At 43.9% G+C, this 288,358-nt stretch overlaps 1 protein-coding gene and 1 pseudogene across 1 annotated transcript; one reads left to right on the forward strand and one right to left on the reverse strand.

Moving 5' to 3' along the window:
* The first annotated feature begins 23,145 nt into the window (after positions 1-23,145).
* On the forward strand, positions 23,146-238,461 carry LOC148508928 (NXPE family member 2-like). The gene is made up of 6 exons (XM_088443817.1): positions 23,146-23,207; positions 23,363-23,460; positions 48,074-48,759; positions 80,757-80,818; positions 187,915-188,133; positions 234,875-238,461. The coding sequence occupies exons 2-6, from the start codon at positions 23,368-23,370 to the stop codon at positions 235,411-235,413; spliced, it is 1,599 nt and encodes a 532-aa protein (XP_088299943.1). The 5' UTR covers positions 23,146-23,207; positions 23,363-23,367; the 3' UTR covers positions 235,414-238,461.
* On the reverse strand, positions 225,691-226,520 carry LOC148508929 (uncharacterized; annotated as a pseudogene).
* Positions 238,462-288,358: the final 49,897 nt, after the last annotated feature.

A 288,358-nucleotide genomic window follows, 5' to 3' on the forward strand; every position in this document is an offset into this window, starting at 1 on the left:
TTGACAGACAGCAGCATAGCACCCCTGCGCACCTACGCCGATGACAGGTGTAGCTAACATGCACACAAAAAAAATATTATTTTTTTTTGGGCACCAGCCCCTTGACAGACAACAGCACAGCATCCCTGCGCACCTACGCTGATGACAGGTGTGCCTAACACACACACAAAAAAATGGTTTATTTTTTTTTAATTTGAACACTGGGGGTGAACCCCTGAAAGAGACAGCAGCCCCTTGAAAGACAGCAGCACAGCACCCCTGCGCACCTACGCCGATGACAGGTGTGGCTAACACACATACACACACAAAAATTGTTTATTATTTTAGATTTCAACACTGGTTGTGAACCCCTGAAAGAGACAGCAGTCCCTTGATAGACAGCAGCACAGCACCCTTGTGCACCTTCGCCGATGACAGGTATGGCAAACACGCACACAAAAAAATGTTTATATTTTTTTTTATTTGAACACTGGGGGTGCACCCCTGAAAGAAACAGCAGCCCCTTGACAGACAGCAGCACAGCACCCTTGTGCACCTTTGCCAATGACAGGTGTGGCTATCACACACACACAAAAAAAATTGTTAATTTTTTTTGGCAGCACCTTGACAGACAGCAGCATAGCACCCCTGCACACCTACGCCAATGACAGGTGTGGCTAACACACACACACAAAATTGTTAATTCTTTTTGGCAGCAGCCCCTTGACAGACAGCAGCACAGCACCCCTGTGCACCTACGTCAATGACAGGTGTGGCTAACACACACACACACACACACACACACACACAAAAATTGTTTATTTTTTTAGATTTCAACACTGGTTGTGAACCCCTGAAAGAGACAGCAGTCCCTTGATAGACAGCAGCACAGCACCCTTGTGCACCTTCGCCGATGACAGGTATGGCAAACACGCACACAAAAAAATGTTTATATTTTTTTTTATTTGAACACTGGGGGTGAACCCCTGAAAGAAACAGCAGCCCCTTGACAGACAGCAGCACAGCACCCTTGTGCACCTTTGCCAATGACAGGTGTGGCTATCACACACACACATTTTTTTTGGCAGCACATTGACAGACAGCAGCATAGCACCCCTGCACACCTACGCTGATGGCAGGTGTGGCTAACATGCACACAAAAAAATAGTTGTTGTTTTTTTGGGCAGCAGCCCCTTGACAGACAACAGCACAGCACCCCGCACACCTACGTCGATGACAGGTGTGGCTGACACGCACACACAAATTTTTTTTAATTTTTTTTTATTTGGACACTGGGGTGAAGCCCCTTGACAGACAGCAGCACAGCACCCCTGCGCACCTACGCCAATGACAGGTGTGGCTAGCATGCACACAATTTTTTTTTTAATTGGTATACTGGGGGTGAGCCCCTGAAAGAGACAACAGTGCCTTGATAGACAGCAGCACAGCAGCCCTGCACACCTACGCTGATGACAGGTGTGGCTAACATGCACAAATATATATATATATATATATATATATATATGTTTAACACTGGGGTGAACCCCTGAAAGAGGCAGTAGCCCCTTAACAGACAGCAGCACAGCACCCCTGCACTGATGACAAGTGTGGCTAACACACACAATTTTTTTTTTCACACTGGGGGTGGGTGAAGAGCACCCCTGAAGAACACAGCACTACAGCCAGCCAGCCCCTATGTATAGGACAACAGCCAGCCAGCTCCTTTATAGACAACAGCCAGCCAGCCCTTATCGACAGGACAACAGCCAGCCCCTCTATAGACAACAGCCAGTCCTTATGGACAGGACAACAGCCATCCCCTATATGGACAAAAGTAGCCAGCCCTATGCACAGCGTCAGCATGCAACAGCACAGATCCCAGCTCCCTCCCTCTTCACTCTCCACAGCTGGAATGAAAAAATGGCGGTGATCATGTGACCTTTATAGAATCCATAACCCTTGAGAATCCGGCAGCGGGATGATAACGTTTTGCCTCGTTTTCAGATCCGAGTCAGGCAAGAAAACCCGAGCCGACTCAAATCTGCCTCGGATCTCCATAGTTCTCAGAGATCTGAACCCGCTCATCCATAGTTTAGTGCAATATACTTCACAATACTATTATCACAAACCAGGGCCATAGTGAGCTTTAATCTCACACTAGTGTGATGCCATGGGGCGGTTCTGCTGGGTTGGCCTGGGGCGTCCTGTGCCCTGTATTTGTTCCATAGGAGTGTTAGGGACCTGCCTGATAGAGGTCAGCTGGATGCGGTGGGCAGGCCTATAATTATGGCCATTATTATGCTAAGAACTTCTTGGATGAAATTTAGCAGTATTATTATTAGGTGCAGCATAGTTAGAGTGTGCACTTGCATCTGTCTCTTTTTCTGCTTGCAGCACTACAAGTCGATGATCAGCAGCAGCAGCAGCAGCCTCCCTGTTCCCACAACAGCCCAGCACACATCTGTGTGTGCTGGGCTGAATAGCGACACTGCTGATGGTAGGTAAGGGAGTGTGGAAGACCCACTCTCAGTGCCGCCATCAGGGAGGGACTGGAGTCCCAGGCCCGAACTCTTGGGGGGCCCACCGCCTGGCCGTTCCTGCCCACCTATCACCGCACAATAAAAGTGGCTGACAGTTACAGTCTCAGTCCAGGACCGCCCTCTTGCTCCACCTACCTATGCTGCAGCAGACGCTGTGGCCAGACACTCGGGGGACCTTCCTGCTCCTAGTAATACCCACCCACCTGCCACTATCCCCTTGAGAGATTGGGAGTGACAGGCTCCCATCCATAGGTCTCCCACTCCACCTCAGCTCCTACACAGCTTAGCCTGGGCGGAGCTTCTGCTCCAGATGCCTGCTCTGTCTGGGGCTGCCATCAGTGCATATTATAGCTCCTTTGCCGCAAATAGTGAGGTGCCAGTTTCCTAAACCCCAGCTGAACAGAGGCGGCGGAGATGCCAGGTAGTTTGTGGTGTCCAGGATTCTGCTGAAGCCCGTCTTGTATATTGTATTCCCCACGCTGCATATGTGACTCCGTGAGTAACTGGTGGAATGGAGTTAACCAGCTCGAGATGTGCTGTGCAGCAGGGCAGGCTGAACTAGAAAGTAGGCTAGTTACCAGATGCTGAGTACATCTTCAAGCTCTTTCTATATGCGATGCACCATTTGGAAGGGTGGTTTCACCTCAGACAGTTATTTATAGTCTATTTCATCAACACGTATTATACAGACTTTGGAATAGTTTGTAATATTGAAATATCCACTGTTAAGATTTATCACAATGCATTTATTTTGGTGGAGGCTGGACATTTTTTTTTTGTTTGTCATGTATACTGGTATTAGCTATTTTAGTTTAATTTTTAGGCCTCACTAGTATCTGTGCACTTTCCACCCTCCTCCCTGTGTTTATGTGTCACTCCCCCTTGATGTCGTCCCCCTCTATTTGTGTCCCCTTACCACTGCTATCAGTCTATCCCCTGTGCCCATCACTGCACATTTTCCCATTTGCTCTACATCTGTATCCGCTACCCATTTCTACCATCTTTATCCATTACTTCCTCCTCCTATCATCAGCTGATGTTGCTGGAGTACTGCATAGTCTATCGGGCATAAGCTCAGAAAAGTTACGCTTTCCGGAGCTTGATATGTATAGGCACATCGCAGTCCCATAGAATTATATGGGGCTTGCTGTGACGCGGACCTTTTTAATACATAAGGGGATTCATAATTTTTGCAGTAAACCTGCAAAAATGGCAGTTTTTGGAGGTTTGACACTTTGCTTTTGTGAATAAAGTATGGGGAAGGAAAAGGAGGGCGCTATAGTATGCACATGCTCTAAGCACCATGGCTCCACGATATGCCTCTGCCTACGCTGTATTGGCCTCAATTAAGGTTTTCTAGTGAGTCGGTGCGGTGTGTTGTCATGACGTCACGCCACTGACTGAGAGAAGAGCTGCGGCATGTGGTGTGAGGACTTGGGAGCCGGAGCAGACAGTCAGATAGAACAAAAGAAGGAGTGAGCTAACTAAAGTAAGTGTGTCTGATTATACTTGTATTAAATTTATTGCATCATGTCAGATGTTTAAAATATTTGCCTTTCATTAATGTATTAATAAGGTAGGGGGGGCCCGGGGGCCCTGCCTATTTTGTCAGTTCCAGGCCCCAAAATTTCTAATGGCAGCCCTGCCCACTCTGCCCCCTCTTGGTGCCCCTGTCACGGACTTGTTTGAAGTTCTCTACCACTCCCACTACAGAGACTAGTTTGAAAAATTGTAGCTATGACAGAACTCAGATATCGCAAATGCAACATTTTACTGGGAGTTTTAGTACTAACTTGTCTCTTTAGCAACTCAATTTATCACTGGATAGCTTTGCTTGATTACACCTGATTACACTTCACATGAGCTCATGATTAACTATGAACACTTCAGTAGACAGCTTGTCTAGATTGTGAACAGACCATCTCCTGTCTCCTTCACTAAACAGAAAGTGGGCATCAGCCCTATTGCAAACAGAATATAGTAAGATCTGTCTTTCTCACACTGAGTGCCTCATTCAGAGGCGGACGGAGGATGCAAGCGGTCGCTCAGAAACTGGGCGGCCGTTTGCATCCTGACCGCCTGCCTCTGTTTCGGTCGTTAGGCTGTGGGTTTACACCCACAGCTCTAACAACCGCTCTGGTGATGGTCGCGATGGTCAGAGACCATCGTGACCATCGGGGCTTACGACGAGACCCTAGGGTAGGGTCTCACTTGTCGTAAGCCCCGGAGAGCTTCTGGCTCTGTCAGAGCCGGAAGCTCTCCACTGACATCACTAGTGATGTCAGTGGGGCCTCCCCCAAACGGTAGGCGTTCCCATGGGGCTGCCACCCCCCCGGCCCGCCTTCCAAATGGGGCGAGCTGTCAACATCGACAGCTCGCCCCCTTTGGAAAGAGACCCGCTACGACCGGCGCTGTCGGCCCTAGTGGGTCTCACGCATGTGCACGAGGGAGCCGGCTCCCTCGTGCACATGCGCACTGGACAAACAACGAGGCGGCCGTGCGGTCGTAGACCGTACGGCCGCCTCTGAATGAAGGCCTGACTCCCCAGTCTGTCACTCTGATCATGTTGCTTGAGTTTCTGCATTGAGAATCTTCCATGCATGCACAGTGGAATCCATCGCCAAGTGAGTGACAGACTGCCAGCGTTTGGGGGTGTTAATGGGGAGTGGTCAGAAAAACACAGGCATGCCAGTCCGTTTAAACACCGATACATGGGCGTGCATAAATTAGCCACTACGATTGCATACACAGCTCTGTGTGTCAGAAAAGCACCAAAGGCTGTGACAGGTTAAGACCTGCCACAAGGGTAAGATGGTCGCCGATGTACTTCGATGTTACTGATGTTTACGTAGGTATGCGTAGTCCATAGTTGCCTACCTTTGCAGTCTCTTCCACGGGAGAAGCCCTGAGAGGAGAGGCAGGTGGGTGGTGACGGGGCAGGGCCTGACGATTTGTGTCATTAAGCCCCGTCCCCTCGTGGTAAAATGCCCGTGATTGGCTTAAATTTAAATAGGGGGCGGAGCCAACTGACGTGAATCCCGACATTAAGCCCCGTCCCCTGCACAGACACCCGCGATCGCCGAGGAAATTCTCCTAATTCTGCCCACTTCACCAGGAAGTGGGCAGAATGCGGGAGAAATGCCTACCCTTCTGTGGTGCAGGGAGTTACCCGAAAAGTCGGGAGCCTCCTGCGAAAACCGGGAGGGTAGGTATGTATGGCGTAGTCGCACGCAGGTGAGAAGGCAGCATTGGGCGTCTTTATGCTCAGTCGATCTTTGCTAACATTAGCATATTTTCGCAACTGCGTACAAATACGCAGTTGCGATTGCATTAACATCCATTTCTGAATCAGGCCCTGAATCTGCACTAGTCTCAGATTTTCTTACTCCCAGGAAGGTCTGACTTTCCACTAAAAGACAGCCTCTCTTATACCGTCTGTCTCTTCTTTTGGCTTCCTCTTCCAGTAAGTTCTCTTCTTCAGTCATCCTGCACGTGGAACTCCCAGGAGTCTGTCGGTCCCACTGTTGTCTGGCAGCGGCCATCTTTGTGAATCTCATACTGCAGGTAGCCATCTTGCATGTGTCCTTGCAACCTGTCAGGGGCTGCCTGTATGGGAGCAAAATGGCTACAAATGCAGTTTGACAGTCAGGTTGTTTTTACCTTTAAACTAGGGATGTGCGCCGGACCATTTTTGCTGGATTTGGATTTGGCTCTGAAAGCTTTTTGAAGCACAGCCACTTGTGAGTCTCTGGACACAGCACTTAATCAGCAGAGTATAGCGCAGCATCAGCGTGCAGTGTGCCCCCTATACCGCCACTTGTCCCACTCAGCAAGCCAGTGATCAGACCGCCCCCTATACAGCCACTTGTCCCTCTCAGCCAGCCCAGTAGCAGAGCAGTGCGCAGTCTGGAGCGTGCAGGAGAAATGGTGCCGAGTCGCAGGACTCGGTGCCTTATGTAGAGGCGAACACTCGCCTCTCGCGAGAGTTCGGCACTCTCGCCTCTTGCGAGAGTTTGGCACTCTCACAAGGATTCGAACGCCAGGACGCTAATGTTCGGCTCGCAGTGGGGATCCGAGTCGGCGGTATCCGAACCACTCATCTCTACTTTAAACTAGTTGCCACTTAAAATCTAGTGACTATCTCACTGGAATCAAACTGCTTTCTGCAAATTGTAGCATATTACATTTGGCCCTAAATGTCCAAAGATTTTATTACCTTATTTGTCTTTTAACTTGTTCAATAGCTTAACATAGCTTGAAAGTTAACTTTTTTTCTTGTATGCTTTACAAATTTTTGCTCATTCCTGTGATTCACTAAGAGGAAGAATAACTAATTCTAAAATGATGTTCATTTTGGAAACAAACAAGTTCAACATTAGTCTACACATCTAACAATGTAACCCCATTTACTGCTTTCTCTATCAATTGTATTAATATTACTAGAAACAAAGGCCCTCATTCAGAGCCACTCGCTATTTGCGGTCGTTCGTTCTAAAACAAGGGGTGGCTATTCAAATGAACCGTTCGCTGTTTGCGGTCTGTTCACGCCTCTAGGTCTGAACGAGCGAACAAAACTTGCGTTCGTTTTTTGGAAAAATACGCCCCCTGGCCGCTCGCATGCTACGTCATGTCCACTATTTATTAGATTAATCGAGTACATCGACCAGGGTATGAACTGCTCGCTATTCTTGTGGTTGGTTTTTGCTACCACAATTTTGCGAGCAGTTCTGGCTATAAAAGAACCCAGTGACGTGGGCAATGACGCTGCTGTTTTAAATATGCACACCCATAAAACGCCCGTTTTGACCTTTAAGCACGCCTGCGATCGGATCTCCACTCCCCGTTTTCAAGCACCTTCCCCTGTTACCACCCACATACGCCTCTTTCTGTCACTCAAATTATCAGGCATTCGCTATTTTGCGAGCACATGAATTTCGGCCGCACTGAGTGGTTCGCGCATGCGTATAACGATCCGTACGCATGCGCAGTTGGGCAAACATCGCTCGGAGCGAACGAGCAGCCACTTGCGTCCAGCTCTGAATCAGGGCCAAAGTCTACTTTTATCTACCTACACTTTTAGACTGTGCCTAATATTAGCAGTCCAGAGCCCTCTTAGCATTTATAGTATCCTATTTATGTTTGCTGGCTATTATACGCCATTTCCATCCCCACCCATACCCTCTTCCTTCTGGTGTGGTTTTTCTCACATTACCTTTTTGTGACTGATTGTACTATGCATTCCTTTTACAACAAACATTATTATTTTTTTCCTCTAAAACAATATACAGTGTACATAACAAAGTGGAATTTGCTCAAAACAATTTGGCAATATGGTAATAGAAATTCAGAGATATTCGTTGCATGCATTTGCAAATACATTGTAAGCATGATCGTTATTGTAAGTATGCTAACCCTATCCCTCTCCCTACCCTAACCCTCCCTCTTTGGTGCCTAACCCTAACCTCCCCCCTAGTGCCTGAACCTAACCTTACCCTCCCTGCACCCTAAACCTAACCCTTCCCCTTAGTGCGTAACCCTAACCCTCCCCCTAGTGCCTGACCCCTAAATCTAACCCTCCCCCCAACCCCGCTAATTACCTTCGGCATCCCGGCGGTTGGGATGCTGGCACCAGGATTATGACCGGCGTCGGTATTCCGGCGCTGGTAATTTAAGCGCCGGCATCCCAACTGCTAGGATGCAAAACGCATCCCTTGTAAGCCACCAAGCCAACTTCACTGCTTCTCTGATACTGGTGATTCCTACACTGCTTGATAACAGTACCCACTCTGGGACATGTAATTGTCTATTGTAAGGCCTCATGCACAGGCACATACAGAAATACACCCAAATTAAGAGCCAGTTTACCTGGGAGTCACCTCTGGGACCTCCAATTAGCATTATAGGAATCAGCAAGACCTCCAAATGCTGGTCCCATCTATGCCTCTTAAAACAGCAAACATAACAAAGTGTAAGCTGCTCAAATCAATTTGGCATGCCAGCGTACCTATAAGCCAGTTCGAAATTTTGAATTTTCAGAACCAACTAGTAATATTTTCAAAATCCCAATCATCCAGACAAGTGCTGGGTGCCCCATCAAATTTTCCTGCTCCAATCATAATTTAGGGCCGATGTGTGGGCTGCCCTAGAGCAGGGGTGGGGAACCTTTTTTCTGCTGAGAGCCATTTGATATACAGCCATGGCCAAAAGTTTTGAGAATCACACAAGTATTGGTTTTCACAAAGTTTGCTGCTTTGTTTTTAGACCTTTTTGTCAGATGTTACTATGGTATACTGAAGTAAAATTACAAGCATTTCATAAGTGTCAAAAGGCTTTTATTGACAATTACATTAAGTTTATGCAAATAGTAAATATTTCCAGTGCTGACCCTCCTTTTTGAAGACCTCTGCAATTCGCCCTGGCATGCTGTCAATCAACTTCTGGGCCACATACTGACTGATGGTCGCCCATCCTTGCCTAATCAATGCTTGGAGTTTGACAGATATTGTGGGTTTAGTGTCAGGGTTCAGCCTAGAATCGGCTATCTCTCATCTCTGTGCCGGCTTCCCCTGACTTTCTTGTGGTCAGACGTCCGGTGCAGGGAGGGGTGAGATGCTGAGTATTCTGCCTTAGGTGCTTTTGCGGACTTCTATGGTCGGCTGTGTGTTTTCGGGATTGTGGTTCCCATCATGGGCGCTGCCATGACAGTTTCTCTCATGTGACAGTCCTCCTAACCAATGGTACCATGATCTCAGTCATCTGATGCTGTGCTCCAATAATCTGCTACCCCTGGGTATAAATCCGCCCCCAGAACTTCAAGTAATTGCTGTTCAACTTCGTTATTCCAGTGCCTCTGATACCAGTGATGCTCTGTGCTATTTTCTTTAAAGAGTTGCTTCAGCCTGCTCTCAGTTCTCTAAAGTCTCCAGCATTAGCATCTTTGCTATTCTCAGTCTGAGAGTTAGTTCTCTCCTATTAACCATATTTTTCTATGTCTGTGTATCTTTGTATATGTGCTACTGAGGTGTCAGATTACCTGCTAGTACTAATTAGCTCCCAGCTGCCTCTTTTAGCATTCCCAGCCAGTCTACAGCTCTGTGTATATCTGCACCAGCATATGTAACAATTCCCAGTACACGTGCCTGTGTCCACTTAATCTGTGTCTCACTGTGCTAATCACTAGTTAGCTCACAGCTGGACCTCCCAGCACTCTCCCAGTATTTGCCTTTGTCCAGTGCCAGCATTTCTAGCTTTCCCAGTATATGCCTGTCTTTTCTCTGTCTTGTCTGTGCAATGTGCACCTGCATATGTAATTATTCCCAGTATATGCATGTGTCCAGTCTGCTCTGTGTTTGCCTGTGTAGCCAGCACAATCAGTACCAGCATTTCTAGCTTTCCCAGTATTAGCCTTTGTCCATGCTACTCTGTGTTTTTCTGCACTAATCAGCACCTAGATATTTAACTGTTTCCAGTCCATGCCTGTGTATTCTAGCATCCAGATTCTTCCCCTGTTTTCTAACATTCAGATCCATCTCCAGAGTTCATTCATTCCATTCACCACCAGTATTATAGCAGTAATTATAGTTTCCGGTCTTCTGCCATTCCCAGGTACCTGTCCAGAGGGCCGCAACCTGCTCACTTGGTGCAGCGAAAACCAAATCCCAATTGGAGGGGTCACTGGAGAAAACCACCAAGTGAGTTAAACTCCGTGCCTCTGAGCAGGTCTCGCCAAACCTGGGTTTGGCCGCAACTAGGAGACCTAGTCCAGTCACTCCCCTAGTCACCCGAAACCCCTGGCTCACCGTCCTCCACAGAGGAACACTTGCACCGGATCGTGACATTTAGTTTGTCCACCTGCCTCTTGAGGATTGAACACAAGTTCTCAATGGGATTAAGGTCTGGGGAGTTTCCTGGCCATGGACCCAAAGTTTTCGATGTTTTGTTCCCCGAGCTACTTATTGATCACTTTTGTCTTATGGCAAGGTGCTCCATCATGCTGGAAAAGGCATTGTTCGTCACCAAACTGTTCTTGGATGGTTGGGAGAAATTACTCTTGGAGGATGTTTTGGTACCATTCTTTATTCGTGGCTGTGTTCTTAGACAGAATTGTGAGTGAGCCCACTCCCTTGGCTGAGAAGCAACCCCACACATGAATGGTCTCAGGATGCTTCACTGTTGGCATGACACAGGACTGATGGTAGCACTCACCTTTCATTCTCCAGACAAGCATTTTTCCAGATGCCCCAAACAACCTGAAAGGGGATTCATCAGAGAAAATAACTTTACCCCAGTCCTCAGCAGTCCAATCCCTGTACATTTTGCAGAAGATCAGTCTGTCCCTGATGTTTTTCCTGGAGAGAAGTGGCTTCTTTGCTGCCCTTCTTGACACCAGGCCATCCTCCAAAATTCTTCATGTGTCATGCCAACAGTAAAGCATCCTGAGACCATTCATGTGTGGCATTGCTTCTCATCCAAGGGAGTGGGATCACTCACAATTTTGACTAAAAACACAGCCATGAATAAAGAATGGTACCAAAACATCCTCCAAGAGCAATTTCTTCCAACCATCCAAGAACAGTTTGGTGACAAAAAATGCCTTTTCCAGCATGATGGAGTACCTTGCCATAAGGCAAAAGTGATAACTAAGTGGCTCGGGGAGCAAAACATCGAAATTTTGAGTGGATGGCCAGGAAACTCCCCAGACCTTAATCCCATTGAGAACTTGTGGTCATTCCTTAAGAGGCGGGTGGACAAACAAAAACTCACAATATCTGACAAACTCCAAATATTGATTAGGCAAGAATGATTGACAGCATGCCAGGGCGAATTGCAGAGGTCTTGAAAAAGAAGGGTCAACACTGCAAATATTGACTCTTTGCATAAACTTAATGTTATTGTCAATAAAAGCCTTTTGACATTTATGAAATGCTTGTAATTTTACTTCAGTATACCATAGTAACATCTGACAAAAAGGTCTAAAAACACTGAAGCAGCAAACTTTGTGAAAACCTATACTTGTGTGATTCTCAAAACTTTTGGCCATGGCTGTATATAACATTATTTGTGGGCCTGGTGCAGGCTATGCCCACTCCGTGTGATGTCACATGGGGGCGGGGCCAGAATTGACAGTGATTACAGCAATGCCTGGAGTATCCTGAGGATGCTCCGGGAGCTGTAAGGGCAGCAGTGTGACCACCTGAAGTGTCATAAGGACGCTCCAGACAGCACTGCTGCATAGATTCTGGCTACAGGGTGCCATTCTAGGCACCCTGGTAGCCAGATGAGGCTAGCAGAAAAAAGCTCAGAGGGCCAGACCAAATGATTCCAGGGACCTTATACGGCCCCGGGCCTGAGGTTCCCCATCCCTGCCCTAGAGCCTGGGCGGATCAAGAGTGCTGGTATCATAATCCTTAATTACTGTAGTATTTACTAGAGTTGTGTGGTTCGGTTTTCCTGAAAAACAAACACACTTGAACTTAGGGCCTGATTCAACAGAGGACGCTAATGTGATCACAGCTGTGATTTCAAATGGAAAGCAGCTGCAAAGCTATGTTAATGCCTGCCACAGCACAGCCAGCATAAAGGTGCCCACTGCTGCCTTCTCATGTCTATCTAATGTCACACTCCTGCGTAAACATTGGTTCCATCGACTCACATTAAGCAGTCATGCAGCATGTACGGCAAGTCTGACCAGCCGCAAACACTGCTGCTCTCTTCGCATGTAGAGAGCACTCATGCTGCAAATACAATCATCATGGCTAATTAATGCACACCCACAGAATGGCGTTTAAATGGACAGACATGCCTGCATTATCTAAACACCCGTTTTGAATTGCAATATATCAGGTCCAAATTATATGATTTTAGCTTTTTAAATCAATTTTAAAGTAATCCAAAACCAAAACTGAATTCAAACCAAAACACTTGAGGGTAGTTTTGCCAAAACCATAACATTTGAGGATGGTTATTTCAAATCCAAAACAGGGTGACCCACACACATCTGTAGTATTTACCATCCAGAGGTACTAGGAGGGACCACTGCTACTCAGCATTGTGATGTTATTGCATCAGATATGCCTAATGTTTGTAGACACTCCCTAACTTGTATATGAAAGCCTGAATCTTCAGTGATGGTCCCTAGGACCATGGGGAATGCTGGGAAGTGGGTGTAGTCTTGTGTACAGTATGTCGATAGTTTGCAAATAACTGAATAAAGAAGCATAGCAATTGTAACCCATGCATCAGTGTCAGGGCTTGACAAAACCCGGGGGCCAGGTCACCATGGTGACCAGATTTGGCAGCAACCCCCGGGCGCTGTAGTGCAGACCGCGAGTGCAGTCCACACTACAGCGGTGGCTGTGTTTTTGTTATAGCAGCTGATGAGAGTCTGGCAGACTCTCATTGGCTGCTGCGTCGTTCACGGAGTGAGCCGGTTGGAGCTCAGTCATGAGCTCCACCTTCTGGCTCATCCCGCAGCAGGTTGGGAGAGATGTCATTACGTCTCTCACATAGTGCAGAGCGGCCAGGAGGAGCAGAGAGCAGCGGTCGTCGGAAGGAGCGGGGATCAGGTAAGTTGCATTTTTTTTTCAAGGGGTACTGCATAGGGGGGATGGCCGCTACTGTAGGGACACTGCATAGGTGGGTGTGGCCGCTACTGTAGGGACACTGCAAAGGTGGGGGGGCCGCTACTGTAGGGACACTACATATTGGAGGTGGCCGCTACTGGGGACACTATGGGGGGGTAACTACTGGGGTCACTGCATAGGGGGGACTACTACTGGGGGCAATGCATATGGGGGGGCACTGATTAAAGTGGCACTACATAAGGGAACCACTACTGGGGGCACTGCAGAGGGGGGATTACTACTGGGGGCACTGCAGAGGGGGGATTACTACTGGGGCATCCCATTAGTGGTGTGGCCATGGGGGTTGGTTGTCAGGGGCGTAGGTGCTCAGTAATGCTTCTTGGTGCAAAGGGGGAGTCTGGCTCCTACACTTTCATCCTGGCTCCTAAGTTTTAGAAAAATTTGTCAAGCCCTGATCAGTGTCCATATGAATGCATATACAAGCATGCAAACAAAACATGGTGTCAGAAGAAGTATAAATGGACTCTGCTAGTGCTTAGAGTGTGAGATGATCCTGCAAAAGTCTGCATAGCTGTGATACTCAGTGTGAGAAAACTATACCTTGTGCTCTTGTCACATCAAACTGTGAGTAGCAATGGATAAGCTGTCTCCTCCAACAGACATGCAAATGTCTGGTAACTTGTTTTTCACTTGTGATCAGAAGAATGGAGATGGATTTGATCAGTATGTTACAAAACTGTAATCACTCAGCAAAACCTTTGAGTTTGGTGATTTAAAGGATTCACTGATTAGAGATCGTATTGTATGTGGAATACCTGATAATGGACTCAGAGAGAGATTGCTGAGAGAGCAAGATTTAACACTAGATAAGGCAATGAATATGTGTAGATCTGCAGAAATTACAAAGTTTCAAGCTAAAACCCTACAAAAGGTAACTGATGATGCTGTACATGTTGTGAAGAAAACAGAGCCAAACAGAACACCATTCTCTAAAATGAAGCAGTATAAGTCACAGACTAACAGAGAAATGTGTAATAGATGTGGAAATAATCACAATCCAAAAATGTGCCCAGCTTATGGTAAAACCTGCATTAAATGTGGTAGAAGGAATCACTTTGCCAAATGCTGTAAAGCTAAAAGTGAATTAAACATAGTGCACACTGTTACACAAGCTGAGACTGAAGAGTTTTTTTGTGGATTCCATTGAACTTTGCAGTGGAATGGATTGTTCCTTTAACAGTGAACGAGATTGTTATTCCCTTTAAGCTTGATACAGGCACACAGGTTAAGCTAATATCTTTTCAAGACTATAAGACTTTTAGAGTAAAACCTAAAATTCATCCAGCCAATGTGAAAGTTGCAGGCTATACTGGTGAGAAAATTCCTGTAAAAGGTACATGACAAGTGACACTGAAATACAGAGGACAAAAGTTTAAAACCTCTATACTGATTGTGGATAGAGATGTGCAACAAATCTTAGGACTAAGTTCCTGTGAGAAACTTAACTTGATAAAGAATGTTTTTATGGTGACATCACAAGTAGAAGATAAGTGCAAATCAGTGTTTACAGAATACAGTGACTTATTTGAAGGCTTAGGTTGTCTGCCTCGTGAGCATAAGATAAATATAAACACGCAAGTTCCTCCAGTGATACAACCCCTGTAGAAAAGTGCCATTTGCACTGAGAGAAATACCACAAAAAGAGTTAAACTGCATGGAAGCTTTGGGTGTGATAGAAAAAGTTGATGAGCCTACTGAATGGGTGAGCTCCTTAGTAATTGTGGAAAATAAAAATGGACAACTCAGAATATGTCTAGCTCCAAGAGATTTAAACAAAGCTATTAAAAGAGAACATTTCAAACTACCAACCAGAGATTAAATCATGTCGCAATTTGTGGGAGCGAAATGGTTCAGTAAATTGGACGCATCTTCAGGATTCAGGCAAATGAAGCTAGATGAAACCAGCTCAAAGCTGTGTACATTTAATACACCAGAAGGTCGATACAGATTTCTTCGACTACCATATGGGATACGGTCCGCTCCAGAAGTATACCACAAAAGAATACACATGATTTTTGAACATATTCCAGGTGATGGAACTTACCAGAAAAGTGAATCTAAAGCTAAACAAGGACAAATGTGAATTTGTCGTGAAAACACTCGCCTTTATGGGTGACGTAGTCTCAGATCAAGGTGTGAAGCCCAAGGAAAATATCAGCCATAGTGAATATGGAACATCCTAACAACAAAGATGACATCAGAAGATTCCTAGGAATGATTACTTACTTAGGAAAATTTATTTCTCAACTTTCAGAACAATCAGCTCCTCTTAGATGGTTATTGGACAAATATAATGAGTGGATGTGGTCACATGCACAAGAGGAAAGTTGACAAAAACTTAAACAGACCATTACAGAGCAACCGGTACTAGGATTCTTTGATCCTGCAAAAAGAATAAGAATTTCAGCAGATGCTTCTCAGTTTGGCTTAGGATCTGTATTATTGCAAGAACATGAAGATACATGGCAACCTGTAATCTATGCATATAGAGCGTTGACAAGTGCTGAAACAAGGTATGCTCAGATAGAAAAAGAACTTCTAGCAATCACTTATGCATGTGAGAGATTTCATCAATTTGTGTATGGTCAAGTGTTTACAGTAGAAACTGACCACAAGCCATTGGTAGCTATCATGACTAAATCGTTGCATGACTGTCCCATGAGAATTCAGCGAATGCTTATAAGACTACGGAAATATGATGTACAATTGCTGTACTGTCCCGGTAAATACATGTACATTGCTGACACACTTTCTAATGCTGTGGAAAAAAGTGAGGGTTCCGGAAGTCTGATGGACAAAGAGATAGAAGCATATGTGGATTTGATTGTAGCTTCTCTCCCAGTGTCTCTTGCAAGACAAGAACAGATTAGAAAAGAAACAGAGACAGATGACACAATGAAAGTGGTAAAAGACTTCATTCTGAAAGGATGGCCAGCAGAAATAAAATGCTTGTCTGTTGTCAATTCATGATTATTGGATGTACCGCAGTGTCCTTACTGTTGTCAATGACATAATTTACAAAGGCAATAGGTTTGTCATACCTGCACGACTAAGAAAACTATGCTGTGCAAGATACATGAAGGCCACTTAGGAGAAGAAAAATGTAAGCAGAGGGCACATGAAGTGATGTATTGGCCAAGAATGAACCAAGACATAGCACAGACAACAGCTACATGTGAATTATGTCTTATGTATAGACCAAAGCAACAAGTCGAACCGCTAAGTCCTCATGCAGTGCGAGAGACCATACTAGAAGGTAAGCGCAGATTTGTTTGATTGTAATGGGAAGACGTACATTGTCGTGACTGATTATTATTGTAATTATCCTGAGGTGAGTAATACATCTACTAGTAAAGCTGTAGTCAATTGCATGAAGTCAATCTTTGCAAGGCATGGTGTTCCTATGGAGGTGTTCACTGACAATGGTCCCCAGTTTTCCAGTGCTGAATTTAAACAATTTGATGATGATTGGGAATTTGTCCATACTACGTCAAGTCCCCACTATCCACGGTCAAATGGATTGGTGGAAAGTTCAGTAAAAACTGTAAAGAGTCTCATGAAGAAAGCACAGGAAAGTAAAGAAGATTTCTGCAAAAGTCTCTTAATCTACCACAGTACACCTCTGCAGAATGGATTCTCTCCAGCACAAATGTTGATGAGAAGGAGAATTAGAGCAAATGTTCCAATACATGATGAACTGCTTAAAACACATAGGGCCTGATTCAGAGCCACTCGTAAGTGGCAGCTCGTTCGCTCCGAGCGATGTTTGCCCAACCGCGCATGCGTACGGATCGTTATACGCATGCGCGAACCAGTCAGTGCGGCCGAAATTCATGTGCTCGCAAAATAGCGAATGCCTGCTAATTTGAGTGACAGGATGAGGCCTATGTGGGTGGTAACAGGGGAAGGTGCTTGAAAACGGGGAGTGGAGATCCGATCGCAGGCGTGCTTAAAGGTCAAAACGGGCGTTTTATGGGTGTGCATATTTAAAACAGCAGCGTCATTGACCACGTCACTGGGTTATTTTATAGCCAGAACTGCTCGCAAAATTGTGGTAGCAAAAACCAACCACAAGAATAGCGAGCAGCTCATACCCTGTTCGATGTACTCGATTAATCTAATAAATAGCGGACATGACGTAGGATGCGAGCGGCCAGGGGGCGTAGTTTCCCAAAAAACGACCGCAAGTTTTGTTCGCTCGTTCAGACCTAGAGGCGTGAACAGACCGCAAACAGCGAACGGTTCATTTGAATAGCCACCCCTATTTTCTGGACGAGCGAGCGCAAATAGCGACCGGCTCTGAATCAGGCCCATAGTTCAACATTAAGGGGTCTATCCATTAGCAGATAAATTTGAACGATGAACGATTTATCGTTCAGTCATTCAATTTATCTGCTAATGGATAGGCTCTGAACGTTAAAAATGGGAACTCCCGCAGCCGACAAATTGGGTCTTTTGTCTCTCCAACATGTTGGTCAATTATCGTTTATCGCTGACAGATATTAGAAATATCTGTCGTGGTAAACAATGAACGACAAATGATTTTTTAATGAAAATGAATAGAAACATTAAAAAAAGCCACTCCCAGAATGATGTCTTGCAATATCGTTCATCGTTCGTTGTTTGCAAAAATCTGTCACAGAGGCCCAAGGAATTTTCAAAAGTTAAATCTTTTGTCTTTTGTCTTTCAGAAATATCTGCTAATGGATAGGCCCCTTTAGTCAGACTGAGTAAGGAACGACAACAGGTGAAACAAAAACTGTTCCATGATAGACGAGCAAAAAGCCTGTCTGATCTTAGGTCGGGTGACCAAGTCCGTTTCAGAGACTATGAGAAAGGCATTTGGATGCAGAAAGGTCCTGTGCAAGCACAAGTAGCACCAAGATCTTATACTATCCGCACAGAGCATGGAACAGAAGTAAGAAGAAATCGAGTGGATTTAAGATCTCAACCTAATCAACATGAAGACAACATGACTGAAGAATATCCTTCATCTGACATGTATGATAATCTGAATAACGGTGAACAAACCATGATTCAAGAAAGGTTAAACATGGTTGATGAAACACAGACTGTGTATGAAAGATCCAAAAGAGAAATTCGCAGACCTGAGAGACTTATTGATATATGTTAGATCATATTCTTTTTTTTTTAATATTTCTTTATTGAAACATAATAATTGTGTACAAAAATACAAATGTTACAAATATAAAAATAATGTTAATATAAACAATAACATATTTCTGGTATTTATACAGAAAAATCAACATCAAAAAACATATCCAATAATTAGTCAGTGGAGATCTGTACCAATATATTACCGCAATACCATCAATAAAACAATATAAATATATATATAAACAATACTATCAATATAAGCCCGGGTTCTTGACACTTTTTTTTCTCTCCCATAACTCTCAGCGAGGTAATTATATACCTTAAAGTAATATTGGGGGGTCGTTTGAACAAATTAGTTTTTCATACCAGAGTGTATTTCTAAAACACTTCTCTAATTGTTCTTTCAGTGGTTGGGATAATGTTTCGATGTAGCTTTCCCAAGTGGAGAAGAAAAGTTCAGTGAACCTTTCTTTCTGCAACGTGGCTTCCAACCACTCCATACGAAAAATATGGAAAAGTTTTCCTTGAAACATCGTTAGTGTGGGTGCTGTAGTTTGCAACCATACCCGTAATATACATTTCTTAGCTACCACTGAGATAATTATCAGTAGCTTTTTAACTCCTCTTGGTACTTTAGTTTCCTTAGGTGCAATGCCAAATATTGCCCATTCGGGTGTTAATGGAAGGCAATTCACCAAATATTTGTTTGCATAATTCCCCACCATAACCCAAAAGCCCCGAATGATTGGACAGTTCCATAAACAATGCATCAATTCTGCATCTTGAGTTCCGCAATGGAGACACTTGGAATTCTCTAACAGACCCATTACATGTCTACGATGAGGGGTAAGATAGGTTCTGTGTAATATATTCAGGAAGAGTTCTGTGTAAGAGGCTGCCTGCACTAGCTTGACTGATTGTTCAAATAAGCGTAATAGGTGCTCTATGGGTAAAGATGGAAAGTATTCTTTCCATTTTGACAAACCCGTGTGTTGGGTATTATAATCTAGAGAGTTATGTAGGAACGAGTAATGCCATGATATAGCTTTATTTTGAGGCTTTTCCATAGTGAGTAGATTATCTAAGTCACAGGTTCTCAAACTCGGACCTCTGGACCCCAAACAGTGCATGTTTTCCAGGTTTCCTCACAGATCACATGTGAGATATTAGCTCCACCTGTCGATCTTTTAAAATGTGTCAGTGAGTAATGAGTACACCTGTGCACCTGCTGGTTGACCTGCAAAACGTGAACTGTGTGGGGTCCTGAGGACCGAGTTTGAGAACCCCTGATCTAAGTAATTAATATAGTCATCCAGAGCTAATTTTTTAGAGAGTTGAGTTATATAGTGTTGTATTTGAAAGTATGATAGAGGTGATAAACTGACCATTGGATATTTATCTCTTATTTGTGTTAAAGTTAAAGGTTTTCTTGAAGTGCTATCCGTAAAATGTCGGATAGAAGTGATTCCACTTTTATGCCATAAGGTAAAGGGATGTCCAGCCTTACCATTTTGGAAATTTGGGTTCTTTAAAAATGGGAGGTGTAAAGAAAAAATTTGTATTTAATGCATGTTTGTGCCTTAAAATATGCCATAATTTTCCGGTAGTCATCAGAAGGGGATTAATCTGAATCGATTCCGGTATTTCCTCATCGTGTAGGTGTATAAAAGATATTATATTAATATTATCAAGGAAGGCTGTTTCTAATATCGTGTTGGCGTATTGATTTTTGTTGTGCATCCAATCCCTTATATACCGTAGATGTGCAGCATGGCTATACAAAGTAATGTTAGGCAAATTGATACCCCCATTTGATTTATGTTGCAGGAGTCGCACCATGCCAATTCTGGCCCGTCCCCCCTTCCATATAAAAGTTCTCATCAATTTTTCAATTTCTAATGTGTCCCTTTTGGTCAATAAGAAAGGAAGAGATTGGAGCGGGTAAAGGAGTCTTGGAAATAATATCATCTTTATTAAGTTGGCACGACCCAAGTAAGAGATCTTAAGATGTTTCCATCTCTCGATATCCCGTTTGATACTGAGTAAAATATGTTTCATATTGACTGCGTATAAATTTTGCAAATATTTAGGCAATTGAATCCCCAGGTAGGAAATGGACTTAGTCGTCAATTCAATTGGAGTTTCTCTAAACCAAAATGGTCTAGCACAATCTTTTTTAAGTAAAGTGCCTTTGATTTTTCTAAATTTACCTCGAAGCCGGATACTGATCCAATTTCTGATATTCGCCGTATTAATAACCTTAGTATTCTCCGGGGTTCAGAGATAAATAAAAGGACATCATCGGCAAATGCCAACATCTTAACTGATTCTGTGCCAATAGTGATTCCCTTGAATTGTGTCCAATCTTGTAGTATCCTTAACATAGGGTCTAGTGCCAAATTAAAAAGCATAGGGGAAAGTGGGCTGCCCTGTCTAGTGCCTCTGGTCATCATTATTCCTTCCCCTATAGTTCCGTTGATAAGTAAAGATGTTGTTGGTCGTGTGTAAAAAAAATGTAATGAGTGATTGGAATATCGGACCAAAGCCTCATCTGTCAAGAATCGCGTGGAGATAGGGCCATGAGACCATATCAAAAGCCCTGGTAGCATCCAAACTCAGGAGCATATATGAGGTTTCAGGTTGTAAGTTGGCTGCCATTACCGCTGCTATGGCAGTGCGTATACCTTTCACTGAATGTCTTCCTTTAGTAAAGCCTAATTGGTGTGGGGTGAGTAAAGCAGCAAAAAATGTTTGGAGACGGTCTGCCAATATTTTTGCTAATATTTTGAAATCAATGTTTAGTAGCGTAATTGGGTGGTATGAGGACACCAATGTCAGATCCTTATTGGGCTTTGGTATTAAAGAGGTGTAAGCTTGGTTAAAATTAGGATAGCAAGGGATATCATCTCTTATTTTTTTAAAAAGAGCACTTAATGTAGGGATCATTTCATGTTGTCAAATTTTGTACTTTTGTACTCTACTGAATATCCGTCAGGGCCTGGAGATTTGTTTAAGTGCATAGATGATATTGTAGTTGATATTTCAGTTTCGGTAATATCACTTTCTAATTTCTCGCGTTGTAATGGTGTAAGACAAGGTAGTGCCGCTTCGTCCAAAATTTTTGTCAGTAAAGCAGGGTCATGGGTGCGCACTGTATACAAATTTTGGAAATATTACTGAAATTTTTTGGTTATGTCTGTATGTTGAGGTGCCTCTAATAGCCATGATGTGATGACATTTTTTAAAACTTTTTCTCATGTTTGCCAGCCATGTGCCAGTCTTGTTACCCCACTTAAAATATTTCTGTTTTGTATGATCCATTTTTGTTTGTGCCTGTGCAAGCACAAAACTATCTAGAAGTTGTTTCGCCTCAAGATATGTTGATTGTGTTTCTGGTGTGGGTTGGGAAATATAATCTGTCAGTGTCGCGTTTAGGTTTCGTTGTAGTTCTACATATTGTATTTTGTTATCTTTGCTTCTTTTTGCTATATAAGATAGAATGTGTCCGCGCATTACTGCTTTGGACGTTTCCCAGAATAAGATTGGAGTATCCCAATGATCCAAATTATTATCCATAAAATCTGTCCAATTTGCCACCAGATATTTACGGAATGGTTCAGAGTTATATAAATACGATGGGAAGCGCCAGAGAAAGGGGTGGAAAGAATTTGATTTTGTAGCTAGAATTATTGATACTGGAGCGTGGTCAGATATTGCGATGTCCCCCATTGAGGTATTTATTATGTCTGAGAGGAGAGTTGTAGATATTAGAATGTAATCTATTCTGGAAAAGGACCCGTGAACTGCTGAATAGAAAGTGTATGATCTATCCGTACAATTATGTAGTCTCCAAATATCCGTTACAGAATGATCATTCATGAGTTGTGGAATATGTGTCCAGTGATTGGCTAAGGGGTTCACTGGAATTGATGATTTATCTATTTTTGGGTTAGCGACAGTGTTCAAGTCTTCTCCCATTATTAAATCAAAGTCGACTCTACTATGCAGGAGTTGTGTTATAGATTGGAAAAAGGCCTGTTGATCATTGTTAGGTGCATATATATTCAGCAAAGTATATTTGGTGTTAGAAATTTGAATATCCATCAATATATAATGACCCTCTGGATCTACAACAGAAGATAAAACAATATATGGCAGGTGTCTAGAAAATATGATTGCTACACCTCTGGTTTTTGTATGTTAGATGATATTCCTAACATATTACATTGTTGAATTGTTGCACTGAAGGATACAGGGCTTATCTTTAAAGAAAAGAGAATTTGATGCTATTGCATCAGATATGCCTAATGTTTGTAGACACTCCCTAACTTGTATGTGAAAGCCTGAATCTTCAGTGACGGTCCCTAGGACCATGGGGAATGCTGGGAAGTGGGTTTAGTCTTGTGTACAGTATGTCGATAGTTTGCAAATGGCTGAATAAAGAAGCATAGCAGTTGTAACCCATGCATCAGTGTCCATATGAATGCATATACAAGCACGCACACAAAACAAGCATTGGGCCAGTTTGTTCTATGTGTGGGAGCCTGATAATATTTCTTAGTAAATCTCCTCCTGCAAGCCTGTATTTACATTAAGGTGTGGTGGTTACTACTTCTCCATTGGGCAAAACTTAACTTTTAACAGTTATTGATGTCATCTGATTATAGGTTTAAAAAATGACGTTAATATCATAAACATGTTTATAACAAGTTTTACAGGAAGAATGACTATACACAATGCTTTCTGTCCCTTTGTTTTTCATAGAAATTCATCATATAAAACTGTTTATTGACTAGTTGCAATAGATTTGCATTGGTTTGTTTAAAACACTCCCTTTTTCCTACTCTTACTACTATAGATCAGCATAGTCATATACAGCCACGATTAGACTGGGTGCACACAGTAGACGATTGAAACAAGCAGTTTGGTGAGTTTGTCTCTAATGTGCTGTTCTGAAATGTTTCATATATGTTACAATTAATAATTGGCATTTATAGAGCAGAGTGTTTTTATAAGAATGCTGTCTTTATACAGTATAAACAACACTTATAAAAATCATATTTGTCCCTGTTTCTTCTGCAGGTAAAATGAAATTCCTGCTAACATATAAAAGTTATATGATCTTAGTAGCTGTGTTTTGTGTCCTCTTCAGCATCATTTACCATCAAAGCTTAAAAAAGGTAACATTATCACAAAATACTATATATATATAATGAAAGTAGAGTACATCCATGGAAAAAGTAGATGGATGATTTAATTAAATATTACTAATGCTGTAAACTATAATTTAATATATTGTAAGGGAGTGGAAACAGTTTTAGTTTTGTTGTGTTTTACAACTTCTGATTAGACAGCAATCTATATTTGTAGTACATTTATATTCAAGGGTCATTTTTCAAAGTTTTCAGGGAGGACACACAGTACAGTATTTCTACTGTATTTCTAGGAAGCATACTTTATATGAGAACAGCACATTTTTATGTGTTCTAAAACCAATGCAATGCAAACTTTTTTATATTTGCTAATAAGTCAAAAATTGCCCCTTCACCTCTTCACCCTCTAATTTGCATTATTAAAAGTGTTACTTTACATATTTATTTGAAAAGTTGTGACTAAAGGCGACTGGACTTTTGTGCAATATCTGAGTCAAACACACCCTTTGAGTCTATTTATTAAACCATTCTTAATTGCAGCACAAAATGCAACCATTATTTGTGTTATTAAAAATTTACTTATCTGCGCAATTTACCAATGTTTTCTCTGTGACAGAGAATAATACAGTACTTGTAACTGTGACAAAATATCTAGAAATTGTCACATGCATACAGTAGTTCCAGAAACTCTGCTTCAGCATAAAACATATACACTCTGCACATACCAAATACACCATTAATACTCTGTACTCTACATTACAAATAGTGAATGTTAGTTACATATATTATCACATAGCCTTTCATTATATTGATAAATATACAGAATATTTACAAATGTATAATTAAGTACATATTTATATAGATTTAAACTGTATATAAAATGTATCCAGGGAGCTACAGTGTCATAATATTCATCATTGGCTATAATCTATGATATATGGGGTGATTACAAAATAACAATGCTTTTCAAATTAATTGTGACCTTATTGATAATAACTAGAGATGAGCGGGTCCGGTTCTCAGAGAATTGGATCCGCCTAAACAGAGTGAATCCGAGCAGGATCTGAGTCAGGCTTGGGTTTTCCCGCCTGCCTCAGAATCCAAAACGAGGCAAAATGTCATCAAAACGTCAGATTCTCGCAGGTTTTGGACTGCAAATAAGTCGGCGACATTTGCTGCTGATTCTGCGTGCAGGAAGGGCGGGCTGTGTTTGCTGTCCAGGAGTATGCAGTCCATCCAGGGGTGTGCTGTCCATCCAGTACGCTGTGCTTTTCATCCAGGGTTGTGCTGTCCATCCAGGGGTGTGCTGTCACACAATACTATGGGTTGAATTCACCCTGTGTTCCTGTTAACTAATTATGCATTCTCACAAAATATAAATAAACACATCTTACTTTTCACAAAAACTAACTAAATTTCCTTGTTCCCACCTAAAACCAGTTATCTTTCCTAAAACATAATCTGATTTAGCATATAACTGTCTCTTTTCATAAACACCTCTCTAGAAAGTTTCACACTACACTACACTTTCCTGGTGTGAATTCAAAGAAAAGACTTGTTCAGTCAACACCAACACTCCACTGCCAGACTAGGACAATTACCATATCAATCACTAGGTAAGGATGTCTAAAGAGCGTATACAATCGGGAAACTGGCTGCCTTAATACCGACAGCCGGCTTCCCGACTGTCATCCCGGAGAGGGTGAAATGCCGGGCGTTTATATCTAGACACCTGTCATTTCCCTGATGCCAGGAGACAGGTGCCCGGCATCCCGATCGAAGGGATGCTGGACGCCGCGAGCGGACAGCCGCGGGGGGGGGGAGGGTTAGGTTTACGGCACCCGGGGGGGACTTTGGGTTAGGCACCCCCCGGGAGGGTTAGGGTTAGGCTAGGGGGAGGGAGGGTTAGGCACCACCAGGGGAGACTTAGGGTTAGGCACCCCCCCGGGGGACTTAGGTTTAGGCAGCGGGGAATGGGGGGTTAGGGTTAGTGTCACAAGCCATGGCAGCGGCTTGTTTCCCACCGGCTCGGGACCTACACTGACTCACAATATTCAGAATCCAGTTCCGTTAATTACCAAGCATCGGGGATGCTGCAGAGAGTGACTCATACTCCCATATGCTGCTGATTGGCTGCCCCTCCTATTTGTAGCTTCCAGATTCATTCCCCCTCGCCGTTTGTAGAGTTTTCTCCTACAGCTCGGTCTGGTTGTTCGAGCTATCCTCTGTGATTGTCTACACTTCAGCCGCTGCTTCTGTTTACCACTCTCCATCTCCCTCCACGCTGCCTTCCAAGCTTCAGCAGGTAGCTCAGTTATTCAGACTGTTGTTCCACTCTGCTCTGATTGCCGTTAGCTTGCTGTCTGTTTTCACCATCCACATGCTGTGCTCAGTGTATGCAGGCTCAAGCCTTTGGGTCCATGCTTCCTCTGTGTAATCAGCAGCTACAGCTTTCTAAGCCCTACTGTGTGTAATCAAACTGTACATTTACACCTGTACTATTTTCAGCCTGTTGTATCCTGCACTCCTGGCAGGCAACTCATCTAGCCAAGTTATCCTGCCCTCCTGGCAGGCAACTCATCTAGCCAAGTTATCCTTCCCTCCTGGCAGGCAACTCATCTAGCCAAGTTATCCTGCCCTCCTGGCAGGCAACTCATCTAACCAAGTTATCCTGCCCTCCTGGCAGGCAACTCATCTTGCCAATTTATCCTGCCTTCCTGGCATGTAACTCATCTAGCCCAGTTATCCTGCCCTCCTGGCAGGCAACTCATCTAGCCAAGTTATCCTGCCCTCCTGGCAGGCAACTCATCTAGCCAAGTTATCCTGCTCTCCTGGCAGGCAACTCATCTAGCCAAGTGATCCTGCCCTCCTGGCAGGCAACTCATCTAGCCAAGTGATCCTGCCCTCCTGGCAGGCAACTCATCAGCCAAGTGATCCTGCCCTCCTGGCAGGCAACTCATCTAACCAACTTATCCTGCCCTCCTGGCAGGCAACTCATCTTACCAATTTATCCTGCCCTCCTGGCAGGCAACTCATCTAGCCACGTTATCCTGCCCTCCTGGCAGGCTTCTCTACAAGCCAAGTTTTCCTGCCTTTTCTGGTGAGACACTTTTCCATTCTTTAAGACACTCTCATAACAGTTAGGCACTTAGAGGGGGGATTAGGGTTAGGCACTTGGGGGGGAGGTTAGGGTTAGGCACCCCTAAGGAGAGTTAGGGTTAGGGGGTTAGGTTAGTTTATACTTACCTTAGCGATGATCGGGATTTCCTGCGCTGTCTTGCTTCTGCTGCCGGGAACTCTGCTTTTGTCGGCCAGGCGCTGCCGGGAATTGAACTGGCGGTATTTCATACCGGTTCCCTAAGGAGCAGTTAGTCTCCAAATGTCATTGCCTTTTAAAATAAAATAACTTATACATTCCTCATAAGTGCATAGTCTGTACATTAAAACATGTCTCCCCAATTTCAAAACTGTGCACAGTGTTTAAATAGAACATAGTCAAATAAATTATTACCTATACTTGTAGAGTACATGTTTCCCTGCACCTACATTGTCCCTTTAAAGATTATGTTGTGGCATCAGGGTTAACCCCTTCAGTGCCATGGCAGCCATTTTATCCACATGTGGTCGGGTTCCGGCCACAACAACTAATCAGATTCTAGCTATTATCTTCTAGAAGGTGCTAGATCTGATTGGTTGCTATAGTCAACTGCTCCAATTTCATAAACCCATGACATAGTGAGTGCGGGACAAATAATAACCACCTTACTGCAGCACAGTGGAGAATACTTTCAGTTTTATGCAAGCAACTAAAATAATTTCAAATTATAACTAATGAATGAGTTCAGACACTGCCAGCCTTAATCAAAGCATACCATTAAATAAAATACTGTAAAATCAGCTAGAGAAGCTGAAGGAGGAGATGAAACAGATTGATTCTGCTAAATATGTTGGTAGATCAAATTCTTTATTCGGTTTGCCAGAACTCAATGTTTTGCAACATCTTGCAATTTGATACTACATTTTGGCTACAAGGCTTGATCCTAGGTTTAAGTCCTATGTAATGTTATCCTTTCCCAAATCACACAGAACTAAAATAATGTAAAGATTTCCTTACAAGCAAGTTGTCAGCTCAAGTGGTCATTGACACGATGATGGGCCTGATTCCAATCCGGATGCAAATGCCAATATTTTATCAGATTGAGTGATTGTTAGCCATTGCACATGAGTGTAAGCTGAACTGATTGATTGAATTGAACTTACGCTCATATAGAGGATTCACTCACAAAATAAGTGACAGGTAGTTAGCATTTGGGGGAGGCAATGGGGGGATTAGAAAAATGCAGGCATGTCAGTACCACTGTAAACACTGTTTTCTTGGCATTCATAAATTAGCCACAGCAATCTTGCTTGCAGCAGGAGATCCTTCTGTGTGTCTTGAGAGCCACTATGTCTGCAACATCTTAGAATTACTCAGAATGCTGATGGCTGCCTGATCTGCATTTAATGTTTCCAGTTTTGTGTATGGCTGGCAGATTTGAGATGTTTTCAGTGGGCATCTCTAAGCAATGGATGGCGGGTGAGTCATTAACAATTTCCGCAAATTGTAATCCATGAGAGATTACACTGCGATGGCATTTGCATCTAGATTAGAATCTGGCCCAATGTCTCCTGCTTTAGTTTCCCCTTCAAATACTGTTGCCAGGAAAAATACGGACCTTTTCCAAGGGACCCACTAGTGGTGATGTTGAGTCAACTCAATGCACCAGAATGCATTAGCATCTTGCACAGTCGCTTTGTATAATGGGAGGGAAAAATGGTAATTTGGAGCCCTTGTGCAAACTAGCTTTGCTTTACTTAAGAAAACAGTGTTTAGCATGGTATATTTACTAAAGTTAGAGTTCTTAGAAGTGAAGATGCTGCCCATAGCAACCAATCAGATTCTACTTAACATTTAACTAGCACCTTCTAGAAGATAATAGCTAGAATCTGATTGGTTGCTATAGGCAACATCTAAAAACATTTACTAAAGTAAATGTACCACCTTGTGAGTGATCAAAGTAGGAGGATACTTCCAAAAGTGAGGAAAAATTAACTACACATTCTCTATGAGGGAGACAAAAATGCCTGTAAAGTGCTTGGTTTGTAAAACTCTGCATGTCCTTTTTAATAAACAACATAAGGGTTGGTGGGAGGTCCCAAATTCAATTCCACTGTGCAGCACTTTTCATTATGGGCTTTGACAAAATTGTGTGTGTTTGACAGGCAGTGCATATTACTATACTTTACTAGGGCCTTCATGTTCTTTTTTTTTATCTTGCAAGCCATCCATCACCAGCTTCTCATCCAGACATAGAGGCTACATTTCCTGCAGCTTCTCCACAGATAGAGTAGTATCATCAAATCATATAGTTATTAATTTTCAAATTTGACTAGGCTGTTACTCTGTCTTGAATCTTTCATATTGTCACAAAGCCTGTGATTTGCTGTTTGGATTCAGTTTCCACTTTAAAAATCTCATTTAAATATCAAAAGGTTGTTTTGATAGTTTTTTTTCCCATGTCTTAGATTTATTTAGTACTGTAATCAATCAATCAATCAATGCTTTACCTGACTTCCACTAAGTACTCCATCTCCATTTACCTGTGATTGATTAAGATTAGGGGTGTGCACCGGCCACTTTTCGTGTTTTGTGTTTTGGTTTTGGATCTGGATCTTTCTTCGTGTTTTGGATCTGGATTGGTTTTGCCAAAACCACCCTTCCGTGTTTTGGGTTCTGGGTTTTGTGTTTTGGATCTGTATTTTTTTGAAAAAAAGCATAAAAACAGCTAAAATCACAGAATTTGTATGTTTTTCTGCTCCTATGCTATTATTAACCTCAATAACCTTAATTTCCACTCATTTCCAGTCTATTCTGAATACCTCACACCTCACAATAGTGTTTTTATGTCCAAAAGGTTGCACCGAGGTAGCTGGATGACTATGCTAAGCGACACGAGTGGGCGGCACAAACACGTGACCCATCTAGGCGTGAAATTGCAGTGGCAGACAGGATGGCATTGAAAAACTAGGCCCCAAACTGTACATAATGCAAAGAAAAAAAAGAGGTGCAAGATGGAATTGTCCTTGGTATATGTTGTATAAACAGGACATGCACACTTTAACAAACCAATCATTTCAGCGCCAGGGTCTGCCACACAACTGTGGCTGAAATGATTGGTTCGTTTGGGCCCCCACAAAACAAGCTGGCAATTAATCTGTCCCTGCACAAACTGGCTCTACGGAGGCAAGAAGTCGTCCTCATCCTCCTCATCCACAGATTCCTCACCCTCTTCAGTGTTATGTACATCCTCATCCTCACAGAGTATTAATTCGTCCCTGCTGGAACCACAGGTCCCTCTGTACGTTCTGGAGGCTGGTCTCCCTGGAAGAGTTGATCATTCATTTTATGAACATCATCTTCTCCACATTTTGTGGAAGCAACCTCCTACGCCTTTCGCTAACAAGGTTCCCGGCTGCACTAAACACTCTTTCGGAGTACACACTGGAGGGGGGGCAACTCAGGTAAAATAGAGCCAGTTTGTACAGGGACCTCCAAATTGCTTCTTTTTCCTGCCAGTACAGGTACGGACTGTCTGACATGCCTACTTGGATGCTGTCACCGATGTAATCCTTTAACAGACAGACGCACGCTTGTCGCTGCTGCTTTGAGGATTCAAGTGCGGCTACAGCCCACACAATTCACAAAGACAGAAAAAAAAAAAGAATATTTTTATTGTTTGTGGAGCACACTTTGAGGGTTACACCACCCTTTAACAGACAGACGCACGCTTGTCGCTGCTGCTTTAAGGATGCAGGTGCGGCTACAGCCCACACATTTCACAAAGACAGAAAAAAAAAGAATATTTTAATTGTTTGTGTAGCACACTTTGAGGGTGCCACCACCCTTTAACAGACAGACGCACGCTTGTCGCTGCTGCTTTAAGGATGCAGGTGCGGCTACAGCCCACACAATTCACAAAGACAGAAAAAAGAAGAATATTTTTATTGTTTGTGTAGCACACTTTGAGGGTGTCACCACCCTTTAACAGACAGACGCACGCTTGTCGCTGCTGCTTTGAGGATGCAAGTGCGGCTACATCGCACACAAGTCACAAACACATAAAAAAAATAGTTTTTTATTTTTTGGAGCACTTTGAGAGTTACACCACCCTTTAACAGACAGACGCACGCTTGTCGCTGCTGCTTTAAGGATGCAGGTGCGGCTACAGCCCACACATTTCACAAAGACCGAAAAAAAAGAACAATATTTTAATTGTTTGTGTAGAACACTTTGAGGGTGTCACCACCCTTTAACAGACAGACGCACGCTTGTCGCTGCTGCTTTAAGGATGCAGGTGCGGCTACAGCCCACACAATTCACATAGACAGATAAAAGAAGAAGAATATTTTTATTGTTTGTGTAGCACACTTTGAGGGTGTCACCACCCTTTAACAGACAGACGCACGCTTGTCGCTGCTGCTTTAAGGATGCAGGTGCGGCTACAGCCCACACATTTCACAAAGACCGAAAAAAAAGAACAATATTTTAATTGTTTGTGTAGCACACTTTGAGGGTGTCACCACCCTTTAACAGACAGACGCACGCTTGTCGCTGCTGCTTTAAGGATGCAGGTGCGGCTACAGCCCACACATTTCACAAAGACAGAAAAAAAAAGAACAATATTTTAATTGTTTGTGTAGCACACTTTGAGGGTGTCACCACCCTTTAACAGACAGACGCACGCTTGTTGCTGCTGCTTTGAGGATGCAGGTGGAATCTAGACGGGATTTGGAACCGAGGACACACTACCTCCATCAATTGTCTAAATCCCACTGCACTAATGTCGGATACCGGACGCACGTCTAACACCAACATAGCAGTCAAGGCCTCAGTTATACGTTTTGCTTCAGGATGACTGCTGTCGTACTTCATCCTCATCGCTAGGGACTGTTGGAGGGTCAATTGTTTAGTAAAAGTAGTGATGTTCCTACTTCCTCTCTGGGATGATGAACAACTCCCAGCAGCAGCAACAGCACTAGTAGGAAGTGGTTCTTGATCTTTCCCTATTTTATTTTTATCAGAGAAAGTTTGGTCCTCCATTTATGTTATATTGATATATATACGTGCGGATAAAGCGCACACAAACACAGAAAATATTTTTTTATTTTTGCTGGAGAGTAGTGCACTTTGTGGGTTACACCACCCTTTAAGAAATGAGCCAGCCGGCTCTTTACTTATGGGACACAGGCGCACGCTTGGCGCTGCTCCTTTGTTGATGCACGTGCAGCCACAGTGCACACAAGTCACAAACACAGAAAATATATATTTTTTTGGTTTGGAGTGTACTTTGGGGGTTACAGAACCCTTTAACGGTCAAGCCAGCCGGCCCTTTACTTATGACACAGGCGCACGCTTGGCACTACTTTGTTGATGCACGTGCGGCTACTGCGCACACAATTCACAAACACAGAAAATTATTATTTTTTTGGTTTGGACTGGAGTGTACTTTCGGGGGTTACAGCACCCTTTAACGGTCAAGCCAGCCGGCCCTTTACTTATGACACAGGCGCACACTTGGCACTACTTTGTTGATGCACGTGCGGCTACTGCGCACACAATTCACAAACACAGAAAATAATTTTTTTTCGGTTTGGACTGGAGTGTACTTTGGGGGTTACAGCACCCTTTAACGGTCAAACCAGCCGGCCCTTTACTTATGACACAGGCGCACGCTTGGCACTACTTTGTTGATGCACGTGCGGCTACTGCGCACACAATTCACAAACACAGAAAATAATTTTTTTTTTGGTTTGGACTGGAGTGTACTTTCGGGGGATACAGCACCCTTTAACGGTCAAGCCAGCCGGCCCTTTACTTATGACACAGGCGAACGCTTGACACTACTTTGTTGATGCACGTGCGGCTACTGCGCACACAATTCACAAACACAGAAAATAATTTTTTTTTGGTTTGGACTGGAGTGTACTTTCGGGGGTTACAGCACCCTTTAACGGTCAAGCCAGCCGGCCCTTTACTTATGACACAGGCGCACGCTTGGCACTACTTTGTTGATGCACATGCGGCTACTGCGCACACAATTCACAAACACAGAAAATAATTTTTTTTTAGGTTTGGACTGGAGTGTACTTTCGGGGGTTACAGCACCCTTAACGGTCAAGCCAGCCGGCCCTTTACTTATGACACAGGCGCACGCTTGGCACTACTTTGTTGATGCACGTGCGGCTACTGCGCACACAATTCACAAACACAGAAAATATATTATTTTTTTAGCACTTGGGGGGAGCACCCCTGATGGACAGAGCACCCCCTGGACAACACTACAGCACCCCTTTAGGACTGGGACACTGCACAGGACTTTGGAACTGACTGCACAACACAGTCCAGCCAGCCCCTATGGACTTTGAAGTAGTGGACACAGCCCCTATTAACAACAGCAGCACAGCACAACACAGCCAGCCCCTATGGACTTTGAAGTAGTGGACAACAGCAGCACTACACTACACTACACTACACAGCACTAACTCCCACCCTCCCTCTTCACTGTCCACAGCCGAGTGAGAAAATGGCGCCGACGCGGGTACCTTATATAGGATCCAAAACCCGCGAGACTCGGAAGGCGGGATGATGACGTTTTGCCTCGATGTCAGATCCGAGTCAGGCGGGAAAAGTCGAGCCTGACTCGGATCGGACTCGGATCGGGGGGGCTCGGGGGGGTTCGGATTTCAGAAATCCGAACCCGCTCACCCCTAATTAAGATGCCATACAGTCTGCCATTGCAGTGTCACTTTGTTTCATAGATGTTCTATATTCTTTTAAACTGCCTTGTATTTGTGCAGCTGTTCTGTTGCTTAGTTTAGCCAGCCAGCTCACTGCAACCTTTAGCCAATATTGGTGAAAACAATATTGTAAGCTGTGAGGTTGCCAAAATTGAGTGGAAATATATGTTGATGTTATCAATACTATAGGAACAAAAACAGGTCCAAATTTTGTTGATTTTAGCAGTTTTAATCAATTTTAAAGTTTGGCCAAAACCAAAACAAGTGAGTACAAGAATCTTTTTTGAGTACCAGCACCTTTTGCCTGAGTGCCAATACCTTTTTCCAATTAAATAAATAACACCATTTAAGTAATTACAAACTGATATATTCTATGAAAAACTATTTGGATAGTTAAAAATGTATATTCCCTGTCAGGGCTGCCATCAGAAATCGTGGTGCCCGGTACAAATGAAAAAAAAAAAACAGGGCCCCCCACCACCTTGGTACCTCACCCTAAAGGCTTGGTGGATGCAGTGGTGTGAGGTTGAGGTCTGGTACCTTGAGCAAGTGCATGCAATGAGTTCCCACTACAGTACTGATGTGCCCTACATGCCCCTCAGCATACCTGCCTGCATGATGTGTGTGTGAGTGGCTACACACACTACACATAACAAAAATAAACAGATTTAAAAAATGTAAGATATTTGCCTTTAAAGATTAAAAAGGAATAAAGGATTTTTTTTACGTGAGAAGCCTAATGATTTACAACACAAAACTGTGCTTACCGGCAGGGCTGGACCGAGCCAAATTTTTCAGGTAAGCGAATATTTTTTTGGGCGCCCCCAGTGGGACTGTTGTGCGCGCCGAAGGCCCGCAACTGAAAAAGATAAGGGGGGATGGTCGTTTGGAATAAAACGTACACGTACCAAAAGCATGGTCACATATGTAAATAAATATGCAACTACATATTTACACACAGGGGTGGGTTGGGGACTAAAAGTGGCCCTGGTAAAAGGTTTAAAAAAGTGGCCTCACATGGGCGTCACCAAACCAACTATAGGCGAAACCAACACCAAAGTAGGCGCGATTACTACATCACTAAACCGGGATTCATCCAAAAAAGCTGCTAAAAGCACGCTACTTCCAAGATAAATTTTTGAGAATGCCAATTCCTCTCAGAATGAATCAGGCTATTAAAAGATATGTACCAAAGGGCCTGCCATTTTACCAATTCCACAATGTGGTCGGAGCTGCCAGTCTGTCGATCAGAAATGCAGATTGGCGGTCATCGATTTTCACCGATCCAGTCTGGGAATCTGGGAAATTATTTTTGTTAAAAATCCCTGATTTTCTGATCCTGATCAAATTTTAGTCGGGAATGGTAAATATAACATATTGGTGTCTGGGGAAAGGGAAATTGCCCCTGTCCATCGTAGATGTATGGGGCCTTTATACCAGATATGAAATAAATGCATGCTACTATGAACTATTTGAAAAATCTTGACTAGGAAATCACTCACACCACTCTTGGTAAAGTCCTCTAGTTCTCCACAAATCAGAATAATTCCAGATTATAAACAGGCAAAAACAATTAATGTGATAATCAATGTGATAAGGAAAACAGCATTTCATTTTAGGAACAATGCACATGATCAGTGAGATTCTTGCTTGCATTTTACACACCTAAACATAGAACTAAAACAGCTGTCACTGGCCTTGTAATGTCCTGCCCTGCAACTGCCCCAGTTTTTAGATTGTAAACTCAGTTGGGTAGGGTCATGTTTTTGGGATGTAGTTATTAGATCGGCGGACTAAATGTCGCCTGTCTAAATCCTGACCGCTAAAGCCCGACACCGGATTTAAGATAGGCATTGACATTCCGATGCCTATCTTAATCCCAATGCTGGAATACAGACAAGACGCCGTCCCAAACGAGGTAAGTCTGGGGCATCTTAGCTATTAGCTGTGTGGAGGGGGGTTAGGTTTAGCCACCCCCGGGGGGACTTAGGGTTAGGCACAACCAAGGGAGGGTTAGAATCAGGGGAGGGAGAGGGGAGGGTTAGAATACTTACCAGCCCCAGACGGGATCTCCTCCTGACTGGCTTCTGCAGGCGGGATTTGAACTGGCGGCGATTTCAATCATATTACATGTTTTTTTCATCCTGTTTTATGTGATTAAATCTAATTTGTTTGCATCATAATCCCATTGTACAGCACTATGTAATATTTAAGCACTTTCTGTAGGTCATCACCCATTCTCATTTTATTACTGTGCCCCAGTATACGTAGCGCTATATACATTATTATAAAAATGCAAATAAAAGGTAATATAATGTTTCTTTTACATTTCATTTGCAAACCAACCAACCAAGTGCTGAGCTGAATGGGAAAATGTGGGAAGCCGGAGCAGTGATGATCACTGTTGAGCACATAAATGACAGGGGGGGGGGGGGTGAATAATGGGGTACAACTAAATTCCAGGGAGGTGATGAATGTAGAGGTGCACCTAAATGACAAAGATGAGGGTAAATAATAATGGGGTGCTCCTACATCTCAGTGGGGGAAGAATAATGGGGTGCACCTACATCACAGATGGGGCGTTGAAAAATGGGGTACACAAATTACAGGGGCGAGGGCAAATAACTTGGTGCACCAAAATCAGAGGGGGACAAATAATAGAGTATACATAAGTCATAGGGCGGAATTCAATTGTTTTCGCGGCCCGCATCTCCCGTCTAAAGTGACAGGAGATCGCGGGCCGCTATGCAATTGTTCAAGATTTTCGTGCTGATCGCGCCCATAGAGGTCAGGTTTAGCCGAGTAAAGCAGCTAAACCCGACCAAAGTGCTGGGCGCGATCGCGAAAAGTGATGTTTGGGCGCCCAAACATGTCACTTTTCGCACATTTCAGCTCTCATCCCCCAGGGGCTGCGAGCTGAAATGTAGCACTGGCAGCTCATCGTGCCCGACAGGAGCAAGAATTGAATAGCTCCGTCGGGCACGAAAGGGGCTGGATGGCATTGAATTCCGCCCACAGAGTTACACTGCTGAACTGGGTTATGTGGGCTCATGGGTGCTGTGGGTCCCCAGGACTGACTGGGAAGGAGGTCACTCTGGGGGAACACCCTCTACTGGAGGCACCTACATCCCCACTTACAGCAGGGGAAGCACGGACCTAACTCAGCCTCATAGCAGCACCAGCACCCACTGGACGTCTCACGGAGCTACACATTCTGTGGCCTCAATCTACCTGGCCGTCTCAGCTGCAAAGTTTCTTCCCATAATGCCCACCTCAGCTCTCGACCATCACCTTGTAAAAATCTCGCCACTGTTCCCAGGATTCTGTCCTCTTTCTTTTTGTCTGCCAGCAGCAGCACCTACGCCAGGTGGGTGAGGAATAAGCGCCAGCAGAGACTGCCGCGAGAGAGGACTGCAGTACCAGACTGACAGCCTCTTCTCGCGATATCAGTGACTCCTCTCCTCAGCGGGCCGCTCTGCCTGCTATGATAGGCAGCCGGCTGGCTCCCTCTCATACAAGAATGATCAGTCCAGCCATGGCCCGCCACCTAGCGCTTTGACTTGCTAGACAGCGCAGCTCGATGCGGTGCATACTTACCCTTAGGGTGCCCATTAGGGTCATTGAATAACTTGCTGTCCGTGACTGCCTTGGCGCCCTCCTCAGTCTGGCGCTCTACGCGACCGCGTACCCGGCGTATGGGTCGGGCCGGCCCTGCTTACCGGACATCTGTAGGTTCAGTTCAGTTGTCTGTGGTGTGGAACACAGCACAGACATGGCAAGGGGTAGAGGCATACATGGGGGGAGGCACATTTTGGTAAAAGGGGCAGAGGTGCAAATAGGGAGAGGCATACTTAGGTAAAGGACACAAAGACAGATAGGAAGGTAGCAGAGTCAAAAATGGGAAGCGGGCAGAGGCATATATATGGAGAGGGGTCAAAGGCTGAGGTATGGGGGAACAGGGGCACAAGAATGTTATGGTTATGCACCCCCCCAGGAGGGTTAGGTTTAGGCTGCAGCGTTGGGGGGGTTAGGTTTAGGCACTTACGGAGGGGGGAGGTTAGGGTTAGGCATCCCTAAGGGAGGGTTAGGGAGGGAAAGGGTTAGGTTAGTTATTATACTTATCTGTCAGGATCTTCACTGCTGCCAATCTTCCAGCATCATACCAATCCTGATTGTATAGAAGGGGGAGGGGCAGAGGCAGGATTCAGTCATAGTAAATGGGACAGTGGGACAGATAGATTGTATAGGAGGGGGGAGGGGAAGAGGCACCTCTGTGTGTGCACCACAGTTGCTCTCTCACATTTTTTTCCTCAGTGCTGTGCACACAGTATCTAGCCAATGAGAACAGCGAGGAGGAGAGCTGAGGGTGGAGTAACTAGTATGGAGGCACACTCGCAGAGGTGATACTTATTTGATGAGGTCCTAATAGGGGGAAATGTCTGTAAGAGGGGGCCCAGTGCTCCTAGCTTTATTATAAGCTGGTCATCCTGCAGCTGCTCCTGATTCACAGTATCAGAAGCAGGACATTGGTGCTGGGTAGGTATGTGCTGATCATGCAGCATGCTGGCCGGATACTTAATTAATGAATGACTCATCACACACAGCTCAGCTGTATCCTGTGTGTGATAACTCATTCATAGAACTCTCTCTGTATCTGGGTGATGAATCAGCATTTACTATGCCGGCAGCCTGGCCCCTCAGCTGTCTGGGCCCGGTACAGGAGTACTTACTGTTCCCCCCCTGATGGCAGCCCTGTTCCCTGTTTTAGCTCCTGGAATAGTCAGGTCAGAGAAATTTCCAAACATAATTTGTCCTAACTTCTAACCTGTAAGTGTTAATACTGTATGACTATATCCCACTGTTTTGAGTAGTGTGATATCTATAATGGGTGCATAGTGTGCAGGGCACACAGGCATGTCAGGCAAGGGAACCCACCATCCGCTGTAAGGTATCATCCTTTACTCAAAACTGTCCTTTATTCCCCACACTCAATACATTTCAAAATCCTTGTACATACATCAAAGAAATATTTCCAGAATACAGTTACACACAATCTCACACAAGAATATGCAAAATTGTATTCATGCCCTCATTATTTCTAGAGATGTGTCCCTACCCCTGTGTTTTGGTTTTGGATCTGTATCTCCTTGTGTTATGGATCTAGATTTGGTTTTGCCAAAATCGCCCCTTGCGTGTTTTGGTTTTGGATCTGCATTTTTTTTTTTTACAAATTGATAAAATCTGCTAAAATCATATAATTTTTTTTTTTTTTTGTTCCTACAGCATTATTAATCTCAATAACATTAATTTCCATTCGTTTCCAGTCAACCACCTTACAGCTTACAATATTGTTTTCATCCGGCTTAGGCCCAAAATTTCCACCAAGCTAGCTGACTGACTAAGCTAAGCGGCAGCAGTGGGTGGCAGCACAAACACGCGGCAGCTCAACTTCCAACATGGCACATCAGGAAACAAATGTTTTTATTCTTCAAGAGGCCTAAGGGAGTTGGAGTATGTATGTAGTTGAAGGCAGGGACAGGATGGGTTGATTGGTAGTAAATTTAATTGAATTCTTTGTTTCCAAAGTAAATTTATGAGGGAGGAGGGGAGGCATTTACAAAATATATTTTACTCATTCACATCAATCCTTGTCCAGAAGAATCCTTGAGTTCTATGCCTGCTGTAGCTGGGAGTGGATTTTCATCCCAGAAGGGGAACAGGAAGACTACTGATAGTGCTTTCAAACAACAATTGACTATTAAACAATCCTTTGCAAAGATTCCACTTCACTAGAAAAGCCTTTTCCAACCTGTAAAGGGACAATAAAAAAACTTAATTAGTGGCCTCCAAAAAGCCGTTGTACCCACTATTCACAGATATGTGGACAAGCTGAACAGAGCAAATGCAAGATTTAAGATTTTAGGTTTCTTGAGAATCCTTGAGCACTATGCCTGCTGCTGCTGGGAGAGGATTTTCTCCCCAGAAGGGATGAAGACGTTGTGTTTTTCTTCCCAACAAACACAGATCTGAAGAGATGCAAAGAGCTGTTGGTAAGCAAATTGTCAGCTCAAGTGGCACATGATGAAGCGGTTGCTTCTCCTTCAGTTTCTCCAGCAAGTGCATCTGCCGAGAAAAAAATAAACTTTCCCAAAAAAATCCACTGGTGTTGTAGATGACTCAACACAATCACGTTTTTTTGTCTTGTGCCCAAGCATGACAATGGGATTTTCCTTATCATGTGCACAAATTGTTTCATCCACTGGTGCCTAATTTACATAAACAACATCCTCATCATCAACATCCTCATTATCAATATCCTCATCAATACCTGCGCTACCACTTAGTGTCACAAGATTAATTATTTATGAATAAGAATAACACTGCGCTACCACTAAGTGTCACAAGATTAATTATTTATGAATAAGAATAACACACTGTGCTACCACTTACAGTGTCACTAGATTAATTATTTATGAATAAGAATAACACACTGTGCTATGACTTATAGTGTCATAATACGAAATACGTGGACGATAAACTGCGGACTGGATGGCAGTGTCACCAAACAATAACAGCTCAGCTAAGTTGCTAATGCACACACACACAAAACATATCTTTTTTTTTTTTGTGGATTAATATTGATATTATTAATTTAATTTCACTGTTATTTTTTTCACTGGGGAAGAGCACCCCTGATTGAGGCAGCAGCCCCTTGATGAACAACACAGACAGCACCCCTTTTTGATGGACAACAAAGCACCCCAGCTGAGCCGAATGCAGACAGACCACCTGCAGAGTCACAAATACATGGACGATAAACTGCGGCAGTGTCACCGTACAATAATAGCGCAGCTAAGTTGCTAACGCACACACACAAAATAAAACTTTTTTTTAAAACTGGGGAAGAGCACCCCTAATTGACAGTGCACCCCCCTGGACAACACAGCACCCCTTTATAGACTGCAGCCCTAGCCTGATGGACAAGGCAAAAACATAGCAGCAGCCACAGTTAATTGACAGGACAAGTGAAACAGCAGCTGCAGCACCCACTGAAGGAAGCCCCCCTTTATGTACTTCAGCCTAAACCCCTTTATGGACAACACACAGGGGCAGAACTATGGGAGACAATGTAGGCACCTGCCGCTGGGCTGCAGCTATCTATGAAGGGGCACCTTCTCCATTGTCCACAACATATTCACCCCACTTAGGGCTGTAACTATGTACCCGGCATGTACCATCACGGCCGCTCAATACATGGCACCCCTTCTATTTATAGCCTGTCTGCATGCAAATTGCTACATTACAGTGTCAGCGGCTGTGAGGGGAGGGTGGGGCAGACTAAATTATAACTTGCCTTCGGGCATCTGGGATGAATTTACGCCACTGACAACACAGCAGCAGCCTTCAGGCCATTTCCCCGACTGGACACACACACACTGAGTGACTGACTTTGTCTGCTAGCTTCTCTCTCTACAGTGAAATGCCACCGATCGCAGGGACCTTTAATCCAAAACCCATGAGAATCTGACAGCGGGATGATGACGTTTTGCCTCGTTTTGAGATCCAATTTGGAAGTTCGGGTGGGTCCGGTTCTCAGAGAACCAGATCCGCTCATCTATAATTATTTTCCACAATAGACTCCTTACAGGACTTCCCCATTTCAGACTTTAACCATTATTATCAAGTTTAATAGCAGTGATTACTGATTTCCTTTCAAATCATTCTTCTTTTGCTGCTCGGTTTTGTCAGACTGGCTGCCTGTATTTTACTAAATCCAATTCAAAACTACTACTAACAGAATATAGAAAATATGATGCACTTCACCAACCAATTACATCAATGCTGTTCTGCATGGCAGCTCCCATAGTAGGCTTTGCTACCTACTAATAACAAATAGAAAAATGAGGAGTGGAACACCATTATTAATAGTAAGTTACTCAGAGGAATAAAATAAAATATTTTTTATGTTGGTTTTATAGCAAATACAATTCAACAGTATTCACACAGTAATAATAATGTAGAATAGGACTGTATAAAAATTGTTCTCACAGATTTAAAACAAGGACATTTCCAAAGTATTTTCGGTGTTTTTTTTACTCCAAGCTGGATTAATAAACAGAGAGAGACATTGAGCCAAATGTAATTTTTTACTCACTCACATTTTTCGGGCTTTACTATAACTCGCAAAAAAAAATCTCGCATCTAGATGTTTTCCCATTCTCATGATAGAATTTGAGCAATGTAATAGAGTGCGAGTGCTCCACTTGCACATATTACTGCCTGAGAAATCGCAAAACAATAGACCAGCTTCAGAATAGCGAGTTTTTCCTGAACAGACCAAAGTAACACAGAAACATGCACATATCCATGAGATACATGCATGTTTCTCTGTGTACATATTCAAAATAACATTTAAAAAATAAAAAATGACATGCAGCCCCGCAAGCATAACCAGCCCCAGGCTCTGTGGAGTCTGTGCTGGTTTTTAAAATAAGGGACAAAATGCGTAGGGGTCCCCTGTAATTTATGTACCAGTACAGGGTTTTGCTGAGCAGGTTCTGGTTGTTAAAATACAGGAGACAAAATGAGTAGGTGACCTGTATTTTCGATAACTGGCACTGGACTCTTTCTAGCAGGGGAATAATGACAGCCAGGGAAACCCTTTCAGCGGGTTACCCGACCAATGCATTAAATCTAACCGCTAGTCAGCCCAGGCTGGGGATCCCTGGGGAGGTGGGGACCTCCCTATAAAGGGGTCCCCCTCTCAGGGCACTTCAGGTCTGGGCTGATAGCCCGAGGCTATCCCCGGCAACCCTGGCCGGTGGGTGCCGGGTTGATTATGTATAGTACAGTGAAATAAATTTAAGTAAAAATATTGTCTTTTGCAGTAGAACTACAGGTTCCAGAAAGCCTCCCCCTCATGCTGGTACTTGGTGAACCAAAATACCAGCATGTGGGGCATTATGGGCCCACTGGAATCTGTAATTCTACTGCAAAAGAAATAAAAAGCAATAAGACACACACACAGTGACAGTACAATTTTATTTAAACATACATGCACACTCACATACACACTCACACTCATTATCACACGTACTCACCTAGTATCCCTGTAGCCATTCGCATCCACTTGTCCATGTAGCATCCACGGATACCTGTTAAAAAAAACAATAAAAACAATACTCACCTCTTCCTATGTATAGTTCATGTCTTCTTCAGTCCATGTAGGCAGGGGCCTCTTAAGAGAGGAGGGGGCCCATGTGCATTCCCCGTGCTGTGCCCCCTCCTCTCTCCCTGGCGTGGCTGGCCGGTCACCACAGAGTCAGTAGACTCTGGGCACTAGAGTGTGCCCAGTCTACTGCGCATGCGCAGAATGCCGGAAAATTTACCGCTGCGGCCATTTTCCGGTGTTCTGTACTGTGCTGACACCCGACTTGGGACCACGGACAGGTGAGTTTTAGATAATATGGGTGCAGGGTGTGCAGTGCGGGGTCCCTCTGGATCTGGGGTCCCATGTGAACCGCACACGCTGCTCCCATTATATATATGCCCCAGCATGTAGGCCTCCAGGGGGTTAAAAAAAAAAAACGCCAAGTCCCGATCCAGTATGAACAGGAGGAAGGGAATGTTTACACATAGCCTTCCTCTGCACGAATGACCAGGACCCACGTGTGCCCTGTCATTCCTGGAGCCGCCAGCCAATCTGCAGGCAGATCCTATGGAGCATGGTGGTACTTGTGGCTTGCTGTGACCTGCAGTTCTACTTCATAAGACAATATTTTTTATTCAATTTATTACACTACACTATACATAATCAACCCAGCATCCACCGACCAAGGTTGCCGGGGATAGCGCCGGGTTATCAGCCCAGGCTTTGGGTGCCCTGGAGAGGAGGACCCCTTCATTGGGGGGGTCCCCACCTTCCCTGAAATCCCTGGCCTAGGCTGACTAGCAGTCACGGGTAATGCTTTGGCCAGGAGACCCAGTGAAAGGGTTTCCCTGGCTGTGTAATTATTCCCCCGCTAGAAAGATTCCAGTGCCAGTTATCGAAAATACAGGACACCTACTAATTTTGTCCCCTGTATTTTCACAACTAGGATCAGCTCTGCAAAGCCCTGTGCTGGTTAATTAAAATACAGGTGACCCCTATGCATTGTTTCCCCTGTATTTTAAGAACCAGGACAGGCTATAAAGAACCTGGGGCTTGCTATGTTTCTGGGAGAGGGAGAACGTAATTTTTTTTTTTTATGTTAATTTAACATTTTTTTTACACACTGAAGACTTCACGGATCTCACTGATCTGTGAAGGCTTCTGTATAACTCGCACCTTTTAATGCTAGTCGCATTAAAAAGTGTGAGCTTACATACTGTAGGAAATACTCACACACATTTGCATAGTGTAGTAGCCTTGAACTCAAAAGTTTGCAGGCTATTACATTTGCAAGTCCCGTTACCATCTCGCATCTTCAAAAAATGTGAGAAGGTGTGAGCTGGTTTTTGCCTGAACATTCGCATCTTATTACGTTTGGCCCCGTATCTTTTTCTGCTGTTTCACAATTAAATATCTCATAACTCACCCCTTCCACTCTGCACAAGAGCTTCCTTTTCCATTCACACTCATTATTTGCTCTCATTCCAATTTTTTTGTGCTGCACACACTCTGTGGAATATCCTCCCTTTTCTCTAGTCTGCAAATCCACTGTAATTTCCTGAAAACTCACCTCTTCAGACAAGCTTATCAAATTCCAGAACCACTCACTTAACCACCCTCCAACTACTCTACCTAATTACTTTCCCTCTAAACAGTTCAAACAAAATGTATGCATGTACTCAATAGAGAAACTGGACCAACCCGAATTTTGGGGATCCGGGGGGATCTGAGACACAGCTCGGATCTCCCTGCCTGCCCCTAATCAAGGCAAAACCTTGCGACCCCTTTGTCGGATCTCAAGGTTTTGCCTCAAGCAGCCATTTTACAAAGTTCCATTAAATTCAATGGGCTTAATGCTTATTGGCTGAGAGAGCCAATTCAATGAGAATTCAATGGGCACAGGAAGGTGGGAAGATGCCGCCTATGCCCCTTGCCTGACAGCACTGCTCCTCCCACTGCCGACACCCCATGCTACCAACACTGCTGGCACCCTGCATTGAGGACACCACCAGCACCCCTGCACTGCCGACACTGTCAGCACACATGCACTGAGGACATCGATGGCACCCCTGCTCTGCCAACACCTGCTGGCACCCTGCACTGAGGACACTGCAAGCACCCCTGCACTGCTGCCCTAGGTACCAAGGACACTGACAGCAACCCCACACTGCAGACACTCCCACACTGAGGACACCACCGACACCCCTGCACTGCCGACACTGTCAGCACACATGCACTGAGGACACCGCTGGCACCCCCACCATGCCGACACCACCGGCACCCTGCACTGAGGACACTGCCAGCAGCCCCGCACTCCCCACGTACACCACCGGCACCCTGCACTGAGGACACTGCCGGCACTCCCACACTGCCGGCACTCCCACACTGAGGACACCACCGGCATCCCGCACTCCCCACGTATTGAGGACACCATCAGCAACCCCACACTGTTGTGATACATGTGCACTGAGGACACGGCCGTCACCCAGTACTAAGAACACTGCCAGCCCCCCACACAGCTGCCCAACATATTGAGGACGCCGTCAGTAACCCCACACAGCTGACTCTACCGCCACTCTCACACAAAGGGCACCCCCGCACTGCCGACACTGGCAGCACCCCTGCGCTGAGGACACAGCTGGCACCCCTACTCTGCCGACACATTGCACTGAGGACACTGCCAACACCCCCACTCTGCCAACACCGTCACATTACCAACACCTCCGGCACCCCCGCATTGAAGACACCACTGGCCCTCTTGCATATAGGACACCGCCAGCAGCCCGCACTGTCGACACTGCTGTCACAGTAAGTGCACTATTGGTGTATCCAACCCACACTGCATAACACAGTGTATCCGACCCGCACTATATTCAACCCACGCTGTATCCAACCTGCACTTTATCAGACCCGCACTGTATCCGGGCCGACCTGCACTATAAACTGCACTGTATCTGACCCGCATTGTAAGCGACTCACACTGTATCCTGCACTGTATTCAAACCACACTGTATCCCACACTATATCAGACCCGCACTGTATCCTACCTGTACTGTAACCGACTCACACTGTATCCAACCCACACTGTATCCAAAACTATATCTGACCTGCACTGCATCCAACCCACTAAATATCCCGCACTGTAGCCGACCTGCACCGTATTCAACCCACACTGTATCCGACCTGCACCATAAACTGCACTGTATCCGACCCGCACTGTAACTGACTCACACTGTACCCTGCTCTGTATCCGACCAGCACTGTATTCAACCCACACTGTATCAGATCCGCACTGTATCCCACACTGTAACCGACCTGCCCTTTTTTTGACCCGCACTGTATCTGACCGGCACTGTACCCGACCCGCACTGTACCCTGCACTGTATACGGCCTGCACTATTTCTGACTCACAGGTACAGAGCACTTTTTTAATGGTTGGGGAGATTTTGGGGAACTGCTCAACCAAAAAGCTGATTGATCGGGGCTTTACATGGGCCAGTCATCGGTGGCCCAGCAACCCCAGGAGGAAAAAAAAAATGTGGGCACTGAGACTAGGCATGTGCACTTGTGTTAGGGGCATTTATGCCCGCTGTTGCTATGTAGACATGGTTTAGGGGTTTTTTTGTTTGCTACTTGTTTACTACTATGAATTGTTTTGAGCAAGGAAATTCCACTTACGATTTTTAGTAAATTTCTGTGTTGTATTGTTTTCCATTGAACGTACTGTACTTGTGAGTTGGTTTGGCCTATGTTGGTTAACAATTTTGTGTGAGGTGGTCGAAATTGACTGAGAACTAGTGGAAATTAATGTTATTGAGGATAATAATACGGTAGGAGCAAAAAAAAGAACCAATTGATGTGATTTTAGCAGTTTTTAATACATTTTTTTTTTTAAAAACAGATCCAAAACCAAAACATGCAAGGGTGTTTTGCCAAAACCAAATACAGGTCCAAAACACGAAGGAGATACAGGGGTCTATTTACTAAGAAGTGTTAGGAGACAGAGTGAAAAGTGATAAGGTGCCAGCCAATAAGCTCCCAACTGTCATTTTTGAAACACAGCCTGTGAGATGGCAGTTAGGAGCGGATTGTCTAGAACCTTATCACTTTCTTATCACTTTTCACTCTGTCTCCTAACACTGCTTAGTAAACAGACCCCATAGATCCAAAACCAAAACACGGGGGTCGGCGCACATCCCTAGTACTCAATCAACCCTCTGATTAAAGCTCCAAAACATTGCAGTATGGTTGGCTCATAAAGTCCATTAAGCACTTTCTATAAGTAGAACTTAATCTCATGTATAACACTTCTATTTCCCTATCTTATTTTATTGCTGTGGGCCCTATTTATCAATTTTTTTATATAAAAAATATTTGAAAAAGGTTTTTTTTTAACATCCTTTTCATATTTAATATCACATAATTGTATAAAAGTGCTTTTGGAGCAGTTTTTCGCAAAAAAATACTTAAAGCCCTTTAATTTGCATATTTTTAGTAAGCAGATCCCATTTCTTGTACTTGTAATGGGAAATGTGATTTAATTGCAATTTACCAAACTAAGGGCCTGATTCAGCATGGATTGAAATTGCAACCGCGTACGAAGCGATTGCACTACACAGACAGGAATCCATCGCACAGTGAGTGACAGGTCGTGAGCATTTCTGGGTGATGGCGGGGGAGTGGTTGCAGAAATGCGGGCGTGCCTGTCCATTTGAACGCCGTTGCATGGGTGTGCCTAAATTAACCACTGCGATTACTTACGCAGCTTGTGTACTCACTGCGTTAGACGAGACTTGCAATTTCTTCTGATCAGACCTACTGTAATTGTGCGTGACGGGGCAATGTGTTTTGATGTTACAGATGTATACGTAGGACTGCGAGGTATTACAGATATGAGAAAGCAGTAGTGGGCATCTCTATGCTGGCTGAGCGATGGCAGATTATTTTGGATCTGCAATCACAATTGTGATTCATGCTGAATCAGGAGATAAATAGTGAAATACCGGGGGGGGACCCTGTGATAATAACACCACCTGGAGATGGTGAATAGCATGCCCCCCCACCCCTTTTCCATACTGTAACTGAGCATTCCCTGCCAGGGAAAGCAGAGCCCCAGTGGCTGCATGTGATCTGCCTTAGCGTCTGATAGACTGCAGCGCTGATCGTAGTGTAAAAAAAATGTTAGATTTAAAAAAAAACCTGTCACTTACCTGTCCAGTGATTGGTGCTCTAGTGAAGTCCTCTGGGTCTCTAGTCAGCTGATCTCCGGGATCCTGCTCTGTCACCCTAGTCAGCTACTCTATTCTGTAATGTAAGAGCAGCTGACCAGGGTCCCAGGAGAATAGCTGATTGGAGTCCCAGAGGACCTCACCAGAGCAACGAATACTGGGCAGGTAAGTGTAAACCTGAACGGGGAGATGATCACGTAGGGGTGGCACGATCGCAGGGGAGGGTGAGAGCCGGCGGATTGTGATAAATGGGGCCCTGTGTCTCAATTGTAAAGTGCAACAGACTAAAATATCAGTATGCAAATATTTAATAATAAGTGTAGGCCATGAGCCTCTTAATATGTAATACTGCATTGCAGAGTAAGCTGTTTATATATAAATACAATGTAATAATAATTATTATTTTCCTTTTAATCCTTTAAAGAGTTTTACTAGAGAGAACAAAATACCAGTTTCCCATGGCTCCACTGAGAAAACTTCGGAAATGCAAGTGAGGATAAACGAAATATTCAATCACATAGATCAAAAGATGCCTAAAGTGACTTTTTCCCATCAGGACAACACAACAAGTGCTAAGAACAGCAAAGTCTTCCTTACAAATCCAACAAAGAGCTATTGTGTTGGTGATTTACTGACAGTACAGGTTGATGCCTACGATTATTTGGGAAAGAAGAAAACCTATGGAGGAGACTACTTAAGAGCAAGAATTTCTAACTCTGATATTGGAGCAGGAGCATCTGGCAGGATTGAAGACTGTAACAATGGGACATATTACATTCATTTTACTTTATTTTGGGAAGGTAAAGTTGTGGTGACAGTGTTTCTCATGCACCCAAGTGAAGCAGTTTCTGCTCTCTGGAAGTCAAGAAACAGCTGGTATGGCAATGTAGATTACTTAGGAAAATTTACAACTCAAGACAAACAAGTGGAGACCAAGTGTGGGTTTGACCTTAAGGAAAAAGAACTGTGTGAGTACAAAGACGAGAGAGATGAAGAATACTTTTATTGTGTCAAACCTAAGAATTTCAGTTGTGATTCATATACGGAATTTAAAAACTGGAAAACTCTTCGTACACAATTGTCCACTCTGGAAAACAGTCTTCTTGTCAGGTATGTCACAGTTCTATATTTTGTATATACAGTAATTCTATTTACAGTGTTTGAGATGAAAATTACATTCTTCAGATACTACTACTGTACATGCAAATTTCACCTGAATTACATAAACTATAAGAATACTTGTTTAGTATATCTAGCTCACAGCGCTGATTTAGTATGAGGTGAATTTAGCTACAGTACATGAATAAAAAATATGCATATTTGTTTGCATATTAAATAGAGATGTGCGCGAACCCCCGTGTTTTGGTTTTGGATCTAGATTCATCTTTATGTTTTGGTTTTGCAAAACCACCCTCGAGTGTTTTGGTTTTGGATTCGGATAAAAATCAATGAAAAATCGCTAAAAACAGCTAAAACGTCCAAATTCCAAACCCGAGTTCGGGACTCTGTTCAAACCTTGTCACAAAGTGGATCTGGTTCCCTAACAGTGGCGTATTACAGTCTCTGCAGCCCCCGTGGTGGCTTGGGGGCAGCCCCGAATGAGGGCGGCACCAGGATCAAAGAAGTAAGGGGAGAGCCACACTAACTTCTGTGCCTGCGCTGCCGCTGGAGCCACTGTCAGGAGATGCATGGGCACGTGGGAGCCGGTGAATCACCGTTGGTGATATAGGGCTGGGCAGCGGTTGCTCCTGGCTGTGTTTAGACCAGGGCCCCTTGCAGAGAGCCACCCTGCCAGCAACACATGCTGTGCTCCATTCACAGAGCTGCACAGAAAGATTTTCCCACCCACCTGCCCAGATCTATTCAGCAAGAGCCTGAAGTGAGGACCATGGACGGTCTGCAGGGACAGGCAGGCGGTGCTGCATTCAGTCATGGCTGATGGCTATTCATATTATACGGTAATACAATTTAAAAATCACCTCCTGGCTTCCCCTTAGGAAGGGAAGGAATAATAACAAAACCATGGTATAGTTTGATACAGTACTGTATGGATTATTTAGTGAAGTGAGAAACTATTGTGAAGAGAGAACCTTTTCCCTGGTTTTATAATCAATCCCTTCCTAATTAGGTGCCAGGTGACACTGTGATACTACAAATGTGTGTGTTAATGTGGGCAGTGTCAGACTGGGGCATGGAGGGCCCACAGGGGGAACGTACAATACGGGCCCACTAAGAGATGGTGACACAAAGCAGAAATGTGTGGCCAGCTGTTCAAGGTTGACAGTCACCAGGTTGGGCAGATGGAAAGAAAAATAATTGCCCTGGTCACCTCAAATAATTGATACTTGTTTGCTTCTGACACAGCACAAGGGGCATGGGTATCATTTTTTGAAGTGTGAGGCTGTTCTTTGAACCCTTTCCATCAACTTGAAATACATGGGCAATGCTGTGTTCACTAATGCTAGGTCCACATAGATTGTCTTTCACAAATAGTTGAAGTGGGACATACCTCCTAACTGTCCTTGCAGTGAGGACAAAGTCCTGACTTAGCAGGGCAATCCCCAAAAATAGGGACTGCCCAACCAGAATCAGGACAGTTAGCAGACTGTCTTGCTCTATCCTACCTGCTCCTGCAGATTTCAGTAACTATAGAAAAAACAAGAACTCAGCGCCTACACTCCAGTGAACTCAATAAAAAATATATAATATATAATGTGAAGATGTAAGCAGTAGATGAATACTTAACAATGAGATGTATATAAAATAAGCATATTCATTAGCCAATACTGGCACATAAAAACAATTATCTAGACAATGACAAAAAATACCATTCAAAAAAATGCAAACAATAAACAAATAATACAACATATATATATTATATACCAATTATTGGTATGACAGAACACTGTGCTCCTTATTGCAAATGATACAAAAAAATGTTTGTCATAAGCAGCCTTATGTTAAGCTTTGATACAAAGTGACTTCATGCTCCTATGAGCAAATGCTGCAGCAGATAGAATCTAGCTAAATAATCCTGAGAATCTTGATGATGAAAAAAGTATTGTAAACATCACACAATCGGTCCAAAATTATTCATATATGTTTTTTCAGCTTTTGGAAAAACAGTCTCTGTAAATTAAATCATAGTGAAAATGCCGGCTCCTATTAGTATATTCAGAAGCATGTGTTTTCGACTGTGCCTATTATCTCTTCCACCGCTAATCAAAAGCAGAAATAGTTTTCTTTGCAGTAATTACAGCCCCTCAAGGCAAAGTGGTGAGTGTATTGTAGGCAAATAATGATTAAATACAGGTCGTGCAGCTGGTCAAATGAAGTCTCCACCAGAAGCTCGGAAATAAGATCTTTGACCCGGAGGAACTGTGAGTACTCACGATATGTATAGAAAGTGGGGCCCCCTTTTCCTCGGTCTTCTGTATTCCAGAGTATTCTGTTTAGTGCCACACTAGACTTAGAAGCCGATCCGCACACCACAGTAATAACTTCTGTGTCACAGGCGCCCGTAGCATGAGCCTGGATGAAATGCCAGAGCGTGGATCTAGTCGGAGCACAGGCAATCACAGGAAGCAACAGTGTATCAGTGAATAATGAGTGTTGAGATGGTCTCGCCTAACGTGTTTCGTCACTTGGCATGTGACTTTATCAAAGGTAATAGGGAGATCTCCATGCTGCCTTTATATACCTGCTAACACAGGTGATTCTTCAGAAATCAATTAGTTACCAATCAGTGGATTATTTTGCGAATGATGGGTTAGAACTGCGTTCTGCTGTATGGGCAGATGGGATGTGAGTGTATCTGTTTCGGGGTGCTGCACCTTCCTGAAAACAGGAGTACCGGGTCCTGTGTAGCGATAGAATGGGGTAGAGAGTTCAGAGGGTGCGCTCGCCCTATGGGTGCGATGCTGAAGTGGTAGCTTATCGTGGTCTGTGTGTGTTCGATGTCGTGTGGGGAGTGATGGGGTGTGGGGAGGGTGTGGTAGCTTATCGTGGTCTGTGTGTGTTCTATATCGTGTGGGGAGTGATGGGGTGTGGGGAGGGAAGGGGGTTGGCTGGACTGGAGGTGTGGGATGAGGAAATGGAGACAGACAGAAATGGAGGCCAAATGATTTATTGGAAAAGTCACAGTGCAAATCCTGTTCGGTCCCAGGCACCCATGGGGGGTAAGCGATTCACTGGGTGTGTGTGGGTGGAGACTGGGGAGGTGGGTGGACCCTTTTAGGGGGCTCCTTTCCGTGCAGTTCAATAGACTGGCACGTTACCCCTGCCGGATCTTTGGTCAACAGTCTTAGGATGTCTCGGGGGGAGGGGGGGTGGTGGGTCGGCAGCAGGTGTGGCGGTTATGGATGTACACCCTGGCGGTGTCCCGCGCAGGGGTATGAGTCTCGGAGTCACTTACCTACCGGTAGGGTTTGGTGGTGTAGATAGCATGGGGTGCTGGTAGCTGGTGCTTGAGTTTCCTTTTTGCAGGTTCGGTGGTGCTTGGGATGACTGCTGTGGTGTCAGTGGTAGGAGGACTGGGTCTGTATGGGATGGCTGCTTGCTGGTGTACTGTGGGGCTTGGTGCACTGCGTTGCTGGCGTTTTGATGCTGCTGCCTGGTGGGTGCCTGTTGGTGTGGATCGCTGGGGATTGCTGCGGGGCGGTCAGCTGCGAGTGGAGCTGGTGTTGGTCGCTCTCAGGGGGCGGTAGGTGGTCGCCTGGGTTCGGCAGGTGGAGTAGTGGTCAGGAGGGCTGTGCAGAGCCTTGCTAGGTGTGGTGCCTAGCGCGGCCATGCAGGTGGTTGGTAAAGAGGGGGCTGGAAGCAGCAAAGCTCAACCAAATTCTCCGCGGGGATGAAGAGCTCTGGTATAGGCTTGCTGTGGGGTAAGGATGTAGGGGGTCTCTGACGTGTTTTGGAAGTGGCTCTGCCTTCTTCAAGAAGGTAAGAAGAAGGCAGAGCCCCTGCCGAAACGCGTCGGAGACCCCCTACATCCTTACACTACAGCAAGCCTATTCGGTTGAGCTTTACTGCTTCCAGCTCATACCCCTGCGCGGACGCCGCCAGGGTGTACATCCACAACCGTCACACCTGCTGCCGACTGACCACCCCCCCTCCCCCCGAGACATCCTAAGACTGTTGACCAAAGGTCCAGCAGGGGTAACGTGCCGGTCTATTGAACTGCACGGAAAGGAGCCCCCTAAAAGGGTCCACCCACCTCCCCAGTCTCCACCCACACACACCCCCCAGTGGATTATTTTGGTCTAGTCATTGTAACAACTTATATTAAACATGATACATTTACATCTCATTGTATTCAAAAGAAAAAAGTAAAAGAATGTACATAAAACCACATAATAAAAAATATCTATATATATATAAAAGAAAGCGGCCACATATATCTATATAACAGTATGGATAAATTAAAAGATATACCAGTAATAAATAGTATTAAGCATATCATAGATGTGTTACTACTGATATATAACTAATGTTGTAAATTAATCGCCCAGTCATATAACCCAGTAATCTCCCAGTCATATAACCTACAACATACTAAAAATAATTATATGAATATACAGCCACTTATTTAAATAATGATGATAAAAATATATATAAAAAAACAATCAAAAAACAATCAAATCATATTAATATCCACAATCAATATGGAAAAAAATATATGTAAATAAGAGAAAAAAAACAAAAACCGTATAAAAAGTAAATTAATGAAAATGAATATAAATAAATCCCAATAAAATATCAACTAACATCAATACAAATCCATAAAAAATATTTAATAATGATTCATGACCGATCAATAGAGTAGTGACATATTCGACCCAGTAAACTATTATAATACATCGCTCTCCTCATAGGGATCATAGGGACATTATATACATTTTTACAAAAATTTTTTTTTTTTTTAAACAAGATAATGAGTTGTAATTTATAAAATAGTGTCAAAATATATCTTAACCACTATATTTAATAGAGGTGATATTGTAGAGACTAATTCCTACAAATCCCAATAAGTATATATATATATCCAGTTGGTACAAATATGCATAATTTAAGACAATCACCCTTAAGATCTATGTGAGTCTCCAAATAAAAACATAATAACAATCAATATATATTAATAAGTAACAAATAGCAATATGTTATGTTGTACAAAGGCTTCAAAAGAAAACTCATTGTTAAGTTTCAACCTCAAATAGATATTACAAAATATATTAAAATGGACAATGCACAATAGATTATATAGTGATATAGGGAAGGAGTGGTATAGAAGGGGTGGCGGAAATATAGATCCCAAATCCCTCTGGACAGAGAGTCCCCGAAATCAAGTCCCACCCACCCCTAATGTACATCTGCCTAATCATCCAAAGAGCCATCTAACAAGTATCAATATGACTGGACAGTGCACTCATCAGTCTATTTCAATGTTTTCGTTAAACCCCTCAGGAGAAAGTGTATTCATTTTATGTATCCAATAGTTTTCTCTTAAACAGAGTTTGTGAAACCTATTGCCACCTCTTGCTGTTTGTGGAATGTGTTCAATTCCTGTAACATTAATGTCTTTAGGGTTGGAGTGATGTATATTCGTGAAGTGCCTCGGGACACTATGCATTATGCTGTTCTTCATAATGAGTCTCCTGTGCTCTAAAAATCGACACCTAAGTCGTCTAATAGTCCTACCAATATATTGGGTGCCACAAGTGCACTCCAGCATATATATAACATATGTTGTATTACAATTTATAAAACTCTTGATGGGAAACTTTTCATTAGAGTTTGTTGATACAATCTCACAGCATCTGTTTGTGATGTAATCACAAGTGATACAGGATGGGCGTCCACACTTGAAACAACCCTTAGGTTTATTACTCAACCAATTGCCCTTATTATTCGTCTTATTGGCGATTACTGGATCTTTTCTGAAAAAACTCGGTGCCAATAAATCCTTCAGATTATTAGCTTTTCTGAAGATGACCGACACATTTGCCGGAATATTCTCTTTAAATTTGTTATCTAAAAGTAGAATCTAATACTTCTTGGATATAATATTCCTAATTTTGTTTGAGCAATTGTTGTGCTTAGATATGAATTTAGGCTGAGCTAAAAATGGATTGGATGTCGATTTAGAGACTGACAGCTCTTTCCTGTCAAGTGATCTGGTTTTTTCAAGAGCTGTATTGAGAAGAGTATCAGGATAATCTCTTTCTCTAAAGGCTTCAAGAATATCCGCAGATTGACTCTCAAAAATGGCGTCACTTGTACAGTTGCGACGCATCCTCCTAAATTGTCCATAGGGGATGTTGTTAATCCAGGGCTTGTAGTGTAAACTATTAAAATGAAGAAAATTGCATGTGTCCACATCCTTTCTGTAAGTTTTGGTGTGAATATTATCATCCTCAATGTAAAGGGTGATATCGAGGAAGGAAATAGTTGAAGAGTGGTAAGTACTAGTGAATGTTATATTCAAATTGTTTAAATTAAGCTGGGATATAAATAGTGTGAGTGATTCTATGTCCCCATCCCAAATGAAAAGCAAATCATCTATATAATGACCGTATAGCATGAGACTCGAGCCGAGCCCCGCCCCCCACACATGCATCTCCCCAAAGACCCCCATGTAGAGGTTGGCGAAGCTCGGCGCGAATCTCGTGCCCTTCGCTGTCCCAAGTGTCTGTAAATAATAAACGTGATCAAATATAAAATAATTATGTGTGAGTAGAAAAGAAATTTAATCCAAAATAAAATTTCTTTGACTTTCTGTGACCTCCAAATCTCCCATCAGAATATCTTTGACAGCTTTAATGCCCAAATCATGAGGGATATTAGAATATAGGGCTTGTACGTCACAAGTCACAAATAGATAAGTATCTTTCCATTTTACATCTTTAATTAAGTGTAAAAAGTGATTAGTGTCTTTAATATGTGATCTTTGTGCAGTGGCATAAGGCTGAAGAAAAAAATCAATAAAATGTGAAAGGTTAGATATGAGGGACCCAATACCAGCTATAATGGGACGCCCAGGTGGTGTAACAAGTGTTTTGTGGATTTTAGGAAGGTGATAATAAGTGGGTATTATGGGATGATTCAATAACAAATAATTCCTTTCATCCCTCGATATCACACCTTCACCTAAAGCTTTATCAAGCAGGGTTACCAGGTCTTTTTGAAATGCATTTGTCAGATTTCAGTAACTGCTGCTTCTCTGCATCCTGGAATTTTGGGGATATGTTTTGAAAAAAAAGAAAGATGCAAAAAATATTGAAAGTCTTGCAGTGAATGAACCCTCTAGGCCTCCCTAACCCAAACCAGGACCAACCAACAGCACAGAGGCTGAATGAGAAGGAGACACTATTGGAGGCAGCAGGATTGGTGGAGTCATCAATTGGGTTATTAACATCACCTATGATGAGGGAGGGGAGGTTAGATAAGAGAAACTGGGAGAGCCAGGCAGAGATGTTAATGAGGAACTGTGAAATGAAACCAGGAGGACAATAGATGGTGGGCCTGAGTCACTACAGATTGCAATACTATGTACAGTATGCAGTCAGGATGCCGACGGTATAAATCCCGACCATCAGCATCCCGACTGTCTAATCCAGGTAAGGGTCTAATGACAGGCATCGAAATCCCAACACCTGTCATTTTACCTATGCCGGGAGCCCGGTGCCCGGCATCCCGATCGAAGGCAAGTTGGGCGCTGGGCAGCTGTGGGGGGGAGGGTTAGATTAGGGGCTTCCGGGGGGACTTAGAGTTAGGCAGCCCCCTGGGAGGGTTAGGCTAGGGGTAGGGTGTTAGGCACCCCCCGGGAGAGTTAGGTTTAGGCAGCGGGGAAGGGGGGGCCTTTAGAAGGGGGTTAGGGTTAGGCACTTGGGGGGGTGTTAAGGTTAGGCACTCCTAAGGGAGGGTTATGGGGGATTAAGTTAGTTTATACTTACCTATAGCGCAGTCGGGATCTTCACCTCTGCCGGGCTTTCGCTGTCGGGATTTGAACCACCGGCCATGGAGCCGGCGGTAAATGTGTATACACGCAGTTCAACTGCGATAGCAAGGCAATCCACTGCTATCACAATGCAAACTCAGCACTACATAAGGACACCCACTATACCATACACACATCTGTAATACTTCGCAGAATAGCGAAACCATCGGTACAATCGAGTACCATTGGACCCATACACACACTTGCACAAGCCCGGGCCTTAGTCAGGAATTGCTTACTTCACAGCACGCAATGAGGCCTCATGCTGCATATGGTATCACAGTGGATAATTTATGCACGCCCTTGCTAAGCCGCTGAAACGCACTGGCACTCCTGCGTTCGGCCGACCACCCACCATCACCACCCCCAAATGGTACTTCCTGTCAATCATTCTGCGATGGGTCTGCGTAACCTCTGCGATCACAGTCCTGTTTGCAATAGCTAGTTCACGCATGAGTAAGGGTGAGTTGTTGCAGACTAACTTAGCATTTCACAGGGCACATGAGAAGCCCCTGTAGTAGTGCCCATATAGTAATGCCCCTGTAGTAGTGCCCATATGCTAATGCCCCCATAGTAATACCCTTGTAGTAGTGCCCATATAGTAATGCCCCCATAGTAGTGCCCATATGGTAATATCCCCATAGTAATGCCCCTGTAGTAGTGCCCATTTGGTAATGTCCCCATAGTAATGCACCTGTAGAGCCCATATGGTAATGCCCCCATAGTAATGCCCCTGTAGTGCCCATATGGTAATGCCCCTCTGCAGTAGTGTCCATATGGTAATGCCCCCATTATATTAGCCCTATATTGCTGCTTAACCAAAAAAACTTACCTTAAACCCCGCTCCTGCATCCCCCGCCGTCCGGTCCACCCAGCTGCTCCTCGGAACTATGGGAGAGACGTCATGACGTCTCTCCCATAGTGCCCATGGGATGACTCGGAAGCTGGAGTTCAGGAGAAAACATGGAGCCCCCCCGGCGCTGGGCTGGAGGACACTGGCAGCGGGTGCAGCGGCGCAACCGGTGCACATGCAACTCTAGCCCCCCCCTACTTGCGGCCCTGGAGGGAGGAAAGAGGGAATGATGTGTCAGTCATGGTGTGGACAGAGGAGTGTGGCGATGGGAGCAATTGTGAAGCAAATGTGGTGTAGAGTAAACGGTCGCCAAACCCAGGCGACCACCTACCGCCCCCTGAGAGCGACCAACACCAGCTCCATTCGCAGCTGACCGCCCCGCAGCAATCCCCACCAACAGGCACCCACCAGGCAGCAGCAGCAAAATGCCAGCAATGCAGTGCACCAAGCCCCACAGTGCATCAGCAAGCAGCCATCCCATACAGACCCAGTCCTCCTACCGCTGACACCACAGCAGTCATCCCAAGCACCACCAAACCTGCAAAAAGGAAACTCAAGCACCAGCTACCAGCACCCCACTCTATCTACACCACCAAACCCTACCGGTAGGTAAGTGACTCCGAGACTCATACCCCTGCACGGCACGCCGCCACGGTGTACATCCACAACCGTCACACCTGCTGCCAACCCACCACCCCCCTCCCCCCGAGACATCCTAAGACTGTTGACCAAAGGTCCAGCAGGGGTAATGTGCCGATCTATTGAACTGCACGGAAAGGAGCCCCCTAAAAGGGTCCACCCACCTCCCCAGTCTCCACCCACACACACCCCCCAGTGGATTATTTTGGTCTAGTCATTGTAACAACTTAAATTAAACATGATACATTTACATCTCATTGTATTCAAAAGAAAAAAGGAAAAGAATGTACATAAAACCACATAATAAAAAATATCTATATATATATATAAAAGAAAGTGGCCACATATATCTATATAACAGTATGGATAAATTAAAAGATATACCAGTAATAAATAGTATTAAGCATATCATAGATGTGTTACTACTGATATATAACTAATGTTGTAAATTAATCGCCCAGTCATATAACCTACAACACACTAAAAATAATTATATGAATATACAGCCACTTATTTAAATAATGATGATAAAAATATATATAAAAAAACAATCAAATCATATTAATATCCACAATCAATATGGAAAAAAATATATGTAAATATATGATCATATTGATATTATAAAAATAATATTGTTATATATTATGAACATAAATTATTTTGAAGAGAAAAAAAACAAAAACCATATAAAAAATAAATTTATAAAAATGAATATAAATAAATCCCAATAAAATATCAACTAACATCAATACAAATCCATAAAAAATATTTAATAATGATTCATTACCGATCAATAGATTCGACCCAGTAAACTATTATAATACATCGCTCTCCTCATAGGGATCATAGGGACATTATATACATTTTTTTTTTTTTTTTAAACAAGATAATGAGTTGTATTTTATAAAATAGTATCAAAATATATCTTCACCACTATATTTAATAGAGGTGATATTGTAGCGACTAATTCCTACAAATCCCAATAAGTATATATATATCCAGTTGGTACACATATGCATAATTTAAGACAATCAACCTTAAGATCTATGTGAATCTCCAAATAAAAACATAATAACAATCAATATATATTAATAAGTAACAAATAGCAATATGTTATGTTGTACAAAGGCTTCAAAAGTAAACTCATTGTTAAGTTTCAACCTCAAATAGATATTACAAAATATATTAAAATGGACAATGCACAATAGATTATATAGTGATACAGGGAAGGCGTGGTATAGAAGGGGTGGCGGAAATATAGATCCCAAATTCCTCCGGACAGAGGGTCCCCAAAATCAAGTCCCACCCACCCCTAATGTACATCTGCCTAATCATCCAAAGAGCCATCTAACAAGTATCAATATGACTGGACAGTGCACTCATCAATCTATATCAATGTTTTCGTTAAACCCCTCAGGAGAAAGTGTATCCATTTTATGTATCCAATAGTTTTCTCTTAAACAGAGTTTGTGAAACCTATTGCCACCTCTTGCTGTTTGTGGAATGTGTTCAATTCCTGTAACTTTAATGTCTTTAGGGTTGGAGTGATGTATATTCGTGAAGTGCCTCGGGACACTATGCATTATGCTGTTCTTCATAATGAGTCTCCTGTGCTCTAAAAATCGACACCTAAGTTGTCTAATAGTCCTACCAATATATTGGGTGCCACAAGTGCACTCCAGCATATATATCATATATGTTGTATTACAATTTATAAAAGTCTTGATGGGAAACTTTTCATTAGAGTTTGTTGATACAATCTCACAGCATCTGTTTGTGATGTAATCACAAGTGATACAGGATGGGCGTCCACACTTGAAACAACCCTTAGGTTTATTACTCAACCAATTGCCCTTATTATTCGTCTTAATGGCGATTACTGGATCTTTTCTGAAAAAACTCGGTGCCAATAAATCCTTCAGATTATTAGCATTTCTGAAGATGACCGACGCATCTGCCGGAATATTCTCTTTAAGTTTGTTATCTAAAAGTAGAATCTAATACTTCTTGGATATAATATTCCTAATTTTGTTTGAGCAATTGTTGTGCTTAGATATGAATTTAGGCTGAGCTAAAAATGGATTGGATGTCGATTTAGAGACTGACAGCTCTTTCCTGTCAAGTGATCTGGTTTTTTCAAGAGCTGTATTGAGAAGAGTATCAGGATAATCTCTTTCTCTAAAGGCTTCAAGAATATCCGCAGATTGACTCTCAAAAATGGCGTCACTTGTACAGTTGCGACGCATCCTCCTAAATTGTCCATAGGGGATGTTGTTAATCCAGGGCTTGTAGTGTAAACTATTAAAATGAAGAAAATTGCATGTGTCCACATCCTTTCTGTAAGTTTTGGTGTGAATATTATCATCCTCAATGTAAAGGGTGATATCGAGGAAGGAAATAGTTGAAGAGTGGTAAGTACTAGTGAATGTTAAATTAAAATTGTTTAAATTAAGCTGGGATATAAATAGTGTGAGTGATTCTATGTCTCCATCCGAAATGAAAAACAAATCACAGTCCTGTTCGCAATAGCTAGTTCACACATGAGTAAGGGTGAGTTGTTGCAGACTAACTTGGCATTTCACAGGGCACATGAGAAGCGGAGGGAGATCTAAGGGGAGATATTTACAGGGATTGCAGGAGTACATGGGAATGGCGAGGGGAGCAGTAAAGTAGGAGGGAAGGAATGTGATGGGGCAAGAAATAGGTGGTAGGAGGGGGCAGGGCCGAAACTAGGATTTTTGTCACCTCGGGTAAGATAGTAATTTGTCGCCCCCGCTGGTAATGCCCCCTGCAGCAGTGCCCCTATTGTAATGCTCCCTTCAGCAGTGCACCTATATTAATGCCCCCTGAGGTAATGCCCCTGTAGTAGTGCCCATATAGTAATGCCCCTGTAGTAGTGCCCATATGGTAATGCCCCCATAGTAATACCCCTGTAGTAGTGCCCATATAGTAATGCCCCCATAGTAATGCCCCTGTAGTAGTGCCCATATGGTAATACCCCCATAGTAATGCCCCTGTAGTAGTGCCCATTTGGTAATGTCCCCATAGTAATGCACCAGTAGTGCCCATATGGTAATGCCCCCATAGTAATGCCCCTGTAGTGCCCATATGGTACTGCCCCCCTGCAGTAGTGCCCATATGGTAATGCCCCCATTATAATGCCCCTATATTGCTGCTTAACCAAAAAAAACTTACCTTAAACCCCGCTCCTGCATCCCCCGCTGTCCGGTCCGCCCAGCTGCTCCTTGGAACTATGGGAGAGACGTCATGACGTCTCTCCCATAGTGCCCATGGGATGAGCCAGAAGCTGGAGTTCAGGAAAAAACGTGGAGCCTCCCCTGCGGCGCCAGGCTGGAGGACACTAGCAGCGGGTGCAGCGGCGCACCCGGTGCACGTGCAACTCCAGCCCCCCTACTTGCGGCCCTGGAGGGAGGAAAGAGGGAATGATGTGTCAGTCATGGTGTGGACAGAGGAGTGTGGCGATGGGAGCAATTGTGAAGCAAATGTGGTGTAGAGTAAACATTTTTTTTTTACTATTAGCAATTTATGTAAACAATTTAAACCTGATTAAATACCCTTTTTTTTTAACAAATCTGCGTATTTATTAATGAGATTATACTGAGTCAAGTTTATATAGCCATTATTTACATAATTTGATCATTTAGAAAAATGCAATTTTGAGGACAAATTTTACTGTATTTTGATATTTCTTTCTATCTACAGTAACTCTCTCTCTCATCTATCTATCTATCTATCTATCTATCTATCTATCTATCTATCTATCTATCTACAGTAACTCTCTCATCTATCTATCTATCTATCTATCTACAGTAACTCTCTCTCATCTATCTATCTATCTATCTATCTATCTATCTATCTATCTATCTATCTATCTACAGTAACTCTCTCATCTATCTACATGTCTATCTATCTATCTATCTATTTGTCTGTCTGTCTGTCTATCTATCTATCTACAGTAACTCTCTCATCTATCTACATGTCTATCTATCTATCTATCTATCTATCTATCTATCTGTCTGTCTGTCTGTCTGTCTATCTATCTACAGTAACTCTCTCTCTCATCTATCTATCTATCTATCTATCTATCTATCTATCTATCTATCTATCTATCTATCTATCTATCTACAGTAACTCTCTCTCATCTATCTATCTATCTATCTATCTATCTATCTATCTATCTATCTATCTATATATCTATCTATCTGTCTGTCTATCTATCTACAGTAACTCTCTCTCTCATCTATCTACATGTCTATCTACATGTCTATCTATCTATCTATCTATCTATCTATCTATCTATCTATACTGCAAGTTTAGATATATAGTTAAGTAGCATTTATTTATTTTCTAAACTGCCCAAAACTTAACAGTCCTGTCGGAAGTAAGGCCAGAAGCAGGGGGTGCTGCTGCGCTGTCTTTAAAAGGAGGGTGTATGGGAAAACACTGGGGGAAGCATGGCTGCAAGTAGCTCAGGCTGTGTGCGATCCTGTTAGAATCACCGATCACAGTCTGATTCACTGTGGCTGGCTGGACGATCCTGTTAGGATCATCCTTCACTTTTCCAGGATGATTGACACTCTGTCTACTGAGCCTGGCAGCTGCTGGAAGACTATATTCCAGCAACTGCTAGTGGGCGTTTCTGATACGGCTGCATCAGATATGATTGTGTCAGAGAAAACCCAGCTTGGCATAGACGCAACTCATGCAACCATACTAAGTAAGTGGTTAAGAGGCAAGATGGAGGGAGAAGAGGACCGGAACTATGCACCAAGAGTCAGTGCTGTATAGTGTATAGGTAGGGCACTCCACACGCCTCCATCAACTCAAGATGGCCCCCCTGCTACATTTACATTTTATGTTACACAAAGCCTTTGCTCCCCTTGTGGTAAGCAGTGCGCCTTGGGCCTCACCGTCTCACAGTGTCACAGGCGAATCTATCATGGGTGCAGGGTGTGCAGCACACATGAGTCCAGGGTGGCCCCGGCGCCACACAGTCTGCATCCATGACAGACCACTGACAAGTATAGGGAGTCGATGCACTGCACAGGCAGGAAAATACTAAAGGTTATGGGAAGGGGCGCTGCGCACATGCCACCTCAGCTCTTAATATACCCCTGTCCTGTGTATTACTCATTAGATATGGGTAGATTGTTTGGCATGTATGTAAAAAAAAAAAAACAATTGTCACATGAGATGGGCCATTGACCTTAAGGCCTGTGCTCAAATGCCATTAGACTCTTCTTGCACAGCATTTCTGCTCCTGGCTACCGTGTCCTTTGAAGGGCACCGTCCTTTGATGGCTGGGTCTTCTCTGTGTGGTGCTGCTGTTAGTGCATCGGAGCTGGATTAAGGGTTTTAGGGGCCCCTATGGTCTAAAGCTAAGAGCATAGTCATAAATCATGAGAAAAAAATTGTGAGAGAGACAGTTACTAGTAGGTGGTAAATATTAGAGCCTTTCACACCAATTCCTTCACAAAAGTTAAAAAAAATTAACATGTGTTCAAATACAGTGTTCCTATGGGATCAATCCAATTCCACACGATATACTCGTGGGTGCGAGTCATCAGGACAATGGGCACATATGACAACAGCCCTAATTCGCATAAAAGTGCTTGCAGCACCATAGAGCTCCGAGCGTAATTATACAAATTTGGGCTCGGGAGATTGTGAAAGCAACATCTACTGTATGAACGCGGCAGTAAAGTGGGCGTGTACTGCTACATCTAAGAGGCTTGTCATAAAATTGAATTACATCCGAGTCCCAAAGCAGTTAGTAAGATCTACTTGTTGATGAAAACACACTGATACCTTTTCTTCTTATGCTCTATTATCTGGAAAGTATGTTGCACAGGAAAGTATAAACAAATTACATACAAGAGATACCCCCATTAGTAATAGTTCTCATTCCTAATTATAGTAGGGGGTGCTACCACAGGAGAAGAGAAAAGGAATCTGTATGTGGTGCACAGACATTAAAATATAACCTTTATTATATTGCATAAAATTGTTGAAATTATACAAAAGCAAAGCAAAGTATTAGGTTAAAAGTATAGAAAAAGATATGTGTATAGTATGAAAAGGTGATTAAAATAAAATAATGTATATACTCTTACATAGCCGAGTGTCTTTTGTAATATCTATCAATAAAGAGTTAAATCAATACCCTAATATTGATGTATGGTCTTGTTGTTATTAAGTTCTATATACTGTACTGGTGTAGTCATGCATGTGTTCAATTGTGCTACCCATGCAAAAAAAATAAAAAAAAATAAAAAATAAACAAAAAATAAATATATATATAAATATATATATATATATATATATATATATATATATATATATACATACAGTCAGGTCCGTAAATATTGGGACATTGACAGAACTTTCAGATTTTGGCCTCTATTCACCACCACAATGGTTTTGAAATGAAACAAACAAGATATGCTTTAACTGCAGACTTTCAGATTTAATTTGAGGGTAATTACATCCAAATCGGGTGAACGGTGTAGGAATTACAATGGTTTCAATATGTGCCTCCCACTTTTTAAGGGGCCAAAAGTAATGGGACTATCAACTCAAAAGCTATTTCATGGACAGGTGTGGGCTATTCCTTCGTTATTTCATTATCAATTAAGCAGGTAAAATGTCTGGAGTTGATTCTAGTTGTGACATTTGCATTTGGAATCAGTTGATGTCGACTCTCAATATGAGATCCAAAGAGCTGTCACTATCAGTGAAGCAAGCCATCATTAGGCTGAAAAATCAAAACAAACCCATCAGAGAGATAGCAAAAACATTAGGTGTGGCCAAATCAACTGTTTGGAACATTCTTAAAAAGAAAGAACGCACCGGAGAGCTCAGCAACACCAAAAGACCCGGAAGACCACGGAAAACACATGTGGTGGATGACAGAAGAATTATTTCCCTGGTGAAGAAAAACCCCTTCACAACAGTTGGCCAAATCAAGAACACTCTCCAGGAGGTAGATGTATATGTGTCAAAGTCAACAATCAAGAGAAGACTTCACAAGAGCGAATATAGAGGGTTCACCACAAGATGCAAACCATTGGTGAGCCACAAAAACAGGAAGACCAGATTAGAGTTTGCCAAACAAAATCTAAAAAAGCCATTACAATTCTGGAACAACATCCTATGGACATATGAGACAAAGATCAACTTGTACCAGAGTGATGAGAAGAGAAGAGTATGGAGAAGGAAAGGAACTGCTCATGATCCAAAACATACCCTCATCAGTGAAGCATGGTGGTGGTAGTGTCATGGCGTGGGCATGTATGGCTGCCAATGGAACTGGTTCCCTTTAATTTGTTGATGATGTGACTGCTGACAAAAGCAGCAGAATGAATTCTGAAGTGTTTCGGGCAATATTATATGCTCATATTCAGTCAAATGCTTCAGAACTCATTGGACGGCGCTTCACAGTGCAGATGGACAATGACCTGAAGCATACTGCAAAAGCAACCAAAGAGTTTTTTAAGGCTAAAAAGTGGAATGTTATGCAATGGCCAAGTCAATCCCTGACCTGAATCTGATTGAGCATGCATTTCACTTGATGAAGACAAAACTGAAGGGAAAATGCCCCAAGAACAAGCAGGAACTGAAGACATTTGCAGTAGAGGCCTGGCAGAGCATCACCAGGGATGAAACCCAGTGTCTGGTGATGTCTATGCGTTCCAGACTTCAGGCTGTAATTGCCTGCAAAGGATTTGTAACAAAGTATTAAAAAGTGAAAGTTAGATTTAGGATTGTTTAGTTTGTCCCATTACTTTTGGCCCTTTAAAAAGTGGGAGGCACATATAGAAACCGTTGTAATTCCTACACCGTTCACCTGATTTGGATGTAATTACCCTCAAATTAAATCTGAAAGTCTGCAGTTAAATCACATCTTGTTTGTTTCATTTCAAAGCCATTGTGGTGGTGAATAGAGGACAAAATATGAAAATTCTGTCAATGTCCCAATATTTATGGACCTGACTGTATATATATATATATATATATATATATATATGTATATATATCAGGATGACTCCAGCTAATTAGAAAGTGTTGTCCTTAGTCTGAGCAGCTGTATGTCTCTAATATATATCTGTTGTATTGAGACAGTTATTCACTGTCTATATTAGGTACAAATGTAGTTTAGTTGAAACAGATACAGTTGCTCTTGATGTAAAGGTGCCATTGTTGTATTCCCCACTACATGAAGATCCTGCAACTCCTTGCTCAATAGATTTTCAATAAGAGCATATCAGAAAATCTATACATATAATTATAATTGATATAAGATAGCAATTAGTGCTATAATATTGATGTACAGTATCAGACACTTAATGCATAAACTGCACAAGATTGTATATCATACGATCTCTTAAAATAAAATAATTCTTAATGCAATGATCTTCAGTGATGGTTTATCATGTATCAAATACACGAGATTGCAGTCCATATAATTACATGGGAATCCAATGTTGTCACACCAGTGTGTTCATTAACAAATAAACTGTGTGTGGAAGGTATTCACCATCATATAGTTATTATAGTGTAGAGATCATGTCTTCCATTTTATTCTGATAAATACGGAGAATGATTTACAATCTCCATAGTCTACAGCAGCAATGTATTCAATTTAATTCAGTGATTACACTATCACTGTTTCAGTATATTCCTAATATACATATAGCATATCCTTGTCTTCAATATCAAATAGACATTTATTGGATCACTTCTTATCACATGAAGCAATTCCGCTGCATATATACTATGTATCATGCCGCTATGATATTGTTTCACTGTGCCCTTATACTAAAATTTGCCGCAGAAAAATACACAAATCTCCCGTTATCAGTCACATCGGGTTATGTGTGCGGTGTTTAAGGGAAAAGCAGTGATGCTGTCTATGTTATGATTCCATGATAACATTGACCAGATTCATTACATTAAACCAGAAATGACAAGCACTCGGCTACTCGCGCCGACGTACATTTCGCATACACTGCTTTAACAGTTTATTTGTTAATGAACACACTGGTGTGACAACATTGGATTCCCATGTAATTATATGGACTGCAATCTCGTGTATTAGATACGTGATATACCATCACTGAAGATCATTGCATTAAGAAATATTATATTTTAAGAGATTGTATGATATACAATCTTGTGTAATGTATGCATTAAGTGTCTGATACATCAAGATTATAGCACTAATTGCTATCTTATATCAGTTATAATTATATGTATAGATTTTCTGATACGCTCCTATTAAAAATCTATTGAGCAAGGAGTTGCAGGATCTTCATGTAGTGGGGAATACGACAGTGGCAATTTTATATCAAAAGCAACTGTATCTGTTACAACTAAACTATATTTGTATCTAATATAAGCTGGCCATACTCCTGCACGATTTCAGGCCGATTGCCTGATTTTCGATGAGTCATAAGATGGATCTTGTGAAAATCGTGTATTATTTTAGTAAGATAGAATCTGATGCGCGCTCCCGCAGCTCCTATAATCGGATCTTATGATCAGATGTGCAGCCCATATGTTCCATAGTATCGAGTGCAGATCGTGCCGTTAATTTTTGTTCATGCGATCCTTCGTGCAGAAATTCAAGTCACACCTACACGACCAGCATAAGATCCGATTCATCATATGATTTCCCTATGATTCCCCGGCCGTCGTGACCACACGAATTTGTGTTTTTTTACACACGATTTTCATTAGATCAGTCGTACAAACACGCATCACTATACGACGGATCGTGTAAATGGTTGATTGTATGCCTCACCAAAAACATGCGTTCATGCGATAGATTGGTCCCAAATTTAAAAAGAGGGCTGGGCTTCACTGGGGGTATAAAAAAAAGCCTGCCTCTTCAGCTCTGTGCACTCCTGTTTGCTCTGTGATGAGTGAGGCTTGGTTTTTACTCTGCTGAACGCTCCACATTGCTAGTTACTGTGCATTGCCTTGTATTGCCTGGCTTTACAAAGTGCTTCTTGCTCTATTTACTGTGGTCGGTCTGTTTTCTGCTTTTTTGTGATGATGGATCCCTGCCATTATAAAGCACTGTTGTTCTATGCTATGGTCAAGCTGAGTGAGGAGAGGAAGAGGGCCCAGTGTAGGAGGAAGATGAGGTCCTGCTGGACCAAGGATTGGCTGCTGGAGAGGGAGAGTCAATCCTATATGCCCATGCTGATGTAGATGAGGGGGAACAATCCAGATGACTATTGCAACTTCCTGCAGGTGGATGACACCACCTTTCAGGAATTGCTGTGTCTGGTGACCCCCTATATCCAGAAGCAGGATACCAAATTTTGGATGCCAATCACGGCCGAGGAGAGGCTTGTGGCTATGCTGAGGTACCTGGCTATGGGACGCTCCTTTGAGGACCTAAAGTCTGGGACCCGCATCTCGGCTCAAGCTTTCGGACGCATTATTCCGGAGACGTGCATGGTTATCGTGAAGGTGCTGCAGTTCCATTATTGTAAGGTAAGATAACACACACACCACACTTTATTTATTGTCAAACCAGAAAAATGTTTTATTATAAGTTTCTCTAGTTTGCTAGTTATGTGAAACACTAGATTAAAAAGTAATACTTATGTGAACAGAAATTATTATGTGAAAATTAGATATATTTAGATGTAAAGATGGCTAACATGTTAAAAGTATCACCAAGTTACCAAATCCCTGTTAAGTATGGTGTGGAATGAGCTTTGGTGTTTGCGTCCCAGATTTCAGGGGTGCAAACACATGCTGAAAGTGCAAAATCAGTGGGCCCGGCCCCATTGACATGTACTTCCAGCATGTGTTCCTAGCTGCCTGAGAGTCTGAAACACAAACACCATGCTGCATTCAGCAACATACTTACCAGGGAGTAATACCAACAAAATGTGTAAAATTATTTGGGAAACACATAACAATTAAGAGAAATCATCACCATCCTCATTTACTTCACATAATACTGTGAAAAAATTGGGTGGTGAGGATGTAGAAGTTGTTTGGTAGGACATGGTGGATAGAGTTATATTTTCGTAGGAGGAAGTGTCTGGGGGAGCACCATGGTAGGTGGAGGTGGGTGGGGGAAGAGGTTGGTAGGGGAGGTGGGGGGCCCAGTTGTTTGGAAAGAGTAGGTGGTTGAGGGAGTCTGATGGTAGGTGGAGGTGGGTGGGGGAAGAGGTTGGTAGGAGGTGGTGGGTGGGGATGAGGTTGATAGGAGTAGGTGGGTGGGGGCTGAGTTTGGAAGGTGGAGGTGGGTGGGGTATCAGGAGGGTAGTGTGGGTAGTTTGAAGTTGAAGGATGGTATGTTTGGGATGAATAGTAGGTGTGTGTTGCCTTGTTGAGTGTAGGTGAGGTTGGAACTACTGGCGGGATAATAATGGTAGTGTCCAATGTCAGTAGACATAGCTTTAAATATTATTTCAGACGTCAGTATTTCAAATTGTATTCTGTGGTCCTGGACCATTCCTCGCACCACTGCACTGACATAGGCCGCAAAATTGTCATATTCATCTGGTGGTTTCAATAAGGCCTCTCTGGCCTGGCTAAGTAGTGGGTCTTCAGTTTCTTTATTTTTGTTTTTCCTCCTTTGCTTTTTACCACTGTGTAGGTCCGGGTTGCTGGGGATATCTGAAGTCTGTATATAGAGAACATTTGTTAAAATCTAATTTTTACATTAAGTTTTCTTTTTTTTCACAGTTCCCTACAAGCACGGAAGAGTGGATAGCCATTGGGGATGAGTTTGAGAGCCGTTGGCAGTTCCCAAACTGTGGAGGAGTTATCAACGGCAAGCATATTAGGATTATCCCACCTGCCAACTCTGGGTCCTACTACTATAACTATAAGGGGTACTTCAGTGTTGTTCTGATGGCTGTGATTAACGCAAACTACGAGTTCCTGTTTGTAGATGTGGGGAAGAACGGCCGTTCTTCCGACGGTGGCTCCTTTCAGAAGACGGCATTCTACGAGAGGCTCACCACTAACACCCTTCATTTGCCGTCCAGAGAGTCAACGAAACATGGGCTGAATTTTGTTTTCGTGGCTGATGAGGCTTTTGCCCTTCATGAAAATGTCATAAAGCCATTTCCTCAGAGGGCCTTGACTCATGAGAAGTGGGTGTTCATTTACGGCCTATCTTGTGCAAGGCATATTGTGGAGAACGCCTTTGGGATCTTGACCAACCGATTCCAGATTTTGCATACCCCAATAAATGTAAAGGTCGAGAAGATTGACTGGGTGGTCACGGCTTGCTGTATCCTGCACAACTTCCTGCACAAGAAATCCACCCAGCAAAGGTTATTGGAAACACCTGCAATTGAAGACCCCGAATATCCGGAAGAGGTTGCGCCACCTGTGATTAGGGCCCCCGGGACTTCTCTGGCTAAAAAGGTCAGAGAGGAATATATGGCCTGTTTTAATGGGGATGGTGCAGTGCCTTGGCAAGAGAATATGATCTGAAAAATTTTGAACTTAACGTTGATGTCATGAAATCCTCTTCCAGCAGGCTGCACTCCTCTGACTCAGCCATCACCTGTACTGAAGATCTCAGGGGATCCTGCTGCACTAGGAACATCATCATGTCATAATACCAAAGTTTGGGTTTATATATGCTGTCAGCCCTGGCTCCAGACCATTTTGAATCCTCCACCTTCTTATGCTGTTTGACGAAGGTTGCCCGCAGATTCTTTATCTTATTGCGCACCCACACTAGGGCTTTGCATCTTCGTGATATGGCATACTATACTCTAACAACTCATTTAAGGCGTGGTCATGCTTTTGTCTGTTGCTGTACATTTGAACTTGGTACACCAAAGACAGTCATGGTGCCTGCATAGCTCGATAAATCCAGTTATGAATTCTGGTTCCCAATCCAGAGACATTCCTATGTGGAAACAGAACGTAAGCTCTCATGAGCAGGGACCTCTTCCCTCATGTGCTTCTCTTTACATTTTCTTCTACTCCTTACTCCCCATAAGGGCACCTAACACGTGCCTGCCAACTCCCTGCTGCTTATTGTGAGTGTTTAATCACTATTGCAGCAATGTATATAAATCGTGTCCTTGTCCTGCACTGTAATGTACTGTAAGTTACTTGTTCACTTATTAGTTCTATGTACTATGTAAGGCGCTGTGGAACACTTGTGGTGCCCTATAAATAAAAGATAATAATAATAATAATAAGGTAAAGCCATTCGGGCTGAATGAGATAAATAATATGGGCTGTTTTTTGTAATATCCATGTATACAATAGGCTTGCTTTATCCATAATTACTTTGTTCCACTGACACTTAGGGGTATATTTACTAAAGTGAGAGTTTTTAGAAGTGAGTTTTAAAAGTGACGTTGCCCATAGCAACCAATCAGATTCTAGCTATTATCTTTTAGTAGGTGCTAGTTAAATTTTAAGTAGAATCTGATTGGTTGCTATGGGCAACATCACTTTTAAAACTCACTTCTAAAACTCTCACTTTAGTAAATTTACCCCTTAGTAGCAAATGTGGATAATAACAGACTTATTATTGTTCTAGCACATATTAACCCAGAATGTTTATGATTGAAGTAACAGATTCATTCTGGGAATGATAACATCATCTTTAAATTGTGACATTTTGGCATTGTGTTAACTAATTATATATATGTGATATTTTGTACTTCCGCCATTATGAAGGTGTGTTAGTCAGATGCACCTTTGGTCCATTGTTGGTAATATTGCTTTATGCATTAGTTTCTCAAGTCAGAAAACGGAGCAACATGCCCCCATGTCCAGGAAGGCAGGCCGTCCCCACCCCTTCCCGCAAACTCCTCCGTCTGTCAATCAGACAGAGGCATACGGGCCTGCATGCCATATCGCAGGACCCTTTTTGCAAATGCCCAAACAATGGGAATCTGCCATCAGCAGCGCATTAGTGTTCACTGCTGAATCAGGCCCCTCTCTGGTAAAGTGCAGGACAAAAAGGATTGGTTAAGCAACTACGTAATTTACCTTATTACTGGGACCTGGCTACACAAACCCAAAAACAAGCAACCATCAAAAAAAAAACAAGCGACTTGGAAAAAAAAACAAGCCCAATTCCGCTTGTTATAAGTGGACTTGGCAACTATGGTGAGTAACACTTATGCTCCGTACACACATAGAGATCAGCCAGCAATGCGATATCGCTGGCTGATCACTCTGCACTGTGGGCCTGATTCAGACCCGTTCACTAGATGCGATCGCTCGCATCCAGGGTATGCAAATTTTCAAAGTGACATAATGCTCGTTAAGGCATAAGCACACCCACTTTAGCTGTGTGAGCGATCGCTCTGTGTATGCAGACACCCATTAGCGTATGTAGAGATGCCCACTAGCGCACGTCATCTCCAGGAAGTGTATTGATACATCGAACACCATCGGAAGCTAACGCAGCCCTTGTGGTTACCCTGCCGCGAGGACTTCAGTGTAAAAAACAGGCATGTGACGTGTACTATGACGCTGCCTGTTAATTATGCACACCTTAAAAACAGCGTTGAAACACCCTGGCATGCCTGCGTTCACACCTTCACACCCCCGTTATAACCCCCGTGCCCACCGCTCCAGGGGTGCGGGGAAGAGCCCCGGGCTTCAGACCAAGCCTGTGGGTTGGTCACCCACAGCTTAGTGAGCGGCCAGGAGGCCGCCTCTCAAAAAATAAATGCCACCCTGATTCAGAGCGAGCACTCTGAAAGAGTGTCTGGCTCTGAATCAGGCCCAGAGCCCACTACTAATTTCTAAAATCAGGAAATCACTATAGTGTCTAAGTCTGGGACAGCGCTGACTGCGCCAACATTGGCGCAAGTGAGTTGTGCGTACATGTCAAATATTTTTATAAAAAAGTATAGGACACTTAATGTAATGATTTAAAACTTTATTAGATATTCTTCTACAGCTCTGATTCCATGGGGAAAACACTGTACTGTAGTGTACCGAATCACAGCTTCTTTCAGTTAATCATTGGGCAGTGATACAGAAAATGCATTGGAAATCTGACGCATGCACCGTGTAATTTAGGAAAAGTGACACCTGGTGGACAAGAAGTTGTATTACACTTTATTACTTTACTTTATCCAGTGCTATGCTACCAGAATGTTACGAAACATTCTGAGTGGTGCGACTCAAGGCGTAGTGTGTGGCACGAGATGCATGGCATGCTACATGGCGTATGGAGCTACAAACTAGAAGTACACATCTGTAGTTTGTGTTCCCTCATCCACACCAATCTGTCTTTCCCTATCCGCGCCACCCTGTCTTCCTGCATCAGTGCCATTCTGATTCCTTCCATGTGCACCACTGCCTAGCCAAGCCGCTCTGTCTTCCTCTCATTTGTGCTACTTTCTTCCTCCATCTGCACCACTCCCCAACCATGCCACCTCTCCCCCCCACCTGCACCACACTGTCTTCCCTCCATCTGTACCAATTTGTCTTCCCCAATCCCTACTGTTATGTGTTCTCCCATTGTGCAAGTCTGTATTCCATCATCTGCACCAATCTGTCTTTACCCATCTGCGCTGCTCTGTCTTCCCACATACATGCCACTTCGTACCTCCCATCCACTTTGCTTTGTCCCCCCAATTTGTGCCACTCTGTCTCCCCCCATCTGCACCACTGTTTTCCACCCATCTGCATCACTTTGGCTCCCCCCCATCTGTGCTCCTTAATCTCCCCCCTCTCCTCTCCTCTTTCTGTCTCCCATCTCCCCCATCCACATCACTCTGTCTCTTCCCTCATCCACCCCACTCTTATGACATCTGCGCAGCTCTATCTTCTGCTCAGACCTCAGTTACATAGACATGATCGGAATTTCATTGCTTTTTTAAGTTTGAGTGACAAAAATTCAGTTGTTTTTGTAAATTTCAGATCATGTCTAAGCAGTGGCATCACAAGGGGGGTGCGGGCCACACCTGGGTGTCACCGCTGAGGGGGTGACACCATGGTGCAGACTCCTCCTGTAGTATTAAGTGCTACACTTGGCTCCTGACACTGTGATGTAGCCGGCACTGTATAGTACACAGGACAGTGCAGTCTGCACCTCCTGCATACCAAACCGTAACCCCCCCTCCAGCAAAAAGCACAGGACAACAGAGTTTGGGCAGCAAGGCCATGCCCCTTCCCATGAGGTCACACCCCCTGCCTGAGAGGTCACGCCCCCTTTTCGGCAGCATTCAGCACAAGCGCGTGTACAGCGTCCCTCTCCGCACCAGGTGACAATGCGGGGAGGGATGCCACTGTGTTTAAGAAGCCTTAATGGGACATTTGAAACCATAAGATTTTTTGTCTATGGAATTTCATTGCTTTTTTATAATTTATTAACCATCAGGGAAGGGAGTAGCAAACTGGGCCACCTGCAGGTGAGAAGAACAACAAAATGGTACACTAGCACTGGTGGTGGAGGAGACAGCACATAGGAGTTTTGGCGGTGCAGAGGGAAAGGCGGCTGTGGGGGCAGGCTGCAGGCATGCAAGCAGTGCACAAAGAAAGCAGTGGGGGACAGAGGGGCTCACTGGCACTGATGGTCCCAGCCATGAACTGCTTCTTAAGGCCCCTACACATTGAATGATGTGCTCATGATGTGATATTGTGAACGATTTCACTTGAATTCTCCCCAGCACTCCAGGACACAATATGGTGCTTAAACAGTACATTTTGACATAAGAACTATTGTGCAAGATATAAAGATAGCTGCCTGCATACACAGATCAGTGAGATCCATGATGCAGGCATCTGTGTAAAAAATGTATTCAGAGATGCATGCAAGGATCAGTGCGATCCGTGCGGCATGCATCTGAGGAAAAAAAATCAATAAGACACAGATGCATGGACGGATCAGTGAAATCCGTCCATGCATCCGTGTTAAAAAAATTAAAACAAGTTACATTTTTTTTCAAAAATGATGTGTCCCACTGCCGAACTCTGCAGAATGGCTGGCAGAGATCCAGGTCTGCCACCATGCCTGCTACTTCTGCCTGGGCACACCGCCATGCCCACTACCTCCACCGGGTCCAGCCGCTACCATGCTCGCTACCTCTGCTGGGTCCTTGCTGCCACTAATGCACACTACCTCCACCGGGTCCTTGCCACCGCTAATGCACGCTACGTCTGCCGTGTCCCGCAGCCGCCATGCCCGCTACCTCTGCCGGGTCCCAGCCGCTGCTAATGCCACCCATGTTAGTGCACCCAGGTGAAGTCACTGTACACCACCTGCAGGAGGCGGCACCTACTGAGTGTCATGCTTGGCGCTGGGGGAGTGGAAACTCTGGGTCCGGGTTGCGGGAGGAAACGAAGGCGAGGGGCCTGGATATATGTTCTCCTCATCCACAGCTCTCGAGTGTTGACGAGACCTGGGCAATGGTGCGAAGTCTAACCCACAGGATGGTGTTCGCCAGTGACCCCTCCAATCGGGATTTGGGCTTAGCTGCACCCTGTGAGCAGGTCGCGGTCCTTTGACCAGGTACCCGAGCTCAGTGGGAATTGGAGACACAAATAACCGTGGCCCTAATGAGAGATGCCTAAGGTTTAAGGCACTGTGGAGTGATCCACAAACAACGTAAAGAAGTCTGGCAATACTGTAGCACAAAGTTCACTAGTGACACGTTTAACACACAGGCAGATATGGTAATTCACTGTTGTATGAAGTTCACTAGAGGCTCGTTAGCACACAGGCAGCTGGTAATTAACTGTTGCACCTGGTTCACTAGAGACTTGTTTAGCACACAGGCAGATGGTAATACACTGTTGCATGAAGTTCACTAGAGACACGTTTAGCACACAGGCAGATGGTAATTCACTGTTGCACAAGGTTCACCAGTGACACGTTTTAGCACACAGGCAGATGGTAATTCACTGTTGCACAAGGTTCACTAGAGACACGTTTAGCACACAGGCAGATGGTAATACACTGTTGCAAGAAGTTCACTAGAGACACGTTTAGCACACAGGCAGATGGTAACTCACTGTTGCACAGGGATCACAGTAATGTCTTGGCACACAGGCAGAGATGGAACACACTGTAGAGGAAATAGAACGCCAGGAACCTGGACCGGAACTCCACTAGGGACTAGGAGACAACCGTTGTTCAGGCAGTTTGCAGAAAGGTGGAAGCAGGCTATATACCCCACAGAACCCTTTGATAGGTGCACAGCGATCAGTTGATGCTCACCTATCCCAGGCCGGAAGTACAGTCACATGGGCCGACTGACATGGCGGCGCCCATGCCGGGAACCCCGAGTCCAGACACTGGACCACCCGCAGTCCCCTACGCACGGGGAGAATGCTCAGCGTCCTCTCAGCCGCCGCGCCAGCTGCCCGACCGCCCGGGAGATCAAAGGAAGCCGGCGAGGAGGTAAGGCTGCACTGATCCCCGGCAGAGCCCTGACACTGAGCATGCACAGCAAGTTGACATTTCCTATGTAAAGTGTATAATGGGGCATTTGTGGGCTAATAGTTTAAAAACTGTAACGTTCTCAAGTACCTGAACTCCAAAAGGCCCTACACTGGAACAAGAGCTACCTAACAGAACTAACCCAAAGTCCTAATTTGTCCTCTACCCTGAGTTATGCTTTCCCTAAAATTCCCATAGACTAAAGCAGAAAAGTAGCAGTTTTGACCAAACAGGAAGTGGAAGAAAAAACTGACAGTATAAAGTTTACATTGTTCCCAATTACTCATTTTTTTTGTCCTGAAATTTGGCATGCAGCACCGAGCGACAGTTCTACCTGTCCATGGCAAATTTCTAATAGCTTTTGAAATGTAACCCCTCAAACATCATTACCCCACCTCAGGAATTCCCTATGAGAGAATTCTGTTTATTCCAGTGGTTCCCAAACTTTTTTGAATCACGGCGCCCTAGAGTATCAGCATTGTTTTCACGACACCCCTAAGCCAAAAGTTTGTTATTGATAAATTCAGAAAAAATGTAGTAAAGTGAAGTAAATTGTGCTTACCTGTCATCCCTAGGGTCAGTTATGTGGTGGTGGACAGGTTTGTGCTTCTGTTTGTCCACATATTTACATTACATTGACCATATATAATTTGATTTGTGCTGGGCTACTAACCTGAGGCACCCCTGCAAGTGTCCCCAGGGTGCCATGGTGCACAGATTGGGAATCACTGGTTTATTCAATTCAGCCTTAATATAAGGGCAAAAGATTATAAGTATTGTGATGTGATTGTCTGACCTTTAAAGGATTAAACCAGCAATTATGCCTTATATTAAAGGAGGACATTATTGCTGAAGTTTTCGCAAGCCACTCAAGTAGATGTGATATTATTACCACCAATGTTAGGGAATTATTTTATTAATTTAGCACTATGAACAACAAGCAACAAGGAGCATTTATACGTAGGTTATTAAATATATTGAATATACATATTTCATATAATTTTGCTCCGATTCAGCATGGTACATTACTTTCATAATACTGGGAAATTGAAATGGCGGACCCTGATTTTTTATACTCTATTTGTTCACATTTTTCTATCTTTATACACTAATCTATATGTATGTTTATCAATTCAATAAATTAATATTTTACTTCAATTTTTCACTGTACCATTCCTAGTGAATGGAATTTTTAGTATAATAACTAATAAAAGTCAAGTTTTAATGTATTGATTTTGTGCATGTGCGCCCATCTCTAACAACCACTAGCCTGTTTTTACTGAATCCCAAATTGCAAGGTTCACACTGGATGGGATGAACTCAGGATGTCATCAGCTCATTCAAGCCCATAAGGGATATTATAATGTGATATTTCCTTTATATACTGTATAATACGACAAATATACTAAGGGCTGGGTACCAAATAATGCTATATTTATAGCCTGTAGTATGTCTTTCCAACAATCTCCTAGTATCCCTTTTTAGCACTTCACAGAAATGTATATGATGAGTGCGCACGAGCTTCAAAGCAAATACAAATTATCCCCCATTGGATACAATAACATAGGGAGACAACTTAGGAAACATACAAAATAGAAATAAGAAAAAAGGTGTGCTTATCTTTTAGAGTGGTAACCCAATCCTCTTAGGTATAAATGTTCACAACTAGAGAGCCTGGGTCAACTGGCCTCAATGCGTTTTGTCCTATAGGGACTTCCTTAGGAGTCTAGTACATGTATATGTAGGTGTGTGTATATATATATATATATATATATATACACACATATATATATATATATATATATATATATATATATAGCCACTGGCTTGGTACTCTTCCTCCAGAAGGAGTGTAACCTGGGTGCCCCCCGCAAATGGGATAAACAGCAGACAAATGGCGGCGTCACTCACAAGAAACAGTTACAAAAACCGGATCATCAGACCTCTAATAGTTTACTTCAAAGTTTCAGTCCTTTTCGGACCTTCATCAGGAATAATAAAAATACATAAAATGCGCTTACCTAAATACATACAGAACACCACGATTGCTCCCCCCGCAGTCCTCCGTAGACTGAGTCTGACGTCATCACTGAGCACCGCACAGCAAGCGCGACGTCCGGCAACAGACTCACCATGGCAACACTGCAAACAAAAAATCAGTGTAAAGCCTACAGCAATACATACAAAAACAAAGTGAAACAAACTAAAAGCTGGATAATGAACCTAATAATATACAGGTCTAAAGAATCAAGAAAAAAGTAATTAAGTAGAAAGTAATAAGGTAACTGATATGCAAACATAGACAAGACTAATTAAAGCATGTGAGGGATAGAGTTTCATTCAGCACATGCAGCTGTACCATGTTTAAATGGAAAATCCAACAGGCTTCAGACTGTAATAATAGAATAAACCTGTCCCCACCTCTCTTGTTATCAGGGATGTGGTCAATCATTTTATAGCGCAGTGTAGACAGATTATGCCTACATTCCGTAAAATTAATATTGATAGTAGATCTCCCAAAGGTAATTCCACAGTGGTGAAACCTAGGTGATCAGAGGGAAGCCGTGTTACTGCGCCAGGAGGAATATTCACACTGCTGGGTGACTCACAGTTTGATTGCCACTGGGGCGGAGCTTAACGCACACTGACTGTGAGTACTGTGGATAGCTAGGACTTCAGACTGTCCTTTATTCATTATCTATATCTATACATACACTCCTAACTTTGGAATCAATCATTGGAGTATTGTGGAGAATTGGGAATACTAACATTTGGCTGGGAGTGCTCTAAAAGCTCTAAACTCTGCTACATTTGTTGCTACCTACCAGCGATACAAAATTACCATTAAGGACTGTTGCACACTAGTATTGCTTCACATTGCTACACATTAAAAGACTGTTGGATAGCTATATCCCATTTATAGTGGTTGATTCCACTATGAAAGATGCCTGCAACAAGTTAACATATATATGTTGATTTTTATTAAAAGTATGTGTTTTTTATATACTGCAATTATATTGATGCATTTATAACCCCACTCCCGAGAGTTTTATAATTGTTGCTTGTTTATTATTTGCAATATTTTTTATCTAAATAAATATTAATGTACTACTCCCTGCTGTGAATGATAAGTGCAACCTACTATTTTTGTTTCTTCTACTTTGTTGATAGAGGTGGCAAACTTTGGAAAGCGCTCACCTTGCCCACTCACCCACGCAAGCCAACCATAGCAGCTGTTACACCTATTGTGTATGTCATGTCTAGTGCGCATCTTTACACCGTGTACAATACAATGTCAAAAGAGGTTTATAGTCTAATGAAGCTGGGTGTCATAACATGGAGATGAAGGGATTAGGAAAGTGTGGAGCAATGCATAAAGTTGAGCAGAGTACTTAAATGATCTCTCTTTATGAAACACTGCCTGTGCATCTTTAAGCCAGGCGTCTTTACACCATGTAGGGACAGTATACAGTACGGATGGCCCGTAATGAATATCATATCTATAGTGGTTAAGTCTTGACACAAAGTGATAATTTCAAGCACCTGGAGGAATGACTGTTTACACTACCTGAACGTGATTGGCCAGCCTCTCACTAATCACTGTCCACTGCTACAGTATTGAATTCAGTACATTAGTTTTCATCCGTGTACTGCATGGCGTGTAGTCTATCGTGGCATATAGTACACAACGCCATAATGCGTATTGACATGCCGTGGCAGGGAGGCCAGAATGCCGCACTATGAGCAAAGACACATCTGTACATACTGTAGATAAGAAGAGTGAGAACAAGTAAGAGAGAAAAAGAGAATTCGATTTTTCTTTCAATGTAATGTGGTTTTGAATACATTTATGGCAGCTACAAGTTTCAAGTTCTATGTTTGCTTTTCTTTCACCAAATACTTCTTGTTTTCAATATAAATAACTACCAAAATAGATAAACGTATCCCTATTTAATCACTTTTGCAGGGGTCTATACTGTACATACTCTGGACGCAAGCCAAGTGGGTGGAGGAGTGGTTGAGATCTACACTTTGTGTTTTGTTCACATGTATACAAAAACATTTATATAAACATGTTTATAAACATTTATTTACATGTATACAAAAACATGTATGTAAACATTTGTGTCCAAATTATTTTTAGCATGATTTATTGCTAAGTTAAAGTTAATTCTAGATTGTTCATTACTTTTAAGGTCAAATGTCAGACTGGAGATTCCAAACAACTTTGAGGAACTCAAAGTATTTCACTGTAACAGTAAGTATATTATTTTTTATCTTGAGTCAATTAAATATATTTAAATCTAAATTTTTATCCTTGCATCAAAATAGTTTTATTTAATATCTGCTGTCTTCCTGCACTAAGCATAAATACTTTACAGATATCTTTAGATTTATTTCATTATGAATTTGATTGGTAATTTGCATCATTATATGTTATATTATGAACTACACGGTCATCAAGGTCATGAAACCAAAGTGGAAAAAGACCATTTCTATGTGTGTTTTGTGAAAGACAAATCTGTTTTGTACATAAAAACGGTGGAGATATCTTCTTTTTTACATGACTAATTGAGTATTACTGTACCTAACGTAATTGACAAGAAGGGCAAAACTCTTTTAGGAAATCAAGCAGGAAATTTGTTCTGTTTACTTTTAAAATGTAATGGAGAAAGATGTTGTCTTAAGGTGGCGCACGATAAATTACATCTTCACTTTAATCAATTCATATAAAATGTCTAAATTTGGATAAAAACCAGCACAATATAAAGCAAACATACAGTATATACACAAGATTTGTGATAAAATATGAATAAAGAAAAGACAAGTACATTTAAACAAGAATGTGTCACACTGTGTCTTTAATTTCAATATCAGAACTAAATTGTTCATAAATTGTGTGTATATTAATCATGAGGATGCTCCCAAACAAGTGCTAATAGCTGGTCAGAAAATATTATATATATTGGTCCTACATAAACCTGCATATCGCTGTAGTGCCATTTTTATAAGTTGTCACTGTATAAAGAGATGTCAATTTATATAGTACAACTGGGAGTTATATACCAACAATCGCAAGGTATTATCCATGGCAATGTTCAGAGTGACTATATGAAGGTAATGAGGTGAACCGCACTCATCCAAAATGTGGTGATTGGGTGAATGGGGTATTTGTTGGGGAGGGGGATATGTAGGGGCGGATGGAGGGAGAGGGTAGGACATGATGTGGATGGGGACGGAGAGTGAAAGATGTGTGTTTGTGTATGTGAAGGTGGGGGGTGGTGGAAAAAGGAGTGCTGCACCGTCTACAGGAGTTCCTGGTCCTGTTTGGAAATGGAATATGGGGATCAGCTGCGTTCTTTCTGTGGGTGTAGGGCAAGGTGTTGTGATTCATATATTAAACCGTGTTATGTTGAATAAAAGACAGACAACAAAATGGGGGCCAAACCATCTATTGAGTAGACACAATGCTGCTCCGGTGTGGTCCAGGGAGGAGGGGATGGGGGCTCAGTGTAAAGTGGAGGGGGTGTATTGGAGGGGGGTATATGTGACTAGCTCAGTGTGGAAGGGTGTGTAGACCCTTTCAGGGGGCTCCTTTCCGTGCAGTTCTTGACCAGCACGTCTTCCCTGCTGGACCTTTGGTTGACAGTGTTGTGAGCAGTGTGGATATGTATGGTGCCAGTAAAGTCGGTTAAAAGTTCTAGTGTTTGGCAGCATCTCGCACATTGGTGTAGCAAAGTTCTTACATAGGGGTAGGTGCTTGTGAGGTATACTAATGCGGCCGAAGTGTCTCTAAATTAGGTAATTCTTTCCTCCTCCTGGTATGGAATGCTGGTTCTGTAGCAGGAACTCTGGTGGTGCAGTATGCATCTCGGTGGGGGGTGGGCCTCCCCGATGCATTGGTGAACCCCACAAGCCCAAGGGGTTCTATGAGCAACCGTCTGATGGTGTCAACAATTTGGTAAGGTGGAAGCATCCACCCACCTAGGCCCAGATGAGGGTGCCATTAGCTGATGGCGCTGTCAGCTGGCCTGAGGCGGTGGGTGCCCTTCCTCTATGTGAGTGCCTGTGCTCTCCATCTATGCTGAGTACAGTGATGCTTGTGGCTGGATGCAGTAAACAGGGGTGTGCTCGATCCGGTCTAGGACAGGCTGTCGATCGCTAAAGGTGCTCGCAGCTGCCTGGACCAGTGTGTGCCCTGTGTTGCAATATTCGATGCCTGCGGTGTTGATGTGGCAGGAGCTGCAGGTTGGGTGACTATGCATGAGCAGTGGTGTCCGCTGGTTAGGGGGTCATTATGTGGACATGCCCAAGGTTGAAGGAAGGGATGGGGCCTGCAGTGGTGCGGTCCCAGATGCGTTTTGGCTTGTGAGCCTTCTTCCACTAAGCGCTCAGCCCTAATTTGTGGTGTATGTTAATAATGGTGTGTAAGGAGGAACAGACTAAATGGCTGGTATAAACCAACAAATGTATTCTGTGTTACAGATTACATGCAGATGGTTGTTGGGGCACTCTTAAGAAAATATATAATTAAAATGTAACTTTTATTTATTATAATAAAATATATGGTACCAAGATCCCCCAAGAAGAAATAAATTAATCAAAAATAAGTGGATCTAATTGAAGTATAAGATCCTAAGGTAATCCTCTGGCGAAATATTTATCATCATCCCTTAGGGTAGGCAAATATTAGTCAAGTAGGATAAAGATGTTACACCATAAAGTGGGTGAAACAAATAGAAATATGATTTGTGGTGCTCTGACAATCGTCACTGGGGTCCTATGTGTTCCTCTTTCACCTACGGCACCTGGTATTCCCTGGGGGTCCCCCCTCCAAGTACTAACCAGGCCTATCACCATTTAGCTTCCAAGATCAGACGAGATTGGGCATTTTAGTGATGTATGGCTGTAGTGTCTGGGGTCCTATGTGTTCCTCTTTCACCTACGGCACCTGGTATTCCCTGCCCAATCTCGTCTGATCTTGGAAGCTAAATGGTGATAGGCCTGGTTAGTACTTGGAGGGGGGACCCCCAGGGAATACCAGGTGCCGTAGGTGAAAGAGGAACACATAGGACCCCAGTGACGATTGTCAGAGCACCACAAATCATATTTCTATTTGTTTCACCCACTTTATGGTGTAACATCTTTATCCTACTTGACTAATATTTGCCTACCCTAAGGGATGATGATAAATATTTCGCCAGAGGATTACCTTAGGATCTTATACTTCAATTAGATCCACTTATTTTTGATTAATTTATTTCTTCTTGGGGGATCTTGGTACCATATATTTTATTATAATAAATAAAAGTTACATTTTAATTATATATTTTCTTAAGAGTGCCCCAACAACTAGCCCTACTCTCTTCTCTATGTGTATATACTGTCTTCTTTGGGCTATGGGAGCACCACCAACGAATTTTGAATGACACTATTGGAGTAATGATTACCTATGGTTGGTTCTTATTTATATCATTGAATTGAAAAAAACAAAGCTCTGTGCAGAATCTTTTCTTGTCCTTTGTATACATGCAGATGGTGTAAGCAGTTAACCCTATCAGTATGGAAATATAGGCTGGTGCAAATTATACAGTGTGCTAAAACAATCAAAAATAGAAATGCTGAATCAGTGGGGTGTGGCTTGACAGCCAAAGATGGTGGATGTGTGATCCCTGAGCTTCGTTCCCAGTCGGCTAATATCTGCACCTATCCTTTCTATCTTCTCCACCTCTTTGGCAATGCTTACCAGCTCTGGCATAAGGCTAATGTTTACTCCCTGCTGAGCCACTCATATTGGCTCCGAATTTGTTTTTTTCCTCGGGAGTGAACCCCCTTCTCTCTGCCACGCTGTGACTCTGATGGTGCCGGAGGCCACCTGTGACCTGCGTCCACTGCTGGCATACCTGCCATGGTTGGATTCCCTCTTCGTGGCCTACTGCTGTTCCTGCCAGCAACCCTGTGAGTGTGACTGCATCCAGATCGGCTGCTGCTGGAGTTCCGTGTCTCCTAAGTGTTTATCCGCTCACTGCTTTCCCCACTGCCTGCGGCTGCTCCACTCATGGCATGGAAATTCCGGACAGTCCTCCTTTCATTGCAACAGCAGCTCTATGCCTGGTGCTGCACAGATGGATGTCCCTCACAGACCAGTGTCTGGTTCCTAGTGCTGCTGTTCACCTCTCACCTCCATGCTGCAGCTATTCCACAACCACCATGGTCCTCAGGCTTTGCAGTGACTTCACTCTCCTAGAACTGCGGTAAGGATGCTTGCCTCTTGAGTTACCTGGGTGAGTCACTGCTTACTACTATTCTCAACTATTCCTGCTGGGGTTTACACTGTTAAATAAGAGCCACTCATTCTGGCTCCCCACTTATTTAACACTGCCTGCTCATCTCTGGCTCTCTACATTTAGGACACTGCTGAATACTAGGCGGACACGATTATGGTCCATGAGCAGGACCCCCCACAGAATTCTCACCCCCACAATTTCCATTATTGCTTGTGGGGGAAAAAAATGTATCTGGCCACTGTCTTTCTTTTTTTCAATTAACTTACCTTTAATCCCCTATTAATTCGTAAGCTGCAACCCTGCCTTCATCAAAGTGGCACTCAATTAGAGATGGCTAGTTAGTGTCTCAACACACTGACTCGAATCATTCCGATGTTAGAATGATTCGAGTCACTCAGTGTTTGGTGTGTTGAGACACTCACCTCCCTAGCCTCTCTGTCAGTGGGAGCTAGAGTGAGTGGCAGCTCCGCCCCCTACACTGCTGATCTGACCTGATTATACTTCTCCACTGAGTCATATCAGCAATGTAGGGGGCGGAGCTGTCAGCGACTCACTGTCAGTCACGCAGCTACTGCCAGAGCTCGGGGCAGTGCACTGACTCAGGAGAGTCAGTGCAGAAGCTTGAGCTGGGCTGCGCGGGACGGAGCTGTCAGTGACTCACTGAGTTGCGCTGCTTCTGCCAGGGCTCGGAGGAGTGCACTGATTCAGGAGAGTCAGTGCAAAACCTTGAGCTGTAGTGCTGGGCTGCGAGGGGTGGAGCTGTCAGCGACTCACTCAGAGTCGCTGGCACCTCTGCTTCCTACAGCTCTAAAGAGCCGTGTCCTGAGACATTGTTTCGAGACACTTCACTGAGTTGAGCTATGTGGCTCAACTCAGTGCAGTGAATCGTTCTGCCCATCCCTACACTCAATATCTTCCTTATCCGTCACTTTACATAGGTGCTATTGCTGCCACCTGCTGGGTATATAGTGAATTTCGCTCCTGGACTTTTTTATATGTTTTACTTCATCCACACTAACCTGCCTGTGTAATGTGAGAAGCTTACCGGTACCCCGGAACCTGGTGGCCTCCCCCATCCCCTCAAAACAAACACACCAAACAACAACAGCTAAAACCACTCATCCAGTTAATTACATGGAATAGGGAACACGCAACAAATAAGAGCGCAAGAGCTCAAGACATGTTGAAGCCTCGAGTATAGTTTTTACAGGATTGCTCCTCTTCCCTCTGACCTAAACTATGTCTCAGAAAAATAAAAAATCGTCTCAGGCCCCATCGGCCAATTTCTTTGGCTCTAAAAGTAAACCTACTCCACTATCATCGGATCAACTCAACGCCTCTAGTTCGCAATCATCAATGTTGAAATTGAACCTCAAATACAGGCAGTTATGACGTATCTTCTGGAAGGCATCCAAGCCACTTTTGGCCAGAAACTTGCCAAAGATGTCAATGACTTTAAGTCGGAACTATCCTCCCTTGGCAGTAGAACAGATGGAATCAAAGACAGATGATCTCTGTCATTCCGAGGCAACCCTTGATAAGGAACTCTAACGTTTAAATGCCAAAGTAGAATCTCTCAAGGAAAAACGGGACACTGAGAACCACTCCCGTCATAACAATCTACGAATTCGCAATGTGTTAGAATCCGTCTCTGCCTCAGACCTGCAATCTTTCTACGGTGACCTCTTTCATCATATTCTTCCTGAACTCTCAGCAGTGGACTATCTGATGGAAAGAGCCCTTCGGGCCCTCCGGGCTAGACCATCCTCTGCCCAATCTCCCCATAATATAATTGTCCGACTGCACTATTACCGTACCAAGGAACAGCTACTTCAGGCTACTAGAGACACCTCCATGATCACCTATCTCCAACCCATAACTCGATTTCTGCAACAACACAATATCGGATATTGTTGGATCTTCCCCTTCCAGCTCCAGGTTTCCTATAAAATCTCTTGAGCAAGGCCAGGATCTCCTTGCAAAATTAGATATACTGCCTGAGTCATCGCTCCCACAACCCATGTCACCCAAACCTCAGGGTTCTACAGTTACCCAACATCATAACCATATTGCTGCTCCTCTGTGGGTCTGGTGCTCCCACTCCTCTTGGCTTTACAGCTCCCTGATTGCTACTACCTGGGCCTTTCCCTTGGATGATGCTCCCTGTACTTATTGTTTGGTATCTCACAAGTTATGTCTTTCACTTTTTTGAACCCCCTAGGGGTTCCTATGTTTAATGGTTTTTGTCCATATGGGCTTTCCCCTCTTTTTCCCTTTTCTTTTGTGGCTATTCTCTCTCTCTCTCTCCCCCCTTCTTCTCTCTACTATGTGTTTGGTAGAACAATTTTTTTCTTATTTTTTCAGCTGTCTCACCATCCTTTCTTTAGAAGCAGATATACCCTTGGTACCATGGTCCTGAAGCTCCTATCTATCAATGTTAATGTCCTTAATTCGCCATGTAAATGTACTGCAGTCCTGGGAGCCTGTATAAGGGAAAAAGCAGATATCATGTTTCTCCAGAAAACTCATCTTACAGGTACTCACACTCAATTGCAGGGAAAGCAGTTCTCTCAGACCTTCTTTGCCTCAGCTGATTGTAAGAAACATGGTGTTGCAATATTAATTCACAACAAAACATAACTCCACTGCTGACTGGCTGACTCAGATTGAATTTGTCTGGGGCCAACTAAATACTCTGCTTTCCCGGAAAGCGGCTACTACTCTGCAGAAACTTCAACAGCATTTTTGCGATAAAGCCGATTCTGTGTTGGCTTGAAAGCTGAGATGGAAATGAACCCTTCACCTGATTGATACAATCCAATCAAAACATACTAAATCTGTCACTTATGACCCTGTTGAAATTGTTCACGAATTTAGGGAATTCTACACTTCCTTGTATAATCTCCTAGCCCCTTTTCTTTGTGACTCCCTTCAGTTTGGTGACTTGGAGACGTACAGTATTTAGATGGTACTCCTCTCCCAAAACTTACTACGGCCCAACTTTCCTCACTAAATGCTGATATTATATAGGTCGAAATCCGAGCAGCTGTCAAATCTATTAAAGGTTCTTATGACCCTGGCCATGACGGCTTTTCGGCATAATACTGCAAAAAATTTGCGAAGACCTTCATTCCTTACTTAACAGACCTCTTTAATAAAATTCTGGATGGGGCATCCTTTAACTCTGCCACGACACAAGCAAATATTACTGTGATTCCAAAAAATGGGAAAGACCATTCGCTTTGCTCTAGTTACAGGCCAATTTCCCTACTCAACGTAGACTTAAAATTATATTCTAAAATTCTGGCCACTAGATTAAAACCTCTTTTACCATTATTGATCCTGACCAGGTTGGATTTATTCCGCGGCTACAGGCCCCCGATAACACCAGTAGGACTATCAACCTGATACACTCCATCCATGATGGCAGAATTCCCTATCTAATTATGTCACTAAATGCTGAAAAGGCATTTGACCGAATTTCCTGGCTATTCATGTATGGGGTGCTTGGGTCGATGGGCTTCTCTGGCATATTCCTCTGGGGTGTTTCAGCTCTGTACCATTCCCCCTCTGCCACCATTTCTGCTAAGGGTCTGACCTCGGCCCCTTTCAGCATCTCTAATGGTACTTATGAGGGATGCCCTCTCTCACAGCTTACTTCCGCCCTCATTATAGAACCTATGGCTGCTAAAATTCTGGCTAATTCAGAGATATATGGAGTTTGTGTCGGGTCCACAGAGCATAAATTGGCTTTATATGCGGATTACTTATTATTGTCCATCACAAATCTGTTTACCTCATTCCCACCCACCCTGAGTGAACTTGAATTATATGGACAGTTCTCTGGATACAAAATTAACCTTGATAAGACAGAAGTCCTTGACTTTTATATTTCACAAGTTGACAAAGCCCTCCTGGAATGTCTTTTTCCATTCAATTGGCGTCTCCAGAAGATTAAATATCTGGGTGAATTCATAACCAGGCATTACCACCAGCTCTTTCAGGATAACTGCCCGTGTGTAATCTCCCAAATTAAGTCAGGCCTTGCTTCGTGGTCCCACCTTTATATATAATTAATAGGCTGAATTAATGCTGCTAAAATGAACATTCTGCCCAGACTCCTTTACCTCTTTCAAACCCTTCCTATCCATTTACCCCCTATGTATTTAAATGTCTTCAATTCCACACCTCACAATTTATTTGGGCAAGTAAGTGACCATGAGAGTGCCTCTGCATTCTCCAAAGACCCACCCAGGGGGGTGGTCTGGGTATCCCTAATTTTAAGTATTATTACCTCTCTGTGCAGCTTGCTCAATGTATCCTATAGAATAGCTCAGGTTTCATCTCGAGGCAGTGGCTCTGGGGCTGCTTTCTCCTTCTTCCCTCCTCTGGATCCCTCCTCTGGGATGTAGTTAATTTGCCGGCCGGCGGAATTCCTATATCAGAATCTCTGGCCCGGGGCTAAAGATAGGCATCGAAATTCCAATGCTTGTCTTTAGCCCGATGACCAAATATCGGCAGCCGGCATCCCAAACGAAGGTAAGCGGGTCAGGTTAGGTGATACCCATGGGGGGAGGGTTAGTTTAAGGGGACACAGGGGAAGATTAGGGTTAGCCAGCCCCCCGGGGAAGGTTAGGGTCAGGCTATGGGGAGGGGGGTTAGGGTTAGGCACCCCTGGGGGGAGGTTAGGGTTAGGCACCTCCTCGGGTGGGTTAGGTTTAGGGTGTGGAATGGTGGGTTAGGCACCCCTGGGGGGAGGTTAGGGTTAGGCACCACTAAGGGAGGGTTAGGGGGTGAGAGGGGTAGGATTAGGCTACTTACTGCCCCTGTCAGCATCTTCATGCTTTGAGATTCAGCCGCCAGGATTTCATACCCATTCCATTTATATAATTTGAAATTACTTTATTTAGAGTACTTTTTGTTTGTTTGGTAAATTTTTGAAACATTGGCATATTGTTAAATTTGACCCCGTGATAGAGGAAGTTTGCCAGGATTTTCCCTTAATTGCATATAAGTGGAGCCATAATCTTAAAGTTATGGTGGCATTCTCAGATGTGAGTCTGGCGGTGATGAACAGTAATTGGTTGTCCTTGCAGAATCTTATAATAATAGAGCGCTTGTGGATGTCTGTAACAAATAAATGAAAAAATAAGTGAGGCGCAATACCTGTGAAATAAAAAAACTTAGTTTGCAAAAGATGTTTATACAGTTTGAGTCTCCCATATCTTGGGAGTGGAACCCAAATCTAAACATAGAATGCATTATGTTTTATATACACCTTATACACACAGCCTGCAGGTACAATGTTTTCAATCATTTTGTGGCTCAAACAAAGTTTGTGTACATACATGAAATTAAGTTATCTTTCCTATACACATTTTACACACAGCCTCAAGGGAATTTTATACAATATTTTTAATAATTTTGTTTATAAAACAAAGCTTGTGTACATTGGCCCTGATTCAGAGCCGGACGCAATTAGCGCTCGCTCGTCCAGAAAATAGGAGTGGCTATTCAAATGAACCGTTCGCTCTTTGCGGTCTTGTTCACGCCTCTAGGTCTGAACGAGCGAACAAAACTTGCAGTCGTTTTTTGGGAAACTACGCCCCCTGGCTGCTCGCATCCTACGTCATGTCCGCTATTTATTAGATTAATCGAGTACATCGACCAGGGTATGAGCTGCTCGCTATTTTTGTGGTTGGTTTTTGCTACCACTATTTCGCGAGCAGTTCTGGCTATAAAATAACTCAGTGACGTGGTCAATGACGCTGCTGTTTTAATTATGCACACCCATAAAACGCCCGTTTTGACCTTTACGCACGCCTGCGATCGGATCTCCACTCCCCGTTTTCAAGCACCTTCCCCTGTTACCACTCACATACGCCTCTTTCTGTCAGTCAAATTATCAGGCATTCGCTATTTTGCGAGCACATGAATTTCGACCGCACTGACTGGTTCGCGCATGCGTATAACGATCCGTACGCATGTGCAGTTGGGCAAACATCGCTCGGAGCGAACGAGCGGCCGCTTACGAGCGGCTCTGAATCAGGCCCATTGAACCATCAAAAAGCAAAAGTTTCACTATCTCAGTCATGCTAAAACAATTCCGTATTTCGGAATATTTGGATATGGGAGACTCAACCTGTATAGCTACTTTTGCCGATGTGGACAGTCCGTACATAAGTACAAATAGGGTACAATCTTGCCAACTATGAGTCCGCTCTAGGATGACAGCATTTAATACTATCTGGCTATCCCTATCGCTGCCTACCTGGTCGCAATGGTCTTGACCATCGCGACCATCATTTTGGCCGCTCGCTATTGTGGTAACCTTGACTTTACGTGGTAAGTAAAGAGTTTACCGTGTGTGTTGTGGTTCAATCTTCACTCGACTTACGGAGAGGTGAGAGGAATGGAAGCACATGAAGGGGTGACGAGGCAGCTTGTGGTTTTTATTTTGTGAACACAGGTTTATTAGAGAGTCGGCAGGGCACTTGCATAAATAACACACCTCACTCAATGAGGCAGCCTTTGTATTGCATCAGTGGGAAAAAACATCAATAATGAGATTACACATAAAAACAATGGCATTTGCACGGCACCATACGGATTGGTGTAATAATACTTCGGCAGTATGACCATACAATGTAAGGCAACTTTTACGTTACTATTCACAGTTGAATTCAGTATTGAGCATACATTCTTATCTCAAACGGTTGCACACTACAAGAAAACAATTCAGCAATGATGTCAGTACTAAACTAACAGTTTCAATGTCCAGATGACCTTAAACACAAAACACTGTATTCCTACCCGTCTTCGCTGCTGCAGCTAGTGGAGCTCTTATAGATCAGTTTAAGTTGACCATGGTACTAGTCCCACTTAGTGTAGCATTTGTTAGTATTAAATCTGGGAGGGAAGAATCGCCAATGTGTGTATGGAAGTCCTGTACACAGTACAGCAATTCAGTCACTGAATGTTAATTCCACTTTTCTCTCTATAAGCACATTAAATTCTCAGGCAATCAGGTTATTCAATATTCCTAAACAACTGTTACTGTAAAGTGTCCCGCAGTTCTATCCCAGGTTGAAGGGCTATATTATCTCCTTTCAGTAGTGTATTCCAGCTTTCAAGTATCAAAGAATCACTGTGCTGTGAAATAGGACAGTCTTGGTGTGATCCGGAAAACATGCAGGGTAAATATTGGTGAGCTTGGTCAGTGAAGCAGATAACTCCTATATACTGAAAGTGAAAGTAACACTGAGGTTCTGCTATTTGCAACAAGGTATGAGAAAGTCCAGTACTACTGAGTGTCTGTGCAGCTCTGCCTGTGGTGCAATCAATCTTCCACTCACCACTCCTGTAGCTACCTCTGGTGCAAGGCTATGTAACTTTTCCACTGCTGGAGCTGTATGTCTATACTGCAGTTAATCGGTGGCCATCTTGTGGTTGGCAGCATGGCAACTCAAAGCAATTGTTGCTGTTGGCCTGCGGCCATCTTGTGGTTGGCAGAAAAAGTTATAAATAACAATAGGACAGCGACTTCTCTTATAAGTAGTATAACTGAAATGAGGGTGCTTTGAAGTTACCCTATGATGGCTGCTGCTGTGGTATGGGGCAGGGGGGATGATTACCCTGTACTGCGTGTTGCCACTGTGGCTGTGTACCTCCACGAGCGGCTCTTGCTGCTGTGCTGGACGCCTTAATGGTGTGCTGCTCTTCGTTGCTGTGGCTCACCTGACCCGGTCTATCTTCCGCGGGTCCCCGGCGTCCACGCTCCCGGCTCGGCTGCTCCACACTCCACTAGAGCTTTGCAGCTTGGCGGTCTCTGCCCGCTGTCCTCGTGCTGCACGCCACACTTCTCCTCCGCTCCTGGCATGCCCTCTATATTTCACCCTCTTCTTCGCGGGCACCTGACCACACCCCCCGCTTGAGAGACAGGACAGGCTCATCCAATCAGCACCAGCTGTCCCCTTGCTTCACACGTGCTGGGGAGACATGTATTAACTCCTTCCTTGCCCAAAGTGGTATTAACCCCTCGCAGTACTAGGGGTGTCCGTTTCATGGGTGTCACTTCCCTCCATACTGAAATGATGCGTGTCCTCACGCTTGGTCCAATAATAAAGGGAAACAGAACAAAGGATAATTCCCAAATAACAGAGTATTGGCATCTGTAAGTCACAAATCCTGGGCATCAATGAACATAGGATGAATAGATCATGATCCTGACTACGCCTAACCATTAACTATCACACTAGCACAAATGTACACATAAATACAACATATCAATGTCAAACAGATTAGTGCAATCAGGAAAACAGTACTAAAGGTGCCTCTACCGACATCTCTATTGTCTGTAACGCGTGGGCAGTATTCCTTGGGTGCTCCTGGTCGAGCATCTCACTTCACCAATTTCAGGGACGTCTGCAATGACTTCCTCAACCACAGGCGATTGCCTCATTTCTGGGGTCGGGGAACCGGCCACGACAGGCCAATACATACTCAGGACAAGACTCAATGGGTCATTTAGCATCGACAACTGATCTCGGGCTGGGTGTGATGGTGGAGAATCAGGTAGTAATTCTGGAGCTCTGTGAGGGTTAGGGCACAATTTGAGTTGATCCCGATGTACAACTTTCAGTTGACCACCTTCTACCTTATCAATCTGGTACACGGCTATTTCAGCGTTGGGAATGCCGGTAACTACATATGGATCAGGCTCCCATTGCGAATCCAATTTGCTGTGCCGCCGATTATTTCGCCTTAGCACGACATCTCCTACGGTCTGGCATGTGCGGTCGCATCGTATCGATCCTTTTGTCGATCACGGATAGCATCCATACGTTGGTCCACAAGAGCTTGAGCAGTCTGTAATCTACGCTGGTGTTCTACGACCCAATCCCCTTGGAAGCAAGAATCTGTGGCATCATCTGAAGCCAGGCCTAAGTGAACGTCAGCGGGTAGTTTCCCAGATCGTCCAAAAAGCAGATAATATGGCGTGTATCCTGTGGAGCTGTGCACAGTGTTGTTGTAGACAAAGATCAGTTCTGCTAGCAGAGTGGGCCACTCACGTCTTTGTGGAAGGGGTACAGCTCGGAGTAAATTTATCACAGTTTGGTTCATCCTTTCGCAGGCCCCGTTGCCCTGAGGATGGTATGCTGTAGTGCGTAATTTCACACACCCGTACAACTGGCATAGTTCTTGGAAGAGTAGGGCTTCAAACGCAGGCCCCTGATCCATCAGAATACTAGCAGGGTACCCGTAGGGCCGTACAAATGCTCGCCAGATGATTTCTGCTGTCGTCTTTGCCGTGAGATCCCGAACTGGCAGTACAACGGCAAACTTGGTGTAATGGTCAATTATGGTTACAGCATATTGATATCCATTGCTACTTGGTTCTAGCTTCACATGGTCAATAGTTACGAGTTCTAGTGGTTGTCGGGTAACAATGGGGTGCAGCGGTGCTTTCTCTTCTGATGGAGCCGGTCTACGTGCTGTGCATATGTCGCAAGATTTGCACCAGTCTTCCACATCCTGACGCATATTCCCCCAGTAAAATCTTCGACGTAGGGTCGTCTCGGTCTTTTGACAGCCGAAATGGCCAGAGTGATCATGATAGGCCCGTAGGATAAGATCGATTTTTGCAGGGGGCACCACCAACTGCTCAATCAACAGATGTGTCTTTGGATCTGTGCTCTGTCGTAGCAATAGGCCTCTTCGCAACATCAAACGGTCCTTTTGCCGCCACAATTGGATTAGGTCCGGGGTTGCAGCTTGTCTCTGAATTCGGGTCAACCCCTGACGAGAGGCCAGCAACTGTTTCACCCTTTTTAAGGTTGGGCTTGCGTCCTGCCAGACAGTCCAATCTCCTTCCATCTCCACGCCCTGAACTTCCTGCACTCTCGCAGGGATGGGAACCATAGCATACTGTTCCAGTGCTCTTCTTTTCAAACTGAAGTTGGGAGTTTCAATCTGCTCCCACCTGTCTATTCCTTCCAATTCACTTTCGCCCGTCTGTAGCCGGGAGAGTGCATCGGCATTCGCGTTACTTCGCCCACTTCTGTGTACTACTTTGAACTGGTAGTTGGCCAGTCTGGAGGACCACCTTTGTTCCAAAGCTCCTAGAGGGGTGGTGGCTTGATGAGCCAGTGGGTTACAGTCCGTATAAGCTACAAACGGTGTTGCCGCTAGTCTCTGAATTTTTCTGTCACTGCCCACACCAAGGCAAGAAACTCGAGTTTGTAGGCGCTGTAATTGGCGTTGTTCCATTCGGTGGGACGTAGACTGCGACTAGCGTAAGCGATCACACGCTCTTGATTTTCCTGAACTTGGGCAAGTACAGCTCCCAACCCTTGCTTGCTGGCATCCGTGTACAGCCAGAACGGGTGGTTGTAATCTGGGTAGGCCAGCACAGGGGCCTCTGTCAAGACTTTCTTCAGCAGGTCGAAGGCTGTCTGTCGTTCAGTCGTCCACTCTATGGGAATTCATTTGTTATACTTATCCTTAGGGATCCCTCGTAGAATTTCTAATAGAGGGGCGGCGACTTTGGCAAAGTTCTTCACAAACCTTCGATAATATCCTACAAATCCAAGGAACCGTCGGACATCTTTGACTGTCAGCGGGATGGGCCATTCCAATACCGCTTTCACCTTTCCGGGGTCCGGGGTCACACCCTCAGGGCTTACAATGTGACCTAAGTACTGAACTCGGGGCTTGAGCAGGTGGCACTTGGATGGCTTCAGCTTCAGACCGAATCTAGTCAGCTGTTGGAAAACCTCCCGTAAGTGTTGCAGATGGTCAGAGTAGGTTTTTGAAAAGATGATAATGTCATCCAAATATAGGAGAACCACATCGAAATTCCTATGGCCTAGACAATGCTCCATCACGCGTTGGAAGGTGGCGGGAGCATGGCATAAGCCAAATGGCATACGGTTGAATTCATAGAGCCCCATTGGTGTGACGAAGGCAGTCTTCTCCTTGTCCTCTTCCTTCATCTGAACCTGCCAGTAGCTGCTGGTCAAATCTAGGGTTGAGAAATATTTGGCAGATTTAAGCGCCGTCAGAGACTCCTCAATTCGGGGTAGAGGATAGGCATCCTTATGTGTGATAGCATTCAGCTTCCTGTAGTCTACACAGAATCTTAGCTGGCCATCCTTTTTGCGAACTAACACCAATGGGGCTGCCCATGGGCTGTGACTCTCTCTGATGATGCCATTGCTCTTCATGTCCTCCAACAGTTGCCGTACGGGCTGATATAGCGCTGGTGCCAATGGGCGATGCCGCTCCTTTATCAGTGGGGCATCCCCTGTCAGGATACGATGGTGTATCTCCTTCACGATACCCAGATCTGTAGGGCTATGGCTGAAAGTCTCAGCATTATTCTTCACAGCCTGGAGGATTCCGGCCTTATGGTCTCTCGGTGTACTGCCATCCCCTACCTGAATCTCAGCCCACCATTCATCTTCCTGCTCGTCAGCTGTACTACTCTCCGTGGTTACTTGACACTGATTAGCTTGTAAGGATGGATATACGACATCTTGAAATGAGGTCCACAATAATCGGGCCAGTGGCTAGCGTCGATACAACTTGATTGCGTAATTATGGGGATTTAAGATCCGCACTGGGACTCGTCCGTTCTTCACAGTGACTAGGGTACTGGCTACTACCGCCTCCTGGCGAGCGGACGTTAAACAGGGTTCAATTAAGGCCTCATAGCTTCTGCCAGCTGGTCCGCATCGTGCCTTGCCCCAGGCCTTGCCCCAGAGGATGGTCTCTGAATTGGGTTGCAATTTGATGGGCGTACTATCCATTAGTCTAACCTTTCCAATCTCTCCCTCATTATGGGCGAACCTCTGGTGACCTTGAAGCACCCTGATAGTCTTCTGTATGATTCTTCGCTCCCCGGTGACCAACTGAGACAATTCACTCCTTAGTGTGGCCAATAGCTCCTCCGGACATTGCTGTAAGACGTTCATTCCTAGAATCACCGGTGCTACTTTAGCTTCACTGCTCTCAGTGATCAGACATCCCTGTAGTGGAAGGAGGGTTTCTCTGATCTGCATATTAGCCACCCAGTACCCCACGCAGGAGATCCCCAGTCCGTTACTAGCAATTAGTTGCAGCCATGAGGGAGGTGGCATCAGCAACTGTCCCTCCTTCCAATAGCGTTGAAAAGCAGGTAGCTGTATGGTGGTGATTTGGGATCCTGTGTCTAACATGGCCAAAACTTCCACGCCATTTATGACAATTGGGATTGTCGGACACGTCCCGACATACCGGGGCCACCACTCTTCAGGATTCGGGTCTACTCTTCCTGTTCTCCCCGAGGCTTGACCCCCACCCTCGGGGTGTTGCAGTTTAATGTCTCCTCTTGCCTGCAGTGTCTCTCCACATGACCTGCCTTCTGGCACCGCCTGCAGATGGGACGGCCTTGAGCATCAAACCGATCTGTTGATCTTCTCCCTTGTCCCCGGGGTGGTTCCCACCAGTCCTCAGCCCTTTGTCTTCTCGGCCGCCACCGCGGCTCTTCATAATCCGCCGGTTGGGATTGAGCTAGGCTATGCACCTCCCTACGTATCTCTGCCATTCCCAATGTCATTTCTTCCATCTGTTTCCTCAACAGTTGTATTGGGTCAGGGGATGGCAGCTGCAGCCCATGGGAGGCGGGGTTGGTTTCTTTGGGTGCCTGACATGCATTCCGTAAGCCAGCTTCTGCCGAGTAGGACTGACTTGGTAATTCTGGGAATTCCGTATTATGCTCTTCGACCGTGCCCAACATTTTGATAGCCGCTTCTTTAAAGTCTAAGAAAGTATGCGTCGGAAGTTGTAGACGCAGTTGAACTCGTGTTCCTTCTCTGTTAGCTCCCTCTATCAATTGGGTGACCAAGGTCTCATCCGGGTTCCTGACTTCATCCTGATCGACAGCCTGGATTGCCCTCAAGGCCTCCTGCAGGGTGAGGGCGTAGTCACGCAGACTCTCCCCAGGTTTTTGTTTACATGCATATAACCTCATTTTCAAGGTGGATAAGGTACGGGCATCAAAAGTGGTCGCTAGTCGTTTAAGGACTTGTTCTACGTTCTGTTTTTCTCTGGCGGGCCAGGACGTCACTTCCCTGAGTGCCGAATGCTTCAATTGCCCAATGAGTATCTCGACCTGCTGCTGATCACTTAGCGGGTACAAACGTAACATAGAGGTCATCTTCCTTTTAAACTCGGTGAGAGTGCTTCCTTCTGTGCCATGGTCCTCACCAGAATACGTGGGGAGCCACGGGGCTCCAAAGTAATAGGGGAGCGTGATAGGATTGATCTGTGCCACAGGTGGGTTGATCGGTGCTCCTGCGCCAGCAGGCGGTACTGCCTGGGTTGGTGGATCGGTCGACATGGCTCTTCTATACTTCCAACCTTCTCACTTTGGACTCCATTAATCCTGTTCGTGACGCCAGTTGTGGTAACCTTGACTTTACGTGGTAAGTAAAGAGTTTACCGTGTGTGTTGTGGTTCAATCTTCACTCGACTTACGGAGAGGTGAGAGTAATGGAAGCACATGAAGGGGTGACGAGGCAGCTTGTGGTTTTTATTTTGTGAACACAGGTTTATTAGAGAGTCGGCAGGGCACTTGCATAAATAACACACCTCACTCAATGAGGCAGCCTTTGTATTGCATCAGTGGGAAAAAACATCAATAATGAGATTACACATAAAAACAATGGCATTTGCACGGCACCATACGGATTGGTGTAATAATACTTCGGCAGTATGACCATACAATGTAAGGCAACTTTTACGTTACTATTCACAGTTGAATTCAGTATTGAGCATACATTCTTATCTCAAACGGTTGCACACTACAAGAAAACAATTCAGCAATGATGTCAGTACTAAACTAACAGTTTCAATGTCCAGATGACCTTAAACACAAAACACTGTATTCCTACCCGTCTTCGCTGCTGCAGCTAGTGGAGCTCTTATAGATCAGTTTAAGTTGACCATGGTACTAGTCCCACTTAGTGTAGCATTTGTTAGTATTAAATCTGGGAGGGAAGAATCGCCAATGTGTGTATGGAAGTCCTGTACACAGTACAGCAATTCAGTCACTGAATGTTAATTCCACTTTTCTCTCTATAAGCACATTAAATTCTCAGGCAATCAGGTTATTCAATATTCCTAAACAACTGTTACTGTAAAGTGTCCCGCAGCTCTATCCCAGGTTGAAGGGCTATATTATCTCCTTTCAGTAGTGTATTCCAGCTTTCAAGTATCAAAGAATCACTGTGCTGTGAAATAGGACAGTCTTGGTGTGATCCGGAAAACATGCAGGGTAAATATTGGTGAGCTTGGTCAGTGAAGCAGATAACTCCTATATACTGAAAGTGAAAGTAACACTGAGGTTCTGCTATTTGCAACAAGGTATGAGAAAGTCCAGTACCACTGAGTGTCAGTGCAGCTCTGCCTGTGGTGCAATCAATCTTCCACTCACCACTCCTGTAGCTACCTCTGGTGCAAGGCTATGTAACTTTTCCACTGCTGGAGCTGTATGTCTATACTGCAGTTAATCGGTGGCCATCTTGTGGTTGGCAGCATGGCAACTCAAAGCAATTGTTGCTGTTGGCCTGCGGCCATCTTGTGGTTGGCAGAAAAAGTTATAAATCACAATTGGACAGCGACTTCTCTAAGTAGTATAACTGAAATGAGGGTGCTTTGAAGTTACCTTATGATGGCTGCTGCTGTGGTATGGGGCAGGGGGGATGATTACCCTGTACTGCGTGTTGCCACTGTGGCTGTGTACCTCCACGAGCGGCTCTTGCTGCTGCGCTGGACGCCTTAATGGTGTGCTGCTCTTCGTTGCTGTGGCTCACCTGACCCGGTCTATCTTCCGCGGGTCCCCGGCGTCCACGCTCCCGGCTCGGCTGCTCCACACTCCACTAGAGCTTTGCAGCTTGGCGGTCTCTGCCCGCTGTCCTCGTGCTGCACGCCACACTTCTCCTCAGCTCCTGGCACGCCCTCTATATTTCACCCTCTTCTTCGCGGGCACCTGACCACACCCCCCGCTTGAGAGACAGGACAGGCTCATCCAATCAGCACCAGCTGTCCCCTTGCTTCACACGTGCTGGGGAGACATGTATTAACTCCTTCCTTGCCCAAAGTGATATTAACCCCTCACAGTCCTAGGGGTGTCCGTTTCATGGGTGTCACACTATAGCTGTGGGTGGTCACCCACAGATATGCGTGCGGCCAGGAGGCCGCTCCAAATAGTAGGAGGGACGGCCCTGATTCAGAGTGAGCGCTCTGTCAGAGCGTCCAGCTCTGAATCAGGGCCTCAGTTCCAAGTGTACAGTGTCTTTGCTACAAATGCGTTTCAGGCTGTTTGCCCTTTGTCAAGGATAGCTTGTGTGGTCCGGGGTCTACTTTATATTGGGAATGTTGTGTTAATGAGAGGGCACCTGTCAGATGTTAATCTGACGTACACACATCAGGGGCCAAATGTAATAGGGTCCAAGTTTTTTGTGCAAGGATAACTTGCACATTCTCGTACATTTAGAATGTGCGACTTTGTCCCGCAACTCGCAAATGTAACAGGGTGTGACTTTTAGGGTCCCATTATGACTCTCATACAAGTTCATGTGAATTAAACCTGCATGAAAACTTGCACCTTGTAATGTAACTCATTACAAGGTGCGAGTTACACAGAGGCATGCACAGATCAGTGAGAGCCATGCATACTTCTGTGTTAAAAATACTATTAAAAGTGTAAAGTAAAATAAAAATTTTGGTTTCTTTTCTCACCTAAATGCACAACCAGCACCGAGCTTTTCTGAGCCGGTTCTGGTTGTGAAAATATGAGGGAAAAAGGCATAGGGTTTCCCTGTATTTTCCATCAACCAGCACCAGGCTCAGTGAGTGCTTATTAAAGTTCATACTATCATGGTGTCTGTGTGTCTTATGGCTTTTGGATTATTTATTTTACAGGAGGACTACAAGTAACAGTAGGCCCTTAATGCCTGGTACTTGTGGTTCTACAGGTACCAGCAAGCAGGGCAGCCTTGTAGTCAAACTATTTATCAAACCAGGCTATCAGCCTGGGTCTGGGGTACCCTGGATAGGGGAACCCTTTTATTTGGGGGGTCCATACCTCCCCAGGGATCCCCAGTCTAGAGTCCCATGGCTGCTGCATTACACCCCCACTAGAAAGAGTCCGGTGCAGGTTGTGGATAATACGGGGGACCCCTACTCATTTTGTCCCCAAACAGGACTGGCTCACTGAGCCTGGTGCTGTTTGATGAAAATACGGGGGAACCAGGTCTGGCTCAATAAAGCCTGCTGCTGATTGTGCTTTTAGGGGGGACCCCACATCATTCTTTTTAATTTTACACTTTTAATACTTTTTTTAACACAGAAGCATGCACAGAGCTTACTGATCTGTGCATGTTTCTGTTTAACTTGCACCTGCTCAGGCTATACTTGATAACCTTTCTAGCCTGAAGCAGGTCAATTATTTTGTGAGTTTGAGGTCAGTAATAGTGTGTAAGTTAAAAACTTGCAATCTATTACAGGACAGCGGTTAGCATACTATATGGTGCCTTGCTGACTGAAAGTATAAAATAAAAAAGCAAAAATACTTTTGATAAGTATATTCGCCTGTTTATGCTGTTACTATGGAAACAACTTGATGCTGCTATTTTATACTTATTCTCTCTATTTTCAAAATAATTGAAGGTTCACAGAGGCCTGTCAATCAGGCCTCTGCCTGATTGATAGGCAGAGGTATTTGAGGGGTGGTGCGGGGCAGGGTCTGCCGGCGTTCCCAGAAATGGGACGCGACCTTCCTGTTTTCCGAGAGTGGCAAGGCCAGGACTGCGTCTTTCCTAGCCTTGCAAGCCGGCCAGCCTGAGCAAGCTGAGGCTTAAACTAAGAAGAAAAGAAAGCTCTTTTTCTGGGGCACTCTTACAGATAAATAATCAATTAAAACGTAACTTATATTGGACTTACATAACAAACCAACAAAAAACAAATAGAAAATCTGAGAGAAGTATCATTCTAAAGTGGTCAAATATGTCAGAAAAATTGTATCTACAGCCATGGTCAAAAGTTTTGCGAATGACACAAGTATTGGTTTGCTCAAAGTCTGCTGCTTCAGTTTATATGATGGTAATTTGCATATACTCCAGAATGGCATGAATAGTGATCAGATGAATTGCAAGGTCTCTCTTTGCCGTGACAATGAACGTAATCCCAGAAACAACATTTCCACTGCATTTCAGCCCTGTCACAAAAGGACCAGCTGACATCATGTCAGTGATTCTTTCGTTAACACAGGCGAGAGTGTTGACGAGGACACGGCTGGAGTTCACTCTGTCAAGCTGGTTGAGTTAGAATAACAGACTGGAATCTTTAAAAGGAGGGTGGAGTTTGAAATCATTGTTCTTCCTCTGTTAACTATGGTTACCTGCAAGGAACAAAGAGGGCTTTGCAGGCAAGGATATTGCTGCTAGTAAGATTGAACCTAAAGCAACCATTTATCGGATCATCAAGAACTTCAAGGAGAGAGGTTCAATAGTTGTGAAGAAGGCTTCAGGGTGCCCAAGAATGTTCAGCAAGCACCAGGACCATCTCCTAAAGGTGATTCAGCTGCGGGATCAGAGCACCACCAGTGCAGAGCTTGCTCAGTAATGGCAGCAGGCAGGTGTAAGTGCATCTTCACGCACAGTGAGGCAAAGACTTTTGGATGATGGCCTGATGTCAAGAAGGGCAGCAAAGAAGCCACTTCTCTCCAGGAAAAAAAACAGGGACAGACTGATATTCTACGATGGCCTGATGTCAAGTAGGGCAGCAAAGAAGCCACTTCTCTCAGGAAAAAAAAACAGGGACAGACTGATATTCTGCATAAGGTACAAGGATTGACTGCTCAGAACTGGGGTAAAGTTACTTTCTCTGATGAATCCCCTTTCATATTGTTTGGGGCATCTGGAAAAATGCTTGTCTGGGGAAGGAAAGGTGAGCGCTACCATTAGTCCTGTGTCATGCCAACAGTAAAGCATCCTGAGACCATTCATGTGTGGGGTTGCTTCTCAGCCAAGGGAGTGGGCTCACTCACAATTCTGTCTAAGAACACAGCCAAGAATAAAGAATGGTACCAAAACATCCTCCAAGAGCAACTTCTCCCAACCATCCAAGAACAGTTTGGTGATGAACAATGCCTTTTCCAGCATGATGGAGCACCTTGCCATAAGGCAAAAGTGAAAACTAAGTAGCTTGGGGAACTAAACATCAAAATTTTGTGTCCATGGCCAGGATACTCCCCAGACCTTAATCCCATTGAGAACTTGTGGTCAATCCTCAAGAGGCAGGTGGACAAACAAGGTTCACAATACTTATATGATATTACAGAAGGTGTGCGAGTGTGCAGAATGGGTCCTGCGTAATCACACTCAGCCCCTTCTGTGCCTCTGCCTGATTGGCAGGCAGAGGCATTTAAGGGGTAGTGCGGGGGCAGGGTCGGCTGCCATTCCAGGAAATGGGGGAGTGGCAAGGCCAGGGACTGCATCTTTCCTGACCTCACAAGCCGGCCAGCCTGAGTAAGCTGAGGCTTATTCAGCTGGCCAGTGGCCTGGCTCTGTCCACCATTGCTACCATCTACCACCGAAGGTCTCGGCGGTGATCCCAGCCTGCGACCTAGTGCTGGGATCACAAATGCAGCAAGGGGTGTCATACACCTCCTGCTGCAATTGCATATTTACAATGACGAAATTACAAAGCTGCCTATGTGCAGCTTTGCAATTTTGTTCCAACTTGAATCAGCCCCTAAGCACTTTATTGAAACATTTAGTAATTGCAGTCTTTGTTTATGGATTGCGCCTACAAGACTGCTGCTGCAATAAGGTACTTTTTTTCTCACAAAAAAATGTTCTATGTACACTAAATTTATGCTTATCTGTGGAGCTACTGTAGGCAGTGGTGATGCTTATGATATTTTTCATTATTCTGAGCTTGGAGTTTGTAATATTTGCCGCTGTTGGTTATATGCATGCATTTTTTTTTAAGTCATTCACTATCTTTTTATGCATTTTTGGTGTTCAGTAAAACTTCCAGTCTGATTGCTAAGTGAGCAATGCTGTTATTACATTGGATATAAAATGCTGCTAAGAATTATTAGATTTCGTCCTCTATAACAAGAACCTGGGGTATTATTTTATTTGGCCGCATTTAGTGCTATTATTCTTTCTATATATCATTTTGACTGGTTGATTATAAATTTACCGGTATACATCTACCATTATGATGACTCAAGTCAGTATGGACAATGAAGATGGCGATGGCCCTATACAGTGGCAGAACTCCCGGAGACAATGGAATCATGATGACATTACTTACTATGGTCGGTCTCATCCGAGTCACTTAGGGGTCTATTTACTATGCAGTGTTAAAGTGGGTACACACAAAAAAACAAACAAAAATGGCAGCTGCTCAATCAATCTAGCAGCACTAATCAGGTGCATGAAAGGGAGAGGTCATACTAAGTAGAAAAAGGAGGGGGATTTAACCCCCTATTGTAGAGATATTGGTTGCATGCATTTGCAAATACATGGGATGCTGCTAGGCCTCGTCACGGCTTCTCTGTCACTAGCAGTCCCTAGCACTAAGGGGTTCACGTCCGGGGCGCAGTGCACCCTGAAAAAACGTCCAGCCCAGGACCCCCCCAGGGCATCACACAAAAATTGGAAAAAGGGTGATAGTGCAGTGTAAAGTATAGATGTGTAAGACTAATTAATAAGTGTTTGAAAAAAGTGGTTAAAATATATGTGAAATATTACATGAAAAAAATATACAAACATAACAAGTGATGTGAAAACCAACTATGTGTATTAAGTGGTGATGCCATGAGGGGGCCCAGCCAGACCAGCCCCGGGGGCCCTACGCCCAAACGCTCACCCCAAATGTAAAATGTACCAATTATAAGGCCTCATGATAAAGGCACATATAAATGTTGTCAAATGTAAGGCCTCCTGATAAAGGCACATACATAAATGCATCCACATTGAGAGCCAGCTTACCTGGGAGTCACCCCTGGCAACTCCAACTAGCACTACTAGAACCAGCATGCCCTATTAATGTAAGGCACACTTTTTTCAAACACTCATTAATTAGTCTTACACATCTATACTTCACACTGCACTATCACCCTTTTTCCAATTTTCGTGTGATGCCCTGCGGGGATCCTTGTTTGTTGACTGTTTTTATGTTTGTTTTTCTATGATACACAAATTTGAAATATATTTTGGCTTCAAATAACATCTTGTCTTGTCCTGTAATTGGCGGGCGGGACCAATAACCATCACATGGTTTGTGGGTTATTATCAGAATAGGACAGCAGAGTGCACACCATCAGACATCAACCCATATTTACTTTTGTTTATATCAGTGAGTTAAAATAAGCATATCGCACTCACAAATAGGTGTAGCGCCGATCTCCACTTTCATTAAATACGGTTGAACTTTGGGTAGGTGCCCCAATTGAGATCAGCTGCTAGCACCGTATCACATATAGGCACCAACAGTAGTGTAGCGCAGGTCTCCCAACCATCCCTACAAAACTGGAGGGGTCCTGGGCTGGATGTTTTTTCAGGGTGCACAGCGCCCCGGATGCGAACCCCTTAGTGTTAGGGACTGCTAGTGAGTCAGTCTGCTGACCGCTCGTACACAACTGCCAATGGACAGATATGTCTGCAGTATTTGATTAGAGAAACACTGTCTCTTCCAGCAATTTAAGCAGCACAGCTCGGGGTGTGTGTAAAGAGTTTCAAGTTGGGGAAGCCGGCGGACACAATGCCGACCGCCGGCTTCCCGACTGCTAAATACGGGCAAGGGATAAATGACAGGTGTCGAAATCTCAGCGCCTGTCATTTTACCTATGCCGGGAGACTGTCAGCCGGCATCCCGATCAAAGGGATGCCGGGCGCGGACAGCCTCGGGGGGGACTTAGGTTTAGGCGGCAGGGAAGGGGGGGGTTAGGTTTAGGCACTTAGAGGGGGGATTAGGGTTAGGCACTTGGGGGGGAGGTTAGGGTTAGGCACCCCTAAGGGAGGGTTAGGGGGTAGAATAGGTTAGTTTATACTTACCTTCCGATGTTCAGGATTTCCACCTGTGTTGGGCCGCCACTGCCGGGATTTAAACCGCTGACCGAATCCCCAAGTTGAACAGAACTCTCAATAATACCTATCCAGTGGATGGTATATCTGCAATAATATTAATCCTTTAAATACTGGGCTAAATGAGACAATAAGCTACACTGCCTTTTTATGATCTGCATTACATGCAGACTGTTTTCTACATTAGAACAAATAGTATGTTTGATATTAGTAATACCAAGTATTTACAGCTATTTAAAACCTAATAGTACACATATATTGTTCACATTATGTAGTATTGTAGATATGACCCTTATGCTTAAAATTATCGGCAGTGGTGTCCCTCCCCGCCAGGGGCGGATTGGGAAATTAAAGTGGCCCTGGAAAAAAATCTGAGAGTGGCCTCATTCAAATTTGGCACCCCAAAAAAATCATGTTGTGCTAGCAAACAGCCAACTTGACAGCCATACAATATAGAGAGTAGCTTTGTGTCTGCCATACAGCACAAACAGCATCCCAGCCAAGGGCGGAGTTATAGTAGGTGCAGAGAGTGTGGCTGCTACAGGCACCCTCTCCCTGCACTGAGTAAAATGCAATCTCCTGAGCCCCAGCTTTTCTATTCTTATCAGAGTGCTGCTGAAGGGTATCTGGGCCCAGAGATGATCGAAGTTATAGCCATCACTAGCTGCTGCCTGCATGCACTGTGATGTCACAATGCAGGTTACAGCCTTATATAAAGGATGCCCATTTAGTGGCAGCCATTTTGTGGTGACACTTTGTTCTACATTGATACTCTGAGAAATTGCTTTTTTATGTAGGCAACTTTGGATAACGACTACTGATATGAACATTGGATTATATCTCCCAATAAGGTCCTGAACAGCAACATTTTTAGAAAAAGAATCTGAATAACATCTTAAAGTAAGGACTTTATAATAAATTTTGTCCTGTCACCCTTACCCCTCCCTCCATTTTAGCTGTGGTTTTTAATTTAGAAACAATGGATAAAGCAAATGATTTATCTGATATGACACTGCATGACTTAAGATGGATACAGGATTCAACTCCAGGCCAGACTGTTAACACAATCCTACTTGAGACCTGGATGCAGATTCAACATCCAGTATATGCCTACACACCTGTCCAATTTTGCAGCAAATCTCAGACAGTAGGTACAGAGAATGGGGCTGCTATGGGGCCCAGGCGGTCTTTGAGCAAAGCACCTACGGCCACTGGCCCAGTCGTCTCTGCCTCCATCTCTCTTCATTAACTGATTTAGTAGTGAATCATAGCCTTCTTATATACCATGTTGTTTCAGAAACAGTTAGGATTAGGGAGACTATATATATATATATATATATATATATATATATATTTATTACTATTATTATCCTTTATTTATATGGCGCCACAAGTGTTCCGCAGCACCTTACATAGTACATAGAACTAATAGGTGAACAGGAAACAAATAACTTACAGTACATTACAGTGCAGGACAAGGACACGATTTATATACATTGCTGCATTAGCGATTAAAGAACTCACAATAAGCAGCCGGGAGTTGGCAGTCACGTGTTAGATGCCCTTATGGGGAGTAAAGAGTAGAAGAATATGTAAAGAGAAGCATATGAGGTTGTCCCTGCTCGTGAGAGCTTACATTCTAAAGGGGAGGGGCAGACAGACAAGCGTGACACAGAAGGGGAAGATAGGGAGTAAAGAGCATGAGGTGAGTTAGGATGAGTGCTGAAAGGCCTTGATGAAGTAGTGGGTCTTGAGAGCCTATTTGAAGATTTGTAGAGAGGTGGAGAGTCTGATGGGGAGAGGAAGAGCCTTCCAAAGGTAGGGAGCAGCACGGGCAAAATTTTGGATGCGGGAGTGGGAGGAAGTAATCAGTTGGCAAGAGAGGCAGCATGCATTTGTTGAGCGAAGTGGACGGGCGGGAGTGTGAAGGGAGAGAAGGTCAGAAATGTATGCGGGAGAGGATTTGGTGAGGGCTTTGTAGGCGAGTGTAAGAACCTTGAATTGGCATATGAAGGGGAAGGGGAGCCAGTGTAGGGTTTGTAGGAGAGGGGAAGCAGATGTAGAACGTCTGGAGAGGAAGATGAGCCGAGCAGCAGCATTGAAAACTGATTGTAGTGGAGAGAGGTGAGAGACTGGAAGGTCAGCTAGGAGAAGGTTACAGTAGTCCAATCTGGAGATGACCAGTGAGTGGATGAGGGTTGTAGTGGCATCCTGGGTGAGGAAAGGTCTAATCCTGGTGATATTGTTTAGGTGGAAATGGCAGGACTGTGAGAGGTGCTGAATGTGTGGTTTAAAGGAGAGGGAGGAGTCTAGGATAACTCCCAAGACAGAGTACTTTGGGGGCAGCAGAGAGACAGTTGGAGATATGGGTGAGGAGCGAGGGGGAGAGCTCAGGGGTGGAAAGGTAAATTTGAGTGTCATCAGCATAGAGATGATATTGGAGGTCAAAGGAGTTAATGAGTTCACCTAAAGAAGACGTATATAGGAAGAAAAGGAGAGGTCCAAGAACAGAACCTTGGGGAACTCCTACTGTTAGTGGAAGTGGGGGGGAGGAAGAGTCATGAGAGGACACAGAGAAGGAACAATTAGAGAGGTAGGAGGAAAGCCAGGAGAGGGCAGTGCCATGTAAACCGAGAGAGTAAAGGATTTGCAGGAGGAGAGGGTGGTTTACAGTGTCAAATGCAGCAGAGAGGTCAAGGAAAATGAGCAGACAGTAGTGGCCCTTGGATTTGGCAGCAAGGAGATCGTTGCTGACTTTCGTGAGGGCAGTTTCAGTGGAGTGGAGAGAACGAAAGCCAGATTGAAATGAGTCAAGGAGGGAGTGGGAGGAAAGAAAGGTGGTAAGGCGGTTGTAGACAATACGCTCAAGGAGTTTGGAAGCAAAAGGGAGAAGAGAGATGGGTCGACAGTTGGAAAGTATGTTAGGATCAAGGGTAGATTTTTTAAGAATGGGGGAGACAAGGGCATATTTGAATGCAGAAGGGACAGTGCCAGATGATAGGGAGAGATTAAGGAGGTGAGCCAGATGGGAACAGGCAGAAGGAGACAGGTAGGAGAGGAGACAGGAAGGGATAGGATCAAGAGAGGAGGTGGAAGGAGGGGAGGACTGAATGAGGGCCATGACTTCCTCTCCAGAAGCAGGGGAGAAGGATGTCAGAGTTGGTGAGACAGAAGGGGAGGGGTGGTCAGGGCAAGGAGGGGGAGGAGTGCTGAGGGTCTGATGGGATATGATGTCCTCACGTATGGAGTCAATTTTAGATGTAAAGTAGGTGGCAAAGTCAAGGGCAGAGAGCAAGGAGGGGAAGGGCAGAGGAGGGAGTATAAATATATATATATATTTTTTTTCTGTTTATAATGCTTACTATATTCTAATTACAATTTATTTAATTCTGCATATCAGCTAAGTAGGTAGATGTGCCAAGCTAGTTTGTTGCGCCATACACTATGTAGCGTGCCACGCTAGGTGCACCACACACCACGCCATGCGTCACGACCACACAGAAAGTTTCGTAGCGTAGCGCTGGAAAAAAGTCATAACGTGTAATACAACTTTTTGTCCACCAGGTGTCACTTTTCCTAAACTACACAGCGCATGCGTCTGATTTCCAATGCATGTTCTGTATCACCACCCAATGATTGGCTGACAGAAGCGGTGATTCGGTACACTATACAGCAGTACAGTGTTTTCCACATGGAATCAGGAATGTATAATAAAGCTATAGAATAATATCTAATAAAGTTTGAAATCATTAAGCTCGGTATTACACACTAACTGTGCGGTTGAAATTGCACACTTGCGCCAATGTAAGTACTGTCGGCACTGTCCCAGACTTAGACATTGTAGTGATTTCATTAGTTTAGGAACTACTGTAGTAATGGGATGAGGCGTGTGGCCTAGGGGGCTAATGCCTAGTCTCTCTGCTTCTCCCATCTTCTTGTCCCGTGGGTTCGAGACCTTGAAAATATAGTTTTTTTTTTTTTAAATCTTCACTTATTCAGTATTCAATACATTATCCACAACTTCTCACCACCTGGCATTTCTATGCTACTTTATGCCACTGTGTGCTCAAGAAATGGGTGTATGGCACTCCAATACAGTACCCACGTACTGTAGCACAAAGCTAGTCGCACTACAGTATGGCGTTTTGAATCTATTTCTACAGCGCATGCCCAGTGGGTCGGGTGTCAAACACAGCGAAAGTGGGATGTCAGTATTACAGTACATACTGAATGTGCATTTAAAGTGCAAAATTGCATCAATGTTGGCGCTGTCCCAGACTTGGACACTATAGTGATTTCTCATGACCAGTAACTGGTAGTGGGCTCTGTTTGAGAGAGAGGTCTCTGCATTACAAACTGACTGTGCATTTAAAGTGCAAACATGCATCAATGTCTGCACGGTTGGCACTGTGGTGGCTGTCAGCCAGCTCCGAGGGGTTACAAATTGGATCTCTGGTGCATGCCCAGTGGAGGGGTTGCAACGGGATTTCTGGCGCATTCCCAGTGGAGCCAAGCCATACAGTACATCATGTAGTGCTACAGTATGCCATGGCGTATGGAAGATCACAGCACTGCGCATGCCCAGTGGGTCGGGAGTCAAACGCAGTGAAAGTGGGATGTCTGTATTACAGTACATACTTTAGAGTGCAAACTTGCATCAATGTCGGCGCTGTCCCAGACTTGGACACTATAGTGATTTCTCATGACCAGTAACTGGTAGTGGGCTCTTTTTGAGAGAGAGAGGTCTCTGCATTAGAAACTGACTGTGCATTTAAAGTGCAAACTTGCGTCAATGTCTTCACGGTTGGCACTTTGTAGGTGAGAGAGAGAGAGAGAGAGAGAAAAAAAGGAGATAGAGAGATAAAAGACAATGTAAACTACTGTACTTACATGGTCTAGCAAGGTCACTGGGCCCGGCTGGGGAGGGCTGAGGCCCTTCAATGTCTTGTACTGTGGAAAAAATAAAAAACATGTCATTTTGACTCAAAACAATGTGGAAAAATGTCAATAAATTCAGCCAGACAGTACTATTACTACAGTATTATTACACTTTACTGACAGTTTACACTTTACTGAGGGTTAACAATATCCCCAGATTGGGCTGCATGTACAGCCCACTGGGGATATAGTTGATGCCTCGGGGGAGCACACACACACATCCTTGGTGATTTACTGCATACACACTAGAAGACAATATGAACAATATATTCATTGAACCATATCGTTATCGTTCATGCAAATCGTCTGGTGCATAAGCCCCTTAAGACAGGTCACCAAAACATACAGTACTTGAAAATTAAAAAAGACACAAGGACAGAAAGAGGGTAGTTTCTGCTTTAGTGGCCATTGTTGAGGAACAGGAGGAAGACAAACCTTTAACTGATGAGAATAATCAGGCGAACATTATTAAGATTAACACCAAGTTAAAAATGTACTTTCCTGTAGTTGTTGATTGGCATAATATTTTATCCATAAAGCAAAAAGATAATGAAAATGCTTTAGAATGTTTCCATAGAGCTTTGTTGGAAATGGCCAAGTACTGTACACTACTGTATCTGACATAAAAGACAATGTGAATCACAGGGAAGTGGCTGTTTCAGTTCTTATGGATGACCTTAAGGAGAATTTGAAAACAAGAGTTCAGACCTCTATTCCAAATTGGAGAGGGATTATGGTAGATACCCTTAGGGAATCAGCTATTGACTATGATAAAATTCTAACCAAGAGAAAGGAAATGCAAAGTGAGAAATTAATGACTGTGAGTACACAGGCCATATAGGAACAGCATCCACAGCAGCAAATGTACAGTGGACGGTATGGTAAGGAAAGATAGCCACAGTCAGGTACAGTACAGTAAGTGTTAGACATGTGGCCAACAGGAACAGGGTAAATTGACCTAGAAGGCATCAAGGATTAGAAAGAGGCCCACCACATGGGAATTATTCAGAGAATACCCAAATACATAATGCTACAGTACATACTGTACCTATAAAGATAAATGTTACTAAGACAATGATGTTTGAAGTTTTAAGTGTACAGAAACAAATTGAAATACAAGATTTTTATTCCCAGCAAGAAAAGGACAATTAAGAGAACAATGTTGCGTATTGTAAGGGGTGTTACGCTATTTATTTCTTTGTGCAAATAAATGCATTGGAATTTTGAAGTCCAAGTGAGCTGAGCAGACTTCACAATTATTTATTTTTAATACTGTGACATAAAGAATTAGTGTGTAAGGAGAAATGGTTGGAGATGCGACATACAGTAGAAGACAATGTACTGTAGTGTACACTACTGTACTTACACAGCCTGGCAAGGTCACTGGGCCCGGGCTGGGAGAGCTGATGCCCTTAAAAAAAAACATATCATTTTGCCTTGTAAACAATTGGACTACTTTATACTGTACCAAAAATCCTACTGTATGACAAGTCTCAATACAGTATACTGTAGTACAAAAACTACTGTAGTCTGTGAAGCTGGCATTGGGACCAACATGGTACAGTATGGTAAAAAAATATACAGTAGAGTATATACAGTACTACATAACTACAGAAGGTACTGTACTGTATGATCAAGTGGTGTCATCTCACAGCCTGTGAGATGACAGTTGGGAGCTGATTGGCTGGCACCTTATCACTTTTCACTCTGTCTCCTAACACTGCTTAGTAAATAGACCCCTGAATCTGTCTGTGACATAATAATTTCAGACTTAAAGGGGGCAGGGCCAGCACAGATAAACAGTGTATAGTTCGACATAGATTTGGTCGACAGGCATTAGGTCAACCAGGAAAAATGGTTGACTGTGACTCCTGATCACACACAGTATTTGCCAACATGGCAATAGACAATAATGGTGAAATGTTGCCAAAATATTTTTGATGACCAAATATAGTATGGTGGATTAACTTGCCTATTGTTACTGTAGGTTTACTATACAAACAAGCCATGCTGACCAATACCAATAGTGTGTCACCCTTTAGTCCATGTAGATTTAATGACCCTGTCATTCATATCCCTGCCAGTCATGTGAGTGTGTGGTAACAACTGTCAGTCATCGTCAGATATATATCCAACACCCTACAGTGCAGTGTACTGTATGTCACAGTAGTGCATTGTATTTGTTATTGTACTGTATACTGTAATTCATGTAATTGTACAGCAATACTGTACTTACTGCATCGGAGGTGCCTCTTGATGCGCCGGAGCCTAGGCACATCCCTGTGCAAAAGGTCAGACCATCGCCTTTGGAGTGACCTGATGGTCCAGCGGCGCCCATATTTTCTGATTATGGCCCTGCTCGCTCTCCGATAAGCAAGCTCTTTCTCTTGGTTGGTGGAGAATGGTTGGTCTCTCCACTTGACCAAGAGAAAGAGCTCGCCTTGAGAAAACCTCCTCGCACGTACAGTACGATGCACAACGCTCATTCATTACACACAGGTGCGTCACTCATTATGGCAGGCATCTGTGGTGTAGTGGTTAGAACGCAAAGCAGTGTGGGCATCCCGGGATCGAAGCCTGGAAGGCTACAATTTGTCATTTTTTTATAATTTTTATTATTGTTTAAATCTTCACAAGATTACACAGAAATCACTTGGTGGTGTATGAATTCTGTTATTTAAACAAACAAATACAGGTATCGACGCACACACAGCATTGAATAAATATAGAGCAACTGAAGTTCAATATTATTAAGTAAGTTTACTCCAGTAGAGTAGACTCTCCTCAGCATCCCACCACCTGCCATTTCTACTGTATGCTATTCTATGCCACCCAGCTGTATTTTACATGAAACCACAATGCACTAGACATTGTATTGTTTGTAATGTACAAAATGCAGCTATGTACAGGTAAGGGCAGACCTTGAGCTGACTGCTTACAGTAAATGGATTAACAGAGCAGCCTTTATTATGGTAATGAGATGCTCTTGCTTGCTTTGGGGGAAGGGACCTCATGCACTGTGACTCCCAACCCACTGGGCATGCACATTACTACTGTATGAGCCTCCTTACACCACAGCTACGGAGCTGCTCCACTGGGACAGCACTGATGTTGACGCAAGTTTGCGCTTTGAATGCACAGTCAGATTGTAATGTAGAGACCTCTCTCTCAAACAGAGTCCACTACCAGTTACTGGTCAGGAGAAATCATTATAGTGTCCAAGTCTGGGACAGCACCAACATTGATGCAATTTTGTGCCTTAAACGCACAGTTTGTAATACAGAGACCTCTCTCTCAAAAAGAGCCCACTCATTACCAGTTTCTGAAGTCATGAAATCATTAGTGTCCAAGTCTGGGACAGCGCAGAGAGTGGCGCAAGAGTGCAAATTGAACCACACAGTCAGTTTTTAATATACAGTACAGACACATTCATAGTGGCACACTAGTTGTCCTAGCAGATTGTCACTATTCGTAGCCTTTTCAGGACACAAGGGCAGATCTGACTGCTTACAGCAAATGGCTAACAGAGCGTCCTTTATTATGGTAATGAAAGTCTCTTGTTTGCTTTGGGGGAAGGGAATCTGATGCACTGTGTGTGACTCCCAAACCACTGGGCATGCGCCAGAAATCCCATTGCAACCCTTCCACTGGGCATGTGCCAGAGATCCAATTTGTTACCCCTCAGAGCTGGCTGACAGCCACCACAGCGCCAACCGTGAAGACATTGACCCAAGTTTGCACTTTAAAATTCACAGTCAGTTTGTAATGCAGAGACCTCTCTCTCAAAAAGAGCTCACTACCAGTTACTGGTCAGGAGAAATCACTATAGTGTCCAAGGCTGGGACAGTGCCGACATTGATGCAATTTTGTGCTCTAAAGTATGTACTGTAATACAGACATCCCACTTTCGCTGCATTTGACTCACCACCCACTGAGCATGCGCAGTGTTGTTATCTTCCACACGCCATGGCATACTGTAGCGCTACATGGCATACTGTATGGCATGGCTCCACTGGGCATGGGCCAGAAATCCCATTGCAACCCCTCTACTGGGCATGTGCCAGAGATCCGACTTGTTACCCCTCGGAGCTGGCTGACAGCCACAACAGTGCCAACCATGCAGACATTGGTGCAAGTTTGTGCTTTAAATGCACAGTCAGTTTGTAATGTAGAGACCTCTCTCTCAAACAGAGATGTAATTTTGCACTTTAAACACACAGTCAGTATGTTCTGTAATACAGACATCCCAAGTTTGCACTGTAAATGCACAATCAGTTTGTAATTTAGAGACCCCACTTTTAAACAGCCTAATACAGTACTAATTTCTAAAGTCATGAAATCACTATACAGTAGTCTGGGATACAGTGTGTGACTCCCGACACACTGGGCATGCGCAGCAGAAATAGACTCGAAATGCCATACTGTAGCACGACTAGCTTGGTGCTGTTCATGGGTACTGTATTGGAGCACCATACACTCCTTTCTTGAGCACACAGTGCCATAAAGTAGCATAGAAATGCCAGAATTTGTGGATAATGTATTGAATAATGAATTAGTGAAGATTTTTAAAAAATATTTATATATATCTATTTTCAAGGTCTCGAACCCATGGGACAAGAAGATGGTAGAAGCAATGAGGCTAGGCATAGCCCCCTAGCCCACATGCCTCAACCCTATACTACATTATTTCCTAAAGTCATGGAATCACTACAATGTCTAAGTCTGGGACAGTGCCAACAGTACTGTACTTACAGTACATTACCGCAAGTGTGCAACTTCAACCGCACAGTCAATACAGTATGTACAATAATACAGACAACTGGGCATGTGCAGTGCTATGAGATGCAATATGCCATGGCATACTGTAGCGCTACATGGCATACTGTATGGCTTGGCTCCACTGGGCATGCGCCAGAAATCCCATTGCAACCTCTCTCCACTGGGCATGTGCCAGAGATCCCATTGGTAACCCCTCGGAGCTGGCTGACCGCCACCACAGTGCCAACCGTGCAGACATTGACACAAGTTTGTGCTTAAAACGCACAGTCAGTTTGTAATGCAGAGTCCTCTCTCTCAAACAAAGATGCATATTTGTGCTTTAAATGCACAGTCAGTTTGTTCTGTAATACAGACATCCCAAGTTTGCACTTTAAATGGAGAATCAGTTTGTAATATAGAGACCCCACTTTTAAACAGTCTAATACAGTACTAATTTCTAAAGTCATGAAATCACTATACAGTAGTCTGGGATACAGTGTGTGACTCCCAACACACTAGGCTTGCGCAGTAGAAATAAACTCAAAATGCCATACTGTAGCGCAACTAGCTTTGTGCTGTTCGTGGGTACTGTATTGGAGCACCATGCACCCCTTTCTTTAGCACACAGTGGCATAAAGTAGCATAGAAATGACTGAATTTGTGGGTAATGTATTGAATAATGAATTAGTGAAGATTTGAAAAAAATATTTATATATATCTATTTTCTAGGTCTCGAACCCATGGGATAAGAATACGGTAGAAGCAGTGAGGCTAGGCATTAGCCCCCTAGCCCACATGCCTCATCCCTATACTATAATATTTCCTAAAGTCATGGAATCACTACAATGTCTAAGTCGGGGACAGTGCAGACAGTATGGACAGTACGGCATGTGCTAGAGATCCCATTGTAACCCCTTGGAGCTGACAGCCACCACACCGCAGATGCAAGATTGCACTTTTTAAATGCACAATCAGTTTGTAATGCCTTACTTTTAAACAGTCCACTACTACAATAGTTTCACTATAGTGTCCAGAGCCGACAGTGCCAAAAGAAATTATTCTTTTGCAGGGCTCAAACCCGGGACAATCATTATTGCAAAGCGATCACCTAACCACTAGCCCACAATCAAGCTACAGTATTTGAAGAACCGCACATACTGTAGCGGGCTCATCCTTGGGCACTCCACTCACCCACTGCTGTTTTTAATTAAAAAAAAATTTGTCTTCCTTTCCAGATATTATACAGTACTAGAACATACTGTATATACACAGTACCCCACCATTAGAGAATAATTCACCCCATCTCATTGAAAGCTGTGCATGCATCTCATAAATCTACAGTATCAGTTATACCATGATAACAACTCGGGCAACTACACTACTATACAGTTATTTACAATATGTGTACTGATTTGTGTCCCGTTCTAAGAGCTTATTACTGTATGTACTGTATGTGATATTAAAAATATTGGTTGTGCGAACATGCAAATACTGTACAGTGCGTGAATGTGATATCCATCCTATTTAACATTATGGTATTCAGTACAAATTACAACAGTGGAGCACTCGCCACCCAGCGGTTAAGCGCTGTATTACATGCCGTAGCGTATTCTTTGTTGAAGAATACCACGGTACGCCACAAGTCCAGCGATCATATAACGTTCCATGGTGCAACACAGAGCCCTGAATGGAGTGGCATGAACAACAAACTAGTTTGGCACATCTCAATCACCACCACCAATCACTACAAAGAACATCTCAATCACCACCACCAGCTTGGTTACCCCCATATAGTACATAGATCATTCCAGGGACTGGCACACATTAAATTGAGCATCGTAGTGACAATACAGCACAAACAGCTACCACCATACAGCAAAGGCTATATCCCATCATCACCATACAGCATCCCAGTGACTGCCATAATGTACATACAGTACTTCATTGAATGTCATACAGTACATTGAGCATCAAGGTGATGCCATACAGTACATAATAATGTACATAGCAGCTCAGACTTGTAGCTTGATCACTTCTGGTTGACAAACTCATGAAACAACACTCTGGCCATAGCCCATGTCCAACAGACTGTGTGGAGACCAGCATGGGAGATCACAATACCTGAGTGACCCTTGTTGCCCAAGTACTGTTGCATATTGAACAAAACAAATTTAATACATCTACCAGTGAAGTCTACAACCAATCCACCCTGCTGTTTAGGTGTGCATAGTTATTCTAGTCTACAACAGTATTTTAAGTAATTGTTTCCTATAGTTTAGTAAAATTAGCCAGTATTTTGGTTTAATTATTTATTATATAGAGATGTTTTCTCATAACCTGCCACTAGTTAAAGTTAGTATTCTGCAGACTAGAGTACGAGAATGCCAAATTATGTATCCCTGAGTTGGTTTAATCACAATTGTATTTTGATTGCTGGCAATCTCAATAATGTGTGTTTCTGTTATATTGATAACTTCATATGATGCTTCATATGTGTTTGAACAATTATGTAATATTTCCCTCACCACATTTATGGGAAATGTTGAGGAGGGGAGGTGTTGTTGGCTGGGTCCCACTCTCTGTTAATCCCCAGAAGTGAATCCTCAAGCTCATTGGTCAGGACTTTTCCAGCTGTTGGACTTGGGGCATTTGTTCTCCTGTCAGCAGGGTCAGATTAGCAATGGAGCTAAATCCTCGACATAAAAATAGGCCCATCAACATGGCAGCATGACAGTGATCAGCTGCATCAAATAGTCAGCTATAAATCTTAACTATTAAAATGGTATTTTTTTCACAAAATTCTGTAACTTTTCTCTTGTTATGTATTTAGGGAGACAGTAGGGCCAAGAGTGTAGGGGGTGGCCACACCCACACAGCACTGGCCACACCCACAGAGCACTGGCCGATACCCACAGCACTGGTCACACCCACACAGCACTGGTCACAAATTCTCCCCTTCTCAATATAAGCCATTGTACATTTACAGCCCCAGGCCCATGTAGCCCTTAATGCACCCCTGCCTGTCAGCCATGGTTAGGAGAAGCAAGGCTGCTTATTCTTCAAAGGGGCAGGACAAGTGGTGGAATTTAAGCTGGGGGCAGAGACATTTGCACAGTACACAGTAAGTGCAGACTGTGTTGCAGTATGTAGCCTATTTGAATGACTGCACATAGGGAAGTTACACCACTGGGCAATGTCAAAATATTATTTACAGTATATACAAAATAAAAACACAAAACAGGACACTGGGAGTCATCCACCCTTGCCCTCAGCAGTGAATGTACAGAGGCCTAACCCTAGTATAGTTACCCCCTCAGCAGTGAGTATTCAGGGGGCTGGCCCCAGTGTAGTTACCTCCTCAGCATTGAGTGCTCATGGCTGCGCTCAGTATAGGTGTCCCCTTAACAGTGAGTGCCCAGAGTGCTAACCGCAGTGTAGGTACCCTCTCAGCAATTAGTCCAGTGTGTTGGGCCCAGTGTAGGTACACCTTCAGCAGTAAGTGGCCAAGGGGCTGGACCCAGTGTAGGTACCACCTTTAGCAGTGAGTACCCATGGGGCTGTCCCCAGCTACACTAACGACAAGTCACAACTTGTTCACATTTGCAGACACTAAATGAGTTGGATAACCAGGAGTAGAGGGCTTCCAGCTCCAGAGCCTAAAAGGTTGACCAGTTTCTGTAAGGGTAGAGAAGGGAACATATATACCACCAGCCTACACCCTACCATACGTCCAGTCTGCCTGTCCATATACCCTGGCGTTCTTCCAGGGGCCTGTAATACAATGCAATGAAAGATGCTGCAGCCCTCACAGACAACCAGGTGGGTAAACTCCCAGCAGTGCCCCAGACAGCAGCTCCCCAAGAGCATGCACACTCCAGAATTCATCCAGCAGCAGGCATTGCTTGGTGTCCATTGCTGGCTAACTCTTACCCGGTGATGAAAGAGAAGATGATCTCCCGGGGTCTGCAGACAGGGGAGCGGAAGTGATGGGTGACCTCTGCCACAGTGACCGGGAGGGGCAATAGCCACCAATACCAGCATCCACAGAATAGATCGACAGGCAGTCAGTGTATATGTGTGACCCCGGCTTTGAGACACTGCCTGTGCTGCTCACTTCACATCCCTAATTTTCAGCACCTGACGCCAATAGTGGGTAACCAAGGGAGGGTGAGTAGTGGATCAGGAAGGGGTGGACTGATCTGCAAAGCACAGCCATATGTGGATGGACCAGGGGAGGGGTCAGCCACCATGAACAAATCATGTCAGTTTCAGCCATTAATATGCCAGGGCCAACTCTCACTGGGTAAGTTGGGTCACATATTTTAAAAAAAACATCAGAAAAATAAATTGTTTACGGTGGCCCAAAAACTGTCCGGCCCACCAGGAAAACTCTCTGTGAGGTCTATGGCCAATCCGCCCCTGCTTCCCGCGGTGTCACCTGGTGCAGGGAGGAATGCTGTGCTCATGGTGTAACCACGATTCTGTGGAATCCAAACCACTCCGAACAGGGGGATCCGAGTCCCATCCGAGCCAAGGCACGGGTGTTTCCACCGACTCGAATCCCCGCTGTGAGCCAAACATCAGCATCCTGGCGTTGGATCTCATGAGAGTGCCGAACTCTCTCGAGAGACGAGAGTTCGCCTCTACATGAGGCGCTGAGTCCCAAGACAAGTCACCATTTTTCCTGAATGCTCCGCGCTGCTCTGCAACTGGGCTCATTTGCTGTGTGGCTGTACGAGGGACACACTGCATGCTGATGCTGCACTATACTCTGCTAAATAGGGTGCTGTGTCAAGAGACTCACAGGTGGCTGCCCTGTCAAAAGTGACTATGTGGGGGCACACTGACTGCAAGTGACTGTGTGTAAAAAAAAAAAGTAAAAAAATAGAAAACTTATTTTTTGGTGCTGTACCCCACTGAGTAAGTGTGTATACAAGCACCATGACTCCATGGGCCTTAGTCCTCTGTGTATAAAATACAAGCAAAGTGACTTTGTGGGCCTTAGCCCTCTGTGCATAAAATACAAGCACAGTGACTCCGTGGGCCTTAGCCATCTTTGTATAAAGTACAAGCACCATGACTTTGTGGGCCTTAGCCCTCTGTGCATAAAATACAAGCACAGTGAATCCGTGGGCCTTAGCCATCTGTGTATAAAGTACAAGCACCGTGACTTTGTGGGCCTTAGCCCTCTGTGTATAAAATACAAGCACTGTGACTTTCTGGGCCTTAGGCCTCTGTGTATATAATACAAGCACCCTGACTTTGTGGGCCATAGCCCTCTGTATACAAACACCATAACTCCATGGGCCCTAGCCCTCTGTGTACAAAATACAAGTACCATGACTTTGTGAGCCTTAGCCCTCTGTGCATAAACTACAAGCACTATGACTTTGTGGGCCTTAGCCCTCTGTGCATAAAATGCAAGCACCGTGACTTTGTGGGCCTTAGCCCTCTGTGTATAAAATACAAACACAGTGACTCCGTGGGCCTTAGCCTTCTGTGTATAAAAAATACAAGTACCGTGACTCCATGGGCCTTAGCCCTCTGTGTATAAAATACAAACACCGTGACTTTGTGGGCCTTAGCCCTCTGTGTATAAAATACAAGCACTGTGACTTTCTGGGCCTTAGGCCTCTGTGTATATAATACAAGCACCCTGACTTTGTGGGCCATAGCCCTCTGTATACAAGCACCATAACTCCATGGGCCCTAGCCCTCTGTTTACAAAATACAAGCACCATGACTTTGTGAGCCTTAGCCCTCTGTGCATAAAATACAAGCACTGTGACTTTGTGGGCCTTAGCCCTCTGTGCATAAAATGCAAGCACCGTGACTTTGTGGGCCTTAGCCCTCTGTGTATACAAGAACCGTGACTTTGTGGGCCTTAGCCCTCTGTGTATAAAATACAAACACCGTGACTCCGTGGGCCTTAGCCCTCTGTGTATAAAAAATACAAGTACCGTGACTCCATGGGCCTTAGCCCTCTGTGTATAAAATACAAACACCGTTACTTTGTGGGCCTTAGCCCTCTGTGTACAGATATGCCCAGCTAGTTTGCTGCTCATAGCGCGCCACTCAGGCTTCATGTGTCACGCCATGAAACGTTACGTGATGGCTGTACTGTGGCGTACCATGGTATTCTTCAATGAAAGATAAGCCATGGCATGTAATACACTGCTTAACCTCTAGGTGGCGAGTGCTCCACTAATAAAATTTGTACTGCGGTGGGATGTTGAGAGAAATGCTTTCAGTTCAGTATAGTTCTTTAAAATAACTGAACTTTAGTTGTTCTGTCATTATGTAATGCTTAGTGTGCGTCTTCTGGTCAATGTTAGCTACTGTACGGCTGCTTTATTGGGACTCGGTACAGTAATATGCATCTACTGTAGGGTCACTTTTGGGGACAGGTACTTTGCAGCACAGTAATAGAGATGTGTCCACATATATCTATCCTCCATGTGCTACAAGTTGCTCCACACATAGCACAGGAGTGCTGTGTGACTCTGTAGCGCCGAGCATCTTTTATGCATCTTTTTTACCCTAAAATGCATCTTATTAGCACAGGCAGCTTCTGCTGATTAAAATAATATGCAGCATGCCTATGTCTGTGAGCCAGGATGGGTGTATCTGCAAGCAAATCACTACGTTAAAGTGTTATAGTCGCTATTAGTGTAATGCAACGTTTCGCGTGCAGATACACCCAAACTGGCTCACAGAATATAGGCATGCTGCGTATCATTTTAATCAGCAGAAGCTGCTTGTGCTACCAATTTTATTTGCTGTATGATTCAGATGCATTTGAAGGTAAAAAGTTGCATAAAAGACGCTCGCGCTGCCTAGTCAGGCCACAATAGAATTCACAGGAGTGCTGTGTGACTCGGTAACTCTGAGCATCTTTTTTGTGTCTTTTATGCAACTATGTACCCTAAAATGCATCTTATTAGCACAAGAAGCTTCTGATGATTAAAATTATATGCAGCATGCCTATGTTCTGTGAGCCAATATGGGTGTATCTGCAAGCAAATCACTACGTTAAAGTGTTATAGACGCTATTAGTGTAATGTAATGTTTCCCGTGCAGATACACCCGAACTGGCTTACAGAATATAGGCATGCTGCATATCATTTTAATCAGCAGAAGCTGGTTGTGCTACCAATATGATTCGCTGTATGATTCAGATGCATCTGAAGGTAAAAAGTTGCATAAAAGATGCTCGACCTACTGACCTACTGTGCATGCCTGTGACCCCTGTCTGAGCCCATAAGACAAATATATATATTTATAATTTTTTTTTAACAGTAGAGGACTCACACACATACTGTTATTATTTAATAATTTATTACACATTCTGCTACAGCCCTGATTCCATGACCAAAATGCTTTGCTATAGTGTACCCAATCACAGCTTCTGTCAGTCAATCATTGGGCGGTGATACAGAAACTGCATTGGAACATTGACGCATTTGCTGTGTAGTTTAGGACAAGTGACACCTGGTGGACAAAAAGTTGTATTACACGATATGACTTTTCTCCAGTTCTACATTATGTTCCGTTAAGAAACATTCTGTGTGGCGCGACTCAAGGCTTCTGTTTGGATCGAGATGCATGGTGCGCTACAAGGCTGTATGGAGCAACAAACTAGCTGGGCACACCTGTATAAAATACTTTGTGGGCCTTAGCCCTCTGTGTATACAAGCACTGTGACTTTGTGGGCCTCAACCACCTGTGCATAAAATACAAGCACCGTGACTGTGGGCCTTAGCCCTCTGTGTATAAAATACAAGCACCGGAACTTTGTGGGCCTTAGCCCTCTGTGTATAAAAAATACTAGCACCGTGACTTTGTGGGCCTTAGCCCTCTGTGTATAAAATACAAGCAGCATGACTTTTTCAGTCTTAGCACTCTGTATAACAAATACAAGCACCGTGACTCTGTGGCCCTTAGCCCTTTGTGTATAAAATACAAGCACCGTGACTTTGTGGGCCGTAGCCCTCTGTGTATAAAAAATACAAGCGCCGTGACTTTGTGGGCCTTAGCCCTCTGTGTATACAAGCACCGTGACTGTGGGCCAAAGCTCTCTGTGTATAAAATACAGTACAAGCACTGTGACTCTGTGGGCCTTAGCCCCTTTGTGTATAAACTTTACAAGCACCGTGACTCCATGGGTCTTAGCCCTCTGTGTATAAAATACAAGAACCATGACTTTGTGGGCCTTAGCCCCTGTGAATACAAGCACCGTGACTTTGTGGGCCTTAGCCCTCTGTGTATAAAATATACAAGCACCGTGACTCCATGGGTCTTAGCCCACTGTGTACAAAATACAAACACTGTGACTTTGTGGGCCTTAGCCCTCTGTGTATACAAGCACCATGACTTTGTGGGCCTTAGCCCTCTGTGTATAAAAAATACAAGCACCGTGACTTTGTGGGCCTTAGCCCTCTGTGTATAAAATACAAGCACCATGACTTTTTGGGTATTAGCCCTCTGTATAAAAAAATACAAGCACTGTGACTCTGTGGCCCTTAGCCCTCTGTGTATAAAATACAAGCACCGTGACTTTGTGGGCCTTAGCCCTCTGTGTATAAAAAATACTAGCACTGTGACTCTGTGGGCCTTAGCCCTCTGTGAATAAAATACAAGCACCATGACTTTGTGGGTCTTAGCCCTCTGTGTATAAAATACAAGCACCATGACTCTGTGGGCCTTAGCCCTCAATGTATGCAAGCACCGTGACTTTGTGGGCCTTAGCCCTCTGTGTATAAAAAATACAAGCACTGTGACTCTGTGGGACTTAGCCCTTTCTGTATAAAATACAAGCACCATAACTTTGTGGGCCTTAGCCCTCTGTTTATAAAAAACACAAGCACGTGACTCCTTGGGCCTTAGCCCTCTGTGTATAAAATACAAGCACTGTGACTTTGTGGGCCTTAGCCCTCTATGTATAAAATACAAGCACCGTGACTCTGTGGGCCTTAGCGCTATGTGTATAAAATATAAGCACCATAACTTTGTGGGCCTTAGCCCTCTGTGTGTATAAAAAACACAAGCATGTGACTCTGTGGGCCTTAGTCCTCTGTGTATAAAATACAAGCACCGTGACTTTGTGGGCCTTAGCCCTCTGTGTATATAAGCACTGTGACTTTGTGGGCCTTAGTCCTATGTGTATAAAAAATACAAGCATCGTGACTCCATGGGCCTTAGCCCTCTGTGTATAAAATACAAGCATCGTGACTCCATGGGCCTTAAGCCTCTGTGTACAAGCACTGTGACTTCTTGGGCATAAGCTAAGCCCACTGTGTATAAAAGCACAGTGACTAATTGGGTAGTAGCCCTCTGTGTGGTTTCATCAATATGGATCGTGACAACCAACCGAGTGTAGAGCAGAAGCAGCAAGACAGCTACTGGAACCAGTCATGATGATGATCCTAGTCATTCACTATCATCTAAAGCTGATGCTCAAGGGCATAGAGTCTTAAAAAAATTAGGGTATCTGAATTAAAAAAATCGAGATTTCACATGGGTAAACACACCACATGCAATGGCAAGGAAAGGCTCAGGCCTTGGCCTTTATTTCTTAGTGGTGGTTCTGCACCTGTCAGTGAAGCATCTTCTGCCTCTCATGATTACAATGAAAGAGCTTTTAGAAGAAGTGTAAAAAAATGGAAAGCCACTAAGGCAGTAGATTAAACTGAGCGTTCACAAACACAAATGTCAGAAATCCCTGAGGAGAGTCTAAGTGTGTCCATGAGTGCTATGTGTGAGCCTGACCTTTCACAGGAGCCGCCTACCACAGTTTCTGCCTTCTATGTATTTGTGGGGATGAGCAGCATAAGTATTGCTGATGACATAGAAATTGAGGGTGCCAATGTCTAATTGCAAGAGGATGAGGGGGATATTTCTGTAGCTGACACTGGCACTAATGAGGATACTGAGGATGAGGATGTTCTTTGTGTAAGTCAGACATCGGTGGAAGCAGCTCTTGGCCATGATAAGAACAAGGCTGTTGTCATGCATGGGCATACGACCAACAAATTCACCTCTTATGTCTGGAGTTATTTCTTACCCAAATCCTGACATTTGTCAAGCCATTTGTAGCTGTTGTGGAACCACAGTAAGTAGAGGTAGGGACGTAAAGCACCTAGGAAGCTCCACGCTATTACGTCATCTGCAGCGAGCTCATGACAAGTATTTTATAGCATCAGAAACTGGTGCTAAAATAATAACAACAAGCAGTCCAGCATCAGCTAGCTCCCTTCTCTTTACTAGATCCATGCATCTGCAATCTCCTCCGCCGACACCCTCATCCACAATCTCCTCAGTAATGATCAGAGGTAGTCCAGCATCCAATTTGCTAGGTGACTCATCCCCTTTCCAGGACTTCTCACAAGAATCCATGAGCACTAGGCCAGCTGCTGCTGCTGGGGGTGGATCTTCATCCCAGAAGTGGACCAAAAAGACTACTAGTAGTAGTTTAACAAAAAAACAATTGACTGTTAAAGAATCTCTTGGAAGGGGAAGAAAGTATGACAGCTCTCACCCAGTCGCACAGCAGATCACTGATGCCATGACAGCTATGCTGGTATTAGATTTGCGTCCAATATCCGCAATTAATGCAGTGGATTTTACAAAGTTAATTGAGGTCCTGTGTCCCCGGTACCAAATTCTATATCGGTTTCATCTTACCTGAAAAGCCATTCCTCGGCTGTACCAGGACGTTAAAATGAACCTAATTATTGCCCTACAAAATGCCATTGTAACAACTGTCCACTTAACCACAGATATGTGGACAAGCGGTAGTGGGCAAACTAAAGATTACATGACTGTGACAGCCCACTGGGTGGGTGAATTTTAACACATCCCCTGTTTTGCCCACACAATCAACTTAGTGGTGCAGAGTTTTTTAAAAGATGACAGGGGTGTGCAGGATATGCTGTCTGTGGGCCAAAAAATTTTGGGACATTTTCAGCATTCAGCAACAGCATTCAGGAGTTTGCAGCACCTGCAAGAACAGTTTAATTTGCACCTGCCATCAACTGAAGCAAGAGGTGGTAACAAGGTGGAACTTCACCTTTTATTTGCCTCAGCAGATGGCTGAACAGCAAAAAGCAAACCATAGCTATACGTCAAGCCATGACATTGGGAGAGGAGGGGGAATGTACCTTAGCCCAGCACAGTGGTGAGTACTTTCTGTCTTGCACAAGGTGCTCAAACCATTTGAAGTAGCCACATGTGAAGTGAGTGCTGACACTGCTGGCTTGAGTCAGGTGATTCCCCCGATTAGGCTTTTGGAAAATCAGATGGAGAAATTGAAGGAGGAGATAAAACAAAGCGAATCTGCAAAGTATGCTGGACTTGTAGATCAAGTCCTTTATTCGCTTTGCAAGGATCGGTGGCCATGATCTTGAAATCTGATCACTACAGTTTAGCAACCGTGCTTGATCAATCAGTTGTCTTATTAATCGGTCTACGCCTGTACCATGTCCCTATTTGCATATAATGATATTGCCTCATGTTGAGATATTCTATCCATGCCGTCGCTGGAAGCGATTAGAGACGTATATTATATTGTTGTCCTAATATAATATCTTTGAGATGTGATTGTATTGAGGTCTTAAAAAAGGTCCAGATGTGTACCGAAACGTCGACCATGATCATATTCCTCTGATGATGCCTTGTGATAAATAAAGTTTGAGATGTTATAATAACGGCGAGTGCATCCTCCCTTCCAGGAAATCTACTTCTATATTTTGGGACCTTGGTGTCCTTGGAAGCACCCCGAGGTTGTTGTTTTATGATTGAGAGTGCAGGACTATTTGTGATATATATGTATAGATGTGTGTGCGTTATGTGCGTCAGTGTATGTGTATTGTGGATTCACATTTGCGCGCATTCCATTGCACCAACGCAAAGTAGCATCCTAGTAACATGTCATCCGACAATAGATGACTATATCGTCAGATAATAATTGTACAGCGATCATATCCAATTATTTGACTTTGACAATCCACCCTTTGATAGCAAACATAAACTATCACATTCTATTCTTAACCTTTTTAGTCATGCATAATAAATTATCTAATGTTCTATATGGTATGACACAATTTGGTAATTGAACTGTCGATAGTGCGCCTCAGGAAAGGGTAAAACAACCCTTATACGCACTCAACGGATCTATAGGGGACCATTGGTAGGATGTGGGACCTCATTGAACCTATAAAGGAAGTTTGGGGTGGAATTGAGACTACATTATCTATGATGTTTAATGGAACATTTACAATATATTTTATTATACATGACCAAGTCTATTCACATGTTATTAACTGATGGTACATTCAATTTCAGGATTGTAATGCAGTTCTTTATCAACCTTAGTACCTATACCACCACCACTCACCACCATTAGGATTTCATTTTCACGGTTTACCTTGGTGGTACATTTTCCACACTTTAACACAGTAGGAACACATCTGACACATAAACCAATTACCAAAATGACAACAAGTATAAGAATAAGGAGCTTACTTACACTAGGGGGTAAATTTACTAAAGTGAGAGTTTTTAGAAGATAGTTCTAAAGTGATGTTGCCCATAGCAACCAATCAGATTCTAGCTATTATCTTCTAGAAGGTGCTAGTTAAATGTTAAGTAGATCTGATTGGTTGCTATGGGCAACATCACTTTTAAAACTATTTTCTAAAAACTCTCACTTTAGTAAATTTACCCCTAGCAATCATTTCCTGGGCCCACTGCCCTAGACCGGAGAACCATTTTATAGGGTTTAACAATGAGAACCATTTCTCTACCTTTACCTCAGTCTCATACAAGGAAGTATTATGGTCCTTCCGAAATTCCCATTTCAGTTGTAGGATTTCATCCATTTTCTGCTCAATCACCTCCTTTGGATCATCTGTACTGTTGGTGATGTATGTGCAACACTTTACTCCATACTGAGTTTCTACGGTTACACAGTACCCACCCGTTACAGCCTTGACATAATTCAAAACCATCCTGTGTTGCACAAGTTATTTCTTGTAGGCTTGCAATTCCTTTCCAGTAAACCTGAAGGTGTCATTATACATTTCAGTGATATTATCAATCAGATTTGCCAACGCTTGGATGTACCTATAATTTATAACTCCTCTGGACGTATGGGTGATATCTAAGGCAATGATGAATTGAATCCCAGTGGATTCCTGTATCAAACTTGAGGCTAAGGGGTCTCTCAGGTCTATGAGGTGCCTTTTAAAAAAGTGTTCATACTTAGTATGGGTATAAGTAGGGGTAGAGTTGTGGTGAATATCTATCATTTTATCATGTGTAAGGGTCATGATTTCCGGTAGTACCCCTCCAAGATAGCATAAACCTTCAGAGTTCGGAGAGAGCCACTTGTACGCTTTCCTTCCAAATATGAAATACACATTCTCGGTACTTCTGCTAACTGTAATGGGTATGGCACTAATCCCGAATTACTCTGTCCTTGAGGTACCTGTGAGCACACCCAACATTCTGTTTGGTTTAGAACCTTACCCACTAAGGAATGGTAATCCTCTAAAGGATGCTCGCCCAAATACAGATTACTCTTGGACTAGCATCGTTGGATGCATTTCTCATCAACTAGGAATCCACAGTACTCACAAATACAATATTTCTCAGACAATAGCCCCTCACACTGTTTCCGAGTTCCATGACTAACAGATCTCTTAACAATCCCTGAACTGAGTTTGACCATAGGTTGCCCTGATCGTTCTATTGCTCTCTCATCTGACTCCACTCTATCGACATCACTATCTGCCTCCCTCTCCGTCATCTGTCCTCCATCACAGAAATAGGAAATCCTGAAACAAATAAGAATGAGAAGAACCCTGGAACAAGAAAAAGAAACAGATCGCCACACCATTGCTGGAATTGTAATCTGTACACGTCTCTGGCTCAGTTGTTTTCACTACAGTCTTTAGTTCTCCCGGAACAGGCTTGCAATTGACAGGTCCACGCTGTCTGTCTCGACTTCACCTTGTACCTCCTTCAGGTGGTTGACCTTTCTGCAGTGAGTGGAATGGACCCAGGTATCTCTTTCTGCTACCTTCAAAGATGTGGTACTTGACATCAACACCTGGTAAGGACCTTCCCACCGGTCTGTCAAATAACTTATCAGGTAACAACATTTTCAGTTTCTGTTGCTGTTGTTTCAGCTGTCTACTCATTTTTATAAGATATTGCACAGTAACCTCATTATTACTCTTCAAATCATCCTACGGACTTATAATCAAATGAGGTTTCCTTCCAAACAGTATCTCAAAGGGGGACAGATTAAGAGGAGGTGTGGGAGTGGTTCTGATGCTATGGAGGATGAGTGGTAAGGTTTCTGGCCATCCTAATCCAGTTTCAGCCATGATCTTACTCAGTTTATTCTTAATAGTACCAATCACTCTCTCCACCTTCGCACTGGCTTGCGTTCGGTAGGGGGTGTGAAGTCTACTATTGATTCCCATAAGCTTACACATGTTCTGGGAAACATCACCAGTGAAATGAGTACCCCTATCACTTTCTATGATTCTAGGGATACCGTATCTGCATACAAACTCCTGAACAATCTTCTTAGCAGTAAAAACAGTATTAGTGGCAGATGGATATGCCTCTACCCAATTAGAAAATACATCAGTACAAACTAATACATACTTGAGATTCCTGCAAGGTGGTAATTGAATTAAGTAAATTTGTATTACCTGAAAAGGACCATCTGTCGGAGGTATATGGGATGGCTTGGTTGGTATTGTATTCCCGACATTTTTCCTCAAACAAGTCAGACAGGACATTGCTTTCTTTCCAGCTTGAGAAGAAAAGCCTGGTGCACACCAATATGCTCTGACCAACTTGCACATACCTTCTTTTCCCAGGTGAATCCGACCATGCGCTGCCTCAGCCAAGCTTGGGTAGTATGCCCTGGTACCAACAGGCCTACCTTGTCCATCTCTCCATAGTCCTGAGGACTCCTGACCACATCCCTTTGATCTCCAGACCGCCTTTTCCTGTAGGGAACACAAATCTTGCATTTCAGTTTCTGTGTGTCTATTGTCTGGAAGACCATTACTTTGTTAGTTGGTATATTTATGTCACAAACGTGGAATTTAGGAGCTGTGTTCCTGGACTGGGCCTTGGATCTGTATTAGTTGGCGCAGACGCTCGCTGGAGGAGGCTTGGCTTAATGAAGTTTCTCCGCATGAGAGGGTGCAGCGAACTGACAGGAGTTTGAGGAATGCGGCAGTAACGAGATAGCTAGGAAGCTACGTGGAGCGGCTGGATATCCTAGGGTAGACGCTGGTAGCTGAGTGGCTACGTGGAGCGGCTGGATAGCCGTGGGTAGACGTTGGTAGCTGAGTGGCTACGTAGAGCGGCTGGATAGCCGTGGGTAGATGTTGGTAGCTGAGTGGCTACGTGGAGCGGCTGGATAGCCGTGGGTAGATGTTGGTAGCTGAGTGGCTACGTGGAGCGGCTGGTTAGCCGTGGGTAGACGTTGGTAGCTGAGTGGCTACGTGGAGCGGCTGGATAGCCGTGGGTAGACATTGGTAGCTGAGTGGCTACGTGGAGCGGCTGGATAGCCGTGGGTAGACGTTGGTAGCTGAGTGGCTACGTGGAGTGGCTGGATAGCCGTGGGTAGACGTTGGTAGCTGAGTGGCTACGTGGAGCGGCTGGAGCGCAGTGGGAAGGCTACTTAGCTAAACTAAGAAACTAGTTGCACTGGCAACTTGTGTGAGCATTGGGGATCCTTTTATAGTGGACACTGGGAGCTGACAGGCTGAGAGAGAGGAGAAGGCTCCTCATTGGTGGTAGTGGGGTCACATGGGCAATCCAAGATGGCCGCGCCCATGGACCGGAGGACAGCGCTTCCCGGAGGTAGTCAGCGGGGACCAGCAATGAGCAGGAGCTGGCGTGGGAGCAGCACAGCAGCGGGACCCTCCAGAGGACAACAGCGGAGACTGCCTTGGGAGAAGAGGAAGGAGCGTACAGCGCGGGAGCCGGAAGACAGCGCGGGTCAGAGCCCGCACAGGTAAGCGACGGGGTCTGATTCTGGGGTCTCCAGGCCGGCGTGTGACAATTTATGTGTAACCCTGCTGCCCATTTGGCAGCTTCATCTGCTCTGTTATTGCCAATCGACATCGGGTTTTCTTCGCATGTGTGGGCTTTGCATTTGATGACAGCTACTGCCTTTGGTAACTGAATTGCTGTCAGAAGTCCTTTTATGTGTTGTGAATGTGCTACTGGTGTGCCTGCTGCTGTCATAAAGTTCCTAAGACATCAAAGAGTCCCAATATCATGTACTACCCCGAAGGCATACCTACAATCAGTGTATATGTTAACTGATTTACCTTCTGCCAACTCACACGCTCTCCTTAATGCCACCAGTTCAGCCACCTGGGCTAAGTGAGGTGGACCAAGTGGTTCAGCTTCTACAACATCCTCGTAATTTACAACAGCATAGCCTGTGCATAATTCTCCTGTGTCTGTCTGTCAACTCCCATCCATGTAAAACATCAAATCTACATCTTCTAATGGTGTGTCACGTATGTCTGGTTTTGCAGTAAAGGTCTGATTCAAATATTCCATACAATCATGTGTGTCGGTAAACCTGCAAAACTCACCTTCAACCAGAAACTCACCTTCCTCCACCCTTTGTGCATCTCGAGGCACATATGGTAAGTACATTGCTGGATTTAATGTATTGAACCATTTAATAGTAATATTTGCAGGTGCCATCAGAGCTAGTTCCCATTTCGTGAACCTTGCTGAAGATACATGTCTGGTTTGGGCAGAATTCAACAAAGCAGATACTGCATGCGGTGTATAGACAGTTGTCATGCCATGCTTAGCAATACATCACCTGATTCTAAGCATCACACCGGTGTTATCTATATAACCCCATTATGTTACTGTTCTTGAATAACCATGAACCACAATTTATTTAATAATAGAGCCTGCTGTTCAGTGTGACTTCAGTCCTGTAAAATTACTCTTTTTGGAAAGAAAACCATTACATATCTTGTGGAAACATTAAAAAAAAAATTAACACATGCAAGTTTTTGTCAGTAGTACTGGGTGGAATTCATTGCTGGATTGCTTTTCTATTGAGATATCACCTTATACCCAAGTTAACATTCTATCCATTGTAACCTAGAATCCTTATTTTGGTGAATACTTGATCACAGTGAACCTTTTTGTAAACAACAAATGGATCTATTGTCTAAACTTCTAAGTAGATCAAAGAATAACCTGTTCTTATTAACATATCCTAATCTCAATATTTACTGTCAATAAGGACACAGAAGAAGAGAGAGAGAAAAAGCACTGTCTCTTTGTTGGCACACAAATAAAGAAATAACTTAACATATATCTTTTATTATAAATATTTAAAATTCACTTTGCCTCACTAGTGAAATATTCCATACATAATAAAACATGAAACACACATATAAATATATATTACTCTAATTATTTATTATTGATACCAATCAATTAAATAATTTATAGTATGTTTGTCTTTGTGTCCTTATTCTGTTGTGTTTAATAAAACATTCAATATTATTAATTGGGTTGTGGTGACTTCCTTATTGATAATGCACTCCCAGATGAGTTGTGTTCATTGCAAACCTATGACTGTAGATAGATGGTAATTTCATGTATTGGTAAAGGCAAATGTGTTCCAATATAATAATACATACAACTTGACAATCTCATACTACCATCAGGTTGCCTTGATAAAAAATAATGAAATGTACGTCGGCGTTAGCGGCCATTGCCGCGTGTTATGTCCATGTTGTGACAAGGAATAATAGGAAATTGTCTTTCTGTTTTGCACTCTAAAATTATTGTAATAAGATATTGGCAAAATCTATATGAGTGGAATTAATGACATGGGGTAATATAATTCCCCTCAACTAAATACAGTGTGTATGATCATGCTAATATAAGCAATGCCAATTAGTATCTCATGCAGGGAAAATCTTAGAACCCTATAGGGGGAGCTATAATTGTATTGACTTAATATAATTTTTGTATTCCTACAGAGGGTACTGTAATGAATAAATGATACAAGACGTTAGCGGCCATTGCCCCGTGTTATGTCCATGTTGTGACAAAGATTAATAGGCAAATCGTCTTCCTGTTTTACACTCAAAAACTAGTATAATAAGATATTGGCATAATCTATATGAGTGGAGATAATGACATGGGGCAATATAATTCCCCTTAACTAAATACAGTGTGTATGATCATGCTAATATAAGCAATACCAATTAGTATCTCATGCAGGGACAATTTTAAAACCCTATAGGGGGAGCTATAATATTTGTATTGACTCAATATAATTTTTGTATTCCTACAGAGGGCGCTGTAATGAATAAATGATACAAGCGCATGGCAATGCTGATATAAGCAATTGTGCAGCCTTAATTTAATACTGTGTACATGATAATGCTAATATAAACAATTAATGTGTAATATATAGAATCTACCCAGTTTTAATATAATACCTATCTGTATTCCATATATGATTGGCAAGAATCTTACAGCCCTAGAGGGGGAGCTATAACACTTGTATAGATTCAGATGCTACTTTTTGTGCTTCTATAGAGGGCGTTGTAATGAACTAACTCACATGTGTAGGGTAATGCTAATATAAACAATTGTGCATTACGCACTATACAAACACCTCTATATTTGACTATGTCACTGGTGAATTTTACAATTATAATAGTGGTTAATTTCCATTAAACCAATATTATAATCTAATTATATACCCCTATAAGGGGTGCTGTAACAATAAATCTGGATAATAATTATCAGTCTATGTAACTATATGATTGATTATATTTCAGTCTAACAGGAGGCGCTACATCTTATAATGGGATATAGATGCATGTTCCCATGTAGTGTATTACCATTATTGAGGATGTATTTTGCCCTACAGAGGGCGCTGTGATTATTATATTGAAAATAGTCACCAGTTTTTTACAGTCTCAACTATAAATCCTATGTAACTGATGGTAGTAAGAGATTGGCAAGTTGTATAAATTGTATGTATTATTAGATTGGAACACATTTGCCTTTACCAATACATGAAATTACCATCTATCTACAGTCATAGGTTTGCAATGAACACAACTCATCTGGGAGTGCATTATCAATAAGGAAGTCACCACAACCCAATTAATAATATTGAATGTTTTATTAAACACAACAGAATAAGGACACAAAGACAAACATACTATAAATTATTTAATTGATTGGTATCAATAATAAATAATTAGAGTAATATATATTTATATGTGTGTTTCATGTTTTATTATGTATGGAATATTTCACTAGTGAGGCAAAGTTAATTTTAAATATTTATAATAAAAGTTATATTTTAATTTATTTCTTTATTTATGCACCAACAAAGAGACAGTGCTTTTTTTCTCTCTCTTCTTCTGTGTACCATTTATTACTGTCTATGGCAGCACCCCCATGGGATGATTATACATTAGTGAGTTATCAACAATTTGGGGCCACTATACTTATTATTATTGTCAAATTAAACCTTGTGCAGAGGTGCTTCCCTAGTTCTCCATCCCCAATTTGTCTGTAAATAAGGACACCTGATCTTCCCATAATGCACAATGACGGAAGCTGCATACACTTTAATACATACATAGTGGTGTGTTCATCGTCTTCTACAAAAAAAACCAAAAACATTTTTCTTAAACAGGGTATAAGTTACTTGTTACAATTTTTTATTTTTATTTTTGGTATCAGCTGTACTTCCACCTGCATATGGCGGCGAAGGTGCGCATGCGCTCTCTTCTTTATGCGCGGTAATGCTACCTTCCAGCGTGGGTACACTACCTGGCAGCGTGCTGCTTTGCCGCATGAGTACGCTGTTTGGCAGCTTGCTACTTTGCCATGTGTGTACACTATTTAGCGGCGTGAACACGCTACTTTGCAGTATGCGCACGCTGCCAAGCAGTGTGAGTATGCTGCTTTGCAGCGTGCATACACCACCTTGCCACGTGTTCCCCTCATGCTGCCATAACTTTAAACAATCATTATACTTTACTCTTTTCTTCAAAGATTTGACTAAACATATGTTGTCTATAATATTACTTCGTACCTCCGAATCGAAACTGCCAACTTTGGGAAAGGGTTTCATACATCCTTTGGTCATCTTGACCCATATGTCACAGTACGCTGTAGCATATGCACCATACTTCATTCATTATATACCTTGCCGAACCAGTCGGCCCATCCATAAGCAGCACCTCATCGACCATCCCTAGCGACTGCTTAGCACCCATCTGGGACAAAGCTTTCGCTACTTTCACTAGAGATTTCGACCGGTGGACGAATTAAACAAGATGCATCCACTCACTTCCACCTGCTGTGCACAGCCGACCGCTAAGTATTTTTTTGTTAGGGTACACAACGAGGAAACAGAAAATAGCCTATGCAATTATTCTGCTTTCTGGACAAATTGACCAAGCTTTGTCTGACCGCTTCCTACTTTGAGTTACTCTCCACTGGTAGCATTTAAGTATTCCACTTACCCTTGCCAGTGATTTCCTCCACCACAACCAATTCACAATCATGGTTCACACAACCATGCGTTCCGTTTACACCACCATGAGGTCCGATCGCATTGTCCAGAGACACTAACTTATCAATGGACTTTGCAATTACAATTGGAAGTCGACAGAGAAACAACCTCCAGTTTCTCGTCCAGTTATACCTGCTATGTATACTGCTATGGCTGTCCTACCCGCCTCTTGCACACCTTGCCGGTCCTGTCTATTTTCAACAGTTTAAAAAGCAAAAACCTTCTCTCTGCTTTTCTTTTTCCTTTTCACATCACAAGCACATGTTCACACTCATATACCTTTGTTTTCTGGCCAGAAAAATGCTTTCCCCTGTGACAATACCTATTCAGAGGTTTTAACAAGCGATTCAAGACTATCCCAATGATTGCTTAAACATGTGGCAGTACTACAGGGAAGACGCATACACTATTTGCACATCGCCTATTGCAGCACAAAAGTGGCAATAAAAGAAACTGATTTTTCTCTCTTGTCCCTGGATTCTAATCAGCGCTCCTTAGATCACACAAAAACGGATATTCGGTTTCACAACATAAAGTGATACACAGGCTTTAAACAGATTGCGTTCTTACCCGTGTATGACGCGTCCACCCTTTGTTGAGAAATCTAAATCCGTATGCTTTACGTAATTTCCGGTAGCGTGATATCAGTCGCGATCCCTCAATCTATTGATTCCTATAAGTCGCTATTTAGCGCTGCAAGTCGCTTAAGACAGAATTGCTTTCCAGTCCAATTGTGTGGTTCCAAAGCACAAATAGTTATTTATGTAAAAGGGATAACACAATGTAAGATTTAACAATTAGAGTAAAAAGCAATGAAAATAGTACAGTCCGATACATATGTGTGCACACTGGTCCCAGTATACAGTCATCAATCTAGAAGTCTGCAGTCGCAAGAAGATGTGTGTACACTGAGGTCAGGACACAGCCTATATACCTTACAGGTTTCAGAGTTAACAAAGGGACAAATTGACAGGTTCTCATTGGTTCTTGCTTCTGGTCAATCTGGTCATTGGTCAGTTCAAACGGTGTCATCAGGGGTATGGCTCATTCTTCCAATAGTCACATTGTGTAGCTTCCCACCGAAGAACTGGTTAATACTGGCTACAACACTGCATACAAGTTCTAACATTCTATTCAATAACTCCCTATCATCCATAACTAGCGGACGCATGGTGCGACTTATTTGCCGATAGAAACGGATGTCTGCAAATAAACAGGGATTTAGTATGATACCAAACATGACATGTCTACTGTATTCTGAACCTTATATCTCTTTTAAGCACATCTCACATCATAATTATTAGATAACAATACCTTTAATAACTCTGGTTATTAACTATAATGTGTGGGAACCATTTTATATGTATGCGTTTGCATATGTGCGTCTGTGTATTGAAATAGCAAATATGTGTCTGTATGTGAATACGCATATGAGCGTCTATGTGTACGTATGTGTATATATATAGATATGTGTGTACGTTATGTGCGTCAGTGTATGTGTATTGTGGATTCACATTTGTGCGCATTGCATTGCACCGACGCAAAGTAGCATCCTAGTAACACGTCATCTAACCATAGATGACTATATCATCAGATAATAATTGTACAGCGATCATATCCAATTATTTGACTTTGACACATTAAATCCAAAACATGCAAGATTCATTTTTGGATCAGAGTTCTGTATTTGGTAAGAATACCCAAATTAGGACCATAGGCATGCTCAGAAGACAGTTTGGCACTTCTCCCTCCATCCTCCATCCCACCGGGACATAAACTGCTCACCTGAGTGGCCAGCTGAGAAGTGTATGTCCCAGAAGGAGGGCAGAATGGGGTTGTCCTGGGCATCCTGGGTCACCCAGAGAAGGAGGGAGCGACAAAGTGACGCCCCCTGTGCTGGTGTCTGCACATGCCTATGATCAGAACTCAGTTCTACTTGGAACCCCAAAGTGATCCCAAAGAGGAACTCTGGACCTGGCCGGGTATTCAAATGCTGCTATTGCACTGTCTGGTGGAAGGACGCCCTCTATGCCTTAGAGAGCGATGGCAGAGCGAACACACACCAGTATAAAGACACCCACCTTCCTCTCTTAGCACACGTCATCTCCAGGAAGTGTGTGATTAATTGGGAACATCAAGACCCATCGGAGCTGCATGCAGCGCTTGAGGTAGACCCTACCCCACCGCAAGCACTGAGATCAGTGCTGTCTAAAAAGTGACGTGTATACTGACGCTTCTTCACTAATTATGCACACCCATAAAATGCTGTTCAGATGCCCAGACACACCTGCATTTGCACATCCACTCTCCCTTTCACAAGCACCTTCCCCTGTTACCACCCACAAATGGCACTTTCTGTCACTGAAATTAGCATCCAGTCTGTGTATTATGGGCGTGATTCAGACCCGCTCGCAAGCGCATAGCGCTCGCAAGCAGGTCAATGGCCGGGCAGTGCGAAAGTGCGAGCCCCGGAGTGAGTGAGAAATTCACTCGCTTCGGGACTCGCCACAAACAGGGCGGCTGTCAATGTTGATCAACAGCTCGCCCCATTTTGTAGGCGGGTCGGGGGGGGTGGCTTGCCAAACGGAGGCATTCCTGAAGGAATGCCTGCCGTTTGAGGGAGGCCCTACTGACATCACGAGTCATGTCAGTAGTGAGCTTCCGACTCTATTAGAGCCGGAAGCTCACTGGGGCTTGCGGCAGACGAGACCCTACCACAAGGGTCTCATCGAAAGCCCGATGGTCGCGATGATCGGGACCATCGCAACCATCACCTGGCTGCTCGCTAAAGCTGTGGGTGGTCACCCACAGCTTAGCGAGTGGCCAGAAGGCCGGTCAAAAAAAAAACGCCCTGCAGACCTGCAAGCTGCCTCCAGCAGCGAGCGGGTCTGAATCAGGCCCAATGAGCGCACAATTCCCGAGCGCAGTGAGTGACTCGCCCATGCGCTTATTGACCCATGCGCATACATGCGATTATCGGACATAGCGTGCATTCGCAGTTTAGTGTCCGGGTCTGAATCAGTTCTTCTGTTCAAATCAGAACTTTAAAGTTCAGGAGAGCTCGGTTTTCATTTAAACCAAACTGCTTATCTCTAATAGTGTGTGTACCCAGCTTCAGACTCACAACCTCTGATGAAACTTCTAATGTAACAGTAGAGAAATGCATAATGATCCAAGATTTCTCACAACTTGTGTTATCTTGATTAGTATTGCCAAATTGCTTGGTTACAACTAAACATTTTCCTCTGACTGGAACAGATCTTTATGAAGTAAAGTGCTGTGGATTTCTGGTTCGGTATGGGGTTGAAGTATCAAGCAGTGAAAAGAGTGGAGTAGTTGCCCCTAGCTATCAATCAGTGTCACGCTTCATCCCTTAAGAAACACTTTCTTACTTCTCTGGTGTCTGTCCAGGCTAGTGCTGAGGTCCGCTCATGCTGTGCATCATTACCAGATAGCACAGAGGTCCGCTCATGCTGCACATCGCTCCCGGCTGTTGCTGAGGTCTGTCTGTGCTGCTCCTGCCTCGTTCGCACAGTGGGCTCAATTCAGACCCAGTCGCGAGATGCGTAGGCTTGCACCCATCATATGCAAATCCAACACACACCCAGCAAGGCAGGCGAACGCACCAAGGCATAAGCATGCGTGCCCACTATGTCTTGGCATGCGATTGCTTTGAGTATGTAGACGCCCACCAGCCTGTCGTAAGATGCCCACTTGTGCATGTTATCTCCAGGAAGTGTATGCAACCATCAGTACATCGGGTACCATCAGAAGCGAACACAGTGCTTGAGGTTGACTATACCCTGCCGCAAGCACTGCAATCACTTGAGTGTAAAAATCAGCCAAGTGACATGCACAATGACGCTGCCTCTTAATTATGCACACCTCAGAAATGGCATTGAGATGCTCAGGCATACCTGTATTCCCATCTCCACTCCCCCGTTATTAATGGCCAGCCCCTGTCATCACCCACAAATGGCTTCTCCTGTCACTCACTCTGCTGGGCTGTGTATGTACAATGAGCTATCACTTCCCGATCTCTCACACTGGATCGTGCACTGTGATGTGTACTTATGCGCAGAATGCGTAAATCGGCCAACTACGAGCGAAACCATCCTAGCGAGCGGGTTTGAATCAGGCCCAGTGTCCTGTCACTGAGCATGGAGATGGTTCTCTGCAGCCCCTTGCTCACATCGTGTCTTCCCAGCATGATGGCACACAAGAGTTCCCTCCTAAACCACAGTATGGGCGCAGCCATGTTGGACTGTCACCTGACTCTCTTCCTCCACTCAGAGCACTGCTCCCAGACCAGCTGATCACCGCATCCAATCCCTGGGATCCTCCCCTATAAATTCCTTTTCCTTACTGGTCTCTTTTGCCAGTACGTCATTTCTGCTGAAGTTACAGCTCTGTGCTGAACTCCCAGGTACTCTGTATCTGAACAGATCCAGTCCAAGTGATTCCATTTCCAAGTCTGGTTACAAGTCTCCATTCCATCTAACACTCCAGTCTGGTTACAAGTCTCCCTTCCATTTAACACTCCAGTCTGGTTACAAGTCTCCCTTCCATTTAACACTCCAGTCTGCTTTTACCACAGATACTTGTTTCTACCTGCCTTCATCGGCCCTAGCCGATATCTCCAAACATTATACCCATACGATATCGCCTAACATTGGTCCCATCCAATATCTCCTAACATCGGTCTCAAACTGATTAAGTTTCTCAATTCATCAAAATCGATCTCGAACCGATAAAGTTCTTAAATTCATCAATATCGGTCTCAAACCGATCCAGCTCTCATTCCAGCATCATCGGTCCTAATCCAATTCTGCCCATCTCTTCAGTATCATATATACAGTTCCCATTCCAACTTGCTGTTCAATAAAGACATTTAATTTACTGTCCTCGCCTTTGGGCCCATCATCCTCTACAGTTCACATCACACATGAAGAAGTCCTGACTCAAGCCACCTAGTTTCATCCACGCCTCCCAAGCCTCCTCTTCAGTCTTCCATGCCTGTTCCGACCAAATTCAAAGCTCAGGCGTAACAATCAGCTTCTACCTATCATTTTATAGAATAAAAGCTGAATGGTTGCTAGGGGCAACTTTTTCACTGGTTTACCTCTCCATTCTTTTCACTGCCTGATATATCAACCACTGAGTGTCTGGATACAAACATTCAATGTGGTTAATGTGAATCTGCTGACATCTGCTTGTACTGCACTTTCCTTGGAATCCGAACACAATCGAACTTAGGGGATCACAGTGCTTCTGAGTCCCAACTGGGGTCTTCCTGCCAAGTTCAGATACCAAAATGAGGCAAAACACCATCTTCCTGTTGTCAGAACTTGCGTGTTCTGAATTGCATATAAAAGTCCCTCTCTCATGATTGGGTGCCATTTTACACATTATAGTGGAGGGAGAGAGTGAAGGACTGTGGGCCGGAGCACTTTGTTGACAGAAAAATGCCATTAGCAAGCCATTAGGATGACATTAGAGTGCCTTTAGGACTAGGAGGAGTGGGTAGGAGTGCAATCTTTTTTAAGTATTAGCTGGAGTAGGTGCCTAGTGGAAAGAGTGACTGCAGGAATCATCATTGTCAGTTTGTATTCTTGTCTCTTAATTTGTCACACACACTGACTGAACACTCGCACACTGCAGTGCAAGCAAATAGGCCACTGTCTGTATGTGGTGTTGTTGATTGTTTTTGCTTGTTTGTTAAATTGAACCTGCATCTTTTTTTTCTCTAGGAAATCTATCGCTATAGAATAATATTATAAATATATATTTTGTTTGTGTCCAAAAAATCCGCTGTGTCTGAGAATAGAGAAAATAAAAAAATATCAAGCACCAATTAGGCACACTCTGAACTAGTAATTAATTAATTAATTAACTGCTGCTGCACACCTAAGAAAGATTAATGCCTAAATCTCTCACCATAACTCACAGTGACTAAAAAACAAGGTGGCACTGCATGTTCTAATAAGACCAAATGACTAATAATGTAGTATCCCAATAATTTAATAGCAATTCAATAAAATAGCAAAATGTAAAATTCGGTATATACTGTAATATATATACATATAATGAACATTCAAATCTCAAAAGATGATTGAATACATCTACTGTATATTGCATATAACAGTAGCAGACTGTAAACTGCCCAGCTGGGAGAATAAAGAGTTGTACAATAAAAAAATAGTATCAATATGTAACTAATACCAATTCAGCCGGCTGATATATTGTATCCACAATTAATAAACATAATCTCTTAGTCAAAACTGAGAAGGAAACATGCAATCTGCATCTGAATACGGGATTTTTTAATATTCAATCCACTCCCACAATGGCAATGTTCCCCCTGAAGGGAGGACTACAATGCTCAGAAAGCCTTCAATGGCACGTTGGATTTAAACGGTGAAAATATAAATGTTAAATAACACCAATGCTCACCGTGGTGTATGGTTAATGTCCCAGAGCCTTCGATGATACAGATAAGTAACAGGCGGCATGTCACTCCACATTCCTGTGTATAGTCTCACTGCAGTGAGCAGTGCAGCAGGTCCGCTCAGTAGTCGCGAATAATGCACAGGTAATTGCCAAAGGATCAGTAGCAAATACTATTGCATATAGGGCACTGATGTTTGGTATTTGCTACTGATCAGTTGGCAATTACTATAGTGAGGTGAGTAGAACTATTGGTAACATACTACTTGACAGGGACCGGAGGTGTAATTTTCATAAAGAGGACATGTATATTTAGTTCTACATTATATTCCTCTTTACTAACAATATTTTCACCTTTTTTAGAATATTTAATATTCAGACTGCATAGATTGAAGATTATTATTTTACAAGGGTAATAATTAAAAGTTAAGTTTTCATTAATAGAATCATTACACAATATATTTTTGTTAAAAAGAGTGCACCACAAAGGAATTACTTTCTATTCTGCCCTTGCAGAATCCATTTTTATTCAGAATGACAATATATCTGGCCAATCTTAGCTTTTAGCTATACAGTGTATCTATGACATATAAAGAGTCATTAGAGTGGTAAGCCATTATTAGAGCAAAAAACGATATATACAGTACAGAAAATATATATTGTACATAGGAGCTCATTTGCTAGATGCGTTCGCTCGCTCCCTGCATATGCAAATCCAGCGCACGCCCAGCAAGGCAGGTGATCGCACGGCAAGGCATTAACATGCCCACTATGTCTTGGTGTGTGATCACTTAGTCTATGCAGACGCCCACCAGCCATTCTTAAGACGTCCACTTGCGCACATCATCTCCTAGAAGTGCTTGAAAACATTGGTACATCGAGCACCATTGGATGCGATCGCAGTGCTTGAGGTTAACTATACCTTTCCGCAAGCACTGCGATCACTTCACAGTGAAATCCCACCAAGTGACTTGTACTATGACGCTGCCTGTTAATTATGCGTGCCTTTGAAACGACGTTGAAACACTCAGGCACGCCTGTGTTCGCACCTCCACTCCCCTGTTTCCAGTGGCCTGCCCCTGTCACCACCCACAAACGGCCGTCTCCTGTCACTCATTCTGCTGAGCAGTCTATGCACAGCAAGTGAACCCATCCCGATCTCTCGCACTGGTTCGTGCACGCTCATTGCAATGCGTACGCATGCGCAGGCAAGCATTATCGGCCAGCTACGAGTGATTGCATCATAGCGAGCGGGTCTGAATCAGCTCCATAATGCGGTGAGGGAGTGTCAAACTCATCACACTCATCCTACAATTATATTGGATTACAGCTCCGATATTTTAATATCCTCATAAACAACAGTTGTTAGTGAATTATACATGAGATACATTGCTCTGTCTGTATGAGGAATATTATTATTAATTAATTGCTATTCAAAGCATACATACAGTATGTTTTCAAAAATACTGAAATAGATGGAGCACAATAAGTAAGAAATATTAATGGTTGCATAAATCAAATATTGAAGGGAGGATTAATTGCAGATATACACATACATATACCTGCATACATACAGGCACTATTCACTGAAGATCACACACATATTTGTACATGCACACATGTGTACATGCAAGTGCATATTCAAATACAAACACATATATGTATATAAATGCACTGTGATTCATATCCACTGTCCAGATGAAGTGAATGAATATAGTACTGTATATATGATTGCAAAAATAAATTATTATGTAATATAATATGAAATAATATGTAAATTTGATTGCGTAATGCTTGTCAATAATTTTAACATTTTAAAGTATATAACTGAAAAAGAAAATAATGCATACTGTAAGACACACTGTAATTTGTGCCCTCTGTTTTAGTCAGGTGAGGGAAAATAATATATTTGAGTGCAGAAAGATATATAATGATGAATACTATGTGAATTTTATTGAATGTACTAGTGAATGATTAAGTGTCTTAAAAGTGTATATGAAAGAGTACAAATAATAAGTTACTGTTGGTATACTGCACAAATTGATATATGGTGAGAGTGAGAAAAATAAAAAAATATATAGGTTACAAAAACAGAAGTGAATAAACCAATGTGATCAGAATTCCAATTATAGTGGGATAGGTTAATTGGTGTGAGGTTCTAGTTAATGATACTGTATATTCATAAGATCAGTTAGTGATGCAGTGGAATACACATAAACTAATTAAACTAACAATACAGATTAGTATGAAGGTAACTCGACTGTTATGTGTATGATTGTTATAAGTTTGGAAAAACTTGATTCTGAATATCTATAAAAAAATAAATAACATGTTACCATATATAGATTATTAGTAATAGATGGTATATGTCTATAGAGCCTGCATATTGAACATGTTTCTGTTGTTATGGTCTTGTAAAAATACACCAAAATGTATATTTTCGTTTAGACCAGGGGGAGCTAAAATCCCTTATTTAAATGTCCACTGACTTTCTCTTTGGAATAGGGTCTTGGTTATGTTGCCACCTCTCAGATCAAGTTTCACATGGATCAGACCAAATATTATCAAATCCTTTGGTGAGCCAGAAAGTGATAATAAGTGTTTAGTCACGGTTGTAATTTATTTAATTTTCTATATATCACTCCTGGCATTTATCACATTCCCAATGTGTTCTAGAGCTCTCTGCTTCATCATTTGCAAGGTCATGCCCACATATTTCATTTCACATGGGCATGTTATGCAGTCTACTATGTTAGTATCTTACATTTAAAGTAGCTCTTGATATTAATATTATATCCATATTTGTCCATTACTGTATCAATCATAGCGACATGCTTGCAGGCCTTACAGTTGCCGCATGGATGACTTCCTTTAATGATTGAATAAGTAGGTGGACTTTGGAAGAGATGAAACTGATCTTTGAGATTTGGTGAGCGTTGCCACTTGAAATGCAGTAAACCTTGGCAATAAGGCATAGTCCCGTAACATGACAAGTACTAGAAGTACAGTACTAATGAGAACCACAGATACTCACTGGATGAGCATGAATTGCAAGGGTGCAGACTGGCCTGTGTGGCAGCATGAAACTGTAATAGACTAGAGAATCTGAACAGCCTGGGAGTTGACCTGGTAGCCAGGAACAGAATTGATTCAGGTAACTTGAACTGAACAGCAGAGAGCCTCCTGCTAGCAGCATGAGCTGGATAGTCTCAGGTAACTACAACAGATGATCTGGCACTGAGTGTTCAGAGAACCTGGGTAATAAGCAGGAGAAACAGGTGCAGCTTATTAGCCAATTGCCTCTAGCTGCAGATAGACAAACCGTGGAGTGCTTGGAGCACCAGCAGAAGAGCAGCACCACTGGTGAGAAATGATACTGCAAGGCGCTAACTATAATATACTGCAAATCTGTGTGTGTGCAGCAAATGAAACCAAGGGGATTTTGTCATGATTTGATCAAAGCATTTAAGCCTGCAGCCCATCGGCAGGGGACCCCTTTTTTCTGTATGTCCCTACACTAGCATATATGCACAGCACACCATTACATTGCAGTTAAATGTACTCTCCTCCCAGATACACACATCTATACAGGGGCTGGCTTGTAAGCCACACACACACCCAATTAGGCCTTTTTATACCCTTAATTGAAAGCTGCCATGATAGCACAAGGCAATATTTTGAAACAAAACTGAAAAGAAACATGCCCTCGCTCGGTTTTATCCATATAGTACATGGTACCAGCAGCATGGCAATATTAATGCCATAAATGTATACAAAACAGAAAAACTTTTGCTATTGTTGCTAACAATAATATACTGCAAATCTGTGTGTGTGCAGCAAATAAACCAAGGGGAGTTTGTCATGATTTGATCAAAACATTTAAGCCTGCAGCCCATTGGCAAGGGACCCCTTTTTTCTGTAGAGAAGCCTCCTTCCACCATTTCTGCACCCTTTGCAAATGTGAAGTTAAGTAGCAGTAAAAGTAATGATGGTTATGCAGAAATTGAGGATGCTACTGTGGAAGTGCAACAGGATGAGGGGGATATATGTGTATCTGATGCTAATGAGGTTGATGATGAATGTTTTGGACAAGAAAAAGTTCATAAATTCAGGAGGAGGATGTTGTTTGTATCAAAATAAGTCAGCCACCACTGGCAGCAGTTCTTGCCAGTGATAAGAAGAAGACCATTGTCATGCCTGAGCATAAGACCAAACACATATCTCTTTTGTGTGTAATTATTTGTACCCAAATCCTAACAACATTTGTAAAGCCATCTATACCATTTGTGAGGCCAAAGTAAGTAGAGGTAGTGGCGATAACCATCTAGGAACCTCCTCCCTGTTACATCATTTGCAGCAAGTTCATGCTAATTATTTGGAAAAAACTAAAAAGTCCTGTAAAATAATAACAAGTAGTCCAGCATCAGCTACAGTATCAGCAGCACGTGCAATCTCTACCACCAACACCTTCATCATTAATCTCATTACTTATCAGAGGTAGTCCTCCTGCATCCAATTTGCAAAGGCTAACTGACTCCTACCCAATCCAGGATTCCAAGAAGAATCCTTGCATGCTAGGGCTGATGATGGATGTGACTCTTTGTTATGGAAGGGGACCAAGAAGACTAGTAGTTTCAAACAACAATTAACTGTGAAACAATCATTTGCAAGAGGAAGAAAGTATGAAAGCTGCCACTCAGCTGCATAAAAGATTACTAAAGCCACTGCTAGCATTAGATTTGCTTCCAATATCCAATCAATGCATCTGGTCTTAGAAAGTTAATTAAGGTCCTGTGTCCCTGCTAGCTAATTCCATCTTGATTTCATTTCACCAGAACAGCAATTCTTTGCCTGTACTCGGAAGTTTAAAAAAATTATTGTTGGCCTAGAAAATGTCATTGTGACGAATATCCACTTAGCAACAGATATGTCGACAAATAGTACTGTTCAAAGGAAAGATTACATAACCTTCAGCAGCAGAATCTAACACAAAATGCAAGCTCATTCACAGACAGGCTACTCTCTGTATCACCATCTTGACTAAGAGGCATACCAGTTTCACCTGTTGGAAAACTTAGGGATGTGATAGCACAATGGCTTAACCCTCTAAGACTCTGCTTTGGATTTGTCATAACTGATAACATAAGTAACATTCTACGAGCATTACAAATGGGTGTAATTGAACACATACCATGTTTTGCCCATACAATAAACTTGGTGGCTCAGAATTTAAAAAAAATCATAGGTATGCGTGCAGGACATGCTGACTGCGGCCCATACAATATTTGGGCATGTTTGGCATTCAGCCACCACAGGTAAAAGATTGCAGCAGCTGCAAGAACAGTTCAATTTGCCATTCCACCAACTGAAACAAGAGGTAGTAAGTAACCAGATGGAATTCCACCCTTTACACGCTTCAGCAACTGGAGGAACAGCAACAAGCCATCCTAACTTACACAACAAGCCCTGACATAGGGAGAGGAGGGGGAATGTACCCTACTCCAGCACAGTGGAGAATACTCTCTGTTTTATGCATGATACTGAAACCTTTTTAAATAGTTACCAATAAAGTGAGTTCAGACTCTGTCATAAATTCGTACAATGAAAAAGATCTAGATGCTGCGCACAACCTAATCCCTATTTTCAACCAATGTTATATGAGTATATTTGTATGGTCTAATCCTGATAGTAAAGGGTATGCTGTGTTAATTATGTTGATATTGTGAGCGTGTTCTATGGTGTAAACAAATATGGCTCACATGCAACGATACAAATGAGAAAACAAATCTTTGCTGCGCTAAGCACTTCTAATAGATTTATGTATAAATATCTATATCAGGCTTGCTGTCTGTTAATAAACAGGAGGCTTGGTATAAAATAAAATTAAAATGAGTATTTTAATACATATAATAGAAGCCACATACAAAAACAACAGAAAATTCAATCATGTGCACATGAATGAAAATAGATCATGTAGATACCTGTAGCAAATATATATCTCTCTAACTGTAATATGTTTACTAAAAAAATTGAATGTAAGTATCATTAACTGAGGTACCACAGCACAGCGTTCTAATGATGCCACTAATGTAACAATGTGGCTTTGGGAGCAACAATTGGATTCCAATGATGAGATAGTCTAAGCAGCTTCGTTCCACTGCCGGTAATACATTCACTACTGGCGTCCCAGTGTGAAGTAAAGTCACGCTGGTGAATGTATTACCAGCAGCGGAACGAAGCTGCTTAGACTATCTCATCATTGGAATCCAATTGTTGCTCCCAAAGCCACATTGTTACATTAGTGGCATCATTAGAATGCTGTGCTGTGGAACCTCAGTTAATGATACTTACATTCAATTTTTTTAGTAAACATATTACAGTTAGAGAGATATATATTTGCTACAGGTATCTACGTGATCTATTTTCATTCATGTGCACATGATTAAATTTTCTGTTGTTTTTGTATGTGGATTCTTTTATATGTATTAAAATACTAATTTTAATTTTATACCAAGCCTCCTGTTTATTAACAGACAGCAAACCTGATATAGATATTTATACATAAATCTATTAGAAGTGCTTAGCGCAGTAAAGATTTGTTTTCTCATTTGTTTTTTTGCTGTGGAGACTTTTGTCTCTGGGTTTCTGACCAAACCCTCCATACTTGCAGCTGGCACTGCCACACATTAATTATTTCTGTATTGAGCGCCGGGATATTTGCAACCTTAAACTGCAAATAATTTTTTCCTTTTTCACATGCAACGATCCATAAATAAAATAACTTTACTAAACTACATAATACATATGATGATATGCAAAAATCTGTTGACCAGTAAGGCAGTGCAGATCAATGCTGATTAGACAAAAATCTAGAAAATAATCAAAATATATATAGAAAAAACATAAAAATTCATTATGATACTATTGTGGATAAATCTACTTTCTTATCCTGATGCCCGCCTTGTCCTTAGCGTATCTCTGTGGAGAAACGGAACTCATGTTTTGGATGCAAAAATACCAATGTCATGAGCACTAAATCCAGCAACACATTTACACCATGCACTACAGGAGAGACACACAAGGTCAGAGAAACACTCACATGTAACCATAAGAATGTCATCTACCTCCTACAGTGCTCCTGTCCAAAACAATAAGTAGACAGAACAACTAGACCCTTGAAAATAAGGGTCGCAGAACATATCAGAAATATCAATAATAAATTGGATAGTCACAATCTATCCAAGCATTTCAGTGATCATCATAACAGTAGTTGTAAAGACCTAAGTTTCATGGCAATACAAACTGTAAAACCAAACTGGAGAGGGGCTGATTTTGACCACCGTATAAACAAATTAGAATTACAATGGATGTATAGGTTAGAAACATTTCACCCTAAGGGTCTGAACAAAGACAGATCAAATCCATAATATATAAAAAATGAAGGGGTAAGCCACACATATACTGAATTCAATAACATCTCATATTGCACACGATTTAGGAATATACCAATAAATTTCACAAATGATAATTGACCCAGTTTGTTGAAATTACACGATCTATGCATTTTTGACTGTATCATCCATGATAACAGCATTTCACATAGAAATAATATCCCACATACAAGTTAACTAGATACAATGGGGTCTATTTACTAAGCAGTGTTAGGAGACAGAGTGAAAAGTGATAAAAAAGTGATAAGGTGCCAGCCAATCCGCTCCCACCTATCATTTTTCAAACACAGCCTTTGAGATGACAGTTAGGAGCTAATTGGCTGGCACCTTATCTCCTAACACTGCTTAGTAAATAGACCCCAATGACTCAATGATATTGAGGACAGTAAATGACCTAATTAGTTAATGTACAAACCCCCATCTGCTTTCTGAAAAGTAGAAATAATACCAGGCCAATATACAGGCTTCCATCAACACTCACCAGGACAATATCGGCATGAGGGAATACCTCCGTGCTAAGATGTCACTATGACAACCAAGGACCTATCGGAAAAGGCAATGACATCACTGTATAACCAATCATGGAGAGCAAGACCATTTAAGAGAGTCTCAAATGACACACATTGATACTTTATGCTCCCAGAAGACCACACAGGTCGAAATGCATTGGAGGACAACCGCTCTTTGAACTAAGCACAGTAGTGCCTAACTCACCTTGTCCACGGCACACGTCACCAGAGACGATACCCGCATCACGTTAGTACCGGAAGTTTTCCTGCAAGCACGCCTACACAAGCCAATGAGAGGACAACGGAGGATGGCAGCTGAGCTCCCAGGTAAGTATCCTCTGTAGTGGAGGGGTGTCCGTGGCCCCGGTTCCCAGGAACTCAGACCACTGGTGCCCCCTCCCGTGACTGCAAGTGCACTCTGCCACGCAGACACAGGCATTTCCTTGGATGCAGGAACATTGCCCGTTACTTGCACCACATAGAGCACCGCAGCCCAGAGAGATCCCTGCCGCACGCTCTAGCAAGACATCCCCGGACCTCAAGAAGACAGCTAGGACTTGGGTACACACTTGCCTCCTACAGATTTTAATTTACTCAGACTGGTGGGACGCCACAGTCTCTTACAACCATACCTAGTGACCAAGCATTTAATTGATATTTCTCCACAGAGGTACGTTAAGGACAAGGCGGGCATCAGGATAAGAAAGTAGATTTATCCACAATAGTATAATAATTAATTTTTCTGTTTTTTCTATATATTTTTTGATTATTTTCTGGATTTTTTGTGTAATCAGCATTGATCTGCACTGCCTTATTGGTCAACAGATTTTTGCATATCAGCATATGTATTATGTAGTTTCGGAAAGTTATCATTTTATTTATGGATTGTTGCATGTGAGCCATATCTGTTTGCACCATAGAACAAGCTCACAATATCGACATAATTAACACAGCATCCCCTTTACCATCGGGAGTAGATCTTACAAATATACTCATATAACATTGGTTTAAAAATAGGGATTAGGTTGTGCGCAGCATCTAGATCTTTTTCATTGTACTATTTACTGAATGAAGTCAGACATCCCCTAGTGCAGCAGCAAACCGTAAGAAGTTTCTGCCATTTACACGATTTGCGCAGATCCACTATCTTTACTTCTGTCAGCAATTCCACTAAGTATGTTGGTCTTATAGATCAAGTTCTTTATTCCCTTCACCAGAACCAAATGGTTTGCAACATCTTGCAATTGGATCACTACATTTTGGCAACAATGCTTGATCCTAGGTTTAAGTCCTATGTAATGTCTTTTTTCCAACTGAGAAAGATATTAAGAGATGCAAAGAGCTCTTTGTGAGCAAGTTGTCAGCGCAAGTGGCACATCACACGGTGACATCTCCTGCTTTAGTTTCTCTTGCAAATACTGCTGCCAGGTAATAAACTGGCTTTTCACAAGAGACCCACTGGTGATGAGAGTAAGTCAACTCAGCACACCAGAGTGAAACACCATAATGATATCTGGTTAGGCTTAAAATAATTGCCCAAAATTACTTACACCTCTACCTGACTCAGTAAGCATCGATAGAATGGTGGAGAATTATTTTAATGATAATGTTCAAATTAGCATGTCACACAGTCCCTTTGATTACTGGGAGGAAAAAAGCATATTTGGAGTCCCTTTTCTTTACTTAAGCTGCCCACCCTCCAGTATGTGCTTGGAAAGTGTGTTAAGCATGACTGAGAACCTTGTGAGAGATTGGTGTAGGAGGCTACTACCTTAAGGTGTGAAAAAACTCATCTTCATAGAAATTAACAACAAATTCTATGAGGATGAACTTTGCCGCAAAGTACAACAAAGCACAGAGACTTCTGTAACAGTGGATTCCATTGGTGATGAGCTAATATTGTGAGATAAAGATGTTAACAACTCTGATGATAGTAAAGATAAGGATGACAATGACATCTTCCAACTGCAGACATGATTAATAACACTGTTAGATGCCTTAAGCCCAATGGCAGCCTGTTTTGTGGGGGCCCAAACAAACCATGCACTTCATCCACAAAAGTGGTTGTCCCTTTCACTGAAGTGCTTGGTTTGTTAAACTGTGCATGTCTTTTTTAATACACAACATAGAGGTGGGTGGCAGGACCTAAGTACAATTCCAACATGCACCACTTTTCATTATGGGCTTTTCCAAGATTGTTTGTGTTTGACAGGCAGTGCATATTAATGTACTTTACTGGGGCATTCATTCTTTTGCATCTTGCAATGCCATCCATGACCAGATTCTCATCCAAGCATATAGGCCCAGTTTGCTGCAGCTCATTAGCAGATACAGACTAGTTTCTTGAAATCATATATACATATACATATTATTTAATTTTACAGAGCTTTTACTCTGCCTTGAATCCTGATGAATCAATCTCATTGGGAATTTGGATGCTTGTTCTTTAGTAGCATTTTCCATTTCTATGATTTATTTGTTTATAGTTAAATTATTAACACTAATCAATCAATTAATCAATTTCATTTGGATTCCTGTTTATTAATACTTTGTTAGTTATAGTTATATTCTGTAATTAATTAAGCAATCAATCAATGCTTTACCTGGCTTCTACTAAGTAGTACTACACCTCGATTTACCTGTATTTGCCTCTGGCCTTTGATTTAGTTCTTGATTAATGAAAACATTCTCTAGCATTGTATATTTTATACTAAAATGCCATTTTGTCTGACACTGCAGTGTTACTATGATATTTTATGTGGCTTATTTAAACTGCCAGGTGTTTTTGCTGCTGATCCATCGCATAGTTTAGCCAGGCAGCTGCTGCAGCATTTTGTCAAACTGGGTGAAAACTGGAAACAATATTGTGAGCTGCGAGGTGGTCAAAACTGACTTCAAATGACTGGAAAATAATGTTATTGAGGTTAATGATATTGTCGGAACAAAAATAAGCTGAAATACATGATTTTAGTTGTAAATTTTTAAAGAAATCCTTATCCAAAACTAAAACTAAAAGCCTTAAGGGCATCTTTTGCAAAAGCGAATCTTTTGAGTGTGGTTTTGGCAAAACTAAAACATGGGGGTCTGCGCACATCTCTAGTTCATAGTAATTAGAGGATATTGGACCTCATTAAGAGTCTCTCGCTAGCACTGTGCACTCGAAAGCGGCCTGATGGCACATGCACACGCACGCTTCATTCTGCGAGCGCAAACTACTCTCTGCAATCGCAGATCACTCGCTCACCCAGCAAAGACAGCCCAGTGAAATGAGTGACAGGAGAGGCCGTTTGTGGGCGGTAACAAGGGCAGGACACTAATAACGGGGGAGTGGAGGTGCGAATGCAGGTGTGCCTGAGTGTGTCAACGCCGTTTTAGAGGTGTGCATAATTAACACGCAGCGTCATAGTACATGTCACATGCCTGTTTTTTACACTGAAGTCCTCGCAGTGCTTGCGGTACGGTAAGGCAACCACAAGCACTGCGATCGCTTCCGATTGTCCTCGATGTACCAATGTTTTAATACACTTCCTGGAGATGATGTGTGCAGGTGGGTGGCTCTGCCTGTGCGATTGGGCGTACGCTGACCGCTCGCTAAGACATGGTGAGCGTGCTTATGCCTTGGTGAGCGATCGCTTCCCATGGCGTCACTTTGACAAATTTGCATATGCTGGGGGCGAGCGATCGCATCTAGTGAGAGACTCTGAATGAGGTCCATTGTGTCATTCATTGCTTATTACTGATGTGAGATGTGCGCCAACCCCCGTGTTTTGGCTTTGGTTTTGGATCTGTATCTCCTCGTGTTTTGGATCTGGATTGGTTTTGCCAAAACTGCCCTTCCATGTTTTGTTTTTGGTTTTGGATCTGTATTTGTTTCAAAAAAGATCATAAAAACAGCTAAAATCACATAATTTGGGCCTGTTTTTGTTCCTATAGTATTATTAACATCTATAACATTAATTTCCACTCATTTCCAGTCAATTTTGACCAGCTCACAATATTGTTTTCATCCAGTTTAGGCCCAGAATTTGTACCAAGCTAGCTAGATTACTAAGCTAAGCGGCAGCAGTGGGCAACACAAACACATGGAAGTTCAACTTCCAACTTGGCACATCAGGAAACAAATGTTTTTATTATTCAATAGTGGCCCGAGGGAGTTGGAGTATGTATGTAGTTGAAGGCAGGGACAGGAAGGGTTGATTGGTAGTAAATTTAATTTTTTGATTCTGTAGTAAGTTTATGAGGGAGGGGAGGAGGGGAGGCATTTACAAAAAATATTTTTTTCATTCACATCAGTCCTGGCCCCAAAAGAATCCTTGAGCGCCATGCCTGCTGCTGCTGGGAGTGGATTTTCATCCCAGAAGGGCAACAGGAAGACTACTAGTAGTGCTTTCCTTAACAATTGACTGTTAAAAAATCCTTTGCAAAGATTCCACTTGAAACTTTTTCCCAACCTGCACTTGGACATAAAAAAACATAGTTAGTTAGTGGTCTTCAAACTGCCATTGTACCTACTGCACTTAGTCAGCACAGATAGACAAGTGGAACAGAGCAAATTCAAGATTTAAGGTTTAAGTCTTATGTTGTACCTTTCTTGAGAATCTTGCGCCTGCTTCTGCTGCTAGGAGTGGATATTCATCCCAGAAGGGGACTATAAAGAGTGCTTTCCAAAACAATTGACTGTTAAATGATCCTTTGCAAAGATTCCACTTAAAACTTTTTCCCAACCTGTACAGGAGCATTAAAAAAAATATAGTAAGTGGCCTCCAAACTGCCATTGTACCCACTGTCCACTTAACCAGCACAGATATGTGGACAAGCAGAACAGAGCAAATGCCATATTTCAGATTTAAGGTTTCTTGAGAATCCTTGAGCACCATGCCTGCTGCTGGGAGTGGATTTTCATCCCAGAAGAGATGAAGACGTTGTTTCTTTTTCCCAATGGACACAGATCTGAAGAGATGTAAAGAGCTGTTGATAAGCAAATTGTCAGCTCAAGTAGCACGTGATGTAGCGATGGCTTCTCCTTCAGTTTCTCCAACAAGTGCAATTGCTGAGAAAAAACTAAACTTTCACAACACCCACTGGTAATGCAGATGAGTCAACACAACTAAGTTTTGACATCTGGTTGGGTCAGAATTGCTTACAATCAATGGCACCTCTACCATGACTCAATCTGATACAGTCAACATTCAAAGAATGGTTGAGGACTATTTAAAAATGTTTAACAATAGCATACAAATAGGCATGTCAGACAGTGCATTTGACTACTGGCAGGAAAAAAAAAGGAATTTGGAGGCCCTTGTACAAACTGACTTTGCTTTACTTGAGCTGCCCACCCTCCATGGTGTACTCAGAAAGAGTTTTCAGCACAGCCGGGAACCTTGTCCGTGATCGGCCTATGAGGCTACTTCCCCAATTCCCCAAAATATGGAAAAGATGATGTTCATCAAAATGAATTACTAAGTCCAAGAGGAAGATCTTTACCAGCAATTAAGTAAAAAAAAAAAAAGATGTGCCTGTAATGGTGCATTCCAGCGGGGACAAATTAATATTGTGTGAAGAAGAGGAGGATGCAGACACTGATGGGGATGATGATGATGATGACGATGACATCTGATGGATGTGCTGCAGATAACGTAACTTTTGTCGGGATTTGGGTTAAAATAATTCTACACCCAAGATGTGGCTTTTCTGGTCTTATGCCCAGGCATCACCGCAGCCTATAACCCCAGTTTATATCATTACCCCAGCCTATACCATCACCTCAGATTATACCAGCATCCAAGCCTATATCATCATCCCATCCTGTGTTGTGTATAAATTACTGCTGCGCTTTGCGCTCCCTCTTAGATTGGGGATTCATTGTCCTCTTTAGTGGATGTGAGCTCCATTTTAGTCCATATCCCCACAACCCCTACACATCTTCTGACCTGGGCTACAGGAGGAGCAGCTGCAGTCTGGAAGGTATCAGTATCTAATGCCAACAATGGCAAGCTGGTGGGTCAAAAACCCGACAGTACAGGTAAGTACCCTATGTTTTTCGAATACAGTGCATTTCCACTAACAGTGTGACAATATTTTTTATGAATACACTGAGTTTTCCATTTAGTGATACAATATTTTTTACGAATACACTGCATTTCCACTAACAGTGTGACAATATTTTTTACGAATACACTGCGTTTTCCACTTACAGTGTCACAATACTTTTTATGAATACTGTACACTGCGTTTCCACTAAAAATGTGACAATATTTTTTACAAATACACTGCATTTTCCACTAACAGTGTAATAATATTTTTTACGAATACACTGCGTTTTCCACTTACAGTGTCACAATATTTTTGCAAATACACTCCGTTTCTGCTAACAGTGTGACAATATTTTTTAAGAATACACTACGTTGTCCACTTACAGTGTGACAATATTTTTTATGAATACACTGCATTTTCCACTAATAGTGTGACAATATTTTTTACGAATATACTGCGTTTTCCACTTACAATGTGACAAGATTTTTTATGAATATACTGCATTTCCACTAACAGTGTGACAATATTTGTACGAATACACTGCATTTTCCACTTACAGTGTCACAATCTGTGTTTCCACTAACAGTGTGACAATATTTTTTACGAATATACTGCGTTCCACTAACAGTGTGACAATATTTTTTATGAATACACTGCATTTTTCACTTGCAGTGTCACAATATTTTTTACAGATTGTCACGAACCCGGGCTGACTCGCAGATACAACAATCTGGATCAGCTAGTTGTGATGCCGGCGCACCGCGGTCACTTACCAAAATACACGGTTCTTCTGCCACCACGCAGACTGTTCTCCGGAGGTCTGCGATCTCCCAACAGATTAATAATAAATCACATTCAAATGAGACACAAATATGTAGCATGGGCCTATCCAGGCACGCAAGTTCAATAAGAATCACGGAGAATATGCTAGATTAAATGTGTTTAATCCAAAAAATATTTTCAAGGCTTAGTTACAAAAATATTAATAAAATGACAAACAGATTATAATGCAAATATTCTCTTACAAAATAAAAGAGAGAAATAAATCAGAGTCCCTAAAACAACTTACACTAAAGTTCTTAGCACTGCTGATGGGGTGGGGGATCTCACCCACAGGAATATCCTGATGCACTCCCAGACCTGACTGTCTGAACCCCAAGGAGTGGACATTGAATGTTGGATGGTATTCTCTTTTTATACATCCCTAATTCTTTGTTCATACTTAACAGGGTCTCCCAATCAGGTCAGCAGGGTTTAAGATTAATAGATTTCCAATACAGGGTTACCTGGCCAAACTAACAGGGTCCCTGCTTTAAAGATAAGTGATGATATAACTCACTCTTCAACTTCCACCTTCTAGACCTATAGTAAATACCAGAATCCTTATCTTAGCCTCTATAATAGTCTTTTGAAGTAGGGCACTGAAGTAACTGGAGGTCTGGTTCTGGGATTATGATATAGGACACTGACTTCAGGGGTCATAAAAAGGGAGAGTTGTTCACACATGGCCTCACACTGTGAGGGATATACATCATTTTGTTACCTGAAAGCCATTCACTTGCTAATTCCAGCCCTTTCTGACCTGCACACCAAATAGCAATGGACATACCATGTTTATACTAGGGGTGTGCACCGGGCACTTTTCGTGTTTTGTGTTTTGGTTTTGGATCTGGATCTTTCTTCGTGTTTTGGATCTGGATTGGTTTTGCCAAAACCACCCTTCCGTGTTTTGGGTTCTGGGTTTTGTGTTTTGGATCTGTATTTTTTTTTTAAAAAGCATAAAAACAGCTAAAATCACAGAATTTGTTGGTTTCTCTGCTCCTATGCTATTATTAACCTCAATAACCTTAATTTCCACTCATTTCCAGTCTATTCTGAACACCTCACACCTCACAATAGTGTTTTCATGTCCAAAAGGTTGCACCGAGGTAGCTGGATGACTATGCTAAGCGACACGAGTGGGCGGCACAAACACGTGACCCATCTAGGAGTGACACTGCAGTGGCAGACAGGATGGCAGTTAGAAAAACTAGGCCCCAAACTGTACATAATGCAAAGAAAAAAAAGAAGTGCAAGATGGAATTGTCCTTGGGCCCTCCCACCCACCCTTATGTTGTATAAACAGGACATGCACACTTTAACAAATCAATCATTTCAGCGCCAGGGTCTGCCACACAACTGTGGCTGAAATGATTGGTTCGTTTGGGCCCCCACAAAACAAGCTGGCAATTAATGTGTCCCTGCACAAACTGGCTCTACGGAGGCAAGATGTCATCCTCATCCTCCTCATCCACCGATTCCTCACCCTCTTCAGTGTGTACATCCTCATCCTCACAAAGTATTAACTCGTCCCCACTTGAATCCACCACCACAGGTCCCTCTGTACCTTCTGGAGGCTGGTCTCCCTGGAAGAGCTGATAATTCATTTTGATGAACATCATCTTCTCCACATTCTGTGGAAGCAACCTCCTACGCCTTTCGCTGACAAGGTTCCCGGCTGCACTAAACACTCTTTCGGAGTACACACTGGAGGGGGGGCAACTCAGGTAAAATAGAGCCAGCTTGTACAGGGGCCTCCAAATTGCCTCTTTTTCCTGCCAGTACAGGTATGGACTGTCTGACATGCCTACTTGGATGCTGTCACCGATGTAATCCTCCACCATTCTGTCAATGGTGACAGTATCATATGCAGTGACAGTAGACATGTCAGAAATTGTTGCCAGGTCCTTCAGTCCGGACCAGATGTCCAAACTTGGTCCTGCCTGCCCTGCATCACCGCCAGCGGGTTGCTTAGGATACCTAAGTTTTTTCCTGGCAGCCCCAGTTGCGGGAGAAAATGAAGAAGGAGCCGTTGACGTGTCACGTTCCGCTTCAGCTGACAGTGTGTTCACCAGCAGGTCTTTGCACCTCTGCAGGCTTGTGTCGGCCGGAAAGAGAGACACCACATAGGCTTTAAACCTAGGATCAAGCACGGTGGCCAAAATGTAGTGGTCTGATTTCAACAGATTGACCACCCTGGAATCCTGGCAAAGCGAATGAAGGGCTTCATCCACAAGTCCCACATGCCGAGCGGAATCGCTCCGTCTTAGCTCCTCCTTCACTTTCTCCAGCTGCTTCTGCAAAAGCCTGATGAGGGGAATGACCTGACTCAAGCTGGCTGTGTCTGAACTGACTTCACGTGTGGCAAGTTCGAAGGGCTGGAGAACCTTGCACAACACGGAAATCATTCTCCACTGCGCTTGAGTCAGGTGCATACCCCCTCCTTTGCCTATGTCATAGGTGGATGTATAGGCTTGTATGGCCTTTTGCTGCTCCTCCATCCTCTGAAGCATATAGAGGGTTGAGTTCCACCGCGTCACAACCTCTTGCTTCAGGTGATGGCGGGGCAGGTTCAAGAGTGTTTGCTGGCGCTCCAGTCTTCGGCACGCAGTCACTGAATGGCGAAAGTGGGCAGAAATTTTTCGGGCCACCCAAAGCGTCTCCTGCACGCCCCTGTCGCTTTTCAGAAAATTCTGCACCACCAAGTTTATTGTGTGAGCAAAACATGGGACGTGCTGGAATTTGCCCAGATGTAATGCCCGCACAATATTGGTGGCGTTGTCAGATATCACAAATCCCCAGGAGAGTCTAAGTGGGGTAAGCCACTGGGCGATGATTTCCCTCAGTTTCTCTAAGAGGTTGTCGGCGGTGTGCCTCTTACTGAAACCGGTGATACACAGCGTAGCCTGCCTTGTAACGAGCTGGCGTTTCTGAGATGCTGCTACTGGTGACGCTGCTGCTGTTGCTGCGTAAGGTGATACATCTACCCAGTGGGCTGTCACAGTCATATAGTCCTTAGTCTGCCCTGTTCCACTTGTCCACATGTCCGTGGTTAAGTGGACATTGTGTACAACGGCATTTTTCAGGACACTGAGGACACTTTTTCTGACGTTTCTGTACAGTCTCGGTATCGCCTGCCTAGTGAAGTGGAATCTAGACGGGATTTGGAACCGGGGACACACTACCTCCATCAATTGTCTAAATCCCACTGCACTAATGGCGGATACCGGACGCACGTCTAACACCAACATAGCAGTCAAGGCCTCAGTTATACGTTTTGCTTCAGGATGACTGCTGTCGTACTTCATCCTCCTCGCTAAGGACTGTTGGAGGGTCAATTGTTTAGTAAAAGTAGTGGTGTTCCTACTTCCTCTCTGGGATGATGAACGACTCCCAGCAGCAGCAACAGCAGCAGCGGCAGCAGTAGGCGTAGCAATGCAGGATCCTCCAGAGGAATCCCGGATAGGAGAGTCAGTCATGCCAGTGACATGGCCTGCAGGACTACTTCCGATCCTGACTAAGGAGGAAATTGACGAGGAGGGAGTTGACGGTGTGGTTTGCAGGCGTTTGGATACAACAGGACAACGGGATTTAGGTGTCCCTGGACTGCTTACGGTCTTAGCCAAAGTTTCTGAACTTGACAGTAACTTTTTATGAACGCGCTGCAGGTGCCGTATAAGGGAGGATGTTCCTAGGTGGTTGACGTCCCTACCCCTACTTATTTCACCTTTACATATGGTACATATGGCAAGACAGTTGTTGTCCGGATTTGGATAGAAATATTGCCAGACCAAAGAGGTGGAATGTTTGGTCTTCTGCCCAGGCATGACCGTGATGGGCTTTTTCATCCCACGGACAACAACTGTCTCCCCCGAAGCCTGATTTAAACAAACCACATCACCATCAGAATCCTCCTCGCCAACTTCCTCCTCAGCGCCAGCTACACCAGTATCCTCATCCTGTTGTACTTCAACAGTGACATCTTCAATTTGCATATCAGCAAGTGGACTGTGGGTGCTCCTTTCAGCACTTGCAGGGGGCATGCAAATGGTGGAAAGAGCCACCTCTTCCCGTCCAGTGCTGGGAAGGTCAGGCATCGCAACCACCACCACACTTGGACTCTCCTTGGGGATTTGTGATATCTTCTTAGAAAGCACAGTTCTTCGCTGTGCTTTTGCCAGCTTAACTCTTTTGATTTTTTTAGTGGGAGGAGGGCTTCCATCGTCATGTGAAGCTGAACCACTAGTCATGAACATACTAGGGATCGACGTTAGCCGTTCCTTGCCACTCCGTGTCGTAAATGGCATATTGGCAAGTTTACGTTTCTCTTCAGCTGATTTAAATGTCTTTTTCAAGGTCATTTTCCTGAACTTTGCCATTTGGGATTGTATGTGCCCTCTACTATGACATTGGGCATCGGCCTTGGCAGACGACGTTGATGGCATGTTATCGTCTATGTCATGACTAGTGGCAGCAGCTTCAGCACTAGGAGGAAGTGGTTCTTGATCTTTCTCTATTTTATTTTTATCGGAGAAAGTTTGGTCCTCCATTTATGTTATATCGATTTGATATATACGTGCGGCTAAACACAGAAAATAATTTTTTTTTTGGTTTGGACTGGAGTGTACTTTGGGGGTTACAGCACCCTTTAACGGTCAAGCCAGCCGGCCCTTTACTTATGACACAGGCGCACGCTTGGCACTACTTTGTTGATGCACGTGCGGCTACTGCGCACACAATTCACAAACACAGAAAATAATTTTTTTTTTGGTTTGGACTGGAGTGTACTTTGGGGGTTACAGCACCCTTTAACGGTCAAGCCAGCCGGCCCTTTACTTATGACACAGGCGCACGCTTGGCACTACTTTGTTGATGCACGTGCGGCTACTGCGCACACAATTCACAAACACAGAAAATAATTTTTTTTTTGGTTTGGACTGGAGTGTACTTTCGGGGGTTACAGCACCCTTAACGGTCAAGCCAGCCGGCCCTTTACTTATGACACAGGCGCACGCTTGGCACTACTTTGTTGATGCACGTGCGGCTACTGCGCACACAATTCACAAACACAGAAAATAATTTTTTTTTTGGTTTGGACTGGAGTGTACTTTCGGGGGTTACAGCACCCTTAACGGTCAAGCCAGCCGGCCCTTTACTTATGACACAGGCGCACGCTTGGCACTACTTTGTTGATGCACGTGCGGCTACTGCGCACACAATTCACAAACACAGAAAATAATTTTTTTTTTGGTTTGGACTGGAGTGTACTCTCGGGGGTTACAGCACCCTTAACGGTCAAGCCAGCCGGCCCTTTACTTATGACACAGGCGCACGCTTGGCACTACTTTGTTGATGCACGTGCGGCTACTGCGCAAACAATTCACAAACACAGAAAATAATTTTTTTTTGGTTTGGACTGGAGTGTACTTTCGGGGGTTACAGCACCCTTTAACGGTCAAGCCAGCCGGCCCTTTACTTATGACACAGGCGCACGCTTGGCACTACTTTGTTGATGCACGTGCGGCTACTGCGCACACAATTCACAAACACAGAAAATAATTTTTTTTTTGGTTTGGACTGGAGTGTACTTTGGGGGTTACAGCACCCTTTAATGGTCAAGCCAGCCGGCCCTTTACTTATGACACAGGCGCACGCTTGGCACTACTTTGTTGATGCACGTGCGGCTACTGCGCACACAATTCACAAACACAGAAAATAATTTTTTTTTTGGTTTGGACTGGAGTGTACTTTCGGGGGTTACAGCACCCTTAACGGTCAAGCCAGCCGGCCCTTTACTTATGACACAGGTGCACGCTTGGCACTACTTTGTTGATGCACGTGCGGCTACTGCGCACACAATTCACAAACACAGAAAATAATTTTTTTTTTGGTTTGGACTGGAGTGTACTTTTGGGGGTTACAGCACCCTTTAACGGTCAAGCCAGCCGGCCCTTTACTTATGACACAGGCGCACGCTTGGCACTACTTTGTTGATGCACGTGCGGCTACTGCGCACACAATTCACAAACACAGAAAATAATTTTTTTTTTGGTTTGGACTGGAGTGTACTTTGGGGGTTACAGCACCCTTTAACGGTCAAGCCAGCCGGCCCTTTACTTATGACACAGGCGCACGCTTGGCACTACTTTGTTGATGCACGTGCGGCTACTGCGCACACAATTCACAAACACAGAAAATAATTTTTTTTTTGGTTTGGACTGGAGTGTACTTTCGGGGGTTACAGCACCCTTAACGGTCAAGCCAGCCGGCCCTTTACTTATGACACAGGCGCACGCTTGGCACTACTTTGTTGATGCACGTGCGGCTACTGCGCACACAATTCACAAACACAGAAAATAATTTTTTTTTTGGTTTGGACTGGAGTGTACTTTCGGGGGTTACAGCACCCTTAACGGTCAAGCCAGCCGGCCCTTTACTTATGACACAGGCGCACGCTTGGCACTACTTTGTTGATGCACGTGCGGCTACTGCGCACACAATTCACAAACACAGAAAATAATTTTTTTTTTGGTTTGGACTGGAGTGTACTCTCGGGGGTTACAGCACCCTTAACGGTCAAGCCAGCCGGCCCTTTACTTATGACACAGGCGCACGCTTGGCACTACTTTGTTGATGCACGTGCGGCTACTGCGCAAACAATTCACAAACACAGAAAATAATTTTTTTTTGGTTTGGACTGGAGTGTACTTTCGGGGGTTACAGCACCCTTTAACGGTCAAGCCAGCCGGCCCTTTACTTATGACACAGGCGCACGCTTGGCACTACTTTGTTGATGCACGTGCGGCTACTGCGCACACAATTCACAAACACAGAAAATAATTTTTTTTTTGGTTTGGACTGGAGTGTACTTTGGGGGTTACAGCACCCTTTAATGGTCAAGCCAGCCGGCCCTTTACTTATGACACAGGCGCACGCTTGGCACTACTTTGTTGATGCACGTGCGGCTACTGCGCACACAATTCACAAACACAGAAAATAATTTTTTTTTTGGTTTGGACTGGAGTGTACTTTCGGGGGTTACAGCACCCTTAACGGTCAAGCCAGCCGGCCCTTTACTTATGACACAGGTGCACGCTTGGCACTACTTTGTTGATGCACGTGCGGCTACTGCGCACACAATTCACAAACACAGAAAATAATTTTTTTTTTGGTTTGGACTGGAGTGTACTTTTGGGGGTTACAGCACCCTTTAACGGTCAAGCCAGCCGGCCCTTTACTTATGACACAGGTGCACGCTTGGCACTACTTTGTTGATGCACGTGCGGCTACTGCGCACACAATTCACAAACACAGAAAATAATTTTTTTTTGGTTTGGACTGGAGTGTACTTTCGGGGGTTACAGCACCCTTTAACGGTCAAGCCAGCCGGCCCTTTACTTATGACACAGGCGCACGCTTGGCACTACTTTGTTGATGCACGTGCGGCTACTGCGCACACAATTCACAAACACAGAAAATAATTTTTTTTTTGGTTTGGACTGGAGTGTACTTTGGGGGTTACAGCACCCTTTAACGGTCAAGCCAGCTGGCCCTTTACTTATGACACAGGCGCACGCTTGGCACTACTTTGTTGATGCACGTGCGGCTACTGCGCACACAATTCACAAACACAGAAAATAATTTTTTTTTTGGTTTGGACTGGAGTGTACTTTCGGGGGTTACAGCACCCTTAACGGTCAAGCCAGCCGGCCCTTTACTTATGACACAGGTGCACGCTTGGCACTACTTTGTTGATGCACGTGCGGCTACTGCGCACACAATTCACAAACACAGAAAATAATTTTTTTTTTGGTTTGGACTGGAGTGTACTTTCGGGGGTTACAGCACCCTTAACGGTCAAGCCAGCCGGCCCTTTACTTATGACACAGGCGCACGCTTGGCACTACTTTGTTGATGCACGTGCGGCTACTGCGCACACAATTCACAAACACAGAAAATAATTTTTTTTTGGTTTGGACTGGAGTGTACTTTCGGGGGTTACAGCACCCTTTAACGGTCAAGCCAGCCGGCCCTTTACTTATGACACAGGCGCACGCTTGGCACTACTTTGTTGATGCACGTGCGGCTACTGCGCACACAATTCACAAACACAGAAAATATATTATTTTTTTAGCACTTGGGGGGAGCACCCCTGATGGACAGAGCACCCCCTGGACAACACTACAGCACCCCTTTAGGACTGGGACACTGCACAGGACTTTGGAGTGGACACAGCCCCTATGGAGAACTGACTGCACAACACAGTCCAGCCAGCCCCTATGGACTTTGAAGTAGTGGACACAGCCCCTATTAACAACAGCAGCACAGCACAACACAGCCAGCCCCTATGGACTTTGAAGTAGTGGACAACAGCAGCACTACACTACACTACACTACACAGCCCTAACTCCCACCCTCCCTCTTCACTGTCCACAGCCGAGTGAGAAAATGGCGCCGACGCGGGTACCTTATATAGGATCCAAAACCCGCGAGACTCGGAAGGCGGGATGATGACGTTTTGCCTCGATTTCAGATCCGAGTCAGGCGGGAAAAGTCGAGCCTGACTCGGATCGGACTCGGATCGGGGGGGCTCGGGGGGGTTCGGATTTCAGAAATCCGAACCCGCTCACCCCTAGTTTATACTAGGGGTGTGCACCGGCCACTTTTCGTGTTTTGTGTTTTGGTTTTGGAACTGGATCTTTCTTCGTGTTTTGGATCTGGATTGGTTTTGCCAAAACCACCCTTCCGTGTTTTTGGTTCTGGGTTTTGTGTTTTGGATCTGTATTTTTTTGAAAAAAAGCATAAAAACAGCTAAAATCACAGAATTTGTAGGTTTTTCTGCTCCTATGCTATTATTAACCTCAATAACCTTAATTTCCACTCATATCCAGTCTATTCTGAACACCTCACACCTCACAATAGTGTTTTCATGTCCAAAAGGTTGCACCGAGGTAGCTGGATGACTATGCTAAGCGACACGAGTGGGCGGCACAAACACGTGACCCATCTAGGCGTGATACTGCAGTGGCAGACAGGATGGCAGTTTGAAAAACTAGGCCCCAAACTGTACATAATGCAAAGAAAGAAAAGAGGTGCAAGATGGAATTGTCCTTGGGCCCTCCCACCCACCCTTATGTTGTATAAACAGGACATGCACACTTTAACAAACCAATCATTTCAGCGCCAGGGTCTGCCACACAACTGTGGCTGAAATGATTGGTTCGTTTGGGCCCCCACAAAACAAGCTGGCAATTAATGTGTCCCTGCACAAACTGGCTCTACGGAGGCAAGATGTCATCCTCATCCTCCTCATCCACCGATTCCTCACCCTCTTCAGTGTGTACATCCTCATCCTCACAAAGTATTAACTCGTCCCCACTTGAATCCACCACCACAGGTCCCTCTGTACCTTATGGAGGCTGGTCTCCCTGGAAGAGCTGATAATTCATTTTGATGAACATCATCTTCTCCACATTCTGTGGAAGCAACCTCCTACGCCTTTCGCTGACAAGGTTCCCGGCTGCACTAAACACTCTTTTGGAGTACACACTGGAGGGGGGGCAACTCAGGTAAAATAGAGCCAGTTTGTACAGGGGCCTCCAAATTGCCTCTTTTTCCTGCCAGTACAGGTATGGACTGTCTGACATGCCTACTTGGATGCTGTCACCGATGTAATCCTCCACCATTCTGTCAATGGTGACAGTATCATATGCAGTGACAGTAGACATGTCAGAAATTGTTGCCAGGTCCTTCAGTCCGGACCAGATGTCCAAACTTGGTCCTGCCTGCCCTGCATCACCGCCAGCGGGTTGCTTAGGATACCTAAGTTTTTTCCTGGCAGCCCCAGTTGCGGGAGAAAATGAAGAAGGAGCTGTTGACGTTTCACGTTCCGCTTCAGCTGACAGTGTGTTCACCAGCAGGTCTTTGCACCTCTGCAGGCTTGTGTCGGCCGGAAAGAGAGACACCACATAGGCTTTAAACCTAGGATCGAGCACGGTTGCCAAAATGTAGTGGTCTGATTTCAACAGATTGACCACCCTGGAATCCTGGCAAAGCGAATGAAGGGCTTCATCCACAAGTCCCACATGCCGAGCGGAATCGCTCCGTCTTAGCTCCTCCTTCACTTTCTCCAGCTGCTTCTGCAAAAGCCTGATGAGGGGAATGACCTGACTCAAGCTGGCAGTGTCTGAACTGACTTCACGTGTGGCAAGTTCGAAGGGCTGGAGAACCTTGCACAACATGGAAATCATTCTCCACTGCGCTTGAGTCAGGTGCATACCCCCTCCTTTGCCTATGTCATAGGTGGATGTATAGGCTTGTATGGCCTTTTGCTGCTCCTCCATCCTCTGAAGCATATAGAGGGTTGAGTTCCACCGCGTCACAACCTCTTGCTTCAGGTGATGGCGGGGCAGGTTCAAGAGTGTTTGCTGGCGCTCCAGTCTTCGGCACGCAGTCGCTGAATGGCGAAAGTGGCCAGAAATTTTTCGGGCCACCCAAAGCTTCTCCTGCACGCCCCTGTCGCTTTTCAGAAAATTCTGCACCACCAAGTTTATTGTGTGAGCAAGCATGGGACGTGATGGAGTTTGCCCAGATGGCATTGTCAGATATCACAAATCCCCAGGAGAGTCTAAGTGGGGTAAGCCACTGGACGATGATTTCCCTCAGTTTCTCTAAGAGGTTGTCGGCGGTGTGCCTCTTACTGAAACCGGTGATACACAGCGTAGCCTGCCTTGTAACGAGCTGGCGTTTCTGAGATGCTGCTACTGGTGACGCTGCTGCTGTTGCTGCGTAAGGTGATACATCTACCCAGTGGGCTGTCACAGTCATATAGTCCTTAGTCTGCCCTGTTCCACTTGTCCACATGTCCGTGGTTAAGTGGATATTGGGTACAACGGCATTTTTCAGGACACTGAGGACACTTTTTCTGACGTTTCTGTACAGTCTCGGTATCGCCTGCCTAGTGAAGTGGAATCTAGACGGGATTTGGACACGGACACACTACCTCCATCAATTGTCTAAATCCCACTGCACTAATGGCGGATACCGGACGCACGTCTAACACCAACATAGCAGTCAAGGCCTCAGTTATACGTTTTGCTTCAGGATGACTGCTGTCGTACTTCATCCTCCTCGCTAAGGACTGTTGGAGGGTCAATTGTTTAGTAAAAGTAGTGGTGTTCCTACTTCCTCTCTGGGATGATGAACGACTCCCAGCAGCAGCAACAGCAGCAGCGGCAGCAGTAGGCGTAGCAATGCAGGATCCTCCGGAGGAATCCCGGATAGGAGAGTCAGTCATGCCAGTGACATGGCCTGCAGGACTACTTCCGATCCTGACTAAGGAGGAAATTGATGAGGAGGGAGTTGACGGTGTGGTTTGCAGGCGCTTGGATACAACAGGACAACGGGATTTAGGTGTCCCTGGACTGCTTACGGTCTTAGCCAAAGCTTCTGAACTTGACAGTAACTTTTTATGAACGCGCTGCAGGTGCCGTATAAGGGAGGATGTTCCTAGGTGGTTGACGTCACTACCCCTACTTATTTCACCTTTACATATGGTACATATGGCAAGACAGTTGTTGTCCGGATTTGGATAGAAATATTGCCAGACCAAAGAGGTGGAATGTTTGGTCTTCTGCCCAGGCATGACCGTGATGGGCTTTTTCATCCCACGGACAACAACTGTCTCCCCCGGAGCCTGATTTAAACAAACCACATCACCATCAGAATCCTCCTCACCAACTTCCTCCTCAGCGCCAGCTACACCAGTATCCCCATCCTGTTGTACTTCAACAGTGACATCTTCAATTTGCATATCAGCAAGTGGACTGTGGGTGCTCCTTTCAGCACTTGCAGGGGGCGTGCAAATGGTGGAAAGAGCCACCTCTTCCCGTCCAGTGCTGGGAAGGTCAGGCATCGCAACTACCACCACACTTGGACTCTCCTTGGGGATTTGTGATATCTTCTTAGAAAGCACAGTTCTTCGCTGTGCTTTTGCCAGCTTAACTCTTTTGATTTTTTTAGTGGGAGGAGGGCTTCCATCGTCATGTGAAGCTGAACCACTAGTCATGAACATACTAGGGATCGACCTTAGCCGTTCCTTGCCACTCCGTGTCTTAAATGGCATATTGGCAAGTTTACGTTTCTCTTCAGCTGATTTAAATGTTTTTTTCAAGGTCATTTTCCTGAACTTTGTCATTTGGGATTGTATGTGCCCTCTATTATGACATTGGGCATCGGCCTTGGCAGACGACGTTGATGGCATGTTATCGTCTATGTCATGACTAGTGGCAGCAGCTTCAGCACTAGGAGGAAGTGGTTCTTGATCTTTCTCTATTTTATTTTTATCGGAGAAAGTTTGGTCCTCCATTTATGTTATATTGATATATATACGTGCGGCTAAAGCGCACACAAACACAGAAAATATTTTTTTATTTTTGCTGGAGAGTAGTGCACTTTGTGGGTTACACCACCCTTTAAGAAATGAGCCAGACGGCTCTTTACTTATGGGACACAGGCGCACGCTTGGCGCTGCTCCTTTGTTGATGCACGTGCAGCCACAGTGCACACAAGTCACAAACACAGAAAATATATATTTTTTTGGTTTGGAGTGTACTTTGGGGGTTACAGAACCCTTTAACGGTCAAGCCAGCTGGCCCTTTACTTATGACACAGGCGCACGCTTGGCACTACTTTGTTGATGCACGTGCGGCTACTGCGCACACAATTCACAAACACAGAAAATAATTTTTTTTTTGGTTTGGACTGGAGTGTACTTTCGGGGGTTACAGCACCCTTTAACGGTCTAGCCAGCCGGCCCTTTACTTATGACACAGGCGCACGCTTGGCACTACTTTGTTGATGCACGTGCAGCTACTGCGCACACAATTCACAAACACAGAAAATAATTTTTTTTTTGGTTTGGACTGGAGTGTACTTTTGGGGGTTACAGCACCCTTAACGGTCAAGCCAGCCGGCCCTTTACTTATGACACAGGCGCACGCTTGGCACTACTTTGTTGATGCACGTGCGGCTACTGTGCACACAATTCACAAACACAGAAAATAATTTTTTTTTTGGTTTGGACTGGAGTGTACTTTCGGGCGTTACAGCACCTTTAACGGTCAAGCCAGCCGGCCCTTTACTTATGACACAGGCGCACGCTTGGCACTACTTTGTTGATGCACGTGCGGCTACTGCGCACACAATTCACAAACACAGAAAATAATTTTTTTTTTGGTTTGGACTGGAGTGTACTTTCGGGGGTTACAGCACCCTTAACGGTCAAGCCAGCCGGCCCTTTACTTATGACACAGGTGCACGCTTGGCACTACTTTGTTGATGCACGTGCGGCTACTGCGCACACAATTCACAAACACAGAAAATATTTTTTTTTTTGGTTTGGACTGGAGTGTACTTTCGGGGGTTACAGCACCCTTTAACGGTCAAGCCAGCCGGCCCTTTACTTATGACACAGGCGCACGCTTGGCACTACTTTGTTGATGCACGTGCGGCTACTGCGCACACAATTCACAAACACAGAAAATATATTACTTTTTAGCACTTGGGGGGAGCACCCCTGATGGACAGAGCACCCCCTGGACAACACTACAGCACCCCTTTAGGACTGGGACACTGCACAGGACTTTGGAGTGGACACAGCCCCTATGGAGAACTGACTGCACAACACAGTCCAGCCAGCCCCTATGGACTTTGAAGTAGTGGACACAGCCCCTATTAACAACAGCAGCACAGCACAACACAGCCAGCCCCTATGGACTTTGAAGTAGTGGACAACAGCTGGAGAGTAGTGCACTTTGGGTGTTACACCAGCCTTTAAGAAATGAGCCAGCCGGCTCTTTACTTATGGGACACAGGCGTACGCTTGGCGCTGCTCCATTGTTGATGCACGTGCGGCTACTGCGCACACAATTCACAAACACAGAAAATATATATTTTTTTGGTTTGGACTGGAGTGTACTTTGGGGGTAACAGCACCCATTAACGTTCAAGCCAGCCGGCCCTTTACTTATGACACAGGCGCACGCTTGGCACTACTTTGTTGATGCACGTGCGGCTACTGCGCACACAATTCACAAACACAGAAAATAATTTTTTTTTTGGTTTGGACTGGAGTGTACTTTTGGGGGTTACAGCACCCTTAACGGTCAAGCCAGCCGGCCCTTTACTTATGACACAGGCGCACGCTTGGCACTACTTTGTTGATGCACGTGCGGCTACTGCGCACACAATTCACAAACACAGAAAATAATTTTTTTTTTGGTTTGGAGTGGAGTGTACTTTCGGGGGTTACAGCACCCTTAACGGTCAAGCCAGCCGGCCCTTTACTTATGACACAGGCGCACGCTTGGCACTACTTTGTTGATGCACGTGCGGCTACTGCGCACACAATTCACAAACACAGAAAATAATTTTTTTTTTGGATTGGACTGGAGTGTACTTTGGGGGTTACAGCACCCTTTAACGGTCAAGCCAGCCAGCCCTTTACTTATGACACAGGCGCACGCTTGGCACTACTTTGTTGATGCACGTGCGGCTACTGCGCACACAATTCACAAACACAGAAAATAATTTTTTATTTAGTTTGGACTGGAGTGTACTTTGGGGGTTACAGCACCCTTTAAAGGTCAAGCCAGCCGGCCCTTTACTTATGACACAGGCGCACGCTTGGCACTACTTTGTTGATGCACGTGCGGCTACTGCGCACACAATTCACAAACACAGAAAATATATTATTTTTTTAGCACTTGGGGGGAGCACCCCTGATGGACAGAGCACCCCCTGGACAACACTACAGCACCCCTTTAGGACTGGGACACTGCACAGGACTTTGGAGTGGACACAGCCCCTATGGAGAACTGACTGCACAACACAGTCCAGCCAGCCCCTATGGACTTTGAAGTAGTGGACACAGCCCCTATTAACAACAGCAGCACAGCACAACACAGCCAGCCCATATGGACTTTGAAGTAGTGGACAACAGCAGCACTACACTACACTACACTACACAGCCCTAACTCCCACCCTCCCTCTTCACTGTCCACACACGAGTAAGAAAATGGCGCCGACGCAGGTACCTTATATAGGATCCAAAACCCGCGAGACTCGGAAGGCGGGATGATGACGTTTTGCCTCGATTTCAGATCCGAGTCAGGCAGGAAAAGTCGAGCCTGACTCGGATTGGACTCGGATCGGGGGGGCTCGGGGGGGTTCGGATTTCAGAAATCCGAACCCGCTCACCCCTAGTTTATACAGTCTATAGAACTAAAGGACACACAGTTATATAACACTCCTCAAATCACAGGACATAGATCATTATCAACCCCTCTTCCTGTAATGCCTATCTTCAAAAGAGGTGGGGTAATACCTCAGCCCTTCTAGGTACACACAGTTCAATTAAAGGACTTCATAGTTCACAAAATATTATTTCTGGTGATTATTCTTGCGATTAATCGTCACACGCCCCCCTGAAGTTGGACACAGGAGAGACAGTGATCCACCTATCACATTCTCTCCTGTGACCCCCAATACCATGTTACCTCATTGCAGTACCCATCTGCCTCTTTAGAAGCAGCTGCTACATTTACCAAGAGGTCAGGTTTTTTTTTTTCATTTAGGCAATACATGGCTATTACACAAGTTTCCATGTCATGCCAAGCTCTGAGCAAATTACTGTGGTACACAGTCTCGCTCTTCCATCCCTCCCCTGCTGCCAACACATAATTGACATCTTGGAGATGTGGCACTATTAGCTGGGGACTTTCCCAGGCAGCCTGTAGCTTGGTCAGCTGCATAGGGCTCAGCACCAGGCCCTTGTGGACCAACTCACAGGTGCCCTCCCTCATGCTACAGTCACACCAGAGCTTTTGTTTCATCTGCGCAGGGTTCAGGTCATTCTGCGCCATTCCCCTTAGGGACTGTAACTCCTCCCTGAACGTCACCATGTACGACACCACTGACATTTCAGGGGGAATCAATTTACCTTCCCACTCTTCCTTAACCAAATCTAAGGGGCCGCACACTCTGCACCCATATAGGAGTCCAGAGGGTGAGAAGCCAGAGTGTTCCTGCGGCATCTCGCTGTATGCAAAGAGGCGATGCAGCAGGAACCCCTCCTGGTCTCTTCCCTGAGACTCCACGAAAGTCCTAAGTATTTGGTTTAAGGTGATGGAGTGGGATTCAGAATGGGAGTATTCAGCAGTAACTAACATAGACACAACCTTCTCATCAACCTTAGGGGTAGACCCTGACACTAAAGCCTCCCCCAGTTCTGGTTGAGGGTGAAGGATACCTCCTTCTACCCTGTGCCTTGAGTACGGCACCTCACTCATGCCTTCTGGGCAGTCCTGGACCTCCAGCTCATCTGACCTGGTCTGAATCACTGCTGGCTCAGGTAGGGAGTACTTCCCTTTATCACTCTGCCCTGGCTCCATCTCCTTACACAGTATCTGGGAGTGATCATTGTCAATTTCTAGCTCCCTGATACCTACAACAGGAACGGGAACTTTTGCAACCTCCATGTCAGTCATTGGAGACAAAGTACAATCAGACACCACATTTTTAAAAAAATGATCACCAGCCTGCACTTCTAATTCAAGAGGTAGGATGCTTAACAGTGCCAGCTGTGACTCTGACACCCCCTCCTCCCTCACATGATCATCTAATGCATTGCTGTCCAGCATTCCAGTCAGGTCCTTATCAAACAGCCCAGTGGGGGGTGTATGGCTTATGACTGGGTCAGTTTGCTGTTCAGCTTTGATAACATCCCTCTGGAATACCTGGTCATTGTGAGGAGTTAGGGCAGCAGCTGCCCCACCCTTTCCCAATTCAGTGCCTGAGACTGACCTGTGTACAAGGAGGGAGGGGGAATAAGGGGGATTAACCTCTATTGAGCTGGTTTTCACACCTGCAAGGGTTAACTCACAGCCCCTCTGCGCTGCTGTGGACCGGGTCATTACTGTAAATTAAGGGGTTACATTGGACTCATTATTGCATACAGTATTAACCTCAAATACTGATAAGGGAACAGTTATCAAATCATTTGTTAACCCCATATCACACATATTTGCAATGTAACACGTTTCTGCCTGCCTAGATTCTGCACTGGGAATCTGCAAAGGGTTAGTTTCTGGGACAGACAGATCAGCAATATTTTTGTCATCACATACTGTTATAACCAAATTGCACTGGTCATCATAATTCACCTGGGTGAAAACAGGGTTATCTTGTATTATCACAGCATTATCAACATCAGCAATGACATCATCTTCACATGTCTCTGTCACCTTCCAAAATGCAAAAGGATCACTGAGCATTTCAGGTTCTTGACACAAAGTCACAACATTGCAAGATTCAGTATGAACACATACTACCTGAGATGAGTCACACGGTGCAATAGAAGCAATAGAGATAGCAGGAACAACATTTGCAGGAACATATTGGGATGAGAATCGTCCAACTTCAGTGTCCACTAACACATTTGTGGGATTATTCGCAGACATTCCCACCTCTCTCATAGAAGTAGGATTCTGAACAATTATGTTCTGTGCAAAATTGGCCTCCCCCAGTAACAAATTCTGGGCGTCCTGTGGTGGTACGCTGCTAGTACCATCAGCTTTCCTCAGCAGCGTGAACTTGGCCTCCGGACGCAATAACTCAGCAGAATACTCCACGTTGACTGTAGCTGGGGAGGGCAACTTTTCCTTGCGGGCCACCTCTGTAGGCTGGGTGGCTGCTTCTCTAGCTTGTGTAATAAGCTGTTGCAGGCGGTGCCTTTCAGCATCCACCCGGCGACACTGGTCTTGCCAAAATGGGGTATGGAGTTTCCCCCAATCACATGCTTCTTGAAAAGCGCATTCAAAACACTCCTCTAGACACCACAGCTGGTATGCAAGACTCATCTTTGGGCCTGGAGAAATAGTACTCATGCGATAATCGCTAAACGCATTGGCTGGGTCTTCCTGTGCAGATATTAGCTGCTTGATTATCTCACTGCGATTATTGCTGTGGCAGGAGACACCTTGCAGCTGACATTCTTCAATTAGCTCTGCTATACTCATTGTGGGCAATGGATCATCTGGATCTGGTACAACATGCTCACTCTGATCCCGTGGTGCTGACTGGGTTCTCAGCTCAGGTTCCAACACAAGGAAATTCTCTGGGTGAGTGACATGTAAGTCTCTAGCAGCAGGCTGATGCTGCAGCCTAGCCAGCTCCAGCTGGTATAAGCGCTCCGATTGGCATTCTGCAGCTTCACGTTCTGCAACCTCCCGGGCAGCTTCCTTGTCTGCCTCACGTTCTGCTGCTTCCCGTTCTGCAACCTCCCGGGCAGCTTCCCTAGCAGCAGCAGCACATTCCCCTGCTTCCCTGGCTTGGGACTGATGCATTAGCTGCATTTGCTGCAGGAGCAACGCAAAGTCCTTTTCCCCAAAAACTTTGCGGGCGTTTTCCAAGAACTTGTAAAAGGCCATATCGTCACTGGAACTAGCAAAGGTATCCGACCTTTCCCTAGTATCGGTGGTAATGTCCAGTGTCAGAGGATTTCTCCCAACAAAGTTTGCCTCAGCGTTATCCTTTCCAGCATCCTGGCCCTTATCTGCCTCTAGGAGTGCTTGGATCAGCTGATCTTTGCTCTTGTTGGTGCCGACAATCCCTCTGTCTTTACATAGGTCACAAAGCTCATCCTTCTTTAGATGCTGGTACCCAGCGGCCATCTCGGATCTCACTTCTTGCCAAATAAAAATAGAAAAGAAAAACCAAGAGAAGGGGGGGGACAGAAAGTATTTGCAACTGTATGTCTTTTACAATATTATAAGCCTTGAGCGTACTCTCCGGTCAATTAGAATGCTGATCCTATCCAGAATCACACAACTAATTGACTTAAGTTCTTCTAAAAATAAAAATGATTATCCCACCGCTTGCCACCAATTTGTCACGAACCCGGGCTGACTCGCAGATACAACAATCTGGATCAGCTGGTTGTGATGCCGGCGCACCGCGGTCACTTACCAAAATACACGGTTCTTCTGCCACCACGCAGACTGTTCTCCGGAGGTCTGCGATCTCCCAACAGATTAATAATAAATCACATTCAAATGAGACACAAATATGTAGCATGGGCCTATCCAGGCACGCAAGTTCAATAAGAATCACGGAGAATATGCTAGATTAAATGTGTTTAATCCAAAATATATTTTCAAGGCTTAGTTACAAAAATATTAATAAAATGACAAACAGATTATAATGCAAATATTCTCTTACAAAATAAAAGAGAGAAATAAATCAGAGTCCCTAAAACAACTTACACTAAAGTTCTTAGCACTGCTGATGGGGTGGGGGATCTCACCCACAGGAATATCCTGATGCACTCCCAGACCTGACTGTCTGAACCCCAAGGAGTGGACATTGAATGTTGGATGGTATTCTCTTTTTATACATCCCTAATTCTTTGTTCATACTTAACAGGGTCTCCCAATCAGGTCAGCAGGGTTTAAGATTAATAGATTTCCAATACAGGGTTACCTGGCCAAACTAACAGGGTCCCTGCTTTAAAGATAAGTGATGATATAACTCACTCTTCAACTTCCACCTTCTAGACCTATAGTAAATACCAGAATCCTTATCTTAGCCTCTATAATAGTCTTTTGAAGTAGGGCACTGAAGTAACTGGAGGTCTGGTTCTGGGATTATGATATAGGACACTGACTTCAGGGGTCATAAAAAGGGAGAGTTGTTCACACATGGCCTCACACTGTGAGGGATATACATCATTTTGTTACCTGAAAGCCATTCACTTGCTAATTCCAGCCCTTTCTGACCTGCACACCAAATAGCAATGGACATACCATGTTTATACAGTCTATAGAACTAAAGGACACACAGCTATATAACACTCCTCAAATCACAGGACATAGTTCATTATCATCCCCTCTTCCTGGAATGCCTATCTTCAAAAGAGGTGGGGTAATACCTCAGCCCTTCTAGGTACACACAGTTCAATTAAAGGACTTCATAGTTCACAAAATATTATTTCTGGCGATTATTCTTGCGATTAATCGTCACACAGATACACTGCATTTTCCACTTACAGTGTCACAATATTTTTTACGAATACACTGCGTTTCCACTAACAGTATAACTATATTTTTTACGAATATACTGCGTTTTCCACTTACAATGTGACAATATTTTTTACGAATAAACTGCGTTTCCACTAACAGTGTGAAAATATTTTTACGAATGCACTACGTTTTCCACTTACAGTATGACAATGTTTTTTACGAATACACTGAGTTTTCCACTTACAGTGTCACAATGTTTTTTACGAATATATTGCATTTCCACTAACAGTGTGACAATATTTTTTACGAATACACTGCGTTTCAGCTAACAGTGTGACAATATTTTTTACGAATATACTGCATTTCCACTACCAGTGTGAAAATATTTTTTACAAATACACTACGTTTTCCACTTACAATGTCACAATATTTTTTACGAATACACTGCATTTCCACTAACAGTGTGACAATATATTTTTTGAATACAGTGCGTTTCCACTAACTGTGAAAATATTTTTACGAATATACTACGTTTTCCACTTACAGTATGACAATGTTTTTACGAATACACTGAGTTTTCCACTTACAGTGTCACAATGTTTTTTACGAATACACTGTGTTTCCACTAAAAGTGTGAAAATATTTTTTACGAATACACTGCATTTCCACTAACAGTGTGACAATATGTTTTACGAATACACTGCATTTTCCACTTACAGTGTGACAATATTTTTTAGGAATACACTGCATTTCCACTAACAGTGTGACAATAATTTATACGAATACACTTTGCATTTCCACTTACAGTGTGACAATATTTTTTATGAATACACTGCGTTTCCACTAACAGTGTGACAATTTTTTTTTATGAATACACTGCGCTACCACTTACAGTGTCACAAACAATATGTGTATGAATATTACATTGCGGTCTGACAGGCAGTGTCACAATAAATAATAATAATAAATATAGTATATTGGGGTACAGCACAAAAAAAATATATAATTTTTTTATTATATTATTTCTTAGCTTTTATTTTTTTATACACTGGGCACTCTTGGATGGACAGATCACCCCTAGTTGGACACAGCACCCCCTGCTCCTGGATGGACACAGAAACCCCTGGATGGACACAGCAGCCCCTGCCCTAGATGGACACAACAACCCCTGGATGGACACAGCATCCTGGATGGACAAGCAGCCCCTGCCCCTGGATGGACACAGAAACTCCTGGATAAACACAGAAGCCCCTGCCCTTCATGGACACAGCAGACCCAGAATGGACACAGAAGCCCTGGTGTGGATGTACACAGCAACCCATCTTGGATGAAGCACAGCCCTGACAGCCCGGGACTCAGCAAACAAATAGCGCTGATCACTGTAGGGGAGGGACTTTTATACAATCCAAAACCTGCAAGAATCCGACACAGCGGAATGATGACATTTTGCCTCGCTTTGAGATCCGAGTTAGGCGGGAAAACCCGAGCCAGACTCTGATCTGGTCTCGGATCTGCATTCGTTTCTCAGGGAACCGGACCCGCTCATCTCTAATTATTACTACTTATGATGTAAATGTTAATTATTGAATCTTTTTTTACTCCTATATGGCGTTTTGGGCCTGATTCTAAGTTGGAAGTAAAGGAAAAAAGATCAAGTAACAGTTTACCTGTATAAACCATGTTATGACTTTTGCATGTAGCCCAGAAATGCTGGACAGTCTTATTTTTGCACTGCAATTTAGCAAGCTCTTGTCAAATCTAATTCTCTCAGCACATTTTAAATTCGCCCTACCTGCAGTGCAGCATAAGTAATATAAGGGGACAAGGCTATGGAATGTACTCAAAGCTGCCCTACTGTAGATACAATACACAGGGTATCCCAAAACTCCAGAGAGTATGGAAGTGTGTAGAAATTAATGATAATGTACCCTAGGGACTAAGTAAAAGTAATTATATATATATATATATTAGGGGTGAGCGGGTTCGGATTTCTGAAATCCGAACCCCCCCGAGCCCCCCCGATCCGAGTCCGATCCGAGTCAGGCTCGACTTTTCCCGCCTGACTCGGATCTGAAATCGAGGCAAAACGTCATCATCCCGCCTTCCGAGTCTCGCGGGTTTTGGATCCTATTTAAGGTACCCGCGTCGGCGCCATTTTCTCACTCGGCTGTGGACAGTGAAGAGGGAGGGTGGGAGTTAGGGGCTGTGTAGTGTAGTGTAGTGTAGTGCTGCTGTTGTCCACTACTTCAAAGTCCATAGGGGCTGGCTGTGTTGTGCTGTGCTGCTGTTGTTAATAGGGGCTGTGTCCACTACTTCAAAGTCCATAGGGGCTGGCTGGACTGTGTTGTGCAGTCAGTTCTCCATAGGGGCTGTGTCCACTCCAAAGTCCTGTGCAGTGTCCCAGTCCTAAAGGGGTGCTGTAGTGTTGTCGAGGGGGTGCTCTGTCCATCAGGGGTGCTCCCCCCAAGTGCTAAAAAGTAATATATTTTCTGTGTTTGTGAATTGTGTGCGCAGTAGCCGCACGTGCATCAACAAAGTAGTGCCAAGCGTGCGCCTGTGTCATAAGTAAAGGGCCGGCTGGCTTGACCGTTAAAGGGTGCTGTAACCCCCGAAAGTACACTCCAGTCCAAACCAAAAAAAAAATTATTTTCTGTGTTTGTGAATTGTGTGCGCAGTAGCCGCACGTGCATCAACAAAGTAGTGCCAAGCGTGCGCCTGTGTCATAAGTAAAGGGCCAGCTGGCTTGACCGTTAAGGGTGCTGTAACCCCCGAAAGTACACTCCAGTCCAAACCAAAAAAAAAATTATTTTCTGTGTTTGTGAATTGTGTGCGCAGTAGCCGCACGTGCATCAACAAAGTAGTGCCAAGCGTGCGCCTGTGTCATAAGTAAAGGGCCGGCTGGCTTGACCGTTAAGGGTGCTGTAACGCCCGAAAGTACACTCCAGTCCAAACCAAAAAAAAAATTATTTTCTGTGTTTGTGAATTGTGTGCGCAGTAGCCGCACGTGCATCAACAAAGTAGTGCCAAGCGTGCGCCTGTGTCATAAGTAAAGGGCCGGCTGGCTTGACCGTTAAGGGTGCTGTAACCCCCAAAAGTACACTCCAGTCCAAACCAAAAAAAAAATTATTTTCTGTGTTTGTGAATTGTGTGCGCAGTAGCCGCACGTGCATCAACAAAGTAGTGCCAAGCGTGCGCCTGTGTCATAAGTAAAGGGCCGGCTGGCTTGACCGTTAAAGGGTGCTGTAACCCCCAAAGTACACTCCAGTCCAAACCAAAAAAAAAATTATTTTCTGTGTTTGTGAATTGTGTGCGCAGTAGCCGCACGTGCATCAACAAAGTAGTGCCAAGCGTGCGCCTGTGTCATAAGTAAAGGGCCGGCTGGCTTGACCGTTAAAGGGTGCTGTAACCCCCGAAAGTACACTCCAGTCCAAACCAAAAAAAAAATTATTTTCTGTGTTTGTGAATTGTGTGCGCAGTAGCCGCACGTGCATCAACAAAGTAGTGCCAAGCGTGCGCCTGTGTCATAAGTAAAGGGCCGGCTGGCTTGACCGTTAAGGGTGCTGTAACCCCCGAAAGTACACTCCAGTCCAAACCAAAAAAAAAATTATTTTCTGTGTTTGTGAATTGTGTGCGCAGTAGCCGCACGTGCATCAACAAAGTAGTGCCAAGCGTGCGCCTGTGTCATAAGTAAAGGGCCGGCTGGCTTGACCGTTAAGGGTGCTGTAACGCCCGAAAGTACACTCCAGTCCAAACCAAAAAAAAAATTATTTTCTGTGTTTGTGAATTGTGTGCGCAGTAGCCGCACGTGCATCAACAAAGTAGTGCCAAGCGTGCGCCTGTGTCATAAGTAAAGGGCCGGCTGGCTTGACCGTTAAGGGTGCTGTAACCCCCAAAAGTACACTCCAGTCCAAACCAAAAAAAAAATTATTTTCTGTGTTTGTGAATTGTGTGCGCAGTAGCCGCACGTGCATCAACAAAGTAGTGCCAAGCGTGCGCCTGTGTCATAAGTAAAGGGCCGGCTGGCTTGACCGTTAAAGGGTGCTGTAACCCCCAAAGTACACTCCAGTCCAAACCAAAAAAAAAATTATTTTCTGTGTTTGTGAATTGTGTGCGCAGTAGCCGCACGTGCATCAACAAAGTAGTGCCAAGCGTGCGCCTGTGTCATAAGTAAAGGGCCGGCTGGCTAGACCGTTAAAGGGTGCTGTAACCCCCGAAAGTACACTCCAGTCCAAACCAAAAAAAAAATTTTTTTCTGTGTTTGTGAATTGTGTGCGCAGTAGCCGCACGTGCATCAACAAAGTAGTGCCAAGCGTGCGCCTGTGTCATAAGTAAAGGGCCAGCTGGCTTGACCGTTAAAGGTTTCTGTAACCCCCAAAGTACACTCCAAACCAAAAAAATATGTATTTTCTGTGTTTGTGACTTGTGTGCACTGTGGCTGCACGTGCATCAACAAAGGAGCAGCGCCAAGCGTGCGCCTGTGTCCCATAAGTAAAGAGCCGGCTGGCTCATTTCTTAAAGGGTGGTGTAACCCACAAAGTGCACTACTCTCCAGCAAAAATAAAAAAATATTTTCTGTGTTTGTGTGCGCTTTAGCCGCACGTATATATATCAATATAACATAAATGGAGGACCAAACTTTCTCCGATAAAAATAAAATAGGGAAAGATCAAGAACCACTTCCTCCTAGTGCTGTTGCTGCTGCTGGGAGTTGTTCATCATCCCAGAGAGGAAGTAGGAACATCACTACTTTTACTAAACAATTGACCCTCCAACAGTCCCTAGCGATGAGGATGAAGTACGACAGCAGTCATCCTGAAGCAAAACGTATAACTGAGGCCTTGACTGCTATGTTGGTGTTAGACGTGCGTCCGGTATCCGCCATTAGTGCAGTGGGATTTAGACAATTGATGGAGGTAGTGTGTCCTCGGTTCCAAATCCCGTCTAGATTCCACCTGCATCCTCAAAGCAGCAGCGCCAAGCGTGCGTCTGTCTGTTAAAGGGTGGTGACACCCTCAAAGTGTGCTACACAAACAATTAAAATATTGTTCTTTTTTCTGTCTTTGTGAATTGTGTGGGCTGTAGCCGCACCTGCATCCTTAAAGCAGCAGCGACAAGCGTGCGTCTGTCTGTTAAAGGGTGGTGACACCCTCAAAGTGTGCTACACAAACAATTAAAATATTGTTCTTTTTTTTTCGGTCTTTGTGAAATGTGTGGGCTGTAGCCGCACCTGCATCCTTAAAGCAGCAGCGACAAGCGTGCGTCTGTCTGTTAAAGGGTGGTGACACCCTCAAAGTGTGCTACACAAACAATAAAAATATTCTTCTTCTTTTTTCTGTCTGTGAATTGTGTGGGCTGTAGCCGCACCTGCATCCTTAAAGCAGCAGCGACAAGCGTGCGTCTGTCTGTTAAAGGGTGGTGACACCCTCAAAGTGTTCTACACAAACAATTAAAATATTGTTCTTTTTTTTTCGGTCTTTGTGAAATGTGTGGGCTGTAGCCGCACCTGCATCCTTAAAGCAGCAGCGACAAGCGTGCGTCTGTCTGTTAAAGGGTGGTGTAACTCTCAAAGTGCTCCAAAAAATAAAAAACTATTTTTTTAATGTGTTTGTGACTTGTGTGCGATGTAGCCGCACTTGCATCCTCAAAGCAGCAGCAACAAGCGTGCGTCTGTCTGTTAAAGGGTGGTGACACCCTCAAAGTGTGCTACACAAACAATAAAAATATTCTTCTTTTTTCTGTCTTTGTGAATTGTGTGGGCTGTAGCCGCACCTGCATCCTTAAAGCAGCAGCGACAAGCGTGCGTCTGTCTGTTAAAGGGTGGTGACACCCTCAAAGTGTGCTACACAAACAATTAAAATATTGTTCTTTTTTTTTCGGTCTTTGTGAAATGTGTGGGCTGTAGCCGCACCTGCATCCTTAAAGCAGCAGCGACAAGCGTGTGTCTGTCTGTTAAAGGGTGGTGACACCCTCAAAGTGTGCTACACAAACAATAAAAATATTCTTCTTTTTTCTGTCTTTGTGAATTGTGTGGGCTGTAGCCGCACTTGCATCCTCAAAGCAGCAGCGACAAGCGTGCGTCTGTCTGTTAAAGGGTGGTGTAACCCTCAAAGTGTGCTCCACAAACAATAAAAATATTCTTTTTTTTTTCTGTCTTTGTGAATTGTGTGGGCTGTAGCCGCACCTGCATCCTTAAAGCAGCAGCGACAAGCGTGCGTCTGTCTGTTAAAGGGTGGTGACACCCTCAAAGTGTGCTACACAAACAATTAAAATATTGTTCTTTTTTTTTCGGTCTTTGTGAAATGTGTGGGCTGTAGCCGCACCTGCATCCTTAAAGCAGCAGCGACAAGCGTGCGTCTGTCTGTTAAAGGGTGGTGACACCCTCAAAGTGTGCTACACAAACAATAAAAATATTCTTCTTCTTTTTTCTGTCTGTGAATTGTGTGGGCTGTAGCCGCACCTGCATCCTTAAAGCAGCAGCGACAAGCGTGCGTCTGTCTGTTAAAGGGTGGTGACACCCTCAAAGTGTTCTACACAAACAATTAAAATATTGTTCTTTTTTTTTCGGTCTTTGTGAAATGTGTGGGCTGTAGCCGCACCTGCATCCTTAAAGCAGCAGCGACAAGCGTGCGTCTGTCTGTTAAAGGGTGGTGTAACTCTCAAAGTGCTCCAAAAAATAAAAAACTATTTTTTTAATGTGTTTGTGACTTGTGTGCGATGTAGCCGCACTTGCATCCTCAAAGCAGCAGCAACAAGCGTGCGTCTGTCTGTTAAAGGGTGGTGACACCCTCAAAGTGTGCTACACAAACAATAAAAATATTCTTCTTTTTTCTGTCTTTGTGAATTGTGTGGGCTGTAGCCGCACCTGCATCCTTAAAGCAGCAGCGACAAGCGTGCGTCTGTCTGTTAAAGGGTGGTGACACCCTCAAAGTGTGCTACACAAACAATTAAAATATTGTTCTTTTTTTTTCGGTCTTTGTGAAATGTGTGGGCTGTAGCCGCACCTGCATCCTTAAAGCAGCAGCGACAAGCGTGTGTCTGTCTGTTAAAGGGTGGTGACACCCTCAAAGTGTTCTACACAAACAATAAAAATATTCTTCTTCTTTTTTCTGTCTTTGTGAATTGTGTGGGCTGTAGCCGCACTTGCATCCTCAAAGCAGCAGCGACAAGCGTGCGTCTGTCTGTTAAAGGGTGGTGTAACCCTCAAAGTGTGCTCCACAAACAATAAAAATATTCTTTTTTTTTTTCTGTCTTTGTGAATTGTGTGGGCTGTAGCCGCACTTGAATCCTCAAAGCAGCAGCGACAAGCGTGCGTCTGTCTGTTAAAGGATTACATCGGTGACAGCATCCAAGTAGGCATGTCAGACAGTCCGTACCTGTACTGGCAGGAAAAAGAAGCAATTTGGAGGTCCCTGTACAAACTGGCTCTATTTTACCTGAGTGGCCCCCCCTCCAGTGTGTACTCCGAAAGAGTGTTTAGTGCAGCCGGGAACCTTGTCAGCGAAAGGCGTAGGAGGTTGCTTCCACAAAATGTGGAGAAGATGATGTTCATAAAATGAATTATCAACTCTTCCAGGGAGACCAGCCTCCAGAACGTACAGAGGGACCTGTGGTTCCAGCAGGGACGAATTAATACTCTGTGAGGATGAGGATGTACACACTGAAGAGGGTGAGGAATCGGTGGATGAGGAGGATGAGGATGACATCTTGCCTCCGTAGAGCCAGTTTGTGCAGGGACAGATTAATTGCCAGCTTGTTTTGTGGGGGCCCAAACGAACCAATCATTTCAGCCACAGTTGTGTGGCAGACCCTGGCGCTGAAATGATTGGTTTGTTAAAGTGTGCATGTCCTGTTTATACAACATAAGGGTGGGTGGGAGGGCCCAAGGACAATTCCATCTTGCACCTCTTTTTTTTCTTTGCATTATGTACAGTTTGGGGCCTAGTTTTTAAATGCCATCCTGTCTGCCACTGCAGTTTCACGCCTAGATGGGTCACGTGTTTGTGCCGCCCACTCGTGTCGCTTAGCATAGTCATCCAGCTACCTCGGTGCAACCTTTTGGACATAAAAACACTATTGTGAGGTGTGAGGTATTCAGAATAGACTGGAAATGAGTGGAAATTAAGGTTATTGAGGTTAATAATAGCATAGGAGCAGAAAAACCTACAAATTCTGTGATTTTAGCTGTTTTTATGCTTTTTTTCAAAAAAATACAGATCCAAAACACAAAACCCAGAACCCAAAACACGGAAGGGTGGTTTTGGCAAAACCAATCCAGATCCAAAACACGAAGAAAGATCCAGATCCAAAACCAAAACACAAAACACGAAAAGTGGCCGGTGCACACCCCTAATATATATATATATATATATATATATATATATACACATATATATATATATATATATTTTATTCTTTAAGAATTTTTCTATACAGCCAGCAGCTTGTAGATCTGAAAAGAAAAAAATATAAAGCAAAATAGTTTATCTCCAAAATTTATTCAAAATATAACAGAGATTACAATTCCTGATATGCTAAGTTTCTGAGATGCAGGTATATATTTACTAAAGTGAATGTATTCAGAAGTGGAGTTATTGCTCATAACAACCAATCAGATTCTAGCTATTATCTTCCAGAAGTTGCTAGATAAATGATTAGTAGAATCTGATTGGTTGCTTTTGGGCAACAACTCCACTTCTAAAAACTCTCACTTTAGTAACTATACCCCACAGAGTAAGTGCGACGAACAGGATAATAATACGCTAAAAAAAGCAACACAGAGTATACTGTTTATGATATGCCAAGTTCTCAAGTATACTCTAGAGGCTAAACTGTAGATGAAAATGATAGGTTTATTTCATTAGCTCATAAAAAGAACAAAATGGAATAACCAATATTAAGCTCTAAGGGGGCATTTCAGTTGTTTTCCCCAGCATGTAAGCTCTGACTAATGAGTGCCCGACGGAGCAATTTAATCATTGCTCCGTTCAGAATTGACTAGCCACCGGCGCTGGCATTTCTCTTGCACCCTCCTGAGGTGGTGAGCATAAATGTGCAATAAGTCTGCAAAGCAGTACTTTAGACTGGTTAAGGTGCTTTGTGTGGTTAAACTCGGTGCTTCTGGGTGGACACATGGCACTCGGATATGGGGGGAACAATTGAATTGCTCCGATTGGCGCCCATTATGTTTGTTTATACAAAAAACAATTGAATTCCCCCCTATAACACCACACAGGAAAATTAGCTCTTGAGTAGAGCAACTTTTTGTAGAAAAGTTGGACCATTATTAGATTTCAAACAAAAGTTAGTGTTTATTTGCAGACAGGGTGGTTCTGGGTACATCCTGTATGTCTAACTGTTTTATGTTCATTGGAAATGAGTCCTTTGCAAAAAGGGAACTTGAAAAAGAGATGGACATATAGTTTGTTACAAATATACATGGTGTATCCAGAAACACCCTGCCTGCAAACAAATGCTAACTTTTGTTTGGAATCTGGTATGGTTCCAACTTTTTACAAATGTTTGCTCTACTTAAGAGCTAATTTCTCCTGAGTGCTCTTTTAGAGCTTAGTATTGTTTATTCTATTTTCTTCTGTTTATTTGTGTTTTTTATGAGCTAATTAAATAAACCTATCTTTTTTATCAACTGTTTTGCCTCTATACCTAGGCTTACCATTCTATCCCTTTAAACCGGGACACTTATAGATTACACAGGTTCTGTGGTTGACTAAAACCAGGTGAAATGTAGGCTTAAAGACAGCAAGCCACAAAACCTGTGTAATTCATGAGTGTCCTGGTGTAAAATAAAAGGATAGCATGGTAAGCCTATTATAGCTGATAGCTTGGTATATCATAAACTGTATACATTGAAGATAATATAACATTATGTTGCTTTTTATGAGCTCATTTTTAACCTGTACTTTGCACCAACTCTGCATCTCAGGAATTGTATGCTCTATTATTTTATGAAGATAATATACTTTTGTGCTTTATATTTTTTTCTTTTCAGATCTACAAGTTGTTGGCTATATTAAAAAATCATCAAAGGAAAGTATATATATATATATATATATATATATATATCTAATTACTTTACCACCTATTCTACGCACTTGCAGTGTAGCATAGTTTTGCCAGGGTGCATGGTTACTCGATCTTTTTTGCTTTACTCACACCTCAGAATCATGCCCTTTATGTGTTATTCTTATTATTGTGCTCCTATTGTTAATAAATTGTATTAGCAAATGTTTAATTTCTTTTTATACAGATTCAAGTTCAGAGACAAAAGAAAAATGTAAAACTGGAATGAAGTTAGAATATCCCAGTGGATATGTCATGAAGGAGATCTGGTACCCAAAACTATGCAGCATGAAGACATATCACAGTATGGAAGAACTAAACACATGCATGAAAGGAAAGTTCTTTTACTTGTTTGGGGATTCAACAATGCATCAGTGGATGAACTATTTTGAAAATAAAATAAAAAGTAAGTATTAAAAAGCAAGCAAAGTGTATATAGGCATGTTTGTTCCATAGACAGATTAGATTAAACAGTTTAAATTAAGTGGGAAATAATCTTTTGGCAGTTCGAACAGGCTGCTAATTTTTATGTATTTAACTATTATGGACTTTTCTCATTCATCTTAAAGTGGTAACCAAAAATTACTAAAAACAAATAGTAGGTACTACATTTAAACAGATAATTGAGACTTGGCACTTTGGGAAATACACTATAGATGATGTAATACTTATAATGCCATGGCACATTACATGTAATGTAACTTAAGGTGTTGTGTGACCCTTTAATATATGCCACATTTGTAGAAGGAAGAAAACACTTAAATTAGAAAGAATAGCACCAATAATTTAAAAGACAAAGCCACCCTCTGGTACTAAGCAGTGGTATAGCCAAGATTTGATATGAGGGGGAGCAAACATGAAAAAATAGTCTTTACCAGCAGTCATGGATGCTCCTGCATCAGTACTATACTTTGCAGTATAGTTTACTCCCGTTGTTGTATCAATTCCGGTGTTCGGTCTCATCCATACCCGCATTTCCATCTGCATTGCTTCCAGGCCTCATTCCAGCTAAGTACTGTCGATTTCACATAGGGCAGCAACTACATAGGGCCGCGACCTAGGTCTTCACTGAGTAAATTCCATATCCTCTTACGGGGATCCAGTGGGAGTCATTAGGGTAGATGTTGCCCATAGCAACCAATCAGATTCTACTTTACTTAACATTTAACTAGCACCTTCTAGAAGATAATAGCTAGAATCCGATTGGTTGCTATGGGCAACATCTCCACTTCTAAAATCTCTAATTTTAGTAAATTTACCCCATAGACTCTGCTCCAGTGTATGTGGTTGTGCCAATTTCACCTGTTTGCATTTACAGTATGACCTATGTGCATATGTGTACTTTGATACACTCACTCTTTGGTTTTAAGTTCCAGAGTTATTACATCTACGGTACTCTGTGCCTCTGATTGCACTCTACATGCTTTTCCCACAGTTTAACACTTCAGTGCCTCTCATTACATGCAATGCACTGTTCCCACAGTGTTAACACCTTTGTGTATCTTATTGCACGCTATGTGTTGTATAAACAGTACCAATATATTAGTGTACTGTATTGCACACTACAAACTACCACCTCTTGAAGTATCATAACTATAGCCCTTTTGGTGTGTTCTCCCGTAGAAGCAATACCCCAAGGTTTAACAAGGTGTTTCTCACATGCTCCTTATATGGCCATCAGGCACCTAATGCTCCCGTTTTGTATCCCCTTCATTTGTATGCCCAATATTGTGCCCCTATCTCTATTGTGCTTATCTCCATCTGTTTTCCTGTGTTATGTCCCTCATACATCCTCATCTGTGTGTCCTGTAATGTAGTGTACACCCCCACATTTATATGTTTTGTATTGTTATGTTTTCACCACCCCAGTCTCTATGTTTGTGCTCTGTTCTCAACACCAACCCTCCCATACACAAGACTTTTACTAAGTTTATCCCAAGTGCAAAGAGTAATCAAGTGACAGAGTGATCTGAATTTGGTCTAAGGTGGGGAAAGAGCCATGGGTTGAATTTTAGGAAGTGTCTGACTAGTAACTCAATTTATAGATCTACAGTACCTAATGTTTAGTGTGTTGGGGATATGCAAAGACACACGTTGGCTAAGAAATGTGGCGTGAAGAAATAGAGGGACCCCAATTACCACGTGACTGGAGCCCTGGCCAAAATAGATTTCCATGATCTGGGTTTTCTATGGTTCTAGATAAAATGGTTGCAAGCCGTCTGTAGGTTAGCACTAGTCTGATCTAGTACCTCAACTAGCAAAGTCTGCAAAAAATAAAAGATTCTAGGGAGGACATTCATCTATTACTACCATGATCTTACTGATCTACTATAGGCCATAAAGTTCTTTGACCAATGAAATAGATCCTGGCCAATAGTGGTGAACAGAGGTCGATAGTTTTAACCATTCTAAACAAATAGCAATTTTGTATACTTAATTGTATTTTCAGATGTTGGTGGGGTTAATCCTAAATCTGTTAGCCACGGGATCAATGACTAGGGCAATTATCAGAGGGGGAGAGGGGAAACTAAGATATATCATGTAGTCTTGTTTATGGTGGAAGATTCATTATCAATACAATTAGAAAGAAGATTGGTGGACATGTGGTACTCTAGGTGTTAGTGTGGGCACAGACAGTGTCGGACTGGGATGTGAAAGGCTCACAAAGGGAGTGCAATGTTAGGAGCCAGCTGAAAAACTTCCAACCTGCCCTAGAATACATTTTATTGTCCCCTCAAAGGCACCTCTAAGTACCAGCTGCATGAGCCAGGGACATAGGGAATGCAGTTAGTACAGACAAGGAATGGTAAACAGACAGGACAGGTAACACTAAGGATATGGAACACAGACATGACAGGCTGACTCAGGATATGGACCACAGACAGGACAGGCAGGCGTACAATAGGGAACACAGACAGGACAGGCAGGCATAGGATATAGAACACAGACAGGACAGGCAGACGCAGGATATGGAACACAGACAGGACAGGCAGACGCAGGATATGGAACACAGACAGGACAGGCAGGCATAGGATATAGAACACAGACAGGACAGGCAGACGCAGGATATGGAACACAGACAGGACAGGCAGGCATAGAATATGGAACACAGACAGGACAGGCAGACGCAGGATATGGAACACAGACAGGACAGGCAGGCATAGGATATGGAACACAGATAGGACAGGCAGGCATAGGATATGGAACACAGACAGGACCAAGGGCAAATTGGAATGGAAAACCAGCCCAGGAAATTTCTGGGAGCAGCCTGAATAGGGGTGGGATCTGTGGAGGGTGCAGGATATTTTTTCTCGAAAGATGAACACTTTAGGCCTTCTTCCTACTAGCCCCAACAGTAAATAAGTTTAACTTTATTTCAAATTTACCTCCTTACCCCAACTAGCATTATCATTTACTATCCCCATCAACTACAGATTACATTAATATTCCCACTATATAACCTTAACAGCCCTCACCACTTCACATTAATAACACCCACACATTACATTAATACCATCACACATATATTATAATAATATTAATAATAATATTATTAATAATAATATAATTACACACACAGTATAAAAACCATACAAACACATTATATTAAAATCATCACACGTTGGGATATATTATATTAATGTCAACACATCTACACACTATATTAATGCCGGCACACAGAAACACCAGATTTATGGGTAAATGCAGAGTTCAGATGATATTATTGAGCCCAAAACATGTCAGAATACAATTTTTACAGTACTTTACTAGTATTTATTTTATACAGGTATTTTTCAATTGCTGGTCCACTTTGTGTTTGTGTGGGAGGGGGGTGCTAGAGGCATTAGGAAGAAAAGAGGAATAATAAGCAAAGTAAGATGCTGGGAGGAGAGGAAAGGGGGAGAGAGAAGATTGTTCAGATCTATGTAAGACAGCCAGACCACCTAACAAAATTAATCAAACAACTAAACACCTCTGTTATCAATACTGGAATGATATCACTTCCCCCCAGACACACCAGCCTTGTACATAACATAACCACAGGTAAAAAATGGGTCATTGGCTAATATTAAAAGGTACATCCAGCAATACAATTACCAGCTACTTACTTTTACTGGGCTGAATATGGCTGGAGGCAGCTGGTTCAGTCCAGGGCCATAGGTTACTTTCTTCTTCTTCTCTTCTCTGTGTGCTCAGTGCTGCTGAACTCTCTGTCATCTTGATTGGTCTCTCCACACGGAATCGGTATGCGGCAGCGGCAGCCCAACATCTGAACAGATCCCGGCAGCGGCAGGCCGACAGCGCTGGAAATCCCGATTGTCCTAAGGTAAGTAATCACTAACCTAACCCCCCTAACCCTAACCCTCCTTAGGGGTGCCTAACCCTAACCTCCCCCCCAAGTGCCTAACCCTAATCCCCCCTGTAAGTGCCTAACCCTAACCCCCCCCTTCCCCGCTGCCTAACCCTAAGTCCCCCCCCCGGGGTTGCCTAACCCTAACCCTCCCTCCCCCTAGTCTAACTCTCCCGGGGGGGTGCCTAATCCCTAAGCCCCCCCGGGTGCGCTAAACCTAACCCTCCCCCCCGCGGCTGTCCGCTCGCGGCGCCCGGCATCCCTTCGATCGGGATGCCGGGCGCCTGCCTCCCGGCATCAGGAAAATGACAGACATCTAGATATAGATGCCTGTCATTTAACCCACGCCGGTATAAAGCAGTCGGGAAGCCGGCTGTCGGGATCATGTCAGTCGGTTTCCCGATTGCATCCCCTCCACACACATATGACAGTAGGTGGAGCAAGGAATTGAATGAAGGGAGCCTGGGACAGCAGGGGTTGGATGATGCTAGTGTATGACATAACAGATGCCCGGCATCTGGGCTTGTTGCTGCAGCATGCTGTGTGTTCCCTCCGCGCCCCCCTCCTACGTGCGAATGCGGCCCACTAAGCCCGGCTACCTCTCAGAAAGTGGCATGGCCTAAAATCAGTGGGGGCAACAGGGAATTACCCAACTCCCTGGTGGCCCAGTCCGACTTTGTGCACAGAAAAGTTAACTTTAGATGGTACCTTACATTTGGAATGGTAGTTCCAATGGATCTTCCTTATCCTTCTCAGACAGACAGAGAGGTTTGCCCCATACACACAGTAAAATGACATAACATGACAGCAATTATAAGAGGATGTGAGTCCAGGAGCTGTTACAATGGAGAAAATAATGATCACCATACAAATGACAGTCAATTTAACACAAATTAATTATGACAAATATAAGACCGTAGTTAGCAATATTGTAGTAAATATGCAATATACAATAATTATCTGTATAGTTAAATAGGCTTCTTTATCCTAACTGCTGCAACACCTCTTTAGCTATAACTATGAATAATACAGTTTCTCAATTACTTCAATACACTATACATGCAATAACATTCTCAATAATACATATATGTAAATATAGCAAAACAGATTTTTCAGCAGACTAGAAAAACCCCAGACTGATCAGTCAATTACTTTAAAGTAAACACAAAGGGACTGATTCAGACCCGGACGCTATTTGCGTCTGCTAACTGGCTAAAAGGGGCCGGCTATTTAAATCATGTGTTCGCACTGCGTCACGTAAAGCCGCCCACTAAGTAATAGCGAGTGGCCGCACTATGCGCTCGCCCCTGTATAAAGACGCCCCTTTGCCACTCGCAACACACGTCATCTCCGGCAGTTGTAGGATTAATCGGGAACATCGAGAGCCATCGGAGCTGCTCGTAGTGCTTATGGTAGCTTTTTCCCAACACAACATTGCGAGCAGTTCTGGCTAAAATACAACCCAGATTGCCGCCGCTACTCCAAGTGCGTGATGGCAAGTCTGAATCCTGGTGGATTCAGACTCAGCCAATCGGCACGTGCCCCTTTGAATTTGGCGCCGATTGTGAACCAATGAGGGCTCACAGATTGGCAGCCAGAAGGGGATGGCTGCGGCGAGCCAATCGCAGCTCGCCTCGTCATCACCTCGCCCCCTGGCGTTGGCTTGAATTAGCTGGTGCGAGGAGGGCACAGGAAGTGCTACGGCGGGGACGGAGCGGTGAAGAGATCCAGAAGATAGAAGAACGAAGATGACGGAAGTCCCGCAGGGCGGCGGCCATTGAAAAAGAGCTCACCCAGGGCGCTGCCCACTAGGCGAAGAGCTGCAGACCGGCGCCCACCAGGAGTGAGGACGGAGAAGGCACCGGAGGCCCTGGGGCAGCAGTGTGCGACGTAAAAGAGCTAGTCGGCCACTGCTGCCCCGGTGAAGGCTGCAGGAAGCCTAGAGGAGGCAGAAGTTGTTCCACCTCCGGTGAAGACCACAAGGAGGCTGGGCGAGGCTCGGCTCATCCAAAGGCCCCAGGACTGGTAAGTCCCTCATCCCTCCCTAGACCACCAGGGTTCGGCGCTAGGCCGTAGGTCATTGTAGTTCAGCACTAGGCCGTGGGTTATTTTAATTCGGCACTAGGCCGTGGTCATTGTAATTTGGCGCAAGGCCATGGGGCATGTTAATTCGGCACAAGGCCGTGGTCACTGTAAGTCGGCGCTAGGCCGTGGGTCATTGTAATTCGGCACTAGGCTGTAGGATTTGTTGCTGTCGGCGTTAGGCTGTGATCTTTGTAGCTCGGCGCTAGGCATTGGGCGAGGGGAAGTCAGGCTAGGCCATAGGAGTTGTTGCTGTCAGGCTAGGCCGCAGGTACGTAAGGTCAGAAGGCCCTAGAAGCATCGTGGAAATTGGCCAGGCGGTCATGTCCTGAAACACCCTGTACAGGACAAGCAATATCATCTTGCAGGTCCCCTACCGGACTATGTGATCAGTTCCCATCTCTAATATGGCTGAGCTATGTTGTACTGTCCATGATCTTGTTACACCTTGGCCGGATTTACCATTGTGACGGGTTCAATCTACTACACTGTTATTCAATAACTACAGAGAGAGCTGCCAATAAGCTATAGGCATTTTGTATTTCCTTTTTAGGGATCAATAAATATACAACACACCCAGGGCCGGATTATAGGCGGGGCAGACGGGGCGGTCATCCAGGGGCCCCCACACATTAGGGGCCCCCACACTGCCACAAACATTACCTGCCACTTATACCTTCTCTGGCCACCTCCCGACAGCAGTGACAGACAGCACACTGTGAGCAGTCACTGATGGGCCGGTCCGTGGCTGATGATGAAGCCCCGCCCCCTCACTGACATAAAGACGCGATTCACGGGTGTATCAGGGGGCGGAGCCTAATGTCGTGAATTGCCCGCCCCCTTCAGAAGCCAAATCATGCTGCAGCAGTCTTCAACAGGCAGGCCCGGCGACAGGGGGGAACTAAGGGGACACCAGTACCGGGCCCCACGGGTCAGGGGGCCCCCAAGGATGCAGGGAAAGAAAAAAAATGGATCAGCAACATGGTCACCTCGTACATTTTAAACGACTGTGTGTGCTGTGCTGTTGTAGACAAGTAGCTGCAGCAGCAGAAGCTCCTCCCACCGTCACCCTTCCTTCCCCAAAGTCACTGTGAGTGACACGCAGGGGCCGGAGTTCCTCCCTCCTGGGCCCGCATCCACACTTACCCCGCACTGATCCAGCAAACTGTTGCTTCCTGTTCCTCACCATCCTACCCCCGACCCCCCCCTCTCGTGGCACACCCGACCCCCCCTTCGCGCCACCCCTTTGCGCGTCACCCTCGACCGCCCCCCTTTCGCGGCACTCTTGACCCCCCCTCGCGGCCCACTGATCCCCCTCCTCGTGGTACCCTCGACCCCCCCCTCTCGCGGCACACCCGACCTCCCATCTCATGGCACACCCGACCCCCCTCTCTTGCGCCTCCTCCCCACACTCCAAGTCTTCCTCTTTAGGTGGTCCAGCTGATAAAGGCATGTAGAAAGGGTCTCTCAGGCCAGGTCAGTAACTACTTATTGTTATCTTATTTTTTAGGTATTTTTTTTTATAAGACAGCAATGTAAATTATGTGTATATGTGTGGGTGTATATATATATATATATATATATATATATAAAGAAAAAAATATCCTGCACTCAGAAAAGCACTGAAAGGACCCCGTTGCCCTCCGCAATTAGTGTAAGCATACACCGCACATACCATTCCAACTAACGGCGGCACTCAGAGATTTTTAAAAAAGAGACGACACAGCCATCAATTGGCGGTTGCATTGAAACGTCGACCAAATGATGACTGTGTTGTCTCTTTTTTTTAAAAAATCCCTGAGTGCAGTCGTTAGTTGGAATGGGGTATAGATAGATAGATAGATAGATAGATAGATAGATAGATAGATAGATAGATAAATGTATGTGTGTGTGAATAGGAGGGAAGTAGTCATAATCCCGACCGCGGGGATTCCGGCATTCAGAATGCCGACACCGGAATCCCGACACTTGTCAGAATACCGGTGCCGGCATCATGGCAGCTGGGTTTCCGAATGTAAGTAATGAGGTTAAGGCGAGGGTTAGGGTTAGGCACTAGCTAGGGGAGGGTTAGGTTTAGACACTAAGGGGGGAGATTGGGTTTAGGCATCGGGGAGGGAGAGTTATAGGTAGGGAGAAGGGAGAGGGTTACGGTATCCTAACCTTGTCAGGGTACCGGTGTAAGGACTCTGACCACCAGATTCCCAAGGGTGGGGGGGCCCAGAGATATCAGTGTACCGGGCCCCAAATTTTCTGTTGCCGGCCCTGTCAACAGGTAGTGTGTGTGTGTCAGTGCGCGCTCTCTGTCCCAAGCTCCATCTCACTCCCTCTACCTCTCTGTCCCTTTCTCCCTTCCCTCCCTCTCTCTTTCTCTATATGTCCTTCATGACTTCTATCTCTCTATCTCCCTCCCTCTACCTCTCTGTCCCTTTCTCCCTTCCCTCCCTCCCTCCCTCTCTCTCTCTTTCTCTATATGTCCTTCATGACTTCTATCTCTTTATCTCCCTCCCTTTCTCTCTCTAAGATGGACACTATCATTTTCTTTTTTTTTTTATTTAAATTTACAGAAAATGTCATATAGTCAGTGGCGTATCTATAATGGGTGCAGGGTGTGCGGGGCACACGGGCCCCCGGGTCCATTAGTAGTCTACTGCGCAGAATGCCAGAAAAATGTCCGCCGTGGCAATTTTCCGGTGTTCTGCGCATGCGCAGTAGACTCCGGGCACTAGAGTGTGCCCTGAGTCTACTGTGCATGCACAGAACGCAGGAAAATGGCCGCGGCGGCCATTTTTCCGTCATTCTGCGCAGTAGACTACTAATGCTCCGGTGGCTGGCCTGCTGCATCAGTTGGCTGCCAGCCACCGGGGAGAGGGGAGAGGGGAGGGGGCCCCACACGGGGAGTGCACACAGGCTTCCTCCTCTCTTAAGACGCCCCTGCATACAGTAGTTACAGAAAAATCCATACAAAGCTTTATAATAAAAACTTCAACATGACAAAGGTAATTAACTGGGCATGTTTTCCCTTATTGAAATTAAAATAATAGTATAGGAAAGTAGAGAAGAGGAAAACAACTGGTAGAAGTGAGAAAAGATAAAAGAAAGAAATGAGAAGTAGAGAGGAGGAAAAAAGGAGGGGGGGGGGGGACCAGCCAGCGCTAGTCAATGACACAATGGTTTTCGGATCCACAGAATCTTAGCATCATACCCCTGAGGAAATGATATGTATAAAGCCCAATGCAGAGGAAATGTTATGTTCTGGGGGACTGTGAGCTAGTGATGGGCACTGAGCACACCTGACGGTGCACAGTTGTATAATTATATTCTGCCATAACATCTCTGCAACGTGGGACACTGATATTTACTTCCATTACCTGAACTATATCCACACTCCTCCTGTCTACTAAGTAACTTTATCTCTCTTCCCTTCCCTCTCTTTCTCTCTCTCCATTTCTCACCGCTCCCTCCATCCCTGCCTCTCTCCCTCCGTCCCCTCACTCTCTCTGTTTCTCTTTCTCTCCCTCTATTTTTCTCTCCCTCTCTGCCTCACTCCCACCCTCTCCCTTTTTCACCTCTCTCTCTCTCCCCCCTTTTCTCTCTCTCTAATGCCCCACTCAAAATTCTGCATTTGCCCCGGCAGTGTACTAGATCATGTCCGCTATGCTGCCAGGAGTTGGTTCCCAGCAGTGTCACGGACATGCTACCAGCTTGCCGGTCAGTGTAGAGTCCGGAGACAAGGTAAGAGGCATAGTAGTTGCTGCATTGGGACATGGTAATTTTATTGATAGGGCCCCCACAACTTAGTTGCCCCGGAGCCCCCACAAGCCTTAATCCTGCCCTGAACACACCATTGGACAGAGTACCCACATGAGGTTTCTTTAGTAATACTATCTGGAACTGTTTATTCACAGACTTATGTCCTAATGTGTATCTGATTATTGAGATACAATTTTATTGGAGTATGATCAACTCCATATATTTAGGTTTTAAATGAATGTGATTATTATGGTTTTCCTTTTAGAGTTGTTATGAGACAATAATTGATATACATTGGAATATTGGCTTCTGTTTATATGTTTATAATTATATGTCACTTTTTCTCAAAGTCAAATAAATTGCCAATTATTCTGTTTAATTATCCATGTGTTGCTCCTATGTCCCAATATAAATATTAGAGTGCAGTAATCTCATATCTTGTTTCTGCTAGTGAGGTTGACGATCACCTCTTTCTTTTACTGCTGCACTAATATTTGATTTTCTGGCTTGATTAGTGCTAGGTTTTGTGTGTGTGTTCATCAATAGTCTCTCCCAAGGTAGTTCTGTGGTCACTCAGCTAATCCTCTGATCCAATGACCAGCTACCCAGGAGTATTTAGGTGTAACTCCAGGAATGGGAAATTGCTGTTCAATTTTGCTGTTCATGTGATTATTACGCTCTCCGATGTTTTCCACGAAGCATTTACAATATGTTGTTTCAACCCTCACGCTGACCACCGGTGTTACTTATATTAGCTTCCATGCTAATTCCCTGCGTGTTACTTCAGCTCTCACAGAACTCCAGTGTTTCTTGTAAATCCCTGTGTTATCTTTTAGTGTGCTGCTCAGCTCTCTAAATGCCTCCCTGTGTTCCTGTGGTGTCAGCTTTCATTCTAATTGCTAGTTAGCTTTCAGCTGGACCTCTAGCTATTCCTGTACATTCTCCTGTGTTCAAGCATTCATTTCAACTCCTGTGTTCAAGTATTAATTTCAACTTCTGTGTTCAAGTATTTGTTTCAACTTCTGTGTTTCCGTATTCATTTCAACTCCTGTGTTCCAGTTTTCATTTCAACTCCTGTGTTCAAGTATTCATTTCAACTCCTGTGTTCAAGTATTCAGTTCTACTCCTGTGTTCAAGTATTAGCTCAACTCCTGTGTTCAAGTATTCATTTCAACTCCTGTGTTCAAGTATTCACTTAATCTCCTATGTTCAAGTATCAAGTTCATCTCTTGTGTTCAGGTATTCATGCTAATATAGTTCCAGACTTCCTGCTACTCCCAGGTACCTGTCCAGAGGGCCGCGACCTGCTCTCTTGATGCAGCAAAACCCATATCCCAATTGGGGGGGGTCACTGGTGAAGACCACCAAGTGAGTTATACTCCGTGAATCTGGGCAGGTCGAGCCAAACCTGGGTTTGGCCGCAATAGGGAGACCTAGCTGTCACTCACCTGCTTGTTCCCTAGCCACAATACCCTCTGGCTTTTCCCATACAGTTCGTGACAGTTTCAACAGCCAAAAACAAGCAAGCTTAGTAGTTGCTGCATTGGGCCATGGTAATTATGAGACCAGTCTGCAACTCATGAATCAACAACTGCAAGAATTGTCTGGCCAATTAAACAATTTTGTCTCCATTCTTGTTACACTATCTCCAGTTGCTTTACAAGTCCCACCAGTGAAGAGTCCTGTCGCTGTTTCTTCAGAGTGTGGCAGTATCACCAGAGATGGTGCTGGAGAGCAGCAGATTCTGTGTGTGGCAGGAGAGATCCACCCACACAGAGTACAAAAGCATTGTGGGAAGATGTGTAATGGTGGCCGTATGACCAGAGCCCAGGTGAGGCTGCTGGTGAACACAGCCAGACAGTCCAGGTGGGTCTGCAGTGTGAGTGAAGCAGACTAGGTGGTCAGGATCATAGCTGCAAGGAGGCAGGCAGATCCATATACCTCTGACACTGTCCTTGTGAGAGGCGGCAGCCAACAAGCTGAGAAAGCTATACCAGACCAGGAGGCCAGTGTCCAGTCCTGCATGCAGCAGGAAAGACCCCAAATCTCAGACTGGGAGAGACTTTCATGCAGATTAGCTGCTTCTATAGAGAGGGCTCAAGAAGTGAGCTAGTGCCCTAAGAAAGGGCTAGGTTGTTTATTATTTTATTTCTGTTTCCTGATGTCCATGCTGAAGTAAAAGCACCATTTTTCATTTGTTTTACTGGAATGCAATGTGTGGACTCTAATTATGCATCTAATCACTGCACCACTAACACCAATCTACCAGGCTAATTACCCAAAGTTGTCACAAGAATCACAAGTTTCATCTACACCTGCAGCAGAAAATTAATGAGCAATATCTATATTTTATCTAATATGGATTTTAGAGTTCTAAATTTACCAAGCTCTTGATTTCTATTAAAATAGAACAAATCTCTATGACATTAAGGGGGTGATTCAGATGTGGAAGCTGTTACAGTAGTGACTGCGAATTTTGTCACAGCAGCTACTTTATGTTAATGAAACTGATGATGGGCATCCTATGGAGATGGATTGCACATCTTTTGCCAGACTTGGGACAGTGTATGACTATGGAGCTGAAACAGGGGGCTGGGTGGCGTGGAGACGCAGTAAGGGGATGTGCAGGCACTAAAAAATTGCTGTAAGGGTATGTATGTGGGAATAATTGGGAGAACAGGGATGGTATTTTGTAACTTTGCCTAGAGCACCTGGAAAACTTGCACCGGCTCTGCAACCAAGTGCCCCTCTTTTGAGACAAGCCCATTTCTGGTCTTATAAGAAGATTCTTTAAATTAGGTACCCTTTTTATAACTGATCAATGTTCTTCCTGATAATCTACAATCAATACAGGGTCTGAGTCCACTATCAGCAAATTCCGTTTGATAGCTCTCCTCAATGTTGGATCTGCTGTATCATATGTGGTAGTAATCACAAATGTATTATTGGATGTCTGTCGAGTTCTTTTATTACCACCAGTGGTATAAAGCCTCCCTGCTTTTGTGAGGCATTGAGCAATAATCTCATCTGTAAAGCCTCTTGCACTAAAATGAGTCTTCATATCCTCAAGTTGCATGTCCATGATCACTGGATCTGAATTATTCCGCAAAACTCTAAAAAATTGTGAGTTTGGTAGATTCTTATTAGGGATTGTGGATGGTAGCTGTCAACTAATAATTTGTTGTGGTATGTACTTTTTCTGTACAGATTGTGACCATACCCAGTGACGGTAGCAAATACAATAACATCCAAAAACTCAATAGAGTCAGCATGCACTGTATGTGTAAATCTAATAGGGGTATCTAGCCCATTAAGATATATTAGCATATGTTGTAATGCCTCCTCCGTCCCAGTCCAAATAAAGAAATGTAATTGATAAAACAACAATAATGTACAATACTATCTTCAAACTGCGGGATAATCTGCCGCTTCTCGTAGGTAAGGATACTGCATTTGAAACTCTATATGCTCCTACCTATACCTTCTAAAACCTGCCTATAAACCTCTAAAATTGACGCTATTTGCGTACGCAGTCATACAGTAAAATAAAGACTTTAGACCTTGAACATGTGTTTCCAAAGCACAAAGTATTATTCAAGTAAAGTACAGTCAGTTACACGCTGTGATCTAAGTACAATTTAGCGCAAAGAATTATACAGACCCAAGATACAGTTATACATACGCACGCGCTCTGGACCAGATACCAGCATCAGCAAGAAACCTCCGTCAATCAGCAAGAAGACTCCAGACTGGGGTCACAATACACACGTTTATACCCTTACAGAAAGAGACAACACAATAGAGAGGTTTGTTGCTGATCCCATTGGTTCCCAGTGCGGGTGCATCTGTTACAGGGTATTTAACAGGTTGATTCAAATGGACACAGACCAGCCTCCGACAGCCTATTGTCTCCTCTATTCCCCCTGCATGCAAATCTAAGCTGTTAGTTTCACAAAATACATTTTGATGCTTTATATCTCTACGGTCCATAAGTTGAGAATGCATGTTGCGATCTTCACACCGATGATACCGGAAAGCTGTTGAGAAAGTGGAGATCAGTATAATACCAAAAACGGCATACTTATCACGTATTAAACCTTAGATACCAAAATAGCCTTTATTTCACAGCAGTTGTAATAAATGAATAAAACTTGGATCTTATACTTTAAAGCTATGGAACCTTTTATGTGAGTATGCATTATGTAAGTATTAGGGGTTTGGGAAAAGACGCTAGTTAGGTTTATCTGATTTGGGGCAGATGTGCATGCCTGCAGCTAATAAACAGCATTTGCATGCAGGATATTGTGCATTCGCTAATGTGCTTCATGTTAACAGCGCAACTGTGCATAATGTGCGGTGTTTATGCATGAGATTCTATTTATGATGGATTTAATATATATATATTGTGATAGGATCACTGGTAAAGTGGTCTGTGGCAGGTACATTGGTCCCAGATTCCTGTCTTATGTGTTCTAAACCCCCAGGAGAAAGTCTGCACTGTAGCAGGCTTGAGTTTTGGCTTTTTGAAAAGCCGGTTTGGGACCTGGGGGTTGTGGGTGAGAGGAGAGGGAGGGCTCCACCCACGGCCACTCCAGGTTTTGGTTCTCGCAGCCTGGTAACAGGCTTGATTGGGTTCCCACCTGAGAGTGGCCAATATAAGCCTAGTGTGTTGAGGGCTGATTGTCTCACCTGGGAGAGCAGACAGGGAGTTTGCTCAGAGACACTTGGAAAACCTATCTGTGAGTACTGTGCTGTGCTTTGTTGCTGGCGAGGGCATTAGGCCCTGCCAGGTTCTGGAAGTGAGGGAACTACCTGTGAAGTTAGTGCCCCGAAAGGGCTAGGATTTACGTTTATGTTTTCTTTGTGTTATTTCTGACATTGTACAATAAAGACTGGCGCCGACCAGCTTGTACTTGCATCCAGACTGGTGTGCTGCTTCCCTGCTGCTGTGTGTGTGTGTAAGGAAGGAGTCCTCTACCCAGGAGAGGGACCACCTAACCTAACTGTGTCACAATATGGTGGAGAATGCGGGCAACCACACACACTAAAGTTGCAGCAAGAGGAAAACTTTCCATTTAAAAATTAAAGGGACAGACACCCAATTTGTGAGTGTGGAAATAACACTGTGTCCTTGGAGTCCCATAGGGGAGGCGTCAGCCAATGCTCAGAGAGGCAAGGTTCAGCTTCCAACCTACACCCCAGGACAAAATGGAGGACATTGTTAAGGCCTTGCTCCAAGCTACAGCAGCTCAGCAGGAGACAAACAAACTTCACCAGGAATCTACCAGAGCTCAGCAGGAGACGAACAAACTTCAGCAGGAAGCTACCTGGGCTCAGCAGGAATCCACCAGGGTGCAACTGTTGGCCTTGGAGACCGCCCAGGGGCAACAACAGGTTGCCATCGAGGAAACCCGCCGGGCCTTAGCGGAAAACAGCCAGGCCATAAAAGAGGTGGTACAGCACCTGATCGCCCGGCCCAGAGATGTTGGTACTGGTCCTCCCACCACCACTCACTCCGTACGAGCCAGTCACTTCCTCCAGAAGATGACTTCGGGCGATGATGTGGAGGCCTATCTCACTACATTTGAAAGAACGGCCGAAAGGGAGAGTTGGCCCAAGGAGCAGTGGGCAAGTCTGGTGGCACCTTTTTTTGTCTGGGGAGCCACAAAAGGCCTATTTTGACTTATGCCTGGCTGATGCCAAGGACTATAAAAAACTAAAACAGGAGATCCTAACTCACTTGGGAGTCACCACCTTTGTTCGTGCCCAATGGGTCCACCGCTGGGAGTTCCATATGGACAAGCCTCCACGTTCACAGATGCATGACCTCGTCCATCTGTCCTCAAAATGGCTACAGCCTGAGACGCTGATGGGACCACAGATCGTGGAAAGGGTCGTGATGGACCGGTACCTGCGATCATTACCTGCGACTCTGCGCAAATGGGTGAGCCATGCAGACCCTAAGTCCGCGGACCAGTTGGTCGAGCTGGTGGAGAGGTACATGGCGGCTGAGGAGCTGATGAGTATGCCCCACCAAGCCCCGATGGCGCACCGGCGAACTCCCAGAGACACTGGTAAGACTGTTCCAGGGGAGAAGGGTGCTGGGCGATGGAATGTACCTAAGACTGAGGGTGTAGAACCTGGAGACAGGCCTGCCAGGCCGGGAAGGTTCTTGCCCCGTAAACGACTAGACATTAATATGACTCAGTGTTTCCGATGTGGTGGCTTCAGCCATATTGCCGCTAATTGTGCACTTACAACTGAACCTATGCAATGTGATACTGCTCATGTCTACCGCAGGGGGTCTTTCTTTGCACAGATAGCCTGTACAGCTGACCGGCAGGCTGAGACTGATAAGCACATGTGTGTACTCACTGTAGATGGCAACCAAGTAGAGGCACTGTTAGACTCTGGTAGCTTGGTGACACTTATAAAAGCTGAGCTGGTGAACCCCTTGAGGCATACAGGGAAAACTGTTGGTGTGACCTGCATACATGGGGATACTCGATATTATGTTACGGCCGAGGTGAACATCGAGACACCATGTGGCTCTGCTATAGTTTCTGTGGGTTTGGTGCATGGTCTGGTGTACAATGCAATATTGGGGAGAGACTTTGCTCACTTCTGGAAGTTGTGGGAAAGCCATTTTGTTCCAGAGGTGAACAACCCCGATCCATTTGAGAAGGTTGTCGATGTAGTGGAGGAGGGAGTTTCTTCTGAGTCAGAGTTATTCCCTTTTTCTACTATGGTTGGCGAACTAGAGAATGTGGAACGTGACGGTGGCCCGCCAACTGATGTGCCTCCCATTGAGGTGGGAAGTGTTGTTGGGCCAGGTGATCGTCTGCCTGATTTAGAGGTCAGAAGAGAGGTCTTTGCCGTGGAGCAGTTGAATGACCCTACTTTGGTAAAAGCCAGGGAGAATGTAAAAGTAGTTGATGGTAAACCCGTAGACCCTGATAGTCCTTTGTCCTATCCCCACATGGCAATGTGTCAGGATTTGTTATATCAGGTGACTAAGAAGGGGGAAGATGTTGTGGAACAACTAATAGTTCCCAAAGCCTACAGAAGAACAGTGTTGGATCTGGCCCATGGTCCTATAACGTCAGGCCATCTAGGGGTAGAGAAAACCACTGAGCGAATAATGCAGAGGTTTTTCTGGCCCGGGCTTCATAAAGAGGTATCTGACTTTTGCGCATCCTGCCCTGAGTGTCAGTATCATGCTCCCAGGCCACATTTTAAGGGTCCACTAGTTCCATTGCCTATCATAGAGGTGCCGTTTGAAAGAATAGCGATGGATTTGGTTGGACCCTTAATGAAGTCTGCCAGGGGACACCAGTATATTCTGGTCATAATGGATTACGCTACCAGGTACCCGGAAGCGATCCCTTTGCGCAATACGTCAACCAAGACCATTGCCAGAGAGCTAGTTCATGTCTTTAGCAGGCTGGGTATACCTAAGGAGATACTAACTGACCAGGGTACACCGTTTATGTCCAAAGTCATGAAAGAGTTATGCCGCCTGTTCAAAATCGAACAGTTAAGAACTTCGGTTTATCACCCACAAACCGATGGGCTGGTCGAGAGGTTTAACAAGACGTTAAAACACATGCTTAGGAAAGTGGTCGACAAGGATGGTAGGGATTGGGACTACTTATTGCCGTATTTATTGTTGGCCATAAGAGAAGTTCCCCAGTCCTCCACCGGGTTTTCACCCTTCGACCTTACAAAACGGTGATTGAGTATGTTTCTCAAATGCAGGAGAGAATTGCTGCGGTAGTGCCGATAGTGAGAGAGCACCTGGAACAGGCTCAACAGGCACAGCAGAGGGTATACAACCGCAATTTTCGGTTATGCAGCTTTGCTCCTGGGGACAGAGTGTTAGTATTGGTTCCCACTGTGGAAAATAAACTTTTGGCTAAATGGCAAGGGCCCTTTGAAATCTTAGAAAGAGTGGGGCAGGTCAATTACAAAGTTTACCAGCCGGGGAAAAGAAAGCCGGAACAGATATACCATATAAATCTGTTAAAGCCCTGGAAAGATAGAACGGTACTGTCGGCCGTCCGAGACCCTCCAGTAAGTCCAGGGCCCTTAGTTCCCGAAGTGACAGTGGCAAAAACCCTGTCGGCAATTCAACAACAAGAGGTCAAGGAGTTTCTGATTAGAAATAGGGTGCTGTTCTCTGACGTACCTGGGAAAACCTCGGTCATTAAACATGACATCATCACTGACCCAGGGGTTAAAGTTAATCTAAAGCCCTATAGGTTACCAGAAGCACAAAGAGAATCGGTGTCGAAAAAAATTAAAAATATGCTAGAGTTAGGGGTTATTGAAGAATCACATAGTGAATGGTCAAGTCCCATTGATTCCAAAGCCCGACGGGAGTGTGCGTTTCTGCATTGACTTCCGAAAGTTGAACAGTGTTTCAAAATTCGATGCCTACCCGATGCCAAGAGTGGATGAACTGATTGAGAGACTAGGGACGGCAAGGTATTTAACTACTCTTGACCTAACCAAAGGGTATTGGCAAGTACCGTTAACCGAGAGCGCCAAACAAAAGACAGCTTTTTCAGCGCCAGAGGGCTTGTTTCAGTACAAGATGTTGCCCTTCGGGCTACATGGGGCACCTGCTACCTTCCAAAGAATGATGGACAGGATTCTAAGGCCCCATAGACGGTATGCGGCTGCTTATCTGGATGACGTGGTCGTTCATAGTCCTGACTGGCAGTCTCACTTACCCAGGGTACAAGCAGTGTTGGACTCCATCTATAAGGCAGGTTTGACAGCCAACCCAAAAAAGTGTTGTCTAGGCATGGAGGAAGTAAAATATCTGGGATACACCATTGGCAGAGGCCTGATAAAGCCTCAGCTCAATAAAGTTGATGCCATACAAAACTGGCCATGGCCTCTGAATAAGAAGCAGGTGAGAGCCTTCTTGGGAATTACGGGGTACTACAGGAGGTTTATACCCAACTTTGCCACTATGGCAGTCCCACTGACTGACCTGACCAAAGGCAAACAAAAAGTCATGGTAGAATGGAGTCCTGAGGCAGAGAAAGCTTTTCAGGAGTTGAAAGAAGCGTTGTGTTCCCAACCAGTCCTGATGACTCCTAATTTTCAAAGGGAATTCATAGTACAAACCGATGCATCAGAAGTAGGTATAGGAGTGGTCCTGTCCCAGAACAAGGAGGGTGAGGAACACCCTATTTTCTATCTTAGCAGAAAGTTGAATGTACATGAGAGAAACTATGCCACAGTGGAGAAGGAGGCGTTGGCCATAAAGTGGGCGTTAGAGGCTCTCAGTTACTACTTGGTCGGAAGAAAGTTCAAATTGATCATTGACCATGCCCCTCTGAAGTGGATGTCTGAAAATAAGGACAGTAATGCGAGAATTACGAGATGGTTCTTGGCGTTACAAACTTTTACATTTTCAGTGGAACACAGGCCAGGAAGCCAGCTGGCCAATGCAGACGCATTGTCACGCGTTCATTATTTGGGGGCTTCAGTTGTTCCGGCCCACAAGTCGAAACAAAGGGGGGGATATGTGATAGGATCACTGGTAAAGTGGTCTGTGGCAGGTACATTGGTCCCAGATTCCTGTCTTATGTGTTCTAAACCCCCAGGAGAAAGTCTGCACTGTAGCAGGCTTGAGTTTCGGCTTTTTGAAAAGCCGGTTTGGGACCTGGGGGTTGTGGGTGAGAGGAGAGGGAGGGCTCCACCCACGGCCACTCCAGGTTTTGGTTCTCGCAGCCTGGTAACAGGCTTGATTGGGTTCCCACCTGAGAGTGGCCAATATAAGCCTAGTGTGTTGAGGGCTGATTGTCTCACCTGGGAGAGCAGACAGGGAGTTTGCTCAGAGACACTTGGAAAACCTATCTGTGAGTACTGTGCTGTGCTTTGTTGCTGGTGAGGGCATTAGGCCCTGCCAGGTTCTGGAAGTGAGGGAACTACCTGTGAAGTTAGTGCCCCGACAGGGCTAGGATTTACGTTTATGTTTTCTTTGTGTTATTTCTGACATTGTACAATAAAGACTGGCGCCGACCAGCTTGTACTTGCATCCAGACTGGTGTGCTGCTTCCCTGCTGCTGTGTGTGTGTGTAAGGAAGGAGTCCTCTACCCAGGAGAGGGACCACCTAACCTAACTGTGTCACAATATATATATATATATATATCTCATTTCTTACTAACATTTTCAAACTGCAATGCAAATGTGTTATGGGCAGTGAGCTTCACTCTCAAACAGGGTGGAGACCCCCAACCATGCTGGTGCCAGCCTGTCTGACAGTGAGTTTAAAAGAGCAGATTTCTTACCATTGTTCTTTCAGTCAAATTCAAGTGTCTGGGCCATATTACAATTGCCACAGCTACACCTGTCCAAATGTGGGGTCTCTCCATTTACATGCAACAACACCCACAGTTCCTGGTGTATTGTTTTTTTCTAATTCCTTTTCTCAGGAAGCTCTTTTTCTAGTTGCTAACTGATACGGTGTTTGTTTTGGTATTTCTCTATGCAAGGTTGTCCCCAGAATGGGCCTGTCATGGCTTCTAAAAAGATTATCAAAAACATTGCCATCTGTACTTAGCTTGTGAGTTGTAACTTAAAATGGCGCTGGTCGCAAAATGGCGTCTTGCAGATTCTTATTTTTAAGATGGAGTCTGGTTGCCATTCTCAAGATGGCGTCGCTCCAAGCTAATTTTACACTGATTCTGTCTCAGCCACTAAACCAGCTTCGACATAGGCATCCATATACAAATTTTGCGTAGGATGGTGCTATATTACTGCCCTTCACAGTACCCTCAATCTGGAAATAGTATTGCTCCCTCACCTTAAAAATGTTGCAGGTAAGAGTAAGTTTCAAAAGTTCCAGCAAAAAATCAACAGGTGGTTTACCAGATTGTGACCTTGTAAAAGCTACTTTATCTCAGCATTCCCCTCGTCATGTGGTATTACTGTATATAGCAGTGGTTCCCAAACACGGTCCTCAAGGCACACTAACAGTCCTGGTTTTAAGGATAGCCATACTTAAGCACAGGTGACTTAATTGGTATCCCAGTTAATTAATTTAACTATCTGTGCTGCAGCATGGCTATCACTAAAACCAGGACTGTTAGTGTGCCTTGAGGACCGAGGTTGGGAATGACTGGTATATAGGGATGAAACATTCATAGTTTCCATAATAGCATCATGTACTCTAGACAAAGTAACAATATCGAAGATGTTAAAGATGATTTGTATCCTTCAAATGACTATCAGTACCCCTAACACATGGCTTAAGAAAACTAATCAAATATTGTGCTATAGGAGCAAACAATACGTTCTGGGCCGATATAATCGGCCTGCCTGGCGAATTATGTAATGTTCTATGTATCTAGGACAAATGGAATAATCAGTACATAAAAACTCATGTTGATTGGTTAATCCAACCATTCTCCAACGCCAGTCCTAGAAAGGTATCTAATCTCTGTTTAAAACTTGTGGTGGGGTCAGCGCATAACTTCAGATAAGTTGATTCATCTGATAATTGCTATGAATTTCAGTACAATAATCATTGGTGTTAAGTAGCAACACAGCGCAACCCTTGTCTGTGGATCTAATTGTCAATGCAGTATTTTTTCTTGTTATTTAATGCAACCTTTTCCAAAGGTGTCAAATTATATTTAATTTTCTGTTGTTTAGCTAAGTATTCTTTGAGATCTTGGTCAACCAGACATGAAAACATTTTTTATACTTGGATTTTGGGAGGGTGGGTCATAGAAACTTTTTTCTTACAGGGCTCATGTATAGCAGCACTATTCGAGGCATCCTTAAATCTTTCCTTTAATCTGAATTTACTGTATGTGTCATTTTATATTTATCAATCTGCCACCTAAATGCATCAAAGGGTACAGTAAGCACAAACAATAACCAATTTGACAGCACTACATCCGTAAGCTAATATCAAGATGCATTTATTACCGATTCTTGGTATTCTTTAATTCTTTCTTTTTGTTTTGGTATTTGCCTTGCCTTGGGTGGGGCCTCTGCGTTTAAAGTTAACCCTGAAACCTGCGAGTGTTAGCCCTTGGTAATGGAAGTTTAAAGCTATTATATGTATCCGAGAAATCTTGGTCTGAAGAGGAGACTGAGGAGACTAAGGTTGGTTAGCAGGGGCGTATCTATAATGGGTGCAGGCTGTGTGGGGAAAATGGGCCCCTGGATCCAGGGGGGCCCCGCACCACACACCCTGCACCCATAGTATTACCTCTCCGGAGTCCCACGTCAGCGCGGGGGTCCGGCACTGTGAAAATGACTGGAAAATTGCCACCGCGGCCATTTTCCCATCTTTTGTGCATGCGCAGTACAGGGAAAATGGCTGCCGTGTCCATTTTCCAGGTGACCTGCGCATACTTTATAGACTCTGGGTGCACTCTAGTTCCCAAAGCTTGTAACTTCGGTGCTGGCCGTCCACAGCTCAGTGCGCTGCCTGCCGCCAGACAGAGAGGAGGGGGCCCATGTTGGAGACTGCACATGGGCCCCTCCTCTCTAGAAATGCCCATGTTGGTTAGTCTGATATCTATTATTTCTAAACCTCTGTGGAGTACTATCACTACCTGTTGACACCCCAGCATTTATTATATGAATACGTGCTTGTGGATTTATTGGATATATATATATATATGTATATATATACATATATAAAAGTCAATGGACAGAGGCAGCACTCAGACGACTTTCAGTAAGCAACAACAAAACCCTGCTGAATGTCAATGTTTCAGAACTTGTATTTCTAGTTCTTTTGTCAGGATGAATCACAGAATAAAAAAAAAACACCTTGATGTAGCTAGAAGTCTGTATACAACACAGATTGCTGGTTCAATCAAAGTGCACAAACCCATCACCATAACAACCAATATAAACAACAGCTGTCTGTAATTACATAGAATAGCACAATGAATTTGCAAATGGAGGGATCTAATCTCTTTCATTCTAATAATTATTCTTTTCCTTTACACTTTTCTCACTGTTTCCTGTTCCTTAGATGCATCTTAGTTCAAAGGTATAAGTCCGGCATGATGTCTGAGACGTGCGTCTGGACGCCTGACATCACCACATTGGTGGTGACGTTGCGTTGCGGTCACGCTGCACTCCAGACACGTGCTGATGACGTCATTCCTAATGCACCCGGCGGCCAGCACATGGAGGTAGCACCTATCACCTGTGATGTTCTGGTATAAAGGTATGTTATTACCCAATTGTTATCATGTTCTTGATAAAAGTCTTTACTGACTGAAACGTCGGACAAGGTTTGACACAGTTGTCAGTTTGATTCTTTGCTTTAAAGACCCGTGAGTGCCGCCTACTATTTGACTTTAAATACACTGCTCCTCCGGAGCATTTTGGGTGGCACCTGGGCCAATTCATTGAATGCTTAAATGTGGAGTGCCAGCCCATATGACTTTATATATATATATATATATATATATATATATACGCATATATAAAAGTCAATGGAGAGAGGCAGCACTCAGACGAATTTCAGTAAGCAACAACCAAACCCTGCTGAATGTCAATGTTTCAGAACTTGTATTTCTAGTTCTTTTGTCAGGATGAATCACAGAATAAAAAAAAAACACCTTTTATACATAACTCCACATAACACCATGTGTGATGTAGCTAGAAGTCTGTATACAACACAGATTGCTGGTTCAATCAAAGTGCACAAACCCATCACCATAACAACCAATATAAACAACAGCTGTCTGTAATTACATAGAATAGCACAATGAATTTGCAACAGTATCACGTATAAAAAGTATCAAACTGACATAGAAACAAAGTATCACAACATATCACAATATACAGTATGTAATATTTGCAGAAAAAAGTACAAAAGATTGTGTCAGTAATACATAACCAGGTTAATGCTGCAGTAAATGCCTATATCAAAACACAGTATCAAATAATGACTAACCTATGGATCAAATTAAACAAATCAGTGTCAGATTAGAAGCAGAAATAACAATTCTAAAAATGCATGTGACCCTAAAGTCTCATTCAAACCCATGGGTGACAGAGGGACTGATTCGCCACCATACGCAACTGTGATTACGCACTCAATCAGCCATCTGTTGCCTACTGCGCATGCATACGCATGCGCAGTGGTCAACAAATGGCCGATTGAGTGCATAATCGAATTGCGTATGCATGAACTAGCCATTGCGATCGGGACTGCAATCGCAGTGACTACGCAGACCCATTGCATAGTGATTGACAGGAAGTAACATTTGTGGTTGGTGATGGGGGGGTGGTCAGGCGAACGCAAGAGTTCCAGTGCGTTTCAAAGCCATTGCAGAGGAGCGTGGAAGTTAGCAATTTCTGAGTAAGGTCAGGGCTTGTTTAAGTGTGCGTGAGGCTGCGATGGTACTCGATTGTACTGATGTTTTCGCAGTCTTGCTAAACATTACGGAAGAGAGCCCGGATGCGAAGGTCGTGGCAGAATTAGAGGCAGTAGGGTAGGCACTCGCCCCCCATACCAGCAGAGGACTTAATATTTAACCTAACAGATCATATTTTTACAGAGGATGAAATCAATACACATAGAGCTGTATTCAATGAGAGCGGACCCACAATACTTTTTTTAGCCTCCCCAGACTTTCCACCTACTTTGCCTGTTTTGCAGGTGGAAAAGTATTGCACGCCTGCCAGCGTATCGCCGTATTCAATTTGAAAGTAGGCGAAAATGGGACCCAGCGAAACTTGAATAGACGGAAAGTACTGTCAGACTTGGGAAAATCAGCCTGACACCCCCCAAATGATGCTCTGACATGGGGTTTAGCTATAGTACCCCCCGATTTGGCTTGCTGATGTTTTTAGATGGGCTCAATAGCTGCTAAATAGCATTTTTTAATAAGTGGTGCAGAAGAGTATTTAGGAGGTTTTTTTGTTGAAAATAACTTATCCCAGCAAATTTGGGGTACTTGAAAATGGGGGCCACCATATTTAAAAGTTACTGAAGTAAAGATGAAAAAATCATGAAAAATCCACCTTCCGCAAGCACCTGCAATAAAAAAAACACTTGGGCCATACTTGGGGACCCCCCCAGAGTCAAGTTCGCTAGTTTTTAAGTTTGTACCCCCAACATTTTTTTTTACGTCCCCAAATTCAAAGTACTTTTTTGGGGTGTTCTTAAGTGTTTTTTTTTTGTTTTTTTTACAGTTTACCTTTGGGGGACTGTCTGAATGCTGCACGGGGGTTCCCGCAACATTGCACCCCAAAACCCCAATTCTGCACTTTTTTCCGCCTCCTATTCATAGGCGAAACTTTTCCGCCTATTACATTGTATTGGCTTTCCGCCTAGGCGGAAAGTCTTTCAAATTGAATATGTAGTTAAATCAAAACAGGCAAAAATTACATCATCGGCGAAAAGTTTTCGCCAAAAACACGCGGAAACGGCTTTTCGCCTCAAATTGAATACGGCCCTTAATTTGGGACTCTCATTTGATCCAAATGTACAATTTGGACAATTTAAATGGCAAATAGAGAACTTCAAACTTAATAGAACTCTCCGTTTGAAGGAGTACTTTAAAAAAGAGCTGATCCAGCCTTCAGGTAATAACGAGAACTCTTTACCCTACAAAGTGAAAACCTTGCAACCTAGATCATATTTTGATCCTCCTTCCAATAACAGTTCTATTAAGACTTTTCTCTGTCTATTTAATGAATCAGTTCTTTCTAAAGTTAATTCTAATAATGTTTGTAATTATCCTAATTTGTCTAGCCAAGTGAGGAAAGTGTTAAACTATCTTTGTCAGTATGGTTATATTGTGATTCAACCCTCGCATTAGAGGGATTGATTACAGTTTAAAATAAATGTGATTATAAAGCAGAAATATATAGTCAGTTAGCTGATGTTAATACATATGCAGAAAATTAGTGGCCAATCCAACAGGTACTTTTAACCATGAGCTAGATGAGTTACTACTAGCAGGAGTCGAGGAGGGATACATTACAAGTAAAATCCAACAGGCTTTGTCAATACAACATCCCATTGTTCCCATTATGTATACTTTACCTAAAGTATACAAGACACTAGTGGGGTGCGGTCAGGTGAGACAGGTTTGCAGAGCCTTTCCTGTCATACTCAGGTATACTCTAATTTGTTCTTATCATTTTTATAGTCGAGACTATGAAGAAAATATTATAAATATCTTCTTTGTATCATTCTAATAATTTTTATAGTCAAGGCTTTGGAGTAAAAAGTCTATGGCAGGGTCAATATTTCCGCATATCCAGGGCCGGATTACCAATGGGGCGGGTGGAGCTGCAGCTCCAAGCCCACCTATTAAAATAGGCCCACAATAACCCCTGCAGTGCAGACACTGTTGTGAAGATTTAATTTTTTTCCCTGTTACCGTCTCAAACATTAATCCCCCGGCCACCTGGGCAGAAGCATTAGGCATTCACACACAAACGTCCCCTCCCTAATGCCAGCCCCCCCCCGTATGAAGCCCCATGAGCCGATCGAAGCTCCGCCCCCAAATCGGCTGAAGCTCCGCCCCCAAAACGCCATCGAAGCTCCGTTCCCAGATTTGTTCTAAATTGCACCTCCTGTCTGGGAGTGGGACCAGCAGTGAAGGTAGGAGGCTACAGGGCAAAGTGCTATCTCTGCTGTCGCTAATTGGGAAAGACTTGTCCCGGCAGTGACATATTTGTGAGTGGAGTCCCTGACACGCCTTTAACAGGGCTCTCTGAGTCTGAGGAAGGAAGAGTCCGCACTAAGCCAAAGAGGAGCTGGGAGGATTACAGGAGGGAGCGGAACAGATGTGCTGGAATATAAGAATAGCTCAAGGGACCCATAAAATGAGAGTGTGTGCAAGGAGGAGTGGGAGAAGGTGAGCAGAAACAGTGCCTGCTGGCTGGTATTTCTTCAGTCCTGGGGTTGCACGGAGAAGTGGTACCTACTGGGGCAGAATCCAGTGAGTGCTTTTTATCTATGTAATTTTTAATTAAAATACTCTCCATTGCAGCCTGATTCCTGCCTAAAGGCTATACTGGGCCTGATTCGTACCTGCTCGCTAGGCTGCGTTCGCATGCAGCTGGACAATTTTTGCCGTTTTTGGGTGGTGACAGGGTAGGTCAATGAAACGCTGGTGTGGATGTGCGAACAAAGGCGTGCCAGTGCATTCTAATGGCGTTTCAAGGACGTGAATAATTCAAATGCAGTGTCATAGTACACATCACCTGGCTGTTTCACACTGCAGCGATTGCAGTGATTGAGGTAGGATAGGGGCAACCACAAGTTCTGCGTGCGGGTCCGATGGTACTTGATGTTACTGATAAATGCATACACTTTGTGGAGATGACGTGTGTAACGAAGGGAAAGTGGGTTTCTTACATACAGTCAGCGATCGCATGCAAAGACATAGTGGGCAAAATAATGTCTTACCATGCGATCGCAGGTTTTGCATACTTTAGCTGCTGACGGCTGCGTGCGAACGCATCTTGCGAGCGGGACTGAACCGGGCCCACTATGCGATATGTCATTCAGCGAACTACATATTTCATAGTGCATATGTGGGTGTGTACAAACCATATATGTCTTTGAATTACATTGTTCACAGACATATCAGGTCAGACCTGCAGCACAGCCAAAGGAAAGGTACATCTACTTTTGTGTACAGCTAACCCACCAACCACCCATACACTGGCCTCAGGAACCGCCAACACTGGCATCACAATTAGATGGGCAAATTGAAATGCCCGTCCAGTTGTGACATCTTTCCAGACATCGATTTGCTCATTGATAAGTGCGTATCACTTATAAAATCGGCCACTTGGTCAGCGGGACTACTGGTAGCCACTGGGCTGCTTAAGTATGTATAGTACTCATCTTAATGTATCTTATTTGATGTGTATGTGGCCTAGGATTAACTAAAATGATAGCCACACACCCTTTTATGGTGGTCATGCCCACTGTAGTGCCTTGACGTGGAAACTCCCCTCTAGAAATCCTGCGTTTGTCCCTGTAATGATAGATCTGCCCGCAGCTTGTTGTTCGATTTATCCCACTGCAGGGGCCATGATGTGTAGCTGGGTATAGCAGTCACTTGGATGCTTGGTACATTATATGGTGTGACCTGATGTTCTTTATATTATACAGCAGTCACTGCGATACTGTTTTATATGGCAGTCACTGTAATGCACTCTATTTTATTGTGGTCACTGCGATTTTCTTTATATTATATTATATTATATGGCAGCCACTGCAATGCTCTCTGTATTGAATGATGTTTACCGAGATGCTTTCTGTATTTTACGACGGTGACTGCGTTACATGGTGGTGACTGCAATGTATAATGGTTACTGCAATGCTCTCTGTATTATGTGGTGATCACAGCGATGCTCTCTACATTATCTGGTGGTCAAGGTGATGTTCTCTGTATAATATGACAGTCACTGCGATGCTCTATGTATTATATGGTGGTCACTGCGATGCTCTCTGTGTTATATGCCAGTCATTGTAAAATACTCTCTGCAGTATATGGCAGTAACTGTAATGCTCTTGGTATAATATTGTGGTCACTGTGGTGCTCTCTGCATTATGTGGCGGTCACTGACTCTGTAGTAAGTGGCAGTCACTGCGATGTTCTCTTCATTATATGGCGGTCACTGTAATGCTCTGTGATGTTTAGGCAGCAATACTTAGCCATTGTGTTTTGCAATAGCTGAGCCTCCATGCTCCATTTGAATTGGGTAGATACCCCAGAATAAATGCAGCAGGCGCTGGCAACCTAAAATAACGGTACTAAAAATGTGATTGTACATTTTAGTTTTGACAGTGTTGACAACTCTGTTATCTAGCCAAAGGTGTGTACTATCTACAAGGTGGGTGGATGCCGGGCTGAGTCTTTGCCTGGGGTGAAAGGAAGCCTAGTTTCACCCCTGCATGTATGTATACACATACAAAAAAATATTCGCTACACAAAAAACCCTTAAACTTTTTCTTGTTACAACTTGTAGGTAGACACTAAACATGCCCTCCATGGAGTTAGCCACACCTACTGCACATGCCACACTACCTGTGTAGACCACACCCACACCACACAGGTCACGCCCCCGCATCACTAGTGACACAGCCACAGCGATTGTCACACCCCCTTCAGCATCACACAATAGGCCCTTCATAAATTTCAGCTCCAGGCCCATGTGGACATTAATCTGGCGCTGCGCATATCCCTGATCAAAACACACCAAATTCCAGCACTATATACTGCTGCACCTTTGGATAATGCCCGCATGAAGCCTCGGGTTCATATATGTATGTTTAAATCTGGCTCTAATACCAGCCAGTGCCTCCCCAGCCAATTTACATGACAATGAATTGTGCAAAGGGCGTGATCACACAATAGTATCCCCAATTCAAATTATGCCACACAGTAGCACAGTCTCACAGTAGTACTCATAGTAGTATTACAACACACAGTTGTGCCCCTTATAGACAATGCCCACAGTAGTGCCCTTGTACATAATGCCCACAGTAGTATTGCCTCTTATACAGTGCCCCCAGCCGGTAGTAGTGCTCCTTAAACATAAAGACACAGACACTCACAACACAATTATACTTACCTGAAGCCCTGCTACTGCACTTGCCACTGTCCAACTGCTCCATCCTCGGTCCTCACGCTGGGCTCCACTGAAGGAGCCAGACGGCGGAGCTCAGGAATGAGCTCCAGGATCTGGCTGCTGCTGCTGGGAACAAGCTGCCGGGCGCCTGCTGGTAACAAAACCTCACCGGCACCCAGCAAATAGAGTATTCCATCCTTGCACTTTCCTCCAGGGCAGGGCCGGCTGAGTACATTGCGCCTAACCTTTAACCCTAACCCTCCCCCTAAGCCCAGTATCTACCTTAGGAATCCTGGCAGTGGGGATGCCGATGCTGATATTCTGATAAGTGTCAGCATTCTGACCGCAGGAATCCTGGCAGTCGGGCTTATAACTGCATCCCCAATAAGTAATAATAAATAGTATGTTTAATATTTTGAATTAAATATACACCGTGTATATTTCATTTAAAATATTAAATATATTATTTATTATATTAATGCACATATTACCTTATTAAATAGATATATTATAATCATTTACAATAAAACACTTACCTTTTTCTCTGCAACTATTTGCTTCTTCTGTCTTCTCCACATGGGAGGGGAAGATATGGAGTAGAGGGAAGGCTAGAGAGGGAAGGCAGTGCTGGAGACTGCCAGTGCCTTTAATCACATGTGGGGAGGGGAGAAGATCCAGGTCAGGTGGGAAGAAGTGCCAGGGCACGTGCGGAGGAGAGCCAGGTCAGGTGGGGAGGAGAACCAGGTCAGGTGGGGAGTGGAAGAGTCGAGGACCTGGCAGGGGAACAAGGGCTGCAGTTCCGGCGGTGAAGAGATGCTCAGGCACAAATTCATCCTGCTGCTGCTTGGTTGTCATTCAATTTGACAGCACAGCAAGCTCAGCAGCAGGTCAGGCAGAAGCACGCAGTGCGGAAAGGGGAGACCCGGCCATGGGAATACAAAGGCGGCAGTACCGTCCGCCGCTGGAGAAACCGCTCAGGCAGGCATTTAACAGGAGGTATCGAAGGGTGCTGCATAGGGGATGAAGAGGGACAGCCGGGTAGGGAGAACGAGCTATGATGACACCGATGGTGTGATGACTGACACTGAGCTGCTTATGACTGACACTGAGCCTGCCTGCATTCAACAGCAGGTAACGCTCTGCACAGCAGGAGTAGCGGGAAGAGCCGCTCTGACTTGACTGCCTTTGTCTACACTGGGCTAACGCTGCCTGTCATATAGTGTGACAGGCACAGTGGCAGCCGGCAGCAGAAACAGAGGACTCAGCAGCTCTGCAGGGAGAGCACCTCTCCAGCCTGGCGCCTCCCTGCAGTGCAGGATTTGCTGAGTGGGTTCCGACGGCCCTGCTTAGATGTAACTATAACTTTCAGGGAAGGTACATTAGTGACTTCCTTGTTTACTAAATCTACTGATTGCAACAATGTTCCGGATTATAAGAGCTGTCACCCTATGCGACTCAAACAAGGGTTGCCATATTCGCAATTCATGGATACTGTATCTCCTGTTTACCTTTCAGTCCCGATCTGGCCCGCTGTCCCCATACACAAGAATGGAGGCTTAAATTCATCAAGCTCTGAAAATATACAATTTTAGGAGCTTGTCTGTGGGAACATTCGCCATCTTCAGCTGGCGTTTGTTCCTGCTCCCCCACTGCTACCCTATGGGAAGGAGTCCCAGTTGTTGAGGGAACCATTTGGATACTAGGCTACTGCTCGACTTCTTCCGTCAGAAGTGGCACATGCATGAACTCAAGTCAGACCTGGCAGTGCTACTAAATTAGGGGTGAAAGGATTCATGTGATCTACTGATTGACAGATCAGCTGTCTCCGAGCTGCTCCAATGCTCGCAGCAATTTGAATGCTTAATAATTGGGGGTCACCTGGTCCTTGTAATTAAAATAATGACTAGGTCCCCTAGGCACTGTTCAGTGAGGGCATGTTGAGGATGATGACATGTGTCATAACAAGTGTATGGATAATGGTAGTCTGCTCTCAGCAATGTGTACAACGCTAGATGAAAATACATATTTAGTTCCATCCACATAATGTAGGAGCAATTACAGTTGGCTTTAGTTTAGGTCTGCATCAGCAGCAATGTGGATAAATACTCGAACAAATTATATCTGTTAGAGCTCATTCAACATCAAAGCATGATCAGCAGGAATAAATACAAATTGCTGAAATCTGGGAATAAAAAAAGTAATAAAGTATAAAAGTTTGACATAAACTATACTTAAAATTTTTTACTAAATTGAAGTCAAAGGCCAAACATCCTATATCCACCTATACTACCCAAACTAATGCATCCTCATAACTGTTCCAATCAGTGGCGTAAGTTCATTCCAGACGCCCGGTGGCAAGTTATCATTCAGTGACCCCCTTGAATATGTGACTATGGCTGCTGCTAGGGAGGAGTGGGATGGGGAATTGTGGGTGAGGGGGGGCACTAGACATGTCTCACTGGCATAAGAAGCTGCTGAGGAGTAGTGACACCAATGAGCAGGGACAGGCTATAGATAGATGGAGGTGGCAGCTGATTGTCTGACACAGAGCCCTCCACTAGTATATGGTTATGGTAGGTAGCTTTTCAGGTGCCTGCAAGAGATGCCATGTATTAAGCCGCCATGACGGTATACTCCGAGTACATATTTACAGCCCAAAGTGGGGTGAATATATTGTGGGAGATGGAGGAGGTGCCCCTTCAGTGCTGGCGCCCAGTGGCAGGTGCCTCCATTGTCTCCCATAGTTCTGCCAGTGGTCCCAATCCTTACTCTCAGTCACACTCACTCCTCTTATTCAGTGCTGTACTCTTCCAATGATGTAAACTCTTTGATGAACAGAGACCATGATTACCCTTTATTTTCTTTATTTTATTTTCTTGCCTACATTTACTTTGGCTTATTTGCATGGGAATATCTATAATAGGTGCAGGGTATGAGGTGCACACCAGCACCTGGATCCAGTTGGGCCCACACCGCACACCCTGCCCCAATAGATCAGAGGTAAGCTCAGGATTCATAGATGGGTTTCTGTATGGTTCCCCCTCAGCCATCTGTAGGCCTACTGTTAACTGTTTGAGGAACTTCAATCACAACCATGGACAGTGCAGAGACGGACACAGCTATCTCCCTCTCAGAAAAAAAAATTGTCCAATAGGTGGGCTTCAGGGTACTTGAAAATTCTCCCATGTGTGCTTCACTGTAGACTATACTTACATGTCCACCATAGCCGCATACATCGCTGCAATTTTCCTGGAGATCTCCTGTTTTTTGTATGCTATGTTTTCTCCTCTGTTGTATGCTGTTGACAAATGTATTAAAATGATAATACTGCTGAAATAATATAGGAACTACCAATAAATAAACATTGAAGAAAAATAACACAAATGTGAACTTTTACATTTAATAAAGGAAGATGATGGGCCAAATGTAATAGGGTGAGAGTTTAGAAAAGTGAGAGTTTCTGACACTTTTTAAACTTTGCCAATGTAATAGAGTCCAAAAACAAAGTAACAGAGGGAACTTGCATGTTTTTTCAGACTTAAAAAACTCTCACGATTTAAAATCTCATTCAGATGTTTTCCCATTTTGAAGATAAAACTCAACCAATGTGAGAGATTACTGCTAATCTCTCACATTTTCTAAACTCTCACCCTATTACATTTGGCCCGATGGGTTATAAAGTATTGGTTTATGTGTGCAGTTGGCAGCTAATACTGTGTGTTATGTTGGGCATACATTGAGCCCCATTTAGCAACAAACATTAATACCAGTGCCGCATTTAGTTTAGTATCACCGTTTGAACACTGTATTAAAAATGTCTTACCTCTTCGGTGACGAGGTCCAGCGTCGTCCCCCTCCTCGTAAGCATCCTCCACTCTGTTGCTGGCAGTCTACAACTGCAAGCAATGGGCTGCATGTACGACGGCCAGACTGCATATGTGCATGACACACGGGTGTAACTCCCAGAGACAATGGAGATGCCTGCCTCAAGGCAGTGCCAGATTAATGCCCACTTGGGCCTTGGGCAGAATTTCATGAAAGGCCTATTGCGCGCCGCTGCCACCCCGGGAGTTTTAGGGTTAGGCACCCCTATGGGAGGGTTAGGGGGGCGACAGGGGAGGGTAATAGTACTTACCAGACCTAGTTGGGATATGCCTCCCCTTAAAAAGTGGGAGGCACATATAGAAACCGTTGTAATTCCTACACCGTTCACCTGATTTGGATGGAATTACCCTCAAATTAAATCTGAAAGGCTGCAGTTAAATCACATCTTGTTTGTTTCATTTCAAAGACATTGTGGTGGTGAACAGAGGCCAAAATATGAAAATTCTGTCAATGTCTCAATATTTATGCACCTGACTGTATATATATATACACATATTCTAAGGTAAATAACAGGTGGCACTCCAGGTCTCGTAAATCACTTGTATTGAAGTATGTTACACATAAGTTCCGAAGTTTCCTGTTATTTACCTTTGTAGTCACTTACATAGAGGAGGTCACCTGAGCCCTTTACATTAGGAGGAGATTGAGTGCTGGTCCACTACTGGATTAATTATATATATTTGGAAACATAATTACAGAAGGGGCTAGAGTTACACTGACCTGCTGTGCTGAAAGTTCATCATGTTGGGCTCAGGGCTAACTTCCCTCATGCGCTAGGCTACTCATGCACACAGCTTTAGAGCAAGATGGCCAGGGGGCAGAGCTTCGGGTGACTAGGGGCGGAGCTTAAATGGGTCCGAGGTGGGCGAGGCTTCAGCCATTATGTGTGTGTCCACCAGCAGAGAGGAGAGGACCAAGAGGTGTGGGAATGGGCTAAGATTCGGCCTGTCAGTAGGTGAGTGAGCTGGGCTGTTGGTTGTGACAGGAAAATTTTTTATTTTTTTTTCCTGTCTGCACGGCAGTCAGTTTCCTGTGGGCCTATTTTCAATGGGAGGCCTGGAGCTGTAGCTCCACCTGCCCCATTGTTAATCCGGTCTGCCTCCGGGTGCCAAGCCCTGAAGGGGCTCCTCAATCTCTAGCATGTAAAGCAGCACTTGTGTGGTTCACAGAGTAAAACAAGTGTGACCGCTGATCTTCCACTGCAGCTTTGCAGTGGTGCATCTGCTGCAGCTACAGCATGGATCTGCCCTGTTGCGGGAGCCCCGCTAACACATGCAATAGGGGACAGGAAGGATCCTGCCTTATACCCCACAGTGTGCACTGCAGCAAGCGATGTTGCCCTCACCACTGCTGCTATAGACAGTGAGCTGGGACCTGTCTGATCTCCTATCCCAGGAACCACAAAGAGCCACCCGCTGCTAACCAGTGGCGTAACTAGGGTATTTGGAGCCCAGCGCAAATTTTTAAAGGGAGCACCCCCCCCCACCCCCGCTGTGCACGCACCGAAGGCACACTTGGCAAAAAAAATGGGCGTGGTCACTTAAAAATGGGGCGTGTCAACATGACACACCCCTTTATTTTCACGCTGAACATTCCTATCCATATGCACCTTAACCCCAGTAGTACCTCTTATACAGTACCCCCAGTATGCAGTTGTGGTCCCTCTTATGCCCATAGTAGTGCCCCTTATACAGTATGCCCAGTAGTGGTCCCTCTTATACAGCCCCCAATTAGTTCCCCTTACTCAGTACCCCCAGTAGTGGCCCCCCCAAATGCAGTGCCCCATGTAGTGTTCCCCCTTATGCAGTGCCCCCAGTAGCAGTCCCCACAATGCAGTGCACCCAGTACCAGTATCCCCTTATGCAGTGCCCTTTATACAGTGCCCCCAGTAGTAGTCCCCCCCTATGCAGTGCCCTTTATATAGTGCCCCCAGCAGTAGTCCCCCCATGCAGTTTTCCCAGTAGTGGTCCCCCTTATGCAGGCACCCAGTAGTGATCCCCCATATCCAGTGCCCCCTGTAGTGGCCCTTCCTATTATTGCCCCCAGTAGTGGTCCCCCAGTGCAGTGCCTCTAGCAGTAGGCCCTTTTTATAATGACCCCAGTGGTAGTTCCCCCCCCCAAGTAGAAGTCCCCAGTAGAGGTTCCCCCTCCCGATTAAGTGCCCCCAGTAGTAGCCCCCCCCAGTAGAGGTCCTCCCAATAATGGTTCCCCCAGTAGTAGCCACCCCTCCCCTGTTGTGCCCCCACCCCCAGTAGAGGTCCCCCCAGTAGTAGCCACCCCCCTCCCCGTTGTGCCCCCAGTAGTGCAGACAGGTTTAAAAAGTATATATATAAAAATATACTTATCTGAATCCACGCTGCTGCTCCAGACCACGACACCGCTCCAGGGCTGGCGCGCTCAGCATTATGGAAGAGACGTCATGATGTCATGACGTCTGTCCCATTACCCACTGCAGGAGCTGGACGGAAGCCCGGCTCTTGCAGTGGGTGCTGCAGCAGTCAATGAGAGTCTATCTGACTCTCATTGGCTGCTGTTTAACACACGCATCGCCACATGCGCTGGCGGCGATGCGTGTGTTATGCACAGCCTGAGCCCGCCTCCTAGCGATATTGGGCAAGCGCTCAGGGGGAGGGAACGGGCTCAGCTGTGCAGCACAAGACCGGCGCTGGAAGCCTAGCGCCGGTCCTGTGTAAATGTGTAGCGCTGACCGCACTCACTGCACCCTGCCGGACCCCCCCTAGTTACGCTACTGCTGCTAACCTTTGATTCTGCATCACAACAAACGGCTGCTCACCAGCATATGCTGCTGCAGAGTTGGCTGATAATCGGTGAGTCTATCTGATTCTGACCCACCAGCCATTGTCATGCAGCGTACCTGGAACCCTGGAACAAAATTAACATATCAGGAATAATTGTATATGAGCATCTGTGCCTAATTAAGCACTGCCAAGGCTAACCTTGTAAAAGCCACTGCGAAATGCATGTCGATGTCCTGCTGTGTGTCTGATGCCTCATGTGCAAATTGTGAATACTACATATATATGTTTGTACCTATGGACTTTAGGAAAACTATCCCTGGGTCTTGATACTGCAGGACTCCAGGGCATAGCAGCGCCGAATCAGGCACAAATGCTCATATAAAATTATAATTGATATGTAAATTATCATACACTTCTAGACCCCATAGAATCATATTCATATATTCTATTTAAGTGTGATTGCACTGTTATATTATTAAGGCTAAATTAAGGCTAAATCGAATAAATGGAAATCTGCCATAGGGAATTCTTGAGATGAGGGGATAGCTGAGATGGGGCATACTTGCCTACATTTTGCTTGTCCTCCCCAAGAGAAGACTGGGGAGGACAAGCAGGTGGGCTATGATGGGGGTGGGGCCTGTCAGGTCACGTCATTAAGCCAAGCCCCCTTGGTGGTAAATTGTCGCGATTGGCTTAAATTTAAATAGGGGGCGGGGATAAATTACGCATTTCATGGAGAATCGCATCATTAAGCCCCATCACCTACATGGGGACCCGCGATCACCGCAGAAATTCTCCCCATAGGAAGTGGGCAGAATGTGGGAGAAATGCCTACCCTTCCGGGGGTGAGGGGGGTTACCCAATAAATCGGGAGCCTCCCATGAAAAATGAGAGGGTATGCATGTATGAGATGGGGGCAAAAGCTATTGGAGGTACTGAGCTGAAATTTGGCATGGACGGGTACAACTGTCACTTGGTGCTGCATGCCAAAAAAATAAAAATTAGTAATTGGGAGTATTATAAAGTTTAAACTGTCAGTTTTTTCTTCCACTTCCTATTCAGTCAAAACTGATACTTTTCTGCTTTAGTCTATGAGGGATTTTTGGGAAGGCATAACTCAGGGTAGAGGACAGTTTAGTACTAGGGGTTTGTTTTGTTAGGTAGCTCTTGTTCCACTGTAGCGCCTTTTGGGGTTCAAGTAATTGAGAAACTAGTAGCCCACAAATGCCCCATTATACAGTTAGGGAATTTCAACTTGCTTTCCCCTCACATCCAGTTTTTACTATGCCCTCATACTGTATAAATATGTGTGTGTGCTGAGTAAATAGTTATATACAGATTGCCACTCGTCGGTGACTGGCCGCTGGCAGTGGGTGGGTGATTAATGATGTGCAGGTGCCTGTGTAATGAGCGGGCGGGTGTCGGTGACAATGGGTGGGGTTATTATCACGCAGCTAGCCAGCCACTCAATTACAAATTTGTATGTGCCATGCCTGGCTGCTCCCTGTCCCGCTGTGTTGTGGCTCCGGCCGTCGGTCATCTTCCTGCATGGGCTCTATGTCCTCTGTATAGTGCCGCATCATAGGCTCCGACCAGCAGCTTCATCACGTCCAGGTGCCCGTGCATGGTGGCTAGGTGTAGCACAGTGTAGCCGCCGGATGCCCAGGCATTGATATTGATGCGCACGTGCTTTCAAGCGTGGGCGAGCAGGGTGGCCAGGAGGTCATGCTTTCCATGCTTGGCAGCCCAGTGCAGGCAGGAGAAGCCGGTGATGAAGTCCTGGCAGCTGATGAGGCCGGGCTTGGAGAGCAGCAGCTCCTGCACACTGTCCCAGCGTGCCTGGCAGAAGCTCAGCATCCCGGCATTCTCCAGTGGCTCCAGTGCCACCTGCCCAGACAGGGAGCCACGTGCGCTGCTCTCCTCCTCCTTGTTCCTGGACACAGAGAATGAGCTGTGCAGGAATAAGCTGTCCTAGTCTCGCACCCGGCCCGGAGCAGCAAACCGTCCCACCATAGCTGCGGAGACACTGACTTCCGGGTGCCTCTGCATCTGTTCCAGGGAGTCCTCCTGCTGAACGAACACAGCTCCAGGGACTGCTGCATGCACTGAATGTCTCCGGGCTCCTCGGTCATGGAGATACTTGGGGGTGCATCATCAGATCGGGAGGTTCCGTTCTCAGGGGAATTGTCTCTGGCATCCCCATCTCCTGGATGTGGCTCCTCTGATGTCTCATCCCGACTGCTGGGCTCCGGGCTGCTCTCCCAGCCAGGACTAATGACGATCGTCCCCGGTTCTTCATTGCTGTGATCAGGGCAATCATCGGGCTCAGCAGCTGACGGGTCACTCATTGGCTTAAAGGCCGCCATCCCCCAGGTGAAGACGCCAGAAGGAGGGTAGCAGCCATGAAAAAGAGCTTAGAGGTTTCCGCCCCCCCAGGAAGCCCTGGGGAGGCAGCGGCCACCCAGGTGAAGACACCAGAAACCCTGGGGAGGTGGCAGCCCCCCAAGTGAAGACGCCGGAAGCCCTGGGTGGGTGGCGGGCATGATAAAGAGCTTAAAGTTTGCCGCCCCCAGGTGAAGATGCAGTATAATAAACTTATTAAAATAGTTAAGTGCATTGTGTTTATTTTAATATTTTCTTTACAGGTGGACTTCAGGTGCCAGCGGGCCTGTAATGCCCTGCGTGCTACTATTTGTGGTTCTCCAAGTGCCAGCATGTGGGGGAGGAAGATTAGTATTAGTACATCTATTTGTTACACTACACTTTACACAATCAACCTGGCACCCACCACCTAGGGGTGCCGGGGATAGACCCGGGCTATCAGCCTAGGCCTGGGGTGCCCTGGAGAGGGTGACTCCTTTAATGTGGGATCCTAAACTCCCCAGGGATCCCCGGCCTGGACTGACTAGCGGTCAGAGGTAATTCTTTGGCCAGGGGACCCAGTGAAAGGGTTCCTCTGGCTGTGGCATTACTTCCCTGGTAGAAAGTGTCTGGTGCTGGTTCTGGATAATACAGGGGACCCCTACATTTTTTGTCCCCTATATTTCCAAAACCAGGGCCAGCTCAGCTGAGCCCAGTGCTGGTTGTGCTACATATAGGGGACCTCTACATCTTGTGTTCCCTGTATTTTGACAACCAGGACTGGCTCTGAAAAGCCCGCTGCTGGTTTTGCTAAATACAGGGGACCACTATGTTGTTTGTCCCATGTACAGCCATGGCCAAAAGTTTTGAGAATGACACAAGTATTGGTTTTCACAAAGTCTGCTGCTTCAGTTTTTATGATGGCAATTTGCATATACTCCAGAATGTCATGAAGAGTGATCAGATGAATTGCAATTGTTCGCAAAGTACCTCTTTGCCATGACAATGAACTTAGGCCTGATTCAGAGTCGGATGTTCTGAAAGAGCGCTCGCTCTGAATCTGGGTGTTTTTGTTTTTATTTCACCACCCACAGCTATTGCGAGCGGTCAGCTGATGGTCTCGACCATAGTGACCATCAGGGCTTGCGACAAGACCCTTACGGTAGGGTCTTGTTCCCAGAAGCCCCAGTGAGCTTCTGGATCTTAATATAGCTGGAAGCTCACCACTGACATCACTCGTGATGTCAGTGGGGCCGCCCCCAAATGGCAGGCGTTTTGTCGGGAACGCCTCCATTTGGCCAACCACCCCCCTGCCCGCCTCCATAATGGTGCGAGCTGTCGATCAAAATCGACAGCCACCCGCTTCGCTTTTGGTGCGAGACCCAGAGCGAAGAAGCGCCCGTCGCTAGCCGGGTCTCGTGCATGCACACGTTGGAGCCGGCTCTGGTGTGCGCATGCGCAGTGGCCAAACATCGACCCGCTTGTGAGCGAATAGCACTTGTGAGGGGGTCTGAATCAGGCCCTTAATCCCAAAAACAACATTTCCACTGCATTTCAGCCCTGCCACAAAAGCGCCAGCTGACATCATGTCAGTGATTGTCTCGTTAACACAGGTGAGAGTGTTGACAAGGAAAAGGCTGGAGATCACTCTGTCATGCTGATTGAGTTAGAATAACAGATTGGAAGCTTTAAAAGGAAGATGGAGCTTGAAATCATTATTCTTCCTCTGTTAACCAAGGTTACCTGCAAGGAAACACATGCAGTCATCATTGCTTTGCACAAAAAGGGCTTCACAGACAAGGATATTGCTGCTAGTCTCCAGGAAAAACATCAGGGCAGACTGATATTCTGCAAAAGGTACAGGGATTGGACTGCTGAGAACTGGGGTAAAGTTATTTTCTCTGATGAATCCCCTTTTAGATTGTTTGGGACATCAGGAAAAACACTTGTCCAGAGAAGGAAAGGTGAGCGCTACCATCAGTCCTGTGTCTTGCCAACAGCAAAGCATCCTGAGACCATTCTTGTGTGGGGTTGCTTCTCAGCCAAGGGACTGGGCTCACTCACAATTTTGCCTAAGACCACAATCATGAATAAAGAATGATACCAAAACATCCTCCAAGAGCAACTTCTCCAAACCATCCAAGAACAGTTTGGTGATGAACAATGCCTTTTCCAGCATGATGGAGCACCTTGCCATAAAGCAACAGTGATAACCAAGTGGCTCAGGGAACAAAACATTGAAATTTTGGATCCATGGCGAGGAAAATCCCCAGACCTTAATCCCATTGAGAATTTGTGGTCAATCCTCAAGAGGCGGATGGACAAACAAAAACACAGAAATTTTGACAAACTCCAAGCATTCATTAGGCAAGAATGGGCGGCCATCATTCAGTATGTGGCCCAGAAGTTGATTGATGGCATGCCAGGGTGAATTGCAGAGGTCTTGAAAAAGAAGGGTCATCACTGCAAATATTGACTCTTTGCATAAACTTAATGTAATTGTTAATAAAAGCTTTTGACACTTATGAAATGCTTGTAATTTTACTTCAGTAAACATAGTAACATCTGACATAAAGGTCTAAAAATAATGAAGGAGCAGACTTTGTGGAAACCAATACTTGTGTCATTCTCAAAACTTTTGGCCATGGCTGTATTTTGACAACTAGGACTGCCTCTGAAAAGCCTGGTGCTGGTTGTACTAAATACAAGGAACCCCTATGTCATTTGTCCCCTGTATTTTCACAACCAGGATCGGCTGTGAAAAGCCCGGGGCTAGTTGTGCTTTAGGGAGTGGGGGCCACGCCATTTAAAAAAAAAAATCACATGTTTTAATTTTTGTCAACACAGATGCATGGACAAATCTCAGAGATCTGTCCATGCATTTGTGTCTTATTGATTTTTTATTTTCTCAGATGCATACCACATGGATCACACTGATTTGTGCATGCATCTTTAAATAATATTTTGTACACAGATGCCTGCATCACCGATCTCACTGATCCATGCATGCAGTCAGATATCATGCACAATCTAAAGATATGCAGTCACCTATCATGCATGATCTAAAGATATGCTCCTTGCGCAATACAGATATGTTATGCCATCACACCCTGTGGTTAACTGCAGATTCAGCATTCTCATAGATTGAGTTTGCTGAGACTCACAAAATGGTGCAGCTGCTAATTCACAGAATTGTGTGCTCATTGGAATACACACATGCAGTCTATGCAACTGAGGTCTGAGCAGAAGATAGAGATGCGCAGAGTGGTGTGGATGGGGAGGAGACAAAGCGGTGTGTATTTGGGGGACAGAAAGGCATGAAGAGGGGGGGAAGATTAAGCAGCACAGATGGGGGGAGCCAAGAAGCTGTAGATCGGTGGAAAACAGTGGTGCAGATGGGGGGGACAAAGTGATGCAGATAATAATAATAATAATAATTTTATTTATGTAGCACTTTTCTCCTCAAGGACTCAAAGTGCTTTACATTTTACAGTACAAAATAAGCTTAAACAAGGGACATTAGTGAAATGCTTGGGTGAATAGGTGAGTCTTGAGTCTATTTTTGAAGGATTCTAGAGTGGAGGCCTCTCGAACTGTGTGGGGAAGTGAGTTCCAAAAGGTTGGAATCACAAAACCGAAAACTCGACCCCTAGACGAATTCCGTGAGATTCTAGATACTGTTAATAGTCCTTCATCAACGGATCGCAGTAATCGAGTGGGACAGTAAGGAATCTGAAGCTGGTTCAGGTACCCTGGGCCGTGGTCATGAAGGGCTTTGTAAGTTAGTAAGCCAATCTTGAAAACAATTCGCCATCTGACAGGCAGCCAGTTAAGGGAGTAAAGAATGGGTGTTATGTGGCTGGAATGGGGCTGGTTGGTTAATAGCCTGGCAGCTGCGTTTTGTACCATCTGCAAGCGGTGTAATTCTTTTGCTGGGAGACCGAGGCAGAATTGCGTTGCAGTAGTCTAGGCATGATGATATAAATGCATGTATGACTTTAGGCAGATCTTCTGAGGGAATTAAGTGTTTGATTCTGGCTATGTTCCTCAGATGAAAGAATGAGGATTTGATTGTGGCTGATACCTGATGTTTAAGTGTCAAGTCACTATCCAGGACAACACCAAGATTCTGCACATGTTTAGTGTTTTGTAATTCTGAACCCCCAAGCGTAAGTCCTGTTGGTTGGCTATGCTGTAGCCCTGTCCTGTGACCTATCATAAGAACCTCTGTTTTATCAGGGTTCAGTCGCAGCCAACTGGCATTCATCCACTCTTGAAGCTCAGCTAGGGAGATAGTATAGAACCCTGTGGAATACCACATGGAAGTGGCACTGGTGATGAAGAGTTTACTCCAGTAGAAACTCTCTGAGACCTGCCAGTGAGAAATGATTTGAACCATCTAAGGACTGTGCCATCCAGTCCACAGAAATTTTTCAAGTGCTTATTTAGAATCCCATGGTCCACAGTATCAAATGCTGCTGAGAGATCCAGAAGGATTAAGATTGAACAATCACCTCTGTCTCTTGCCATCAGAAGATCATTAAGCACACATACCAGGGCTGTTTCAGTGCTATGTCTTCTCCTGGATCCTGACTGGAATGGATCATAAATATCATGGGTAGACAGGTGGGTTTCCAGTTGCATTGCCACCACTTTCTCAATGACCTTTCCTAAAAAAAGGAAGGTTTGATACTGGTCTATAGTTGTTCATGAAGTCGGGGTCTAAATTAGGTTTTTTAAGAAGTGGTCTAACAATTGCTTCCTTTAGTGGTTCTGGAAAAATGGGTGTTTGCAAAGAGCATTGAACTATTTTTGCAGTTACAGGGCCAATAATGTCTATACACCGTATGAGAAGCTTGGTTGAGGCAGGGTCCAGATCACAGGTGGTGGGTCGCAACATTCTGATAATTTTAGCAATGTCTTTTACATCCATTATGTCAAAGCTGTTCCAGGGAGACAGGTGGCTTACCTTGGCAGGCTTGGTAGTTTGGCACTCCTTTGATGGCACTGTGGGGACTCCAGCCCGGATGGAGGTTACTTTATCTGCAAATTCATTGCATCTTGACTGGGAGAGGGTTTCATCATGCTGCAGGCATGCTGGTTTGCAAAGCATCTCCACTGTACGGAAAAGCTGAGCCGGCCTGAGATAGCTAGAAAATAATAGTGCGGATGGGGGGATGACAGAGTGGCGTGCTTTAGGGGGACAGAGTGACGTGGATGGGGGATACAAAGTGGCATGGACAGAGCAGCGCATATGGTTAAAGACCAATTGGTGTGCATGAGGGATTATATAAAAATATATGAATAAAATTAACAGTTACTTATATAGTGCAGCATATTCTGTTGCGCTTTACAATTGGGAACTAACTAGAAGTAAAACAAGACTGGGTAATAACAGACAGAAATATACTACAACTACTGTACCTATGCATTGTCTAATTGCTACAAAGAAAGCAACTTACATTCATTAAATGATAAATACCCTCTGGTACTAGAGGGTCAACATTTTACCTTGCAACTATAGTACGTTATGAGAGCTTGAAAGAGATAATAACAAGTAATAATATAATAATATCATTTGTGCTTCACCAATGTGTAACTCTCTGTACCTGGACTGCAAATAGTAATAAAAAATCCCCCACATTCTCAGGGGGAGAATGGTATATCTAGCAGTAGAGTAAATATAGGCTCATTTACAGTAATATTTTAACATTGTATTCGAATAAGAGGTGACCAGCTGTTCAGAGGGACTGAGAGGGGAGGGGGTACTAATTACCCGGACCTGGGCACATTGGAAGTGCCCAGTGGGGGCCCCGGGTCCAACGCCACCCCCTCCCTGTTAGCAGTAGGACCAGGGAGACTACTGCCACTTTGCAACAGCAGACCCTGTGAGGGGTGGGGCAGAGCAATCACACCGATCGTGCACCCCCCAGAATTTGTTTCTGGCTGAGGGGCTCACCGTGACTCCCACCTCAGCATGCAGCACTGCTGCAAATAACCCTTTTTTTCTTAGGGGGACGTGGCCATGCCTCCCGTGATTAGACGCCCCAGAGTAATGGGTCCGGGCTGGCTCTCTATGGCCCTGCAGCTGTTAACATGCCATCGTGCATGCGTACAAGCCACACTGCATGTGCGCAGCAATCGCACTGTGATTACAGAAGCTCTTCGGAACCAATCGCAGAGTGAGTGATTGGTTATCAATGTTTCGGGGTGTTGACGGGGGGTGGTCTGAAAAACACAGGCATGTTTGTCCATTTGAATGCCGTTACATGGGCGTGCATAAAATAAATTAGCCACTGTGATTGCATACACAGTTCTGGGTGTCAAAAAAGCTCCCAATGCTGTGGCAGGTCAAATCTTCTGCAATGCCAAGATGGCCGATGATGTGCGTCGAAGCTACCGATATATACGCAGGTATGTGTCGTCGCACATAGGTAAGAAGGCAGCAGTAGGCATCTTTATGCTCGGGTGATCTTTGCAAACGTTAGCATATTTTCGCAGCTACGTTGCATATGAAAATGCAGCTGTGATCGCATTAGTGTCCCCCTTAATAATACTGAGAAATATAGCTTCTGAGCCAATATGATCTAGAATGGGTTCTACTACAAAGATGAGCTTACTCACCATGGGGCTGGTTCTGAGGCAAACATATCTCTTTTCATGGATGCGAATGGTGAGTTTTAGCACACAGTACATTTATGAATTTTTGCATATCCCCGGCTCTTGTCCGGTTTTCATTTAGGAGCATTTTTATTGATTATCAGGTCCTATAACCGACAATTATAATTTCTTATCTTTACTATTTGTGGTAATAAGAAATTATCACCCAGATGTATTAAAACACACCTGCAAGGACAGGGGAGTCCGTCCCTGTGGTGGAACAGAGGTGAAGGGATAGCTAATGCGATTCCTTCACTTCTCCTTCAGTGCTACTGTGCATGAGTGGTCTGCTTACCACACATGCATGAGCGGAGACTGCCATGGTGGGATACTACAGATCATTCTCCCAGTAACTCTTGCAATATGTAGCCCATACGCTACAGTGGCTAGCTCCATCTGGAGATGACGTTAGTTACTCAGGCCAAGCTCCGGAATGCATCACATTCTATTTAAAAAAAATCATAATTTATCTTCCAGCTTCTGTCAGGCCCCATAGGCAGTCTGGTACACTTAAATATGTGGACTGCCTGCCCCCCCCCCTCCCCCACATAAGAGGCCGGTTCTCTGAGGTAGTGGGGCCTCACATGGATATTCCTGGCTCACCATTGGGCCATTCCAACCCACATTAGCACTCACTGGGTGATTTGAGGTACAGTGTTGCTGTTCCTACCTCATCATTAATATGGGTAGAGAATATGACAGTCCACCAATATAAAAGCCAGCTCTGTACGTGAGTAACATTCTTACTGTTTGTTCTGCAGAGCCAGAGTCTCTCTTTCACTAAAGGGTCATGTTGGGGCAGTGAGCAGTCTCAGACAGAGACCACTACCTGATCAAAGAAGGGCACTGGGCAAAAATGCACTGCAGATGCACCAGCAGTGAATGGCTGTGAATGGCTGAGTGCAATTAAGCCAGAATATCTTGTAGGGCAGCATGAGTCACCATATGATGGCTCAAACTGCAGCCCATTGTACAGTATGTGCTCTGTAAATAACATAAGCTGGATATCATGACAGAACTCTGATGGAGGTGTATGTTTAAAGTGCTCAGTTGGAGCTGAAAGCCTCTTTTGCCATGTTTGCCATGCATCAGAATGAAAACTACTTGATAAAGCTGGTGCAAATAAACATAATGATGCATAAATTTACATTAACTTATAGGTTTACACAGGTAAGTGGTGTGCAACCCCTTCCCCTCCTTGACATAGACCCTCCCCCCTGTACATATACCAGTCACTTGATTTCTGGAGTTGTGGATGCTCTGTGATCCCAGAAGCTTTGTCTGCTGTTCTAGCCATGCTGCTCTCGTTGAAGAGCTCTATCTGGGGGCTGGCCGATGATGTGATGGATCTGAACTGGAGTACTCAATGATGTCATTGCTGTACAGCCTCATCTCCAAGTACACTGCTGGGATCAGTGTCTTCCAATATCAGCATTTACTAGTTACCATCAGTACGGGTTGGGGCTGGGACCATATAAGTGGTGTGTGGGTAGACCTGTGTCTGCACACCTATGCATTAAATACAACCTATTCTGAAGCTTTACAAAATAAAATGGTCTTCATACATTGTTGGTAAATTAGAGAAGCATGTCCACAACAGATTACATAGAATTGGAGAACTTTTGTAAAATGTAGTAACATATATGTTAACAGTTCAGAAATAGTTTAACCTGCTACAAAAAATTATATTTTTTTTCAGCACTGAGACTTCTAAATGTCTATGAAGAAGGATGGGCGCAAAAGCATATAGGTGTGGATATTGAAAGGAATATACATGTTCTTTGGAAGAGACACGGGAGACCATTTATTAACTTGGTATTCGTATCACATAGAGAAGAACATTCTATCCCACGTGAAATAGACTTGATTGGAGGTAACCAATACACCGTAATTGCTCTGAACATTGGAGTTCATTTTAGATTGTTCCCTGTACATCACTTCATCAGAAGACTCCTCAATATTCGTCATGCTATAGAGCGCCTTTTCCTCAGAAGCCCAGAAACAAAGGTTATCATTAAGACTGAGAACACAAGTGACATGGCAAGCGAGTATGAAGGAATGAGTGATTTCCATGCCTCTGTTCACTTCCTCATTATGGAAATAGTCCTCAAAGATCTCAATGTTGGTTTTATAAATGGTTGGGACATGACCACTGCATGGAACACAAATCAGATTCACCCTGCAGAACTCTATGTAAGAAATGAGGTCAACATGCTCATGACCTATATCTGTAGCTGATCTACTGTAGCATGTTATATTACTATTGTAATGCTTTTTTTTCAATTATCCAGTACAATTCCAATTGAAAATTGGAGCAATTACACAGGGGGGGACACATCTGGCCATTGGTGTTAAATCTAATATGGGGAAGTTTACTTCACCTTTACACACCTCAGTTATCAAATAAATATTACAAATATTAGCCAAAAGTTGTATTATACAATGGAAATTGAAGCATAACGTATTGGTCGTTATTCCAACCATATTGCAGATACTGTATGGGGCTTATGTAATAGTGCAGGATGCAGGCTCTGGTGAGACTCAGATATTTTTAAGGCAGCAATTATTCAAAAGGCAAAACCAAGTTAGTTTTGTCTTTTAAATGATTGTCACTTTGAAAGTATTATTATACAAGTCCCTATATGACTACCAGCAAACCTACAATCATCAGTTAAGCCTCCATATCTGCAGCTCCTATTGTATACCTCCAGATTTTCTTCACTTTACTGTTTTCTTGCAATGGCATGGTGTCCTCTACTGACAATAAAGATTCTGGTTCAGAGGATGCCATTTAGCATCTTTAGGACCAGATAGCTGCTCATGCTACAACAAATGTCTATATGTCCAGAGAGAGACTTAAAGCTCTAAATGGGTATGTGCACACAAAGGGGCATATTCAATTGGGTGGAGAAAAGCGAGGTTTTTCCTGCAGGTGGGGATTTTTGCTATTCAATTAGGTGCATTTTTTTTCTATTTTGTGCGCCAGGAGGTTATTATACTCGCACCTCCAGAGCATGTGTAATTTTTTTTCTAAAATCGCTAATTTTAGGAAAAATAAAGGGACTTGCTCTGGGACCCCTGTGTCATCCCTCCTAATGACAAATTCAGCTTTTGGGAGTTTCCAATTAGCTTAATTACTCAGTAATTTCTCACCTTCCGAAGTGCTGTCTTCAACATCCAGCATTGGGACCCGGACTCCAGCAGCAGCAGTGAATATGTAGTGTGTGTGAGTGAGTATGAGTGAGTATGTGTGTGTGTGTCCCAGTGTATGTGTGTCCCCCCCAGTGTCAGTGTGTCCCCCGGAATGGCCGCTGGGAGAACTACATCTCCCAGCAGTCCTTGCCCCACCCACCAGCCTCTGGAGCCTCCCACCAGCCCCCAGGACTCCCAGCAGCCCCCTCTCCAGTGAGAAGATAGATCGGAGGCTCCCGGGAGCAGTGGCAGGTTAGTGCACTTTTTTTTTTTTTACGTGCCGCGGGGTTTTCAGAGCTGAAAACACTGTGACCACTTTTTTAAAATTGGATACCGCGGGTATCAGGAGCACACATACCCATGGTAATCCAAAATTGGGCACGAGGGACACAAGTTTTTTTCCTCGCTAAACCTCGCGCCCAATTGAATATGCCCCAAAGTTAAGGGTTTCTAGGAAAAAAATTAGAACACTGCACTAGCAGCACTCTGCCTATTGTGTCCCCACTCCTGAACCTTACAGCAGTCAAACTAGGGATGAGATGCTTTAATCGTGATAATACAATACTGTACAAGACTACACAGCTGCAATCACGTGGCCCAGTACCTTGACTCCAGATTCTCATGGGATCACTCCCGCTGTGATTGCTACAACACCTCTGGATCAAGGTGACAAGTATTTGTTGCATAGCAAGAACATGCTTTTAAATATTTTGCATAAATAAAATGTAATTACAATTTAAAACATGTTTTGATGTCTTTTCCATTTCTGCAAATTGGTTAGAAAATGGCAATTAAGCATTCTCTTGTGACTAATATAATAGATTGCTCAAAGACCTTAAAGATACAAATACACAGAAAGTATACTATACAGTGAATCACAATTATAATGTTATCTTTCACTTTAAAGACAGCCTTCAAATAAATCAAAACTTCATCTTAAAAAGAGTAATCTATAAGAGAAATTATGGACATAAAGTTATTACCTGGCATTAAGTTTACTTGACAGAGTCCAAAGCTGCAGTTTTGATTGATAAAGTACATTACAAGAATAAATGTGCAGGGACCCCCATGTTTTGGTTCTAATTCATTGTTTTGCCAAAACCATTCTCACATGTTTTGGTTTTGGATCTGAATTTTTATATATAAAAACCGCTAAAATCATGTAATTTGGGCCTGTTTTTGTTCCTACAGTAATATCAACTTCAATACATTTAATTTCAGTAATTTCCAATTAATTTTGACCACCAAACAGCACACAAGATTGTTCGCCAATATTGGCCAAAGGCTGGCTGACTAAACTAGGCAACAGAACAGTGGCACAAACATATGGCAGTTTAAAAGAATGTAGCACATCTAAAAAACATTGTGACAAAGCAGTGGCAGATAGGATGGTAGTTTAATAAACTATACGACCCCAAAGACGTGGCCTTGCAAGGGGTTCCAGGCTATAGATAGACAGTAATGATTTGTGTCGACCATTTTTGCGTTGAACTTTTGACCCTGTCGACCTGTTGTGCCTGTCGACTTTCTTACATGTCGAACTTTAGTGTGTCTGACTTTTGTCCCTGTCTAGCTTTCGTCCCTGTCTAACTATTGACTGTCTAACATCTGGCATCTATTTAGACATTGTCTATCTAATTACTGTCTATCTCTTATACCACATCCCCTTGCAAGAGCTGTTTTACAGCAACTGAGAAGAGAAACGGCCATAAAAGAGTACAATGTTAATATATCCAAGGGTTTCTGACAAGGGTTGCAAGAGAAACTGACGAGACTACTGCCTCTACTCCCTCCTTCCTGTTTGGGTAAAAACCCCTATAGTATATTTATGAGGTGCACCAGAGAGTCTGATTATAAGGGGAACTAGCTCAGAGGCCCGAGGGCAGTACATGGAAGCGGAGGTGGAGTTTGCACAGTAGTGGAAGGCAGGTAAAAAAAGAATGGTTGACTAATTAAAAAAAATTAAGATTGAGATGTGGCCTTGTATATTCTTGTTCATTTTACCAAATAATACTAAATATGCTCCATAATTCTGTAAAAAAATTTTTAGATTTTGTGAGGTACCAATTTTTTTGTGCAAATTAGTAATGTGTTAGAGCAATAACCAATTAAAATGTTTGAATGCATTGGTGATTGTCTTTCTTGCATAGACAAACCGTTTGTAATGAAAAGAAAAGTGGTTTACAATGGAATTTTCTTTGAGCCTTCCACTCATCCTTATGTTGTATATTAAAAATTACATGCATAGTTTTACAAACCAAGCAGTTCAGTGACAGGGATTGCCACTTTTGTAGCTGAGGTGCTTGGTTTGTTTGGGCCATCACAAAACAAGCTACCAATGGACTTAAGGTGGCTAACAGCATTGTTAATCATCTCTACACTGGGAAGATGTCATTATCATCCTCATCCTCCTCATCAGTGCTAAAATCATCATCATACAATATTAGCTAATCCCGACTGCAATCCATTGTTACATAAGTCTCTGTACTTTGTTTCATTGGCAGCAATGTTCTTCCTCATAGAATTTGTAGTTCATTTTTATGAACCTGAGTTTTTCCACAATTTGAGGAAGTAGCTTCCTACGCTGATCTCTCACAAGTTTCCTGGCTGTCCTAACACTCTTTCCAAGTAGACACTGGAGGGTGGGCAGCTTAAGTACACCAAAGCTATTTTGTACAAGGGGCTTCAAATTGCCTTTTTTTCCTCCTTGTAATCAAAGGACTGTGTAACATGCTAACTTGTACATTGTCATTAAAATAATCAGCTACCATTCTATTAATGCTTAGTTTATTAGATTGAATCATAGTAGAGATGTCAATAATTGTGGGCAATTCTTTTAAGCCTGACCAGATGTCAAAATTGTGTGCTGAGTTAACTCATCATCCACATCCCCAATGGGTCTCGTGGAAAAGGCCTGGTTTTTCCTGGCAGCAAAACTTGCAGGAGAAACTGAAGCAGGAGACATCATCAAGTCATTTGCCATTTGAGCTGACAACTTGCTGGCAAGGAGCTCGTTGCATCCCTTAAGATCTGCATCAGTTGGAAAGAAAGACATCACATATGATTTAATCCTAGGCTAAAGCAAAGTCGACAAAATGTAGTGATCCAATTGCAAGATCTTGGCAACCATTTGGTAGTGGCAAAGCGAATAAAGAGGTTAATCTACAAGTCCAACATACTTAGGAGAATCACTTCATTTCTCCTTTAGCTTCTCTCGCTGCTTTTCAGTAGTTTTATTAAGGGAATTACATGATTTAAGCTGACAGTGTCTGAACTCACTCATTAGTTACTACTTTAAATGTTTCAGTAGTTTGCAGCAGAGTATTCTCCAGTGTGCTGAACTAAGGCTTGTTGCTGTTCCTCCATTCGCTGAAGCATATAAAGGGTGGAATGCCATCTGGTCACCTGATGGCATGGCAAATTGAACTGTTCTTGTAGACGCTGCAATCTTCTACATGCAGCTTCTGAATGCCAAATATGTCCACAAAGTTTTCTGGCTACAGGCAGCATATCATGCATGCCCCTTTCATTTTTTAAAATAAATTTAAACCACCAATTTATTGTGTGGGCAAAACATGGGGCGTGTTTAAATTCACTCAGTTGTAATGCACTTACAATGTTACATGCATTATTGCATTATTGGAATGACAAATCCTATGAGAGTCCATTCGGGGTAAGCCATTTTGCTACGACATTTGAGTTTTTCTAACAGGTTGACACCGTTATGCCTCACAATGTTATATGTATTATCGGAAAACAGGGTGACAACAGTATGCCTCTTAGTGAAGCTGGTGATACAGAGCCTGCCTGTAAATGAGCTGGTGTTGTGTGTTAGATTCTGCTGAAGGCGATACATCCACCCAATGGGCTTTCACAGTTATATAATCTTTAGTTTGACCATTACTGCTTTTCCACATATCTGTGGTTAAGTGGATACTGGATATAATGGCATTTTTTAGGACAAGTTTTCTTTTAATGTCCCGGTACAGGTGAGGAATTGATGTTTTTATGAATTGGAAATGAGAAGGAACAGGGTATATTTAGTAAAGTGCGGGTATTAAAGATATCATGCATTACAACTGGGCATACCATCTACTATCAACCATGTATGAACCGCAACAACTAATGTCACAATGTATTGAATATGTTTATTTTTACAAAAATGATCTGTTACTTGAAACGCACCCAAACTGGATGATTAACCCTTTATAGGAGGAACAGCCATTGAGATTCTGCTGACTGGTTCATATAACACAGAGACTTCAGAAAAATGGCCACCGGGCCTGATCAGGAATAACTGACAAGCAATCCTACAAGTCAGGGAAACCAAACCATAACCTACATCCAATAGGAAACATGGGACAACCCACACATACCAATTTAACAAGTGACCTCACACAAACAACTTATCCACACCCCCAGAGGAAGGCCAATTGGCTGAAATGCGTTGAAACTCATGAACACTGTAACCCAGACTGCTATATGGCAACACTGCACCTCCAATTACCCTCCATCCCCCATGTCACGTGACCAGAGCCGCCGGGCGCCAACCTGGAAGTAAGTGTGAAACCGCTGCAATGCTTGAGTGGTCCAATAACCAGCAACCCGCCAAACATTGGGAGAGGAAGGAGACGAGTCCCCTACCAGGCAACTTGTGGAAACTCTGATCCAACCAACAGGGACCCCGGCAGAGATTGATGCCCAATGGTCCTGCCCTGCCAGGCACGTCATAGAAAGCATCTCCTGCAGGAAAGCCGGTATAATTCCCAGGCTAAGCATGGAAACACTGACCAGGCAAGAACATACTGCGACTGAGGTGTTCTCGAGGTAAAATGTGGCCGCTATAGACTGACTTTTATTACTAATATTTTTCATACCTTTTGATTACTTTTTCCTTTTTTCACGTTTCTGTATTTTTTTTCTTTTTCACTACCACCACTGTGAATGGAACCCTCATAACAGTACAGCAGGACGCCTCTCTTTGTTGTCGACTTTACACTGGGTAGCACGCTACCGGTACTACACACTGTGTAGTACACTACACCAGCAATCATTACAACTTATCAGTTGTAATTACTGGACTCTATTGTCAGCAGCATCTGTTTAATTTAAATTAATTTGTAATTGTATATCAATGTGATGCTGTGCATCAATATACTTATCTAATACTCCATCAATTAAGTGCAAATGCACTTCATTACTCTACATTACTGTACCACTGTTTTCTTCCCTGTATTTAACACTGTGACACTTGTAAGGTGTGTAATATAAGCTCTGAGGTTAACACTGTGCTTAACCAATAAACAGACTTATACATTACAACTAGAGTTAACCTGTTTATACATACACGAACACACATCACAATAAGGGGTTGAGCGAGGTAGCTCCTTCTTTCTACTTATCGGAAAACAGGGTGACAACAGTATGCCTCTTAGTGAAGCTGTCTGTAAATGAGCTGGCATTGTGCATTAGATTCTGCTGCTGCTGAAGGCGATACATCCACCCGGAGGGATGTCACAGTCATTTAATATTTAGTATGACCAGTACTGCTTTTCAAAATGTCTGTGGTTAAGTGGATAATGGGTATAATGGAATTTTCTAGGCCAAGTTTAGATTTAATGTCCGGGTACAGGTGAGGAATTGATGTTATTTTTAAATAGAAATGAGATGGAATGGGGTGGTGTGTTTGTTTTGACAGCCAATGAGAGTCAGACAGACTTTCATTTGCTGCTGCTGCAGCCACGTCCAGAACCGGGCTGGAGCTCATTCAGGGAATTACATGAGCTCCAACTTCCAGTTCCTGGAGTGGGTGATAGGAAAGATGTCATGATGTCTCTACCATAGTGCAGAGTGGGCCGGCAGGACAGAGGTGCCCCCAGTAGTAGAATATGTGTAAACACATTATTTATTATTATTACCAGTTATTTATATAGCGCACACATATTCCGCAGCGCTTTACAGAGAGAATATTTGCCCATTCACATCCGTCCCTGCCCCAGTGGAGCTTACAATCTATATTCCCTAACACATGCTCACACACATACACACTTGTGGTCAATTTTGAGGGTAGCCAATTAACCTACCAGTATATTTTTGGAGTGTGGGAGGAAACCGGAGTACCCGGAGGAAACCCACGCAAGCACAGGGAGAATATACAAACTCCACACAGTTAGGGCCATGGTGGGAATTGAACCCATGACCTCATTGCTGTGAGGCAGTAACGCTAACCATTACACCGTCTGTGCTGCCCATAGCCTTCCTCCTTTCCGTACTGAATTCGGGTATTCGTTTTTTTGTTTTTAACCCTGTGGATGCTTACATGGACCTAAAAGTACGTGATCTACACTAGGAATATGTGAGTATTGATTTTTTTTACAGGTCTCATGGATTTCTACTGGACATGAGGACGTGATTGGCTACAGGCATTCTAGGCGAGTATGCGTGAATGTGAGTGTGCATGTATGATTTAATAAAACTATACTGTCACGGTGTGTGAGTCTTGTCGTTATTTTAATATTTATTTTGCATGTGAACTACGGAATATTATGTTCAGTTCTGGAGTCCATATCTCCAGGGACAGAAGGATATAGACACATTAGAGATGGTACAAAGAAGGGCAACAAAAATGGTGCATGGCCTACAGCACAGAACTTACCTAGAAAGACTAACAGATCTTAATATATACAGTTTGGAACAGAGATGAGAAAGTGGGGACTTGATAGAAACTTTCAAATACATGAAGGTTTTTAACAAGGTACAGGAGGGAAGCATTCATCCAAGGAAGAGATGTACAAGAACACGAGGACATGCACTGAAACTGGAGGGAGGTAGGCTTAGAGGAAATAGAGGAAAGGATAAATGAAAAGGGTCAGACTAGATGGGCCAAGTATTTCTTATCTGCCATCAAATTCTTTGTTTCTATGTACCAGCGGGCATTTAATGATGGTACTTGTGGACCTGTAGTTCTCCAGTACCAGACAATATTACTTCATCTTTCTTTTACACCACACTATACACAATCAACATGGCACCCACTGGCCAGGCGTGCTGGCGATAGCTCCGGGCTATCAGCCCAGGCCTGGAGTGCCCAGGAGAGCGGAACTTCTTTATTGGGGGTTCCCCACCTCCCCAGGGATGCCTGACCTTGGCTGACTAGTGATCAGGTGTAATGCTTTGGCTGGTGGATACAGTGAAAGGGTTCCCATGGCTGTGGCATTACACCACTGCTAGAAAGAGTCCAGTGCTGGTTATGGAAAATACAGTGGACCCCTAGGCATTTTTCCCCTTGTATTTTAAGAACGAGGACTATCTCTACAAAGCGCAGTGCTGGTTCTAAATATATAGGGGACCCCTATGTATTTTTTTCCATGTATTTTAAGAACCAGGGCAGGCTTTACAGAGCCCTGGGCTGGTTATGCTTCTGGGGAGGGCAGGGCACTAAATAATTTTTTTCATTAGACTTTTTTTTTAACACACAGAAACACACACCTATCTCATGTATATGTGCATGTTTCTGTGTTATTCCAGCCTGTTCAAGCTAGCCTAGCTAGCCTGAAGCTGGTCTAATGTTTTTGCTAATTTTCAGGCAGTATAGTGTGCGAGTGAAGCCCATTATATTGCCCAAGTTCTATTATAAGAATGGGAAAACATCTGGATGTGAGATTGTTTTTCGCGAGTAGTAGTAAAGCATGAAATATGCAAGTTTATCTATAGTCGCACCATATTACATTTGCGAGTGTGTAAAAAATGTGAGTTTAGCGCTAAGCTTGCATCTTTTACAAAATCGCATCCCATTACATCTAGGCCATAGACTGCAACCAACTTGTCTAGAGATTTATTTGTAAATACTTTTTGGTTAAAAGGTGTGTCCTTACACAGAGGAATTATTGATAGAGATTTACCTAAATGAGTAAAGACTGTAGTGCAGTGTAACAGGACTTACTATAAGGGCACGGTCGTGTCCTTATAATAAGGCTGAATTGAATAAACGGAATTCTCCCATAGAGAATTCCTGAGATGGGGGCATGGTGTTTGAGCATACATGTCTACTCTCCCGGGAAACGCAGGAGGCTCCCAATTTTTCGGGCAGCCCCCTGCAACCCCAGAAGAGTAGGCATATCTCCCGCATCCCACCCACTTCCTAGTGAAGTGGGCAGGATGGGGAGATTTTACCTGGAATTTTTGGGTCCGTAGGGAAGGGACAGGGCTAAATATCGCAAATTACGGCATTTAGTCCCGCCCCCTCCTCACGGACCTGTGAATCACGGGGATTTTCTGTAAAGGGAGTGGGGCCTAATGCCGTCTATTGTCTGGCTCTGCCCCCTAAAGAGGAGAGCAGCAGGTCTCCTCCTGCTGCTCCTGGAAAGCTTCCAAGGAATGTCGGCAAGTATGTGTTGGAGGGGCTACATCTCAAAGGCTATTGGACATACTGAGCTGAAATTGTCATGGATGGGTAGAACTGTTGCTCGGTGCTGCATGCCAAACTTCAGGGCAAAAAACCAAAAAATAGTAATTGGGAGTAGAGATGAGTGGGTTCAGTTCCCTGAGAAGTGAACCCACCCGAACTTAGGGGATCTGAGTCAGATTTGAGTCGTCATTGGTTTTCCCGCCTGACTCAGATCTCAAAATGAGGCAAACCGTCATCATCCCGCTGCTCAGCTTTTCATGGGTTTTGGATTCTATAAAGGTCCCGCGATCACCGCCATTTTTCATTCTGGCTGTGGAGAGTGAAGAGGGAGGGAGCTGGGAGCTGTGCTGCTGTGCATAGGGATGGTTACAGTTGTGTTGCTTAATGTCCATAGGGGCTGGCTGTTGTCCATATAGGGGCTGGCTGGCTGTTGTTGTGACTGAGGTTGTCCTGTCCATCCATAGGGGCTGTCTGTTTGTTGTCCATATATAGAGGCTGGCTGGTTGTTGTCCTGTCCATAGGGACTGGCTGGCTGTAGTCCATAGGGGCTGGCTGGCTGTTGTCCATAGGGCTGGCTGTTCTGCTGTTTTGTCCAGGGGGTGCTCTGTCCATAAGGGGTGCTCTTCACCCCCAGTGTGAAAAAAAAAATTGTGTGCATGTTAGTTACAATGTAGGTGCGCAGGGGTGCTGTGCTGCTGTCTGTCAAGAGGCTGCTGCCTCTTTCAGGGGTGCTCTTCACCCCCAGTGTGAAAAAATAATAAAAAAAATTATGTATGTGGTTGTGTGCGTTAGCCCCAACCTAGCTGCGCTATAATTGCTTGGTGACACTGCTGTAAGACTGCAGTGAGTATGGAGGATAGTCACATGACCAGAGAGCGGGGTCCACATACCAGTTTTGTAGCTGCTGGCAGCAGTCATGATGAGGATGCAAGGCCATCAACGTCATCTATGAAGGCCAATGTACCAGGGCTTAAGTCAGGCCAAAAAGTCAGGCTAAAAATGTAAAATTTTACCCTGTTAAAGCAAAAAAAAGTCTTTCTTTCACATATTCCTGACATGTAGCCAACATTCCTGTGTGATTGGATCATGCAGCCCACCAAGAAACTCTGCATTCTGGCTGGACCAAATTGCAATATATAGCACCTATTCTTGTGTATCAATGCCTATTTCTCTATAGATTGTAAGCTTGCGAGCAGGGTCTTCCTACCTATATATCTGTCTATTACCCAGTTTTGTTCTATAAATGTTTCCATTTGTAAAGCACAATGGAATATGCTGCACTATATAAGAAACTGTTAATAAATAAATAAAAATAAATAAATGTAAGATTGAAAGAGGGGCAGCTACTAGTGAGCTTGGATGTAGAAGCCCTATATACAAGCATTAACCATACCAAAGGGATCCAAGCAGTGGTGTATTTTCTCAACATGGAGGGGCATGAGGAATTCAATAAATTCATCCTGCAACTACTACATTTTGTATTACATTACAATTTCTTCACTTTCGATGACAAGTTCTTCATCCAGACCAGAGGGGCTGCATTGGGTTTGGCTTGTGCTCCGACCTATGCCAATCAATATTTAGGCTGGTGGGAGCATGAGCATGTCTACCATGATGGGAATGAAAACTATACACAACATGTGATAATGTGGTATCGATATATAGATGATATAATGATCTGGGACAGCGATAAAAATCTCTTATCAAAATTTATCCAGGAACTGAATAATAATGATCTCAATCTAAGACTTACACATGATATCAGTGACTCATCCATCTGTTTCATGGATTTGAAAATCTTCAAGAATCCTGAAGGAATACTTGAAACTTGTATAGAAAAAGAACAGCAACAAACAGTGTACTCTGCCAAACGAGTTCCCATTTCCCACCCACAATTGAAAATATCCCCAAAGGGGAATTTTTATGATTACGATGCAACTGCTCAGACTCAGACACTATTAAACAGCAATGTGGGGCACTTGCATCTAGACTGAAACAACGTGGATACAGTCACAGATGTATTAAGAGAGCTAAGTCATCCATCCTTAAAACCAACAGGGAATCCCTTATCTTTGAAACAGCCACTAAGACTAAAGAGAAGGAGGAAGTAATAAGATTTGTATGAGATTTTTGCCAAGAGTGGAGAAGTGTAAAAGCTATCATTCTAAAACATTGGCACATCCTGCATCTGGATAAAGATCTGACAAAGTATGTGGGGGATGGGGTATCCCTGAGTTGGAGAAGATCACCTAATCTATGAGACCAATTAACTCAAAGCAGAAAGAACAACACCTAAACTTCCCAGAGTTAAACACTCATTTCCATGTGGCTCTTATAAAGCCTGTCTGTATATGGCCAAGAAAAAAGAAATAACGGACAAATATGGTAAGAATATGGAAATCATGAATTATATCAACTGTAGAACAAAAGGGGTAATCTACTGCATATCATGTGACTGAAATATGACATATGTAGGCATGACGACTCGGATGCTAAAGGAGCGCATACTAGTACACGTTGGAAATGTGAGGAATGCTGCTTCGGATCTCATCAAATCTAAGCAACTGACTGTTGTAGCAAAACATTTCCATTATAAGCACAAAGGAGACCTTAAAAATCTTAAAGCCTTTGGTCTGGAGCAAATACATCTAGGGATCAGAGGTGGAGATATAAAAAAAGAACTATTGAAATGTGAGAGTTTCTGGACTTTTAGATTAGGAGCACTCTCACCAGAGGGACTTAATGAATATATTAACTAAAGCCCCTTCTTATAATCTTTCCTTGTAATTCAAAGTGTGGATGATCATATGCACCAGTGTTACCTGTAATATCATCATATATTTTCTCTCTGCTATCAAATCTGGCACATATGCACAGATGATTATTATGTGAGATATAATACCCTATCTATGTAGATAGTGGTTAATAATTACATTTGATATCCCACATATCTTTGGATGCACTTAAAGATAGGACTGTGACTGATAATCTTACGTCTTATGAATTGGGAATCGGTACGATTTACTGCCGGACCCCTGCCCGGGCGGTTGGAATCCCGACAGCGGCATCCCGGCAGAGGAGTGTCACGGCCGCTGACACTTGAGACTCCTGGGAGGAGGCAGGCCGACTAGGCACAATAACCTGAGGTGGCATTAGGAATGACCTTTTCATGAAATCTCGATAGTACGGAATAAATAGAAGTTATTCACAGGAGAAATATAATAGCAATGTCTCACATAAAGTCTCAACAACACTGAGGTTCACATAAGCAATAATGAGTGTAGGAGAAAACCCCCCATATAGTCTTTAACATTGAAAAGTTAATATGGTAGGGAACCACGAGTCCAGTATGAGGTTAACACCTCAGGATAGGATAGAGGAGCTTCACCTGGGTGGAATCCTGTAGTGACGGTGATCCGGAGCAGAGTGAGCCCTGTGATGCGATGAAAGGCAGAGCAAGGTTGAGCCCTGTGATGCTGTGAGGTTGAAGCAGAGTTGAGTCCTGTGATGCGGTGAGGTTGGAGCAGGGTTGAGCCCTGTGATTCGATGAGGTCGGAGCAGGGTTGAGCCCTGTGATGCGATGAGGTCAGAGCAGGGTTGAGCCCTGTGAAGCGGTGAGGTCGGAGCAGGGTTGAGCCCTGTGACGTGTTGAGGTTGAAGCAGGGTTGAGCCCTGCGAAGTGGTGTGGTTCCGGAACAGGGTTGAGCCCTGCAGTGTGACTAGAATCCGGAACGGGGCTGAGCCCCGCGATGCAGTGATGATAACTGTAACGATGCAGTTGACAACTGTAACAAAGATGGATTCGATGTCCACAGGAGTGAAAGGCAACAGGTAAAGTAAATAGTGCAGCAAAAGGTGAAACCACGGCAGTGGAGCAGAAAGCAATACTTAGGCAATGGCTATGCTGAGCTCTGTAGTGCGGCTGGTAACTGGCATCAGAAGTTTAGCTGGAACATGAGCGAAGACATAGCAAAGTCCACAGCAACCCACAGGCTCAGCAGGGATCTGGCAGGAGTCCAAGAAAGACCTGAAAGTAACATTGCACAGACACTGAGACACAGTTAGTAACAGGCTTTATACTAGAAGTCTGTGATCCATAGGAAGTTCAGAACATGTGACCCAAATGGAATCAGGTTTGAAATAATGAGCAATCTAGGAATCCCACAACCTGACAACACCTTGGAAACAGATGATCACTTTAACTCTCTATTCCCTGTATGTGAAGAATGCCAGCAAACAGTATAGCTCCTCCAATGACCACAAAGGAACTTTGGAAAAAGTAATCCATCTTTATGTACTGAAATAGTCGCAGTCCTGACAAGGAGGAAATCCCGATTGTCGAAGGTAAATATTTACTAACCTATTTCTAACCCCCTAACCCTACCTTTGGGGTGCCTAACCCTAACCTCCCCCCCAAGTGTCTAACCCTATTCCCCCATCTAAGTGCCTAAACCACACCCCCCTTCCCCACCGCCTAAACCTAAGTCCCCTGAGGGGGTGCCTAACCCTATGTCCCCCCCGGGGGTACCTAACACTAACCCTCCCTCCCCCTAGCCTAACCCTAACCTCCCGGGGGGTGCCTAACCCTAAGTCCCCCCCTGGAGCCCTAAACCTAACCCTACCCCCTCGGCTTTACACTGCGGCGCCTGGCATCCCTTCGATCGGGATGCCGGGCGCCGGTCTCCCGGCATCGGTAAAATGACAGGCGTCTAGATTTAGATGCCTGTCATTTAACCCTTGCCGGGATAAAGTAGTCGGGGAGCCGGCTGTCGGGATTAGGTCCGCCGGCTTCCTGACTGCATACCTATGAATTGCTATGTCTTAATATCTGTCTCTTAGGGGCAAATATATACCATCTATTGCCCTTACTACATGGTGAATGTGGATAATGACCCTTTCTGTGTATATTTACTGTGGTTATGTACACATTTGGTATAACATTTGTTACCACTGAGAACACTATTGTTGACGAGTATCTCACATTGTTTTCCAGACATGTTTATAAGCCTCATGCTATCCTGAAAACATGGAGTCTCTAGCTGGTACAGCTGTATTTATGTGTCAGGATAATTTTGTGTAAGGCATTGGCAGTACGCTTTTGCTATACAAGATCATGATCAGCATTATATACTATATAATTGAAAACTGGATTTAACACGTTATGGCTATATTGTATTTTACTTAGATGGAACTCTCAAATGCTCATAATCCAATGATTATGTCTATGTTTGCCCTAGATATATATTCATATTGTGTATTACTATCCTTCCATATATACGTCATCTAATTACCTTCTGGGTGGTAATATTCACCCAATATCATGTGTTTGTCCACATTTTTTCCATGTATATATTATTTCTTCTTATAACTCACAGCGTGCACAATTATCTGTATCACTGCCATAGGTAATATTACTTTTTGGCAGGTGCCTTATGCTATTCATCTTTATTATCTTTACTATCTCTCTTATTTTATCTGGGATATATGTTCAATTATTATTATGTGAGTTATATTACCTCACCCATATAGATAGCGGAGATGTATACCTTTAATATCTTTTTCAGGCAAATGACTACTATTGACACCATTATGTCATATGAACATCCATGCCGACTATCAGTTTTTAGAGGCAAATATATACCATCAGTTGCCCTATTAACATGGAGTACCTGGATAATGACACTGTCTGTATATTTATATATGTTTATATCCAGCAGGATTATCATTACTTTCCTATCTCCTCCCTGGCCCTTCCCCATGAGGCCATTCCCCTTTTTTGGGTGCATTATGGGGATCATTCAGACCCGCTCGCGAGCGAAGGTTGCTCGCTAGCGGGTCGATGGTGGGCGAACGCGCATGCGCACGACGGAGGGAGCTCCATCGTGCGCATGCGCGGGACCCGGCGAGCAACGAGAAATACGTTGCTCGGGGTCTCGCACCAAAGGGGGCGTGCTGTCGATGGTGAGTGACAGCATGCCCCCTTTGGTGGGCATGCCGGGGGCGTGGCTGCCAGACGGAGGCGTTCCGCAAGGGTCTCGTCGCAAGCCCGATGGTCGCCATGGTCTTGACCATCGCGACCATCATCATGGACGCTCGCATAAGCTGTGGGTGGTAACATAAGTCCATAAGGCCGCTCCACATTTAAATAGGACGGCCCTGATTCAGAGCGAGCGTTCTGCTCAGAGCGTCCAGCTCTGAATCAGGGCCTATGTCCCTTTGAAAAATGCAGTATGCTCACTGAATACTGAAAGGTATCCAGCACAAGCTAAGTTACATACTGCAGTCTGAGACATACAATGTTGCAAAATCCGCTACACTTTTTTGTATCAATATGTTGCTATTTTGGAGTCTCTTATGAGAAGCAACTTTTGTTTGTTTAAACAAGTTGCAATTTTTCTTGTATCCCTGATACATACGTAATTGTGATATATACCTCCTTTAATCCTGCGTTCATGACAGAATATGGCACTTTGGTTGCCAAGACTGTTGTGTGTGTAGGTTTGGCATTATACCTGGCACATATTGGATTATCTTCATAAACAAAGGGTGGAAAAAGGGGGGGAATAGGAAGAAATATCGGCACACTAATATTTGTAGTTGTGAACCCCAATATAATCAGTGAATAATTGTAAATCAAGTAACGGGGGTGCAGCCCTAAACAACTGGATTATATGATAAGGTTTGAAAAAAAGAAAGAAAAGAGTTGTCGTTGTGGGCGCACAAAAAAGAGATTTGTAAATAATCAATAAAATTTAACTTTTATTGGTAATTTAAAAAGATAATCCCAATTAGAAGGGATTTATACAGTGAAATATATGGAATAAAATTCTAATTAGACAAGACAAACATATATCATAAAAGGCAAGCACACTGATGAATTGTTAGTAATATAGGGTGTACGTATACCTCGATGAAAAATGGGAGTATAATAATGGTAGATATTACAGATATTCAGGAAAAAGGCAGAATAATGTTAGACAAACTGTCATCTGAAAAAATTATCGCCTGTTATTGGCCCTTGTTGCAGGTTATATCAATTATATATCTTTAACTCCAATTCATAACAATTGGTATAAATACAAAGCAGCAAAGAGTTCTGTCTTTATCAATTGACTGATTTATTTTATTAATCACACACCTTAATTAAATATACTATTTGAGCTCAATCATAAATATCCCAGTCTCATAAATCACACATCTTGCACAAATTGTTAAATTGTATCTAAGTATCACTGCAACCACACATTGTTGCCCATCCGCATAGTCAATGTCAAAGTTGCATAGAAACAAAGGAGTTCATTTATTATCCAAATTCCCCAATTATATGCAGTAGAGGTGCAATCTCCTTTTATTGTCCCTATAGCAACATAAATGAGTATTAAATTTGTGATGGACTAATTGGTACTAAGACACAATAGTATCAAAATAATACTGCTGATCGTTTATGTTGCTGACAGCAGAGAGTGATTGCACTAATTACATATAGATCTTACTGTGTGTGATAGAACTGTTCAAGAAATCATTGCACTGTTGTTAAACAAACACACATTCAGTTTTAAAGTTCGACAGCATGGAGTCAGAGGGATTAAATATATATCCCAGATTTGCCACACAATTATAAATAATGTATGTAAAGTCTCCTTTTATGGTAGTGTTAAACACATTATACATTAGTTGCTGTAATAAGATCATTATTGCTGATTCGCAACTGCAGCAATGAACTCCTGCTGACAATTGTATTATTAATAGCAGAAAGTCGCTGAGTATGGTATGTCTGCTCAAAACGTGCAGCAGTTACTAGGATATCAGTAACAGTGTGTTCACATGATTTACAATGTAACTGACTGTGGATCAATCTGAGAAAATCATCCCCATATAAATATATGATTCACAGTCAAGGCCGCTATACAGTATTTCAAACTGGTAGATACATTATGGCCCAACAACAAACATCGTGGAGTTGCCAGTGACGCCGACGCGCGCGTTTCACTGTAAGCAGCAGCTTTATCAAGGCTGAACCCGATTGAGCAGCTCGGCTGGATATTTATTTAGAGAAGGAGATCCAATCATAATCATGTCTTGTATCACATGGGACCGCCAACCAATTGAAAACACCTCAATCAAAAAGTCACATGCTTTCCTACCATGCGGGGAGAGCAGGAGATCGTAAACAATAGTTTAAGTCATATGATCATAGCTCCAGGCAATAAAAGAGGGGGTGTGTCTGTTTACTTAATTTGTAAGGTAGTGACGGAGAAGCCGATCATTCTATAGATGGTAAGTATAAATTAATAGAGTAAATATCACGTAGGACCGCGAATCCATTCAAAACATTTCTATTAAAAAGCAACAAGCTCTTCTACCATGCGGTGAGAGCTGGAGATCGTAAACAGTGATCTTGTTCATGTGATCGGAGCCCCGACCAATAAGAGAGGAGGTGTGTCTGTTTACTTGATTTGTAAAGAGGTAAGGAAAAACCGATCATATTGTAAAGAAATAAGGAAAAACCGATCATTCAATAAATATTTGGATTATATAGGAGACATTTCTTCACGTAGTAAAGAGACTGGTTTGAGAAACATTTAGTCTATTGTTCAATTTGCTATTATCCATGTACAGTATATATGGCATAAGTGTAGATTAAACTGTAAACTACTGTATTTTGTTCATCATTTCACCAATGGTAGGATTCAGCCATCAATTTAGCTGATACAAGAGCGGACATAATTTGTTACTGCTTTTTTGCTTTTGCTGTTTCATGTGTGGTGTTAAGCTAATTAGACAAATAATTGCTATTGCGCTATTGTCATAAAATTCACACAGAGAGATTGATTCTTGACCACTATGATGCCATATCAGGGAATTGATCCCATATAGGTTGTTTTTCCTATATGTGGTTTCCCTTATTTAAAAGGGTGATTTGTGTGTCCTATGTATATTGTGTATGTCTGTATGTTAAGTTCTTCTTCTTTTAGAAGTAATTAATTAAAAGTTAATTTTTAAAGCAATCAAGAATCACATTAAGCAGTGCCCCCAAAAAAGAAGTCTTCTTTATCTCTATCGGTCTACTTTAAGTCTTTTCTGACTCTGGGGAGCACCACCAACGTATGTAATTTCGTTCCATGGAGTGGAATTTAAACTAATTAAGTTGGTCCTAGTAAATCTAATATCTACCTTGGTCTGGTGGATCTAGGTATGGTTTCTAAGACTAGTCTGGTGCGACTCTCACCCCCTTGTATCTCTTTTTTCATCAACATCCTCAATCTTGATCGGAAACAGTCCTGCATCCAATTTCAAAAGCATGACTGACTCCTCTCCTATCCATGATTCCTCAGAAGGATCCTTGAGTGCTATGTCTGTTGCTGCCCCTGGGGGTGGATCTTCATCCCAGAAAGGGACCAAGAAGCCTATTACTAGTAGTAATTTAAAAAACAATTGACTATTAAACAGTCCTTTGATAGAGGAAGTAAGTATAACAGCTGTCACCCAGTTTCACAGCGGATCACTGACGCCATGACGTCTGTACTAGTATTAGATGGTGAAATAATAGAAAATGAGAATGATAGTGTAAAGGAAGTGCAAAAGGAGGATAAGGAGGGAAATTTGTGACCTATCTGAGGCTAATGAGAATGTTGATGATGAGGATGTTTGCATAAATCAGCGACCAGAGGCAGCAGTTCTTGCTCATGATAAAAAGAAAGCCAGAAAAGCCACATCTTGGGTGTGGAATTATTTAAATTTAAATTCTGACAACAGTTTTGAAGGCATCTGTTCCATTTGTAAAGCCAAAGTTAGCAGAGGAAGGGATGTTAACCATCTAGGCAGCTCCTCCCTGTTACGTCATTTGCAGCGAGTTCACGCAATTTGTTTAGCAAAATTATAATAATTTGTAAATTAATAACAAGCAGTCCAATATCAGCTACCAGCAGTTTGGACCATAACATGCAATCTCCACCACCGACACCCTCATCATCAACCTCCTCCTTAATAATTGAAGGTAGTCCTTCCAAAAAATGTTTTGTGGAAGCCCAAACAAACCAAGGAGTTCAGCCACGAAAGTGTCAGTCTTAGCTGCTAAAGTGCTTGGTTTGTTAAACCGTGCATGTCCTTTTTAATATCCCACATAAGAGTTGATGGGAGGGACAATTCCATTCTGCACCTTTTTTCTTTACATTTTGCACAATTTCGGGCATTTCCGACTGACATTATTATAGTTTATTAAACTACCATCCTGTCTGCCACTGCTGTGTGGCAATGTTTCATAGATGTCCTACATTTTTTAAAACTGCCGTGCGTTTGTGCTGCTGCTCTGTCGCTTACTTAGGGCAGCCAGCTCGCTGCAGCCTTTGGCCTATATTGGTGAAAAATAGTCAAATCAATATTGTGAGCTGTGAGGTGGTTTGAAATGCCTGAAAATTATTGTTATTAAGGTTAATCATACTGTAGGAACAAAAACAGGCCCAAATTATGTGGTTTTAGCCGTTTATATAATTTTTTGGAAAAAATACAGATCCAAAACCAAAAAACAAAACACCAAGGGAAAAAATCCAAAAGATTTAGATCCAAAACCAGGGGAGATCCAGATCCAAAACCAAAACACGGGGGTCGGCGCACATCTTTAATTAGTGGTAATCTAAAGTTTAAACTGTCAGTTTTTTTCTTCCACTTCCTGTTTGGTGAAAACTGACACTTTTCTGCTTTATGGTGCATACACACGGTCAGATTTTTCCTTCAGATATGAACAATAACGTTTTAAAAATCATTCAGTCGTTCATATCTGAAGGAAAATCTGACATATCTGACATGCCTGAATGATGGATGATGAATGATGCGCGTTCCCGTTTGTCAGATAACGATATCTGACTTCTGATGTGTTTGCAGTCAGACTTGGACGATTCCATTCATTTTAATGCAGTCAAAAATCGTTCAATCGTTCAAATCGTTCAAATCTTTGGTAAAATCGTTCAAATCGTTCACATCGTTCAAATCGCTCAATCGTTCAATCGTTCATCTGACAAATCTGACCGTGTGTATGCTCCATTAGTCTATGAGGGATTTTTAGGAAGGCATAACTCAGTGGAGAAAACTAATTAGGACTTGGGGTTTGTTTTGTTAGGTAGCACTTGTTCTAGTGTAGGGCTTTTTAGGGTTCAGGTTATTGAAAAAGTTACAGTTTTTAAACTATTAGCCCATAAATACAATAATATATGGATAGGGAATGTCAACCTGCTGTGCATGCTCAGTAGGTGCCTCCTGCAGGGGGTGTACAGTGGCTTCACCTGGGTGCACTAACATGGCTGGCGTTAGCAGGTCTTAGTGGCAGTGGGACCCGGAGGAGGTAGTGGGCATTGTCGTGGCTGGTACCTGCTGATGGTGCGGGCACTAGTAGCAGCGGGAGGGCACTCGGCAATGGTGCGTGTGTTAGCAGCGGCAGAAATCTGGCTGCAGTATGGGCGCTAGCAGTGGTGGGGACCCAGCAGAGGTAGCTGCCATGGTGGCAGGCCTGGGTCCAAGAGGATCCAGTCTCTGCCAGCCATTCTGCAGAGTTCAGCAACGGTGCCAATTTAAAAAATGGCGCCTCAGCGGCATTTTTGAAATTCAAAACGGCCCTCGCGAGCCAATCACGACTCACGATGTCATCACCCTGCCCCCTTGGATGGCTTATATAAGCCAGCATGAGGCAGTGACGTGGAGGGACCATGAAAGAGCTCCTGAAGATTGAAAATGGACAAACTCCTAGTGGGGGGCGGCAGACATGCAAAAAAGATCAAAGGCTTCCGCCCACTAGGTGAGGAGGACACCAGAAGCCAAGGTGAGCTGTCAGCCAGGAAAAAGAGCTAGCTGGCTGCCACCTTCCATGTGAAGACACCGGAAGACCTGGTGGGTTGGCACTAGGGGTGAGCGGGTTCAGATTTCTGAAATCCGAACCCCCCCGAGCCACCCCGATCCGAGTCCGATCCGAGTCAGGCTCGACTTTTCCCGCCTGACTCGGATCTGAAATTGAGGCAAAACGTCATCATCCCGCCTTCCAAGTCTCGCGGGTTTTGGATCCTATATAAGGTACCCGCGTCGGCGCCATTTTCTCACTCGGCTGTGGACAGTGAAGAGGGAGGGTGGGAGTAAGGGCTGTGTAGTGTAGTGTAGTGTAGTGCTGCTGTTGTCCACTACTTCAAAGTCCATAGGGGCTAGCTGTGTTGTGCTGTGCTGCTGTTGTTAATAGGGGCTGTGTCCACTACTTCAAAGTCCATAAGGGCTGGCTGGACTGTGTTGTGCAGTCAGTTCTCCATAGGGGCTGTGTCCACTCCAAAGTCCTGTGCAGTGTCCCAGTCCTAAAGGGGTGCTGTAGTGTTGTCCAGGGGGTGCTCTGTCCATCAGGGGTGCTCCCCCCAAGTGCTAAAAAAATAATATATTTTCTGTGTTTGTGAATTGTGTGCGCAGTAGCCGCACGTGCATCAACAAAGTAGTGCCAAGCGTGCGCCTGTGTCATAAGTAAAGGGCCAGCTGGCTTGACCGTTAAAGGGTGCTGTAACCCCCAAAGTACACTCCAGTCCAAACCAAAAAAAAAATTATTTTCTGTGTTTGTGAATTGTGTGCGCGGTAGCCGCACGTGCATCAACAAAGTAGTGCCAAGCGTGCGCCTGTGTCATAAGTAAAGGGCCGGCTGGCTTGACCGTTAAAGGGTGCTGTAACCCCCGAAAGTACACTCCAATCCAAACCGAAAAAAAATTATTTTCTGTGTTTGTGAATTGTGTGCGCAGTAGCCGCACGTGCATCAACAAAGTAGTGCCAAGCGTGCGCCTGTGTCATAAGTAAAGGGCCGGCTGGCTTGACCGTTAAGGGTGCTGTAACCCCCGAAAGTACACTCCAGTCCAAACCAAAAAAAAAAATATTTTCTGTGTTTGTGAATTGTGTGCGCAGTAGCCGCACGTGCATCAACAAAGTAGTGCCAAGCGTGCACCAGTGTCATAAGTAAAGGGCCGGCTGGCTTGACCGTTAAGGGTGCTGTAACCCCCGAAAGTACACTCCAGTCCAAACCAAAAAAAAAATTATTATCTGTGTTTGTGAATTGTGTGCGCAGTAGCCGCACGTGCATCAACAAAGTAGTGCCAAGCGTGCGCCTGTGTCATAAGTAAAGGGCCGGCTGGCTTGACCGTTAAAGGGTGCTATAACCCCCGAAAGTACACTCCAGTCCAAACCAAAATAAAAATTATTTTCTGTGTTTGTGAATTGTGTGCGCAGTAGCCGCACGTGCATCAACAAAGTAGTGCCAAGCGTGCGCCTGTGTCATAAGTAAAGGGCCGGCTGGCTTGACCGTTAAGGGTGCTGTAACCCCCGAAAGTACACTCCAGTCCAAACCAAAAAAAAAATTATTTTCTGTGTTTGTGAATTGTGTGCGCAGTAGCCGCACGTGCATCAACAAAGTAGTGCCAAGCGTGCGCCTGTGTCATAAGTAAAGGGCCGGCTGGCTTGACCGTTAAAGGGTGCTGTAACCCCCAAAGTACACTCCAGTCCAAACCAAAAAAAAAAATATTTTCTGTGTTTGTGAATTGTGTGTGCAGTAGCCGCACGTGCATCAACAAAGTAGTGCCAAGCGAGCGCCTGTGTCATATGTAAAGGGCCGGCTGGCTTGACCGTTAAAGGGTGCTGTAACCCCCAAAAGTACGCTCCAGTCCAAACCAAAAAAAAAATTATTTTCTGTGTTTGTGAATTGTGTGCGCAGTAGCCGCACGTGCATCAACAAAGTAGTGCCAAGCGTGCGCCTGTGTCATAAGTAAAGGGCCGGCTGGCTTGACCGTTAAAGGGTGCTGTAACCCCCGAAAGTACACTCCAGTCCAAACCAAAAAAAAAATTATTTTCTGTGTTTGTGAATTGTGTGCGCAGTAGCCGCACGTGCATCAACAAAGTAGTGCCAAGCGTGCGCCTGTGTCATAAGTAAAGGGCCGGCTGGCTTGACCGTTAAGGGTGCTGTAACCCCCGAAAGTACACTCCAGTCCAAACAAAAAAAAAAATTATTTTCTGTGTTTGTGAATTGTGTGCGCAGTAGCCGCATGTGCATCAACAAAGTAGTGCCAAGCGTGCGCCTGTGTCATAAGTAAAGGGCCGGCTGGCTTGACCGTTAAAGGGTGCTGTAACCCCCAAAGTACACTCCAGTCCAAACCAAAAAAAAAATTATTTTCTGTGTTTAGCCGCACGTATATATCAAATCGATATAACATAAATGGAGGACCAAACTTTCTCTGATAAAAATAAAATAGAGAAAGATCAAGAACCACTTCCTCCTAGTGCTGAAGCTGCTGCCACTAGTCATGACATAGACGATAACATGCCATCAACGTCGTCTGCCAAGGCCGATGCCCAATGTCATAGTAGAGGGCACATACAATCCCAAATGGCAAAGTTCAGGAAAATGACCTTGAAAAAGACATTTAAATCAGCTGAAGAGAAACGTAAACTTGCCAATATGCCATTTACGACACGGAGTGGCAAGGAACGGCTAAGGTCGATCCCTAGTATGTTCATGACTAGTGGTTCAGCTTCACATGACGATGGAAGCCCTCCTCCCACTAAAAAAATCAAAAGAGTTAAGCTGGCAAAAGCACAGCGAAGAACTGTGCTTTCTAAGAAGATATCACAAATCCCCAAGGAGAGTCCAAGTGTGGTGGTGGTTGCGATGCCTGACCTTCCCAGCACTGGACGGGAAGAGGTGGCTCTTTCCACCATTTGCACGCCCCCTGCAAGTGCTGAAAGGAGCACCCACAGTCCACTTGCTGATATGCAAATTGAAGATGTCACTGTTGAAGTACAACAGGATGAGGATACTGGTGTAGCTGGCGCTGAGGAGGAAGTTGGCGAGGAGGATTCTGATGGTGATGTGGTTTGTTTAAATCAGGCTCCGGGGGAGACAGTTGTTGTCCGTGGGATGAAAAAGCCCATCACGGTCATGCCTGGGCAGAAGACCAAACATTCCACCTCTTTGGTCTGGCAATATTTCTATCCAAATCCGGACAACAACTGTCTTGCCATATGTACCATATGTAAAGGTGAAATAAGTAGGGGTAGGGACGTCAACCACCTAGGAACATCCTCCCTTATACGGCACCTGCAGCGCGTTCATAAAAAGTTACTGTCGAGTTCAGAAACTTTGGCTAAGACCGTAAGCAGTCCAGGGACACCTAAATCCTGTTGTCCTGTTGTATCCAAGCGCCAGCAAACCACACCGTCAACTCCCTCCTCGTCAATTTCCTCCTTAGTCAGGATCGGAAGTAGTCCTGCAGGCCATGTCACTGGCATGACTGACTCTCCAACAGTCCTTAGCGAGGAGGATGAAGTACGACAGCAGTCATCCTGAAGCAAAACGTATAACTGAGGCCTTGACTGCTATGTTGGTGTTAGACGTGTGTCCAGTATCCGCCATTAGTGCAGTGGGATTTAGACAATTGATGGAGGTAGTGTGTCCCCGGTTCCAAACCCCATCTAGATTCCACTTCACTAGGCAGGCGATACCGAGACTGTACAGAAACGTCAGAAAAAGTGTCCTCAGTGTCCTGAAAAATGCCGTTGTACGCAATGTCCACTTAACCACGGACATGTGGACAAGTGGAACAGGGCAGACTAAGGACTATATGACTGTGACAGCCCACTGGGTAGATGTATCACCTTACGCAGCAACAGCAGCAGCGTCACCAGTAGCAGCATCTCATAAACGCCAGCTCGTTACAAGGCAGGCTACGCTGTGTATCACCGGATTCAGTAAGAGGCACACCGCCGACAACCTCTTAGAGAAACTGAGGGAAATCATCGCCCAGTGGCTTACCCCACTTAGACTCTCCTGGGGATTTGTGATATCTGACAACGCCACCAATATTGTGCGGGCATTACATCTGGGCAAATTCCAGCACGTCCCATGTTTTGCTGACACAATAAACTTGGTGGTGCAGAATTTTCTGAAAAGCGACAGGGGCGTGCAGGAGACGCTTTGGGTGGCCCGAAAAATTTCTGGCCACTTTCGCCATTCGACGACTGCGTGCCGAAGACTGGAGCGCCAGCAAACACTCTTGAACCTGCCCCGCCATCACCTGAAGCAAGAGGTTGTGACGCGGTGGAACTCAACCCTCTATATGCTTCAGAGGATGGAGGAGCAGCAAAAGGCCATACAAGCCTATACATCCACCTATGACATAGGCAAAGGAGGGGGTATGCACCTGACTCAAGCGCAGTGGAGAATGATTTCCGTGTTGTGCAAGGTTCTCCAGCCCTTCGAACTTGCCACACGTGAAGTCAGTTCAGACACTGCCAGCTTGAGTCAGGTCATTCCCTTCATCAGGCTTTTGCAGAAGCAGCTGGAGAAAGTGAAGGAGGAGCTAAGATGGAGCGATTCCGCTCGGCATGTGGGACTTGTGGATGAAGCCCTTCATTCGCTTTGCCAGGATTCCAGGGTGGTCAATCTGTTGAAATCAGACCACTACATTTTGGCCACCATGCTTGATCCTAGGTTTAAAGCCTATGTGGTGTCTCTCTTTCCGGCCGACACAAGCCTGCAGAGGTGCAAAGACCTGCTGGTGAACACACTGTCAGCTGAAGCGGAACGTGACACGTCAACGGCTCCTTCTTCATTTTCTCCCGCAACTGGGGCTGCCAGGAAAAAACTTAGGTATCCTAAGCAACCTGCTGGCGGTGATGCAGGGCAGGCAGGACCAAGTTTGGACATCTGGTCCGGACTGAAGGACCTGGCAACAATTTCTGACATGTCTACTGTCACTGCATATGATACTGTCACCATTGACAGAATGGTGGAGGATTACATCGGTGACAGCATCCAAGTAGGCATGTCAGACAGTCCATACCTGTACTGGCAGGAAAAAGAGGCAATTTGGAGGCCCCTGTACAAACTGGCTCTATTTTACCTGAGTTGCCCCCCCTCCAGTGTGTACTCCGAAAGAGTGTTTAGTGCAGCCGGGAACCTTGTCAGCGAAAGGCATAGGAGGTTGCTTCCACAGAATGTGGAGAAGATGATGTGCATCAAAATTAATTATCAGCTCTTCCAGGGAGACCAGCCTCCATAAGGTACAGAGGGACCTGTGGTGGTGGATTCAAGTGGGGACGAGTTAATACTTTGTGAGGATGAGGATGTACACACTGAAGAGGGTGAGGAATCGGTGGATGAGGAGGATGAGGATGACATCTTGCCTCCGTAGAGCCAGTTTGTGCAGGGACACATTAATTGCCAGCTTGTTTTGTGGGGGCCCAAACGAACCAATCATTTCAGCCACAGTTGTGTGGCAGACCCTGGCGCTGAAATGATTGATTTGTTAAAGTGTGCATGTCCTGTTTATACAACATAAGGGTGGGTGGGAGGGCCCAAGGACAATTCCATCTTGCACTTCTTTTTTTTCTTTGCATTATGTACAGTTTGGGGCCTAGTTTTTCTAACTGCCATCCTGTCTGCCACTGCAGTGTCACTCATAGATGGGTCACGTGTTTGTGCCGCCCACTCGTGTCGCTTAGCATAGTCATCCAGCTACCTCGGTGCAACCTTTTGGACATAAAAACACTATTGTGAGGTGTGAGGTGTTCAGAATAGACTGGAAATGAGTGGAAATTAAGGTTATTGAGGTTAATAATAGCATAGGAGCAGAAAAACCTACACATTCTGTGATTTTAGCTGTTTTTATGCTTTTTTAAAAAAAAATACAGATCCAAAACACAAAACCCAGAACCCAAAACACGGAAGGGTGGTTTTGGCAAAACCAATCCAGATCCAAAACACGAAGAAAGATCCAGATCCAAAACCAAAACACAAAACACGAAAAGTGGCCGGTGCACACCCCTAGTTGGCACCCACCAGGTGAAGATGCCGGAAGCCCTGGTGGGTTGATAGTCATGTAAAAGAGGCCTACAGATATGTCCACATACGTCTATCTTCCATGTGCTACAAGTCCACCACACACAACTTGGGAGCGTCATGTGCCTCGGTAGCGCCGAATGTCTTTCGTGCCACTTTTTACCTTTAAATGCATCTTATCCACACAGTGATGAGAATAGCTAGCACAAGCAGCTTCTGCTGATTAACATTATATGCAGCATGCCTTTGTTCTCTGTTTCTGTGGGTGCATCTGCATGCAAAATGCTATTTACAGTGTTACAGTCGCTGACACTGTAACGTAGCAATTCACATGCAGATACACCCGCAGATGCACTGAGAACATAGGCATGTTGCATATCATTTTAATCAGCAGAAGCTGCATGTGCTATCTATTGGTATCACTGTGTTAAGGTAAAAAGTTGCACAAAAAGATGTGGCCACATCATGGCACGATTAGAAGGGCTGTTTAATGCGCAAAGAGGTTAGATGTATGAGGACACATCTGTAATTGGCTGCCACCAGCCAGGCAAAGATGACAGATGCCCTGGCGGATTGGCACCTGCCAGGTGTAGATACCAAAAACCCTGGTGGGTTGGAGCCTGCCAGGTGAAGATGCTGGGAGCCCTTAATGTCCCACTTGCTGGTCCTTGTGGTTCACCAAGTGCCAGCATGTGCGGGAGGCTTACTGGGACCTATAGTTTACTTGCAAAAGCCAATATCTTTACTTCTTTCTTTGCACTAAACTTTTACATAATAAATCCGGCAACCACAACCCAGGGGTGCTGGGGATAGCCCCGGGCTATCAGCCCAGGCCTGGGGTGCCCTGGAGAGGGGGACCCATTTATTGGGGGAGTTCCCACCTCCCCAGGGATGCCCAGCTTGGCTGATTAGTAGTCAGGGGTACTGTTTTGGCCAGGGGACCTGATGAAAGGGTTCCCCTTGCTGTGGTATTACTCCCCCCCCAGTAGAAATTGTTCGGTGCTGGTTTTGGATAATACAGGGAACCCCTACACGCTGAGCCCAGTGATGGTTGTGCTAAATACAGGAGACCCCTGTGTCTTTTATCCCCTGTATTTTCACAACCAGGACTTGCTCTCAAAAGTCCAGTGCTGGTTGTACTAAATGCAGGGGACCCCTATGTAATTTGTCCCCTGTATTTTCACAACCAGGACCTGCTGTGAAAAACCCGTGGCTGGTTGTACTTTATGTGCATCTGTGTCTTATTGATTTTTTTTTTCATGGATCGCACTAATTCATGCATGCATCTCTGAATCATTTTTATTAGACAGATGTTTGCATCACGGATCTAACTGAGGACCTGATTCAGACCTGCTCGCTAGCAAGTGATCACTTGTTGCTGGCGATGTTTGCAAATGTGCGCATGCCTATAGTTTGCAGTGCAGGTGCGCAAACTAGTACGAGCGATCGGGATGCGCTCGCTCACCCTGCAAAGACAGCCCTGTGGAATGAGTGACAGGAGAGGCCGTTTGTGGGTAGTATGAGGGGCAGGGCAGTAGTAACGGGGAATGGAGTTGTGGATGCAGGCATGCCTGAGTCTTTAAATGTCATTTCAGAGGCGTGCATAATTAACAGGCAGCGTCATAGTACACATCACCTGGTTGAATTATACACTGAAGGGATCGCAGTGCTTGCGGGTAGGTATAATCAACCTCAAGCACTGCGAGCACATCTGATGGTGCTCGACGTACCAATGTTTTCAAGCACTTCCTGGAGATGACATGTGCAAGTGGGCTGCTGGGCATCTACTTATACAAAGTGATCTCTCGCCAAGACATAGTGGGCGTGGTAATGCCTTGCTGAGCGATCGCCTGCCTTGCTGGGCGTGTGCTGGATTTGCATACGCTGGAAGCGAGCGATTGCATCTAGGGAGCAGCTCTGAATCTGGTCCTGAGTCAGCTGTCTTTGATCTTGCAGGATAGTTCTTATGTCAAAATTTGCTGTTTAAACACCATATCAAGTCCTGGAGTGCCGGGGAGTGTTCAAGGAAAATCGTTCTCGATATTGCATTGTAGTTCCATGTATAGGGACCTTAAGAAGCAGTTCAAAGCTAGGACCATCAGCGCCAGTGAGCCCCTCTGTCCCCTGCTGCTGCCCCTGCGCACTGCCCCGCTGCTGCCACTGCTCCACACCCCTGCTGCTTCCCCTGTGCACTGCCCCGCTGCTGCCACTGCTCCGCACACATGCATCCTGCCCCTGAAGCTGTCTCTCCCTCTGCACGCCAGAAACATCTCCTTTGTGTTGTCCCCTCCACCACCCACACTAGTGTACCATTTTGTTGCCCTTCTCCCCTGCATCTGCTACCATCCCTGATGTTTAATAAATTTAAAAAAAGCAATGAAATTCCATAGACAGAAAACCTTACAGTTTCACTTGTCCAATTAAGGCTACTTAGACATGATCTAAAATTTAGCAAAACCTACTAAATTTCTGCCACTCAAACTTAAAAACACAATGAAATTCCGTTCATTAATGATGACGCTTTAATGGACATGTTCTTGGCACAATACAGATATTGTATGCCATCACACCCTGTGGTTAACTGCAGATTCAGCACTCTCACAGAGTGAGATTGCTGTCAGTCACAAAATGGTGGAGCTGTTAATTCATAGAATTGTGTGCTCATTGGAATACACACATGCAGTCTATGCAACTGAGGTCTGAGCAGAAGATAGAGTTATGCAGATAGGTTAAGAGTGGTGTGGATGGGAGAGAAGACAGCGCTGTGGATAGGGAGACAAAAATGCATGGAGAGGGGGAAGATTAAGCAGCACAGAGTGATGCAGATGGGTGGAAAACATTGGTGTGGAATGTGGGGAGACAGAGTGGCATGGTTTGGGGGGACAGAGCGACGTTGATGGGGGTACAGAGTGGCATGGATGTGGGAAGACAGTGCAGTGCAGATGGGTAAAGACAGATTGGTGCAGATGAGGGAATACAGACTAGCACAAATGGGAGAACACACAACAGTAGGGACTGGGGAAGACAGATTGGTGCAGGTGGGGTAAAAGACAGATTGGTGCAGGTTGTGGGGAAGACAGAGTGGCACAGTTGGGGGGGACAGAGTGGATCAGATGAAGGAAGAAATAGTGGCACAGATGAGGGGAAGTCAGTGGCATACCTGTGGGGAAGGCAATGGTGCAGATAGAAGGAAACAGAGTGACACGGATCAAGGAAAACAGAGCGCCACAGATGGGGAAAGACAGATTGGTGCGGATGAGGGAATACACAATAGCACAGTTCAGAGACCACATAGCAATAGCGATTGGGGAAGATACAGCAGCATTGAGGCGCTTCGAGCACTACATGCTTTCAATCCAACAAAAGTCAGACCAACAGATGAGACATTAATTCATCAGTTTATAGAGGGATCCCATGGTAAGATTGTGAAGGTGCAGTTATGCCTACTTCAGCTACAGACTCCAAATTGCTCATTCTTTTTAAAGAAGCTGCCTTTAAAGTGGTAAGGAGATTTCACAGGCAGAATATGTGTTTTCCTGAAATGCCAGGGTACATAGAAATTAAATACCCTCCACAGACCATACAACAGGGAATCATGGGACTGCACACACTGAGAGAAGTTGTTGTGCATGGTGCACATAGCCCTATGACCCAACAACTCAGTACTTTAAGAGAACAAGTCACTGTGCTAACCCATAGTATAACAGAAATGTGCTTTGAGTTGCAGTATTTAATAAACCAACAAGCACAGTGCCGAGAAGAGACAGACTGCTGCTTTCAGAGATGGCAGCAAACTGATTCTTGGTGGGACTGCCCACAGAACCCCAGACCATGGCCAGCCTATATGTAGATATTGCAATAGCAGTGGCCATATAGAGAGTGCTTGCAATCAGTTGGAGACTTTAAATTCAGAGGTCATTAGTAGAAGGACAGCCCAGAAATGTGATACCCCAACTAGTTGTGAAATACTGCGATATGTATTGCTCATGTACCTTACTGAGTAGGAGGTGTTTGCCCCATGTCCAATTTTAAAAATTTTGAACGATCAGAATCGGGGGATATTTTTAAAATTATACTTGGAAATTTGTTCCCATGGTTGTCAGGATTGTGTTTCCCGATTATGTATGTGACCATTTCTACCCGTCTCCCTCCCGAATAAGCAGCCTGCACATATCAGTGAAATACGTGCAGGCTGCTTGTGTGTTTTTAGGTCAACAATTGATATATTTTTTTAAATGATGCACCCCCCCCCCCCAAAGCATAACCAGCCCCGGCTCCCGAGCCAGTGCTGGTTCTAAAAATATGGGGGGAAAAACATGAAGGGTTCTCCCGTAGTTTTGGAACCAGAACTGGGCTCCCAGCACCAGTTTTGTTTTTAAAAATAGGGGGAAAAATGGCGTGGGGTTCCCCCTATTTTTAAAACTAGCATCGGACTCAAATCTAGCCAGGGTGTAATGCCACAGCCAGGGGACCTTTTCACCTGGTCTCCCTGGCCAAATTATTAACACCCTAATCTAGTCAGCTCAAGCTGGGGATCTCAGGGAGGTGGGGACCCACCAATAAATGGCTCCCCCCTCTCCTGAGCACCCCAGGCTTGCGCTGAAGCCTGGTGGGTGCAGGGGTAATAGTGTGAAATAGAGATAGGTAGTATTGTTTTTTGCAGTGGAACTATAGGTGCCAGCATGCCTGCCCTTTGGCACTTGTGGAACTACAAGTGCCAGAAGGTGGCCTTAGTCCCACTGTAAACATTTTTTTGTAAAAAATGACAGTACACACAGCGTAGAAATTATAACTTTATTACATACCTAAAATACTCACACATACTTATAATCTGAGAGATTTTTGGTCCCCTTCTCCAAGTAGAATTCCCACGATTTTCCTGTGAATAAAAAATCCTATACTCATCTACCTCCTGGCATTGCTCGATCCCATTCTCCAGTAGTCACCACTTCGAAGCTTGTGCTGTAAGGATGTTATGGGTAAGTGTTTCACAGCTCTTAACTAATATCCAAACACTTATTTTGCAATAATGTGTAAAGTTAAACAAAGGTTATAGTAAATACAAAGTAATTCTGTACTAGAGAAATAATTACAGTAAGCTCTACTTATCTCTAACAATATCTATAAGTATATAAGTCTTGTTACATAGGCACTACAGTCTTTACTTGACGTATAAGTAAAGCTCTATAAAAGTTTTTCTCCGTAAGGTCACACCTTTTAACCACAAAGTATTTACAAATAAATCTCTTGACAAGTTGGTTGCAGTCTATATGTGTAAATTAACTCTACTTATTGGCCAATATAACATTGGTGCACATTAGTACAAGCATTGTGAACCCAGGTTCATATGGATAATCCTCTGGTGGTTGCAAGATATTGCTTAATATTATATCCAATAGAGGGCTTGATTAATTATGTATCGTAATATTGCATATGCACTCTGGGCTTGATTCAGACCCGGTCGCAAGCGATGTGCGCTCGCAACCGGATCGATGGTGGGCCAGTGCGCATGCGCGAGACCCGGATAGCGATGGGCACTCCTTCGCTTCGGGTCTCGCAACAAAGAGGGCGAGCTGTCGATGTTGAGTGACAGCTCACCCACTTTGGTGGGCAGGCCGGGGAGTGGCTGCCCAAATGGAGGCGTTCCCATGTGAACGCCTCCATTTGGGGGCGGCCCCACTGACATCACGAGTGATGTCAGTGGGAGAGATTTCGGCGCTGTTAGAGCCGAAATCTCTCTGGGGCTTGCGGCAACGAGACCCTACCACAAGGGTCTCGTTGCAAATCCGATGGTCGCGATGGTCTTGACCATCGCGACCATCATCCTGGCCACTCACTATAGCTGAGGGTGGTCACCCACAGCTATGCGAGCGGCCAGGAGGCCGTTCTAAAAAAAATAGCCCGGCCCTGATTCAGAGCGTGCGCTCTGTCAGAGCATCCGGCTCTGAATCAGGGCCACAGTTCAACTGCGATAGTATGCTAATCCATTACGATTGCAATGCAAACTCAGCACTACATAAGGATGCCCACCTTATATTGCACACATCCATAATATTTAGCAGAATAGCAAAACCATCAGTACAATCGAGTACCATCACAGCCTCATGGACAACTGCATAAGCTCTGACCTTACTCAGAAATTGCTAACTTACACACACACTATGAGTCCTCAGACTACGTATAGCATCACAGTAGCTAATTTATGCACACCCCTGCAATGGCGTCCGAATGCACTGGGACGTCAGTGTTTCACAGATCATCTCCCCGTTACTTCCCACAAATGGCACTTCCTGTCAATTACTCTACGATGGGTCTGTGTAGTCACTTCAATCGCAGTCCTGATCGCAGTGGCCGGTTCACACACTGCAATGCATATGCATTCACAGAATGCACAGAATGCAATAATCTGACGATTTCATGCACAATGGCAGTTGCGTATGGTAATGAATCAGGACCAGAGTTCCCTGGCTGAGCTGACTGGTCAGCAGCAGAGGTGAAGCATGAAGCCATGGTATGTGGAACAAGCACTTTTTTGCCACCCCACCCCCTGCGCCTTCCACCCCTAAAATGTATGACCATTAAAAGAAGTGTTTGGAAGTGTGGTATAATGTGTATAAAATGTACTAGTGTGTGGTGTAATGTGTATAACGGTACTATTCTGTGGTCACACCTTTTCCCATTAAGCCACTCCCCTATATTTTTTGGCGGCGCCTTCTGCGCACACTGTCCCTCTTTCAGGTATGGGGGCGCCAAAGGAGACTTTCGCCCTGAACGCCACGTCTAGAACCGGCCCTGAATGCGCGCGCGGGCACACACACAGAAAAGAAAACTTTTTTGTTTTGTTTTTTTACACTGGGGGGGAGAGCAGCAGCCCCTTCATAAATGACACAGGCAGCAGCGCTGCGTTGCTACGTTGTTGATAAGTGCGGCTAAGGTGCACACACACACACAGAAAAAAAAACACTTTGATTAATTTTTTGAGGGGGTTTTTTACTCTGGGGGGGAGACCACCCCTGAACAAGGCAGCAGCCCCTTGATAAATGACACAGGTAGCACCCCTGCACAGCTACGTTGTTGATAAGAGCGGCTAATGAGCACACACACACCGAAAAAAAACACTTTGATTAATTTTTATTTTTTTTACACTGGGGCGAGAGCACCTCCTTGCCACTTTGTGTAGTGAATGGCATATTGCCAATTTTTTGTTTCTCTAAAGCTGACTTAGCTTTAAATTATTTTTGCTTTAACAGGGTAAAAGCCCTGCATCGTCATCATGACTGCTGCTAGCAGCTACAAGACTGGTATGTGGATCCTGCTCTCCGGTCTTGTGACTGTCCTCCATACTCACTACGCTCACAACCACACACAAAAATTGTTGGTTTTATTTTTATTTTTTGGGCCGCAGCCCTTGCCAGACAGGAGCACAGCACCCCAGAGCACCTACACCAATGACAGGTGTGGCTAACACACACAAATTTTATTATTTTGGGCAGTAGCCCCATGACAGACAGGAGCACAGCACCCCTGCGTACCTACGCAGATGACAGGTGTGGCTAAAATGCACACAATTTTTTATTTTATTTTGGCCAGCAGCCCCTAGACAGACAGGAGTATAGCACCCCTGTGCATCTACGCCGATGACAGGTGTGGCTAACATGCACACAAAAAAATTGTTGGTTTTATTTTTTGGGTAGCAGCCCTTGACAGACAGCAGCACAGCACCCCTGCGCAGCTATGCCGATAACAGGTGTGGCTAACATGCACACAAAAAAAATTGTTGGTTTTATTTTTATTTTTTGGGAACACTGGAGGTGAACCCCTGAAAGAGGCAGCAACCCCTTGACAGACAGCAGCACAGAACCCCTGCGCACCTACGCAGATGACAACCTCAAGTGTGGCTAACACGCATACAGAAAAAATATATATATTTTGTTTTCACACAAAATGCAGGGTGGGTGAAGACTCAGAGCACCCCTGAAGGACAGAGCACCCCCTGAACACAGCACTACAGCCAGCCTGCCCCTATGGACAGGACAACAGCGAGCACCTATGGACAGGACAACAGCCAGCCCAGCCACCATATTGAGTTTATTGACAAGACAACAGTAGCCAGCAACAGATCCCACCTCCCTCCCTGTGCACGCTCCACAGCCGGAATGAAAAATGGAGGTGATCGCGGGACCTTTTATAGAATCCAAAACTCGCGAGAATCCGACAGCGGGATGATGATGTTTTGCCTCGTTTTCAGATCCAAGCCAGGTGTCTTCCCAGTTGTCTCAAAACAGTCTTCAAGATTGTTGTGGCTAGAGACTTGTTCCATAGATTTGCATAAATTATGACAGCTGTGTCTGGCTGGTCTTTTGGGTAGACTTTGACTAAACAGATTTTGGAGCAGGATCTGATGCTTATCTCTTCTCTGCAGACTTCAGAACACTGAGAAGTGATTTGTGGTGTGAGTACAGTAGTGTTACTTTAATCTACCCTGCGGTCCTCAGTGCAACATAAGGCATGAAATATGTCCAGGTTCAACTAGGAGCATCTGCAGATAATGCATGAAGTGTGTATATAGTGTAGCACACACCTCTATATATACATCCAGTGATGACAGTGGCCTATTTCATATACCCAGCAGTGGTGGTATAATGTACTGATGCAATGATACATTCAGTCCATGTTGGAAGTTGCTTATTTGGTATGGCTCTGTCTCTAATATACAGGGTACCAGAAGGACATTGTGGGCATTGACAGAGGAAGAAGCAGTGCGGGCTGCACACCCCTCTCAACAGCTTTTACATTTCAGAATCAAAAGTTTGAGCATTAACCACTAGCCTGTCATGGTCGTAATTTTATCACCAAACCAGACAGTTCTTTAACTGCTGTGGTCACAAAATTTCGACCAGTCACATAAACATGAGGGCAGCTGCAGGAAGAGAATCTTCCCGCAGCTGCTGCTCTCAGAGGGACTTTCCAGTCCCTCAGCTTGCCTGCACCCTCTCCCCCTTTGTCTGCTGTGTCACTGGTCACTGCTGATCGGCCAGCAAAGCAGGACCCCCACCCAGCGGGTGCAAAGGTTAGCAGCCGTTGGGGAAAAAGGAAATAAACCTCCCCCATTATACCCATATTGTACCTGGTGCCTGGAACCGGTCTCAAATTAAACATTGCTATCTTTCCGATGCTCCGATGGTGGTTCCGAAGTTTGAAAAAACTATATATTTTTTTTTACAAATCTTAAAAAAAAATATATATATCTATATATCTATATCTATATATATATATATATATATATAGATATATATATATATATATATAAGAGATGTGCGCCGGCCCTCGTGTTTTGGTTTTGGTTTTGGATCTGGATCTCCCCTGATTTTGGATCTGAATCTGGTTTTGGATTTTTTTCCTTGGTGTTTTGTTTTTGTGTTTTGGTTGTGGATCTGGATTCTTTTCTTAAAAAAAACATAAAAACAGCTAAAATCACATAAAATGGGCCTGTTTTTGTTCCTACAGTATAATTAACCTCAATAATATTTATTTCCAGTAAATTCCAATCAATTTTGACCACCTCACAATATTATTTGCTTCATCTAGTTAAGGCCAAAATGTTGCATCCAGCTAGCTGGCTGACTAAGCTAAGTGACACAGTGGGCGGCACTAACATGTGGCGGTTCAGCTTCTAATTTCCAACATGGATACAGTGTGTTATACAGTGTGGGTTGGATACACCAATAGTGCACTTACTGTGACAGCAGTGTCGGCAGAGCGGGGTTGCTGACGGTGTCCTCAGTACATGGAATGGCAGTGCTGCAGTGCTGGCAGTGTCCTCAGTGAAGGGTACCGATGATGTTGGCAGTGCGGAGGTGCCAGCGGTGTCTTTAGTGCAGGTTTGCTGGCTGTGTTGGCAGTGCGGGGGTGCCAGAGGTGTCTTTAGTGCAGGTTTGCTGGCTGTGTCGGCAGTGCGGGGGTGCCAGCGGTGTCCTCATTGCATGTTTGCTGAGTGTGTCAAATTTTTTGGTAAGCGAATATATTATTTGGCGCCCCCAGGCATATTGTTGCCGGCGCCAGAAAAAATTAAGGGGCTGAGATCTCATGGAAGAAGCCATACCCATGAGCCAAACCCCATTGTACCGGAGTGTACTGTCACGGCCGCCCAATACATGGCACCCCTTCCAGGAACCTCAGAAGCCACCATATACTTGTGGAGAGCTCCATGTCAAACCATCAGTTGCTACCTTTGTCTATTTATAGCCTGTCTGCTTGCGAATTGCTAAATTACAGTGTCAGCGGCTGTGACGGGGGGGGGGGTGCACCAAATTAGAACTTTCCTCTGGGCGTCTGGGATGAATTTACGCCATTGACCCATTATCACACACACGTTGTCTTACTACCCACAGCAGTCACCCATTGTCTCTCTCACACACTGTCACCCATTCTCTCTCTCCCTAATACCCCCCCAGGTTAAGATTAGATAGATAGAGCCTGATTCAGGGTGAAGTGTGGGTACATAGTGGCAGGTACAATATGATAGTGCCCCCAGGAGTAGTCCCTCCAATGCAGTTTCCCCAGTAGTGGTACCCCCTATGCAATGCCCCTTATATAGTGCCCCCAGCAGTAGACCCCCATGCAGTGTCCCCAATAGTGGTACCCCTTATGCAATGTCCTTTAAATAGTGGTCCCAGTTGTAGTCCCCCCTATGCAGTACCCCCAGTATTGCCCTTTATATAGAGCCCCCAGTAGTGGTCCCCCGATGCAGAGCCCCCAGTGGTAGTCCCCTCCCCTTGTAGTGCCCCTACTAGTTTTCATCCCCTTGTAGTGCCCCTAGTAGTTCTCCCCCCCTTTTAGTGCAGTCAGTAGTAGTCTCCCCCTTGTATTGCCCCCAGTAGTAGTCCCCCCCTTTTAGTGCCCCCAGTATTAGCCCCCCCTTGTAGTGCCCCAATAGTAGTTCCCCCCTTGTATTGGCCCCAGTAGTAGTCTCCCCCTTGTAGTTCACCCAGTAGTAGTCCCCCCCTTGTATTGCCCCCAGTAGTAGTCCCCCCCTTGTAGTGCCCCCAGTAGTCCCCCACTTGTAGTGCCCCCAGTAGTAGTCTCCCCCTTGCATTTCCCCCAGTAGTAGCCCCCCCTTGTATTGCCCCCATTAGTAGTCCACCCCTTGTATTACCCCCAGTAGTGGAATCCCCCTTGTAGTGCCCCCAGTAGTAGTCCCCCCCTTGTATTGCCCCCAGTAGTAGTTCTCCCCCTTGTATTGCCCATAGTAGTGGAACCCCCCTTGTCATGCCCCCAGTAGTAGTCCCCCCTTGTATTGCCCCCAGTAGTGGAACTCCTCTTGTAGTGCCCCTAGTAGTGGTCCACCCCCCCAGTAGACAAATAAAAAATAAACAGTTACCTGAATCCCCGCCGACGCCATCCGCTCCTCCATACACCCTCCCATCATGACGTCTCTCCCATTACCCACTGCGGGACCCGGAAGATGCCCGGCTCCGGCAGTGGGAGCAGCAGCAGATGAGAGTCTGTCTGACTCTCATCGGCTGCTAAAACAAACACACAGCTGCCGGTGCCTGTGTATTTGTCACTGTGTAGTGCTAACCGAACTCCGTCCGGTCAGCGCTACACACGCGGTGCAGCTGTGTCCCAGAGACACAGACTGCCCGTGGCTGCATACCAGGGGAAGGGGTGGGGACACAACTACTAGCACAGCCTGGTACTTTAAAAAAAAAATATTTAGTAACAGGCAGCAGCTGCAGGGGGCTGGAGGGCCCCTTGAAGCTTTGGGCCCTTGGGCAACTGCCCTAAAAGCCCAATGGAAGAGACAGCCCTGCCCCATTCCCCAGTGCATTGGAGGCAGCTACTGAGACAATAAAGTTAAAAGCAGTTCCTTACATTACTGCTGCTTCCAGAGGCAGAATAGTAGCTTGTGTAGACTAGGGACAGCCAGGCAACTCATCTCCACTGTAGCAGCAGATTAACCCCTGCATTGCTGGAACTGGCCACTGTAGATAATGTAGCAGCAGATTAACCCCTGCATTGCTGGAACAGTGGCCAGTTCCAGCAATGCAGTGGTTAATCTGCTGCTACATTATCTACAGTGGCCAGTTCCAGCAATGCAGGGGTTAATCTGCTGCTACAAGGAACAGTGGAAACTTGAGGGAGATTCTTACCTCCCCCATCCAGGACTCGGATACGGAGCCTGTCTAATATCGATCAGACAAATGGAGTGTGTGTCCTTCTTTGAATATTTGTTTTGTGGTTATAAAGTGAACACAATTTGAGCAGTAGGGGGCCGGGTGCATCCTTTATCTGTCCCCCGGCGCCAGGCATGAAGAGAGCTGCTGAAGACTGCCTGCGCCCTGCGGATAATTCCCTTCAATGTGCCCGGCGTAATTAAAGGGCCGACCTGGCTGCACTGCTCCCCCTCCGTGTCACTGGCGGTCTGGACGGGCGGTCTCAGTCTGCCGTGCAGTAGGAACAAAGGCGGGCTACAGCTGTCACTCTCCTCCCGCCAGCCTTGTTTGCGACCTTGCGGCGTGATGTCATGACGTCACGTCACAGCATACAAGCCATCGGACGGCCGCCCATTGGAACCGTGGTGCAGCTGTGTCATAGTGACACAGTCTGCCCGCTCTCAGCCTCTCCAGTGCTAGTGGCTAAGTAAATTAATTAATCGCATGGTCGCGGCCGCGGTGCCCTTCACTATGTGGCGCTCTATGTGGCCGCGTACCTTGCGTAATCATAGAACCGACCGTGCCCTCACCCCATGTCAGAATGCAGGACATTTCTGTCATTGCTGCCGGACTTCGATACAACCTTGATGATAGATGTTAGCCACTGTTGTGGCATAGTCGGACTGAACCTGTACAAGTTTTCCGTTAAGTATGTGCTGGACCCATTTGAGGGCCCTTAAGACAGTTCAAAGTTCCAATATGTTGAATGGCAGGGTTGATTCAACCAATGTCCAACAGCCCTGAAAGGAGTGTGCCCCAGCTCCGGAGACTGGTGTCAGTTGTAAGGATTACCCAGTCCGGGATCCAAAAGGGGGGACCCTTGGTTAGAGGAGATGTCTGTAGCCACCAAGATAGAGACAGACACACCTCTGGAGAGAGCACCATCAACTGAGCTTTGAACCGATGGGGTAACCCATTCCACTTGGAGAGGATCTGCCTTTGCAAAGGCCTGGAATGGAACTGAGCATATTCCACCATGTACAAGGTGGACACCATGGATCCCAGAAACTGCATTGCTGAGTGATCGACACTCGGCGACTGTGGAGACATCTGCACACTCGTAGTTGAAGTGTGGAGATCTTGTCTGATGTCAGAAATATTATCTGATTCTGAGAATCCAGCAGGGCTCCCAGATGAATCATTCTCTGCGAGGGATTCAGGGAGCACCTTTTTCCAGTTGATTAAACATCCGTGCTTGTGCAGGAAAGCAATGGTAAACTGCTGATGGTGGTGAAGCACATCTGGGGATCTTGTTAGGAGCAGAAGGTTGTCCAGAAAATGTAACAGTCGGACACCTTGACCACCTAGGTGGCCTGTCATGACAACCATCATTTTTGTAAACATTCGTGGAGCTGTGGATAGTCTAAAGGGCAGAGCCAAAAATTGGAAGTGTTGCTGTAGTATAGCAAACTGGAGATATCGCTGATGTGAGGGCGCTATAGGTACATGTAGTTATGCATCCTGAATATCCAGAGATACCATGACGTCCCCAGGCTCAATAGCTAGGATGACGGAGTGTAGGCTTTCCATCCTGAACCTGGGTACCCAGAGGAATTTGTTCAAGGATTTGAGGTTGAGGATAAGCCGATGAGACCCATTCGGGTTCTGAACCAGAAAGAGAGTAGAATAATAACCAGTCTCTAGCTAAGATAGCGAGACTGGCACAATTACCCCTGCTTGCAGCAGGGACTATATGACTTTCTGAATTTGTAAGGCCTTTTTCAGGTCTGAAGGAGGGCCTGTGTAGAAAGACTGGTGGGGAGGCCATCTGAGAAATGAGAGGGCATACCTTGGATATCCCAGAGAGAGACCTGTCCTGTCAGGGTTTATCGTTGGGTTTTGAAGCAGCCAGCGCTAGCACAAGTCACATACAATGCAGGAAAGATGCTGTAAAGAGGCACTATACTCAACTACACAGACTCAGTGTCTGCTAGGCAATAGTGCTACATACGCTGGGAGAAGTATGCAGGGGACTGCGACTGCACCATGAGAAAATGGCTGCCAGAGGCCTCAGAGGCGGCATGCCCAGAGGAGGAGAGCAGTTCAGGGAAGCCAGACCACAGTGCAAAGTCGCACTGAGCTGAGGGGAGGAGCCGCTTAAACAGGGAAGCTGTCTCCCCTGGCCGGTTATTAACTCCTGGGATGCTGGTTTCCAGCACCAGATTATCCCTGGTGGTCCAGTGGAGAGTGATGGCCGAAGCCTGTGTCCACACCCAGCCACCTCTGGTCTGTCCCCTAAGAGAAGACCGGAGGTATTGACTACCCCACAAGTGGCGACCCGCCTTACCTGTCCCCTGTTTTCCGGTTGCAGTCTGGGTCCTCTTCATGGGCCCTATCTAGCGCTGACCCCCGGAACGCCTTCCGAGATCCCCAGATCAGGACTGGCATCACGGCACTGGAGGAGTGACATAGCGGCAGCGCAGACATCCCACGGACAGTCTGCTGTTGCTGCGCGCTCTATTCTTTATAAAATTTAAATAGAATAAAATAAGCTTTAGGGGCTGCTTAAACAGCCCCCCTGCGAAATGATGACCCGACTCTGGCCGGGCACCAACAAAACTAAGGTGCCTTTGGCTCGGGGGTGGGGTATAGTGAGAGTAGACCCAATGCATCCTGGAAGCTAAAAGCATGAACTGCGTGGTGCCCGGATTGGTTCCCATCACCTACACCCCAAGGTCTCCCTGTGGAGCCTATGGACCCTGTTTCTTGTGTGACACGATGGTAATGAGACACCTTTTTATAGGACATCAGTTGGTACTGAACCATCTTATATTAATTTGCACTGACAATGAGCAGGATTGCATCTAATTATTGATAGATTTCAGCTGGTGTCTTGTGTTCCATGCCTTTTTGCACCTCCCTTTCTTTATGTGTTCAATATTTTTCCCTGTGTCATTTCACATTATTACACTTAACCTAATTTATGGTAGAGATGTGCACTGACCCTCGTGTTTTGGTTTTGGATCTGGATCTACCCTGGTTTTGGATCTGGATTTGGTTTTGCCAAAACCTCACATCCGTGTTTTGTTTTAATTATAATATCATTACATATAACAGTGGGGGTAAATTTACTAAAGTGAGAGTTTTTAGAAGTGAGTTTTAGAAAAGATGTTGCCCATAGCAACCAATCAAATTCTAGCTATCATCTTCTAGAAGGTGCTTGTTAAATATTAAGTACAATCTGATTGGTTGCTATGGGCAACATCTATTCTAAAACTCACTTCTAAAAACTCTCATTTTAGTAAATTTACCCCTAAGAGTGCCCCAGCAAGGGAAATTTCTGATCTAGCTCTAGTCTAGAGGTTTTTGTTACCCTTCAGAAGATGGCAACCCAAAAAAATAACTCTAATAAATAATGTGTCCCCTGATAACCAGCCTGATCCCTTAACAGCAACATACCCCATATGGCCAACTCATAACATGACACCCAGTTTGCAGCCTCCTCTTCCTTATGACACTAATCCAATCGCCATGGTTGATCAATCAGCCATGTGTGGTCCACCCAATTTTTGGCCTTCTACATTCTAACATCATAATAGCACACTATAACACACTAGACTTATGATCTTTGCTTTTGTTTACGTGTTTGAATAGAACAGTTTTAGAATTTAGGATGTCCACTCTATATAGATTTGAAGATAAATATAAGCTTTAGTTTTATAGAGCATATAACTTTATAAGCTGTGAGGATAACATTTCTGCTATGTTTAAGATTAAAAAAACAACTTTTTGTAACCCAATAAAAAAAGTTTTCATTGAAATATTCATGCAGCCCTTTGACAGACAGCAGCATAGCACCCCTGTGCAGCTACACCAATGACAGTGACAGCCAGGTGTGGCTGACACGCACATGAAAAAAAAAAATTATTTTTTGGGCAGCAGCCCCTCATCAGACAGCAGCACAGCACCCCTGCGCAGCTACGCCGATGACAGTGACAGCCAGATATGGCTGACACGCACACAAAAAAAATTGTTTCTTTATTTTTTGGGCAGAAACCCCTCGACAGACAGGAGCACAGCACCCCTGCACAGCTATGCCGATGACAGTGACAGCAAGGTGTGGCTGACACGCACACAAAAAATTTTTTAATTTTTTTTAGGGCCAGCAGCCCCTTGACAGACAGACAGAAGCACAGCACCCCTATGCCGATGACAGGTGTGGCTAACACGACACACAAAAAAATTGTTTCTTTTCTTTTTTTTTAACACTGGGGTGAACCCCTGAAAAGAGGCAGCAGCCCCTTAACAGACAGCAGCACAGCACCCCTGCACTGATGGCAAGTTTGGCTAAGCTAACACTAATTTTTATTTTTTTTTCACACTGGGGGTGGGTGAAGAGCACCCTCTGTACAACACAGCACTATAGCCAGCCAGCCCCTATGGTCAGGACAAGTACAACAGCCAGCCCCTATGGACAGGACAACGACAGCCAGCCAGCCCCTATGGACACAACAACAGCCAGCCAGCCAGCCCCTATAGACAACAGCCAGCCAGCCCCTATGGACACAACAACAGCCAGCCAGTGCCTCTATAGACAACAGCCAGCCAGCACCTCTATAGACAACAGCCAGCCTGTAACAAGTATTAAGTATTGACAATAACAATAGCACAGCACAGCTCCCAGCTCCCTCTCTCTTCACTCTCCACAGCCGGAATGAAAAATCGCGGCGAATCACGTGACCTTTATAGAATCCAAAACCCACGAGAATCCGACAGCGGGATGATCACGTTATGCCTCGGATCCCCGAAGTTCGGGTGGGTTCGGTTCTCAGGGAACCGCACCCACTCATCTCTAATTTTTGGACATCGATGGTTTGATTTCTTTGCATGTGTGGACAGCATGGGTTGTTGCTGACATTTGGTGAAAATGTCATTACAATAGCCCATTACAAATATACAGTATTTACAGAGAAAAATATTGATTTGCTCAATACTATATATATAGATATAATGCAAGGTCTGGCACTCACTGTTTTCAATAAAGCTGCTGCTTACTGGGTGCCCTCCATGCTGCTTAAATTGATAAATACAGTGGGATGGCAGCACTTCGGATTAGATTAGTAATACTGTTCCTGACAAAGGCGCAATAAAGCGCTGAAACATTGAAATCTTGTAATGCTGCAATGAGTCTTTATTTCTAATCTGGAGTGTCGCCATCCTACTGTATTTATATTGTTATTATTATCTTTTATTTATTTGGTGCCACAAAGGTTCTGCAGCGCCTTACACAGTACATAAATGAACACACAAGAAAAACAGTTATTAGCAGTACAATACTATGGAGGACAAGGACATGGTTTATATACATAGCTGCATAACACAAGCATCTGGGCGTTAGCAACCAAATGTTAGGTGCTGTTTGGGGAGTTAGGAGTACATGAGAGTATAAGTAGGGGAAGGAGAAGCACATGAGGGCCCTGCTCGTGAGAGCTTACATTCTAGAGGGGAGGGGCAGACAGACAGGGGTGACACAGATGGGGTAGATAGTAACGAAGGAGCATGGAGCAGCGGGTTAGGATATAAACTGCGGAATCTGTGTGTTTTTAAATTGACCTTATGTTAAGTCAAAATTAAGTTCTTTGTACATCTATCTCTATAACAAAAAATAGATTTATTTATGTGTTATTTACATGAGAGAAGTACAAAATAACTTTAATTTTTGTCTGTTACATTATAGCATCTAAATATATCCAGCTAAAGATGCAGATATTATGGAACTGTCCCGCATCCTTATAGTGACTACTTTGTCCCAGCTGCTGGGTGCTATGCCATGCTCCTGTGAGTGGGTGCTTCTGGCTAAAAGGGTTTTGTCCTCCTTTCAGTATTTAAAATACAGCACTGAGCTTAGCTTATCGCTGTTCGTCAATGTACCGCCTACGAGTGATACAGTCCCCATTGCTCATACCCCCATTTTGTCCATATCTATTAGGGGCCCCACATGTTTGTTGCCCAGGGGCCCCCACAGACCTTAATCCAGCCCTGTATATGTGTGCAAGGTGTGCTGTGTGGTCCCACTTGTATCCAAGGGCCTGCACCCATTATAGATATGCCCCATGTGTAGGAGCGTACACACTCAATATCTGAAGAACAGGTTGGCAATCACAATATCTGCTCTAACATTGTATAGGTGTGTGACCAGCATTACACAAACAGCATGTTATTGCAAGTTAAAAAAATGTTGCCATTGAAAAAAAAATGCTTTGCATATCAATTATTACTTTCTGCAGTGTTACAGTAATATAATTCTAGGTATTGTATGTATATGAGACTTTCTATATATTATTTGTACTGGACTTGATCAATTTACAATGTGAACAATGTTTTATTGTTATTCTGACACTCCAGTCTGTGAATTCCTAATGATCTATATACCTTAAAGTCGCTGTTTAGCATTGCGTATGCATATGAGATAATCACTTTCCAGTCTTTGAGTGTGGTTCCAAAGCACAAAAGTTATTAGTCACATAAAAGCATATAGTTACACGCCTTGATCTATAATACAATTAGCGCAAAGGTTATACAAAGTACAAGGTATAGTCGATACATATGCTGGCGCACCAGTCCCAGTTACAGTCATCAATCCAGAGGTCTGTGGTCATCCCAGAGAATAGATACTAACTGGTTAAGGGACACAGGCTATATACCCTAACAGATCATGATAACAACAATGCAGACAGACAAACATAATTCCATTGGTTCTTGCTCTTGGTCTTTGTAGTACACTGCAGTTTATAGGACAGTTCACTAGGGGTATGTCCCAATTCTCCAGATTACATTGTCGTTCTTTAATTGATTTAAATTAGATAGAGACACTACATTACAGTGTATACATTCTAACCAATAATTTCCTATATTCCATAACCATCGAACACAAGATGCGACTCCCTCGCTGATAGGTTCAGATATCTGGAAATAAACAGTGTGTCAGTTTAGTACCAAACATGCCATGTCTATCATGTTGTATACAATTAATATTAAATACATGCATTTTACATCATAATTAATAACTTTAATATAAACCATAATGTGCAGGAACGTTTTATGAGTGCGTGCATATTTATGATTATATGTAAGTATGCGGTGTGTCTTCACGTAGCGAAAAAGGTGCGCTGTGTGTTTCTATTTATAACTGAAACTGTATATATGTATATATATATATATATGTGTGCACGCATTGTGGATACCCATGTGGTCATCTAAGTATATATATATATATATATATATATATATATATGTTTATTTATTTATTTATTTATTTATGTTTTCAAAAAATTGTGAGACTTTGGCGCCCTCTAGTGTGTAAGCCGATAAACCACTTTATTGTAGTTCGAAATATTAAACGTGTCTTAGTGAAAAATATTACTTAATACACTTACAAATGCCATCACCCACACGTGGTATATAACTGTATCAGCAGCTCACTCTGCCGTTAATAAATAAATGTGCACTTGTGTCACTCCATAATAAAAGTGCTTAATGTGCAAAAAATACAAAAGTAAAATAGCAGCAATATATTCAAAAGTATACCATGCTTTGTGCATAAAGAAAATCACAAATAATGAATACAAAGTGCACTGTGCCTGTGCAAAAAATCTCTATACCAATAGTCCTATTAAACCAAAGGATAAAGTACAAATGCTTATATCAGTGGACTTACATAATATCATCCTGCCATCCGCACTGTCACTCAAATGGACCATATGGTTTGGACAAATGGATATGATACCATTAAGTAATATAAAAAGTACATTTAATAAAAAAAAATCATCTAAAACATACATCAAAAATCAAGGAGGTCAGTTTATCTGTTGTAAGAGTCTGGATCAACGTCACCATATAACCCTCAACGCGTTTCATCAGCCAAGATTGTGGCAGGACTTCTTCAGGTGGATGTTAGGATGTTACCCAAACACTTATATACCTATATCCATCTAGACTAATTGGCCTAATTGGACAAAATGGCGGATCTTGCATCAGGAAAATAACCTAAGCATCATGGGAGGAAGGTCATACGAGTAAATTGTATGAATCCAATGTGTGGACTGAGGGACCTCTGTCCCACATTAAATCCGGTGTTTAGAAACGTATCTAAAAACTACCGGTCACTATGACACGTCATTCCACATGTCCACCGTCGCTATGATCTCCCCATCACTGCAATCGTAAAGGCTGCCGGTAATTGTAGTTCTCAACGCGACCTGTAACAGGTCACGTATTCTCTATCCCTCTGAGTGATGACTAACCATCCCGCGCGTCCATCTATAATGGCATCACGCTGTAGTCAAACTCACAATGCCTATTGGGAAATGTGGTCTCAATACACCATACAGTAATCACATCTCCAAGCTTTAAAATGGAGATATGCAATTCCCAAAGCCGATCTATAGATAATAGCTGGCTTATTGTATAATACTTATTCAGCCCTTTAAAGTTACTTGATATAATAATTCCAAAACTTTATACATACAGCGGCCATTTTCTTGAAGTTTAAAATCAAGAAACATGGCAGCCATTTTATCGGTGTCCTAAATCTTATATACTTCACTTGGGGAACAAATTAAGATATAAATCTAATAAAAACAGTTCAATATATATACAATATGGAGCATTATTATATAGGTATATGCGGTTTAGATGACAACCTATTACAAATATATAAGCTACATAAAACTACAAATACATAAAAACATAATACATAAAACAATATAAGAAAAACGCAAGACATAAAGAGAGCCATTAAAAATATAAATACACATTATTATTCACATATTAAATACACAAAAGTTATTAGTCACATAAAAGCATATATTTACATGCCTTGATCTATATTACAATTAGCGCAAAGGTTATACAAAGTACAAGGTATAGTCGATACATACGCAGGTGCACCAGTCCCAGTTACAGTCATCAATCCAGAGGTCTGTGGTCATCCCAGAGAATGGCTACTAACTGGGACCGGGACACAGGCTATATACCCTAACAGATCATGATAACAACAATGCAGACAGACAAACATATTTCCATTGGTTCTTGCTCTTGGTCTTTGTAGTACGCTGTAGTTCATAGGACAGTTCACTAGGGGTATGTCCCAATTCTCCAGATTACATTGTCATTCTTTAATTGATTTAAATTAGATAGAGACACTACATTACAGTGTATACATTCTAACCAATAATTTCCTATATTCCATAACCATCAAACGCAAGATGCGACTCCCTCGCTGATAGGTTCAGATATCTGGAAATAAACAGTGTGTCAGATTAGTACTAAACATGCCATGTCTATCATGCTGTATACCATTAATATTAAATACATGCATTTTACATCATAATTAATAACTTTAATATAAACCATAATGTGCAGGAACCTTTTTTGAGTGCGTGTATATTTATAATTTTATGCATTGTGTGTCTTCTTGCAGCGAAAAAGGTGCGCTGTGTGTTTCTATTTATAATTGCAACTGTATATATATATGTGTGCACGCATTGTGGATACCCATGTGATCGTTTAAGTGTGTGTATATATATATATATATATATATATATTATATATATATATTCACACATACATATCTATACACATATATCCTCAAACTGGTTATTATTTATTTTACTTCTGTCTGAACTAAAAGGATGACAGACAATGGGGTTTTGTCCTGTTCATAGATGGAGAAAGCTTTTGCAAACAATCTGATAATTTTAACAAAAGGTTCTCCAGAATACAACTGTTAGTTCTACTTAACCATATCAACATTGGATACAAGACCTACAATTGTTAAACGATGGCTAAACGTCTGACCATTGTTTCCAAATCTACATTTAGCATATCAGTGTCTGTGTTATACTTCAATTGTCATAGACACACTGTATCAATATGCAGAGCAAACACTCACAGTATCCTTGTGTATTCTTAATTATTTTTAACAAACATGTCCATCAGACATGTCTGTCATCACTGATATATGTGTAGTCTTAATAAATGTATGTATTGTTTATGTAAGGACTTTTAACAGAGTTCTAATGCGTAGGAAACGCATGACGCTAAATAAAAACATAGCGCCGTGTACTGTGTAGGATTTGCAAAATGGCTGTATGACTCCTGGATAATATATATATATATATATATATATAATATATATATATATACATATACATATATATATATATATATATACAGATGTGTGATTCTTTTATTATATTTATTATAAATAATATGTAAGGGGATGTCTGCTACTGAACCAGTTGTGGTCGCATCTATGTGATAATGCTAACATTTAGAATGAAACATGTGACATATTTGTATTAATGCTGACATTTAAAATACATTCATTATTGATAGTGGCATATTAGATTTAATGACCTCACATGTGTTAGTATCTTGTAATTATGTATCTATTCCTTTTGTACAAACTGGCATTATCATTCAGTTTGTACTTTTGAATACTGTATTACTATTTGTAAATGTTACAATTACTCTAAATATTGCAAGTTCTCAAATGTAAATATTGTATCTTTGCTGTTCTTTTTCTACCTGTATGCAATCTATTTGGTTGTGTTTTGCTAACTACACTGTTGAATGTGTCAATTTACAGTGATTTGCACCTGTTCAAGTTCTTCTACTCAATTATTTGTTTGTTGTGTTTTCAAAGTATATTCTGAGACAATTCTTGCATTTTCCACATCAGAAAAATCCTTTTGTTCTGCGTGTTGTAATGATGAATGTTTAATGAGGATCTTCTGGTTTAATGTGATTTTTAACAAGTTGCTTCTTGATATCCGGGGCCTTTCTATAAACTATTGTTGGTCTTGATGGAAGAATAGATCTGAGTGTGTCATCTATTAGCAGTATTTTCCAATGTCTATTGAGAATCTTTTTTATCTGTGCCGACGCTGTGTTGTATTCTGTTATAAAATACACTGGTTGTTCATTCTTGTCAACCTTCTTTTTTTCTTTATATGATAAAAGAGTTTCTCTTTCTTTATTCAGAACTTCTGTATAGGCTGTCTCTATTGTCTTTTCTTTGTATTTCTTCTCCAGTAATTGTGTCTTAAGTACTTCTGATTGTTGTATGTAATTCTCCATGGTTGTACAATTCCTCCTGAGGTGGGTGAATTGACCCTTTGGAATATTGCCTAGCCATTGGGGGTGATGGCCACTTGTGGCCAGAATCAGATTATTGACATCCACGTTTTTGTAGTGGGTTTTGGTTTTTATTTTTCTTCTTGTATGTATATGTCCAAGTCTAAAAACTGGACCGATGATTTACTGTATAGGGTGGTGAATTTAAGATTTCTGTTGTTGATGTTAATTTGGCTGATGAAGGCTTCCAAGGTTTGCTCTCTCCCTTCCCAAACAAACAGGACATCATCGATGTATCATCTCCATAGGACCAAGTTCGCCCCAAAGCTGTTGTTGATCCACACCTCCTCATGTTCCCAATGACTCATGAAGAGGTTGGCATAGCTTGGGGCGAACTTGGTCCCCATCACCGTGCCCTGTTGCTGCAAGTAGAAGGTGCCCTCGAACCACAGATAGTTATGGTGGAGGATGTAGCTAATTGCTTGTAGTATGAATTCGATTTGTCTCGGTTTCATGCTTTGATCTTGATCCAGATAATATTTTATGCTCTTGATTCCTTTTGCGTGATTTATCACCATATAAAGTGATGTGACATCACATGTGACCAACCATCTGTTGTCATTCCAGGTTATTGAATCTAAAACTGGTTGGTTTGGGTGGTGTCCTTGAGATGCGATGGTTGTTGAGTGACATATTTTTGTAAGAAGAACTCAATATATTGCGATAGGTTGACTGTGATGGAATCTATACCTGAGACTATTGGTCTTCCAGCTGGGTTCTTTTTGTTCTTATGTATTTTTGGTAACTGATAGAACACTGGGATGACTGAATACTGGTTGTATATGAATTCCTTTTCTTGTTTGTTGATAATGCCCTCTTCTGCTGCTTTATTGAGAATCTGGAGAAGTTCCTTGTTAAATGATTCTGTTGGGTCTTTGCTGAGTGCTCTGTAAGTTGATTTGTCGCTTAAAATGCGTGCTGTAACTTGAATATATTGTTGTGTGTCCATGATTACGATCCCACCCCCCTTGTCAGCCAGCTTGATCATGATCTCCTTGTTTTGTTGTAATTCCTTTAGGGCTTTGGATTCTTGCTTACAGATGTTCTGATTCCTAGCATTCACCTGTATTTTCAGTTGTTGTATGTCATCTGTAACCATTTTCAGGTGTTGTATGTCATCTGTATCCATTTTCTCAAATATAGATATAAATTCTCCTTTAATGTATTGTGGGTAGAAGTGGGATTGGGGTTTCAGGTCACTATGTGTATATTCTGTAGGATTTTCTTTATCCGTTCTTAAGGATGGAGTTCTTTCAAAGAATTTTTGAAGTGTCGATTTTCTAATGAATTTATGTACATCCAAAAATGCTTCAAACTTATTGATCTTATTGGGAGGAGCGAATTTAGGTCCTTTTTGGAGTAATGAAACCTGGCTTTTGGTGAGTTCCAATTTGCTTAAGTTGAAAATTCCTTTTTGTTTTAATGATTCTTGTTTGTCGTCTTATTTGCAATTCTTCACTCTCCTGTTCTTGGGTTTGGTATATTGGGTTTTTCGTCTTTTGTTCTTGTTGTCTGTTATTAATTCTGTTGTTGGATCTTCCTCCTCGGGTTCCTCTTCTTGTTCTTCTACTCGTAATGTCTTGTAATTTTATTTTTTTGGAGTTGAAATGTTTGTTAGCGATATTCTTTTCAGTTCTAACCTCTCTTTTTTTGCTTTTTTCATTTCTGGAGTCAGGCAGGCACTTGCTCCTGCCTCTAAATCTAAAAAATGATGGCCCCATTCTTGTTCTTCCTCAATTTCGTTGATGGTATCAGTGTGGTTTTCAGAATCAGGGATTATTAGGATTGTTATAACCTAAATATTGGGGGCGGGGATGTGATCCAATTGTACCTCTTGCAATGGTCCAGGTGTAGTTTGTTTGGGTGTTCTGGTGGTCGCTGTAATATCTTCCCTCTCCTCACTTAAATGTACAGTGAAATCAGGATTTATCTCGGTCGTTTCGTGAATAGAGACTGAACCTGTATTATACGGCAGTTCTGATGGTAATGATTTGAGATAGTGTTTGCTTGTGGGATTTCTGAATTAGTTTAACAGGTTTTCTTCATGACATTTTTTCATATACTGTTGGTAAGTTAAGCCAAGTTTGCAATATGGTGGTGTCTTTTTCAGGAGTTGTGTTTTCTCTCCCGTTGTCTTATTTTTGTTTGTTTTCTTGTTCTTTCTTGTATAGTTCTTGGTTACCTGGTGTCTTTTAGAATATTGATTTGTTTTCTTTGTTGTAATGCCAAACTTATTCCTTATAATTTTTGTTAGTTTCTTATCTATGATGCATTCCTCTTGTTTTGATAATCTTTCATTTATTGATATTAATGTGTACTTCTTCAGCTCTTTTTGTTTGTATGTATTCAGTGTTCCAAAAAGAAGGTTGATTTCTTTATCCAAAACTT

This window comes from Taudactylus pleione, unplaced genomic scaffold (assembly GCF_031769625.1).
Source record: "Taudactylus pleione unplaced genomic scaffold, aTauple2 ptg000334l, whole genome shotgun sequence".
In the NCBI taxonomy this organism is placed as follows: domain Eukaryota; kingdom Metazoa; phylum Chordata; class Amphibia; order Anura; family Myobatrachidae; genus Taudactylus; species Taudactylus pleione.

Excerpts from the sequence above, each read along its gene's own strand:
- LOC148508928 (XM_088443817.1), top strand. The coding sequence starts at position 23,368 with ATGAAATTCCTGCTAACATATAAAAGTTATATGATCTTAGTAGCTGTG. Across the intron at positions 48,760-80,756 it reads GAAAACAGTCTTCTTGTCAG|GTCAAATGTCAGACTGGAGA; the intron begins GTATGTCACAGT and ends ATTACTTTTAAG. Across the intron at positions 80,819-187,914 it reads CAAAGTATTTCACTGTAACA|ATTCAAGTTCAGAGACAAAA; the intron begins GTAAGTATATTA and ends CTTTTTATACAG.